The 288,358-nt window shown below is 46.7% G+C and overlaps 7 protein-coding genes and 1 long non-coding RNA gene across 17 annotated transcripts; 3 read left to right on the top strand and 5 right to left on the bottom strand.

Moving 5' to 3' along the window:
• Positions 1-10,228: 10,228 nt before the first annotated feature.
• LOC125439004 (transmembrane protein 14C-like) lies at positions 10,229-21,442 on the bottom strand. The gene is made up of 5 exons (XM_048507817.1): positions 21,331-21,442; positions 19,122-19,198; positions 16,423-16,524; positions 13,743-13,830; positions 10,229-11,558 (listed from the first exon to the last, which is right to left on the bottom strand). The coding sequence occupies exons 2-5, from the start codon at positions 19,195-19,197 to the stop codon at positions 11,501-11,503; spliced, it is 324 nt and encodes a 107-aa protein (XP_048363774.1). The 5' UTR covers position 19,198; positions 21,331-21,442; the 3' UTR covers positions 10,229-11,500.
• A 3,295-nt stretch (positions 21,443-24,737) lies between these two features.
• Positions 24,738-36,562, bottom strand: PAK1IP1 (PAK1 interacting protein 1). Of its 2 annotated transcripts, none has more exons than XM_048507798.1 (10): positions 36,405-36,562; positions 34,593-34,755; positions 32,696-32,816; positions 29,925-29,999; positions 29,541-29,593; positions 27,778-27,923; positions 27,590-27,687; positions 26,639-26,738; positions 25,746-25,875; positions 24,738-24,938 (listed from the first exon to the last, which is right to left on the bottom strand). In XM_048507798.1, exons 1-10 carry the CDS (start codon positions 36,465-36,467, stop codon positions 24,796-24,798), a joined length of 1,092 nt encoding a protein of 363 aa, XP_048363755.1. In that variant the 5' UTR covers positions 36,468-36,562; the 3' UTR covers positions 24,738-24,795. The 2 variants fall into 2 exon arrangements, with proteins under 2 accessions (XP_048363755.1, XP_048363756.1); XM_048507799.1 differs by having other exon boundaries at positions 24,738-24,935.
• LOC125438998 (tRNA selenocysteine 1-associated protein 1-like) lies at positions 36,227-51,141 on the top strand. 9 transcript variants are annotated; one of them, XM_048507802.1, is made up of 10 exons: positions 36,227-36,322; positions 40,190-40,353; positions 41,728-41,795; positions 42,721-42,797; positions 42,890-43,014; positions 44,850-45,041; positions 46,630-46,749; positions 48,187-48,577; positions 49,124-49,166; positions 50,758-51,141. In XM_048507802.1, the coding sequence occupies exons 4-10, from the start codon at positions 42,768-42,770 to the stop codon at positions 50,892-50,894; spliced, it is 1,038 nt and encodes a 345-aa protein (XP_048363759.1). In that variant the 5' UTR covers positions 36,227-36,322; positions 40,190-40,353; positions 41,728-41,795; positions 42,721-42,767; the 3' UTR covers positions 50,895-51,141. The 9 variants fall into 9 exon arrangements, with proteins under 9 accessions (XP_048363759.1, XP_048363760.1, XP_048363757.1 ...); XM_048507803.1 differs by lacking the exon at positions 36,227-36,322 and adding an exon at positions 36,718-36,871 and having other exon boundaries at positions 42,893-43,014; XM_048507800.1 differs by lacking the exon at positions 36,227-36,322 and adding an exon at positions 36,718-36,871.
• A 3,189-nt stretch (positions 51,142-54,330) lies between these two features.
• NUP153 (nucleoporin 153) lies at positions 54,331-115,584 on the top strand. The gene is given in 23 exon segments (XM_048507818.1): positions 54,331-54,807; positions 69,498-69,711; positions 71,634-71,882; positions 76,520-76,650; positions 76,652-76,681; positions 76,762-76,890; positions 78,796-78,912; positions 79,034-79,078; positions 79,163-79,216; positions 84,612-84,758; positions 85,786-85,835; positions 86,733-86,865; positions 88,052-88,183; positions 90,401-90,502; positions 91,197-91,287; positions 92,418-92,525; positions 95,191-95,808; positions 98,138-98,332; positions 100,191-101,072; positions 106,785-107,162; positions 109,180-109,470; positions 112,587-112,740; positions 114,088-115,584. Coding segments are annotated over 23 exon segments (4,452 nt in total). The 5' UTR covers positions 54,331-54,693; the 3' UTR covers positions 114,176-115,584.
• A 3,334-nt stretch (positions 115,585-118,918) lies between these two features.
• On the top strand, positions 118,919-142,785 carry LOC125439406 (basic proline-rich protein-like; the record flags this gene model as incomplete). Its single annotated transcript, XM_048508512.1, has 3 exons — positions 118,919-119,106; positions 129,188-130,169; positions 142,453-142,785. Coding segments are annotated over 3 exons (1,503 nt in total), but the record flags the coding sequence as incomplete, so codon positions are not given.
• A 128-nt stretch (positions 142,786-142,913) lies between these two features.
• On the bottom strand, positions 142,914-200,033 carry CAP2 (cyclase associated actin cytoskeleton regulatory protein 2). Its single transcript, XM_048507797.1, has 13 exons — positions 199,809-200,033; positions 188,398-188,530; positions 185,711-185,811; positions 175,309-175,386; positions 164,390-164,533; positions 164,096-164,181; positions 160,972-161,077; positions 153,569-153,770; positions 150,679-150,854; positions 148,604-148,727; positions 147,638-147,720; positions 146,085-146,225; positions 142,914-143,789 (listed from the first exon to the last, which is right to left on the bottom strand). Exons 2-13 carry the CDS (start codon positions 188,519-188,521, stop codon positions 143,706-143,708), a joined length of 1,449 nt encoding a protein of 482 aa, XP_048363754.1. The 5' UTR covers positions 188,522-188,530; positions 199,809-200,033; the 3' UTR covers positions 142,914-143,705.
• Positions 200,034-219,591: 19,558 nt separating this feature from the next.
• On the bottom strand, positions 219,592-241,404 carry RBM24 (RNA binding motif protein 24). Its single transcript, XM_048507814.1, has 4 exons — positions 240,992-241,404; positions 238,621-238,744; positions 235,160-235,214; positions 219,592-222,410 (listed from the first exon to the last, which is right to left on the bottom strand). The coding sequence occupies exons 1-4, from the start codon at positions 241,157-241,159 to the stop codon at positions 222,068-222,070; spliced, it is 690 nt and encodes a 229-aa protein (XP_048363771.1). The 5' UTR covers positions 241,160-241,404; the 3' UTR covers positions 219,592-222,067.
• Positions 241,405-259,378: 17,974 nt separating this feature from the next.
• LOC125439006 lies at positions 259,379-269,401 on the bottom strand. The gene is made up of 4 exons (XR_007245461.1): positions 269,385-269,401; positions 267,834-267,837; positions 260,335-260,518; positions 259,379-260,180 (listed from the first exon to the last, which is right to left on the bottom strand). It is a non-coding gene; the product is annotated as an uncharacterized LOC125439006 (long non-coding RNA).
• Positions 269,402-288,358: the final 18,957 nt, after the last annotated feature.

Raw genomic sequence — 288,358 nt, 5'->3', positions numbered from 1 at the left:
TGAATTTTATGCTGTACACCCCCCAGAGCCCTTTGGGGGTGGGGCGGTATAGAAATCCAAGAAATAAATAAATAAATTATCATGTTACAGTCAATGAATGCACAGCTCAGTATGTGAGATCAACTCCACATTTATCTAGATACTGGTCTCCAGTTTCATTTGTAAAGTGAATGCATGTTACCTTTTTCTTACGAACAGATGTACCCACACAAAAGCAGATGTATCCACACAAAAGCAGGATATAAATGCTTATGTGGCCATTTATGCCCTTGTGGTCTCCTTTGCAGTGAATGTACATTCCTCTCAGGTTGATTACACACACTTTCCCCCCTCTCTCAAACTCATTGCGCTTCAGATCAGAGAATCTCCATGGTTTCTGAAACCTCTGAATGTGTGTGACCTTTCCTTTCCCTTCACAGGGAAAGCGAAGGTAGGCGATTTTGCTTTCTTCAGGTTTTCTCACTCATCCTCATCTTCCCCCGCCCACAACAAAAGTTTCTCACATTCTTCCAGCCACCACTTCAGAAGGATCAAAAGGGCTGCTTCGTCTTTATTTTCATGCTGAGGGTCTATCGCTGGAGTAACAGACCCTGAAATTGACATAAAACTTGCATGGTCTAGCAATTTAACGGCCCACCAAAAAAATAAAAAAAAGGCAAGCAACTCCCTAGACAGAGGTTGCATGTAGAGAACAAAAAAACAGAGGGCAAGCAAAACGGCAGATCAGCTCAGCTAGGGACACTTCGCAGCAGGAGAATCCCGGGTGTAAACAAAAAAAGTGGGGAAAAACTAAGCAAACAACCCCAAGGTAAGCAATCCATGCATAAAGAGCCCATATTAACACAGCTAGACACGATCCTCTGAAACTGTGTTAATGTGGCACCTCAGTACATGAACATGGGCTACGTAGTTTAGCAATGAACACTAAATTAAAATGTTGCTGCTTGTACTCAAAAATTCTGGCAACTCCTACATGCTTGGTTTCTACACAGGGCGTTTTGTCAATCCATCCAAAGGTCAAAAAAGGGACGTGGGTTTTTTTATTAGTTTTGGTGGTCGGTTGACAAGCTTAATTGTAAAAAAAAAAAAGGGTGATGAAAACTGTGATTCACCAGCCTGAATACTTGAGTCAAGACTGAATCATGGATTTTTGGGTTAACACTCTAGAGAACACGGGCTACTTATAACCTTTCTGGAATGTAAAATACATAACTTCCTGTTTCCAAACACAGACGAACAACCTAAATGGAGAGGGCGAGGAAGAATGATCTAAAAGGCAGAATTCTCTCTCACCCACACATTAATCTCCCACTGCAGGATTTGATGTGCTCTATGGGGTTTCAGCAGACCAATATAACTTCCTATTTTTCCCCTTTAATTGATCCTCAGCTGTTTCAGTGCTGTGAGCCTCTTGAAACATACTAAATTCTCATCAGGACATTTTGGGTAATTTTTGTTAATCTATAAAGTTGCACTTTTTTTGCATACCTGTAAAAGATCCTCACTACATAGAAACTCTTAACTGGCCTGGTTTTGCTGCCATTCAGTTTAGATGTAGTAACAAGCTAGACGCCTACAAGGAATTATAAGGGAAACATAATTCCTGCATGATTTTATAAGCTCTCAAGAAGCTTGTAGAAGCCAACACCACCACCACCCCCTTTAACTAAGGTTTACCACCTATCTGTACTTCCTGGAGCACGTACAGTCCTCATCCCTGTTTCACCGGAGAGTTTTGGTTAATTTACAAAATCATCTTATTCTGCATAATTGGGGAACCCCATAAATATGTTGAAACTCCTTATACTGTCTGCAGATGGCCGAGTGTTGCTACTGTATTTGATTATAGTGATGCTACCAAGCTGTGGCTGCATTTACTTTTTCTCTCCCTTTATGCAAATGTAATGTTTTTGAGAGGAAGGGACAAATAAATTCGGCAGGCTCAGCAGCCCTGATAAGAAACATCAGATTCCAAGAATTTTCTGAAGTACCCCCAATAAACTATGCCCCTGCCCCTTTAAAGGAAAATCCCAATCTCTACTCTGGACTGTACATCAAAGCACAATATGACTTGGTTGCTTATACAGTCTATATAAGATTACACCAGTGGTGGCGAACCTATGGCACAGGTGCCAGAGGTGGCACTCAGAGCCCTCTCTGTGGGCACACATGCACAGAGTTCGTCATGGTGGGGGGTGGAAAATCGCCCACCCCACCCCCCACACATCTAGGCTGACCTGGGCCACTGGGCATGACGTGGAGGTAACCCTGTTAAGTGCTGTTAAACCCCACTGATTTTCATGGGAAGAACTGAAGTGCAATCCTTTACCTGGGAGTAAGCTCGGTTGCTGAAAATGGGGCTTGCTTCTAAACCCTCCTAGGTTCGTGATTCACCCATTCGAAGTGTTGCACGGTTGCTTCAAAGCAAAGCCACCGACTACCACCAAGCTTACTCCCGAGTAATGCACACCTTGGAGCCAACTGTTTTTTCTAAACCAAAACTTCACTATTCAGGTTAAATTGCCATGTTGGCACTTTGCAATAAATAAGTGGGTTTTGGGTTGCAGTTTGGGCACTCGGTCTCGAAAAGGTTCACCATCACTGGATTACACTGTGAATTTGGATTCTCTGCCTTCTTCTGAAACAGACCATAACATTAATCTGGTAACTTGTCTGCCTATCATTATATGCCATGTGTATTTGGTGGGTAGTAATAGGGAGGGGGGTGTTCTGTACATAAAAGATAAAGTTGCTTCTATAGTATTCTAGGTTTTTGCCACACACATGCTAGGACCTTTCTCATAATGTGGCCAACTCCTCTTTCAGAACTCTGCCCTGAAATTAGAAGACAATTCAGCATTAGGAAAGTGGCTGGTACATAAACTATACTTATCTTTTTCTCCTAAGCCACCCATGTAACCTGTCTCAAAAATGGGGGATATATGACTGGTGAAGGGCAGTGAGGTATGGAAACAGAAAACACTCAATATCTTCTGCATCGCTACAAGGAAACCTAGGACACGACTCCATTCGGCTTGTAGTTCAACAAGGTCAGAAACAGCTTAATCAAAGCCATGCCAAAATGAGACCGGGTGCGTGGTGACCTTCTCTAAGAAATCTTGCTTAAAACACTCTGAGCTTTCCTTGAAATTGCTCAAATGTTTGGTTTGAAGAGGAACCCGAAATACACTTAGAATGTTACTGCCTTTGGTCAGTTGGGCCTAGTTCCCAACAACTGCTAAACTCTGGTACTACGTTCAGTCTCCCCCAAATGACAAGCTCTTGATTTTGGCTTCTCAGCTGCAGCACAGGGGGATTTTGGCACATTGGCCTCTTTCTAAATTTATTTTAGCCTCCTGAATAAATAAAAAAAATTATGTCAGCAACAAGAGCACACTGCGGTTCTCTAAATACAAATCATCATGCCTCTTCAAAATACCCTGTTTCCCCAAATATAAGACATCCCCTGAAAATAAGACGTAGTAGAGGTTTTGCTGAAGTGCGAAATATAAGGCATCCCCCGAAAGTAAGGCGTAGCAAAGTTTTTGTTTGGAAGCATGTCCGACAAACAGAACACAGAAAAATAAGACATCCCCTGAAAATAAGACATAGCGCATCTTTGGGAGCAAAAATTAATATAAGACACTGTCTTATTTTCGGGGAAACACGGTATGTGGTATTTCTCACATGTCCTAGTTCAAGGACTCAAAAATGACTTTATCATTCCAATTTCTTTTGAACTCCCCTATTGCTGTGGTTTTTCCAATTCAGTACCAGTAATCAGAATTTGTGTTTGAGGCAATGCAGCTTTCTAGCACCCTCTATTGTCTCGTCCTTTTAATGCTACTGAAGATGAAGGCCTATTATGCGTGCTCCAGTCTCCCCACGGCAGCTTACTTTGCAGTGGGGTTCCTCCGGGGCTTGTAGTTGTGAACCCAGGAGTCCAGGCTCCACACTATTCCCCCCACCCCCATTTGCTAGTAAGATGCAAATGGGAGAGTTGTTCTAGTCCAGGGGTAGGGAACCTTTAACACTCAAAGAGCCATTTGGACCCGTTTTCCACGGGAAAAGAAAACGCTTGGAGCCGCAAATAATTTTTGACATTTAAAATAAAGATAACACTATATATATTGGGGTTTTTTTAACCTTTTACTCCGCTCATTCTGAGAAGCGCATGGATGCGCCCGCCCTGCTGCCTGCAGGACGGGCAAGGATGGGGCCAGCGGCTCGGCTCATGGAGCCACAGTGCAAGGGCAGAAGAGCCGCATGCGGCTCTTGAGCCGCTGGTTCCCTACCCCTGTTCTAGTCCCACCCTCCACTTAGCCCCGTTGTACTCCATTTGTTGGCGCGTTGGTCCCCCAGCAGGCATAGAATTATGGGCAGAGTCTGTGCTGGTTTACTTGGAAGTAAAACACACCGCACTGAACACAAAAAGATGTGCCCCTTTCCCCCTCAGACCCTGTGCTCCTAGAGAAGTCAACTCGAGCACTTGCAAGCGGGCGTGGGGTGGGATGAAGCACTCTGCAAACGTGTTTTGGATGGCTGCACATCTCAAACTTCCACGAAAGGCAGGAAAGTGGCCCCAGTGCCCCCTCAGTCAGAAGGTGTCCCCCCCGCCCCCCCGGCAGCTTACCTTCTCCAGAGTGGGACCCAGCAGTCTGTACAAAACCTAGTCATTCATTTGCCAACCAAGAGGTGCCGGGGTTTAGTCTACAAAGATAGTGCACTTATGCTTCTGTTCTGTAAAAGTCTGACCATAACTAGACTTTAACAGAGGATTGGTTGGGGTTCCACCTTTCGTTCTTGCTTTTCTTCCAGCGTCTTCTTCCTTAACACTTTTGAGCTTCCTAGACATTACCCAGTTTGCTGTTTTGGCCAAGGCTGAGCTTTAGAAACTGCAGCCTTGAGAAAGGGTGTGTGTGTGTGTGGATACAACTCTTCCTGACAAAAAGTCCTGTATTCTAGGGGGGAAAACCCTGAAAACTAATGGCAGGTGCTAGAATCCAGATATCTATGCCAGAATCCAGGAGCAGCAGTGGCGTAGTGGCTAAGAGCAGTGACTAAGAGCAGGTGCATTCTGATCTGGAGGAACCGGGTTTGATTCCCAGCTCTGCCGCTTGAGTTGTGGAGGCTTATCTGGGGAATTCAGATTAGCCTGTACACTCCCACACACGCCAGCTGGGTGACCTTGGGCTAGTCACAGCTTTTCGGAGCTCTCTCAGCCCCACCAACCTCACAGGGTGTTTGTTGTGAGGGGGGAAGGGCAAGGAGATTGTAAACCCCTTTGAGTCTCCTACAGGAGAGAAAGGGGGAATATAAATCCAAACTCCTCCTCTTCTTCTTCTCTAATCCCAGTAACATTTTCACGACTAGATTCCACGATTATTCAGGGATAATGTCATGGCCAGCCCTCCGTTTTTGTCCCCACCCCCCTCACCAGAGAGCGAGGAGACGTTTTACAGCACAGGTGTCAAACTCACGGCCCTCCAGATGTTATGGACTACAGTTCCATCATCCCCTGCCAGCACGATGCTGGCAGGGGATGATGGGAACTGTACTCCATAACATTTGGAAGACCGCAAGTTTGACACCTATGTTTTACAGGTTTGAAAGTGAAAGCAGCCCGCCGCACCCTCCTCTTGATCTCTCCACCAGTAGTGAAGGAACATTCCTCGGCTTTGAGAATGACAGCAACTGCAGCTCGGATGAGGAGGAAGAGCTGACTGCCAGCAAAGCAGCATCAGATCTCCTAGATCCACCAGTAGGAGAGTAGAGACCCGGAAGGACTACCCTGCGCTGACAGCCCAGTGCCAGGACCGTCTGCTGGGCTTTCCAGCGATCCAGTGCACTCTCAGAGCCCGCCCCCAGCACCTATAGCAAGCAGTCCCTCTAGCCCACCTTCCCACTTAGAGCAATGCCGTCAAAGACTACTCTTGGAGCTAGTTGAGCGCCGAAGGTTGGCTAGATCATCTGCACGCCGTCTGTAAATAGCCTACTGGATCAGCTCCACGAGGCAAGACTTGCTAGGGCAATCCTTGTCCCCACGGCAAATAAAAGGGAGAGCGCAGCAGTGAACTCTCTGCAGAAGGCAACACGTCCCCCGTGGCCTCTGCTCTGCCTGCGTGCTTCTTCAGAAAGCCTGCTTATCAGTGCGACCCCCTGGACCAGTGGTGGCGAACCTATGGCACGGGTGCCAGAGGTGGCACTCAGAGCCCTCTCTGTGGGCACGTGCAAACAGAGTGCCTCCCCCCACACACATCTAGGCTGGCCTGGGCCACTGGGCTCAATTATTAGCATTAAACCTAAGATCTAGTTTGGGGGAAGCAGTGTAGGTAACCCTGTTAAGCGCTGTTAAACCCCACTGATTTTCATGCAAAGAACTAAAGCACGATCCTTTACTTGGGAGTAAGCTCAGTTGCTGGCAATGGGGCTTGCTTCTGAGTAAACCCTCCTAGGGTCGTGATTCACCCATTGGAAGAGTTGCATGGTTGCTTCAAAGCAAAGCCGCCGACTACCACCAAGCTTACTCCTGAGTAACTCACGCCTCTTGAGCCAACTGTTTTTTCTAAACTAAAACCTCAGTATTCAGGGGTTAAATTGCCGTGTTGGCACTTTGCGATAAATAAGTGGGTTTTGGGTTGCAATTTGGGCACTTGGTCTCGAAAAGGTTCGCCATCAGTGCCCTGGACTCTACCTCTCAGACTTGCTCTCTGGACTTGCGTTTTGGACTTTTACTGCTCGGTTGGCCGGTGAGCTTTCTTGCTTAACTAGGACTGGACTCTGACCATTGCTTTGCCTTGTGTTTTGGGGACTACTTTGCCTGTTAAATAAAGACTGTGGACAATTGCTAACTTCAGCCTGCTTCCTTGGTTTTCCTGGCAGCCAGTCTGTGACAGATAAAGTCAAAAAAGCCCACAAGCAAGCTGAGGTGCCCCATTTGAAGCAACTGAGGCTGGGCTGGGCTTGCTCTTGGCTACTTACAGCTCTCTAGGACAGCAGCCCCAAAGAGACAGGGCTATAAAAACATAAAAGTCCAGAATGCCAGGATTAAACTATGCCAGTGATGGCGAACCTTTTCGAGACCGAGTGCCCAAATTGCAACCCAAAACCCACTTATTAATCGCAAAGTGCCAACACGGCAATTTAACCTGAATACTGAGGTTTTAGTTTAGAAAAAAATGGTTGGCTCCGAGGCATGTGTTACTCAGGAGTAAGCTTCGTGGTAGTCGGTGGCTCTGCTTTGAAGCAACCGTGCAACTCTTCCAACGGGTAAATCACGACCCTAGGAGAGTTTACTCAGAAGCAAGCCCTATTGCCAGCAACCAAGCTTACTCCCAGGTAAAGGATCACGCTTTAGCTTTTCACATGAAAATCAGTGGGATTTAACAGCGCTTAACAGGGTTCCCTACACTGCTTCCCCAAAACTCGGTCTTAGGTTTAATGCTAATAATCGAGCCCAATGGCCCAGGCCAGCCTAGATTGGGGGGCTCTGTTTGCACGTGCCCACAGAGAGGGCTCTGAGTGCCACCTCTGGCACCCGTGCCATAGGTTTGCCACCACTGAACTATGTCTTCCTCACCCTGCCTGCAAGATCAGGGTGCTAAAGTGTGGTTTCTTTTATCCGGGCCACAGTGTCACAGAGTTATTTCTTTTTTCAACAGCTTTACCCAGAATCCCACTTGAGTCTCGAGTGTTCCTAAGGCTGCATCAAAAAAGGACTTACGTGGTGAAACATCACATGTTGAATTTCTTCCTGTCTACAGCACAGGTTCATCTCACACAGAGGCATTCAGATGAAAAAAAAAATTGGTTGGGTTTCCACTCCAGATAGACGCACAGCATGATTAATTCTGTCAGATGGACACAAAAGCTTGGCCTTTTCCTCACTGCAATTTGAACACCCTCCAAGCGGCCTGTGATAGGCCCATTAAGCGGTGCTTCCCTAAGATAATGAAAAGTTCAGCCAAAGTACACGAAGCAAATGAAACAAGTTTTCAGATGCAGCACAAAAAGCAGCAATTACTCAATACATCAAACTACCACAGCAGAGGTTAGCATTTCTCTGAAGGTGGCGAATATCAAATCCCAGGGCACCGAATGGCAGAATTAGAACACAGTCTCAAGAGACTGGGCTCCTAGATATTTCTTTGCCTTTCAAATTTTGTCTTTATAAGTTGAGTTCAAGTTTAGGGCCTAGCGAAATCACAGAAGCGTCTCTCACTGAGAACTCAAGGTCATAAAGTTGGCAGGTATGTACAAGCAAGCAGTGTGGGTAGGTGGGGCTTACCAGCGGTAAACTGATGCCTCAGCCTGGTTGCTGTCGTTGCACTGACATAATTTTCAGAAGTGATTTCATCTTGTTGCCAACAAAGGGAGACATTCTGGCATTTGGGCAAAAACTCTATGGTAGATGCTGCTTTGTAAGCCCCTATGAGTCTCCTATAGGAAAGGGGGGATATAAATCCCTCCTCCTCCTCCTGCTGCTGCATGGCCCAATGTGTCAGGAAACACCTGTAACCATGCCTCTGAAGAATGTTTTGCCTGTATCTACAGCTGGCATCTTCAGAGGCTTGTCACAGTACAATGTGTTTCTCTCCATGTAACAATGTGTCAGGAAACACATGTTATCATGGCATGCCTCTGAAGATGCCAGCCATAGATGAACGTGAAATGTTAGGAGCAGAAACTACCAGACCACTGTCACACAGCGTGGAAAACCCACAACAGCCAGTTGATTCCATCCGTGAAAGCCTTCAACAATAGGGTGTTGTGGGTTTTCTGGGTTGTATGGCCGTGTTCCAGTAGCACTTTCTCCTGATGCTCCTAATGAGGAGAAAATGCTACTGGAATATTTATTTATTTATTTATTTATTTATACTTTGGGCTTCTAGACCGCCCCATCCCCGAGGGGCTCTGGGCGGTGTACAGCAGATAATAAATACAATTTTAAAACATCATAAATAGGCTAAAACTTATAAAAGCAGCGAAAACTAGCTAAACATTAGCATTTAAATGTAAAATAAATATAGGCATAGGTGTAGGTGGCGCCCGGTGCCTAATATTAAATTCTTCCACCCCCAGGGAGAACGGTAGGTCTAGATCAGGGGTAGGGAACCTGCGGCTCTCCAGATGTTCAGGAACTACAATTCCCATCAGCCCCTACCAGCATGGCCAATTGGCCATTCTGACAGAGGCTGATGGGAATTGTAGTTCCTGAACATCTGGAGAGCCGCAGGTTCCCTATCCCTGGTCTAGATAGATGTTATAGGCCCAGATGTAGAGGCCGGCGGAAGGGCCAGCGGAAGGGGGCCAGCGGAAGGGGGCACCATCAGCGGCTGGACTCTCCAAAGGCCCGGCGGAACATGGCCATCAACCTGGAAAACCCACAACACCTTGGTAATTCCAGCCATGAAAGCCTTCAACAGTACTTTGAGATGTAAGTTGCTACAAATGTTTAACCCTGGCTTTGCCAAAGCATGTACCACAACATGTGTCATTAGTTCTTAGGTCTTGCCATGGACTCTCTATAATTAAACAACAACAAGAGGTCTCGTGTACTGTAGTCTGGTTTTAATGGTGCAAGGAACAGAATATATGAACAGAATTCGGTATTTTCCTCATCCATTGTTTTTTTTAAAAAAAGACATGGATTCATGACCAAAGACTACCTTACAAGACCTTATATTGCACAATAGTAAAAAAAAAAGGGTGTTTCAGAAAGGAGTGTACTAAGCTAATCAAACAGGTTCAGATTTCCACACACTATTCAGAGCCGTGATTCTATCTGTATATATTAACAGTGGCGTATCTGCCTAGGGACAAGGGGTACCCCTTGTCCCCGGGCGCCACTCTTCTGGTCACGTGGGGGGCGAAAAATTGGCCCCCACGTGACCAGGAAGTCCTGCTGTCTCGTTTTCACGTGCCTCGACCCCATCTGAGGCACGCAAAAAACGACAAGGCAGCAGGACTTCCTGCTGCCTCCAAACCCCCTCAACCCCACCCTGGACTCCCCCCTCTCTTCCTCCCCCCCCCCGCTGGCTGGGCTCCCAGCCGGCAGCCTGCAGTCTCTTCTGACCTCCCCTCCGGGCAGGCCAGAAGAGACTGCAGTCCCAGCCTCGGAGACTTTCTTTTATAAGTACTGAGGCCAGGGGGTGGGGCTTGGGGAGCAGAAAGGGGGAGTCTGGGGGAGGAGGTGGGTGCCCTAGACCTTGCCCATGTCCATGGTGACATGGGCGGGGTCGAGGGCAGTGGGGGTGAAGCCTGGGGGCATCAGGGGCGGAGCTAGGGTGGTGGGGCAGAGCCTGGGGGGACGACCTGGAGACAATTTGTCTCCGGGTGCCATTTGGCCCTGGTACACTTTTGTATATTAAGTATATATTAAGCAAAAGACATTTTCCTAAGGAAGAGACTGTCATGGTCAATGGATAAGAGTGCAATGAGGAAGGCTCATATCACGTTCAAACTCCCCTGTAGCTACTGTGGCCGTTCTGTGGACTTATACTACAGCAAAGATGTCATCCGGAGCCCAGACAGGCAGATCTCCTCAGGTTTGCCTCATTTGCCTTCTACATACCTTTACACACTATCTTGCCACAGTAAGTTTGTATCAGCAAGTGCGTTAACAGTCCTCCCTTATAACAGTAGGGTAGCCAACAGCCTGCAGGAAAAATGTCCCTTTGACAGAGGCTGAATGGAAACAGGCCCGTAAAACTTCTCCAATATGGAGATGCAAAACCTCATTTAGTAAATAACATCCCATGGAGCCTCAATTAAAAGGTCAGGACATTTTTTTTCCCTCCAAGTCATTGGCAGCCCTACGTAAGGCCAGGAGTGGTCAGGAACCCCCAGAGAGGGATCTTATGGGCTGATGTCCTCATGATGATAGAACACACAAAATTAGGAGGTATCCATTTATACACACCTTCCACGTAGGCTCAAATTCATGCTCTTTTTCTAATTAAGCAAAATGCTTGCGTCTGTCTTTCCAAACCTGCTTAATGGGAGCATCTACTAGTGTGCTTTCATGTTGGAAAGATTTCTGTCTTCAAAGCATGGCTTTCTTGCCTCCCCATTCACACTATAGCTGAAAATGCTCCCCCAAATACTGTTTCTGGGGCCCTTTGTCTCTCAGGAGTAGCACTCTTGGATGGAATCAGTGGGAGGTCTAAAAAAATCATGTTCTGTCAATGAAAATCCTGTGCAAGGAAATCCTCCTGGGGATCCAAGACACTGTTTTTACTCTGGAGAAGAGGAAAAGGGGAAAAAACATCCAAAGGAATCAAACTATATTAATTTCAATATGATAAACAGCCTCTAGATATATAGAAGTGTTCTTGCACGTATGAAAAGACTGTCAATTTCCCTCTCTATATATTCTTTTTCTTTTAATTAGGCCATTAAATGTTTGGTGTGTGCCTTCATTATTTCTCTCTCCTTCAGTGCATCCAGTTTAGTACAAAGCATCTTTTTATCTGCATCTCAAGGGTCATGGAACGTTCACTTATCCCTCGTGTGGCTTTTCGTACATCTTCAGTCCGAGCCTCCCAACCATCAGCAAGCTTTAAAGAGAAACGGAGTCAGTTCATGAACTTAACAGGAAACTATACAGTCACCTACCGCATCATTACTACATTCAAATGTCACAAGGAAGTCCTCGGGCTCATATATTTCCTCTCTCTTCCTTCCTCTCTTGTGTACGATATAAAAATTGAATGAACACATTTGGCTTGACACATGTGACACATGGCAAATTAAAAACACAGTGACAGACTGTGGTTTGTTCTGTTGGTTACAAGCCAGGATTCAGCTTGTAACCAACCAAACAAGCCAGTTGGACATTTCTGTAGATTCAGATGTCATGCCAGGTGTAGATCCTAAGCTTTCATTCCACTTGTGCGATAGTCTTTTCCACTGAAAGATTAAAGTACAGTGGTATATTAATCTGCCACATGCTGGACATTCTTTGTCATAGATTGCTCCACTTGGGTCCTAGTGCCTACCTAGTTCTGCTCCCCCCACCCCCATTCGCCATTTCCATCCCCCCTCCCCTTTAAGAGGCTGGGTGTGGGGCATCACCCTGCTGAGCCACAGTGCGGGCCTGTCTGTGAGCGAATTCGGCCATCTGTGGCCGCCTAAGGGCAAGGGCGTGCATGTAGATGTTAAATAACATTGGGGAGAAGACTGCCCCCTGGAGGACTCTGCATGCTAGAGAGAGCTAACCCCTGAACTAGTCTAGAGCCTGCCCCCGAACCTGGAGAAATGAGAAATTAGATAAGGCTGTCCCACCCATATGGGCATAAATATACTACTATTGACATAAATGAAATGGTACATTGACAGCAGAAAGGAAAGAAAAGATTGCTCAAGAATAGAGATGAAAATGAGGTGCATCATTCACAATCAATGACTGTAACAACCCATGAAATAAAAAAATAAACTAACATGGCTGTTTGTGGTGGGTTTTCAGGGCTGTGTGGCCGTGGTCTGGTGGATCTTGCGCCTAACGTCTCGCCTGCATCTGCGGCTGGCATCTTCAGAGGTGTATCACAGAGAGAAGTCTGTTACACACTGTGTCAGCCACAGATGCCAGCCACAGATGCCAGCCGCATCCTCGTCCTGCTGCTCACTCCACCACCCAAGTCTCGCTGCTGTCACCGCCTCCCATCCCGTCAGTGAGGTGGCCTGAAGATTCCTCGCCCCACCGGTGGATTCCTGGGCCCCCCACCCGCCAACCCTCCCAGTTGCTGCTACCCCCTGCCTTGTCTGCAAGACAGCCTGAAGATGCTTCCCCCTGGCCGGATCCTGCTCCTCCCACCCGCCAACCCTCCCTGCTGCCACTGCCTCTCCCTTCATCAGCAAGATGGCCTGAAGCTTCCTCCCCACGCCCCGGGCAGGTTGCTGCTCCTCCAACCTGACGAGCCATGTTTAAATATGCAGAGAATAATGGTTTTGACAAAGGCAGTGATTAAAAATGAATGATAATTCTCATATTAATCCAGGACTATTTTCTAATGCAAAAGCATACCCTTTCCTCTTGCACCACCCCACGATTAATCACAATGTAATCTTTCAGTGGAAAAGAGTAGAGATACTTGCACTTGGGGAAGAGGAAGAGGACAATTTTTAGCAGCCCCCGTTCCTCACATCTCCCCCACCTCACCCTGTGTCCACACCCATGGTATTCCTGGGAGCCCACCATTTTACGAGAACGCAGTCTGAGGTTTCACAGAAGACTCCAGCAGATGTGAGGCATAGGGTCCAATCCACAATCTTCATTTCCAAGCCACAAATCTCACTGGGTGACTTCTAATCAGTGGCGTATCTGCCTAGGGACAAGGGGTACCCCTTGTCCCCGGGCGCCACTCTTCTAGTCACGTGGGGGTCGCAAAATCAGAACCCTAGACCTTGCCCATGTCCATGGTGACATGGGCGGGGACTAGGACAGTGGGGTGGAGCCTGGGGCATCAGGGGGCAGAGCTAGGGTGGTGGGGGGCAGAGGGGGGGGCGGCAGAGCCTGGGGGGCATCCTGGAGACAATTTGTCTCCGGGCGCCATTTACCCCTGGTACGCTTCTGCTTCTAATCACCCCCTCAGGTAGTTGTGAGGATGAAATGAGGAAGGAAGATACACATGAGCTCCCAGGCCGTCGTTGCCTCATGCTTCGGCTCTGTGAAAACGCCCCTTGCTTCATCAGACCCAATAACCACTGAGAATAAGAGAAGCGCAAAGCTTGCAAGATAATACCTGGCACCAGCAATCAGTCCTGCAGGCATGAATTTCCCCGAGTTGTAGAAGCGCATGCCCATAATGCCAGCTAAAGTTCCAGAAGCAACTAATTGAAAGGGGAAAAAAGGCAGCGTTACCCCGAGAAGTGTTTCTGTGAGAGACTGCCAATTTGCAGAGAAGGTTGCGATCAAAATTTAAACAGCTTAGCAACCTTTTTTCAACTGAACCATTTTTAATACGATCTTGTTAAAATACTGCGTATGAAAGATAAATCCCAAAACGTTCATTTCTCAAAGTACGCTTCTCAAAAGCACCATCTTATCAAAGCTTTCAAACCAATTCACTTGTATTTTGTATCTAACATCTGAGAAAACTGAGAGTCCCAAGCATGGAAGAGCTATTGGGACAGCATCCGGGATTTGAATTTAACCTCTAGGATACTTAAGAACATAAGAACATAAGAACAAGCCAGCTGGATCAGACCAAAGTCCATCTAGTCCCGCTCTCTGCTACTCACAGTGGCCCACCAGGTGCCTTTGGGAGCTCATTTATTCTTGACCTAGAGGAAGTGTCCCCCTCCCAGGACCTGAAATTGCGTTCTCTAGTTCCTTACCAGTCACTGTCCTCAGTGGCCAACATATGCTGGTCTGGCTGGCAAGATGCCACAGAGGCCCAAAACATAATCCTAACTTAGGCTCATTCCGCACATGCAGAATAATGCACTTTCAAACTGCTTTCAGTGCTCTTTGAAGCTGTGCGGAATGGCAAAATCCACTTGCAAACAGTTGTGAAAGTGGTTTGAAAACGCATTATTTTGTGTGTGCGGAAGGGGCCTTAGATCCATCTGGAAGGGTGCTAGGTAACACCAGCCTGGCTTTCTTGCTGGGACTGGTCACTATATGTGAAAGCACAAAGCCTCTTATACCGAATTCTGCCTACATAACTGTTTTTAACATCACATAACAAAAACGCAATGCATGGGAGTAGTAAGGTGAGTGTGGAGGGGAGGGGCTAGAGCCCTGGGAGATGTTTCTGAGGTCACGGGGGGGGGGGGGGGGCATTGCAGAACCACTTTCCCTCAATTGCACCCAGCCCCAAAACTCCCTGTCAAGTTTAGGCCAGGAGCGCAATTGAACGTTGGCCGGGGGCTCACCCCCAAACTGCATATGAAGTTGGGGGCAGGATACAGTTATGGGGGAGCATGCCCAGGATAAGCCCTGGGCATTGTTGCACACTGCTACACCCTTATGCGACTGTCACTCATTTGTTGTGTGGAATCCAGACTGCTCCCTTCCAGAAGAGCCTCCATGTGAGGACACAGAACTTTACCAGAATTTAATCTGAAATAACTATGTCCTCTACCAGCTTACCTATGACTTTTTAAAAGCTTTTGCTTTCCCTGTTATTTCACGTGCTGGCAGGAATACAGATCTGTAAAGGTCATGGCCAATTAATTAAACATATCTGCAACACTACATGTGATGAAACAGACAAATCCTCTCTATTATGTCAGCGCCGTTTTGTAAACTTTTAAAATATACTGTTGATTGCATGTCGTTCCTTTCACAAACAACGCTATCATATTTGTCCTGTGGACCCCTATGTATCAGCACCATGACAAAAATTGGTCTTTCATTTCATTGCTTGAAACCAGAAAAAAAAAAAGGGGGGGGGGGCAAATGATATAAAACAGAGGTACTCAGCTCCCAAAAGTTGAGTCATAAAGGATCTTGACCAGAGGTGGGATCCAGCAGGTTCTCACAGGTTCCCAAGAGTAGGTTACTAATTATTTGTGTGTGCCGAGAGGGGGTTACTAATTGGTGATTTTGCCACGTGATTTTTGCCTTAAGTTACGCCCCTCCTCTCAGCAGTAGCGCGCAGAACTTGAAGCAGTCTAGCAGGAGGTACACTGGCGTGCGTGGCAGCCTGCGCCTGCGTGCATTCGTTTCCTGCCCAAGGACCGACGCAGCGGCTGTGTCCTTGCCACAGCCCCGCCCAGGAATGCCCCGCCCCCGGAATGCCCGGCCGTGTCCCCATCGTGCCCCGCCCAGCCCAGCCCCATTGGCGCTATGCCACAGTTTGAATCCCACCACCATGGAAACCTGTTACTAAAATTTTTGGATCCCACCACTGAGGGCTGCCCTGTGATATTACCTAGCTTCACCCCATGATGCCGCCTCATTCCGAGATGGCCCAGGTTAACTATTTTGGAGGGGGTCTGGTGGGATGAGAGGTGGCTCCCTCTCAATAAACTCCATGCTGTATCCCCAGGATTTGCATTTGCAGGCAGCTAAGATGCAACACAGTTTCTCCATGTATGTTGGGATTGTGGTTTCAAAGCAGGCATGCTCAAACATAACCACCCACCCCCCCAAAAAAATTTGTATTTGCTTCATCCAAAGTCGAGTGTCAGCTTCCTGAAGTGGTCTTTTATAACATTATGCTCTTAAGCTTTTCCTTCACTTGAAAGTCATCCTGCTGATCCCTACTAGGCACACGGGTGACAAGTGCAGGAACCAAGGCCCACATATTGCCAATGAGTCATTATATAGAGATTTATTCATTTACCAAATGCGTATGCTGCCTCCTACCTTTCTGACTTAGTTAATACAACTGTAATCTATGGAGGCATTCAAACCATAATTGTAAGAGTCATTTTTCATCTGTTCATATATACACTTTGTCAAGGCACACTTACTCAGGGATATCCAAATTTTCTTTGGGTCTTGAGAGAGCTGGTAAGCACCCAGTCCAGCTAACCCACCAAAGAGAAGTCCAGCAGCCAAAGACTGGACACTGCCTTAGATAAAACAAAACATACTGCATTTATTAAACAGGAGATACACACTAGATGCACTGAATTAATAGATAATAAGTACTCTTTTCGTAGCCAAATAAGATTTCGATAGATCCGATGCCCTATGGCAGAGATGCCAAACCTTTTTGAGCCTGCGGGCACCTTTGGAATTCTAATACAATGTGTTAGGCACAGCCCCTGCATGACTGCAGCACAAGGTAGGACCAGCTGCTAAAAGGCTGCTGCAGCTTACCTTCAATCACCCTGCAGCAAAGACCCTTGTGCTATGGTGACAGCTGCCAAAGAGACATTTTTAAAAAATCGACACAGCCAATCAGAATCCTGGCTGGAAAAGAACACCACCTGGCCCCACCCACTTTCTGAAAACATTTGGCGGGTTCCAGAAAAGATGTCTTCAGACATCACATTGGGGACCCTTGTGCTATAGAATACTTAAGTGACCATGACCTTTTATTATTGCTTGCATATCCAATTCAAATGAGGATGAAATTATCTATCTGCTTTGGGTTTTAAAATGATATGGCTGGCCTCCACGCGGACTAGGGCTTTTATGGCCCTGGCCCCAGCCTGGTGGAACACTCTTCCTCCAGCTGTCCGGGCCCTGCGGGACCTTGGTGAATTCCGCAGGGCCTGCAAGACAGAGTTGTTCCACCGGGCCTTTGGAGTAACCAGCCGTTGATGGTGCCCCCCTCCCATCTTTGTTTGTTTACATCTTTTATTGATGGAGTCAGCAGTCTTCCCATTTAGGGAGGGTTTAAAAAATGGGTTTGCTGGGCGCCCGATTCGATTTTAAACTTGTATTAACCGCTATTTTAAATGGGGAGCTAGTAATTTATTTATATTGGATCTTAATTGTTTAGTTTTGATTGTACTTAGCCGATTTGTGATTTAACTTTGTTGTACGCCGCCCAGAGCCCTTCGGGGATAGGGCAGGTTATAAAACTAAACAATAAAAAAATAAAAAAATTGAGTCGTTAGGATCTTATGACCGCAAAGGACAACCCTGTGCTATTTTAGAAAAACAGCCTTAGAAAACTGCTTCTGGTTCCGTTATCTGTTGATACATAGACAGGCGACCGGCACCCTGAACTTACAAAGTGTTGTCACCAGTAGTTACAGTGAAACAGTCCCATTAAGCAGGATTACACAGCCACACAATTGCTACCGCTCCCTAATCCATTTGCAGGTCAAAGTTAATAGGCCTAAAAACATACAGAGCACTATTAAAGAAGGTCTTGAGTAGTCACTATCTAGGCCTCTGATCCCGTATTCCTGCCAAACCAAACAGAGTGATGTAAAGTTATGTGTCACTTTCATAATAAAGACACTACACAATGTCCCGGAAAATGTCAGTGCTGGAATTTTAAGTAGCAGTTTCTTCTTTTGACTCATAGCTATCTTATTTCATTTCACTGTAGGGTTTTCAAGGCAAGGGACATTCAGAGGTAAGTTGACATGGTTTGCCTCTGCAATGTGACCCAGGTAGTCCTTGGTGGTCTCTCATCCAAATACTAGCCAGGGCCGACCTTTGTTTATTTAGTGGCCTGAAATCCTGTTTCCTTCCCTTCCCTTTCCTAAAATAAAATAAACACAGTCAAATGCCAGGTAAGCAGAAAGGTTCAGATGAAAGACACAATAAGTGTCAAACTGTCCTCTTGAGCGTATCCCCACCACTACCAAACAGGATCTTTCCTGACACTTATTCTCAAGAGATATGCATCCAGCCTGCATTCTGACTTCCTGAAGTGCTTTGAGATTATCAGACGAGAGCCCCGACAACGTAAAAATGTTATTGCAAATCTATAGAAAGATTTTCCATCAAGGTTAATGGACGTTCTACCTGCAAGGTCGGAGAAGAATAGGAGCTTTAGTTTTTTCCCCTTGTGCTGTTTTGCTCTCCATCACTGTTAATGCCAGTTCACTGGAGACTTTTCTTGCTAAATTATTCATTTGTCAAAAAGGGAGGGGGAAATCTATAGAGAAGAAAAATGCAATTGTTTCTCTCCATGGACATAAACAAAAACATTAGTAGATGTATAGATCTTTGTCTGCGGGGAATTTTTAGTGGAGTGGAAATTATTTTAGTTGTGACAGGGTGTAGATAGGTAGTTCTCACAGTCTTTGCTACCAGCTTAAAGTTGCATCCCTGCAGTCTTAGGAACAGTATGGTTGTGGCTGTAATCTGCAGAATCACCAAAGCTACAAGGCAGGTTGTCTGATGATATGCCATGCTTGGCCCCATTTGCACAGAGGCCCTAATGTGTGATACAGCACCTACTAACTGTCTGAAAGACAGGGATTAGCAATGTTATTCACACTAGACCAAATGAGGCGTGTAGCAACAAATTATCAGCCTGCAAGAATTGATAGCAGCTTGTACCTTTATCACATTGAAGCAGATCTTCCAACAGAACAGAGTAAGTTTCTTGCAACCGTGAATCAGCATCTTACAAGAAGCGTTAAAAACGGTAGCTTATACCCACAGGTATCAAAAGACCTTTTCTTTTTTTTACAAGAAAGGCTTCCATTTCAGAGTTAAATTCATTTTAAAAAGACAAGATGATTCATCAATACTATACCTGCTTTTGCATAGCCAATTATTCCACCTGAGGCCACTAACATTGCATAGCTGTAGCCAATCCAGTCCACTGCCATGCTAGAACATAAAGATAACATACCGCATCACAATTTTTGAATATGCAAAAACTGCTGATCTAATATCATCTTGCTTGAAGACTATGGCTCTCCATGCCTCAGAATATTTTTCCCAGGAGTAAGCTCCATTGATTAACGTGGTACGTTTCTGTACAGACCTGCTTTGGAGAGCTCCATCTCCTGGGATAAACAGTTTAAGAGGATGGCCCTCTTGAGAATTCATATTCTCTGGTTGCTTGGGGGCAGTTTTGACCCACTGCCCAGGCCAGGTGGCTATTTACAAGCCTGCATATTCTTGTCCGTTTGGGGATTTTCTTTTCGCTTATTTTGACTGCACTCATCAAAACTGTCACATTTTATGTTTGTCACATTTGATCAGGGGTCTTCAAATTATGGCCCTCCAGATGTTCATGGACTACAATTCCCATCAGCCCCTGCCAGCATGGCCAAGTGGTAGGGCTCATGGGAATTGTAGTCTATGAACATCTGGAGGGCCATAGTTTGAAGACCCCTGCATTTGATAGTTTGAATCCAACATGTACTTCAAAAACAAACATCCTAGCTTAGCTTTAGACTGATTGACTAGTTTTGCATTCTTAGGTGCTATGTCATCACTTTCTATGATATCTGTGAGTAATTGGATAAGTATTTCCCTCCCACTAATACAACAGAAAGCAACAAAATCAGAACAGGGAAGAACTTTATAGACTGCAGATGTTTCAACTGTATGCTCATTTCCCAGGAAGGGAATTTGTCTTTTTCAGCATTCAGTGAATAATTTCAAAACAAATCTATGGATTGTGGCAGCCTTTGACTTCAAACCTGTTTTTCCCCACATGAGCTGTTCTAAACTTTGGAGAAGGGAAAGGGGAGAAACCAATGAATGGTGCAAAACACAGAACTCTGTGAGAACTGCCTTTAATTCCAAATCAAAGTGTAAAAACTGCCTGCTGTTTCGTCTTCTTTTTTAACAATCGGTATAATGACAAGAATGATAATCCCAAAGGGGCAGCCACAAAATAAACCAATAGTCCAGAGGCACCTTAAAGACAAATAAAACACAGTGTATATAGCAGTGTAAACTCTTAGGAGCCGAGTTTTTTTTTCCATCAACCACTTATGTGGCAATAAATGTTGTTAATCTTCAAAGTGTCACTGGACTCCTGCTTTATCATAACAGACCTTCTCACACCACAAATTCAGAAAACATCTTCATTAATCTTGCACGCAACAGAACTGTTCTCTGTAAAAAAATTTCCTCTTGGAGATTTAAAAGAAAGACCCCAGCTCCTGAACCACAGCCTAATTCTGATCAATTCTAATAAAACCTAATTAAATGTATTTTGCTAACCCTGTGAATGTCTATACTGGGGGAAACGGTTCCTTACTGTAACCAGTTCTCAGCAATAATCTCTTACTCACCTTTATAGCTGACCTTTATTATCTGAGCACATTTTTCTCCACTGTTATATATTACAGCATGTACCAAACATCCGTACAAAGTTTGTGCACTGGCAAGATGGCCTGTACACTGTATCTTCTGAATCTATGTTGCATATTTATTGTGCTGCACCAGAAAAATACTGTCATCCTGAATTACTGGGAAAGTTGATTGTAGGTTGAGCGTAAGGATTAGAATTTCTGGCATTTGGCGATGTATATCTCGACTAGTGTATTCAACTTATTTAATATTTTATTTTATATGTGTTATTTTTATTGTATGATTTAAGCCGCCCCAGAGTCGACTGCAGTCGGGAAGGGGCAGGGTATAAATGTAATGAAATAAAATAAAAACTGACTTCCAGCCATCTCTTTAATTAAAAGTCAACTCTACATTCATGCCTATAATTAAAACATGAGTTCTATAGTTATTTCTGAAATGCGTGTTAATGCTTACAATCTGCTGTTTTCTTTAGATTTCACACCCTGCCACTACTTCTCTCCATGAACAGGTTTTGGAAAGCTACTTTAAAAGTTATTTATTTCAGGGAAAGAAAGAAAGAAAGAAAGAAAGAAAGAAAGAAAGAAAGAAAGAAAGAAAGAAGTTTTGGAAACCAATCCTAAAACGCAGCACTTTTAAAACTGCCTTCTCAATGAAACAGGCAGGCATTTCCCTGCTATACAATGACTTACTCTGCAGTTCAGCAGAAGACGGAGGAACGTTGGCGGAGCGCGCACAAGAACGCGGCGAAGCCCAACGTTCCAACAAAACGTAGCGGAAGAACTACAAAGGGGCTTGGCACGTGACAAGGGCCACGTGAAGCCCGGAAGTGAATTGCTTGTAGCCGGGCCCGGTGTGGGGGGGAGCAGCACGTGGCCCAGAGTTTTTCGCCTTCTGGTTGGAATCCGGGTTGTCCCAAAGCTGTCATTGCTGATGCGATGTTAGGCTGAGAGCCGGTTTTTAGAAGAGGCATTTCCCAGCATGGCGAAATCCCACCCCCTCTCCAGTGTATGTTCTAAGTCACTCTTTCCCCAAGCGACAATATATTGAAACATCGCGTTCAAAAATTTGACTCGTTTTGCTTTCGTTTCTGAGGTTTTAGAGGATGGTTCTTTTCCAGGCTGCTTTATTTTGCTTGAAACCTGCTAGTCGGACTCCGGCTAGTCCAAAGCTCTGATAATATCTATGATGGAAAAACAGAGGCTTTTAAAACTTGCATTTCCTCCTGGGCACACCCCCAGAAAAGTGAAGCCCAAGAATTAGCTCAGGCCTGGTCCAGGCATGGTTGGCACAGTACTGAGATAATGAGCTGGATTGTGTCACTGCATACTCCCAGGGAGGGATTTTTTTTTTCTTCAAAATTTGCTATCCTTAATTATTCCTTCTAAGCAGAAAACTAGCACAGCGTGCCAACTGCTAGTCTTAGCAACTTCTAGTTAATGTGCTAATATTTTATCTGCAGAGCTTTTAAAGGAGGGATCAATGAAAAGATATCCCCTGCATGTCAAACCTAAAGGAATTCAGACCATTCTAACGCTGCAGTGTGCAGTCTCATGTACACTAGGCCTCAGGTTGAAGATACTTCCAGGAGCTCATAAAGTAAGCTCCTCGCCCTGTGATTATCTCTTACGTAAACATTCTTAGGTATGTACAGTAAGTCTTGTTCATGTTTGTGCACGCACTGCACAGTAGTACATGTTTCTACACTCCACAGATAGTACAAGTTTCTACACTCCACACACTCTAACCTTACCTGTTCCCATACTCCATCAACTTGGTCCAGGTATCACCCCCCCCTTTTTTTTTCTCCCAACCCACAGCTTTCTCTGTATCTGCACACTCGGTTTTCTCCCTTCCTGTATTGCTATAACAGAAGCACTCTCACATTTTGCTGAGCCTGGGCTGGCTTTCCCTGTTCTCACAAAGATATGGGAAAGATTGCTGGTAATAGGAATTGGGACTTCCTCAAGTATAGAAAGCTGTATTTGCCTACAGGCCTTATGTTGTGCAGTCACAGTTTAGAAATACCATGTGTGTCCAAGAGTCTGAAAAGAGCATTCTGAATAGAATCTTGGAAACAGAGCTGAATGAAACTGCCTCTTCAAGAAAAACTCTGAACCTCCTTTTTTATTTGCAAAAATCAGGAGTTTTAGTTTGTTGTCTTTTACAGATCCTTTCTTCATACAGATAATTTTAATGCACACTCTCCTTTGAACTGATAGATAAAATAATCTGTAAACCTGGAAGCAACAACTAATGACAGTAAAACTCCTTTTACAAGCACATACTTGAACCTCAGGACCTAATCTTCTAATTAAAAAAATTATATTACTTATATATTACAATATACTTTTTGTTTAAAAAATAAGCAGAATTGCAGTCCCCACTTTGCCGTGCAAGTTTTTTCTTCTCCCCTTTAGATTCACATACTTATAGACACAACCGTATTGTTATTCTTATGCCTTCAATTACTATACCTGCATATTTCCATAAATAAAATCTAAATCTTGTTTTGGAAAACATTTGTTTCATGGTTAGTGACAGCCTAATAGACACTTTGAGCTTGTGTGTCCCTTATTCACCCAAAGACTCCCTAAACTAGGGGTGTTCAACTTTGGTGCTTCAGATGTTCATGGACTACAATCTCCATCAGCCCTGCTGGCATGGCCAATTGGCCAGGGGCTGATGGAAATTGTAGTCCATGAACATCTGAAGCAACAGAGTTGGACACCCCTGCCGTAAACAATACATTGTGCTGCCTGTAACTGGTGAGTTTTCCAAGCTGAGGAAGCAGGAAGAGCTTTCCTACACTGTGTTGAAATTTCCCCCAACTAATTGTGGTTCTGAGTGGGGGAATCCAAATTAGAGAGTCTCCATGTGTCCCCGGTTATATGTGAAAGGAAGCACACGTAGTAACAAATGTAGGCTGGTTCACATCCCCATGGGGGAAAATGGAGAGAATAAAAGTAAGTAAACAATATAAATTTACCTAAGACTATAAGTAGCTGTGTTGGTCAGCAGCAAAATTCCATACCTTCCATAAGATCCAAGAAAAATATCATAAAACAGTGTGCGTGCTTTCAGCTTATTTCGATAGGGAATAGCAAAAATATTCTGCTTCTTTTAGACATAAAATGGAATTCAGGATATGTTGCAGGGCTAACTAAATTACTGACTAAAATTCTGAATCGCACAAAGGTTTCTGAATTGCACAAAGACAGGTAGAACAGAATGGCAGAAAAAAATGAATGCTCCCTTTATGACTATAAAAGACAGCAATTAATCAAATTGGTTTTGAAATTGTAATGAGCTAGTTTGGCCACTTCTTATGGGAATTCTGCCCCATACTCAAAAGTTAGGACTTGCTGACCTGAAAGCAATCTCTTATTAATTTCAGCAGGAGAAATAGATCTGCCTTTGCCTTCCTTTCTATATAGGATCTGCTCATGGTAGGTCAGCAATCACAGATGAGTTCTATGTATATTATCAGAATACATGTGGAGTTTTTATTGGTTCAACAAAGTGAAAGTTTTGTTTCTATGGTAAATTACTAGAAAAATAATAGACAACATAAATAGAAACTTTGTGGGACTGTGATATTCATTAAACATACTTAAGACACTGGAGAATTCTAGATTTCAATAATCCCTCATAAAAAATAACATATTTAAAAAACATGCTAAATTGCAACATCTACCATACTCAGGGATGAAATAATCTGTTAACTTGCAAACAAATACTTCTGTAGAGCTTTGTATTTAAAAATGGTTTATCTGAAAGTAAAATATTTTCCTTCTTTTAAAAAAACCCTATGAAAATAAAAGATCTCAAACTCTTAATAAAACCACTGATTTAAATTAATGGCCATTTCATTTGTTCAGAAAATATGAACAAATCAAATGGTCATAATATGACATATGGATGGACAAATGGCTTTATCAACCTAAACAGATCATGGTTAATGTTAATGAATTGTATATTCATAATACCAAAGCAATGAAACACACGCATTTCAATCTCCACAATAAATCTCTGCAATAAATCAAATGGTCATAATATGACATGTAAATGGACAGATGGCTTCAGAAACATAAACAGATCATGGTTAATGATAATTTATTGTATATTCACAATACCAAATGGCAATGAAAACACATTTATTTCAATCTCTGCAATATCTTTTGTTTCTTTTTCTGCACATTTGTTGATTTTCTTTTCTTGGGGGCTTCTTGGCCATCTTTCTCCGCTGCCTTTCCACTGTCGGTCCATCTTATTTTCTTAATTGGTGGTTCTTCCTCTACTGGAAAAAAACAACATTATTCTAAAGTTAGATGCATAATACACCCGGCTGGCAGCCTGGGCATCTGGCCGTGCCTCTGCTCTTGTGGAGGCTTCCGAGCCGCAGGGGGAGGCTTGCAACACGACAAAACCTCCCTGCCAACAGGAAGCCCCCACTGGACTTAATGGATTTATGCCACCTTTTTGGTGATGTAAGTCCCAAGGCCAGGCTGCCGGCATAATGGCTTCAATGGCTGGAACGGAACTGACTAATGTTGGCTCCGCCCCTGGCAACTGGAGCGCAGGGATGCTGGCGCTGCATCCCACCACCAAGGAGGGCTCTGGTGGCTGTATGCCAGCAGACTTGCCCCTCCGCCAGGGCAGGTGCCCCAGAGAGGGCAAATCCACTGGCAAGGCTGCACGCTGCTCTCACCAGTGAATTAACCCCCTCCCACTTTGGATGGGGCTGTAAATGTCCCATCTAATGTGTGAAACTTTATTTCACTTGTATTTACAAATAAAAATTATGTTTAAAAGCTTCCATTTTTATTTTTATTGCATTTATTTCAGCCCACCTGGTCACATTTGTCTTAATCAAAATTTTAAATACCATCATCAGTTTGTGTTTCTGATCTCTGTAGAGGTCAAAGCAGAAAATAACACATCTCAGAAAATATATTGTAGCTATTTTATTCCTGAAAGGAACCAGTTACCTTCCTCCTTCTATATCGCTAGAGATGGTTATGGTGGAATCTAAGAAAGATGGTTTAAACATCAAGTCAGAGTGTAACATACAGTGGAAAATTAGAAGAACTCCAAGAAAATCTACCTTGAGATGAAGATGCTTTGGCTTCATTAGAGGTCTGTTTAGCTTCCACATTGCTTTTGAGCCACACTGCAAGACAAGTGAGTCTGGCTTTGGTATTGACTTCACATAACAATGATGGAGAACTCTTAATCTGAAAAAAAAATGCAGATAAGTGACCATGTTTTTCTGCAGCACCACAAGAACCTCTGCACCACATTATCTGTTTGCTGTTCTCTCACTACATTTGTTATCTACCTATGCAATTCCACATTTGGGCATTGTTAACATATGTCTAATACTTATGCTTCGTTTTCAGATTTCTATAATCCTGATCTTACTACTTTGTTTATCAGATATCTTGTTCTTTTGATAGTGCTGACATCCACTGTTTAATACATCTTGAGTCCCAGTGAGGAAGTTGGACTATAAATAATGTAAATAAAATCAATTTTAAAAAATTAAGAATCAGAATAGAAGTGATGCTGGAAGATCCATGGTCAGTTTCCGAGCATGTTTTTAAGCTTTTAAGGAGCACCAATTTCGCTATTATCTTATAAGGCAGGGGTCTGCAACCTGCGGCTCTCCAGATGTTCATGGACTACAATTCCCATCAGCCCCTGCTAGCATGGCCAATTGTAGTCCATGAACATCTGGAGAACCACAGGTTGCAGACCCCTACCTTATAAGGCAAAATACCACAATACCAAAATAAGCACAAGTAATCCAATACTGAAATAATCCAATACTGAAAGATGTACCCATATTTAGTAGGAAAGTCCTATTGATGTAAGTGGGTTCACTCCCCAAAAAGCATGCATAAAATTGCCACTGAAACAGCTTAATAAGGTCAAGTGCTCTTCTGAGAATTAAATAGCATTTCATGGACAATGCAGTCAGGTGACAGATATACCAACCTTGTCAGGATCAAGACTCCACATCTTAATGTATCCATCACTCGAGGCAGTCACCAGAATGTGCAACTCTTCCCTTTGAAAACTGTAGATATCCTTTATTCTGTGGTATAATAAATGACATTTGGTGCCACCGCAAAATCAGAAGAATTTCAAAAAAATATCAGGAGGTAAAAGAACAGGTCGCTATTTCACTTATGATTTCAAAAATAGTGGGGTGCTGTGTGGTTTCCGGGCTGTATGGCCGTGCTCTAGCAGCATTCTCTCCTGACATTTTGCCTGCATCTGTGGCTGGCATCTTCACCCCACACAGCACCCCAGTGATTCCGGCTGTGAAAGCCTTCGACAATATATTTCAAAAATAGTTGCTAATTTCTCCTTAGATCTCAGAAACTGAGGCTCATTCCGCACATGCAGAATAATGCACTTTCAAACTGCTTTCAGTGCTCTTTGAAGCTGTGCGGAATAGCAAAATCCACTTGCAAACAGTTGTGAAAGTGGTTTGAAAACGCATTATTTTGTGTGTGCGGAAGGGGCCTAAGAAGGGTCAGTCCTGCTCAGTATTTGGATGCAAGACTAGCAAGGAATAAGTAGTGGCAAACTACCTCCAAATGTCTCTTGCCTTGAAAATCTCGAAAAGTTGCCATAATTTGGCTGTTTCTTGATGGTACTTTTCACGTCCACCATATTCTATTTCTGGATAATACACATTTTATATATTAAATATGAACAAAATATACAGTAAAACATGTTTCCCTACTTATTTAAAAGGAAAACCAATGCTTATCTGTCTCACACTGAAATCAGTTACATTTTCAAGTGCTTCACACTGACATTTTCATTATAAAAAAAGATCCCTCATTGAACGAGAGCCTAAAGAAAATTTTAGTTACTGAAAACGTTAGGCCAGAACATACCAAACACGCTGCCTGTTCTATGGTAAAGAGAAAGTACCTGTTTTCATGAGCTTTAAATTCACAAAGACAGTCCTGTGATTCACAGTTGAATAATCGTACAAATTCTTCATCTCCAGCAACAGCCAGTATGCAATCCTTTAAGGATGGGTCAGAGATGAAAAGGAATTTATTCTTAATGCTTTTGCTATTCATGCTTTTACTTTTTCAGCACTGTTTGCTACTTACCGTAATAAATCTTACTGAAGATATTCTTTTTTCTGCAACGATGGTGCCAGAGAGAGACGCTGTTGCAAGTTCATATATGTCCACTTTATTAGCTACGACCACCACATACAATTCTCCACTAGGTGACCATTTAACAAGATGTGCATCTAAATGATCAAGGGGAAAATGAGACTGGATTTGTAAAAGAAAGATGTTGAAGTAAGAACCAAATAATCACTTACTGAAAAACAAAATGCACAGAACTTCTTCAAGATAGCCTTCTGTGACAGTGACAGCACTGGTGCAGATAAAAGAATGATCAAAACCAAATGATCAAAATTTACCAGCCACCTCCCAAGTAAGCAAAGATTTCTGCAGCTGGTGAATACATTTCATCATTTAAAAGATTTTTTTCACTCCTGATGTGTAGATTTTGATTTTTTTCTGCTTTTAATTAAACTTTGTGCCTAGAGTAGATTTGTCACAAATACAACCACTGAAAAAGCCCTTAAGAGAAGAACCGGTCCTAGCTATACTAGTGGAAGAAATATGAGATTTCTCTACAAGTCACTGCCTGGTGCAGTATAACAACAGGTTGGGTACGGAAGAAGAGAAACAACAAAGGACTTAATGAGAGATTGATGGAGGCTTTGTGTAGGATTTGGAAGACAAATATGATTTAGAAATAGAATCATATTTCAGTCAGGAATATTGCCAATCCGAAAGCTAGTTCTTTCAAAATGACCTGGACGGATTAGAGAGCTGGGCCAAAAACAAAATGAATTTCAACAGTGATAAATGTAAGATACTACACTTAGGCAGAAAAAATGAAATGCACAGATATAGGATGGGCGACACTTGGCTTGACAGCACTACATGTGGAAGGGATCTGGGAGTCTCAGTAGACCACAAACTGAACATGAGTCAGCAGTGGATGCGGTGGCCAAGAAAGGCAATGCGATTTTGGGCTGTATGAATAGGAGTATAGTGTCAAGATCGAGGGATGTAATTGCACCTCTCTATTCTGCATTGGTTAGACCTCACCTGGAATATTACGTACAGTTCTGGGCACCACAATTCAAGAAGTATATTGACAAGCTAGAATGGGTCCAGAGGAGGGCAACCAAAATGGTAAAAGGTCTGGAATCTGTACCCTTTAAAGAGAGACTTAGGGAGCTGGGTATGCTTAGTTTGGTGAAGAGAAGGCAAAGAGGTGACATGATAGCCATGTTTAGATATCTGAAGGGATGTCATGTGGGTGAGGGAACAAGCTCGTTTTCTGCTGCTCCAGAGACAAGGACGAGGAGTAATGGGTTCAAGGTGAAGGAAAAGAGATTCTACTTAAACATCAGGAAAAACTTCCCAACAGTAAGGGCTGTTCGACAGTGGAATGCACTACCTTGGGAGTGTGGTGCAGTCTCCTTCTTTGGAGGTTTTTAAAGAGAGGCTGGATGGCCATCTGACAGGAGTGCTTTGATTGTGTGTTCCTGCATTGCAGAGGGTTGAACTTGATGGCTCTTGGTGTCTCTTCCAACTCTATGATTTTATTTATAACAGATGTTACTGAACATGTTGGCATTAGTGAAGAATGGCGTGCTTGAATTGAGCAAGCAGAAATTTGCACTGTTTGTATCTGCATTACAAATATAGCAACAATAATTGTGGTCTCTCATTAGGAATGCAACAGATTTCTACAGTATGTATTTTCTCTATTGTGATGCCCGCTGAAACACACAACATCAATATTTTCGATAAATATAGCAAAGCAAAGGCAACATACTTACTTTGTTTTAGATTTTTTATGAAAGCTGATCTTCCTTCTACAAGGTTCCATGTTCTAAAAAAATGAAGAGGCTAAATAGACATCTTTTGGAGTATCAATAAGAACCTGATTCCTTTAAGCTCATCAATTTAAATGGACATTAGTTAGGAATAAACTTTTTTGTTACACCTTCATAATTACCACATTTACACAATCAAATTAAGATCCCAGAGAACCAACATTCCTTCCAATTAGATATATTACTGTAATACTTTCTGAGAGCATGCAAGAGGATTTTTGACATGATATTCTTGCTTCTAGTAAAATTTATTTCTTGTTCATTACTTCAGGGATTTAGAAACCGAAAGTAATATTATTTCTAGTTGTTTACAGCTTCTAGACTTACCGTAAAGTCTTGTCTGTTCCTACTGACAAAGCCAACTTTCCAGAAGGATGAATAGAAAGAGATGTCACACGTCCCCTAATAAAACAGGAAACATTAGCCATATAATATATTACTCCCATTGACATGTAAACAACACATTAATTCACAGTATAGTTCCCCATCCTTAGAGACCTGCTGTTTTGCTTTCAATTCTGCATAATTTTGAAATGGCCTAAAGTAGATTATCCTCAGTTTTAATGACAAGTAAAACTAACTGCCTGAAAAAGTCCAGACTAGGTTTTCAGATTCTTTTTCCTGGCTAGGGATAAATTCAGGTCATATTAGTAGCATTAGGCTTTATTAGTTGTTGCTTGATACTGGTCCTATTTATATGCTTTTGCAATTCATTTACACCCACCTTTCTCCCCACTGGGGACTCAAAGCAGCTTACATTGTTCCCTTCTTCAATTCATCCACACAACAACCTGTGAGGTAGGTTAAGCTAAGAGACAACGACTATCCCAAGGTCATCCAGCGAGCGTCTATGGCAGGGGTAGGGAACCTGCGGCTCGAGAGCCGCATGCGGCTCTTCTGCCCTTGCACTGCGGCTCCACGAGCCAAGCCGCCGGCTTCATCCTTGCCTGCCCTGCAGGCAGCAGGGTGGGCGCACCAATTGCCCAGGGCTGGCTGGGCCACGCCACAGGCTTCCCCTCTCGCCCGCCCCGTTGGAGTGGGGTGGGCACTTTCCCGGCGGCCAGTGAGGCTGAGCCGCCGACTTCATCCTTGCCCACCCTGCAGGCAGCAGGGCGGGCGCACCAATTGCCCGCAGCCAGCTGGGCAGCACTGCGGGTTTCCCCTCTCGCCCGCCTTGTTCGAGCGGGGCGGGTGCTTTCCCGGCAGCCGGCAAGGCTGAGCCGCTGGCCCCATCCTTGCCCGCCCTGCAGGCAGCAGGGCGGGTGCATCCATGCGCTTCTCAGAATGAGTGGAGTAAAAGGTAAAAAAACCCAATATATACAGTGTTATCTTTATTTTAAATGTCAAAAATTATTTGCGGCTCCAAGTGTTTTCTTTTCCCGTGGAAAACGGGTCCAAATGGCTCTTTGAGTGTTAAAGGTTCCCTACCCCTGGTCTATGGCATGGATTGTATTTATTAACTGTTGTTACCTGCCCTGAGCCCTGCGGGGTTAGGGCAGGATACAAATTTGAAATATAAATAAATAATGAGTGGGGATTCAAACCTGGGCCTTCCAGATATTAGCCCCACACTCTTAACCACTCCACAACACTGGCTCTTTTATTGCCTCTTCAATTTCTATTGTAAAATATGTTACATGACATAATGATTTGATATAAACAAAGGGGGGAACAAAAAGGAAGGGTGCTTAAATATGTTCATGAAAAGCAAAAGGGCATGTCTTATCTGTAACTGATTCATTTCCATACGCCATAAAAATTGCATAGATTTCAAAAAAGAGTGCCCAGAGGTTACAATTGGTGCAGAATGCTGTCGGTACAATTCCAGCAGGAGTGGGTCATGGGGACATACATCACCCCATCTTTTCCCGTCTACACTGGCTCCGAATTTGCTTCCAGGCCCAGTTCAAAGTGCTGGTATTGACCTTTGAAGGCATACTCAAGTGCTGCCCACTCCTAAATGAACCTACCTGCCCACCATGGTCATCTTTGGAGACCCTGCTGCAGGCGTCCCAGCCTTCACATGCTAGACAGGTAGCAACCCAAGAAAGAGTCTTCTCAGTCATGGAACTAAAAAAAGGGAATTCCCTCCCCAGGGAGGTTCGCCTGTCTCCCCCAACTGTTCTCTTCCATCAGCAGCAGAAAACTGTTTTATTTTGTCTAGGGTTCCCTCAGTAATTCTCATTAATCCTTCCTCCCATTTGTTTGAGTCATTTCTATCTATTTCTATTCTTGCTTTTATTGGGTGAGGATCTTAAATTGGATGGAAAGCAGGATTAAAAGTGTTTAATAATGCATAAAATTATTTGTACATGATGAGCATGATGAGTGGTATTATTTATTTAGTACATTTTTATTCTGCCTTTCCTCTGAGCTCAGGGTCATGTACACCATTCTCCCTTCTTCCAATCACTGTGCAAACAGGGGCACAGCTGACTAAAATAGCGCCCAGGTTCAGCACGTTGCCAAGTCGCTGCCACCAACTGCATCCCTGTCCAAACTCCATGTGGAGTTTGTGTGGGGGTGCAGTTGCAAAGACCGTTAGGCAACATGCTCCACACATGACCTGGCCAAAGCACAACAGTGTGCTTTGGCCAGGTCATGTGGAGGGCACGTTGCCAAGTCGCTGCCACCAACTGCATCCCTGTCCAAACTCCATGTGGGGATCATTGTTGATGCAGTTACAATTCGACAACATGCTCCTACATGACCACCAAAGCCCACGTGGAATTCCAATTCCCCGTGCAGTGTTGGGATTCAAATTATTTAACAACTGGTTCCGGTGGTGGGATTTAAATACTTTAAAACTAGTTGTTCACAAGCACCATTTTAACAACCGGTTCTGCCAAAGTGGTGCGAACCTGCTGAATCCCACCACTGCCCCTGTGCTCACCTTAGTTACGCTACAGCCTGCAGGACCGGCTTGGTCAGATGACAAAAAGTGCCACAATCACTACTTCTACAGCACAATTTGAAACTGTAACACTGAGATCCTAGTTCAATAATTGTTTGATGATGTTTATTATAATTACGCATACTTATCCAGTGTATTTGAAAAAGCAGCATAGTTATAACAACTTTTAATCAACAACACTTACTTGTGTGCTTTAATCGATTTCAGACATTCCCAGTTTTTGGCATTCCAAATGCATATTAAGCCGTCCTCCGCGCCACTCAGTAAGTGTGTTCTGCCGTAGAATTCCAAGCAGCTGATAGTGCCTGAAGATCAAAATGATCTATTTAATACATTGCAGACATTTCAAACATAAATGAATCAGATATTTCCAAAATGCTCATTTAAAGTCAACAGCAGATTTATGTATCCCTGCCAATGTGCACACACTAAACTAACTTTTGGGGAATAATGGCTCTCGTTTGATTCTTAGAAATTCACAAATCCTAAATATGGCCTATGTTCATTTAACTGGAATCCAGAGAGTTATAAATGAATAAAATACATAAGATCCAAGCTCATTGGTAAGGAATAGTAATGCAGCTGAGCTGACAAAGAACATGTCAGCTTCTCTGTTGAAACGAGCAGAAAAGTCAAAGGTGCATCACATGCACACTAGTGCTTCCATATACATAACTAGCAGGGCCCGGCCACGCGTTGCTGTGGCTTATTGTGGTGAAATGGGAAAGGAACAGTAGCAGTAAATCAATTGCAGAGGCCAGCAGTATGTGCTCATGCAAACACAAAGCCTGATACTGTGCGATGTCATTGATGGGTGTGCCCACATTCCTTGGGGGGCGGGAATGGAAAGGCACCCCTCCCACACATCTAGGCTGGCTGGTCATGATTCCTAACCTGGGAGTAAGTTTGGTTGGTGGCAATGGGTGTCGCTTCTGAGGAAACCCTCTGAGGGGCGCGATGCAGCCATTCAAAGTATGTCATGGTTGCTGTACCGAGCTTACTCCTGAGTAATGCGTGCCTGGTTTTCTTAACTGTAACCGCAGTATTCAGGGAATCTAGGGTGCCTGGCCCCTCCCTCCCGTCCCTTGCATGTCGCCCCTCTCTCTCTTCTCTCCCTCACTTCTCTTCCCTTGAATGCCACCCCTCCCCCTCCTTCCCTTCCCTTTTCCTCTGCTAGGGTGGATGGGTCATATCAAGCTGATGGGCCCCCTGCCTCCCCTCCCTTGCATGCCACCCCTCACTGTCTCCCCTCTCTCACTTCTCTTCCCTTGCACGCCTCCCCCTCCGTCCCTTTCCTCTCCCTCCCTCTCTTCCCTTGCATGCCACCCCTCCCTTCCTCCCTTCCCTCTCCCTCATGTGTATGTGTTTCACTTCCACTCGAGTTACTGCCTATGTACTGTTTCCACTGAAAATATCTGGCCATTTGAGTGAACATTCTAAGCTGCACGAACATTCTAAGGGTGACAGTTACACACCGGCAGCTGCATGTCCTTCACCATGGAGCGCCAGGAAAAAGGCACTCTCGCCTGGCTGACGATAGTGGCTGGGAATTTTCAGGGGAATTGGCCCAGCAGTTACTGAGTTATACTGTCATCAACAAAAACACTGTTAGCTTTATATATATGTATATGTATATGTGTGTGTGTATATATATATATATGTATATGTGTATATGTGTATATGTGTGTATATATATATATATATATATACACACACACACACACACACACACACACACACACACATATATATATATATACACACACACATATACATATATATATATACATATATATATATATATATATATATATATATATATACACACACACACACACACACACACATATACATATAGATAGATAGATAGATAGATAGATAGATAGATAGATAGATAGATAGATAGATAGATAGATAGATAGATAGATAGATAGAGAGAGAGAGAGAGAGAGAGAGAGAGAGAGAGAGAGAGAGAGAGAGATGAGCCTTTCATAGCCTTGAAATCTTACTGGGAACCAGCATTCAGACACACAACTCATTTCTGTCACATGCAACTAATTCAGGAAGGAAAGCCTCCTCACCATTGTGCTGCAGCAATGCCCCATGCTCCACTCTCTTCTCCATGTCATAGATTTGAATTGTTTCATCCCTGCTGCCTGTGACAACGTATCTGTCATTCACAGCGACTGCTGACAATGAAGCACTGTGGGCGTGGTGGGTGAAATCAGGAACAACTGCCCAGTTCTGAAAATAAAACAGAAAACAAGACAAACCTTCCTGGTGGCTCCACTGCAATATTTTAACAGATTTACTTTTAACTTGGCAGTGGTGCTCTGGGCTCAGCTCTGATCAGGAAGCAATGATGTAGACTTCGCCTGCTGTCTCCCAAGTTGGCCAGCAGCAAGTATAGACCTGGCAGCACTGCAAACTATGGCTCAGTTCAGCCTCAGGCACAGCTGAGGAATCTATCCAACAAAACAGCAGATGGAAAAGCATTTAACATAGCCATTAAAAACATCCTCCTATATTTTGGGACAGTCAATTGATAGAAACAAGATGGAAGTATAGAAGGAGTCACTATACCTTAAAATAACACAGAACACAAACTATGAGCCTTAGGAAGGGCTGACTGGTTACTGAAGGTTTCAAGGGCTCTATCAAAATGTAATCTTGTGGCCTGAAGGCTAATTGATCATTTTTTTAAAAGACGTAAACAACAAACTAAATTTAGATTCGAGACTGAGTCTCTATTCTGAAACACAACACTTGGATTATACAATGGAAAGGAAACCAGGAGTTTCCCTAGAAAGCAAACAAAAGTGGAAAGCCAGTTTCCAAGAAAGGGCCTTCGAGGTTTCACAACAAGGGACTCCATTAATTTTCTGATGAAAAGCTTCAAGAGATTAACAGAGCTTTCATTTCTGATAATCCAGCTAGCCACCCCATATAAAAGCTGTGTGTGTGTGTATCAAGTTCCATCAAGTCGCTTCCAACATATGGTGACACTGCAAATTAATATGCTACAAAACACCCTATTGTTAACAGCCTTGCTCAGATCTTGCATGTAGACTGAGGGTTGTGGCTTCCTTTATAGTCAATCCATTTCAAGTTGGTTCTTCCTCTTTTCCTGCTGCCTTTAACCTTTTTTCTTGCCTTCTCACAATGTGACCAAAGTACGATAGCCTCAGTTTAGTCACTTTAGCTTATAGGATAGTTCAGGCTTGATTTGATTGAGAATGTCTTTATTTGTTTTTTGGAAGCCCACAACATCTGTAAAAGTCTCCTCAAACCTCTCTGTGGCTGGTTCTGCATGGGCAAAAACAGCGGTGTGAAAATGGTGTAAAAGGGTTTAAAATAGTGTAAAAGGGCTTATAACGTTTTCACACCGCTGTTTTTGGCACATGCGGAACCAGCCTGTGTCTCTCTCTATGTGCATGTACATACATGCCTTTCTGTGTGTATACCTGTGTACACATGCATGTCTCTCTGTATGTGTGTGACTGTATATGTGTGTGTACATATATGTGTGTAAATGTTTTTTTATGTAGGCGTGTATATAAAATCCACACGTGGGTGTATTTAAAGCATAATCCCACCCCGACCCCCTGGCAACCAGCAGCTTCGTACTCCGCTCTGCGCCTGCCGAGGCCTTGCGAATCCACACGCGGGCCCTGCAGGGCGGGGCTGCGCGCAGGAGGGTGCCGCAGAGGCTTCTGGGAAAAAGGCTTGAGACGAGGCCGGCGCGGCTCAGCCGTGGGTTGCACTCGCTCGCGGCCGCCCGCCAGTCCCGGGGAGGCGTGCAGCCCTCGTGGTAAGTTCGCCTCGCCTGGCGCGCGGTCCCCGCTTCCTTGACTCCCGCTCCTCCTCCTCCTCTCGCTCGAAAGATAGATTACCTCAGCCGGCCGCACGGCGAACCCGAATAGAATCTGCTCGTAGCAGCCCCCGATCAACTCCATGGCTCGGCCTTGAGGCGGCGCCTTGATCCTGTAGGGGTCCTTCGCGGCCCTGAGCCATGGCGGCAACACCCCCGTCCCCACTCACACACTCATTTCCCCCCCCCCCTCAGGCCAGGAGGGTGTCTACTTTACTGCCTGACTCCGGGGTGCTTGTCGCGAGCCGCTCCCGGCGCTCCTTGTCCGGGGAACCGCCTCGGCGGGTCGACTTCGGTTCCATTTCTCCCGTTTCCTACAGTCGTTCGACATGTGGAATTTGGAGGGAGGCAGGCCGGGTTGTTCGTGGACTGAACAGGCAGTCTCCAGGGCACCCCCGGGCGGAAGTCTCTTCGAGGAGAAGGCGGAAGGGGAGGGCGGAAAGGACCGCCGCGGTTCCTTATGGCGACGCTCGTGGAAGCAGGAGAGACGTTAGTAACGGCGGGTTAGACAGCGGAGGCGGGTGGTGGGAGAGAAAACGGGCCTTTGCCTCCCAGTTAGTGGACTTCGACGGGGGACGGGGGGGAGGATCCGACCTTTCACCTCCTCCCCCCAAGAGTCTCCCCGCCCCCTCCCCCGGGAGGCCTTGGCGCGTGTTGGAGGCTCTCTTGTGGCGCCTTGTGGCTTCAATTCTAGGGCGCCCACGGTTAGGCCCAAAAGGGTTGAAGGAAGAAAGTCCGACCGTAGTAAATCCTCAAGAACAAAAGCGGTGTAAGCCCATTACGGAGAGCAGCCGGAATAACAACAACTTCCACACCCCACGGCGTTGTTTGGGATTCACCTTAATAAATGGGTTGTTGGTTTTTGTAGTTTTTCGGTGGACCAAAGAGACTACTTGGTGGTTTTATTTTACTGTCGTCACAATTGCTCCCTAGTGGCTTTGTCACAGATAGAGCAGTTTTCTTTTTTAAAATTATTTTTTAAAGGTTATAACAACAACCACCTTTATTAGGCATATAAAATAGCGTCTAGTACGTTACCAGACACTTGTAATGTACAAAGCCAAGAGTGAGATCAAAACAGACTAAGGAACTGTATCTAGCATTAGACAGTTTATAATAATTATGACAAATTTAAAAAATCAGTAATGGTAGGTTAAACATGCTATTGCAGTCAAGGTATGTCCCAGCACTTGGTCTACAGTACATTAATGCTTTTGAACTGCATCCTTAAGCATAGCTGTTTGGAAATCTGAGTACAATTTACTTCTGAATAAATAGAGCAGTAGTTTACATCTGACTAAATAAAAAGTAGAATAGAGCAATGTTCCTTTTGAAAAACAATTTTTTTAGCTTGTAATAACAATAAAAATAGGAATTCCACAACGGCAGGTTAAACATGCTAGTATAGTCAAGGTATGTTCCAGCATTTGGTGTGTATTAATGCTTTTGAACTGTATTCTTAAGCATAGCTGTTTGGAAATCTCAGTACAGTTTGCTTCTAAATAGAGTAGTATTCTTTTTTAAATCTTTTTTTAGCTTGTAATAACAATGACAAAGATACAAATTCAACAACAGTAAGTTAAACATGCTACTACAAGTCAGGTTATTTTCAGTACTGGTCCGTTGTCCTTTTGAATTGTATTCTTTAAGCATAGCAGTTTGGAAGTCCCAGTACAGTTTATTTCTGAATAAATGAGTAAGCTGAAGCTATGATGTGGATCTGCTGTTTAGGGAGAGAAACTAAAGGTAACAGGATAAAAGTTAAGGCAACTAATTGGTCTGCAAACTGAAACTTGGACATTGAAGAATTCCTATAATTTTTAAAGGCATATTTGTGTCATTTTAGATGAAGATAACATTTTCTATAAAAATGGAAAACATGTAAAACAGAGGGGGCTTTAGATTGAGCAGGCTTGCTTTTCCCCACCTCCAAGGAAATAGTTTTTAAAAGTCATTTTAAAATATATCACTTCCCCCTTTCTCTACTTATCTTCTGATCATCAATTTTTAACAATTGGCTAACAATATGGCATTTATTAGTAATCATGTATTTATATGATACCAATGATGCTTTCAAGTCAAAACTGTAACTAAAGGAAGCTGTTTAATAACTATGCAGTTATATTACTGTTCTATTTTTATGCCTATTACTGAAAAAGCAGCATAAGGTAGCTTAGGAGTTTTGATGCAATATGGTCTAAGCTGAAGCAGCATGGAGTGCATCCTTGAAGTGGGCTATCTGAATGAATTATGAACCGTGCAAAGCACTCTGTTTGAAAAATAACTACCATTCATAAAGCTGATTCAGTTTAAAATTATTCCACTACCTGTGTAAGAAAAGGGCTCCAGTGCTCAAGTGTAAAGCAAATGCTTTGCATGTACAAGACTTTAGGCTCCGTCCTTAGTAACTATGCTGAAAATAGCATACAGTGGTGGTGGTATTACGCTAATATCCTTCTTGAAAGTTTAGACCAGCTTGCCCATATCTCATAATCTATACCAGGGGTAGGGAACCTGCGGCTCTCCAGATGTTCAGGAACTACAATTCCCATCAGCCTCTGTCAGCATGGCCAATTGGCCATGCTGGTAGGGGCTGATGGGAATTGTAGTTCCTGAACATCTGGAGAGCCACAGGTTCCCTACCCCTGATCTATACCCACAGCTCTACTAATGCTAGAGCATGGGGTGATCTCTGAGATCAAATTACAAAGATCAGTGTAGGTCAGCAGTGGGTAGAGATTTGAAGACCCCCCCGAAAAAGAGAGGGTGTTTTTTTCAGGCCTGTACATTTCTGGGCAGCTGGGTGATTTCATTCTGGTGTAATCTGGTTTTTAAAAGTCAGAACACCTCTTGTTAATTTCTAAAACAACATTTCTTATTCAGACTGTTTTAAGGCAAAGCCGATTTGTTGGTGCATTCTTCTGTAATACAGACATAAGGAATACCTAGCTCAGTGGTGGCGAACCTATGGTATGAGTGCCAGAGACCTCTCTGTGGGCACACGCAAGCAGAGTCCCCCCCCCCCATCTAACAATCGAGCCGCTGGGCTCGATTGTTAGCATTAAATCTAAGACCTGGTTTTGGGGAGGCAGTGTAGGTAACCCTGTTAAGCTCTATTAAGCCTTATGTTTTCGTGCGAAGAACTAAAGCGCAATCCTTTACCTAGGAGTAAGCTCGGTTGCTGGCAATGGGGCTTGCTTCTGAGTAAACCCTCCTAGGGTTGTAATTCACCTGTTGGAAGAGTTGCATAGTTGCTTCAAAGCAAAGCCACCAACTACCACCAAGCTTACTCCCAAGTAACGCACACCTCGGAGCCAACTGTTTTTCCTAAACTAAAACCTCAGTATTCAGGTTAAATTGCTGTGTTGGCACTTTGCGATAAATAAGTGGGTTTTGGGTAGCAATTTGGCAACTCGGTCTCGAAAAGGTTCGCCATCACTGACCTAGCTGGATTGGACCACAGTCTACTCATTTATGTTCTTTGCAGGAACCCCAGTAACCAGAAGGTGCTAGGTGATTCACTACAAATTGGCCAGTGATAGTCTGTAATCTTCTGCCTGTTCCTGCTATAAGGAATTCCAGAAAAAATGTGGTTACTTGCCTACAGTTATAGGACAGCTATTTAAATACAATATTTAAAAGGAGGAACTTAGTTTACTGGGTATCTTATGTTACAGTACACACACAGTTATTACCAGTAACCAAAGAACGCAGCTTTTCTTTTCCCCTCCCTGGACAATATAAGTTACACTGTTATAAATGATTTGTATGCCTCTGAACTGTATTTTGTTTGTTTGTTTCTTTCAGTGAAAACCTAGGTTGTTGAACCACCTTGGGGGGAAAAAAGTACCAAAAAATAAATACTTTTAATAACTGTAACCAGGAACATACTGGATCACATCTTGTTCTGGTACTCATCGTCTTCTGTGGCCTCAGTTCTGTTTGGCAGTTTTTGTAATGCACAGTTACTGGTAAGTTGCATAAACAGCAAAAAGTGAAATTATTGAATCTGAATGTGTAGCTGCTGAGCTAGGTTTTTTTAAAAAAATTGTGATAATGTGTCTGGCAGTATCTTGAAAATGGAACTGTGTACTAGCTGTACTCATGTATATCTTGCTAGAGCTAATAAAAATGCCATGCTATCTGTACTGAAGAAACAAAACAGCCACCGTTTTGCTTTTTGTGGCTGTCTTTCGCATGGTGGAAACAGCTTGCTTCATTGCATTGGTGTGATAATATAGCAGTTGTGGTACAGCAGGTGTTCCATCTGAAACTCCACAAGTTTTTTATTGTTTGTAGCCTTTGTATCCTGGTGAAGACCTGCACAATTATTGTATTATTCTAGATTTTTTGATAATTAAAGAAAATATAGTGGTTAGTTCTGTAGCTTTATTATTATCAGCCATTATTTCTCAACAGTTAGCTAAACTGAAGAAACCAAGTTACCAGAGTAGATGCCTTACCAGAAGAAAATAGCTTCGCAGAGTCATTTTTCTCTAACTTTTCACCAGTTTAGTAATAGCTTTAATTGTACTCTCTACTGTTTATGCAGATGAACTATGGGTTATTATATAAAGTGAGCCAGAATAATACTAGAATGCTGGCAAGATTGCTGCATAATAGGAATCTAAGCATGCGACAGAGTTTACCTGTAGATGACATGCCCATCTGTAGAGGAAGTGCGGGAGTCAGCTCCAGCCTGCCAGCTAGTGCCATGGGCATTGCCACTCTGGCAGTAGGAATACCTGTTCCTGCTTCATACCTACATGGGAGTGATTTTCTGGTGATGAATCATTAAAAATCAGACAAAATGCCAAATCACCAAAAGAAAATCTGGGAAAGTTGGCAGGGTGAGATGATCAGACCGAAGCAATTATGTGTGCAATACAGAAGACTCGGTAATAGAAGAAAATGCGGGACCATTCTGAGGTTTCCGACCAAGTAATAGCATAATGAGATCCAGCATGATTCAGTAGTTAACAGTGTGACGCCGGATGTGGGAGACCTAGGTTCAGACTGTGCCGTGGATGATCTTGGGAGAGTCATACGTTCTCAGCCTAGTATCCCTCCCAGGTTTGTTGCAAGGATAAAAAGGAGGAGCGGAGGAGGATTATATAAGTTGCTTTTGGTCACAGTTGGGAAGAAGGAAGAGTATAAATGAGGTAAATAATGAACTGCCAAAGGCTGAGTCTTGCAAAAATTGTAAATGGAACTTTTGCACAAGATCTCTTGAACTTGTTTAAAAGACATGCCTGTAGGTTAAACTTGCAGCATTAGAATTAAGGGCGTATGTATGTCCAGCTTTTATGAAAACTTTTCATTTTTTCCCCTCTCTTTTTTTAAAGAGCACCACAAAGGACAGTTGCTGGTATTTCCTTTTCTGTGAAGATACTTTTTAACCATGGCTAGCCAGGTAAGATCATTGGGTGAGAATGAGCCCACAGTCTTAATTCCTGGTGGGTGGAGACATAACCAAGCCCAGAACTTGTTGTCAAATACCAGGCTTAAAGCAACCTGTGGGTGTGGGGTGAGGGTTGCCCTATGCTTTCTTCATACACGTTTCTGACAAGCTCTCTCTCCCCTGCTGTGAAAATCTCAAACTGAAGCAGATTGATGTTGGGGTGGGGAGGTCATGAGGCATTGCTTCCTGCACTGTTTAAGAGTGAGTTCTTGTGGTGGGACTTTCCTGTAACACTCACTGTTTAGGATGCTCCACTGGTGCACTGGAAGTGAAATGCCACTCTCCATGTAAGTAATTAAAATGTGTTTCTGCATCCCTAAGGGGAGGGGATATTACTTGTGTTACCTTGGCTACTACCCCCTGCTTCCCTTTTCCTTGCCATACAACAGCCTCTGCTGGCTTCTTCCTTTTTTGAATGCAGGCAGCATTTTTGTTGCATGTTTCTGTCACGAAATCGGGATAAGAGCTCTCTGTGGCCCTGTCCTGACAGTTGTCCTGAGGTATTGGCTTGCACGTTGCGGTGTGGACAGCCTTCTTGGAGGAGAAGGGCTCCTTGCAAGAAGGAGGCCAGGGTCTCTTTTAGGCTAAAAAAAAATCTGTGCTCTGGCTCTGCCTCTCATTCACAGAGGGCCTCTTTGTGCTTCGGTGTTTCTGAGCGAGACTCAGAACACTTAAGCAGGGTCCTCTTGTAAAGCAACTCTTAAACCTACATGCTTGGTCAGCCTCTAACTGTTAACTTTTTGGGGAGGAAAAAAAATTAAAGAAACCGAGGGAGTCAAAACGTTGGCGTGAAAAGCAGCCGCTCCTTTAGCCAGCTTGACAAAGTCAGGGGAATATGGCTTTTCATACAATCCTTTGGCTCTGTTATTTTTGCCAGGCATTTTCCCCAGAGGCTGCTTTCCCTCATGGGAGGCGGAGGGAGAGATGGGACCCCAGGCTTCTGTCAAGGGAAAGGTGAATATGGGGAAATCACCAAGGTGGTGATCGGGAGAGGGAGGGAGGCATTTAATTGTGATGAAATACTGTATAACTGTTTTTCATTCTAGCAGGATACAGTGGGAAAGGCCAAAAAAGAAAGCCTGCCTCTGTGGTGGAGATCCCCCCACAAAAAACGGAAGAAAAAGAGTAAAGCAAGAGCAGGAAGACCAGATTTTACTAGTATTCCAAGCAGGTGAAGAAACCTTGAAAAACTGGCAAGAAAAAAAAGCTGGCTCTTGTCCCTATAAGAATCTCTAAATCAAATAGTGCCAACTTAACCAAAACCAACACATTTTGGGTTACTCTGAGAAATCCTTTTGAAAAAGTTCTGTGGATAGAACACGTAGCTCAATTTAAAATCTAATTCTCACAGAGCTGCCAAATATCTTTAGTAGCTTTCGAAAGCTCAGTTGATACAAACGTTATCTAAAATAATCAGGCGAGAGGCTTCCAATAGAGAACGGCTCCTGGACTGTTGGAAGAAGGCTGTTCTCCCTATGAAGAATGATGCACCTGATGGTAGACATCCAGAACACACACGAGCGTTCTGTCCTCTTGGGTTGATCACTGCTTCCCAGAAGGTTTTCTGATTATGGCTTCCTCTGTGTCAATATGTGCTTTGAATTCTTAACCTTTAAGACGTGTGAGGTTTTCCCGTGTACAGTATCAGATTTCCTTCACCTTGGAGGACATATACTGGAAATAGCAATAACTGTGCCAGTGTCTAGGAAGTGAGGAAACATGCTTTAGCAGTAGAAAACATTTACAGTGGCTTATACAGCTGGGATTGGGTTTCCACCAGTGTTCACACATTACATTTCCTGCACCTTTCAACTCCAAAAATATCAGTTTGCTTTTTAAAATCGCCGTAGAGTGAACCTTAATCTGGTCTGTGATTAGAGCAAGGCTAGTTACGAACAATTTAGTTAACTGTTTTGATTTGCGTCTATTCTTAAGTTATTCATCAGGTTAAAAATTTCAGTGAGTTTTTAAATATATGAATAGAACGTACATGCTAAAATTATCACGGTGCTGTATTTATTTATTTTTTACATTCACGGATAGTTCAGTTTGCTGATCACGAGCTGCTTTTAAAGGAAAAGTATGCCTGACCTCCTTTGCTTCAAGTGATTAATATCACAACCTTTTGGAGGGCTGCTTTATATGTCAGATATGCAATTGTCGGTTTGTTGATACTCCTGTTAAAGTCCATCTCTTCCCTGCTTCTAATTTAGAAAAAAAATTGGGAAAATAGAGATGGATTCAAGGACTGGATGCAGCAAAGTCCTAGAAAATGAACAGTTGGGTCTGGAACGTAGCAGCCCTCTGCGCTCATAGCTCACATAACAAAGTGCTGAGAGCTCGGGTGAGCAGATTGCATCACACCAAAGATGCCTGCAAACTAGAGTCCTCTAAATTATTAATATATCACCCTAGAAAAAGGAATAACAAATTGCTAGAACTATAAGCTAATTTGGAGAAAAAAAAACTTCTGATGTTATGGATTCTCCACCTCCCCAATAAGATTTGTTTATGGTGTCCATAGTTTTTAGTAGGCAGCAAAGCTGTGCTTTAGTGAGTGGTAGAGAAGAAAAAATGTTGGCTGTTACTACTTTGATTTGCGGATTGCTGCCAGGAATCACAGAGAAAGCCCAAATGGCAAAATGAGCTTGCTGACCTCTTAGACATAGATTAACTTGTTCAACAAACTCCCATTTATGGGTTGGGTAATTAGTTGGTAACAGTGGCTCATACTAAGGCAATAGCCCTCATACAGTGTTGTCAGAAGTAGCTTTTCAGAATTAGTGGTTTGAGGATGGTTGCTGAAACATGATCAAAGACAGTGTTTTCTTCTGTGCATGGTGCCAAGTGAATGCACCATGGACAAGGACAAACAAGTATTGGCTGGATCAAACCTAGGTAGGTATTTGAGTGGTTCCCTATGGAAGGTAACCTAGTGGATTCAGGGCCCTGAGGGTTATGTTACATCAAAACCGATGTGTGTATTTTTCCCCCTTTTCCTTCTAGGCCAGAATTTCCTAGACAAGAGTTTGTTAGGGCGGAATTTTCAAGGACAGAATTTTCCAGGACGGAATTTTCAATATTTGTGGGAGAGATAACTCCTGAAGTGGATGATTTCTTGCTGTATGACTACTTTTTCAAAAGATATCCATCCTGTGTAGATTGTAAAGTGGCCACAGATCTGCTAGGATACTCCAGGTAAGCACAGCAAATTTGAAATGTTGATAATTCGCACTAGCTTACAATTGAGGGTCTGTAGATATAACACAGTGATTCTCTTATAGCAAGCGAGAAAGCAATTAATCCTTCTCAGAGGTGACTGAAGATAATTAGACTAGCAGTGTTCACTTTTGTCTTGGCTACAAGTCTTCATTAGAAGATATAAATGGGACTACATAAACCCATAGGAGGTATGAATGTTTTATAGAAGAAAAGCAGAATGAACTCTACAAGAAATTTCTTTGTCCCAGACTGGTTGAAGAGTTCAATCTATTGTGGAGTAGGAGAGGAGAGAGCATAGATAAGATTGCCTTCAATCTCCTGCACCAATTAAAACCTAAAACTTGAGGTTTGTAAGGAAACATCTTATTTGATTTGAATTCATACTTTGAAACTGCTTACAACTATATAAAGGAGCCCACTTGAATTTTTGGATACTTTAGTAAAGGACTGATTTTTGTAAGTCACTGAATGACATGATCCTACGTGTGCCAGTAAGTAGATGCATACAGACCCGCTGTTTCAAGAAAGTGTTGTGAACCATAATGTTGGTTGTTTTAAGTACTATGTATTGTCGAAGGCTTTCATGGCCGGAATCGCAACCCGGAAAACCCACAACACCCTAGTTTTAAGTACTGTTTGTTAGGGGTGAGATATTGATTACATTAGGTTTGCATTGTATTTTTCCGGCATTATCGTGACTCCAAAGTTGATGGTGGAGAGTTGAAGCATGTTCATATTATATAACAGATTCTTGGGTTGTTTTGGGTAGTAGTCGTTAAAGATCCTGCAGTGGACAAATTAAATGTATTGGGGAAAGAGAGGCATGTTAAGCTATACTAAATTCAAGAAGAATAAAAGATGATAGGTAAAGCTTTAGTATATTAGAGCACAGTTTTACCAGTGTGGCATGACAAATGTTTAAGAGTGTTCTGTCACACCACCAGGTACATTTTCTAGTTCTGGTGTCATCAATAAGCATAATTCACTGTGGAAAGCACAGTAATTAAGCAGATCAGTATTTCTATATCTCATGCTGGTATAGGAATTAAATCTGAGTATGAACTCCCATACTTTTACTGTTCAGGTCAGGAATGTCAAATATGCGGCCTGGTGGCTGGCTCTGGCCCCTTGCAACGGCTTATCGGGCTCACGAGCCAGCTGATGTACCCCACAACCCACCACTCTTGATCTGGCCTGATGAGCCCAGGAGGCTTTGTTTGAGTTTTTTCCTCAGCTGGCTTGGATACGCCCTCTCAAGGCAGCCACCCCACCACTCTATAAGCTCAATAGTTCAGGCACACCCCCACCCCCAGTGCTGTTTTGGGGCTAGCCAAGGCGCACACACACACACATACCCAAGAGCGTGGCCTAACCAAGTCACATTTATGTCATATCCGGCCCTTGTAACAAATGAGTTTGACAGCCCTGGTTCAGCTATTTCTTTAAAAAGCAAGGAAAACAAATGGTAAGTTTGATCTGCTGGTGTGCCATACCTTGACTGCAAGTTAATATATACACATATATTGCTGGTCTTAACCAAACTGTGTTCATGTCGATGTTCTAGGGGTTATGGTTTTGTCAGGTTTTCTGATGAAGGTGATATGATGAGAGCCTTGCAAGATTGTCAGAACGCACCTGGCCTAGGTGGGAAACGAATCCGGTTGACTTTAGGAATTTCTAAAAGGTAATAAAATGCTCATAAATGATAAGACCTTCAGCTTACTTTTAGGCTTTTCCTGCTATCGCTTCTAAAACTTAAAATATAACTGGCAAAGGCTCATGGTACTTGAATATCCTCACTTTGTTGTGTGTTGATCTAGTGGGGAAGCCTGGCAGTTTTGATCTCTGTGTTATGTCCAGTTCTTGTCAGTGACTCCCCCCCCCCTTTAGTTTTTGGATATCGTGTCTGATAGCAGAGAAGCAAGTTTTATCATGAGCAAATGACTTGTCCTCCTTTTGGTGTTTTGTGGATATGGTTTGCATTTAGTTATTTCTTTCCTTTCACATTCTGTCATCCTAAGGTCCACAAAAAATAGAACAGATACTATAATCTCCCACATTTCTGTGGGTTCTTCTAAATTTGTAGTCTGATCAGCTGAGCAAAGACAGCTGGTTTAGTCAATTGAGTGTCTTTTGGAGAATGTGGCAAATAGATATCCTAAACAAAGTCTCTTGATTGTATATCTGTGTCTACAGCAACACTAAAATCTCCTGTGTGTAATAATTGGCATTCATCAATATACTTATCCATGTAGTTTGAGTATGGCAACATTCCTGTATTTCTGTAGTGTACAGTTTTATGAAGCAAGACATATTTGTAACTCTTCAAGTGCATGGGTATTGATGCCATCCCATTGTACATCCCATTGGAAACGATCTAACGTTTATCCTGTCCTTTCCAAAGAGTTCAGAGCAATTTATGTGGTTCTCTCCACCATTTTTCCCTATAGCATTTTCTTAAGGTTGGTTAGGTTTAAAGAGACTGACTGATCCAAAATACCCGGTAAGTTTCCTAGTTAAGGAAGGACTTGAACTCAGATCTCTGGTGTCCCAGCTGATACTAGAACTTAATCCAATCAGCCACAACTTAGCACAGTTATTTCCATGTCACATACAGGAAAAGGGAAAGTGGTAACAGGCTGCTTCTTCAAAGATGGTCATGAAGCAGTAGAAAAGGCTGTCCCTTGCCTCCTGCCATTAATAAAGATCCCTGGGATGGGTTGATCATGGATAGCCTGCATGGTTTGTAGAAGCTTCTTGAGTCTTTGATTTCTGACTTTCTCTAAAGCACAATCAGTGAAGCTGGAGACTGATGCTGTTGCTGCTGCTTCAGCAAGTCCTCTGCTTTTGCCAAGAACTTGAGAGTGGCGACTGAGGGTCAGCCATTACTGCTAAGATTGGCTACTAAGTCAAGTGAAAGCCTACAAATCCACCTCTGAGTGGCAGTTATTCATAAACATAATATGTGTCTCATATTAGGGAAAACCCAGTGATCACCAGGTCCTGTGTTTTGAAAATTCTAGACACTTTGTCTGTAGTAAACACCTTGCTTAGTGACCTATTAGTCTTATTTCCTACTTTCGAGAAGTTCTCACTTTCTCTTTTCCATCCTGTGTTGCAGATTGAAAGCAGAATTTCAGCGGTACCAGCCTTACAGCTATAATGACTATTACCAAGACTATCAGAACTACTACCGCCAGTATAATTACGACAGAAATGAACGCTTTGATCGCTACGAACGCTTTGACCGTTTTGATCGAGGCAACCGTTTTGCTGAACGTTTCCCAGACCGCTATCCTGAGCAGTTTAATGACCGTTTTCCTGAACGTTATGCAGACCGCTTTGGTCCCCGTTTTGGTGACCGCTATGGCGACTACCCAGAATATGGTGACTATCCTGAATATGGAGACTACGCCGATTATGGCGACTACAACTACAGTTACGCCTCTTATGACAGGATGCAACAGACTGGGAATATGGGACAGCAGTCTATGAATCCTGCTGCATTTCAGGTACTCATAAATTTAAAATCAAAGGTGGTTTTCAGGGTCTAGCTAAGGATGCTAATTGTAGGTCATAAACTTGACTACTGGTTGGCTTTTAATGCTTACATTAAAGCCTGTGAATTTAAATGAAATCAGGCAGAAATGCTCAAATTTCAGCGCCCTCATTCTAAATTATATCGGTGTATAACCTGATTCTCCACATGCTTGCCACAAATCAAGACGTGGGACTTATTCCCAAGTAAGCATGTACAAAATGACAGTCAAATAACTTAGTTACTGCTCTGAAGTTCAGTTATTTAACTGATTGCAGCAGATTTTGTTAAATGAAAACTATAACAGATAAACCTTTTCAAGGGTAATGTTTCTAAATTGCTGGCCTCTTGCCATTTTTTCATTCTTACAATGAGATGTTCCAAATGCAACCCAATTTGCCTATGTTAAATCACGTTATCTAACAGCTAACTTAAAAGAGGAGCTCGGGAGTCCAGACTTTCCTTTAAAAGTAAACAGGATATTTAAGAAGAGAATTGACATGCTTTGTGCTTCTTTCAGGAGACTTCTGCAATGGTTATGAATGATGATTTAGTAACAGAAGGTAATTTTTTTTACTATAAATTGTGCTACTGTGGAATTTAATGCTCACACTGTTGCATTCGGGGCACATCATGAACAAGTAATAGCCTACAAAAAACCTTTGAGCTGTTGTATTGTGGAAGGCTTTCATGGCCAGATTCAACTGGTTGTGGTGGGTTTTCTGGGCTGTGTGGCCATGGTCTGGTTGATCTTGTTCCTAATGTTTCGCCTGGCAGGCGAAATGTTAGGAACAAGATCTACCAGACCACAGCCCAGAAAACCCACCACAACCACTTTGAGCTGTTGCTTTAAGTTGGCAACCCGGAATTATATAGAATCGCAAATATGATTTAAGCACATGAAATACTACTTTAGCTTGGCTGCTGCATTTTCCTTTCTGTGTTCACTTCATAATTTGTCCATTAATCTACAAGTTCCCACATTAAGCGGTCAGTATTAAAAATGACCACACAGCCCAGAAAACCATATTCTTACTTCTCTGAGCAAATCTTGTCTCTCTTGAGCTGCAGTTTTGAGCATGCTAAGGACTATTTTTGACACAAAGGCCCTTTCCGCACCGCAACGGTGCGGGGGTGCGTCGGCATATACAATGCGACAAATCCCCTGAACCGTTTGCATGGACGGTCCCGGGAGGGCGGCAGGCGACGGCGCAGCCTTCACAAAGGCTGCGTCGTTGCTGAATGCTTACCTTGTCTCCTGGCTTCCGGCTTGTCGCAGAGGCCAGGGGACACGCCCCCGCAGGCTAGAGCGACAGTTCTGGAGTCGCAGGCCGGGGGGGCGTGTCCCCTGGCCTCTGCGACAAGCCGGAAGCCAGGAGACGAGGTAAGCGTTATGGGACAGTGCGGTGGGAAATGGCGCCTTCCAGCCGCTGCTGTTCACACGGCAGCGGTTGGAAGACACTGCTTCTGAAAAACCTCACTGGGGGAGCGAGGTTCGGAAGCAGCGTCTTCGCACCGCTTGGGGGTTGTGAGGCCGGCGCTGCTGCGATGCGGCGGCGGCGGCAGCCATGCGAACCCCTCCCCAGGGATGCTGTTTTTAGTGTCCCTGGGGCTCTGTTTACCGCCCGTGCAGAAAGGGCCTTAGATAAATTTCAGAGGGAGTTAGTATGTGGTGAGAGAACTATTGCTGCATTTTAAAAACTTTTTGTGCTTTGATTGTGTTCATGCATTGCAAAGGGTTGGACTTGATGGCCCTTGGGATCTCTTCCAACTTTATGATTCTTGGCAAGTGCGTTTGGTGTGTATCTAAAGCTCACATTTGTGGCCAATGTCAAGATGAGAAGCTTGTGTCTTCCTGGGGGTAGTTGAAAAAGCGTGTAAGACACATTAAGAGTTGAAAAATGACAGCTTTTTCCTTCAGCACAAAAAAAAAGTTATGTGGGGTTGACATGAGATGTAAATAGAGCTTATCCACTCTTCGTTTTGAAAGTAAAAGGAATATATTTTTTTAGTTTCTCCATTTAGACTGTTTTACATCATTTTCAAAAATATATAACATTTTCAGTTGAAAAGTATACTATTCAGGCCTTGGGCTTTCCTTCGTATTGCAACTTTCTTAATAGGTATTTGCTTGCCTGCTTTTTGTTTGAACAGATCCACAACTCCATGTAGATGTTCACAGAATGAACAGAGAATTTATGGTGAGAAGCGAAGAACTCTTTGACACACTTATGAGCTGTCATTGGCAACCTTTGGATACAGTCACATCTGAGATCCCTACTGCTTTCTAAAAGTAGTATGTTGACACCATAGCATGATCGTTATGAGGAAGGTGCTAAATTGACATTTTTGACATTACTTTAGATTCTAAGTTTTAAAGCACAGTGATGGATTTTTTTTTTGCTATGCTTTGATGGCCTTTGTAATTTTTGTTCATCACTCAATATCTTAATCATGTAAATATTCTAGAAATGTAAAGAGTTACCAAGTCTAGAAATGGACTTGTCTATGTAAATAATAAAACTTCGTTTCTGCAAACATGTCATCTGGAATCTTTTCACCTTTCTTGCAAAATATGCTGTGCTCCAGCTACTTAGAGCCATAGTTATCAGATACATGATACAATGCTCGGTTTTCCCAGGTTAATCCTACAGAATACAAAAATATAGAACAAGCAGGGGACACCCCACCCCCCCACCCCCCCAGGACTAAGGGGGCATCTCATTTTCTTCTCTGCTGCTATTCTTTTCCTTTTTGAAAACACCCAGAGTCTCTTCTCTCCTCCTGGTTCCTTTTCTCCTTTCCACCCATTAGCCAGCGGGTGTCTATCTGACCCCCGCCCTGCCTTCAACTTGTCTTCTTCTCATTCTGGCATCCTGTCCTCCAAAAGAACCTGGTTCAGGTGCAAGTATCAGTTGCTGGCTGGGCTAAGTTGCATGTTGGAGGAATTGTGAGGAAAATCACATTTCCCCCTATATTTCCCCCACACACACACACACACACACGCCATTCTTTCAGTCCTGGAAGCCCTTGCATCTTTGCCTTTTGCTGGTTCCCACTATCAACGTACGTTTTGTCTGCCCTACATCTTTAGCTGTGTTCATTTCATATATACCCTACCTTTCTGTCCATGGGGAACCAAAGCAGGTTACATTATTCTCCATTTTATCCTCATAACAATCAGGTGAGGTAGGTTAGGCTATGTGACTATCCCAGTGAACTTCCATGGCAAAGTGGGGTTTCAAACCAAGGTCTTCCCAGATCCTCATCTGAAACCCTAACCACTACACCACACTGGCTTTTGTGGGGTGGCTGCCATTAAAAGAGTAGCAAGCTTCCAGTCCTGGGGCAGCCATGCTAGCTGTATGGTGGTGAATTCTCACAACAGCCACAACTTGCTTGGCCCAGCATAGCTTGCAGCATCTGCCAGTTCTTTGGCCTCCCCTCCCCCATTAGTGCTGCTGTTAACGGTTCTGAAGTGACCTCTGCTACTGTTGCCAGGAATACCCTGGATCCTGGCTGTTTTCACCACTGCCAAGAAGAAGGTATTTTGTGAAATTTAAACCCCGCAATGTATTAAGTTAGACAGCCAGCATGGTGTCAGGGTCAAGATATTCAACTAAGATTTGGAAAACTGGTTCAAATCCCCACTCGCATCATGGAAGCTTGCTGGGTGACTTTGGGCAGGTCAAACACAACCCGGAAAACCCACAACATCCTAGTTTCATGTTAAAATTTATAGTTGTGTGTGTAACGTTTCGTCAAGTCATTCAATTTGTGGCAACCCCATAGGGTTTTGAAGGGCAGAGACTTCTAGAGGTGAGTTTGTCATTGTTTGGCCATGCATATCAAAACTAGTATTGCTTAGTGGTCTCCTGTGCAGGGCCTAACCAACCAACTTGACAATTCATTCAACGTGAAATTTCATATATGCAAATTTTGTTCTTTGTCCCTTCCCCCTTCTTTTTACAAAAGCTCTTTGTTCTTTGGTGACACACAGATGGCCCTCAACTCCTCCCTTTCCCTCAATTCCCTTTGGTAATTTCCGCAATAAAAACGTGAGATACGATTTCCTTGATTTCCTTTACACAGCATCTGGGCGCTGACTCACAAAAACTTTCCTGCTGGGATACTAATTGTTAACCTTCAAAATACCACAGGATTGCTGTTTGAATTTTGCGATGGATGTACATGTTCACCATGCCTTGGAGGACACTACAAATCTGACCCTATGTCAGATTATGCCAGTGATGGAAAACCTATGACATGTGTGTCAAAGGTGATACGCCATGACGATTTGGGTGACATGCCAGTTTTCACCAACACTCAACAACAATTATTCTGTTTGAGTCACTTTTGTAATTATTCAATGTTTCTGATTATTATACATAGCACCACATATGCTACGTAGCTATATATGGTGCTGTATTTTTTAAAAATGAATACGTAAAGAATTGTTTCTCTTTGGTTCGGGGCGGGCGGGGGGGGGACATGCAAGCAGAGTCAAGTTAGGCATTTTCCAAATTTTTGACTTTACAATTCCAAAAGATTCACCATCATTATAGAAGAAGAAGAAAAGTTTGATTTATAACCCTCCTTTCCTATAGGAGACTCAAAGGGGCTGACAAGCTCCTTTCCCTTCCCCCCTCACAACAAACACCCTGTGAGGTGGGTGGGGCTGAGAGAGCTCAGAAGAGCTGTGACTAGCCCAAGGTCACCCAGCTGCTGTGTGTGGGAGTGCTCAGGCTAAGAAGAAGAAGAAGAAGAGTTTGGATTTATATCCCCCCTTTCTCTCCTGCAGGAGACTCAAAGGGGTTTACAATCTCCTTGCCCTTCCCCCCTCACAACAAACACCCTGTGAGGTGTTGTGAATCTGAATTCCCCAGATAAGCCTCCACAACTCAGGTAGCAGAGTGGGGAATCAAACCCGGTTCCTCCAGATTAGAGTACACCTGTTCTTAACCACTACTCCACTGCTGCTACCCACTGGACCTGCAAGAATGGGGGGCACCAGGTCAAAGACCATTCCACCAGAATCTCCCGGAGGACTCAGTCTCCTGAAGGACTCAAGGCGGCTTACACAAGTATAAAAATACAATAATATAAAAAATGTTACAAAGAATGAACATTAAAAATATTACAAAAATATATACATTATATTTGAAGATTCCCAATACCTGGAGAGGCGAGAGCTAAGAAAAACTTGCCCTACAGCAGGCAGAATAACCCCTACCAGCAGCATGGTCTGGGAGCACTGGGAGGCTCAACAAGAAGTCAAAGACCAATCCAAGCAACTTACAATATCTCGTGGGCAAGGTCATTATTGTATATGCCCAATGGCTTAAAACAGAAACATATACCCAGAGAAGGGTGCAAGTTTTTTCTTTTTTTCCTTTTTAATATCCTATGTTTGTTCATTTTTTATTTTTAACTGTCTTTTCCTTTTCTATAATTCTTGGTTGATGAAATATTTTTTAAAAAAGAATGAGGCACCAGCAACCCCTCCCCCCCATATACCCGCGATTTCATTCTACATCAGAAAAAGCTCCTTTTCTATCGCGAGATTCTGTCGGCTTAAATGTCTTTGATGACATTTCAGAACTACATATCCCATGAGGCGTGCGAAGTGACGAGGTGTGAGCGCCATGGCCGATCGCGGCTTAGTGACGCAAGCCCGTGTGGGGCGGGTGCCGTGTGGTTGGTCGGGAAGAAGGGAGCTCGCGCGGGCTGGACGGCGACAGAGGTGGGGGAAGGGAGGGGGCAGAAGAAGAAACAGGGCCGTCGCGCGACCGACTGAGGCGGCCGCGGGTGCCTGCGCGCGCGCCCTCGAGGGATCGGGAGCGAAGCGGGCCTCCTGTGAGGAGGGCGCGAGGCAGGCCTGGAGGAGCATCGCCATAGAGACCGTGACAGCACAGAGCGGGACTGGGGGCGAGCTGAGCGAGAGAGAGAGAGAGAGAGAGAGCGAGCGAGCGCGCGGGCGGCCGGGGTGGAGGAAGGAAGGAAGGAAGCCGGGCCGGGTCAAACCGGGGCCTCAGTCTGCGCCGCGCGCTCGTGGCGGTGGGGACCGGCGGAGGCTGAGGCGGTCCCAGCATGGATCCGGGGGAAAGCGGAGGAGGCGGGAGCGGCGGCGGCGGCGGGAAGATCCGGACGCGGCGGTACCACCTGGCCGCGGCCTCCTCGAAGCCTTACCCCAGGAACAAGCAGGTGAGAGGCCGCCCGAGGGGAAGTCGCGCCGCCTCAGCCCTGGAACTCCCAGGTGGGAAGGCCACGCTGTGGGTGGATGGCCGAGGAGCAGGAGGCGGGAGGGAGGGAGGAAGCGTCTAGTTTCCCCTGTCGGGGTGGGCCAGGAATCGTTCCCGCGGAGCGTGAGAGAGATTCGTTCAGGGGAGTCCCAATTAGGTTTGGGGCTAAGGGGAAGGGGACCCCCGTCTCCCCATTCCTTTCAGGACACCAACGCGGTTATCTTCCCCCTCCCCCTTTTTAATTGCTGTTGGGGAAGGAGGGAACAAAAACGTGTCATCTCTATACCGGCCCTTTATTCTCCATCGAAAGTGCTGCTCTCAGTTTTTAACACAATATGCATTTAATGTGTTCACAGGGGGTGGTCTTCTCTGCACAAAGCCCAAAAAACCGCTGTTGCTGCTGCTTAGGGCTGCTGTTTGGGCTGTGTGTATATGTTTTTGGGAAATCAGATGGGACTGCAGAGGGACACAGAGACGATATATACACACGTGTATGCGTGTGTGTATATAACATCGTTTCTGTGTCTCACTGCAGTACTACCTGATTTCCCAAATGCTGAGACTTGGTTATATAACAGGGAGCGATTTATTTTATGAATATATGATTGTTTAATAAGTCTTGGCAAGATTGGGAAAGAGTCCTGGTCGTAATACTTTGGAAACCGATTGAAGATCGGAATGTTTTCAGTGCGTCCTTAAGTTAACATTTGCAGCCATGTGGGCACTCAAAAAGTTCAAGGCTGGATTGTATTGTATCTGTTTTTCACATTGTCATGTTAAACGACTGGTAAATAGTCTCTTTTTATGAATTCGGGTTCTTATTAAAACTGATGTACAGTTAGGAACCACAGTCAAATTGTGTGAAGGTGGTGATAGTGTTGAAATATTGGCCACAATTAACAAAATTGTGTGTGGGGGGGGGTGGGGTTATTTTTATGAACCTTATGACTTTAACAACGGCGCTATAAAAATTTTCCCGTATCAATTAACTTGTGTGTATATTTGTGTGCGTCCAGCCAGATTAGCCTAGTTTGGCCTGAGCGTTAATCGGGATGTTCCACAGTAGTACTTGGATGGGAAACCACCATATCTGGAAGGTGTTGCTATGGTCTGGTTGTGACTTAATGGCATGTTCATCCATATTAAGGAGGGAGTAGTTGGCTGGATATTGAGGTACGGTTAATTGCCTATGTTGTAGATAAAATAAAACTTTAAAGAACATAAACTAAAATTACACAGTAAAATCTGTTCTTTTAAAGAATATGTTGTCCAGTTTTGCAGTTTTGTATGCCTGTTAGGCCTGTTTACATCTGCTCACTCAGGCATCTACACTTTGAAGTATTTAATAGTTAGGATTCAGTTCTGACATATACGCTATACCTCCACATGCATACTTTTATTGTCATTATAATATTTGGATTATGGAGATGAGTAGTTTGCACATCAATTTTGTGATCACCATATATTTTATATAGTGTGCGTGTTCAATTTAGAAGCTGTTTCAAATTTCTTCAACGGCTTCCTTAGCAAAAAAAAGTCTGATTCATTCAAAAATTTATTATTGTACTATTTGTCTTATTTGTGTAATTGTCATCTCAACCAGTCATTAATCACCTTTTATCAGTGGAATATGTAAATTTTGAAAGTCTAAATCCTGAAAGTCTAAATCCTGAGCCCTTCGGGGGAGGGCGGTTTATAAACCCAAATAATAAATAAATAAATAAATACAAAATTAGATATTGTACAGGCAAATGATGTGAGTGAGAAATTTAACAGTGCTAATAATTAAGTTTATTAAATACATTAATTTCCTGTATCACCATCAGGTAAAGACCATAAAATACAGATGAATCGACAACTGAATTCATTCCCTTTAGTGGTTGTTTATGCTCCATAGTTTTTGTATCCAACACCTTTTTCTGTACGTAAACAGTTTGTAGGCTGATCTAAAATATTCTTTAACTTTTTTTGTGATATCGATAACAGTTTTTTATGTACACCAGCAAACGTTGATTGAATGAAAATAATCCCGATCTAAACTGTGTTTTTATGAAGCCATCTTTAAAGTGTCTCCTCCCCCAAGTTAAATTGTAGAAATGGTGTGTCAAGTGGATAAATTGTTCTTAATAATTGAATAGTTCTTGAATAGTGGAGTGGAATACTTCTGCATCTTGGAAATGGCCTGTTTATTACTGTATGTGGTTTTTGTAGAGCTCCTATCAAACTGAACGATTTAGAGCATGTGGTTCCCAAACTACATTTACAGTTCAGTAGCTTCTTATAGCAGATTGTATCTGGGGAATCTGTGGCTTGTATTGCCTGTTTCAATTTTTTAAAAAGAGCATAAAGGTGTAAATTTATTGTTTTTTACTTTTCTTTCTCAGAAACATTCTCCCCATGATGTCTTTTAAAATCAATTTCTTTAAAAAAATAGTTGCATAGATAGTTCCACAAAACAAAAGGGAAAATAACACATGCTATTTAACTATTTAACATTCTCTCCAGCATACCTGTTATCTATATTATATTCTATATTGTGGTATGAATATAGTCTTTTGTGTTTGAAAGGTGATGCAAATACTGGTGTACTGTGTGACATAGTCCTGTTCCACCAAGAAAGTTGGGAACTTTATGTCACTGATTTTTTGCCACATTGACATGATTCAGGCATAACACTTAGTCATGATTTGGCACCATGTTGGGTTGTTCTCTCATCCTGTCCATGCCCAGATTTTCAGCAATTCAGAATTTGTTATTTCATTTGAACCAGCAAAGTATGTTTTATGCTTACCCTACACACCGGGTTTGCAATCTTATACATCTGAGCATGGTTGAAAACTTTACATGTCTTAGAACTTTCTTTTGTGAAAATTCTATTGTAGATTTCTATAAAATAAAGGCACATTCACTTGTAACTTCAAATTTTCATTGTTTGTAGCCCTTTCCTGCAACTTTGTGAATACACAGAGCTTGCCCAAGCGCATTAAAAGGTAAAGTAGAGATGGGAGAATATTAAAAGACATGAATATCCACATTGCTCCTTAACTTCCTGGTTTTGAGGATACATAATTAAATTTGAGTCAGTTTTTCCAGCCTGTTTTGCCCAACCAACCAACTATGCTGCATAGCTCATCAGCTGTGTCACTTGGTATTTGGGTTGCTGGTAGAGTGAAAACCTTGAGCAGTAATGATGCTGAACTCTATAAAAAGAGTTCAGAAAGTTAACCCTCAGAAAGATGATAGTTCGGCCAGGTGAGGTGCAGTGGTTGAGAAAATTGTATGCTTCCATATTTGAATATAATCCTGAACAAATTTGAGAAGGATCATTTTTATGCACTGCCTTTATTAAAACTTTTATTTTGTGCATAATTGAACATGAAACTTAGATACAAGAGCATTTATGCCAAAATGTGTTTTTTTTTCAAACTTTCAAATGGATGGGGGGGGGGGCAGGGCTGGGTAAGCACTAGGACCCAGGCAGAGCATTCTGCACCAAAGGTGGTCTGGCGTGCTTTGTTCTGTGGCAGAGGAACAAACAACCCTCCTATCATCATTCTGTGGAACAGAGTATAGTAAGGAAAGGAGAGCAAAGAGTGAAGCAACGCTAGACTCTAAAGAAAAGGAGGGAGAACTGAGAGATTAGCTGAGGGGCAAAGGACAAATATATGAGATAGTGCAGAGACAGTAGAAAGAATACTGGGGATTGGATTCTACTTTTTTTTTTTTTGCTTCATTCTCATGTTCACTGCAGCCTCTGTACCATGTGGTTTTTGTCCATATGGGTCCAGCAGTTCCCCAGATAGCCTTTTCTGCAGTCTAAGTATTTTATTGACAATATTGCATACGTTACACTACATTAAAAAACATGGGGTGGTGGTGAAAGAAAAAGAGAAGAGCTACAAGAATTTTTAGAAAGCAAAAGGATATGTTTATCTAACCTTTCAATTCCAGTACATAATAAAATTTCACCAATATTCACAACACTTATTTGCGCATTGTGAACTACTTCTCTGCATCCTTTGGCACTAGTTAATTTCATTAGGATAAATTCCAAAATAATTAAGCCAATGTTTTATAGAAGGGGGTTCTGTTGTTTCCCCCCAATATTCTGCAATAACCATTTTAGCAGGTCTAAGCAGAGTCAAGGCTTGCTTGGAATGTGATGCCGCTACCAATCCTTTTAAATATCCTACTATAATAGGATTATAGTTATATAAAGATCCTAGAATCTGGTGGTATATTATTGTGTAATTACTTTTTCGTAAGGTGAAAGATAACCTCCAAGAAGGTATTTTACAACAATTATTTCAAACTCATCAAGATCAGTTTTGAGGTGACAACTTTTTTGGTAGTCCAAAGGGGAGCCTTAACCCTTTTATTTATTTAGTTAATATTTCTGTGCTACCTTTCCACTAAAATAAGGTCATCAGGTTGGTGAACATTAAAACATTTCAGCATTAAAATATTTGAGGCATTACAGCTGCAATCCTGAGAACATTTCCTGTGGTTAAGCCCCTTTTTATAACAATGAACTTATTTTAGAGAAGACTTCCTTAGACATTCTCAAAATTTAAGCTTTAAAAATAAACTATATATGAAATAGTTAAACTGATTCAATATCTGGTTGTGGTGGGTTTTCCGGGCTGGGTGGCCGTGGTCTGGTGGATCTTGTTCCTAACGTTTTGCCTGCATCTGGCTGGCATCTTCAGAGGTGTATCACAGAGGGAAGTCTGTTACACACTGTGTCCCGAGAGAAGAGAATGTTTGGGGTATGTATTGTCCATGTGCCAGTGTGGGGAACCAATCAGTAAGTGTTTTGAGAGAAGAGAATGTTTGGGGTATGTATTGTCCATGTGCCAGTGTGGGGAACCAATCAGTAAGTGTTTGAGTAGAACTTGTTATGCAAAGATGTAGTTGGTAGTATTGTATTGTGAGTGGGGCTTATCAGTCCAGGGAGTGATTCACCTTTTCATGCCCCGCAGCAGCAGCAGTATTGGTGAATGCAAATTCTGTGTTTGGGTGGAGTCCATTGTTCATGAACTTAGCATGTCCTTGGGATTTGCTTTTTAAGTACTTTTTAAGTGTTTTTAAGTACTGGTAGCCAAGCTTTGTTAATTCTCAGAGTCTCTTCTTTCCTGTTGAAGTTGTCTGGGTGTTTGTGAATTTCAATGGCCTCCCTGTGCAGTCTGACAAAGTAACCTTCTGAATTGTCCAGAATTTCAGTGTTTTCCAATAAAATGCTATGTCCAGTTTTGTTTAAGACATGTTCTGCAACTGCAGATTTTTCAGAATGGTTAAGCCGACAGTGTCTTTCGTGCTTCTTAATATCTGAATTCTGCATTTTGTGGTTCCAATGTAGACCTTTCCACAGCTGCTATGCTCTTTATCCTTTCTTCTGCATTGCAGAAACACCAAAACTATTCCAGCCTTTCTCAAAGCAAAAAGGACTTTTAAATCCCCACATAACCGCATATATGACCGCCTGGAATGCACATTATTACGTGAGAGAATCCACACCACCCGCAAAGAACTTGCAGCCATAGACAAGGAGTTGTTACTACTCCACATCCACATCAGTCAACAAATGAGAAGCCAGGACTAGGACATAATTGACAACCTCACCTACAGAAAAATGGAGAAAGACATTGCTAGCCACATACAAAGACAGAAGCAGAAATTCAACAAAATCCAAAACATCAGCATCAACAGAAACCCTCATTGGACACTTCAAGAATCATTATAAATTAGACTGAATGGCAACTTTCCAGTGACAAAACATCCATCCTGGCCAAGGGAGGCAATTTTGCTGTCACTCCCACCAGAGTTCCTGTGGAAGACATTATTGCTAATATAGAATCAGCCATTCGGCATCTTCCAGAAGAGGAAGCAGAGGAACTAAGAGGAGAAACAGCAAGGATATTACGAAAAGCAAAACTTCCCTCAAGCAACATTACACGAAGGGAAAGAAATGCCATTTAGAATCTCAGCTCAGATCCAGAAATCATCATACTTCCAGCAGACAAGGGAAATTTATTTATTTATTTATTTATTGTTTGGACTTTTATACCGCCCCATCCCCGAAGGGCTCTGGGCGGTGTACAACATAAAATATTGATATAAATAAACAACTAAAACCTTTAAAACAGCGATAGCAACAGTAATAACAGTAATAGAGGCGTCCGGCCAACCCCATATTTTAAAATTCTCCCTGGAGGAGGAGGACGAGTCCCAAGATGACAGGCCCAGATGTAAAGAGCCAACGAGGGGCACCACTTCAGCGGCTGGTCCCTCCGAAGGCCCGGCGGAACAACTCCGTCTTACAGGCCCTGCGGAACTCGCTGAGGTCCCGCAGGGCCCTAATAGCCGGAGGAAGGGTGTTCCACCAGGCCGGGGCCAGGGCCGTAAAGGCCCTGGCCCGCGTGGAGGCCAGCCGCATCATTGAGGGGCCAGGGACCACTAACAAATTAGCCTCAGGTGCGCTGAACGGAGAGGCCGCAGGGACATACCGGGTGATGCGGTCTCGGCGATCACCGAGGGAACCCCAGGCCGCCTGTAAGGCCTTAAAGGTCAACACCAGCACCTTGAAAATGATCCGGAACTCCCACCGAAGCCAGTGCAGCTGGCAGCAATACAGGTTGAATATGGTCATAGCAGTGGCGCTGCCTGTAAGTAGCCCACGCGCCCTGGCTGCATGCTGAACCCTCAGCTGATCAGTCTCCTGGATCAAACGCAAGGGAAGGCTCCGCGTAGAGCCTGAAGCTACAATAGTCTAATCTGGAGGTGACCGTATGCGCGGATCACAGTAGGCCAAGTCCGCTTTGGGAGAGGAAAGGCGAGCCAGCCCTCCGGGCCTGACGGAGGTGGAAAAAAGGCAGTCTGGTTGTATGGGCCACCTGGGTCTCCATTGAGAGAGACAAATCCCAGGTGGACCCCCAGGCTGCTTGCATCGAGAGGGGGTCGGCGCCAATGTGACCCTCCACAATACCGTGGCTTTCTGGAAAATCCTGTCCTCCCCCCCGCTGGCCAAGCCAGAGGATCTCCGTCTTCGATGGATTCAGTTTTAACCTGCTCTGCCGCTAAACCAACCAGCAACCGCACTTCCAAACAGCGCTGGAGAGCCGCAGGAGGCGGCGACTGCTGCCCTCCATCAGCATCAGATAATGAGCGTGTGTCATCCCGAAGCCGTACTGGTGACAAGTCAGCCCAAAACTCCGTACCAGTCGAGCAAGGGGTCGCATATAGATATTAAATAGCAGCGGGGATAGTAGAGCCCCCTGGGGTACACCGCAGTCAAGCGGGCACTTGGCATGGTGATCATGAAAACTCAACAATATAAAGGAAAAATCAGAGGATTCCTGGATCCCACAACATACAGTTCCCCCACTGGCAAAATGAACTGGCAAAATTTTTGACTTCACAGTTACAAAGCCACATTGGACACACAACGCATTATATTAAAGACCCAGCCCACTTCATTGAAAAAATTAGCAATCTCCATCTCAACCCTAGCGACAGACTTATCAGCTTCGATGTTGTCTCACTGTTCACCAAAGTTCCAGTGAAAGACACACTCGCACTCATCGGCCAGATTTTTCCAGACGACATCACAGCTTTCAACACTGCCTAACAACCAGCTACTTCCAATGGGACAATGAGCACTATGACCAGACAGATGGGGTGGCCATGGGAAGCCCCCTCAGCCCGGTGATAGCCAATTTTTACATGGAACATTTTGAGAAACAAGCCCTCAAAACAGCACCCAGGAAACCTGCAACTTGGTTCCGATTTGTGGATGACACTTTTACAATCTGGAGCCGTGGCGAGGAGGAACTGCTGAATTTTCTGAACCACCTTAACAGCAATACATAACTCCATAACATTAACAGTAATACATACAGGAAACTATACAGTAGTTTAGTAATACATGCAGGAAACTATAACATTCACAACAAAACAAAAGCTACAACCTTAATAAATACTAAGACTACTCTACAGTAAACTATAACTGCTGCACAAACAACCTAAGTAGTACTACCTAGTTCCATGGTGGCGAACCTTTGGCACTCCAGATGTTATGGACTACAATTTCCAGCAGCCCCTGGCCATGCTGGCAGGGGCTGATGGGAATTGCAGTCCATAACATCTGGAGTGCCAAAGGTTCGCCACCACGGAACTAGTTACTCCAAAGGGGGTGGCTACATCCATTTAACTTACACTCCTAACAATGAAGAGGAAAAAGCTAACTACATTCCCTAACCATATACATATATGGGGGGAACTAACAAAATACAAAAGGAGCAAACTGCTCACAATAGCCCACACTCCTAACTAACTACATTAAGCAACGGCAAAAAGAGCAATGGTGCAAAAAACCAGGAACAGATAAGGCCAATGTCTCCTTTTCCTCGACCAGTCTACTGGGGGTTTCTGCCACCAACCCCCATTGCTTAGTCCATTGACGCTGACCTGTTGGGAGTCGCGATGATAATCAGCCCAAAGGCTCGAAGCTAGTTCTTGCCTACAGGCAACACAGGCCAGTTCAGCAGGATCCATGTCTGTAGTCTTAGTAGTCTTAGTCTTAGTCTGCCACTGCCACCAATTCCCTGCCGTTCGACTCCTGGCTACTTGAGTAAGAGAGTCCTACCACCGGCTTGTACCTGTCCTCGCCCCTGCGGTGAACCTCTTTGCCCTCTTATGACCAGTTCATTACTTTTTTGGACCCAGTCACATGAACCACAGTATCAGTGGCACCCTTGTGGCAGGACTATTGTGTTGTTACAGTACTGGCTTTTAAGTTGTCACTGTAGGCTGTTGTATTTTCATAGCTGTATGGATTGGGAGCACTATTTTACAAGAGTTGTCATAGGCAAAATTTTTATTTCGTAGGAATTCCAGAAAACGAGGTGGGTGCCTGTTTGAATAATTCAGCATGTGAACATTACATGTACCGTGTTTCCCCGAATATAAGACAGTGTCTTATATTAATTTTTGCTCCCAAAGATGCGCTATGTCTTATTTTCAGGGGATGTCTTATATTTCTGTATTCTGTTCATCAGGCATGCTTCCAAACAAAAACTTTGCTACATCTTACTTTTGGGGGATGCCTTATATTTCGCACTTCAGCAAAACCTCTACTACGTCTTATTTTCCGGGGATGTCTTATATTCGGGGAAACAGGGTAGTTATCTGCTTAAATTAAAGCTGTTCCACGGTCATTTTTCTTCCTCTGGTCTTTACCTTCTAGTTGTTAGAATTGCAAAGCCAGAATTCCTTATTGTATTATTCTAGTGTTTTCCCCAGTTTTTGGAAATATTCATAGTATGAATGAATGAATGAGTCATTGGTCTGATCTTCTTGTTCCAAATCTTTGTTAGTAGTTTTTTAAAAAATAGTGTTTTGACCATCTTGTAAAATCAGTGGTAGAGAATTTCTTTTGTGAATTGACTTAAGATAGTGAATTCAAAACAGGTGACTTCAGCAGGTCAGTTTGCCATGATGTCTTTGAAAATCTCTAATAGGATTTTGAGTTTATAGATTGCTGTTACATGTCAAGTCAGATTTATAACCCAGCTGACTACAGCAAGAGGGATTTCCCAGCCTCAACTACCTGGCACCCTTTAATATGCAGTAAGAAGCATGAATAAAACAGCCGTCTACCTCTAGTGGCAAATTAGGATAAGTTCCTAATGACTCTGCAACTCTATTGTGTGTGTGTGATTACTTGGCACTGTGAATACAAACACTGATGCAAAGTGTGTGCCACCCATGAGGCGAAGGAAAGTTTAGCTTTGTGCTACAGAATTATTTGTGAGTTTTACATTCCTCATGCTTGGTTTAAGGGTGTAACCATGAATTAATTTTGTTAGCAGATTTACGTTCCTTTTGCCACAGTAATAATTGGCATTGTCAGAGCATTGACCATTCAAGCACCCCAATCTGAGGGGGAGAGGCGAAGGAACTTAAAGAACTGGCGTAGGCTCGCACTGATGTGGTGCCCACCTTGCTAGTTCAAGTGTCAGGTGTACTAGTGGAAGGGGTAAAGAGAGTGGCAGGTGGATACCACACAGCTCAGTGGTATGCCGGCCTAAGCCTGGTTGTTGATGCTGCTGGGGGCGGGCTAGGGGTAGAGCCAACCATAGTCAGCTTCCACCGGCTTAGCCCTTGGACTTATGCCACCCTTTCGGGGTCCCTTTTGTGCTGTGGTGGGGGGTGTTTTGAGGTGGCCAGGGTTTTTCGCACCATGCCTTCTGGAAGCCCTCAGGCGGCAGTGCAGTGGCGGCGCCATCCCCAGCCACCTGAGCCCTCTCAATTGGGCTGTGAATCATACCTCTTGCTGAGTGCACCTTAAGTCAGGTGAGTTACAGACCTGTCTACACTATTGTGACCTGATAGTGAATCCTAACCCTATATCCCACATCAAACATCTTATGCCTAGTTTAAATGCAGTGCTTTCTGTATTTATATTGATAGCCAGAACCAAGATTAGATTGCCATTTGGATAGAATATGGAAAGCAGCTATGTAGACCATTCCTATATAAACAACAATCAGACTGCAACAGAAGTAACTGTTTCCCATACAGTGGCAGTATCATAGCAACCCCTTTTCTTTACCTGTGTGCACATAGAATAGAATAGAATAGAATCTTTATTGGCCAAGTGTGATTGGACACACAAGGAATTTGTCTCCGGTGCATATGCTCTCAGTGTACATAAAAGAAAATACATATATACATTTTTTAAAAAATCAAGTATCATCAGATATTCTGATGTTGGTTCATACATTATAACACTATTGGTCATTGTTTTTTTAATCTACTGGCTGCCTTTCATTGTTTTCACCATATATTTGGAGTTACAGATTTTGACTTGATTTTTAACAAAAAAAAAAGGCATAAATATTCAAAACACCATATATGAGACCCTAATATTCAAGACATTCAGTTCTGGAGTATCAGAGTTAAAGGCCCATTTGTTTGTTCTAAGCCAAACTACAGATGTTATAAAAAGGGGTTGTAAAAGGGTTACATTATTGTGATTCATATTAACCAGTAACTCTAAAATGTCAAGGTGTGAGTACATTGCAAGTTGGGACTTGGGAGATAATCAGTTGACACTGACAGGTTAAACATGGCAAAATGTTTTAGCTTGCCAAATACAGTATTGTTTCTGCGTTTAGAGATCTGTCTATTATGTCAAGGGCATTAATCATACACGCACGCACATTGTTCCACTGAAGATCGTATCAGTCTTTCTGGTATGTGTTCTATAGGAAGGCATCTCCAGCAAGCTGCATGATTGTCCTACCTAAGTTGCCTTTTACTGTACATGTCTACTGGAAACATTAGCTGGAGCATCTATGAAATAGTATGTTACTATTACCATCTTTTATTTAAAAAGTTGTTTGAACTTACCTATATAGAAGTATAAAATCAAACTTTATAATTTTCAAGTTCCTCAGTGCAGTTTCTTGTTCTTTCAAACATAGTTTAAGGCTTCACACCTGCAATGTAAGTTTAAGAGTGGACAATAAGCAAGTTGTTGCTTGTAGTTCAGCAAACCAGTGACCTTTTTGCAACCTAGATAAGGCCAGGTGCTGGGCGAGGGGCTACAAAGGGAGTTTCTATTTCTACGCACTGCAGGTCTACTGGGGTAGAGAACAGTGGAGCCACATTCCAGTTAATTAATGGTTGGATTTAGTCTGCATATAAATCTTACCATTTTATCTCATTCTGGGGCCATGCTTTTTTAAAAAAAATCAGTTCCTTTTAACAAGTGGTTCCCACGTGAACGCACACCTTGTTCTTGATATTAGGTCTACTGCAAATTCAAAGCAACTTCTCACACTGTAAACACACATATTTTATTTCACAAATTAAAAATTTACCTAGTAAAAGCAAACCAATTTATTGAGCTGTTTTAGCAACCTGAAAGAGTATGGTTGTTGTGGGCTTTCCGGGCTGTGTGGCCAGGGTCTGACCATGTGGTCTGACCATGGCCACACAGCCCGGAAAGCCCACAACAGCCAGTTAAGCCCGGCCGTGAAAGCCTTTGACAATACAATGAAAGAGTATGTTTGTATCTCACCCGATTTTTCCTTCACAGTTTTAATGGGATGGATGTCCTTGGTGCAGGGATCTCAGCTTCTCAACATCAGGCTGCAAGGCACTAAGAAAAAGTCTTGGATCCCCATCTTCAGTAATTTTCAGCCTGTTTCTGTGCTTGAGAAGAAACTGGGCGACTGCACTGAAGCCCCTCTCTACTAAATGTGATGTTGGGAAGGCAGTATAGTAAATCTTGACTTTGTCTCATAAATTTCGTTGTGCGTGCACAATGACAATAAATGCTTATGCTTATAGTGCAGGGTAGTGGTCAAGAAGGTATTTTTCAGAGAACCATGTAAACAGGGCACAGAAATTGGGTAATTAAGATACCTTTGCAGGTTCTTTGCCTTGGTCCCCCCGCCCCCGCCCCCGCCCCCGCCCCAGGCTACACAGCTTCTGCTTTTCTGCTAAAACTCACCAGTCACCAGGAGGAAAGGACAAGACCTTTTCCTCGCCAGTTGGCCCAGGAATTCCTGCGCTGACCCCTTACTGCCCCAAAATTCTTGCCACTCCCCTGCAGCCCCAGAATTCCTCCCCACCAGCACCCTTGATGTTTGCAGTACCGCCCACTTTTGGGAATCCCTACTTTTGACATATTTTCATTGTGATCATTATGGCAGTCATATGTTAAACACTAGTTTTAAAAAGTAGTAAGAAGCATAAAGAGGCGTGCCAGATCAGATCCCAAATTTCTTTGAGAAAGTGGGGTGATTCCTGCTTATTTTCAGATGTCTGCAATCCATACCCTATTGCATTTTTAATTGGACATCCCATTGGTTGATCATGTTGACTTAACCTTTGTCATCTGCCTAGAGTCTCAGTGTGAAAGGCGGGCTGTAAATCATGTAAAGGAAATAAAGAAAAACAAACTTTCCCAATACAGCCATCTATCCTTCTCTCTCCACCTCCCCCCCCCCACCCCACCCCAGCTGTTCCTGGGGCTTGAGGGGCTTCTGTACTGGGAAAGGGAGAGCAGTAACGATGCTTGCTGTGATCTTGCTTTGTCCTCAGGTGGGTTAAATGCAGCCCATTATCTGTAGAAAGGCTGGATACTAAACTGACAATTTGTTGATTTTCTCCTCTGGGTATACTGAAATCTACCCCCTCCTTTTATTTTGTATTTTGCTGTATTGCCATACAGATAACATTCACTTGGATCCAGGATTCAGATTTTAATCCATGTTAAGGTGAAACATTTCCACACTGTAGACAGTATTCCATATTATAGTATTGCTTCTCTTCAGAACTTTTGTGTGTGTGATACTCCAGTTTTTAGCATATGTGCCTCAGTTATTACTGCTAGGTGGTGACTGGTTTATTGTAAATACCGGCAAAATATAATTGTGATCCCTGGACAGCTGTCTGGGAAATAGTGGTCATTTCACAGGTGAGAAGCTGGCCATCCTTAATTTAGCATAGGTGTCAAACTTGTGGCCCTCCAGATATTATGGACTACATGCTGGCAGGGGATGATGGGAACTGTAGTCCATAACATCTGGAGGACCGCGAGTTTGACATCTGTGATTTATGGATCAATCTGAAGCAGGTCTTCTCAAAACTAATATTGTTTAGTGTGGCTTAATCCCAGAAAAGTGTCTTCTGAATTGAAGCCTTAATCTGTTATACAAGCTCGTCTTCTCTTAAATTTGAACTAACATCCTTTTAGATGATCTTGTTTATTTTGTGTTACTGGTTTGGAATTGTTGGACAACTGCCAAGATTTGTGCATTACCTGTAATCCTCTGATTAATTATATTGAACTCATGGGAGTTATTTATGAGGTATAAGAGAAATATGGGGGGGAAATTAGCACAACTGTTTTAAATTTGTGCGAGGATTCTGAGCTGGCTGAACATAACAACTTCAGGCAGTGGAAGTCTGAATTACAGATTTATTTGTTTAGCTCGTCTTTTGCTTTAATAGAGCTAATCTTTAAAAGGGAAAGCAAGGCTGAAAGTGGACACACAGTTGTAATGAAGGGAGAGGAAACTGGGCTGAAGAAAGACTCTCTATTATTCAAGGAGGACCCTGGCCCATTGGTAGAGTGCTTGCTTTGTATGGAAAGGGTCCTGGATTCAGTCTCCCTGGCACCTTCAATTAAAGGATTAGATAGAAGGTAACGTGAAATACCATGGGCTGGAATTAGGGGAGCTTCTGCTACTCCAATTAAACACAAGTAAACCAGATGGACCAGTGCTATATTCACATGAGTGGTATCATCTTTAATACTCTTCTCCCCTTATTAAAAAAACCCACAGAAATAATTCTGCATTAGATGACTGCACCCATAAATTACCACAAAATTGAAGTGTCATTTTCAAATTGCAAAGAATTGTCACTCATTAATTTAACTGGAAGAGGCAGCAGATGATTAGCAAAAAATTTTTTACAAACAACAAATTTTTATATGATTTCAGGCTGCTTAATACTCCTGTAATACCTGCCGTGACCTCATTCTGGTACTTAGGAAGCAGGTTTAGAGTTGAGTGAATTGGACCTTTGTAGAACTTCCCAACAGAAATAATGTGGTGGTGTTGTTTTTTTAACCAGGGAATTATTAATATTGTGAAGGAATCTGTGAAGAATATTGTTCCAACTTGGCTTCAGCGATACTTCAGACAAAGTGAAGAGGGATCCCCAAATGAACAAAGGAGTGAGGAGGAGAATGTGAACTATCACCCTGCCTTTGCTGCTGACGACACGGATAATACCCTGGAAATTGATGGTCGAATCACTCCTGAACCAACAGGAATTAATTTAGAAGGTCAGATGAAGAGTCTCTCCAAGATTACAACTGTCTTATATATGTATGTGTTTGTGTATAAATTCTCTATAAGTCGCAGATACATGTGTACATGTTGATAAACTGGAAAAGAGAAATAGAGGTAATGGTAGAAGGTCTGGATTTTACCAAAATGATAAAAGGTCTGGATTCCTTATCCTATGAGGAACAGCTTAGGAACGGGGTAGGAGCAGCAGTGGCGTAGGAGGTTAAGAGCTCGTGTATCTAATTTGGAGGAACCAGGTTTGATTCCCAGCTCTGCCGCCTGACCTGTGGAGGCTTGTCTGGGGAATTCAGATTAGCCTGTACACTCCCACACACGCCAGCTGGGTGACTTTGGGCTAGACACAGCTTCTCGGAGCTCTCTCAGCCCCACCTACCTCACAGAGTGTTTGTTGTGAGGGGGAAGGGCAAGGAGCTTGTATGAGTCTCCTGCAGGAGAGAAAGGGGGGATATAAATCCAAACTCTTCTTCTAATTCTTCTATGTTTAGTCGGTTAACAGGTGACATGATAGCCATGTTTAAGTATCTGAAGGGGTGTCATGTTGAAGAGGGAGCAAGCTTGTTTTCTACAGTTCCAGAGACTAGGACAAGGAGTAATGGATTCAAAGTACAGGAAAAGAGATTTCACCTCAACATTGGGAAGAACTTCCTGATGGCAAGGGCTGTTTGGCAGTGGAATACACTGCTCCGGGGTGTGGTGGAGTCTCCTCCTTTGGAGGTTTTTAAATAGAGGCTGGATGGCCATCTGTCTAGGGTGCTTTGATTGTGTATTATTACATGGCAGGGGGTTGGACTTGTTGGCTCTTGTGGTCTCTTACAACTCTATGATTCTATGAGTACCATTTTGCATATTTTGTAGATGCTTTAGTGGTTCATTTTTGTCTCCTAGGCATTATTCTGAAATGTTGGATTAATGTTTCAGCCTATCCAGTTTTGCCTGCCAGTGGTTTCTGAGTGATCACCATGCATAGGTGTCTTGTCAGGTCTTGTAGATCTAGGTCTTCTGCTCTTAGTCACTGTGATGACTCTCTTCTAGATTTTTAACAACCATAATCTTCCAGGTACTGAACAATGAACCAACATGACACTTACCCTGGGAGGCTTGTGTTTTAAGTTCAGAGCAATATATATTGGCTTGGCTCCAAATATTTTGCTGCATGATCCTTAGGCATCTCTGCTTGCATAGAGAATGGTTGACACCAGTTCTTTCCATTCCCGTTTACAGCCCCTGTGCCCCTGAAAGATAGCCATCATGCTGTAGTGGTTAAGGCATCAGACTGAGACCTGGGAAATCCAAGTTCAAATCCCCACTCGCCCCACTGAAGCTTGCTGGGTGACTTTGGGCCAGTCACGTGCACTCCACCCTGACTCTGGCTAGCATTTGGATGGGAGTCCTGCACGAAATACCAGGGTCATGACGTGGAGGCAGGTGATGGCAAACCACCTCTGAATGTCTCCTACCTTGAAAACCCCACTAGGGGTCACCATAAGTCAGCTGTGACTTGATGGCAAAAAAAATGCTCCTGAAAAAACAAGAGGCAATCCGAAAACAGTTTGACTCAGTAGGATCTTTGCATCAAAGCCTGCATTTATCATTACTTTTCACTGCTAGACTTCATACTCCCGATTAAAAGAGCTGTTGCATCATTAAGTTCAGAAGTAGTAACAGTGATAAGTTTATAACTGCCTTCTACCAATTCCTTGTCATAATAACATTGTATTGTACTTGAAAGAAACATAGTATGTGTTTTCAGACAGATTAATTAACTTTTACATGTATGTTGTTCAAGTAAAACTTCCTGTTAAAACACGGCAATAGAGCTACTATAGGTAGGAAATAGCTTTGCCATTAAGGTGTTTGTTTCACAGAATGCTGACGTCATTGATTTGTTCTTCTTTAGGGCCCTCAACTAGTAGGACTGGTTTAAACTTCACAGATGTTTTAACAAGACCCTCTCTCCATCGGAGTCACCTTAACTGCACCATCTTAGATTCCCCGCCGCCACTTTGTCAACCCTCCACGTCATCTGCATTTCCAATTAGTAACTCTGGACTTCCACTTGGAAAAGAAATGAAAGATTCTACCTCTCAGCACGATGATGACAACATCTCAACTACTAGTGGTTTCTCATCAAGAGCATCTGATAAAGGTAATAAATTTGGTTACAATTTATGTCAGTTGCTGGCTTGGGTATGCTAATCATTTAGTACATGTGTAAATCATAATGCGTTTTAGGTGGTCTAGTTTGTTCTTTTAATTAAACTTCAGTGTTTTTTTTAAAAGCCCTAAATGGCATTGGGCCAAGGTACTTGAAGGAGGATCTTCTCTTGTACTGTCCAGTCTATCAGTTGAGAACTTTTCCCTTTCTCTCAAGGTACCCTCTGGTAGAGGTGAGGCCAACGGCGATTGGAAATGGGGTTTTGGGGTTTTCCTAATGATAGCACTTCATGTTTGAATGCCCAGTCCTCCTTGAGAGTGTCTTGGTGTCTGCCTTGCTTTTTTTTTAGGTATCAGGCCAAGACATTTCTTTTTATGAGACTGAAAGGGACTGCCTTTGCTGTTTTTATAGTTTGCTTTTAGCCCAAGGACTTCATTCTGAATACAATATAGACCATTGAGTTTTATGCCGTTGACTTAAAGTTTATTGTATTGTGATTACCTTGTGAGTTCCTTGGGCAGGCCTCTGGAAAAGCAGCATGCACATTTTGTCGTGATCTTTGATGACTTTGAGGCACAGTGGTTTAGTTACAGTTGCCACCAGTTAGTGCCCCAAGAACTACAAGTTAAATTTCACATTCCTCACAAAAGGAGCTAGCAGAGGGCATCTGCATGTAATAGAAAACTTGGCAAGTATATCAGTGGCTATTAAACCATGAAAGCTAAATGAACTCCCATGTTTATTGGCTGTATACCTCTGAATATTAGATACTGATGACAAACTGTCCAGGAGGTATAGTGTATTCCTGTCAGGTTTGCTGATGTAGCTGGACATTGTTTCAGATAGGGTGCTTCGCTAGATAGACTCTTGGTCTGATCCACCAGCACTAATCTTGCTTTGTATTTATGGACCCAAATGTAACCTCGGGCTACCCCAATAAAACCGGCAGAGTGAGAAGGAAGCGTTAAGAGCCCTCTATTGCCCTTCATTGTCCTTAACAGATTTTTTGAGGCTGAAATTCAATTTATGATGAGTGGGTTGAGAAGATTCGTATTTCTGCAAGGGTTGTCTTAAGTGAACTCTTCTGCCATTTACTGCAGGATGAAAGGGTTGTCATGTGTGATGAAATTCCAGATTATTTGTTTACTTTATATGAATATGTTTTATAGCATACTGTGCTTCTGAAGCCTTGCTAGAAGCGGAACATGTGTAGATAGATAGATACAGTGCCTGTCACAGGATACAGGAGATGGGAAGAGAGAAGGATAAGTAGGAGACAGTAATATCACAGGAGAGGATAGTGTGCCATTGGGCTTGGTTTTGGCTCAGTGCTTTTTAATACTTTTAGCAGTGATCTAAAGGAGGGCATGAAGGAGCAGCAGTGGCGTAGTGGTTAAGAGCAGGTGTACTCTAATCTGGAGGAACCGGGTTTGATTCCCCACTCTGCCGCTTGAGCTGTGGAAGCTTATCTGGGGAGTTCAGCCTGCACACGCCAGCTGGGTGACCTTGAGCTAGTCACAGTTCTTCTGAGCTCTCTCAGCCCCACCTACCTCACAGGGTGTCTGTTGGGGGGGGGGGGCAAGGAGATTGTCAGCCCCTTTGAGTCTCCTTACAGGGGAGAAAGGGGGGATATAAATCCAACTTTTCTTATTATTATTATTATTAATGTTGCAGATGACAGCAATTTAGGTAAGACAGTGAACTTTCCAGAAGATAGAGAAAGACTAAAGTGCATCTTTTGTACGATGGATAGATGTGGACACAGTGCAGCTTAAAGGTTTTGTGTCTGAGTAGTGAAAATGTTATGTGCACATATTGGATGGGGGATCCTCTTCTGGACAGTAGTGTATATGTGGCATTTTTGTGAATTACAGATTAGGTATAAGTAGCCAGTGTGATGCAGCATCAAAGAAGGCAAAATCAATATTAGGGTGCATCAACAGATTCATAGTGTCCAGAACATGAGATGTCATAATACCACTGTATTCTGCACTGGTCAGACCTCATTTGGAGTCTTGTGTCCAGTTCTGGAAGTCTTTTTATAAGAAGGACATAGAAACTTCAGAGCGGGTGTAGAGAAGAGCCAAAGGAATGGTGAGGGGTTTAGAAACTAAGCCTTATGGCTGTGGGCTGCAGGCAGGTGTCAGCTATGCAGGTGTGGGCTGACAGCCCTAGGTCCAAGCACTGGAATCCAAGCAAGCAGGGCGAGTGGGAGCTATAGCAAGCACTGGCATCCAAGCAGGAAGTGTGCTCATTGTACCCAGGCAGAGCCAAGCTCAAAGCAGGGCTTGTATGGAGAGGCTTGATTGCTGCAGCAGAGATCCTGCAAGGAGTTAGTCTTCCTCTGATGCGGGCTCTGCTATTGTGTCCTCCCTGGCAGAGAAACAAGCACTCTTCCTTTGACTCTGCGGCTGCTGCCGCTGTCTCCGCCCCCTTTGCACAGCTGGCTCATCACAGATGGAGGACTGTGCAGGTTCTCTCAGCTGTGTGATATCAGGTGAGGAAGGGCCGGTAGCTGTCTGCTGCCTGAGCTTCCTCAAGAGCAGCCTGCTCTGGCTGAACAGTGTGGTCAGCTTCTGTTTCCTCGTGAGGAGCCACTTCTGAGTGCCCAGCGTTAGCAGGTTCTGAATCTGAGTCCAATTGACTGCCCACAGGCTGTAGGAATTGGGAATGTTTAGCCTGGAGAAAAGAAGGTTGCTGGGAAACATTATTATTCTTTTTAAGTATTTGAAATCCTGTCGTTTAGAGGATGGCAGAGCTCTACTTCAGTTGTAAGTGGTACATAGAACTTCGTAGTAATGGGTTTAAATTACAAGTGGGGAGATATCAGTGGGATATAGGAAAAACTTGTTAACAGTAGGGGCGGTTCATTGGTGGAACTGATTGCTCAGGGACGTTCTTCATCCTTGGTGGTTTTTTAAGGGAAGAAGTAGATATTTATTTGTCAGGGATAATTTAGGTCAACCTGCCTTGTACAGGAAGTTAGACTGAATGATCTTTAAGCCCCTTCCAATTAATAGCATAACTGTGGTTAGGATGGAAGTAGGTGGAGTAGTGCAGAGAGTGAGAGCAGATTGGGGGCGGGAGACTGAACCCAATTTATCTGAGGTTTAGCATCCAGGAAGAGACGAGCTGGTAAGTAAAAGAGCCTTCATAGGGAGCAGTTTCTCCCTTGGCTTGTTGATAGATGGAGTGTTTGTGTACATCTTTAACAAAACATTGGTTGCAGGTTTCTGTGTGTGGGAACATTATTTGTTTACAGGAAATACACTCTGCCTTTCTATTTCTGTTTGCAACCCAGAGAGCTTATTAAATGATAGACAGTTTAAAATAAATACGTTGCAGTTTTTTATAGATCAGAACAAAAATGGCTGTGGTAAGTCTGATCTGCTCTTCTCTATTCTTGTGACGTTATTAGAAATGCTGGCAAAATAAGCTGGCAAAAGTCCTCACCTCTAGCCTATGGGAGCTCCTGCTGTTTCCATGGCCTCTGTTTCTTTAAGAGCTTAAGGGAGCCCAGCAGATGTAGCTGCTCTCCCAGAAGTAGCCAAGCAGCCTCAGAAGCTGATGTCAGTGGTCACTGCACAGGTTGGCGGCAGAGCTTCTACTCTCCCAGGATACAGTTCTTAAAGCGGTATTAGTAGGTCCCTTATCTGCATTGAAGAAGAAGAAGGGAGGAGGAAGAAGAAGGAAGAGGAAGAGAGTTTGGGTTTATATCCCCCCTTTCTCTCCTGTAAGGAGACTCAAAGGGGCTTACAATCTCCTTTCCCTTTTCCCCCCACCCACAACAAACACCCTGTGAGGTGGGTGAGGCTGAGAGAGCTCTGAAGAGCTGTGACTAGCTAGCCCAAGGTCACCCAGCTGGTGTGTGCTGGAGTGCACAGGCTAATCTGAATCCCCCAGATAAGCCTCCACAGCTCAAGTGGCAGAGCAGGGAATCAAACCCGGTTCTCCAGATTAGAGTGCACCTGCTCTTAGCCACTACACCGCGCTGGCTCTCATGGAAGGCAGAAGGAGACTAAACTGGCAAAACTCCTCATCCAAGTATTCTGTTGCCCTGCTGTACTGCTGTCTGCCCTAGATCATTGAGAACCTGTGTGATGTTCTAGCGTCTTGGACTAGGGCTGGGGAGAGACAGGATGAAAATCTCCGTTCAGCCGTGGAGCTTTCTGGGGTGACCTTTCATACCTTTCTATTCATGGTTATCCTGTGTCTACCAATAAGTGCTTGTGAATTTTCTTCACCCCCAGTGTTTGCTACGTCTGGCTTGGGAAAACCCACCTATGAGTACCTGTATCCTATCATAAACGTCTAATTGGACTAATTGTATTCTCTTGCCTCCCTGCCTGTGAAAATATTCTGTGTGTTTCTAAATCTTCTCAACTTTGCCCTCAAGATCAAAGAGTGGGAAGTTAATGTGAAGAGGCTCTGGGTTCACAGCTGATTCTAAAATTTATGGTGTCACAACAAATAAAATTAGTCCATTTGAGACATTTTGCCTTGTGAGGTTGACTTTGTGGGAAGACTTTATATTATGCGTACCTTCATATTAACTCATTTGAAGCTTTCTTTTAAAAATTTAAATCATGTTTTATAATACAAGTAAAACATGCTCATTCTTATTTTAGATATCGCTGTTTCAAAAAGTGCTTCTGTACCCAAGCCTTACTCCATCTGGACTGCAGAGGTCGTGAAAGACTCCATCTCGTCCAGCATGCCACAGCTTCACCAGGCTTCGAAAGAAAAGCGTCTGGAGTTCCAATCTCTCGACCTTTGGAACCCTTTCCCCTGTAAGTACGACCCAGTATTTGCTCCATCCACATTACTTTACTGTACACTTTGCTAATTAGATATCAATGCTTGTCTGCAGTCGCTTGGTAACACGTCAGTTCTTAAGACGAGCCAGCTTGGGAATTCTCCATTTTATCCTGGAAAAACCACGTACGGAGGTGCAGCTGCTGCAGCAAGGCAATCCAAAGCACGGATTACACCTTATCAGGTAAGAGAGATGCTAGAGAGGTAGGGATAGGAAGAGAATGGGAGCTGTGCATATTGATCATGCTCATAAAATGTCTATGTTTGTGCTATGCAAGGGTGCTGAGTTGTGTACCATATCAGTGCTGACTTGTGCTGTTGCCTCCATATTGCCTTGTCATTTTTTTAGGTAATGTTGCGTAGTAGATATATATATGATCAGGAAATTACAAAATCTTTCAGTGTAATATTGTTCAGAGAGGCTTTCCGGCGGAATCACTTCTGAGTGTTGTTAGGGTTTTCTGGGCTGTATGGAAAGAGCATGTTCCAGTACTTTATTTTCTCTCTGAACACCTGCATCTGTGGCAGATCCTGAAGATGCCAGCCACAGATGCAGGCAAAACATCAGGAGAAAATGCTACTGGAACACAGCTATACAGCCCGGAAAACCCACAACACCTCAAAACAAACTTCCTTTGTAATGGTACAAGAGTGTTTAGTTTGTTTTTAAGGGATGTTTTCTCCAGTGTAACAAAAGTGAAGTAGGTATGTTCCATCTAGTACACTTTTATCCAGATAAGGAGGAGGACAAATCTGGTTGAACCCCTGAGTATTCACACTAAGATACCCTCCATACCCAACTAGTGGGTCAACCTCAATCCACTGGATCACCCCTTTAAGTAATGGTGCCAAAGCAAATGTCGCGACTCGGGATGTATGGGGGGTGCAACTGGACCCAACATTTTGTCAGGGTATCTGCCCCCAGAGATGGGACTCTTTAATCTTTGTTTGGCATAAATCCTTGCCATATAACACCAGTGGAGAGGAGGCAGCAAGGTTACTCTTAGCTGGCAGGATAAGATTTTCATGCTGCTCCCTGGTGGGAACCACAAAGATGTGGTTAAACACACACACACACACACACACACACACACCCCCAATTTCTCTGTAACCAAACCTGTAGATGTTAGAGTCATAGTTACTCCCTTTCCCATACTGTGGAAAGTATACATTAGGTCTGTTTGCACCATTATTTCCCTTGGTTGTACAGAATAGAAAACTATTTATGTTCTTTCAGAAAATATGATGGCCCTGTGTTTTTTTAGCTTAGATCCATATTAATAAATGAAAAAAATACGAATTTATTTTTAAAAGTGTCCCTGACTGTACTTTGGCTAACTACTTTTGTTTCTCCTTTGCTTACTCATCCTGCTTCCTTTGTTGCAGTCTTCACTATAAAAACATAGATTGTTAAATTGAGGAGTGGGAGGGGAGGTCACAGGTAAAGGTTTTCCCTGAGGTAAAACTCTGGAAGAATGCAGCGTACACTGGGGTTGAATAATTAAAAAGTTTGAACACACTTTAAGAAGTCAGGAGAGAAACCACTCGTGGTTACCTGGGCCACAGAACATGAAGTATGTGTCCCTGGGAACAACACAGACTGTGAAATTTGCAAATACTGGGAGGTATCTCAGTTGTAAAACATCCCATTTTCTTATAAAACCTGATTATTACAACATTGGCACTGAGGGCGTAAAAGGGGACTGGAGGCAGCTTTGCATGATCATACCATAGACCAGTGGTGGCGAACCTTTGGCACTCCAAATGTTATGGACTACAATTCCCATCAGCCCCTGCCAGCATAGCCAATTGGCAGGGGCTGATGGGAATTGTAGTCCATAACATCTGGAGTGCCAAAGGTTCGCCAACACGGCCATAGACTGAACCAGTGAATTCACAAATGATGAAGCTCTATTATAGTTGACTTGTCCCTTCAGAGCCCTTCTGAAACTGGGATACCAATGTAAGACTCTACTATAACAACATGTGTACCCTGAAATCCACCATTATGACATAATCCACCATTATGACACCATTGTGACCAGGCTGAAATCCACCATTATGACAATTTGCAATGCTAATGTTTCAGACACCCATAAGAAGGCAAATGAAAGCGAAGCAAGTGAATGCCCAGTCCTGTGGAGTGACCAGTTCTACAGCACGCCGTATCCTGCAGTCTCTGGAGAAGATGTCGAGTCCACTATCAGTAAATTTCTCTTTTTGAAAAGCTGTTTTTCAGTGCTTCATATGAACGCTTTCTAAGTGTGCAGATAAAATTTAGTTTTTGTACAGCTGTAGTTTAACTTGCTGTAATGCTTGTTCAACAGGATGCTAAAAGAATTCCTTCTTCTGTTTCTTCATCATTGTCTTCTGTAAGTTAGTCTTCCAACTTATTTTACTGCAAGGAAATCTTATTTTTAAAATCATGCTTCTTAATTTTGTGTTTTGTTTTCCAGCCTGCTGAAAGAAGCACGTTGAATGTCACTGACTTTCATTCGCCAAGAATAAGGGTAAATTCAGCTAAAATATAATTAGTGGTGCAAACTTTATTTACTTATAAGTAACGTAACCACCATACACAGTTGTATTTTGCAGTTCTAATATAGAGAACTTTAGCACTTGCCTTATCTTGGTTTGCTTGCTTTGAAATTTGTAACCTAGAGCAGATATTCTTGGGAACACTAAAGCAAGCTTTTATAAAACTACAATTGTACACGCAGCAGTTTCTGAAGCTGCTTGTACTTCCTGCACCAAGCCTTTATCATCTGTATTTTAAAAATAAACGAGTCTGTTTCATTTAAAGTGCAAGGTGAAGAAACCAGGAGAGATGTGAATAGAGGTATATTGTTAAAGCATTTGGGCTGTGATGCACATTACAGTAGAGAACAAAGCCTTGAACACACTTTTACTAGCTCCCATCTCCTAATGAGTCACTAGTATGCCCCGTGGATGGAAATACAGGATATAATGTTGTCCATATCCTATATTGTATTATTAGATTTATATACCGCCCTCCCCCAAAGGGCTCATGGCAGCGAACCACAACTGCAGTAAGCATAGCATTATAACATATCATTATAATTAACAGTAAACAAAGCATTATAAACATAGCATTACAAACAAGAACATCAGTAATCGTAGGCTATAAGACAGCTATACTCATAACAACAAACATAATCAGCATAGATAATAATAGCAATAATAAGCATAGATGGTGACTTTCCTTCTGTAACAGAACTACACAAAAAATAATGGCCTAAGAACTATCACTCTCCACCAACATAAGTTGTCTTCAAACCTCCCCAAAAAGCTACAAAAAATAAGAGTACCCTTAATTCTGCACCCTTACCAATTAAAATTTGCTCTCATTGATTAACCATCACTGATCAAACCAAACTGAGTCTCTTTCTTTGGAGGCTTTTAAAGAGAGGCTGGATGTCCATCTGTCAGGAGTGCTTTGATTGTGTATTCCTGTATGGCAGGGGGTTGAACTCAGTGGTCCTTGTGAGCCCTTTCAATTCTATGATTCTATTCTATATATGATGGCACAATTAAATGCTCTGCCCTCACCTGAGTTGCAAGTTTCATTTTCTAATAGGATCTACATTTGTTTGTCTGGCACTATAGGTGCAATAAGTCATTTGTTTTTTCATTGTCCGTTGTTTGAGGTTGATTCTCAGAGACTAGTCGAGTCATTTAGTAATGGAAAGAAGGCGCTCACTCTTCCTGACTTTTTAAAAATAAGGAATAAAATGGAGCAGGGTGGGGTGGCTATCTTGAGAGGCTTATCAGGCCTGCAAGTCAGCTGAGATGTGCCCCACCCTGGTGCTCCCAATCTGGCCTGGCGAGCCCTGGACTCATCAGGGCAGATTGGGAGCAAGGGGGTTGCCTCAGATGGCTCAGGAGCCTGATAAGCGCCCTCAAGGGCTGGAACGGTTCCCCAGGCCACATGTTTAACATCCTTGTTATAGCACTTCTCTCTTTTTTTGGCAGCAGGCAAACAGCATTTTGGTGCACGTTCTTAGGCTGCTGAGTCACACTTGTGCTGAAAGAGTAAATTGTAACAGGCGATACGTACCAGATGTGTCAGAGAGAAAACACATGCTGCAGCCAGCTGTTCCTGAGTGGAAATACAGGGATTGTCTATTCATAGTGTAGAAAATGGTTGGCAGCAGTAAGCATTGGCCAAGAGAGGTTTGTTTGTGCTTTGCTTTCAAAGGAAGCGGGCAGTCAATAGCACACTGAGAAGTCAGTAAAATAAATAGTGTAGTGCAGCCTGCATTCTGAAGTCCAGGGAGGCCGGCCAAGGTGAAGAGGAATCGGGCTGTAAATAACATATGGTGGTGACTTCCTGAGACCAGTTTCTTCCTTTTTTGTAAAAGATTTGTTGCTAACGTCTTAAGGTCAGACTATAAACTTTGAGTAGTTTATAGTTATAACCTGTACACAAACATTCTTTGTATGTTTTCATGCAGGTTGTAATTATAAATTATGTACCAGGTATGTAGTATGATCCTAATATGTTAGCAACATTCTTTGTATGTTCGTATGCAGGTTATTTACTTATTTACTAGTGAGCCCGGCCACGTATGGCTATGGCAATTGTCCTTCTCATCACAGTCCGCAACCCACACAGATGTCCATGCAGGTCCAATGATCCCCAGCATAGCCTTTTGTGGTGGTCAAATGGACTCCCTCTTTCCCTTTTCAATGCACATCGTTATATGGTTGGCAATGTTTTTTTTTAGTATAAGGTAACTTCTTTCCATTCCACAGCAGAACTGTGCAGAATCGTGAATCCCGCTTCGTCCCGCATGAGGCTGGTGTGACTGACGCGACAGTCCTGGCTTGGGTAAGGCAGAACTGGGGCAAACAGGCAATCCCAGTCAGGCAGCAGAGGCAGGGTGGTGAGGCGCTCAGATCGAGGCCAGCTCCCTGGGTTCTTAAAGGGCCACATGCAAAAGAAGCGAAGCCGGTAGTGTTGGTTCGCCCCCACCCCGCGGATTTTCTTAGAAGAAAAAGGCAAACTCCAGCTCACTTTTAGTAAGAGAGCTGTGGCGAATACGGGTAAGGAAGTGGGTAAGAGGTGGTTGGATGTGAGAGAGTATGTGCGTTGTGTGGTGGTAGTGGGTGAGGCACAGAGAGTGAAAGTTACCTACGTGTGAGGGTGGGGGGAACCCCACCTGATCTCTCACACAGCAAAGTGTGTATGTGTTTCACTTCCACTCGTATTACCTACCAGTATTACCTATTTACTGTTTTCAGTGCTCATTTCTGGCTGGCCATCTGCGCAAACATTGTAAGGGCATCCCAAGCCCTCAGGCCACAGACATGCTGCACGAACATTCTAAGGGTGACAGTTAAACACAAACAGCTTCATGGCCTGGTGCGCCAGGAAAAAGACGTTTTACCTGGCTCAGTTATGGACTTTTGGCGATTTGAAGGTCCGATTACCTGCCCAGAACAGGGAGGGACATCCTGTGAAAATTTGGGGGCGATCCGTCCAGCAGCTTCTGAGGGACAAACACACATTTAGATTTTAATATATATAGATTAACTGCATCAAGTCCCGCAGAGCCTTGATCTCACTGGACAGAGCATTCCACCAGGTTGGGGCCAGGGCCAAAAAAGCCTTGTCCCTGGTTGAGGCTAGCCAGACATCTATCTATCAGGCCAAGTATCACCAGTAGGCTTTTATTTACAGAGTGTAATGCTCTGGAGGGGGGTTGTAGCAGGAGAGATGGTCCCGTAGGCACATTGGTTCCAGACCATTTAGGACTTTGGAGGTAAGTTCTGAAACCTTGAATCCGATCTGGTACTCCACCCAGAGCCAGTGCAGCTGGTTGAACCAATGCCTGCCACGGGTCCCTGTAAGGATCCCTATAAGGGTCCTATAAGCTGGAGCCTCTAAAGAAAGTCCAAGGGTAGCTCTGCATAGACCAAGTTGCAGTGATCTAGAGGTGATGCATGGATCACTGTGGCAAGGTCAGTTTGTGACAGATAAGGTGCCAATTGTCTCACTCGATGTAGATGATAAAATGCCAGGTGAGTTGTCTGTGTAACCTGAGCCTCCATTGTCAAGGAGGCATCAAGGAGCACCCCCAAACTCCTGACTATAGGTCCAACTTTGTCAAGAGTTGGTAATTAGTTTCCTCCACTTAAACCTCCCTGGCCCAGCCACAGGACCTCCATCTGGATTTTACTTCCACCAGCTCCCTTTTAACCATTTCACCATGGCCTCTAGACAGCTGGCCTGTGCAGTTGGGGCGGCATCTGGATGACAGTCCATCCACAGATATAACTGGGCGTCATCCGTCTATTGGTGACAACCCAAGCCAAAACTCTGGATCAACCCAACAGGAGGACCCCTGGAGATGTTAAATAGTATTGGAGAGAGAATCGCCCCTTGTGGGGTGCCAAACATCGAAGGATGTGACCCTTTGTCCCTGTCCCAGGAGAGATAAATATAATTCTTCAGTAAAATAAATTTAAAATATTTTTTCTAAGCAGCACAAATAGTCAACATGCTGTTGATACACTTTGACCTTGCAGGCATGCACGTCATCCATTTCAGGTTCTCTGTAGCGGAAAGTGCGTAGATTTGCCAAAATACAGACAGGTATAGTTTGCTAGACTGCAAAATTTTGTGGTAAAAAAATCATAGCTTAAGGAAACTGTATTGTATATCACATATGTAAGTAGTTGCAGATAATAGTTTCTGAAAACTGGGAATCCACAGGTTAGGTTTTTTTTTTTAAAAAAAAAAAAAGAATATGTTATTCTGAGTTGCCACTTGAAAATGTTATCATTAGGGTTTTCCATCGTATAAAAATAACAGATATTTTAAGTCTTGTCATGAAGCTGGTTAAGAAATAATCATCCAAAAGTTGCAAGTTATTAGTGAAGCTGATTGGGGCGGGTTAGCTCAAATGATAAACGAAAAAGATTAAATCTAACTGAGATTCATACATAAGCATAAGCATTTTATTGTCATTGTGCACGCACAACGAAATTTACAGCAGCATTCCTCGATGTACACAATTTCAGACTCATACCCCATCCTCACTTTCCCCTTCCTCCACCCATCCCTACACAGCCCCAAACACATCAACATGAAGCCGCAGAGTTTAGCATAGCCACAGCTCTAGAGTAGAAGCTGTCTCTAAGCCTCTTTGTCCTAGTTTTGATAGACCTGTATCGTCTGCCGGATGGTAACAGTTCAAAAAGAGAATGTGCTGGATGAGATGCGTCTCACATACCGCTTTTAATGCAAAAGTTTGAATCCTGCCATTTCATTCCCATGGCATACATACAGTCCTCCATCTCCAAGACCTTCCATGTTCTTTCATCAGTGGAAGATGGAAGAGTCCTTGTTCTGAGTTATGCTCCAGTCCAGTGTGGGAATTCATAGCTCCTCCCCCTAGGTGAATTTGGACTCATTTATTTATTTACTTCATTTACACCTTTCTTCATTTACACCTTTGTCCCCAGTGGGACCTAATGTGGCTTAAATTGCTCTCCTTTATTTTATTGACACAACAAGCCAGTGAGGTAGATAAAGCTGAGAGTGTCTGAGTCATTCAGTGAACTTCCTTAGCAGAGTGAGGATTTGAGCCAGGGTCGCCCGGATTACAGTCCAGCGGTCCAGCCACTACACCAAACTGGTATTCCAGATTATGTCTGTATTCGTGGTTGGTGTGTGTGAGGTATGAGAATAGTGTTTTCGTTTCAGATACTATTGTATTGAGCGGGGCTTTGTTGTTGCTATTTAAGACTGTATTGAGACCTGATTTATGCAACTAGGTGAATAACTCGCATGTTCCCATTAGAAGTAGTAGTGATTGTGTGACTATTCTGGTTCTCTTCTGGTTAGTTTTGATTCTCCAACTGCTCCTTCTTTTAAAGGCTGAATCCCATTTTCCTCCGGTCCAGAAGCTTGTGACACCCAAAGCTGTGACACTGTCGATGAGTCGGTCCCAGTATTTTAAACCTTCTCTAACATCTGCTGCCGAATCAGGCAGGATCCGACAGAGAATAGAGATGAACCACAAAGTACGTATACTTGAAAACATTGAACTGTATCTCATTCCTAACCTTAAAAGTTCATTTAAAATCTTAGATAAATTCCATTCAGAGGTGGCTTCCATATGTTTTGCTTCGCAGCAGTGGCGTAGGAGGTTAAGAGCTCGTGTATCTAATCTGGAGGAACCGGGTTTGATTCCCCACTCTGCTGCCTGAGCTGTGGAGGCTTATCTGGGGAATTCAGATTAGCCTGCATACTCCCACACACGCCAGCTGGGTGACCTTGGGCTAGTCGCAGCTTCTTGGAGCTCTCTCAGCCCCACCTACCTCAGGGTGTTTGTTATATGTGAGGGGAAGGGCTTAAAGAAGATTGTTGGCTTACTGAGTCTCCTGCAGGAGAGAAAGGGGGGATATAAATCCAAACTCCTCCTCCTCCTCCTCCTCCTCCTCCTCCTCCTCCTCTTCTTCTTCTTCTTCTTCTTCTTCTTCGTTTTTAATTCTTTGGTGTACTGGATACTTAGCTTCGTAGCGCAGGATGGCAAGCTGCAGTAGTGCAGTCTAAAGCTCTGCTCATGCCCTGAGTTCAATCCCAACGGGAGTTGGATTCGGGTAGTCAGCTCAAAGTCGGTAAAATGAGTGCTAAGCTTGCTGGGGGTAAAGTGTAGTTGATTGGGGAAGTCAGTGGCAAACCACAGTGACAAACCAAAGTCTGCCCAAACTATTTTCCACAAAAAGAAGACAGTGCAGTCAGACATTTAGCAGAAGGATGGGAAAGTAGGTTAATTGTTACAGGCGGAAAAGGATCACATGGCATTACCGATATGAATAAATACAGCTTACACCTGGAGAGGTTTATTTTGATTACTTCAGACAGCAGGGGGCAGGCAAGGAATTCTGCTGCGGAACCCATTAAAAAGCGGCTTGGAAGGACATTTAGGCAAACAAGAATCAGTGTCTTCCTGTTACTTACAAATATCTAGTCATTTTCTCCAGGAATAGCAAATCAGAGTGGCAGTGGGGAATCAAATAAATGAACTGACTTTTTTTTTCTTTGCAGGGAGTGAAAGAGAAAAATCTGTCAGAACAGCAAAGAGATCTGTCAGAAAGGTACGTGAAATCTTGTCCTAGACCGAAGCTATTGTGAATGTATTTGTGGCTTTTTAAAATCGGTACCCTGTGTGTTCGATTTCCTTTCAAAGCTGGTTAATGGAACAACTGCACAATCCTGAAACGTAGTATTAATTGGAAAGAGTGGACTTAAGACGAACAGCAACTTTGAATTGCAGATGCCGGCTCTGAAGTGTTATATGTGAACAGGAAAAAGCAGTTATCCGTTGGCATTACTCTGCAAAGAAATTCGGATTAGTTTAGCACTGTGGTAAAAGCTTGTGATAAATAATCAATTATTATACTGGATATTAAAAAATGGGACATAATTTGTGATGGAAAAGGAGCAGCCCCATTTTCCTTTCCATAGAGGAATGGAATAGAAGTCTGGATATTAACTCTTGCTCAGCTGGAGAAGCTGATGACTGTTTATGTAAGCTCACCCTTTACTCCTCCAGCCATGGTTGAAGAGGAATATAAACTCCTGTGTCCTTCAGGTATTTTAAAATATTAAGAGACATTTCCTTTAAAACGTTTTCTGTATCGAAGTGAAGAGACTTTGGTGCTTCTTATCTAAATATCTGTTTGACTCTTAGCCATTTTAGGCAGACTTTAGACTGTGTCTTTCAATTGTATATATTTCTATTTATTTGTTGCAATTGAGACATTGCTTTCTATTAATGCCTTTGTGAAATGGGGTATTGGTTTTGTTTGCAGGGCTTTGCGTCATTCCTTATAGCCATGTGAAGCTATATAATTTGCATTGAATGAGTCTGAGTCTGGTATTGGGCTACCAGGATTGTTTTCAGTTTTATTAGTGGGATATTTCTCAAGGCCATTGGGTTGAATGAGTGCTTTCGTGTAAGTATACTATAACATGAATTGGTTCTCTACTAGGAGTGTCTCAAGCCCAAAGTTCAGTGCTTCTGCATCCAATGGATTGCTTCCAGCGGCTGGAAGCGGCGGCGGCAAGATGAGGCGAGAAAGAGGTGTCCACTATGTATCAAAATCTGCACGAGAGGAGGAGGAGGTAAGAATATTTCTTACTCTGCAAGTAGAGTGCCAGCATCGTGCAATGGTTAAGTTGTCTAGGACCTGGGAAAACCAGTTCAAATCCCCACTCATGCTGTGAAAGGTCGCTGGAAGAAGAGGAGTTTGGATTTATACCTACTCCCCTTCTCTCCTGTAAGGAGACTCAAAGGGACTGAGAATCTCCTTTCCCTTCCCACCCCCACAACAACATCCTGTGAGGTGGGTGGGGCTGAGCGAGCTCCGAAGAGCTGTGACTAGCCCAAAGTCACCCAGCTCGCAGTGTGTTGGAGTGTACAGGCTAATCTGGTTCCCCAGATAAGCCTCCACAGCTCAAGAGGCAGAGTGGGGAATCAAGCCCGGTTGTCCAGATTAGAGTGCACCTGTCTTAACCACTATGCCACTGCTGCTCCCAGGTGAACTTGAGCAAGTCACACACACTCAGCCCTGACCCTGGCTGGTATTTGGATGGGAGACCTTCAAGGAATACCGGGGGCATGACATGGAGGCAGGCAATGGCGAAATATCTCTGAAGGTCTCTTGCCTTGAAAACCCTATGTTGTCGCCATAAGCAAGCTGTGACTTGAAGGTAAAAAGGAAGAAAGGGAGAGTAAGCACAGAAGTAGTGACTTGGAGTTATCTCTTGATAGGCTGAGGGCAGTTTTGATCTTCAACACTGTGCCCCCTGAGATGGTTGACAGAGGAGCTTGTGAAATGTTGAGCAAAATTGTATTTCACTTCCTTGTCAGATCCGTTCAAATAGTGTTGTCAGTCATTAGGATGAAGCAGTTCAGACTGAATGTTCTGTGCTAGATGGAGCAGAGGATTTAGGGAGAGGGCTTCCAAGTCGGACACTTACTCTGGGGAAGGCAGCCAAGCTGCTGTTTGGCCTGGCTATTTCATTGGTTATTTTAAGGAATGTATTGTCAAAGGCTTTCATGGTCAGAATCACTAGGATGTTGTGGGTTTTCCGGGTTGTATGGCCATGTTTCAGTCGTATTGTCTCTTGATGTTTCACCTGCATCTGTGGCTGGCATCTTCCTGAAAACCCACAACTTCCTATTTTAAGGAATGTTCCACAACTGGCTAAGTTGCTTTCATCTTTTTAGTACAGGTGGGCTGGGTAGAGGTAGAATACCCATTTTAATGAAACCTGAAAAAATAATCCTATAACTGTCCAATTTTAGGAGATGGAAATGCCAGCACTACCAGAAATATCTTTGCCCATCAGCACATCCTCATTGCCAAACTTCACCTTTGGCCCTCTTGCTAGTACTCCTGCTTTACCTGTCAGCCCTGCACAGTCAATACCTAAAAAGGTAAGTTATTTTTGGATGTTTTGCATGCTTGCTGTCTGATTTCCCTACAAACATAGATGAACAATATTTATAATTTTCAACCCATATTATGTAGAGATGCAAAACTTGATTCAACTACTGATAATCGTTGCTCCAATGCTTTCAATATTGTGTCTGCCCTCTCCAATGACTCTTCTAAATCAGCTCGACTCTCAAGAGTGAGAAGTTCCTCGTTAATGTCAGTTTTTTGCTCTGCAGATCCTAAAGTGTAACTCTCAAGAGTATCAACATTTAAACAAAATAAATCTCTTTTATAATCAAGATGTCTTGGGGTGCATCTGTAGATGCTTCCAAGTGTCATTTTGCACCCGGAGCAGAATAAGGTTTCAAACAAGCAGCCGTATTCACCTGCCTGGCTTGAAAGCCTTTGCTCTTTGTCCACTGAAACATTGAGCGTAACACTTTTAGTGAAGTCAAACTACTAACGCCAAACCAGAAGGAGGAGAAAAGAGAATAACTCCACCCGGGAAGCCACAGCAGCCCATAGACACCATTGACTGCTTTTCAAATTGAAAAGAAGAGGGTGAAAAGAAAGGAGAAGGAGCTGAGAGAGAGAGAGGATGATTTCCCTACCATCCTGTCAACTAGTTCTAGCATCTTCCTTCACGCTTTCACTGTCCAGTTGACTTCAGTTGTCAGCACAGATGCAAATTCAAACCCGAGTGTCTTACCCGCTGAGTTTCATAATCATATAGGAAGGCCTTTTTTTGGTGCAGTCAATTTTAAGTGTTAAATTTATCTGCAGTCAATTTTAAGTGTTGAATTTACCTGCATGCTCAGCAAGCTGTGGGTTTTTTTATTTTTATGGAAATAATTTTTATTTTGCCTACAAAAAAATTGCAGGAAAGGAAGGATTAAAAGAATAAAAAATAAGTTAACTTAGGCAATAATAATAATAATATAACATAAAAATAAAAGAACTCGGAAAAGAGGGAGGGAGAAGGCTGAGGAATTAGCAACTCAGAAATGGAGTAGCTATCGATGACAACTATTTTCATGTTGCTGTAAACATTGGCACGTGTGGTTTGACTGCTTCAGAAAAGAAGCCTGGAATTTAAAGCCGCATGTCATGTCTCAGACTGCTTTTTGCATTGATACTTTTTATTTCAAGACAAAATTCAGTTGTTCAGATAAAATAATGCAACCGGTTGTATTTGATCCAGCCATCTTTCATTCCAATATACAAAAGGTAGCATGCACTTTTAGACAGATTTTTCCAGTTTAGTACGTTCTGGCTGTTTGCTGAAACGTGTTATTTGCTTTTCAAGAAAGAAACTGTCCAGGTTCCTCTCTACATAAGGTAGCCTGCTGGTTCAGACCAGTGGTCCATCTAGTTCAGCATCCTGATCCACACAGCAGCCTACCAGTTGCCCTGGAGAGCCAAAAAAACAGGGCATAGAGGCCAAGACCTTCCCCCCCGCAATGTTGCTTCCTGGCACTGGTATTCAGAGATTTGCTGCCTCTGGGTATGATGTCACTGTGCCTCATACCCATTGATGAACCTCTTCTCCAGGAATCTGTCTGACCTTCTTTTAAAGCCATCTGTGCTCATGAGAGCCAGTGTGGTGCAGTGGTTAGAGCAGTGGACTCTAATCTGGAGGTTTGATTCCTCACTCCTCCCCATGAACTGGATTTGTTTCCCTGCTCCGACACTCTAAGCCTGCTGGGTGACCTTGGGCTACTCCCAGTTCTCTCAGAACTCTCTCAGCCCCGCCTATCTCCCAAGGTGTCGTTGGGACAGGAAGGGAAGGAGATTGTGAGCTGCCTTGAGACTCCTTACAGGAGGGAAAGGTGGAGTATGAATCCAAACTGCTGTTTTCTCTCAAGGCCATCACTGTATCCACTGGCAGTCAGTTCCACAGTTTAATTATTCATTGAGTAAAAAAATATTTCCTCTTATTTGCCCTGAACCTGTTTCTGAGCAACTTCATTGGGTGCCCCCAAGTTCTAGTATTAACTGAGTTGGAGGCTCTGCTTTTGCAAACCTCTGAAACAATTACTGGGATGGGGGAGATCGAGGGGGCGGCTGTTGAATTCCCAAGAAACGCAAGCTATCTTGGGCATGCATAAATCATCTGGGCCGCTTCTGAACTTAGTTGTGTATGTTTTGTGGATCAACCAGCAGCGACGGCTTCAATCGAGCTTTTTTAAAATCTCAATTCTTTTGAAAAAAATCAGGTGCAACCTGCCAGTAATGCGAGCAGTCCCGTGTTCAGATTTTCATCTCCGATTGTAAAATCCACTGAAGCAGAAGTGCTATCGCCCACCTTCCCGTAAGCCGTCTTCTTTACCTCGGCAAATATTTACCATGGAAACGCCAGCAACGCGCTATACATCCCTTCCAATAAAATATTTGCTACCATTTCACAAGTTGTGAGATCAGAATTATCCAGTAAAAAAAGGAGTCTGCATGAAGCATCCATTTCATCAGGTATCAGAGAAAACATATTAGAATATGTAAGTAAATATTGCATGCGTAGATGTGTAATAAAAGAAGGTAGTGATAATGTAAAGGATATAGATGTTGATATTCAAAATCATCGTGTTGAATCCTGTGGAAGAGCTCTTGGAAGGGAATTGGGGATCAGATCCTTCCCGCTTCTCCTCCCAGTACTTTGTGTGGCCCCAAATTCTCTTTTGCAAGATATTAAGCCTCATGAATAACAGGGGGGAAATCATGCAAAATAACTTCCCCGTTTCCACTGGCAGACTTCTGCTAGTAATATCCGGAGGTGGTTTGGTCTCCTTGCTGCAGCTGCTCCCGACCTCTCCCCTGCATGGTTCATTTTGTTCATTTCAAAGGCCAGTCCTTCGATCCTCAGCAGAAGATTTCAGGGGAAGGGGAGGGAGATCCACTCCACCAACTCCTTGAGATTGTCTCATTTACTCATAGGATCCAGCTGTTTGTGTTGATGAGATGGACAAGCTAGACTGTCTTTGTTTCACATGGAACTCTTCTCTCTTTTTTTGCCAGATTGGTGGCTTTAAATTTAGTGTCCCTGTAGCAAAATCATCTGAGGCTTCAGGACCCAAGGATGCTCCAGTTATGTCTCTGAATAATGCAGGTAATTAAGCTGTGTATTTAGAAAAAAATCCTCAGGCAGGGAACGAACACCTGGGACTTCGGAGCAACATGTTAACATAAGGTTGAATTGGATTGCAGTTTTTAACTTGTGCTTGGCTGGTACTGGTCCGAGTACCAAGCAAGCCGGAGTTAAAAATTATAATACAGTTTTCTGCAAATCACAAAACATGCAAGTAACGACACCTGCAAACTTCAATATGCGTAGGCTGAAAACTGGCATCTATTCCTCTTGGAAGTCGGTGAAAATAGAACAATCTTAAGTTTGCTAAATCAGGTTTAGGCCAGGTGTCTCCCGGTTCTGCCACTGATGTGTTGCTGATGGAAAACTTTGCCAATCTCACCTCTATCCCTGATTAGGTGGGACTTGAAGAAAAGTCTCGGCTTAAGGTTTGGGTACCCTGGGGACCAAAGAACAACTTCAAAACTCGCAGCAGAGGAGAAATTCCATACTCTTCCTCATCCCTTGGCATCAGTTTGCTGTCTCCCCCAATTTGACTGCCTCGTTGCGACTCTAACCCAGGAGTGTCAAACGTGTGACCCAGGGCCAGCCCATTGAAAGGACTTATCAGGTCTGCAAGCCAGCCAAGGCTACTTCAGCTGGCTTAGGGGCCTGATAGACCCTCGCAAAGCAGCCACCTGATTCTGCTGCAGGCTCACTAGTTCAGGTCCCCCCTTCCCTCCCCCCTCCCCGTGCTGTTCTGGGGTCAGCTGAGGCAGCCATTCCCACCTCAGGGCCTGGCCAGACCAAGTCTCATTTATGTCATATCCAACCCTCATAAAAAATGAGTTCAACACCCCTGCTCTAACCACCGCCAGTGTTCATGTGCCATTTTAGAATTGCTATGGCAATGAGATATACCCTTTGACTGCAAGTTATTTGGTTTTTCCTGTGTTTCAGCTTGTGCGGTTATCACAAGTAACTTTTAGGAGATTTCTTGCCCCCAAATTTGGGGGAAAGGAGTGCATGTTTCATCAATTCAGATTTTTCTCAAAATCTGGTAATTTCTCTGGGTGTGCAGAACCTTAAGTGGATGTGAAGGCGGGCGGTGTTCCCTCCGGTACTCTCAACACGGTCTGGTGAAACAAACATGTTCTTCTTAATATCCTTAGCTGTCAATAGCATCAGCAGTAAGAGACAAAATGAAGAGTATGATGGTCCCTTTAAGCCTGCAAAAGTCCTGAAACAAGGAAGTGTCTTGGATATTTTAAAGAGTCCTGGTAAGTCAAGTTGATGGAGGGTAAATGTTCATTATCAGGCAGTCTTGCATTTGTATAAACTATCAGGGAAACCTTGTTCAATTTAACAAGTGACCCCTTAGTTGATGTTAAGGCCCTCTGCGGGTGCACTGGGAGCTGTGACCAAAGTCAACAGTGCCTAATGCTTATTCTGTATTATAGAAAAATATATGTTTCTAGTTCCTCCCGTTTTCTTTCCCAGGTATGAAATCAGGTACATGAAAAATCCCTGCTGTTTTTTTACTTCCCCAGAAGAAAACCCCCCCCCCCCCCTGTTTTGTGGTCTTTTGAAATGTCAAATATTGGATTGGATCTAGTGCAGAAACTTCCACTTGCACTAGGACCGTGGTGGCGAACCTTTGGCACTCCAGATGTTGTGGACTACAATTCCCATCAGCCCCTGCCAGCATGGCCATGCTGGCAGGGGCTGATGGGAATTGTAGTCCACAACATCTGGAGTGCCAAAGGTTCACCACCACTGCACTAGGATGTTAGTGCTAGTAAAGTATAAGAAAACAGCCGTAGCCACTGCTTGTACTAAGTCACTTCTATTGTGCAACTCATTCCTGGGTTTCAGAAAGGGAACCTAGCAGCTTCTCAGAATGGGAGGGGGAGGGGATTGTTGCCCAAGGTCCTGTGTGGGCGTGTCGCTGTGTATGTGAGCAAGCTCAAAGGAGAGCAGGAGATACACAAGATCTTGCGTGATCCTTTCCACAAGCTGAACTACATTAGGTAGATTTCTTTTTACCCATCACTGAATCCATCCCAAAATTTGTGGACCCTAAGGCAAGTTTTCTTCGTATGCATTGTTTTTGTGCCTCATTTTTAAAAATTCTCCACGGTTTCCTTTGTGTGTAAAGTGCTAACAAGTGTCAGCTGACTTCAGGTGACCCCATAGGATTTCCACAGCAAGTGGCTAGGGAAGGGTTGTCAAACATGCGGCCCAGGGGCAGAATCCTGCCCCTTGGGGGGGCTTATCAGACCCATGACCCAGCTGAGGCAAACCCCCCGATTCTGGTCTGGCGAGCTCACTGGGCAAAGGGAGGGGGGTTGCCTCAGATTAGGAATGAGTGGCAAGTTTCCTCAGCTGGTTTGCATGCCTGATAATCCCTCTCAAGGCAGCCAGCTCACCCCACCCCACCCCACTGCAGACTCACCAGTCCAGGCACCCCCCCCCCCCCCGTGCCATATTGAGGCCGCCCTACCCCCCAAGAGGCCGGGCTGACCAATTCACATTTATGTCATATCCAGCCCTTGTATCAAATGTGCAAGACACCCTTGGACTAGGGCCATCTTTCTATTGGCTGCTAATTTAACTGATTTGCAAAGTCTTATCTTTTCCCCATTTATCTTTTATCATTTATCTTTTTCCCATTTATAAATAAGTTTCAAGTCTGCCTTTGGAGCAGTGTTATGAATATGTCTGAGTAGATTTCTGTTGGCAGTTCTGAATATGCCAGCAAAAACTCTTGAACAGGGTTTTTCTGGGTTGCAGTGCAGCTTCTGTGTTTCTGCCAAGGCTTACATTACTTCTTCCGTCCCTACATTTAGCCACAACAGTGCTTGCCAGGATTCCATGAACACCTAAATACTACAATTAGAATAAACTGTCTTTTTGTGTGTTATAATCAACTTGGCCTACTGTGAACAGTCTGAAAGCAGCTACAGAAATCGAAGTATGTGAGAGGGTATTGAGCCACTGAGTTCATTTGTCGGTAATTGCTATATGCTTCTGGTTCAGCAAACACTTATTGGTCTGGTTCTGGTGGGTTTTCTGGGCTGTGTGGCCATGGTCTGGTGGATCTTGTTCCTAATGTTTCACCTGAATCTGTGGCTGGCATCTTCAGAGGTGTATCACAGAGCTGTTACACACTGTGTCTCACCCCACCCCACTGCAAACCTACCAGGAAAATACAGCAGATGCTACGCTCAGCAAAGGACAAGAGAGACCCCCTCACTTCTGTAGGAGTCTATCGCATACCTTGCAGCTGTGGAAAGGTCTACATAGGAACCACAAAACGCAGCATTCAAACTCATATTAAGGAGCACAAAAGACACTGTCGGCTTAACCATTCTGAAAAATCTGCAGTTGTAGAACATATCTTAAACAAAACTGGACATAACATTTTATTGGAAAACACTGAAATTCTGGATAATTCAGAAGGTTACTTTGTCAGACTGCACAGGGAGGCCATTGAAATTCACAAACACCAAGACAGTTTCAACAGGAAAGAAGAGACTTTGAAAATTAGCAAAGCTTGGCTACCAATACTTAAAAACACCAAAAGCAAACCCCAAGGGCATGCTAAGTTCCACCCAGGCACTTACTGATTGGTTCCCCACCCTGGGACATGGACTATACCCCAAACGTTTCATTCCCTCTGGACACAGTGTGTAGCAGACTTCCCTCTGTGATACAGCTCTGAAGATGCCAGCCACAGATGCAGGCGAAATGTTAGGAACAGGATCCACCAGACCACGGCCACACAGCCCGGAAAACCCACCAGAACCAGTTGAATCGGGCCGTGAAAGCCTTTGACAATACACTTATTGGTCTGGCACTGACACCTGCAAGTTTGTTTGCTCATATTGTAAAAACAAAGTGCCTGTTAGGAATTCAGGCTGCTTTTTCTTTTCCTTCTCTTAGGCTTTGCCTCTTCAACCACTTATTCCTCATCGGCTACTCCACCTGTCACAACAATCACAGTAATTTATACAAGGCCGGCCATAAGTAGCTTCTCCACAGCTGCTTCAGGATTTGGAGAGATTTCAAAACCAACGTCATCGTATTGGCAGTGTGAGGCATGTCTAGTGAAAAACAAGGCGACGGACAGCAAGTGCATAGCCTGTCAAACGGCTAAAGTGTCGACATCAGATGGTACTAAACACTCTGGAACTTTGAATGTTGCCATCAAACCAGCTGTTTCTACAACAGGGACACAGGGCTTTGGAGACAAGTTTAAGGCAGCCGCTGGGACTTGGGACTGTGACACTTGTTTGGTTCAGAACAAACCAGAAGCTACAAAATGTGTGGCCTGCGAAACAACAAAACCTGGAACAGGAGTGAAACCTGCTCTTGTTATGCCCGTGGTCACAGAAAATACAACGACCGTGTCTTCCTCTTCTAGATACACTGATACAACAGTCACTTTGGGATTTGGGGACAAATTCAAGAAGCCAAAAGGTTCTTGGGAATGTTCTGTGTGCTTAGTGTCAAATAAGGCAGAGGACAGCAAATGCGTGGCCTGCCAGTCTGACAAACCAGGTGAGCTTGCGACATTTGAAAAACACACACACACAAACCTGGTTTAAACATGTTACTTTGCACTGGAAAAGTGTAGGTCACCTCTGAGTGTATCCTGACATTGTAAAATGCAAAAGCAAATTGTGAAGTCTGTTTTGCAATATTTATAATTCAGTTCCCTGTTCTCTGCCCTCCTTTCTGGCCAATAAATAGTGTCCAAAGTACCATTGTATGATGGTGAGCCAATTACTAAATGATCTCATTAGCTAGTTTTACATCTTTGGGAGTGTCAAAGTTAACCACCATGTCCAAGCAGAGTCACAGATTGAAGGCCAAGGGGAAAGATACAGTGTCATTCATTGTGTGTGATTTATTTTTTTAAATCTATGATCGGATGTTACATTATATTGTCCCTATGTATTCTAGAAACCACGCTCATGGTGCAGTGAAAAAGAGTTGATGTCCTGCTCACCCCAATTGCATTTGATGTCCTGCTCACCCCAATTGCAGAGTTGATGTCCTGCTCACCCCAATTGCATTTGTTCATGCAAATTAGATAGTCTTTCATGAACTTTTTGTTTCATTCTTTTGGACTCTAAAATGCCCACATTAAAAAGCGAAGAGGTTACTTTCCTAATATATATTTGGTAGTAAAACATCTTGCAATTCAAGCATTTTACCATCCTGTTTACTTTGACACAGTGTGAGAAGAGTGTAACTTTCTTAAGGACTACGCTGTTAAAGTATTAGATTTTGAATTAAGTGCCTTTAAAACAGAAATGGGAAAGAGGTGCCAACAAGCTCTTCACAGCAATGCTTGAAACAAATGTATTATGACAACTCTCCCAAGGTTTTTCAGCTGAAGTGGATGCTTTATTAGATGTAGTGACCACTGAGGCCCTAATTCTGATAGTGGAAATTGGTTCTGGAGTAGCATCTCTCTTAAGAAAATGAAAAAGGTTTCCTGTCATCCATAAAATCCTATTGAGAATATATCGGCAAATTGCCTCCTGTTTTTGCAGTTCCCTGGTTTTCCCTCCTCTTGGAAAGCCTAGCCAACACATAGGCTCAGGCATTTGCACCTGATACCTTCTATTTTTAAATCTTGGAAGCACCCACTGTGGGCCGCTAATTAGCTTGTAGCTTGTTTTTTTAAAGTGTAGGACAGGGGCGTCCAATTCTGGTGCTTCAGATGTTCATGGACTACAATTCCCTTCAATCCCTGCTGGCATGACCATGATTCTTGCACACTTTGTGTGTCCTTTAATTGGAAGTAAATTCTATGCCAGGGGTCTGCAACCTGTGGCTCTCCAGATGCTCATGGATTACAATTCCCATCAGCCCCTTCCAGCATGGCCAATTGGCAGGGGCTGATGGGAATTGTAGTCCATAAACATCTGGAGAGCCACAGGTTGCAGACCCCTGTTCTTTGCAGTTCAACATAACCTGCTTATTTATGTAGGACGGTGCTGTTTGTTTCCTTTGCGTGTTTCAAATAAGTGGGGTGCTGTGTGGTTTCCAGGCTGTATGGCCGTGTTCTCAGGAGAGAATGCTGCTAGAACACGGCCATACAGCCCAGAAACCACACAGCACCCCAGTGATTCTGGCTGTGAAAGCCTTCGATAATACATTTCAAATAAGTATCACTAGCTTCATTGTAGTCAACAGGGCAGAAAAGTTCAAATCTGCCATAAAATACGATCGGTACAGTTGATGAGAATTGGAGATCTCCTGAAATTACAGCTGATATCCAGACTACAGGGATCCTTTTCTCTGGATGAAATTACTTCTTTGGAGGGCGGACCCTGTGGCAGTGTTCCCTACTGAGATCCCTCCTCTTCCCAGCCTCCAGCCTCAAATCTCCAGAAATTCCCAACCTGCAGTTGGCAACCCTACATATTGATAAATTGGAAACAATCTGTAAAGGGTGTTGGAAATGTGAAAAAAAACCTCAAAACCTACCATGAACTGGCCCGAGGAGATTAGATTTATGTCTTTCTATGTTTTTATTAAGAAGAAGAAGAGTTGGATTTATATCCCCCCTTTCTCTTCTGTGGAGACTAAAAGGGGCTTACAAACCCCTTTCCTTTCCCCCACTCACACAAACACCCTGTGAGGTAGGTGGGGCTGAGAGAGCTCAGAAGAACTGTGACTAGCCCAAGGTCACCCAACTGGAGTGTGTGAAAGTGCACAGGCTAATCTGTGTGAAACTAAGCCATGTATGGAACCACTGAAAAAGCAGTTGTTGATTATGATTACCTTTTTGTATATGTTGGAAGATGTTAGACACGTGGTGTTTTCACCTGACGATTTCCCTATAACTTTTTTCACATGCTGTTTCTTTAACCAGGAGGCTCCGTTCCTGTGGTGAGTAGCAGCGCTTCCTGTTTGCCCAGTCTTTCTGGAGGTTTTCTGGGCTTAGACAAATTCAAGAAACCAGAAGGGAGTTGGGACTGCGAGACCTGCTTAGTACAGAACAAAGCAGGTGCCACGAAGTGCGTGGCTTGTGAGAGTGCAAAGCCGGGCAGCAAGGTGGAAGAGAAAAGTAAGTAAGAACCAATTTCACAGCTTCTCAAACAACACTCAGCTGTACTGTCGAAGGCTTTCACGGCCAGAATCACTGGGATGTCGTGGTTTTTCCAGGCTGTATGGTTGTGTTCCAGTATTATTTTCTCCTGACGTTTCGCCTGCATCCGTGGCTGGCGAAACTGGAACATGGCCATAATACTGGAACGTGGCCATACAGCCCGGAAAATCCACAACGTCCTAACTCAGCTGTAAGCTAAGCTCTGTCTGCAAAGAATAGAAAAGGCAGGCGCAAAGAGGCCCACCTTTTTCTCTCGTTTTGCTTTCCTTCTCCACCCACTAATAGTTCTTTCATGGCTAATCCATCTGCAGAAACTCACACAGAATCAGCCTTTTGAGCACATTTGCTGGCTCAGTTACTGAAATGCATTGCTTTGGCGCCTGATCGCTTTCAGTTGTGAGGTTGACTCTGACTTGGCACAGTAATATAACTGACCTTGACCTGGGTTTGGTCTCAGTAATTCCCTGAGCAGCAGACACCATAAAGCGAAGGAAGACTTTATTGAAGGAGTTAAAGAAGAGATATTAAAAACAAGGCATGTCATTAACTGGCAGCTAAATGTACAAAAATAATAAAACTGACTAGCTGCCTTTCTTATTGGAGTCCTAACACAGTGTAATTGGTTTTTAAATCAAAGTGTTTCAGCGCATAATAGAGATATCTTCTTGGTAGCAAGGAGGGCTAAAGGAATAAGTATACTTACAGAAGAATGCTGGCTATAACCTCCTGCCTTCCTCATCCAGTGGAGCTTTCTAGAATGAGTGAGTTCTCCCTTCCTTGACAGACTCACAGCTGAACTGTGTGAACTAATTAAAATGCCTGAGTAACTGGCCTTGATGGATAACTGCCAGTATGGAGGGGAGGAAGGCTAACATCTGCATAGAATTGGAGAACAGTGAGCTTAAGTGGAACTAACTGGAAAATTCTTTTAAGATGGCTTCTCTCTTGGCAGCGTGCACATTGAGTGGATGAGAGGTACTCATAGGGAGGTATTTAGTTCCTGTCGTATGCTGAAAATTATGGTTCTGAACACTAATGGGCAATTTAAAATCTACTTTGCAGGATAAGTTGGACTTTGGGTGCGCACTTCTTCCAAGGCGCTGGAATCTTTCACGTCCTTCCTTAAACACACTTTTCCCTCTGCCCTTTGACCCCTAACCTTACTTCCTGTCATCGTAACTATAGAGGTGATTCTTGTGCCATCATCAGTTTGACATCAATGTGCATATGTAGCCTTTGGTCACTGCTGGTGGGGGTGTCAGACCCCTTCCTGCTAGTAATTCTACTCCTGCTAGTAATTCTATTCCAGTCAAATTTATGCATTGTTCTTACCTGGTCTGAAAGGTTGCTTTTAAAAAGCATGTATTTTGAGCAAATCGCATTGTTTCTTTCCAGTGTGCTTCTATATGTGCATAGATATATTTTCAGAATTATTCTTCCAGGGAGCTTTTTCACATATCTCTAAACATATATGGTCCTTATATCATCCTTGTTCATTCAGAGGATGCTCCCCCTCTTTACGGGGGAAACATGGGCTAGAAATGCTGAAAAAAATAAATACATTTAGCTGACTGCCAAATTTGTGTGCCTTGTGTGTTCTTATCTTGGACTTATCAGCATTCTGTTAACTAGAATACATTATTCACAAGTGCAGCCACTTGTTCTGGTGATGGACAGAGAGAGAGAGACTCCACGAAAAAGATCCTTTCTCCACTCCAAACTGGCACATGCAGTGAGGACTTCCTGGGCAGGGTTTCTGAATATAAAGTCTTCAGTTATGACTTGGCACACAGTTTTGTTTTGTTTTAATTTCCAGGTCTTAGTGCTGCCACTCCTGCTGCTGCCTCCTCGGCCCCAAGTGCTCCTTTGTTTAAATTTGGGATTCAATCATCTTCTTCAGATTCGGCACAGACACCGGGAAGCACAGGGAAAGACTTCAAGTTTGGAGAGCCAGCAGGATTTAAATTTGGTATTGCGTCAGATCTGGGAGGCTCAGCGAACACTTTGACGGGAGGGTTTAAGGCCTCTAAAACTGAAGGCTCCAAGTCAGGAAGCTTTCCAGCGGAGACTAAATCAGAGGGCGACTCAACAGGGAGCAAGAGTAGCAGCAGCTTCAACTTTGGACTTCCCTCTGGTGCTACCAGTGCATCCAGCACGGGGTTTCAGTTTGGAATAGCTAACCTTGGGCAGCCAGAAAAGAAAGAAGGACTTAGCAAGCCCGCTGTCGGGAGTTTCAGTTTTGGCACGGCTTCTGCAGCTTCATCAGAGAATAAAACTGGAATAAGCGGCTTCAAATTTGGAAATGCAGAGGGAAAGGAAGGCGCAGCGACTCCCTTTTCCTTTAAGAGCCTGGAAGAGAAGAAAGATGAGATTCCCACAGCAAAAAGTGGGTTTGCTTTTGGTACTGTGGAATCTGCGACTGCCCCGCAGCTTGCTTTGGGAAGGACAGATGACAAACAGGACGCTGCCGCCCCTTCAAATCCACTGGTGTTTGGAAAGAAAGCGGAGAATGAAGAGGCAAAGGCACAACCCATCTTCCCATTTGGGAAGGTGGAGCAAACCAAAGATGACAGCACAGGAAAACCTGCTTTTAGTTTCAGCCTGGCCAAACCAGCCGAGAAAGAAACTGAGCAAATCCTACGTCAAAGGAAGTCACTGTGGTTTCCACATTTTGGTGCTTACAATCCAAACCCTGGAGGTGTTAAAAGAGGTGGCAAAAAAAAAAAAAAATCCCTGCATTTTCAAGATTTTTTTGTTTTTTTTATTTTATTTACAGAATTACTATTCCTCTATGCAAGCGACCAACCCTGGAGGCATGCCTAACCGATTTAAAAGCATAAGCATAAGCATTTTATTGTCCATTGTGCCGCGTCCAATGCAATTTACAAGCAGCATTCCTTTGATGCACACTAATTTCCAGACTCATACATCATACTCATATATACAATTTCATAAGCAATACATCATACTCATGTACAATTTCAGACTCATAACCCCCATCCTCACCTTCCCCTTCCTCCACCCACCCATCCTTACATTGCAGCCCCCAAACACATCAACAACCTGAGCCGCCAGAGCTTTAGCACTTAACCACAGCTCTAGAGTAGAAGCTGTCTCTAAGCTCTCTTTGTCCTAGGATTTTGATAAGTCCTGTATCGCTTCTACCTAAGATGGTAGCAGTTCAAAAAGAGAGTGTGCTGGATGAGACGGGTCCCTCAGAATATTTTGGGCTTTTTTTAGGCTTCGGGAATTATAGAGTTCTTCCAAGGAGGAGAGAGGGCAGCCGATAATCCTTTGTGCAGTAGTGATCACCCTTTGGAGCGCCTTCCTATCTGCCATTGTGCAACTGGAGAACCATACACAGATGCAGTAGGTTAAGACACTCTATAGCACAGCGGTAAAAGGACACCAGGAGTTTTCCATCCAGTTGCTTCCTTAAAAGTCTCAGATAGTACAGTCTTTGCTGGGCCTTCTTAACCACCCCGGCAGTCTGTATGCCCCAGGTTAAGTCCTCTTTAATCATAACGCCCAGAAATTTAAAACTAGCCACCCGTTCTACTTGATCTCCATTTATAGTCAAGGGCTGAATTTCTGAACTATTCCTTCTATAGTCCACTATAAGCTCCTTTGTCTTGTTAGTATTAAGAACCAGGTTATTTTCCCTGCACCATGAGAGCAGTGGGTGCACCTCACTCCGATAGGCAGACTCATCCCCTCCAGAGATGAGCCCCACCACCGTTGTGTCATCGGCAAATTTGATAATGGTGTTACTATGATAGACAGGAGTACAATCATATGTATAAAGGGAGAACAATAAAGGAGAACATTTAAAACATGTGTGGAAAAAATCACATTTTTAAATAGTTAAAATCAGCTCCCTGCAAACTGCGCATCATTAAAACATTGGTTAGAAAGGAGGGATCACTGGCGGGATGTCAACAAAAACCCCCCCACAGTCTTCACCCAATGGAGGGAGGTTCCAACAGAAAGGGACAAATGGATCTCCTTCAAGAGAGAGTTTGAGAGAGCCAGCGTGGTGTAGTGGTTAAGAGCAAGTGCACTCTAATCTGGAGAACTGGGTTTTATTCCCTGCTCTGCCACTTGAGTTGTGGAGGCTTATCTGGTGAACAAGATTAACCTGTGCACTCCAACACACGCCAGCTGGGTGACCTTGGGCTAGTCACAGTTCTTCAGAGCTCTCTCAGCCCCACCTACCTCACAGAGTGTTTGTTGTGAGAGGGGAAGGAAAGGAGTTTGTAAGCCCCTTTGAGTCTCCTTACAGGAGAGGAAGGGAGGATATAAATCCAACTCTTCTTCTTTGGTGCCATGCCTGAGAAGACCCTGTTCTAGATTGCCATGTACATAACCTCAGAGTGTGAGAGCATCGTGAGCAGGGCCTGTGAAGAGTGCAGGCATATTCTAGTTTCCTGTTGCCATGATACAGTAGCGGGCAACGGGGAACTCTGCAAGCAAAACTGTCTCAGTGGTGGAACTATAAGGGGGAGGGAGGGTGTGCCATACACCAGGCGTGTGCCAGTGGGGACGGAAAATTCGCCCACTTCCCCCGGGTTTCCCCACTTACCTTTGTTCCTCTCTCTTGCCCCTTAGTTTCTCTTTCCACCAGCTTGCTCCTGGGAAGTGTAGTTCCCACCAGGCTGCAGGAGAGAGGAACTAAGGTAAGTGGGGGGGCGGGGGGCATTTCCCCGCCCCCCATGCCTCTGCGCGGTCCTCATTTAAGATATTATTACTAGACCAGCACAGAACAGCTAAGAACTGTTTAAGTGAAGCTTTTTCACTATTATACTTTGAGCCAAAGAAGGAGCAAGGTTCCGCCAAAGGGCCGGCTCGCCTGAATAATACTTGAAGTGTTTCTAAAAAGAGCTATTCGCTCTAGTGCATGTTGTACGCATTGATAGCGGGGGAGTTTGCTGCTCATTTTTTTTCTCAGACCCCTTCCGCACACGCAAAATAATGCATTTTCAAACCACTTTCACAACTGTTTGCAAGTGGATTTTGCCATTCCGCACAGCTTCAAAGAGCACTGAAAGCAGTTTGAAAGTGCATTATTCTGCGTGTGCGGAATGAGCCTCAGTGAGCCTGGCGAGTCTCCACGCTGGCGAGTCTCCACGCTGAGGTTTTCCTGACTTAAAAATATTGTGTGGCCAGATATTTTGGTTTTGATTTCTGAACTTTTTCTGGTATAAGCATGTAACAATAACATAAGAGGCATTCTGTTGGAAACTATACACATTGTCTAAGTATTATAAGTTCTGTAGATACTATCTTTTGGTTAATGAAGGTGATCAGTGAAAAAAAATTTTTTTACAGTCTTTGAGACTTTGAAACTGTGGGTACAGCTCAGCCAGTTGTTTTGGGGGGTAGTTTTAAGAATCATGCTGTTACAAGGAGGCCTTCCAAATCCTGATACTTGCTTATAAATTGATCTGTTAGGTTAATAGCCCATTTGGTGAAAGGCTGTAAGACAGCGTGTTTCTGATGAGCTTGTTAACGTTTGGAATATACTGACAGTTAATACTTCTCAGCGACAGGGATTTCTTCACATATAAAATTCCCCAATCGAGCCATGAACCGGATCATATCCATGTTGCAAGTTTTTGAGCTTTCTGGGTTGGTGCCACACGGCACACAAAGGTTTTAGAAGAGTTTTTGAATAGGAAGATAACCTTAAGGAAAGCTGGCCGGAGACTGCACAGTTCAAAGGATCCTGATCGTTCTGCATACTTGTAGGGGCCCAGTTCAAGCTCAGATATACCATGGGGAATCAGGTGTACTTAAACAGGCTGTTTTATCATCTAGATTGGATCTTTGCGACTGTAATTTCAGATTAATCATAGGAGAGCCAGAAACCTCGAAATATTAAATATCCTCTAAATATTATCTAAAGTAAAAATTTTATAGATTTGCTTTAGTTACAGAATAGCTGCTTGTTGCTTTAATTCCCACTGACTTCAGGAAAAATGTACTACTAGAAATCACCACTGGAATTGGGAATGGTTTGACCATGATTATTTATTTCATGAAGTCAAAACTATCATGATAATTGCCAAGTGCATTTTACTTATTTATCTGCTAACCCAAACTTGTAATTGGGCTATTCTGGGGGTCTCCAATAAAAAAAGAAAATTATTCTCTCTGCCATTAAGATGCATCTGCATTTGCAAACAAAGATCTCAGAAATAACTACTACATAACTAATTTTTGTCCCTACTCAGAATGTTCTAGTTCTATTAAATTAATGCTGTTAATTCTTTTGACTATTTTTGATTAGTCAGTTGTAGAAGTCCCTTTTGTTGGTGAAATTGAAAATTGTATATTGTATTGTTCACATATTGCTGATACGAGTATTTATGGATGAATAATTTTATAGGAGCTAGGAAATGCCTAATTAAGCAATTAGTCAGGAAGTAATCACAGATCATTGAGGTGATGCAAGTACTGTTTGTTATTTATTACAAGGCAAGCAAGATAGCAAAGAACAAGAGAACGAAGATACAAAGTTTAGAAATATTTTGTAGTGGATAGAAGATGGGAAAAGAAAGTCGACACATAAACCGGAGATATAGGAAAATGTGACCAACACAATGCATCATAAGAGGAGCAGAAGTTTTTTAAGCAAGAATACGAGAAATTAATTGCAAATGACTCAGCCTAGAATAAGAGAACAAATACAACTGGATATGAAGGGAAACTAATGGAAAACCACTCCAGGAAAAAATATGAGGAAAGGGAAAGATAACTTCAAGCAAGGATCATGAAAAGGCACAACCAGGAAGGGCAATGAGTTCAGGTTGCAGTCAAATTTAAGCTCATGGGAGGATGTCTTGTGAGGCAAATTAATATTGACAAAGAGGACAGATCATAAGCAGAGAAATAGTTTTAGGTTACTGCTGTAAAAGTGTCAACTTAATGGAAGCATTTAAAAGAATATAAAGGAAGAGACCTCAAACCACATACTGAGGGTCACTTAAAGATGTAGGCAAGAAGAATAAAGAATGCAGAGAGGCACACTGAAAGGTGGACTCAAGTGAACGTAGAATCATGGAAACAAAAGAGAATATAGAAAGATGTGCAGCATTGAAAGCAAATCTAACATGACTAAGATACTTAGGATGTATATAATGTATTTTCTGAGTGTCCAAAGCACTTTGTATGTACCATTTGCGATTCTCTTGAGAATTATTTTGAGAAGGAGCACCAAGGAAGCTAGATTATGCTGGCAGAATTGTAGAAAAGAGACTATACTAGAACTACCTGCCAAAAAAGTCTGGAAAAATGAAGTTAGGGATAAGATCTTTCCCAGTCCCTAAAATAAGAAGAGGTGGTTTCAAAGAAAATTACATGAGGAGAAGGAAAGATGAAAGATGGATCTGGCTGGAGTACAAAAACTAAAGGAGAAATGGATTACAATAGGCCATGAGGACTAATGGTGTCGCAAGATTAATGTAAAGGAAAGGAAAGGTCAGAATATGACACAATGTGAAACCATGCTCTAATTAAACTGACCGTGGTTAGTGTGATTTTCTGAAAGTTGGGCCTCCGCTATGACTACTTGTGGTCCATCAAGCCAGAGTCTGAAGTTGATTTTTTAATCACAGTTAGTTATGGCTATGATTTCCCACGATAGACGAACACGGGCATCCTGGATTCTTCCCCTAGACTTCAGAATGAAGACAGCATTTGTTGAGCGAACCAAGATTTTTGGGATCATCTGTGAACCAGATCTTAATTTTGCCAATTAACCGCAGTTTTTCTTTTTTAGAAAAATATGAACTGAATTAGTAAATGAGAGGAAATACAGGTACAAAGGGCAAGAGACAGAAGTGGAAAGAAGGGAGAAGAGAAGAGTTCAGGAGAACAAAAGCAGGCCGAGGTGAAGAAAAGATAACAGACCTGCATGTTGAAGTGGAGGAGAAGAAGAGTATTGGTGAAAAAGCATTTAGGAAAAGAATGAGTAGTGATCAAGAATGATCAATAAACTTGCTTGTCACTTGCCACAGCTTTCAAAAATATCTTGGCTTTGTTGAATTTCTCTTATGGAAGGTGATAGACTGAAAAGTGTCACCAAGTTCTCATCCTTTTGATCATGTTGTAAATTGTGGGGGGTGTCTTTTGAGTAGTCTGCCTTCGTGGCACCCAGCACAGTCTGGTCTTCTTGCCATAGCCGGTGGTAAATGCACGGCCTCGTATTGCTTCCCAACCATATGGTGGAGAATATGTTACCGCTTTTGCCGTTTTTCTGCAGAATGCGTACTCAGTGGACACTCTTAATACACACATATTTGAAGCCTGACAGATTTTGCAGGTGTTAAGGCAGAACTGTTAACCTCCTTCTTTGCCTTTGTATCTTGGATTCTGGTTTCTAAAGTAATGCAATCACTTCTCCTTTCAGATCCAGGGTCTGCAAAGCCTGCATTCAGTTTCTTGAACCCTGGTTCTTCTAACTCCGCTGTGCCGAGTGCTTCTGCTGCCAACAGCAACAGCAGAGCGTTCAGCAGCACGACGTCTGCCTCCAACCCTCCTCCGCCCACCTTTTTGTTCGGACAGGCCAGCAGTACTGTGAGCAGCTCTGCTTTTGGTAATCCCACTGACTCCGGTACATCCCAGTCCTTCGGGTTCTCTCAGGAGAACAAGCCGCCAGTGACCACCTCCAGCACAAACACCCCTGTCCCGTTTCTCTTTGGGACAGCAGCTGCGACTAACAGTACTGCTAACTCTGGCTTCAGTTTTGCAGCCCCCACCACCTCCACCACCACGGCAACGTCCACAGGTACTCTCCAAACTTGGAATGCTTCAGCTTGTGGTATTCATGAAAGCAGTGGTGGGATCCAAAATTTTTAGTAACAGGTTCCCATGGTGGTGAGATTCAAACTGGTGTAGCGCCAATGGGGCTGGACAGGGCACGACGGGCGCATGGCCGGGCATTTCGGGGGCGGGGCATTCCTGGGCGGGGCTGTGGCAAGGACGCAGCCACTGCGCCGGTCCTTGGGCGGGAAACAAATGCACGCAGGCGCAGGCTGCCACGCACGCCGGTGCACCTCCTGCTAGACTGCTTCAAGTTCTGCTCGCTACTGCTGAGAGGAGGGGCGTAACTAAGGCAAAAATCACGTGGCAAAATCACCAATTAGTAACCCCCTCTCGGCACACACAAATAATTAGTAACCTACTCTCGGGAACCTGTGAGAACCTGCTGGATCCCACCTCTGCATGAAAGGCATTTGGGAGCAACAGTGGTGTAGTGGTTAAGAGCAAGTGCACTCTAATCTGGAGAACCAGGTTTGATTCACTGCTCTGACACTTGAGCTGTTGAGGCTTATCTGGGGAACTAGATTAGCCTGTGCACTGCCACACACGCTGGTTGGGTGACCTTGGGCAAGTTACAGTTCTTCGGAGCTCTCTCAGCCCCACCCACCTCACAGGGTGTTTGTTATGGGGGAGGGGATGGAAAGGAGATTGTAAGCCCCTTTGAGTCTCCCGGGTGTGTGTGTGTGTGTGTATAAATCCAAACTCTTCTTCTTTCCCAAAAACTTGCTGGGGAGAATGCATGGAAATGTCTGCTGAAATGCTGATGGAAAATGCTAGATTAGACTGAGGGGTGACAGATGTGTTTTGGTAACAAATTCAAAAGTGAAAATACATAATAGTACTCCTGTAGTGCTTTTCCTAAGCACTTTCTGAACAATCCACAGAATAACTCTATAAATTAGACTTTAAATTAAACAATAAATTAATAGGCTGTTGTGGGTTTTGGGGCTATGTGGCCAGGGTCTGGTAGTTTTAGCCATGGCCACACAGCCCTAAAAACCCACAACGGCCAGTTGATTCTGGCTGTGAAAGCCTTCAACAATACAATAAATTGATGGTTGCATTCTGCCCATTTTATAGGGCTAGTGGGAGAAAGAAGTGGAGACTTAGGAGGTGTTATAGCTCATACTTGTAACCACAATGCTGTATTAGCTTAATCAATTTAACAGTTACAATAATTTGGATTAGGAAATTCAAGTTGTAAAAACAACGTTCCTTCTTTGTATTTTGCTCACGTGTGTCTCCTGCTTCCCCTCCTGTAACTACCCCCATCCACACAATAGTCACCACTTTGTACTTATTCCTTATTTGTGTGCCTGCTTTCCTTCCTCCTCATTGGCTGTTGCTACTGTTATTTCTGATCACAGAAATGGGACCTTATCATGTCTATGTGGGTGCATGTTTAAGGCTCAGTAAAGGGCTGCCTTTGGTGGGTAGGGGACCTGACCAGGTGAACATTTTCTGCACATACAGGTTAAAACCTCTAGAAAGGAATTTGTATATTCACAGAAGCATCCCAAGCAGAGGCATTTCTCACAGCAAACCTGGCTGGTGCAAATTCACCCGCTGTTGGTATTTTTTCAATTAGCTGGGTTGCTATTATTCTCTGGTCACAAAAGGTGAGATTATTTCATGGTCATTTTTTAGGATTAAAAACATCTGAAAGGATGCATTTAACTGTTAACAAAAGGCAATTTGGACATGGTGAAATCTTCTCTGATTTGGTAGCTTCTTAATCACTAAATGCAGCTCCTGAGCTTATTCTGCTTGCTTGCAGAATGGCTATGGCTAAGTGGAAGAGCTTTGAATCAGAAGGTCCCAGGCTCAGTCTCCAGTTCAGAGAATCTCAGATAGTAAGTGTAAGGAGAGGTGTTTGCTACCTGAGAACTTGGAGAGTTCTGCCTATCAGAGCAGACAGTACTGAGCTATGGACCAGTTGACTGTCTTGACGCAATACAGATTAATACATTTACTTTTTCTAGGTTCCTCCTCTTCGTTTGTGTTTGGTTCAGGGTCTTCAGCACCTGCCCCTGGTTCAGCATTTTGTTCTAGTCAGGCACCAACATTTGGTCAAAACCAAGGCTCCAGCCAGCCCCCTGTTCCAAGCTTTGGATCCCTTTCGTCATCAACATCATCATCATCATTATTTCCTGCCGGCACTCAGTCTGGGCCACCAGCTTTTGGGTCTGTATCAAGTACTACCCAGCCGCCAGTCTTTGGACAACAATCTACCCAACAATCTGGTTTTGGCCCTGGTGCAACTGCTAGTTCTGGTGAGTACAAGCTCTGATAACTGACGTTCCTGGCAAAAAGTTATATTTAGTTGTTCTGCACTCTTCTGTCCTCTTTATGCTGTTAATACAAGTGCTTCCGGGGTGTGTGTGTGTGTGTGTGTGTGTAAGTGTGTGTGTGTAAGTAAGTGTGTGTGTGTAAGTGTGTAAGTAAGTAAATCAGGTTTTGATTTTAAATGTCAGAAAATATGAAAAGAATAGAAACAAGTTGTTTTAAATCTGTTTCCAAATGTATGGGTTGGCTTTGACCTTCCATGAAAGATCAAGGCAGATGCCAAACATCTGTTTGTTTAATTCAAGAAACCTCTTTGTTACACAAAAATTCAGATATACAGGTGATGCTAGAATTTTTTGTTCGTTTGTTAATCATGTTGTACCCTTCTTGAAGACACACCTTAACATGGTGAAGAGGTTTGCGTTTGTCACTCAAGGTGAAATTGTCACAGCTGAGACACCAGACTAAGATGCATCCACCCCCTTCAGGGATTAGTGGCCACATTAGCAGAAGAGAACAGACAGTTCCAATGGTCATGGAGTGGAAGAAGGGGTAGATACCAAGCTCAGGCACCAACATTTGATATCCTTGAAGGGTAGATACCAAGCTCATTAGTAGTGGAAGGTGACACTGATGGAGGATCTGTCACAGACAACAGCAGTGCCACTTCAGCTAACCTTGGTTAATAGATGAACAAGATGGCAATGGTAAACCACTTCTGATCCATCTCTTACCTCAGAAACCTAAGATGAGAGTCATGGAATTCGGTGAAGACAACATTCGTTCATTGTAAACATGTGTTCCAGGAACCCAAACATATGACTGTATACTTGGACATCACCAGATGGTCAATGTAGAAATCAAATACATTTCACAATAGGAAGCAGAAGATGGAGAAGCGCTGTTCTCTCTGCTGGTGTAGTGTAGTGGTTAGGAGTGATGGAGAACCAGGTTTGATTCCCCACTCCTCTACATGAGCAGCAAACTCTACTGGTGAGCTGTGTTTGTTTATTCCTCCACATGAAGCCTACTGGGTGACCTTGGGCTAGTCACAGCTCTCTCAGAACCACCTACATCATAAGGTGTCTGTTGTGGGGACGGAAGGCAATAGTAAGCCACTTGGAGACTCCTGAAAGCATAGAAGAGCGGAGTTTAAAAACCAACTCTTATTCTGCTGCTAAAGACCATGTATGCAGAGGCAGGCAATGAATGTCTCATGCCTTGAAAACCCTAACAAGGGTCAAATGTGACTTGACGGCCAAAAAACAAAAACTTTAAAAAAAACCCCATAATTTTGCATTACTAAGTGCAAGTGTATGTGAACCAGAAGAACTATGGATTGAAACTGGAGAAGTGCAAAGACTATTCTTGTAGCAAAAAGAAATGAGAAACCTTAAATGGATGACTGATGAAACTCTTTAGAAATTGCTAAAGATAGCTGAGAAGCAAACGTAAAAGGTGATGGAAATCAAATGAGAAGTCTAAATGCAGTGTTCCAGAAACTTGCATGTAGAGACAGAGAACTGTTATAATAACCAGTGTAAAGAAATTGAAGGGAACAACAAAAAAGGACGAACAAGAGATTTGTTCCACAATATCCAAGAAATCAAAGGGGAGTATAAAGCATGAGTAGGTATGCTGAAATATCAGCATGGAAATATAGTAAATGAACAGGACAAAATAAAGCAAAGGTTAAAACCATGCACTGAAGAATTATGCCAAAGAGATAAAAGGATGGTAGATTCCTTCCAAGAAAAAACTTTTAAAGAAGAACCTAAGTTTTAGAAAGTGAAGTGGAATCTGCACTAAGAGCAATCTAGAGAAACAAAAAATCACCAGGAAAAGATGAGTTATCAGTCAGACCACAAAAACAGTCCATTGTAACCGTAATGTGAATATACCAGCAAATATGGGAAACAAAACAACGGTGCATAGACTAAAAATGCTGAATCTTGCATTCCAGTTCTGAAAAAATGAGACGCCAAAGACTGTAGCAACTATTGGACAATCACATTAATTTCTAACATGAGTAAAGGGATGCTCAGAATCTTACAACAAAGAGTGTTACTACATATGTAACAAGAAATGCCAGACGTTCCAGCTGGATTCAGAAAAGAAAGAAGCACTACAGATCAAATTGCAAATTTACGTTGGTGACTGGAGCACACAAAAACATTTCAGAAGAAATCCAGCTTGTGTTTCATAGCTTTTGAGCTATGTGCAGATCATGAAAAGCTATGGTTTGTTTTTAAAATGTGCTATAACATCTGACATGTAACCTGTGCTGTGGACAAGAGGCTACTGTTAGAACAGAATATGGAGAAACAGAATGGTTTCCAATTAGCGAATGTGTCAGACAGAATGCCTTCACTCTGCCTGTTCAGTCTTCTTCCTGCTCTTCTTTCCCTGTTGTGGCAATGGTGAGGTATCTCTATAGCATGAGATGACAGAGAGAGGTACCTACCTCTCAAGGCTTGTGACTAGGCCGTTTCCTCCTCTCTATTGCTTCTTCTGACACTCATTTTGATTTGAACATTAGTCCCAATGCCATATTGGAAACTGCTTTTAAAAGATCTTCCCCATTTCAGTTGGAATTATTAAAGTCTAGAGAAAAAGTTGTCCTGTATCTTTAATGAAGGCTTAATAAGATGTTATTTAGCAGGTGAGGTTATTTTACTTTCCTACTACAAAAGTTTCACTTGCCCACGTCTCTGTATCAAGCTTTTGTTAAAGGGACAGGATATTCCCCCCCGCCCCCCAAAAAAAGTTTATTGGTAACCTTAGTTTCAGAAGAGGTTCATTCACATGGAGAGCACTTGTTGACAAAATCAGAGTTCAGATTTTCCTTGGGTTATCAGAAATAGGTGCCTAATTATTAAATTCAGGAAAATTTGAGGAATAAATTCAGGGAATTCCAATAATTTTGCTGCTGTTTTCATTGTACATTCAGTGACAGGGACTAAATGGACTTCTAACACATCTCTATCACCAACAATTCCGTGGTTCTAAAGAGATTTAAGGTTTCCAGTAGACCTTGAACAATAAGAGTGAGAGGAAATGCTTATGACTTAAGAAACTAATCCTCATTGTATCATTCTTCTAGGTCCTGTGTTTCAGTTTGGAAGCAGTTCTGCCAATTTCAACTTTGCAGGCAATAGCCCAGGAGTATTTACCTTTGGGGCACCCCCTGGCGGACCAGTACAGCCCGCAGGGTCTTCAGGATTTTCATTCACCCAGCCTTCAGCATTTAGCCTGGGGTAAGTAGGAAGTTCAGATTTCTGGGTAAATTTGTGTTCAGCTACTTTTGTGTGTGTGTGTGTAGAGCCAGGGTGGTGTAGTGGTTAAGAGCAGGTGTACTCTAATCTGGAGAATTGAGTTTGATTCCCCGCTCTGCCACTTGAGCTGTGGAGGCTTATCTGGGGAACCAGATTAGCTTGTGCACTCCAACACATGCCAGTTGGGTGACCTTGAGCTAGTCACAGTTCTTCGGAGCTCTCTCAGTCCCACCCACCTCACGGTGTTTGTTTGGGGGGGGGGGGGTGAGATTGTAAGCCCCTTTGAGTTTCTTTAGAGGAGAGAAGGGGGGGGGGATATAAATCCAAACTCTTCTCTTCTGTAGGTTTCTAACTGTGCCATGCATTCAGACACACGTTTCAAGGCCTGAGAAATAAATTTTCCAGATACTTAGCAGCCAGGGCAACATGTTAGCATATAAAAATTGTAATGCTGCAAAATGCCTTAGTTTTGTTCAAGCAAAATTGCAGATATAAGGTTGCGCCCTTTGCTGTCCAATTTTTGCCATCTAAAATGCAGGAGGAAAAAATAAAAGTTGAAAAATGAAAATGTACATCTTGTCATTTAGAAAGGTTTATTGTTTGAAACAGTCATCATTCAATAACCGTAGAAAAATCTATCGGCAGACTTTAGTGTCTCATGTTAATTGTTGACAACATTAGTCTCATTTAAACAATGAATAGGTCCTTGAAATATGTCACAAAAGAATTTCATTCTGGGGCGAAAATGTATTTCATAGGAATTTTCTCGGTGTTCCCCAGAATTTCTCGTTTTTTGTTGGAAAAAAACCGAAGGGGAAGAACCCTCAGTTTTCCATGTATTTTTTCAGGGTTTCTCCCCTATCACTTTGCATAAGCAGTAAGGGAGTATTTTGCAGTTATGTGTTTAGGGAATGCCATATCACTGAAAAATAATATTTAGGAAAAATCACCTACTTCGTTACATGATAAGCTAGTATAAAAATCCATCCTAAATAAAAATATGGTGGCTCTTAAGAATCAGTGGATGTTGAGTTGATGCAAATAATAGTATAAAAACACTTGAAGATCAACATGAACCTTTCAGCCCTGTTTTGTGTATGTTGCTGTCCTTGAAGCAGAAATTGAGACGAAGAAAGACTTCCACTGAAAAGTGTGATCCACAAAAAAAGATGTCTTTAATTAAAAAAAGGTTTAACGGGGTACTCCAGATGACCAGTGTTCCCTTGATCGCGTGTGCATTTTTCATGTTCGTTTGAAAATTAAAGGTTTCCCCACATACCATTATGAAAATCCTGACTTCTGATTTTTTTCTCTCTCCCCTTTTCAAAGCACAAGTAACGGGAAAAATGTTTTCTCGCCATCTGGATCTTCGCTATCTAATCGGAAGATAAAGACTGCTGTTAGACGTAGAAAATAAATATTAACAGTTGTTACAGATAGCAGTTTCTATTACCACAGCTGGTTGCCCTGCATTGATCAATTACTGACTTGTACCTCGTGCCGGGTTTAGCTGAAGCCACATCTGCCTAAACTCTGCTTGCTTTTTTTGTTTTGTTCCCCCCCCCCTCAATTTAGGTTTTTTCCCCCCCAAGATTAGAATGGGTGGCAGGGAGGACCTTGAGCAAAAACTACTTTAGGATACGACAGTTTTTCTTCACTGACTTGGCATGGTTTGGCTATAGTTGTAAATATAGCCTGCACAGCGAATGGCTTCGTATAATACCTCTGTTTGCACCACTCATCTGCGTTTACTGACACCTCGAGAATTGTAATTATATCAGTGAGGGGAGTCTGTATAGAGTAGAAAAATGTGGGTAATGAATGGTTTCTATGCAGGGTTTGTGTCGATGTACGTGTGAAGTGAGTGAGTGGCATGTGTCGTGCACTAAAATTTTCTGATAGAGGAAGAATGATCCAAAGGATGACCCCTGCTAAGGACTAGTTAGATCTGTAGTGCTTCATTTACCGATTAGATAGGTGTCAAACTCGCGGCCCTCCAGATGTTATGCACTACAGTTCCCATCATCCCCTGCCAGCCTGATGCTGGCAGGGGATGATGGGAGCTGTAGTCCATAACATCTGGAGGGCTGTGAGTTTGACGGCTCCTTTATCACCTGTCTTGCCTTTTTCATTATTTTATTATGAAACAAACATGTAAATACAATTCTGTTTCTCTGTGTCCTACTTTGGCATAACAAATCTGTGAACTTGAAATTTTAATTTTGTGTGTTACAGCAAATTTTTGTTTAGTCTTGTCTCAAGATTTTATTATGTAAATCTCATTATTCAAAGTTGCCTAAATCCATTAAAGACCTTTAAAATTGGGAATTCTTAAAATGAGTTTATTGGCTTTTCTGATCCATTTTTGTTTGGACCAAAAACCAGTATTGTACAAAGTGTTAAGTATATATTTTTATATTTACGGAAATGGACTCTGGTGACTTTGGATAATAAGGAGAAGTTTAATATTAAAGCCATGTTTATTACAGTATAATTAACATGTTAAACCATGGGATAAATGCCATCAATAAAAATTATGAATCGTTTGTGTGAATTTTAATGAAGGTATGTATGATCTTACCTGAAATGCATTTGTAAAGGGTTTTCTCAGTTTAAGAGAATATGAGTATTCTGTTTATATCTACATTTAATTAATATTGAGCAATACAAATTGAATGTAAATTCTGTGCTGTTAGGTGTCCCCTTAATGAGAGTGCCCAACTTTTCAAGTCAAAAAGACTTACTACAGTTGCCTGGAGCATTTGGCTGACTCTTAACTTTCAAAATAAAATTTCTGTTAAATCATAATAAATATCTATAATCGTGGCATGAGAGTATCGTGATTAAAATTACAATGGCGTGACGACTGAAAAACGAGATGCTAGTAGGTAAGTCACTTCAGGCAATTCCAGATTTGATGGGGAGTCTGTTATAATCACATTATGATCATTAATTTGGTAACGAATGGTTGGCATTCTTTTCCCTTCATCTTGGCTTTCTGCTGCCCTCTCCAAATGCTGAAGAAACTTGCCACTGTTTTATAATAAACCACCAGTGTATTAATAGATGGTGGTCAGGTTATGAAATAGTCAAATATGCGTGATGCACTTCATCTCGTCATACCCTACCTTGCCGCTGGCTGCTTTTGCCGCCTCCTCGACCTCCATCGGGGAGCTCTGCTGCCTTCAAAGATGAGGTTGAGGGAGGGCAGCCCCCCGCCATCCCGTCCCCCCACTCAACCGGAACTGGTTGTTAAATTATTTGAATCCCACCACTGGGTGTAGTGTATCTGTTGGATATTATGAGTAATTCAAGGCCAGAGTTTTAGTGATGTTTGGAATCTACAGATCATCAGGTGTGAATTGATATGGATTGTAGATCTTGATTTCAGGGAATGGCAGGAATAAGCATGATTTCACTAATTTTTCCACTCTGGCTTCCATCAGCTGGGAGGAGGGTCTCTTTTGCTTTTTTCCCTCCCTTCTCTGCTACCGTGTTTCCCCGAATATAAGACAGTGTCTTATATTAAATTTTGCTCCCAAAGATGCGCTATGTCTTATTTTCAGGGGATGTCTTATTTTTCTGTGTTCTGTTCGTCGGGCATACTTCCAAACAAAAACTTTGCTATGTCTTTCGGGGGATGCCTTATATCAGTGATAGCGAACCTTTTTGAGACCGAGTGCCCAAACTGCAACCCAAAACCCACTTGTTTATCACAAAGTGCCAATACAGCAATTTAACCTGAATACTGAGGTTTTAGTTTAGAAAAAACGGTTGGCTTCGCTCTGCACCTCTTTAGCATCTCTTCCTCCACTGCCTCTGCCCCCACTTCGGGCAGCAACCACCCAGAGCACAGGCACCTGGCCCGCCAGTAAAGTCCTCCCTGCTCGCTGTGGTGCGCACACGTCATGCCCAGTGGCTCAGCCTAGATGTGTGTGTGTGTGGGGGGGGATTTTCTCCCCCCACACACACATGATGAACTCTGTGCGTGTGTGCCCACAGAGAGGGCTCTGAGTGCCACCTCTGGCACACGTGCCATAGGTTCGCCACCACTGCCTTATATTTTGCACTTCAGCAAAACCTCTACTATGTCTTATTTTTGGGGGATGTCTTATATTCAGGGAAACAGGGTATTACTAAAACATTGAGAGGAGGCAAATTACAATCAGGAAAACAATGTTGGGAGAGCTAAGCCACTTTTCCCCAGACCGGATCTGCTTTTGGCAACGCAGTTTCACATCTGTAGTTCTAAACATTGACCTCCCTAGCATCATTTCTGTTTCAGCATTCAGTTGAGGTTGGCTAACCTTGATAGGGTTTAAGCATCCTTGGTGGAAATATGTAGAACCCATGCTTTTAGTGTTTAAATATGCTGGTGGAAATGTGTAGAACCCATACTCTTATAGTATTCTACAGCAATTACCTTCTGTTCAGCAAAGGCAACACTTGAGGTAACTGCTTCCAACTTGATCCGTTGAAGTGCTGCAGAGGGCTCCATTCTAACCAGTTTGCCCCAGCCCCAACAATAAGCAGTCTGGGAGAATGAGGTCTCTACACTAATGCACGGATCATGGGAAATAAACAAGACAAACTCTAGCTCCTAACATGGCCTAGCAAATATGATATAATAGGCATCACTGAAACCTGGTGGGATGAGCTTCATGATTGGAATGTAACAATTGAGGAATATAACCTATTTCACAGGAATTGACCAACCAGGAAAGGAAGAGTAGCAACATTATACCTCAGGGATTATTACACCCGTGAGCAGGTCTATGACTTACTGGAAGCCAGGTTAAGAGCATCGGGGCAGGGTAAAAATGAAGGGGGAAATAACTGTGATCTTGTTGTGTGAGGTCTGTTATAGACCTGCAAGTCAAACTGAAGAGTTGGATTATGCCTTCCTGGAACAGATGACCGAAGGAGAGTAGCAGTAGTAGTAATGGGAGATTCCAAGTATCCTGATAGTTGTGGGGAGTGAAACTCTGCCAAGACTACAAGGTCCAACAAATTCTTCACTTGCCTTGCAGATAGTTTCATGGTCCAGAAGGTTGAAGAGGAAACAAGGGGATCGGCTATTTGTAGATCTGCTCTAACCAACAATAATGACCTGGTTAATGGGGTGGAAGTGGTAGTATCCTTAGGAAAGAATGATCATGTTCTCCTGGAGTTTGTTATACAATGGAAAGGAGACACCAAGCGTAGTCAGACACACATTCTGGATTTTAAGAAAACTGATTTCAGTAAACTTAGTAAACTACTGGGTGTGATCCTGTGGTTAAGAATACTAAGAAAGGAATGCAGGATGAATGGGAATTTCTTAAAAAATGAGATCTTGACACAATTTCAAACAGGTCCAATGAGGAGGAAAAATTGAAGGTGTCTAAGGAAACCAGCATGGATGTCTAAGGACCTTTCAACTGAGCTAAGATTTAAAAGGGACATGTACAAGAAATTGAAAAAGGAATTCACCAAAGAAATTCAAACAAATAGCCAGGATGTGTTGGGAGAAAGTCAGAGAAGCTAAAGTGCAGAACAAGCTCAAACTCGGTATAGCAAAAAGAAGAAAAATGATGTGATAGGGTCACTTTGTGGAGAAGATGGTAAAATGCTAATGGACAGAGAAAAGGCAGAACTACTTAACACCTTTGCCTCAGTCTTCTCCCAAAAGGAAAACGGCTCAACCAGAGGGAAATAGAACTGAAGATGCAGTAGGGAAATTCAACACAGAACAAATAAAGGGGCGGTACAAGAATACCTGGCTACTTTCAATGAATTCAATTCTCCAGGGCCTGGTGGACTACATCCCAGGGTATTAAAAGAACTCGCAGAAAAGAACCACTTCCAATAATCCCTGAGAATTCCTGGAGAACAGATGTCCTAAAAGACTGGAGGAGGGCTAATGTCCCAATCTTCAAAAAAAAAGGACTCAAACAATTACTGCCTAGTCAGCCTGACATCAATACCAGGAGAGATGCCAGAGCAGATTAGACAGTCTGTAAGCACTTAGAAGAGAATGCCATGATCACTAAAAGTCAACATGGGTTTCTCAAAACAAGTCACGCCAGACTAATCTTATCTCTTTTTCTGATAGAATGACAAGTTTGGTAAATAAAGGGAATGCTGTGGATGTAGCATACCCCCCCCCCCCCCCCCACCCCCCCCCCCCCCCCCCCCCCCCCCCCCCCCCCCCCCCCCCCCCCCACCCCCCCCCCCCCCCCCCCCCCCCCCCCCCCCCCCCCCCCCCCCCCCCCCCCCCCCCCCCCCCCCCCCCCACCCCCCCCCACCCCCCCCCCCCCCCCCCCCCCCCCCCCCCCCCCCCCCCCCCCCCCCCCCCCCCCCCCCCCCCCCCCCCCCCCCCCCCCCCCCCCCCCCCCACCCCCGCCCACCAACACCCCCCCCCCCCCCACACACCCCCCCCCCCCCCCACCCCCCCCCCCCCCCACCCCCCCCCCCCCCCACCCCCCCCCCCCCCCACCCCCCCCCCCCCCCACCCCCCCCCCCCCCCACCCCCCCCCCCCCCCACCCCCCCCCCCCCCCACCCCCCCCCCCCCCCACCCCCCCCCCCCCCCACCCCCCCCCCCCCCCACCCCCCCCCCCCCCCACCCCCCCCCCCCCCCACCCCCCCCCCCCCCCACCCCCCCCCCCCCCCACCCCCCCCCCCCCCCACCCCCCCCCCCCCCCACCCCCCCCCCCCCCCACCCCCCCCCCCCCCCACCCCCCCCCCCCCCCACCCCCCCCCCCCCCCACCCCCCCCCCCCCCCACCCCCCCCCCCCCCCACCCCCCCCCCCCCCCACCCCCCCCCCCCCCCACCCCCCCCCCCCCCCACCCCCCCCCCCCCCCACCCCCCCCCCCCCCCACCCCCCCCCCCCCCCACCCCCCCCCCCCCCCACCCCCCCCCCCCCCCACCCCCCCCCCCCCCCACCCCCCCCCCCCCCCACCCCCCCCCCCCCCCACCCCCCCCCCCCCCCACCCCCCCCCCCCCCCACCCCCCCCCCCCCCCACCCCCCCCCCCCCCCACCCCCCCCCCCCCCCACCCCCCCCCCCCCCCACCCCCCCCCCCCCCCACCCCCCCCCCCCCCCACCCCCCCCCCCCCCCACCCCCCCCCCCCCCCACCCCCCCCCCCCCCCACCCCCCCCCCCCCCCACCCCCCCCCCCCCCCACCCCCCCCCCCCCCCACCCCCCCCCCCCCCCACCCCCCCCCCCCCCCACCCCCCCCCCCCCCCACCCCCCCCCCCCCCCACCCCCCCCCCCCCCCACCCCCCCCCCCCCCCACCCCCCCCCCCCCCCACCCCCCCCCCCCCCCACCCCCCCCCCCCCCCACCCCCCCCCCCCCCCACCCCCCCCCCCCCCCACCCCCCCCCCCCCCCACCCCCCCCCCCCCCCACCCCCCCCCCCCCCCACCCCCCCCCCCCCCCACCCCCCCCCCCCCCCACCCCCCCCCCCCCCCACCCCCCCCCCCCCCCACCCCCCCCCCCCCCCACCCCCCCCCCCCCCCACCCCCCCCCCCCCCCACCCCCCCCCCCCCCCACCCCCCCCCCCCCCCACCCCCCCCCCCCCCCACCCCCCCCCCCCCCCACCCCCCCCCCCCCCCACCCCCCCCCCCCCCCACCCCCCCCCCCCCCCACCCCCCCCCCCCCCCACCCCCCCCCCCCCCCACCCCCCCCCCCCCCCACCCCCCCCCCCCCCCACCCCCCCCCCCCCCCACCCCCCCCCCCCCCCACCCCCCCCCCCCCCCACCCCCCCCCCCCCCCACCCCCCCCCCCCCCCACCCCCCCCCCCCCCCACCCCCCCCCCCCCCCACCCCCCCCCCCCCCCACCCCCCCCCCCCCCCACCCCCCCCCCCCCCCACCCCCCCCCCCCCCCACCCCCCCCCCCCCCCACCCCCCCCCCCCCCCACCCCCCCCCCCCCCCACCCCCCCCCCCCCCCACCCCCCCCCCCCCCCACCCCCCCCCCCCCCCACCCCCCCCCCCCCCCACCCCCCCCCCCCCCCACCCCCCCCCCCCCCCACCCCCCCCCCCCCCCACCCCCCCCCCCCCCCACCCCCCCCCCCCCCCACCCCCCCCCCCCCCCACCCCCCCCCCCCCCCACCCCCCCCCCCCCCCACCCCCCCCCCCCCCCACCCCCCCCCCCCCCCACCCCCCCCCCCCCCCACCCCCCCCCCCCCCCACCCCCCCCCCCCCCCACCCCCCCCCCCCCCCACCCCCCCCCCCCCCCACCCCCCCCCCCCCCCACCCCCCCCCCCCCCCACCCCCCCCCCCCCCCACCCCCCCCCCCCCCCACCCCCCCCCCCCCCCACCCCCCCCCCCCCCCACCCCCCCCCCCCCCCACCCCCCCCCCCCCCCACCCCCCCCCCCCCCCACCCCCCCCCCCCCCCACCCCCCCCCCCCCCCACCCCCCCCCCCCCCCACCCCCCCCCCCCCCCACCCCCCCCCCCCCCCACCCCCCCCCCCCCCCACCCCCCCCCCCCCCCACCCCCCCCCCCCCCCACCCCCCCCCCCCCCCACCCCCCCCCCCCCCCACCCCCCCCCCCCCCCACCCCCCCCCCCCCCCACCCCCCCCCCCCCCCACCCCCCCCCCCCCCCACCCCCCCCCCCCCCCACCCCCCCCCCCCCCCACCCCCCCCCCCCCCCACCCCCCCCCCCCCCCACCCCCCCCCCCCCCCACCCCCCCCCCCCCCCACCCCCCCCCCCCCCCACCCCCCCCCCCCCCCACCCCCCCCCCCCCCCACCCCCCCCCCCCCCCACCCCCCCCCCCCCCCACCCCCCCCCCCCCCCACCCCCCCCCCCCCCCACCCCCCCCCCCCCCCACCCCCCCCCCCCCCCACCCCCCCCCCCCCCCACCCCCCCCCCCCCCCACCCCCCCCCCCCCCCACCCCCCCCCCCCCCCACCCCCCCCCCCCCCCACCCCCCCCCCCCCCCACCCCCCCCCCCCCCCACCCCCCCCCCCCCCCACCCCCCCCCCCCCCCACCCCCCCCCCCCCCCACCCCCCCCCCCCCCCACCCCCCCCCCCCCCCACCCCCCCCCCCCCCCACCCCCCCCCCCCCCCACCCCCCCCCCCCCCCACCCCCCCCCCCCCCCACCCCCCCCCCCCCCCACCCCCCCCCCCCCCCACCCCCCCCCCCCCCCACCCCCCCCCCCCCCCACCCCCCCCCCCCCCCACCCCCCCCCCCCCCCACCCCCCCCCCCCCCCACCCCCCCCCCCCCCCACCCCCCCCCCCCCCCACCCCCCCCCCCCCCCACCCCCCCCCCCCCCCACCCCCCCCCCCCCCCACCCCCCCCCCCCCCCACCCCCCCCCCCCCCCACCCCCCCCCCCCCCCACCCCCCCCCCCCCCCACCCCCCCCCCCCCCCACCCCCCCCCCCCCCCACCCCCCCCCCCCCCCACCCCCCCCCCCCCCCACCCCCCCCCCCCCCCACCCCCCCCCCCCCCCACCCCCCCCCCCCCCCACCCCCCCCCCCCCCCACCCCCCCCCCCCCCCACCCCCCCCCCCCCCCACCCCCCCCCCCCCCCACCCCCCCCCCCCCCCACCCCCCCCCCCCCCCACCCCCCCCCCCCCCCACCCCCCCCCCCCCCCACCCCCCCCCCCCCCCACCCCCCCCCCCCCCCACCCCCCCCCCCCCCCACCCCCCCCCCCCCCCACCCCCCCCCCCCCCCACCCCCCCCCCCCCCCACCCCCCCCCCCCCCCACCCCCCCCCCCCCCCACCCCCCCCCCCCCCCACCCCCCCCCCCCCCCACCCCCCCCCCCCCCCACCCCCCCCCCCCCCCACCCCCCCCCCCCCCCACCCCCCCCCCCCCCCACCCCCCCCCCCCCCCACCCCCCCCCCCCCCCACCCCCCCCCCCCCCCACCCCCCCCCCCCCCCACCCCCCCCCCCCCCCACCCCCCCCCCCCCCCACCCCCCCCCCCCCCCACCCCCCCCCCCCCCCACCCCCCCCCCCCCCCACCCCCCCCCCCCCCCACCCCCCCCCCCCCCCACCCCCCCCCCCCCCCACCCCCCCCCCCCCCCACCCCCCCCCCCCCCCACCCCCCCCCCCCCCCACCCCCCCCCCCCCCCACCCCCCCCCCCCCCCACCCCCCCCCCCCCCCACCCCCCCCCCCCCCCACCCCCCCCCCCCCCCACCCCCCCCCCCCCCCACCCCCCCCCCCCCCCACCCCCCCCCCCCCCCACCCCCCCCCCCCCCCACCCCCCCCCCCCCCCACCCCCCCCCCCCCCCACCCCCCCCCCCCCCCACCCCCCCCCCCCCCCACCCCCCCCCCCCCCCACCCCCCCCCCCCCCCACCCCCCCCCCCCCCCACCCCCCCCCCCCCCCACCCCCCCCCCCCCCCACCCCCCCCCCCCCCCACCCCCCCCCCCCCCCACCCCCCCCCCCCCCCACCCCCCCCCCCCCCCACCCCCCCCCCCCCCCACCCCCCCCCCCCCCCACCCCCCCCCCCCCCCACCCCCCCCCCCCCCCACCCCCCCCCCCCCCCACCCCCCCCCCCCCCCACCCCCCCCCCCCCCCACCCCCCCCCCCCCCCACCCCCCCCCCCCCCCACCCCCCCCCCCCCCCACCCCCCCCCCCCCCCACCCCCCCCCCCCCCCACCCCCCCCCCCCCCCACCCCCCCCCCCCCCCACCCCCCCCCCCCCCCACCCCCCCCCCCCCCCACCCCCCCCCCCCCCCACCCCCCCCCCCCCCCACCCCCCCCCCCCCCCACCCCCCCCCCCCCCCACCCCCCCCCCCCCCCACCCCCCCCCCCCCCCACCCCCCCCCCCCCCCACCCCCCCCCCCCCCCACCCCCCCCCCCCCCCACCCCCCCCCCCCCCCACCCCCCCCCCCCCCCACCCCCCCCCCCCCCCACCCCCCCCCCCCCCCACCCCCCCCCCCCCCCACCCCCCCCCCCCCCCACCCCCCCCCCCCCCCACCCCCCCCCCCCCCCACCCCCCCCCCCCCCCACCCCCCCCCCCCCCCACCCCCCCCCCCCCCCACCCCCCCCCCCCCCCACCCCCCCCCCCCCCCACCCCCCCCCCCCCCCACCCCCCCCCCCCCCCACCCCCCCCCCCCCCCACCCCCCCCCCCCCCCACCCCCCCCCCCCCCCACCCCCCCCCCCCCCCACCCCCCCCCCCCCCCACCCCCCCCCCCCCCCACCCCCCCCCCCCCCCACCCCCCCCCCCCCCCACCCCCCCCCCCCCCCACCCCCCCCCCCCCCCACCCCCCCCCCCCCCCACCCCCCCCCCCCCCCACCCCCCCCCCCCCCCACCCCCCCCCCCCCCCACCCCCCCCCCCCCCCACCCCCCCCCCCCCCCACCCCCCCCCCCCCCCACCCCCCCCCCCCCCCACCCCCCCCCCCCCCCACCCCCCCCCCCCCCCACCCCCCCCCCCCCCCACCCCCCCCCCCCCCCACCCCCCCCCCCCCCCACCCCCCCCCCCCCCCACCCCCCCCCCCCCCCACCCCCCCCCCCCCCCACCCCCCCCCCCCCCCACCCCCCCCCCCCCCCACCCCCCCCCCCCCCCACCCCCCCCCCCCCCCACCCCCCCCCCCCCCCACCCCCCCCCCCCCCCACCCCCCCCCCCCCCCACCCCCCCCCCCCCCCACCCCCCCCCCCCCCCACCCCCCCCCCCCCCCACCCCCCCCCCCCCCCACCCCCCCCCCCCCCCACCCCCCCCCCCCCCCACCCCCCCCCCCCCCCACCCCCCCCCCCCCCCACCCCCCCCCCCCCCCACCCCCCCCCCCCCCCACCCCCCCCCCCCCCCACCCCCCCCCCCCCCCACCCCCCCCCCCCCCCACCCCCCCCCCCCCCCACCCCCCCCCCCCCCCACCCCCCCCCCCCCCCACCCCCCCCCCCCCCCACCCCCCCCCCCCCCCACCCCCCCCCCCCCCCACCCCCCCCCCCCCCCACCCCCCCCCCCCCCCACCCCCCCCCCCCCCCACCCCCCCCCCCCCCCACCCCCCCCCCCCCCCACCCCCCCCCCCCCCCACCCCCCCCCCCCCCCACCCCCCCCCCCCCCCACCCCCCCCCCCCCCCACCCCCCCCCCCCCCCACCCCCCCCCCCCCCCACCCCCCCCCCCCCCCACCCCCCCCCCCCCCCACCCCCCCCCCCCCCCACCCCCCCCCCCCCCCACCCCCCCCCCCCCCCACCCCCCCCCCCCCCCACCCCCCCCCCCCCCCACCCCCCCCCCCCCCCACCCCCCCCCCCCCCCACCCCCCCCCCCCCCCACCCCCCCCCCCCCCCACCCCCCCCCCCCCCCACCCCCCCCCCCCCCCACCCCCCCCCCCCCCCACCCCCCCCCCCCCCCACCCCCCCCCCCCCCCACCCCCCCCCCCCCCCACCCCCCCCCCCCCCCACCCCCCCCCCCCCCCACCCCCCCCCCCCCCCACCCCCCCCCCCCCCCACCCCCCCCCCCCCCCACCCCCCCCCCCCCCCACCCCCCCCCCCCCCCACCCCCCCCCCCCCCCACCCCCCCCCCCCCCCACCCCCCCCCCCCCCCACCCCCCCCCCCCCCCACCCCCCCCCCCCCCCACCCCCCCCCCCCCCCACCCCCCCCCCCCCCCACCCCCCCCCCCCCCCACCCCCCCCCCCCCCCACCCCCCCCCCCCCCCACCCCCCCCCCCCCCCACCCCCCCCCCCCCCCACCCCCCCCCCCCCCCACCCCCCCCCCCCCCCACCCCCCCCCCCCCCCACCCCCCCCCCCCCCCACCCCCCCCCCCCCCCACCCCCCCCCCCCCCCACCCCCCCCCCCCCCCACCCCCCCCCCCCCCCACCCCCCCCCCCCCCCACCCCCCCCCCCCCCCACCCCCCCCCCCCCCCACCCCCCCCCCCCCCCACCCCCCCCCCCCCCCACCCCCCCCCCCCCCCACCCCCCCCCCCCCCCACCCCCCCCCCCCCCCACCCCCCCCCCCCCCCACCCCCCCCCCCCCCCACCCCCCCCCCCCCCCACCCCCCCCCCCCCCCACCCCCCCCCCCCCCCACCCCCCCCCCCCCCCACCCCCCCCCCCCCCCACCCCCCCCCCCCCCCACCCCCCCCCCCCCCCACCCCCCCCCCCCCCCACCCCCCCCCCCCCCCACCCCCCCCCCCCCCCACCCCCCCCCCCCCCCACCCCCCCCCCCCCCCACCCCCCCCCCCCCCCACCCCCCCCCCCCCCCACCCCCCCCCCCCCCCACCCCCCCCCCCCCCCACCCCCCCCCCCCCCCACCCCCCCCCCCCCCCACCCCCCCCCCCCCCCACCCCCCCCCCCCCCCACCCCCCCCCCCCCCCACCCCCCCCCCCCCCCACCCCCCCCCCCCCCCACCCCCCCCCCCCCCCACCCCCCCCCCCCCCCACCCCCCCCCCCCCCCACCCCCCCCCCCCCCCACCCCCCCCCCCCCCCACCCCCCCCCCCCCCCACCCCCCCCCCCCCCCACCCCCCCCCCCCCCCACCCCCCCCCCCCCCCACCCCCCCCCCCCCCCACCCCCCCCCCCCCCCACCCCCCCCCCCCCCCACCCCCCCCCCCCCCCACCCCCCCCCCCCCCCACCCCCCCCCCCCCCCACCCCCCCCCCCCCCCACCCCCCCCCCCCCCCACCCCCCCCCCCCCCCACCCCCCCCCCCCCCCACCCCCCCCCCCCCCCACCCCCCCCCCCCCCCACCCCCCCCCCCCCCCACCCCCCCCCCCCCCCACCCCCCCCCCCCCCCACCCCCCCCCCCCCCCACCCCCCCCCCCCCCCACCCCCCCCCCCCCCCACCCCCCCCCCCCCCCACCCCCCCCCCCCCCCACCCCCCCCCCCCCCCACCCCCCCCCCCCCCCACCCCCCCCCCCCCCCACCCCCCCCCCCCCCCACCCCCCCCCCCCCCCACCCCCCCCCCCCCCCACCCCCCCCCCCCCCCACCCCCCCCCCCCCCCACCCCCCCCCCCCCCCACCCCCCCCCCCCCCCACCCCCCCCCCCCCCCACCCCCCCCCCCCCCCACCCCCCCCCCCCCCCACCCCCCCCCCCCCCCACCCCCCCCCCCCCCCACCCCCCCCCCCCCCCACCCCCCCCCCCCCCCACCCCCCCCCCCCCCCACCCCCCCCCCCCCCCACCCCCCCCCCCCCCCACCCCCCCCCCCCCCCACCCCCCCCCCCCCCCACCCCCCCCCCCCCCCACCCCCCCCCCCCCCCACCCCCCCCCCCCCCCACCCCCCCCCCCCCCCACCCCCCCCCCCCCCCACCCCCCCCCCCCCCCACCCCCCCCCCCCCCCACCCCCCCCCCCCCCCACCCCCCCCCCCCCCCACCCCCCCCCCCCCCCACCCCCCCCCCCCCCCACCCCCCCCCCCCCCCACCCCCCCCCCCCCCCACCCCCCCCCCCCCCCACCCCCCCCCCCCCCCACCCCCCCCCCCCCCCACCCCCCCCCCCCCCCACCCCCCCCCCCCCCCACCCCCCCCCCCCCCCACCCCCCCCCCCCCCCACCCCCCCCCCCCCCCACCCCCCCCCCCCCCCACCCCCCCCCCCCCCCACCCCCCCCCCCCCCCACCCCCCCCCCCCCCCACCCCCCCCCCCCCCCACCCCCCCCCCCCCCCACCCCCCCCCCCCCCCACCCCCCCCCCCCCCCACCCCCCCCCCCCCCCACCCCCCCCCCCCCCCACCCCCCCCCCCCCCCACCCCCCCCCCCCCCCACCCCCCCCCCCCCCCACCCCCCCCCCCCCCCACCCCCCCCCCCCCCCACCCCCCCCCCCCCCCACCCCCCCCCCCCCCCACCCCCCCCCCCCCCCACCCCCCCCCCCCCCCACCCCCCCCCCCCCCCACCCCCCCCCCCCCCCACCCCCCCCCCCCCCCACCCCCCCCCCCCCCCACCCCCCCCCCCCCCCACCCCCCCCCCCCCCCACCCCCCCCCCCCCCCACCCCCCCCCCCCCCCACCCCCCCCCCCCCCCACCCCCCCCCCCCCCCACCCCCCCCCCCCCCCACCCCCCCCCCCCCCCACCCCCCCCCCCCCCCACCCCCCCCCCCCCCCACCCCCCCCCCCCCCCACCCCCCCCCCCCCCCACCCCCCCCCCCCCCCACCCCCCCCCCCCCCCACCCCCCCCCCCCCCCACCCCCCCCCCCCCCCACCCCCCCCCCCCCCCACCCCCCCCCCCCCCCACCCCCCCCCCCCCCCACCCCCCCCCCCCCCCACCCCCCCCCCCCCCCACCCCCCCCCCCCCCCACCCCCCCCCCCCCCCACCCCCCCCCCCCCCCACCCCCCCCCCCCCCCACCCCCCCCCCCCCCCACCCCCCCCCCCCCCCACCCCCCCCCCCCCCCACCCCCCCCCCCCCCCACCCCCCCCCCCCCCCACCCCCCCCCCCCCCCACCCCCCCCCCCCCCCACCCCCCCCCCCCCCCACCCCCCCCCCCCCCCACCCCCCCCCCCCCCCACCCCCCCCCCCCCCCACCCCCCCCCCCCCCCACCCCCCCCCCCCCCCACCCCCCCCCCCCCCCACCCCCCCCCCCCCCCACCCCCCCCCCCCCCCACCCCCCCCCCCCCCCACCCCCCCCCCCCCCCACCCCCCCCCCCCCCCACCCCCCCCCCCCCCCACCCCCCCCCCCCCCCACCCCCCCCCCCCCCCACCCCCCCCCCCCCCCACCCCCCCCCCCCCCCACCCCCCCCCCCCCCCACCCCCCCCCCCCCCCACCCCCCCCCCCCCCCACCCCCCCCCCCCCCCACCCCCCCCCCCCCCCACCCCCCCCCCCCCCCACCCCCCCCCCCCCCCACCCCCCCCCCCCCCCACCCCCCCCCCCCCCCACCCCCCCCCCCCCCCACCCCCCCCCCCCCCCACCCCCCCCCCCCCCCACCCCCCCCCCCCCCCACCCCCCCCCCCCCCCACCCCCCCCCCCCCCCACCCCCCCCCCCCCCCACCCCCCCCCCCCCCCACCCCCCCCCCCCCCCACCCCCCCCCCCCCCCACCCCCCCCCCCCCCCACCCCCCCCCCCCCCCACCCCCCCCCCCCCCCACCCCCCCCCCCCCCCACCCCCCCCCCCCCCCACCCCCCCCCCCCCCCACCCCCCCCCCCCCCCACCCCCCCCCCCCCCCACCCCCCCCCCCCCCCACCCCCCCCCCCCCCCACCCCCCCCCCCCCCCACCCCCCCCCCCCCCCACCCCCCCCCCCCCCCACCCCCCCCCCCCCCCACCCCCCCCCCCCCCCACCCCCCCCCCCCCCCACCCCCCCCCCCCCCCACCCCCCCCCCCCCCCACCCCCCCCCCCCCCCACCCCCCCCCCCCCCCACCCCCCCCCCCCCCCACCCCCCCCCCCCCCCACCCCCCCCCCCCCCCACCCCCCCCCCCCCCCACCCCCCCCCCCCCCCACCCCCCCCCCCCCCCACCCCCCCCCCCCCCCACCCCCCCCCCCCCCCACCCCCCCCCCCCCCCACCCCCCCCCCCCCCCACCCCCCCCCCCCCCCACCCCCCCCCCCCCCCACCCCCCCCCCCCCCCACCCCCCCCCCCCCCCACCCCCCCCCCCCCCCACCCCCCCCCCCCCCCACCCCCCCCCCCCCCCACCCCCCCCCCCCCCCACCCCCCCCCCCCCCCACCCCCCCCCCCCCCCACCCCCCCCCCCCCCCACCCCCCCCCCCCCCCACCCCCCCCCCCCCCCACCCCCCCCCCCCCCCACCCCCCCCCCCCCCCACCCCCCCCCCCCCCCACCCCCCCCCCCCCCCACCCCCCCCCCCCCCCACCCCCCCCCCCCCCCACCCCCCCCCCCCCCCACCCCCCCCCCCCCCCACCCCCCCCCCCCCCCACCCCCCCCCCCCCCCACCCCCCCCCCCCCCCACCCCCCCCCCCCCCCACCCCCCCCCCCCCCCACCCCCCCCCCCCCCCACCCCCCCCCCCCCCCACCCCCCCCCCCCCCCACCCCCCCCCCCCCCCACCCCCCCCCCCCCCCACCCCCCCCCCCCCCCACCCCCCCCCCCCCCCACCCCCCCCCCCCCCCACCCCCCCCCCCCCCCACCCCCCCCCCCCCCCACCCCCCCCCCCCCCCACCCCCCCCCCCCCCCACCCCCCCCCCCCCCCACCCCCCCCCCCCCCCACCCCCCCCCCCCCCCACCCCCCCCCCCCCCCACCCCCCCCCCCCCCCACCCCCCCCCCCCCCCACCCCCCCCCCCCCCCACCCCCCCCCCCCCCCACCCCCCCCCCCCCCCACCCCCCCCCCCCCCCACCCCCCCCCCCCCCCACCCCCCCCCCCCCCCACCCCCCCCCCCCCCCACCCCCCCCCCCCCCCACCCCCCCCCCCCCCCACCCCCCCCCCCCCCCACCCCCCCCCCCCCCCACCCCCCCCCCCCCCCACCCCCCCCCCCCCCCACCCCCCCCCCCCCCCACCCCCCCCCCCCCCCACCCCCCCCCCCCCCCACCCCCCCCCCCCCCCACCCCCCCCCCCCCCCACCCCCCCCCCCCCCCACCCCCCCCCCCCCCCACCCCCCCCCCCCCCCACCCCCCCCCCCCCCCACCCCCCCCCCCCCCCACCCCCCCCCCCCCCCACCCCCCCCCCCCCCCACCCCCCCCCCCCCCCACCCCCCCCCCCCCCCACCCCCCCCCCCCCCCACCCCCCCCCCCCCCCACCCCCCCCCCCCCCCACCCCCCCCCCCCCCCACCCCCCCCCCCCCCCACCCCCCCCCCCCCCCACCCCCCCCCCCCCCCACCCCCCCCCCCCCCCACCCCCCCCCCCCCCCACCCCCCCCCCCCCCCACCCCCCCCCCCCCCCACCCCCCCCCCCCCCCACCCCCCCCCCCCCCCACCCCCCCCCCCCCCCACCCCCCCCCCCCCCCACCCCCCCCCCCCCCCACCCCCCCCCCCCCCCACCCCCCCCCCCCCCCACCCCCCCCCCCCCCCACCCCCCCCCCCCCCCACCCCCCCCCCCCCCCACCCCCCCCCCCCCCCACCCCCCCCCCCCCCCACCCCCCCCCCCCCCCACCCCCCCCCCCCCCCACCCCCCCCCCCCCCCACCCCCCCCCCCCCCCACCCCCCCCCCCCCCCACCCCCCCCCCCCCCCACCCCCCCCCCCCCCCACCCCCCCCCCCCCCCACCCCCCCCCCCCCCCACCCCCCCCCCCCCCCACCCCCCCCCCCCCCCACCCCCCCCCCCCCCCACCCCCCCCCCCCCCCACCCCCCCCCCCCCCCACCCCCCCCCCCCCCCACCCCCCCCCCCCCCCACCCCCCCCCCCCCCCACCCCCCCCCCCCCCCACCCCCCCCCCCCCCCACCCCCCCCCCCCCCCACCCCCCCCCCCCCCCACCCCCCCCCCCCCCCACCCCCCCCCCCCCCCACCCCCCCCCCCCCCCACCCCCCCCCCCCCCCACCCCCCCCCCCCCCCACCCCCCCCCCCCCCCACCCCCCCCCCCCCCCACCCCCCCCCCCCCCCACCCCCCCCCCCCCCCACCCCCCCCCCCCCCCACCCCCCCCCCCCCCCACCCCCCCCCCCCCCCACCCCCCCCCCCCCCCACCCCCCCCCCCCCCCACCCCCCCCCCCCCCCACCCCCCCCCCCCCCCACCCCCCCCCCCCCCCACCCCCCCCCCCCCCCACCCCCCCCCCCCCCCACCCCCCCCCCCCCCCACCCCCCCCCCCCCCCACCCCCCCCCCCCCCCACCCCCCCCCCCCCCCACCCCCCCCCCCCCCCACCCCCCCCCCCCCCCACCCCCCCCCCCCCCCACCCCCCCCCCCCCCCACCCCCCCCCCCCCCCACCCCCCCCCCCCCCCACCCCCCCCCCCCCCCACCCCCCCCCCCCCCCACCCCCCCCCCCCCCCACCCCCCCCCCCCCCCACCCCCCCCCCCCCCCACCCCCCCCCCCCCCCACCCCCCCCCCCCCCCACCCCCCCCCCCCCCCACCCCCCCCCCCCCCCACCCCCCCCCCCCCCCACCCCCCCCCCCCCCCACCCCCCCCCCCCCCCACCCCCCCCCCCCCCCACCCCCCCCCCCCCCCACCCCCCCCCCCCCCCACCCCCCCCCCCCCCCACCCCCCCCCCCCCCCACCCCCCCCCCCCCCCACCCCCCCCCCCCCCCACCCCCCCCCCCCCCCACCCCCCCCCCCCCCCACCCCCCCCCCCCCCCACCCCCCCCCCCCCCCACCCCCCCCCCCCCCCACCCCCCCCCCCCCCCACCCCCCCCCCCCCCCACCCCCCCCCCCCCCCACCCCCCCCCCCCCCCACCCCCCCCCCCCCCCACCCCCCCCCCCCCCCACCCCCCCCCCCCCCCACCCCCCCCCCCCCCCACCCCCCCCCCCCCCCACCCCCCCCCCCCCCCACCCCCCCCCCCCCCCACCCCCCCCCCCCCCCACCCCCCCCCCCCCCCACCCCCCCCCCCCCCCACCCCCCCCCCCCCCCACCCCCCCCCCCCCCCACCCCCCCCCCCCCCCACCCCCCCCCCCCCCCACCCCCCCCCCCCCCCACCCCCCCCCCCCCCCACCCCCCCCCCCCCCCACCCCCCCCCCCCCCCACCCCCCCCCCCCCCCACCCCCCCCCCCCCCCACCCCCCCCCCCCCCCACCCCCCCCCCCCCCCACCCCCCCCCCCCCCCACCCCCCCCCCCCCCCACCCCCCCCCCCCCCCACCCCCCCCCCCCCCCACCCCCCCCCCCCCCCACCCCCCCCCCCCCCCACCCCCCCCCCCCCCCACCCCCCCCCCCCCCCACCCCCCCCCCCCCCCACCCCCCCCCCCCCCCACCCCCCCCCCCCCCCACCCCCCCCCCCCCCCACCCCCCCCCCCCCCCACCCCCCCCCCCCCCCACCCCCCCCCCCCCCCACCCCCCCCCCCCCCCACCCCCCCCCCCCCCCACCCCCCCCCCCCCCCACCCCCCCCCCCCCCCACCCCCCCCCCCCCCCACCCCCCCCCCCCCCCACCCCCCCCCCCCCCCACCCCCCCCCCCCCCCACCCCCCCCCCCCCCCACCCCCCCCCCCCCCCACCCCCCCCCCCCCCCACCCCCCCCCCCCCCCACCCCCCCCCCCCCCCACCCCCCCCCCCCCCCACCCCCCCCCCCCCCCACCCCCCCCCCCCCCCACCCCCCCCCCCCCCCACCCCCCCCCCCCCCCACCCCCCCCCCCCCCCACCCCCCCCCCCCCCCACCCCCCCCCCCCCCCACCCCCCCCCCCCCCCACCCCCCCCCCCCCCCACCCCCCCCCCCCCCCACCCCCCCCCCCCCCCACCCCCCCCCCCCCCCACCCCCCCCCCCCCCCACCCCCCCCCCCCCCCACCCCCCCCCCCCCCCACCCCCCCCCCCCCCCACCCCCCCCCCCCCCCACCCCCCCCCCCCCCCACCCCCCCCCCCCCCCACCCCCCCCCCCCCCCACCCCCCCCCCCCCCCACCCCCCCCCCCCCCCACCCCCCCCCCCCCCCACCCCCCCCCCCCCCCACCCCCCCCCCCCCCCACCCCCCCCCCCCCCCACCCCCCCCCCCCCCCACCCCCCCCCCCCCCCACCCCCCCCCCCCCCCACCCCCCCCCCCCCCCACCCCCCCCCCCCCCCACCCCCCCCCCCCCCCACCCCCCCCCCCCCCCACCCCCCCCCCCCCCCACCCCCCCCCCCCCCCACCCCCCCCCCCCCCCACCCCCCCCCCCCCCCACCCCCCCCCCCCCCCACCCCCCCCCCCCCCCACCCCCCCCCCCCCCCACCCCCCCCCCCCCCCACCCCCCCCCCCCCCCACCCCCCCCCCCCCCCACCCCCCCCCCCCCCCACCCCCCCCCCCCCCCACCCCCCCCCCCCCCCACCCCCCCCCCCCCCCACCCCCCCCCCCCCCCACCCCCCCCCCCCCCCACCCCCCCCCCCCCCCACCCCCCCCCCCCCCCACCCCCCCCCCCCCCCACCCCCCCCCCCCCCCACCCCCCCCCCCCCCCACCCCCCCCCCCCCCCACCCCCCCCCCCCCCCACCCCCCCCCCCCCCCACCCCCCCCCCCCCCCACCCCCCCCCCCCCCCACCCCCCCCCCCCCCCACCCCCCCCCCCCCCCACCCCCCCCCCCCCCCACCCCCCCCCCCCCCCACCCCCCCCCCCCCCCACCCCCCCCCCCCCCCACCCCCCCCCCCCCCCACCCCCCCCCCCCCCCACCCCCCCCCCCCCCCACCCCCCCCCCCCCCCACCCCCCCCCCCCCCCACCCCCCCCCCCCCCCACCCCCCCCCCCCCCCACCCCCCCCCCCCCCCACCCCCCCCCCCCCCCACCCCCCCCCCCCCCCACCCCCCCCATTATGGACTACAGTTCCCATCATCCCGTGCCAGCATCATGCTGGCACGGGATGAAGGGAACTGTAGTCCATAACATCTGGAGGGCCACGGGTTTGACACCTGTGCTCTACAGGGATACAGATATATCTTAAGATAAGGTTTGCTTTACATTTTTGAGTCATCTTGGTGCAGCACTCCTGGGTCCCAAATATTCGAGGGAGCATCTGACGAATATGCTTAACATTTCATCTCGATATCTTATTTGCAAGATGTTTAAAGCTTATCAGTCGGCTTCAGTAAAAACCTCTTATTGCACATCTGCATTATCATTAGCAGCTCGCAGGTTGCGTTTGTGGCACCTGCGGGCTGCCAACCTCGGAGTGGGGGGACTGTTTGCATTCACCAAAAGCCCTCCCACTACCTAAAGCACAGGTGTCAAAGTCGTGGCCCTCCAGATGTTATGGACTACAGTTCCCCCCCCCCCCCCCCCCACCCCCCCCCCCCCCCCCCCCCCCCCCCCCCCCCCCCCCCCCCCCCCCCCCCCCCCCCCCCCCCACCCCCCCCCCCCCCCACCCCAGGGATGATGGGAACTGTAGTCCATAACATCTGGAGGGCCACGAGTTTGACACCTATGCGTAGAGTATTGATTAGAGATTATGTGTATACACTAGGATTTAGTTATAAGAAAATTATCAAGAAAAAAGACACATACATAAAGGTGACTTATGAGCCAGTTCTATTAAGGTGCTTTTTTTGCACAGCTACCAGGTAGCACCTGGAGATGCCAGCCTCCAGATGGATCCTACGGATCTCCCGGAATTACAGATCATCTCCATACTATAGAGATCAGTTTTCCTGGTGATAGTGGATGTTTGGGGGTGGATTCTACACAACTGAGGTCCCTCCCCACCCCAAACCCTGCCTTCCCCAGGGTCCCCCCACCTTCACCCAAAATCTGTAGGAATTTCCCAACCCAAACCTGGTAACCCCACCTCTGCCTACCCACCCTATTTGAATATGCTAAAACCAAATAATCTGTTCCTTCGTTCAGAATTCATTCCGAAGATCTGAATTAAAATTAATTCTGGGTGGCACCTATAGATGTCCCACTCTGGGTGGCACCTATAGATGTCCCACTATGACAGTGATGGCGAACCTTTTTGAACCTTTTCGTGCCCAAATTGCAACCAAAAACCCACTTATTTATTGCAAAGTGCCAACACAGCAATTTAACCTGAATATTGAGGTTTCAGTTCAGAAAAAACAGTTGGCTCTGAGGCACGCGTTATTCAGGAGTAAGCTTAGTGAAGCAACTGTGCAACGCTTCAAATGGGTGAATCACGATCCTAGGAGGGTTTACTCAGAAGCAAGCCCCATTGCCAGCAACCAAGCTTACTCCCAGGTAAAGGATCATGCCCAGGTCAGCCTAGATGTGTGTGTGTGTGGGGGGGTGAATTTCCACCCCCTCCCACATGATGAACTCTGTGCGTGAGTGCCCACAGAGAGGGGTCTGAGTGCCACCTCTGGCACCCGTGCCATAGGTTCGCCACCACTGCACTGTGACAATTGATCGCCAGATAGCAAAGATCAGTCCTCCTTGATAATGGCTGTTTTGGGGGGTGGGCTTTATGGCATTATACCTTTGAAGCAATACAAAGCAGAAGAGGGAGGAGGTAATAGAGACTATTCTTGACCTGGAGGGCGAATCAGCTCTTATTTGGGTACAGGTGTCTTTTTTTTAAATTTTCAACCCTGCTCTTAAATCTGACCACCATTTCCCACCCTTCCCTTTTAATCTATTCCCAAGTACCAGAAAACTCCCAGTTTCCGAAAAACAGGTTAACTGATAAAAAGGAGATTCCGCCCTTCAAGTTACTACATGCACTCTCAAGAATCAATCAATCAAATCATTCTCTCATTCCCCTCTTAGCCCCCTTTTCTCTTTCCAATTCAGGTCCCAGTTTAAAGTCCTGCACACACACATTAAAATCACTGCAGGCTACATTTAGGATAATATCTCTGGCAACTGACATTCCATCGGCGTATTTTCTAAGCACATCCTTGCTATTGCACTGTGACAGCCATCAGAGCTTCACAACAGTTTTTGGATTGAACAGCAAGTAAGACTGGCTCTAGCACAAATACTGCAAAGCTGTGTTTGTAGCTGGCGTGCAGAGTGTCTGAAGCAGATCAGTATCCTCCATGGAAACCAACTTGTATCAAGTTGCCTACGTCTCCAGGGATCCCATAGTCTCCAAAGGACTTCCCATAAGACAAACAAGCACCTTGTTTGTATGTGATAACATAAGGCCTTTTGTAACGTCCTCTCCACCCCGCCCCCGCCCCCCCAATACTGCTCATGCATCTTTAGCCTTGAGCAGAAAATAAAGGAATTAATGCCTTACTTAGCATTATTCTTCTGGTATTTAATTATTTCCCCTATACATTTTTCCACAAATAGAGTAACAGAATCATTTATATATCCTATAATAGCCTCATCACCTGCGCCGTCATGCTGCTAGATGCCTCGTTGGAAATTTCCATATTTTTAAATAAAGGAGTAATTAAACTGGTCCACAACTCATTAAATGTAGTTTGCTCCACAATCATTGGTTCAATAGGTTCAAGTTTGTCATGTGATCACCTACATGTTTAAGTATGGCACTTGTTTAGATCTGACCTCCCAAACCTCCAAAAGAAGGGCACTCATTCTTGCCAAAGTAAAAGCTTGTCTGAGCTTTGTTATTTTCAAGCGATAGGAATATTTCAGCTGTTGCATCGGAAGGGTAAAAGATGCTAAACATACCCTGTGAGTCCTAACAAATGAACTATTGGAATCCAGTTTCTTTACACACATTTTGGCTAGCGAAGTTATTTCTATTGCCTCAGTAGTCTTTAACATATCACTTGTAATTCTTTGACCTTTCATTTTCTTTTTAAATAAATCATCCTATTGGCTAATGTGGACTTCTGCTTTTTTTGAGACCAAGTTGTCCCCCTTCAGATTTTAAGATCTTAACTTTTATTCATGCTTTAGTCTCCATCAATAATTCACCCAATTCAGCCTGAGACTGAATCTCAGCCTGAGACACATCTCAAAGTAGCCAGCAAGCAGAAGAAAAAATTATACTGGATGTAATCCATCCTCTCAAAGACAGCACCAATCCAAATTTCTGCATCATACAAAAACTGATTGAGACCTTGGCTTGATGTATTTTTAAAGGTGAGGGAACAAATTTGCTTCCTGCTGTATAAAATATTTTACAATTGTCCTCCCAGCTTTCAAGGTAGCTCTGGTGGGTTTTCTGGGCTGTGTGGCCGTGGTCTGGTGGATCTTGTTCCTAACGTTTCGCCTGCATCTGTGGCTGGCATCTTCAGAGGTGTATTACAAAGTCTGTTACATACTGTGTCCAAACAGTGTGTACCAGACTTCCCTCTGTGATACACCTCTGAAGATGCCAGCCACAGATGCAGGCGAAACATTAGGAACAAGATCCACCAGACCACGGCCACACAGCCCGGAAAACCCACCAGAACCAGTTGAATCCGGCCATGAAAGCCTATCATGATCAGCTGTAATCTTGTTCCCGGTTCCTATGTACTCTTTGTATGTAGGGCCCCCTTTGATACTGTGCTTCAACTTGACTGTAATGCTCTCTTCTTTTCCAGTAATTAGACATGAAAAATTGTGGATTTCCCTGTTTACTTCTTCAGCGACTTACATGTAACATTTTAATAGTGGACACTAGTTTTTCAGGGAGCAGAATTATCTGTAAGAAAACACTTTTAAAACACACACGTATTTCAGGTGTGCAGACACATTCTCATCCTCTTGGGGAAATTATCAGAAGTGCTTATACTGGTACTTTAGCCTTCTGCCCCCTGGTGGATATACTGGGTCACAACATTCACAACATTGGTAAGAAATGCAGTTACTGCTTTTCATTTTAAGAAAAGGGTGGTGGTTTGGCAATGCCAGGTGTGTCGTTTCTGTTTGAAGGAGCAAAGTCAGTAAATGTGTATACATGCTGATCCAGAAGCAACTAGTTTTATCTTCTTAGCCGATTATTTTAGTGGAAATTAGTGAAGAACTGCTTTTCACTTTGATAGCAATTGGTCAGACAGCAAACGTTCAACTGGTTTTTAGAAGGTGACGAAATCCAGTTTTTCAACAAAGCACTCAGTGGTTTCCTTGTACAATACCTGTCCTGCGGTGTCCTGCTATGATGTTCTTACAGAATTGTGTTCAGTATTTAGGAGCGGACCAAAGCAGCAGTTATATAATGCATGTTGACATTTCTACCATGGTAACAACAATAGGCTCCATTTCACAAAGATACAAAAGGGTGCTTTTCAAAGCATGTATTATGTATTGCTCAATAAGGTTTTCACTATATACATCTGCATTAAACTCACTGCTATAACATCATGCTGTAGATTTTGGATACAGAGGGAATAGAGGCAGCCTTCGCTGCATAAAGGAAATAATGCATTTTCAAACCACTTTCACAACTGTTTGCAAGTGGATTTTGCTATTCCGCACAGCTTCAAAGAGCACCGAGAGCAGTTTGAAAGTGCATTATTCTGCATGTGTGGAATGAGCCCTTATCTCCAAGAAAGTACCTCACTAGATGTAGTTAAGCCAGATGTCCAGGAAAATGTGAAACAGAAAGTACTTGCATACTGACTCATTCTAGGGAAAAGCTAAAAGACAAATTTATTGTTTACTTGCCAATTTAAGTAAGGAAGCTCTAACAGTTTAAAATATTAAAAGCAGTTTTGGAATGCAATTTTGAGCAGAGGAATAGCTGATCAGAGTGCCTTTCTCTGCCTGTTTTTTGCTCAGACCCAAAATCTCCAGCCTCCGCCTTCCCCCAAGGGATTTCAGTATATACATTCAGTGATGATGCTTCTGGAATTCTGAAAGGGGATACAAAGTGGTATCTTTGTGCAAAACCAGGCAACAAGAAAATCATTAAACATTCCATTTGCCAGTTCTCGGCTTGAAATGTCCACTCGGGGCTTCTTTTTATTTAATACCAACATTAGGGGCTTTGTTAAAATCATTTCCCTCTCGTTTGTGTATTGCACACGTCGTGTGAAGAACGGGGCAGCACAATGCATCTTTGAAATATAAGGGCTTATACAAGGTCTTGCACACAAATGTTAAAATAAATATTTTTTAAAAATAGTATGGTGAATCCAGTCATGCAGTTGAGAAAACTTAAGTTACCTTATGCGGCAAATTTTACTCCTCCTTCCTTCTACTCCCGTATAGGGAGGCCAACAGACCTTCAAGATCAATATAGTGGGGGTTTGCAATAGAATCGGGAATCAGCAAAAATTGCCATCGTCTTCTTAAAACTGAAGATTATTCACACTGAAGCTGTTTAATTATATGGTGAAACAGGAAATTTGGATGTGTCTATTGAGTGTCTCTCTATTCCGCATTAATATTTGACTTGTGCCCTGCCTTTTTCCAAGCAAGGTTGGACTGAAGGCATGAAGACATTAAAGGTGCCTTTCCAGCATACAAAAGTTGATCAGGAGTGTGGTACTGCTAGCAGTTCTTCCAGGACCTGAATTAAGATCATACTAACCTTGGGTATTTGGTCTGTATCACTGCCATATCAATGGGTATGAGGAAAAAAACTGTTTTAAAGAAAGCATGAAAAGGATGTGTATGTGAAAGAACACAGGCATGCACATCTGCATATATCTTGATGCAGCAAGTGTCCCGTTGTTTCTGTGTGACTAAGCTGTGAAAAAGGCAAACTCTATGCTGGGGATAATTAGGAAAGGAGTTGATAATAAAACTGCAAGGATTGTCATGCCCTTATATAAAGCAGTGGTGCGACCGCACTTGGGAGTGCTGTGTTCAGTTCTGGTCGCCACATCTCAAAAAAGATATCGAAGAGATAGAAAAAGTGCAGAGAAGGGCAACGAGGATGATTGAAGGATTGGAGCACCTTCCTTATGAGGAGAGGCTGCAGCGTTTGCGACTCTTTAGTTTGGAGAGGAAGGCGTCTGAGGGGGGATATGATTGGAAGTCTATAAAATTATGCATGGGGTAGAAAATGTTGACAGAGAGAAATTTTTCTCTCTTTCTCCACAATAACTAGAACCAGGGGGTATACGGTAGAAATGCTGGGGGGAAGAATTAGGACTAATAAAAGGAAACACTTCTTCATGCAACATGTGATTGGTGTTTGGAATATGCTGCCACAGGAGGTGGTGATGGCCACTAACCTGGATCGCTTTAAAAGGGGCTTGGACAGATTTATGGAGGAGAAGTCAATCTATGGCTACCAATCTTGATCCTCCTTGATCTCAGATTGCAAATGCCTTAGCAGACCAGGTGCTCAGGAGCAGCAGCAGCAGCAGAAGGCCATTGCTCTCACATCCTGCACGTGAGCTCCCAATGGCACCTGGTGGGCCACTGCGAGTAGCAGAGTGCTGGACTAGATGGACTCTGGTCTGATCCAGCAGGCTAGTTCTTATGTTCTTATGTGACTATGGGATAGCATATGCAAAAGCATAGCCCCTTCTGCATGCAGAATAAAGCACATTCAATTGTTTGAAGGTGGATTTTGCTATACCGCACAGTAAAATCCAGCTTCAAAGTGCACTGAAAGTGGATTGAAAGTGCATTATTCTGTATGTGTGGAAGGGGCCTATGTGTTGCTAAACAAATTGGCACTTCATTGCAGTTATGATGACAGGGACACCCTCAGACCTCGATAAGCAGCTGCCTGCACATCAAGGCTTCAGTCGGCCTCATGGCTGAAATGATGTGATAAATCACCGTACACAATACTGTATTTAAACAACTTACAATTTCAGTTTTATTCATGTTAGAAGTTTACTATTGAAAAAAATGGCATGTACTAAAGCCACAACATTACACAGGTGAACCATAGCAAAATCTCATTGGGTGGGCACTATTTGTTGTAATACAATATAAATATTACAACTGAATATAATCAAAAGTTGAAGGACTTCTGTACCTTATAAGGTGCAGTAGGCACAATTTATATCCTGATCAAGCTCTGCAAAGCATTTTACCATGATTTCACTGTCACAAAGTATTACAAGTCATCAAAATCATATGCCAAAGCACTATGTGCTGAAATCATACAGTGTGTACTACACTTCACATTAGTGGTAAAGGCAAAAGGTTTATACAATCTGAAGAGAAACCAGAGTATCGTTAGTGGTATAAACGGAACAATATTATAGCCTATAAACTCAAGCCTCACTCCCTCAGAATACTTTTAGTCTGAGTTCAGAATTCATTCAGAAGTAATCTATGGCTTTTCTTCTCATACAGTTTGGGAGATTTTCATGCACAACTTACAAATGGAGAAAAATCAGAATTATGCCCCCCTTCCCGCCGCTCAATACACACACACACATCGAATAAGCTCTACCATTGGCGTGGCCAGTATTATTCTGGAGCTGATTTAATGCTGGAGGTTGGAAGTGTATTTTATTGCAAAACCTGACCCCCTTACTAATCATGTGCTATACTGGTACGATCTAGCACAGGGGTCAGCAACCTTTACCACCCAAAGAGCCATTTGGACCTGTTTTCCACAGCCCCGAAGATCTACAGAGCCGCCTCCAGTTTGGCCTCTCCACTTCCCTTTCCTTCCAGTGCTGGGAAGCAGAGGCGCCGAGCAGGTAAACCCCCTCTGCCCGACGGAGCAGGCAGTCGCCTGCTCCGTGGGGCAGAGGGGGGATGGCGGCTGCTCTTGAGGGACACGCCCTGGGGTCGGAGGGTAGCGTGGGTGTGTTCCTCCAGCCCTCCAGAGCAGTGCTAGAAGGAGAGGTGAGTGGAGGGGACGTGAAAAGCGGCGCCCTCATGCATGGAGCCGCCTCTGGTTCCTCGGCTCACCTTTCCTTCCAGCACTTCTCTGGAGGGACACGTCCATGCTACCTTCCAACCTCCAGGCCACGTGGAGCCGCAGTATAAGGCTGAAAGAGCAGCATGCGGCTCCGGAGCCACAGGTTGCAGACCCCTGATCTAGCAGTAGGAGCTTCAAGATGAGGAGCAGATGCTTGAAGACATAGCTGTAATATTGCACAGGGGGAAAGAGAGATGTATCCAATTTGTGGTACATCCCCTACAACTTTTTGGAGACAATTTTTTGTTCCTTACATGAGAAACCTACTCATTACCATGTCTTAATTATATTTGGTACAGTGACTGAAGTCCGAACTGGTCAGATTTGGCCTGTGGATAATTAATTGATCACCACTGGAATAGATGACTTTTTATAGTTTTCTGGTCCCTTCCTAATTCATTGTTTATAAGAAAACAGGAGCATCTGACAGACCCAAGATTTTTTTTAAAAAAGCTGTAACATTCAGTAAGTGCCTTAAATAATCAATAAATTGTCCAGGTTAGGAAATTAAACTCTGTTTTAAAAAGACCTGGCTTAAGAGAAAGGCAAGATTATAAGAATCAGCAGAAAAGTGAAATGCCTATTAAAATGAAGTGTTTTTAACTCAGGCCGTTTCCGCACGGGCGGAATATGGCGGCCTGGGGACGGCAAAAACGCCGTCCCCAGGTGCGCCGATTCGCCACCAGAGGTGCAGCTGCATGGCAACAGCGCTGCCCTCGCACCGCTCCGACCAGTAGCGAAACCGGCGTTTCCAGAGTGCGTGAGGCGCGCTTTTCACCCAAGCGCCCGGCGGCGCCCAGCTGCCGTCTCGCAGTAATAGCGGCGGCTTCGAAGCGCCTCCCCCCCACTTTCCCTCCCTGCACTTACGCTTGTCTCCTGGGCCTCCGGTATTCGCGAGGCCTGGGGACATGCCCCCCTGCCCTGCGGCGCTGGAGCAGAGCGGGCATGTCGTCAGGCCCGCCGGCGTACATGCTGGAAGGCTATCTGGCGATTAAATGACCGGTCGATCGGGCGGCGGCGGCTCTGCCCGTTCATGCGAAAGGCGGTCCCGAAGCGTGGAAATGCGGGTCGTCCAATTAAGTCAGGTACACCGACCTGGCCGCTTCCACCTCCGTGCGGAAACGGCCTCAGTGTTTTCTAGAAACTTTTTTGAATTCATGAAACAAACCAAAGGGATCGGAAACAAAGATACCTGCAAACTCACCTGCTTAAAAAAAAGGGGGACAGATTAATCTGATGCGTAATTACAACTACTAGTTTTTTTTATTTTCACTTGTTTTTTTGGGGGGGGGTTCTTTAAAAGCATGAAGAACTACAGACTTTCTGTGGTCTAACTTCACTATATAGTACATTAATGATTTCCAACCTAAAATTAACATTTTACCATATTAAAGTTGTTGTTTTTGACCAGCTGAAGCATAAAAAGGAATGCAATGAAGCATGTGACGAAGTATATCATGCAGAGTTTTGGCTTTGTGTATGCAGCGAAACAGCCAATGGCCTGAATGGAGTCATTTTTTTAAATCTGTGTGTGTTCTCATGACATCGCTGTAGAACATATATGTGAATAAAGGCAAACTGTGGATGTTTTAAGGATTATCAGGTTGCCTACAAAAAAGTGTGCCGGACTGTACAGAGTAGCAGACACCTGTAACCATGGCAAAAGAAACATGAATGCCATTCTCAAACGTGACTGTGTATATTGGTGTGCATGTTTTTTTCCTACACAGAGAAGATCTCTATGGAGGAAAAGCAGTGTGTTTAACACAGCCTATAGCTTCGGGCCCACAAAAGTAACCTATTGAAGGCCTATAATTGTAGTATAAACTAGTGCTACTTCAGGTTCTTTATGCTGCTGTTTCTTCAGGCTGAAGTTCTTTGGAGATTGTTGTCTATGATTTCTGGTTGGCATCAACAAGTTAACCCATAATCTCTGTAGGATCAGTAACCAGCTTGGATCCATCCCACGACGTTTTGAACTGTTCAGGAACGGGAAATTCTTTCTGTTTAAAGGCAAGATTGAGAGCGTTAAGAGGTAGCTATATTGAGAAAACTGATGCAGTCCAGCTAATACAGCTTGTATAACACAGGCACACCTGAATTATAAATAACTAAGACAGTCTCTTCATGGAGAAACCAGTGGTGGGATCCAAAATTTTTAATAACAGGTTCCCATGGTGGTGGGATTCAAACTGTAGCATAACGCCAATGGGGCTGGGCGGGCACGGTGGGGGCGTGGCCGGGCATTCCGGGGGCAGGGCTGTGGCAAGGATGCAGCCGCTGCACCGGTCCTTGGGCGGGAAACGAATGCACACAGGCACAGGCTGCCACGCATGCCGGTGCACCTCCTGCTAGACTGCTTCAAGTTCTACACGCTACAGCTGTGAGGAGGGCGTAACTAAGGCAAAAATCACATGGCAAAATCACCAATTAGTAACCCCCTTTCGGCACACACAAATAATTAGTAACCTACTCTCGGGAACCTGTGAGAACCTGCTGGATCCCACCTCTGGGAGAAACCATATAATATTTGCATATTATCTTGGATAGAAAGTAGCTCAAATATTTCACTGTTATTAGACAAGCTTCCTCTTAATTTTGCAGAAGTTGGCTTCCGAGGGCAGAAATGGCTGTGTTTAGCATTTCCCCCTTATTTCTTGCCATTTTTCTCCCTTATTCTTTTTACTCTTTAGGAAACTCCTCTCATTTTCATTTCCTTACTCCTATATGCATGGGAAATGGCTATGCTCAGCACCTATCCTTGCATAAATAGATTGCTGAATTTGCTCACTAGTTGAAGCAAAGGGTTGTATGTCTCATTATTTACTTTATATGATTAATTTTAGATTGAGACGTGCATTCTCTTTAGCAAGATTCAATATTTTGCCATCTGCTCTACTCGAGGGTCGATTCCAAAAAATACCAAAGATCGAAAGATTATGCCCTTGCAACAGCATACAAGTAGAAACACTAGAGCATATCATGTTTCACTGTCCAAATAGGGAATGCTTAAGGTATAAGTATCAACCATTGTTTACATCTTTTAATGTAGATATGACAGATGATCCAAAGGGATGAAAGTATTTCCTGGATGGATCAAATCAGGATTTTTCTGAATTAGTTGCCAAGTTTCTGTTGGATATTATTGGCACATCTGCTAAGGGAGATTTTTATATTAAATGATGGTTATTTGAGTTGTAACTATGTTATTCTGGTTGTAAAACGTTTTTGGTTACAAATTGTTTTACTGTATGATTCCAATAAAGGCTTTGTGTGTGTGTGTGATTGCTGAATTAAGGTATACCCTTTTACAAAGTGGATTATTTCAAATAATGACAGCAGTTTCATCTTCTTGGGCAGGATCCTGTGAACCCTACAAAAGCAGATCTTCCCCTTACCCAGTCAACAATGATAAGGTAATGACAGTATTCAAGAGATTTTGTAGACAAAAATTCCGGGGGGGGGGGGGGGGCACTAAATATGTGTACATGTTCTTAAGCATGTCTAAAGTAGCACTTTAGATCTCAGCCTCTGAAAGAAACAGACAACTCCCTTATTATTCTGTGCTGTTAGAATCTGAGGAAAGAATATGAATGAATTCCCAGATCCATTTTTTAAATTTTACAAACAGAAAATGGTGTATCGGGACTTTGTTCTGTTTTCTTTAGGATCTTTCGCCGGCTTTTCATGCTACTGATATATTCTTTTTTTCCTCTTCATGATTTCTTTGATCTTGTTGATTTTGTTCTTATGCTTTAATTTTTCTTGTGTTGGAATTCTCAGGGTTCTGGTTTTGCTCTTTCTCTTTTTTTATTTCCTGTAGGCTCCTGTAATTGTTCCTTTACTGCCACCCATCACTTGCATACTGGCAAGTGCTGACTTTCCTTCTTTAGCTGGTATCTCTGCCCATCTATAAGGTGTCCTTTAATTTTTACTTTGACCTTCCTGTTTTGTTTCTGTTGCTTCACCTTCCTCTATTTTTTGGGATTTCTACTTGGTTCATTACTTGGGAATTATCTTTTGACTGTGATCTCTCTTTTCCTTTCCTCTTAAATATCTTAAATCAAGCAATCTTCGGGTAATGTTATGCCAGTATCTAGTGTCCCAATATTGCTGGCATAGCACAATCATGATTATATACACTACTTATGTTCTTGTACCCTTGCTCTCACCCTGCTTCTGCTACAGTGCTGAATCTGCCCTTAGTACTGCAAAGTGCATGGAAAAGAGAAATAATGCATGATTCCCATATGCATCTTGTCACCTGGCATCAGAGAACGTAAAAATATTGCACTTACATAATCACCGTCTTGAGGGATCAGGATGTTCATTTCAGAGGACTTAGCACTTACAATCTCACAGTCTAGTGATTCTTCACTGAGGTATATATGGCAGCCTTCAGTCTTATTAATTGAAATGGTTGGCACTTTCCCTAGTACCTACAGGACATCAGAACAAGTTTATAACAAATAAAAATGTGCACATTAAAGAAGGTATTAACACCACAAACAAATTTCTCTCCCCCTCCCATCGGTTGACTAATGTTGCAGTTTCTGTAGGTATTGCCAGTCTGCCAGGAACTTTTTGACAAATGGCGCTGTATTTTTGATAAAACGGTGTCACTTCTTTTTTATAAAGCACTGATGTCAAGCACACAGGCACGTGGCAAAGAAAAACAGGCCATGTTCGTTTTGCCAGGATCCAGTGCTCATACGACCTAGTTTAGAGCAACCCCCGTCATCTGTCCAGATATAGCTATTAGCAATCTCGCCTGTCAGTCTCTGAAACCGGAGTATTGCAAAGTGACTTCCCAGAAAACAAGAACAGCCAACTCTTTTCAACAATTCCACCAATGTAAGGAAGGGGCTTTAAAAACAGAGCGGCTGAGTCACTGTTTGTCAGGATCAATGCTCATTCCTTCTTCTCTTACCTTCCTTCTCTGTGAAAGAACAGAGGTTGGGCAAGGTTATAACGAGCAGCAAATTTATTTATTTTTACTTATTTTTGGGCTTTATTGGCTGCCCTCCCTCGAAGGACTCGGGGTGTATGCCCGTGTATATTTAATATGAGAAGGATGATGAGCACATAGTGTTGACCTGTGCATTGCTCCAAAGTTTAAACTAGGAGACTCTGCAGCGTGGGCAGCAATTTCTTTCTTGGGAACTGATGTGGGGGAGGGTGAAGGAGTGAATGCCAACACGTTATAGACGCGCTGCTTCCCTTCCAACCCAGCAAGGTTCTTTGACATCATGAAAGAAACACAGCTTTTTTGTGACATAAAAATGCAACTGAAGAATTTACTTAATAGTATTTAATCTTTAAGTAACACTTCCTCACCAATCGCCAAACATTATCTCAGTAATTATTACAACAGTCCTGTAAGGGAGACCAGCATTATTGCTCGCCTATTACAGATTGAGGGATGCAGCTGGGAGATGACAGGTGAGTAAGGTTTGGTCTGAGGAACTCCCGTTAATTTTATTTATTTATGTTTATTTGGGGGGCTTGCAGGCTGCCCTTCCCTGCAGAGTGGGCTCAGCGCAGCTTACGACAATAAAACCACAATACTAAAATTGCTAATGAACACTACTTCACATTACTCTTTACATAGAGTCTACACTTTGTTTGTGGCATGTGATTCTGGGGATAGTGACCCAATAAAGCTGACTTTGGCAAACATGCTCTTAGGTGTAGTGGACAATAATGATTCCTCAACTAGGGACTCAATGATTCTTGCTAGGTCTGAGCGCCTTTTTTATAATTTGGTTCTCAGTTTTCAGACTGCATGTGGAACACACTTTTCTTGTTTAGATTTTTATCTTTTGTATCAGTGTTCTGAATGAATGTTTACCTGTATCTGAATATCCTTGGAATTGATCACTTCAACAATACCCACAACGTTGTCGAACACAAGGCCAAACTTTTTGCAGTTGTCTGGGAGGAAAGTTGTTTATTAATCAATAACGTAACTTTTTCAATTACATTGTTTGCCACTTAAGAAAGCATGCATCAATGAATCTGGCTAAACAGGATAATTTTCATTTACTTATTTGGAGCATTTCAAAAAATCTACACTGCAGCATAGAATAAAATCAAGAACAAGGAAAGTAACGTATAATAAACCGAAAAGAGAAAAATGAACAAAATAAAAGACTATTTTAAAATCCAGATGAAATCCAATAAGCATCAATAATAGAAACATCAGAAGCATCAATCAATGCTTAAAAACTAAAAATGTTTATAACTTAACTTGGCACCTAAACGCAATTAAAGATAAAGGTCCTGTGCTTATTACTGACTCATGGGGTAATATCACATTATGACATTTACTAGGCAGATTATGTTTATGGGGTGGTTTGCCGTTGCCTTCTCCAGTTATCTATACTTTATCCCTCTTCAAGAACAACATAAGAAAGAGCCTGCTGGATCAGACCAGAGTCCATCTAGTCCAGCACTCTGCTACTCGCAGTGGCCCACCAAGTGCCTTTGGGAGCTCTCATGCAGGATGTGAAAGCAGTGGCCTTCTGCTGCTGCTGCTGCTGCTGCTGCACCCGAGCACCTGGTCTGCTAAGGCATTTGCAATCTCAGGTCAAGGAGGATCAAGATTGGGAGCCATAGATCGACTTCTTCTCCATAAATCGGTCCAAGCCCCCTTTAAAGCTATCCAGGTTAGTGGCCATCACCACCTCCTTCACAAAGGTTCATATTTTTATCCTTAAGATATTTTGATAGCAGTACAGATTGCACTTCAAAACATATAACTTGTCAGCATCTTTGCTGAATTTAGACTCAGGTCCTTAGGAGGAAATGTACTTACCAATTATAATGGAATTAACTTTTCCTTTTATCTGTAATGTAGATTTGTCACACTTGAAAATATAAGCAACTTGCTTGAGTTCGGTGTCAGTAATTAAAAGGTCATTCTTGTTTTCCTGATATTCCTGTTTTTTTTAAAAAAAATGACAAATAATGACAAACTAGCCAATACATTAATTACTCAGTACAATATAAAATCTTTTTTGGCATAACAGAGTAAAATACAGATGGACACAGGCCCTTTCCCCACTTAGCTCAAGCCCCGCGCTACTCTTTACTCCAAGTAGCCGCCACGGGGTCCCCAGAAACACTCTCAGCACTACAGGAAGCGGCTGACAGCGCAGCCAAACCCTTGACAGCTGCAGCTCTCGCGCCCCCCTCGAAAGCCTGGCGCGGTATCCCTGGCCGCTCCTCAAAGAAACTTCATGCGCTTTGATGGCTCCATCAAGAGATGCCGCAGCTGAGCCTTTAAAGCTTTAACTGCCAGCAAAGAGGAGTGAGGTCAAAGATGCAGTAAAGTGGGGAAAGGGCCACAGATACAAAGTACAAGATTTAGGGAGGATTATGGTTGCTATCTATATCTAGTTGTGGTGTCGAAAATTCCAGTTTGTTTACAGAAGCAGTTTGGTAGCATAGCATAAACATTGTCATAGAGATAATATTTTGGGTGTTCAGTTATGACATAGGGAGAATTATGATTAGAAGAATAGACCAATGTACACTAGGTTCTATGTCCCATAGGGGTTCCTCCACTGGACAGCATATTTACTAAGAGGAGTGTAACCTTCCCTGCATTCTGTCCACGATAATATGAGATGCTTAAAAAGTACAACAATAAACTCCCAAGAGCCATACTTTGAAAAAAGCAAGAGTACCAAAGATGGAAATAAGCAATAGACCACATTTGATTTATTTATCATATTTGTTTCACAAAATTATTTAAAAATTATATTAAATTCAGATTCTAATTCAATGACCTTTGTTGCAGATATTTATGTTGAATATGATTGTAACAAGGAGAGAGTATTGCCTGTGGTGTCAATTTCTGCTAGTGTCATGGCCTGCAACAAACAATGGGCTGTTTTCCCTAGGATTACAGGATCATTCCCATTCAGTAATTTAACTATGCAGACTTTGGGAGGGGCTTTGCTCATAATCGATGTTAATAGGGCTTCCCTCAGTAGTTTATATTTAGGACAGTGACATATGATATTAATTACTCGCTGGCCATGATGAATTAGCAATACTTCTCATCGAAAAGATCACCAAAAAACTGAGGAATATTTAACCTGCAGTTCTACCATCAAAATTTCATATTGCAAGTGGTTAGAGTCAAAGTTGTGCTTTAATAATGGACAATAGGCTAAAGGTCGCAGAATCTGTAATTTGTTTGGCTCTAATCTAGTTTCAAGAATGTTTCTTTTGAGCTTTTGAAGTTCAATTATTTGAAAATATTAACAAGAAAACCATGTTCAGATATTAATTCTCTATTTATGATGGTGCCCAGTTAAAGAAACCATCAATGGACAGGCACACGGACCAGATGAACTTTGCATGTACTGAAAAGCTAGCCTTAGGCCACAACATCTGAATTTTATACTGACAGCATGATTTCGTTTCAAAGTTCATTCATTTTTAAACTTCCCAATGATGCTTGTTGCAATTGTAAACATTCTTCCCAAAAAGTCACAGTATCATTTTCATTACAATACATTATGTCTATATCAACTATACCAGAATGCATGATAAACCAAAAGATCAGACCTGCATCTCGTTCCTATTCCTGATTAGGGCCCTGCTTGTTCTCGTATAAATTTACTCCCAATGAAATATAATGGTGTTTCATGCAGATCAGCTGTACCTGCTCTCAATGATATTTGCTCAAAGGAAAAACCAGTTGTCTGTCACTTGAACCTCAAAGGTTGCATTCACCTTGAGAATATACATTTGCAGTGAGTTGCTTTAGTGCACCGTTTTGTCTGGCATATTGCCATGCCTAACGAAAAGTCTATTTAGTCCAGAAAAGGGCTGGCAATGTGTTCTTCGTCATGTTATTTACAGGGGAGCCGAACTTACCACTCTCCACTTCTTTCCCTCAAGTTCTAGCACAGGACAGTGACTCTGTTGAGGAGGTGTATTGGGAGCAGCTGGATTTGAAGTATGGTTTCTTGTCGGAGAGCGAACTTGTGTTCCTTGGGCGCGAAGCCTGGGATTTTTATGAGTCTTCTGGTCGTCAGAGACATGGCGAAGTCCTAACAAAACCACGAGCAGCCACACAGACGCCCAAAATCAAGAGAACAGCCATGTTAATCTTTTAACAGTAAAACCAAAAAGACGTCTTATGTCATCTTGAAAATAAACAGATTTTTCCTAGCCATTTCATGCAGGATTGGGGCGAAGACAGTATATATTTTATCACCTTATGAGTGTGTGTTCTTCTTTCCCAGAAATGATGGAATGCCCTCCCTGACTGCTTTCAGAAACCAGGAAAGGCAAGGGTTGTGCGTGCTAAATATTCGTATCACATCTGCAAGAATCTCGTCAATGTTCTCCGATTGCATAAACTAAAAAGTACTAATCAAAAATCAGAATCATCACCTCTACTGTATCTAATGTCACATCTTAAGCTGGAGTGGGTGAAAGTGATTTCATCTGCAAAACGTTCATCAAATTAGTCATAGAAGGCAATCAGGATTCTCTCCCTAACTTCACTTCTTACAGGCCAGACTGAAGCAAATAATCTTCCTGAAGGCTAAAGTGAAGCACACCGCAAGCAGACCTGAAAAAATCAAAGTGCCTCTAAACAGACCCAATGGCGGTGTGAAGTGCCCTATATACTCATGTATAAGCCGACCTGAATATAAGTCAAGGCACCTAATTTTACCACAAAAAACTGGGAAACTTATTGACTCGAGTATAAGTCTAGGGTGGGAAATGCACTAGCTACTGATAAATTTCAAAAATACAATAGATACCAATAACATTCATGAAGGTATCTCACTGGTTGTAAGAAAAGTGGACTAAAAGCAATCTTCATGATCAGAGGATGAACCGGATGAACAGGCTGCTTCATGCCAAAGACTGTGAGTACTCACAAGGCCTCCCTCGAAAATGGCTCACTAGAATTTTAAAAATGTCATTAAGCAAGGTAGTTTTTAAAGGAAGCAGATACTGTTTGCTAGCACCACTCTAATTGCAAAGACTGTGGCTTTATCAAAGCTGGAGGATTTACAAGCCTAGCTTTACGTAAAAACACAAAAGGGAATGGTGAGTGAATTTAATACTCAAAAGAGTTGGATGCAGGCAAAAGGAAATGCTTCTGCCACAGCTGGTGTGATCTCCTTTTCTCCATTGCCACAGCTACAGCCCAGCTGACCCAATACTTGGAATTATCGTATATACTCTAGTATAAGCCAAGGGAGGCTTTTTCAGCATTAAAAATGTGCTTAAAAAGTCGACTTATACTCGAGTATATACGGTAAGATTTCTTCAGGTCACCACAGCCATGGGGTATAGGCCCGTGGTGGTGAACCTTTGGCACTCCAGATGTTATGGACTACAATTCCCATCAGCCCCTGCCAGCATGGTCAATTGGCCATGCTGCCAGGGGCTGATGGGAATTGTAGTACATAACATCTGGAGTGCCAAAGGTTCGCCACCACGGGTATAGGCTCTAAATAGGTAGTTAACTGTAATTGAGCAGGTTCTGCCCAGATGCTGGAGAATCACTGTTTTAGATTATCACTGTGAGTGTGTGGATTATGCTTCTGGTGCACTTAGTTGAAGTTAGGCAAAGTATCCAGAGAAGTAAGGATGTCTGATCTGAGAAAGAAAATAACAAAGCCTATGATCATAAGCCTAAACAAATGAAAAATAAATAACCCGATTTTAACAAAAACCTTCTAATATGATTAAGAATTTCATGTAAGCTTATCTGAACATTGAGTGAGAAACACGAATGAATTTTAGACATCTTCTGTTTTACACATTTTGTCATAGATTAGTATGGGAGTTAATGGCCATTAACACACTTGTGGTCTCCTTCACATTGAGCTTACATTCCCTTCAGGTTTGATTCTCGGTTGTGCATGTTTCCCTCTTTGAAACTCGTCGTGCTGTCAGATCCAAGAATCCCTGAGGTTTCGAAAAGCTGTTAAAGTGTGACTTTTTCTCTCCCTTTGCAGGGACAGCAAAGGAGATCAGGTTAAAATTTCTTCAGGTTTTATCACTCCTCCCTGCTTTCCCCTGCAGTTTCTCCCACTCTTCAAGCCACTATTTCAAAATTATCAGAAGGGCTTTCTTTTTTAAAAATTTTTTAATGCTGAAGATCTATTGCTCCAGTGATAGACCTTGTGAAATTGACATGAAATTGAAATGGTATAGCAAAGTAACCCTAGACCAGCCATTCTCAACCAGGGTACCGTGGTACCCTGCGGTGCCGTGAGCATGTCCCAGGGGTACTGCGGCAACACTACCGCCCCTCATTTTTGTGGTGTCTCCCACCAGCGCCAGCAAGGACATGGAGCTGGCCCATGGGGCAGGGCCTGCCACAAAGTCAGCAGCCACCACCACCCCCAGTGCTTCCCTTCACCCTGGGAGGGGAAGGTGGGGGTGTGGCAAGCAGGGGCAATGGGAGGGGAAGGTGGAGGGTGGCGGCAGGGGTACCGTGAGATATGAAGAGTGAGGTCAAGGGTACCCTGACCTCGAAAAGGTTGGGAAACACTGCCCTAGACCAAAGATGGCACAAAAAAAGGTGGCAGGCAACCTCTCCAAATGGAGACTGCATGGAAACAACAAGGAAGTGGTGGGCAGGCAAAATCGCAGATCTGCTGGGCTAGGGACACTTCGCAGGAAGTAAATTCTAGGTGTAAACAAAAGACCGTAAAACCCCCCACAGTGAAGCAAACAGCTATGAGATAAATACTGCATGCATAAATGGTCAATATATATATATATCTCTTCACACCTTTAGTGATTGCTTCTCCTTGGTTCAACTGGGCAAACAGGGCTGAGCGAGTTGTGGTGGTATCATCTTTTGCCTTTTCAGTGTCAAAGACAGGAGGCGGCCCCGGTGGTGGAGGAGGAGGGGGTGGAGGAGGGGGTGGAGGAGGAGGACCTTGGCTGCTTACTCGGGTAGATAGCAGAGAGGCTGCTGAGGCAAGTGGGCCCTGTGAGAGAGACGGGGAAGGGGGCATAGAAACAATGTCACAAATGCATGTGTGCTTCATACATTTAAAAGACAGCTTCCACCTTATGCTGTACAGGACACAATTTAAACTAGATCAAAGATTTCCCATTGATAAAAATGTAACAGTAAAACAGATCTGCACATGCGATGGAAGTGCCCGGAGAAAAATGGTCATGGGGGTGCTGTTTTATATACTTGAGTGTGTGTATAGTGCCATCTAGTCACAATTGACTTATGGCGACAGCAGCAAGGGGCTTTCAAGGCAAGTGAGAAGCAGCAGTGGTTTGCCATTGCCTTCCTCTGCAGAGTCTCCCTTCCACATGCTGATCCTGCCTAGCTTCCTACATGTGATGAGACTGGGCTGTAGCATGCTTCCTTCCCTCCCTTCTTGTATACTTACAATGATGCAATTACAAAATAAAAATGTATTCCATTAGTACATTGAATTATGAGTGACCTGGTGATGATGCAGGCATCTGAAAGGTCCTCAGAACTATAAATTTGGACAGTGGTGGGATCCAAACATTTTAGTAACAGGTTCCCATGGTGGTGGGATTCAAACTGTGGCATAGCGCCAATGGGGCTGGGTGGGGCACAACAGGGGCGTGGCTGGGCATTCTGGGGGTGAGGCATTCCTGGGCGGGGCTGCGGCAAGGATGCAGCCGCTGCGCCGGTCCTTGGGCGGGAAATGAATGCGCGCAGGTGCAGGCTGCCACGCACGCCGGTGCACCTCCTGCTAGACTGCTTCGAGTTCTGTGTGCTACTGCTGAGAGGAGGGGCGTCACTAAGGCAAAAATCACGTGGCAAAATCACCAATTAGTAACCTCTAGGCACACACAAATAATTAGTAACCTACTCTCAGGAACCTGTGAGAACCTGCTGGATCCCACCTCTGAATTTGGATACATCAATGTCATTTTGCTTTACAGGGTAATTTTTATGCAGTGATATTGTTGCCTTAGCCCAGTGCAACTTGCGGCACCTCCTAATGCCATGAACTGTCTGCTTATGGTGGTTAAGGAAGGACTCTGTCTTCATGGCCTCTGTCATTCAAGAAAGTAATGCTGTCAGCATCAAATAAGACTTTCATGGTCGAAGAGATAAAATATTTGTTAACATATCTTTACCTACAAGGCAAATGAAATCTCAAAATCAGAAACGCTACATGCCTTTCAAATAAAATAACCAGTTGTAATGGTAGTAGTGACTTAAAAATTGCCACTAGCAATTATACAAATGTAGACATTTCTGTTTACCAAGCTTTTAACTGTTTTCTGAGCAGACTTTTGCACCTCGTTAGGTTCATGATGTCAACCCCGGATGAATGGTTGGACCCACCTTTTATCCAAACTTATCATTTTAACACTGTTTCAGTTTTTAAAATGATTTATTAATGTTATCTTTGGTACACTGCTCTGAAATTTTGACAAGTGGCTAATAAATTTGATAAATAATTGCCATTTCGATGGTTCAGATAACAATTTACAACTGGATAGACTCAAGGGAATCGTTGAGCAGATTTGATTTTATTATTAGCTTTCCAGGCTGCCCTTTCACAAGCAAGCTCGGGGCAGCTTACAATGAACTCATAACAAAAAATAACATAAACCCCCATAAAATTAATAAAAAATATCTTAATCCTTAGCACCATTTAAAACAAGGGTAAATCAATCAACTTGATGAATCTCACTGAAATAGTACCATCAGTCATGTCTTATGGAGGAACAGAGAAGAACTCTGGTAGAGGAGTGGAGGGCTGTGTCTGGGGACACTCCAGTCCCCAGATGTCCCTGTTCGGCAGAGGCCAATTTGCTGGTGGTCCCGGGCCCCTCCATGATATAGCTGGCCCAATCTGGTGGAACACTCTCCCCACCCCCACCCCAGGCATCCGGGCCCTGCAGGACCTGGAACAGTTCCACAGGGCCTGCAAGACGGAGTTGTTCCACCGGGCCTTTGGGGAGGTCAGCTGTTGAAGGTGCTGTCCCCCGCGCCTCACATTCCACCTTGGGGGCTCGTCCACATTATATTTAACACTTGGCCAATGGGTTATTTGTTTATGTTAGGCATCAATGCTCGTTTGGGATTGGGAGGTTGGAGCTGGTTTGTTATTTGGTTTTTAACTGTATTCCGAAATGTTTTGTTTTGTGTGATTTATAATTTAATATGATTGTTTTATTGGTTGCACACCGCCCAGAGCCCTTTGGGGATGGGGCGGTATATTAAATCTGATATATAAAATAAATAAATAAATAAATCATTACTGTTTTTAAAGCAGCCACAAAAGACTTGATCATACACAGATCTATTTCTTCATGTGTTAGGTGGGAGGTGGAATATACATATTTAAACAAAACTGGACAATTCAGGAAAGGGCACAGCTAACCCTGCTTCCTTTTTGCTTTACCTCACGGCTTTCTGTGATCAGAAGCATATTTTCTTCTAGCCATAATCTGATACCAAACATCAGCTGAGCTGGAACAAAAATACTGAAAATGCAGTAGAATATGGGATTGTAGGGGTCAGGATTTAGTTTCTTGGAGAAGGAAATAAAATCTCATTCCAACACCAAGTCCTTGCCCTTACCCTACAAATGTGACTTTTAACTGCCTGTAAAAGTGGGGATACTTTCCCCATTCACCCCAAAATTTGGCAGGGGAGGATCCTGAGTTTCATCAGGATTCGGGGAAAAGAAGCTACACCCAGAAATTGGTTTTCCTTTTAACCAAAAGAAATCACTGCTGAGTTAATTTTCTAATGAGACTAATTTTTATTCTGATATTAAAGAAACCGACTCAAGTCTTTACAGGGGAAAGTACCAGATGCAAATCTTTTTTTAAAGCACCGTTCATGCTGAAAGTTCTCAAAAGTTCATCCATTCTTAAACCAACAGGTGCTCAAAACCTTTGCTACTGCAAACAAGTTTTTACACGAAGTGTGAGCAGATGTTGCAAACAATCGATCTTTATTAAAAGCAAGCTACAAGCTATTTAACAAGAACAAATGGTTACGTCTGTCTTTGAGGTTTATGTCAGCTGCCTCTCTTAGGAGCAGCTGTTTTCATTACCATACATTTAGTCAAGTGAGGTATGAAAATATTTGTGCCTCAAGTATCTTTTGGTGGTCATTCTCATTTGCAAATAAGATCCACTGTTACAACAGTGGAATTATTTGCAAGGAAAATAATTAAAAGGAAAATAATCGAATCAGTATTAATGGCCTAAGAATACTCAAAAAGGATGACTATATTTTCAAAGAAACACATTATATTTTGTTATTAAATACACTGTTTGGGGGCTTTATTGGAGAAAAATATATAGCAAATGTATTAGATTAACTTTATCTGTACCTAATGGGCAGTAAATCCTGCCTTGATCTCTAGTAAACTATAAAATGTCTGGCTTTGGAATGAAGCTGAGCCGGTCTTCTAAGTTTTGAAGAAGCACAAGTGACACTTTGCAGAATAAATGCTTTCCTTCTGGGCTCCTGTTCCCACCTGAAGCAGATCAGGTTAAGAAGGAAGTATGTTGGCAGTTGCGTAGCTTCGGATCCTACACCTGTGCTCACCTTGACCTATGGCAAATGCAGATGAATATATGAAGGTGGCTTATACTGAACAAACCACTGGACCACCTATCTCAGTACTGTTTGCTCTGACTGACAGTGTCTCTTTAGAGGTTCAGACTGCGAAAGGTGTTTCTCAACTACCTTTCTCAGTCACCTTTTCTTGTCCTATCAGCCCACACACACACAAACACACGCAATTCCCATCCTCAGTTGTCTATACCAGTCAGATTAAGCTTGGAAAAAATACAGACATTGAAAAGAATGATATCCAATGAGCTTTTGAATTACCCTCATGCATCAAGTTCAGCCATTCTCAACCAGGGTTCCCTGGTACCCTGGGGTGCCGTGAGCATGTCCCAGGGGTACCGCGGCAACACTACCGCCCCACTCATTTTTGTGGTGTCTCCCACCGGCGCCAGCAAGGACATGGAGCTGGCCCATGGGGCAGGGCCTGCCACAAAGTCAGCAGCCACCACCACCCCCAGTGCTTCCCTTCACCCTGGGAGGGGAAGGTGGGGTGTGTGGCAAGCAAGGGCAATGGGAGGGGAAGGTGAAGGGTGGCGGCAGGGGTACCGTGAGATATGAAGAGTGAGGTCAAGGGTACCCTGACCTCGAAAAGGTTGGGAAACACTGATCAAGATGGATAGGGTACAGCCAAAAGAAACTGGAGTACGGTAATAAGCCTAGTGGGTTTAGGTGGATTTTCAGCCATACACCTGATACAGAGTGTTTTTGACCAGAATTTTGCTGGAGGATATGGAGCCGAATATTTCAAATGCTGTGGCAAAATTTTATTCTTCTGTATATAAAAAAGGTAGTCTCGCGACAAATAAGTGTGCATGTTCCTCATTTTGAAAAGGGGTAATAATTATTTGCATGCGTATTCCTTGTATTGCTGCTGTCCTTGTAATTCTTTTGTTTTTATGATTGGCTGTTCGATGTTTGATATTGTCTCTACGTATCGTTTTCATACTGCTGGTCTATGACCACAATTACAGTTATAGTAAAAGCAAGGATATTCGATAAGAGTTTCCCAAGCACTGTTAACAGTTTACATCATTCAATTGTAAAAACGAGTGATTCATGCCTACAGCTGTGGCTGCTTTTCAACCAAATGTTTCAGTGTACAATGCCGGACTCCAACTTGGATTCAGCTTCCAACCTAGCCATGAAGCAATTCTGGGTGGCCACGTGAAAATGCTGTTTTGCCAATTCCCTTTCTGCAAAATAAGATATTAAGGACCTACCACATAGGGTTATTGGGAAGAATAACGTAAGTATACCCATGACTGTTATTCACTACTACTTTTATTTTTGCCAAAAACATATTTTTAAAGAGTGTAACAAGGAATATTACACTTGAGGGGGAAAAAAATCCATAGGCATGAGGTTTATTTGTTTAAACCGTCTGCCCAATGTTCCTAAGCTTCAAATAATAATGTTGTTGGCAATAAACTAAATTCCAGCATTATCTCCGATGACAGGAAGTTATAATTAGCAAATGCATGTATAATAAGGTGACCAGATGGTCACCTTTGTGATCCGGGACAAGGAGGCAGTGGCGGTGTGCGCGTGCGCGCGGTTGCAGCAGCGCACTGGCTTCTGGGGCTCGCCGTTTGCCGCCCCAGATTGCAGCCGCGAGCACGGGCTTCTGGGGCTCGCCGTTTGTGCAGCCGCAGGAGCGCACGGGCTTCTGGGGCTTGCCGTTTGCCGCCCTGTGACAGAGCGGCAAACCTGGCCGAAAGCCCCAGAAGCTCGCGGCGCATCCTGACGAGCCGGGAGTAAGATTGGCTGCCGCACTGTCCTTAGCGCCCTGCCAAGGCAGTGCAGCAGTCAACCTCGACAATCGGGACAATTTGTTGAACCCGCGGGACGCGGGACAAATTGTCCAAAGGCGGGCCGGTCTCGCCAAAAGCGGGACGGCTGGTCAGCCTAATGTATAATCAACATATAGATATTTGAGCTGTGAATGAGGTGACAGGGGAAGTGAACAATGCTACTAATGAACTGAAAATCCTTCCTCCACACCCCCCCAAAACAACCACTTAGTGGGAGTCTCAAAGGAGAAATTCACGTTCTCCCGTTAAAAGGACACAAGTACTCCAAACTCTTCGAGTCCTTGTTACATATTTGATATGATTACAGTGGCCCATATTGTTCTCTTGACACACATGCACACAGAAAGACGAGGACTGGGAAGCTCAAAAGATCATGTAACAGTCTTCAGGAACAGGTGGACGATGACACAGACATAGATCTTTTGTTAAGGTGTTTCTTCTGTAAATGAACACTAATGTCGCCGCTGTTAACTACAACGTTTAAACCACCTGTCGGCAAGCATTCCTGCTGCCCAAAGATATGTAAGTTACAAGGTTAAACAGCTGGAAAACAATCCATCCCATTTTCTGGCTGTTGGCTGGATTATTTATCAGTTTATTTGAAGCCTTTAAAAAAAAAAGCTACTGCCATTTATCACCTGTTCAGGATTTACCATGCTGTCTGTACATCAGTGCTTGTTGCTTTTAGCCCCAGTGTTTAGATTGAGGAGCCAACCCTGTGGTCTGGGTTTGTGAGGGGGTCCCTGCTGTGATTAATTCTACCACGCATGGCAGATTCTATAGCACAAAGTCTGAATACAGTGACATTTTCAGATTCTGCGTTCTTCATCACCACAATGTTATTCTATCGAAATAAATGTCATTGCTAAGCTGCAGATAGATTGAGATGACATTTCTGAACGATTCATTTCATAACAGATTATATCTCCCGTTAGTACTGAACCAACAGCGTTAAAATGCTGTATTTTGTGGAAAGAAGCCCTCATGACTTCTGGGATCATCCATATCAAGGGCAGTTTATAAGGCAGTGGTTCTCAACCTTCCTAATGCTGCGACCCTTTAATACAGTTCCTCATGTTGTGGTGACCCCTAACCCTAACATTTATCCATTTTACAGATGGAGAACACTGATGCAAAGAGTCTTAGGCGACCCCTGTGAAAGGGTCGTTCGACCCCCAAAGGGGTCCCAACCCCCAGGTTGAGAACCATTGTTATAAGGCTTTGTAACTTTGCACCAAATTAAAGTACAACTATGATCTTGATATAGATCAGTGATAGCGAACCTTTTCGAGACCGAGTGTCCAAATTGCAACCCAAAACCCACTTATTTATCGCAAAGTGCCAACATGGCAATTTAACCTGAATACTGAGGTTTTAGTTTAGAAAAAACAGTTGGCTCCAAGGCATGCATTACTCGGGAGTAAGCTTGGTGGTAGTCGGTGGCTTTGCTTTGAAGCAACCATGCAACTCTTCTAACTGGTGAATCACAACTTAGGAGGGTTTACTCAGAAGCAAGCCCCATTGCTAGCAACCAAGCTTACTCCCAGGTAAAGGATCGCGCTTTCTAGTTCTCGCCGCATGAAAAAATCAATCAATAGGGTTTAGCAACAGCTTCTTTTAACGAGGGTTATTTCCTACACCTGCTTCCCCAAAACTAGGTCTTAAGTTTAATGCTAATAATTGAGCCCAGGGGCCCAGGCCAGCCTAGATGTGGGGAGAGACTCTGTTTGCGTGTTATGATTTGTGTTCCGGTGGATGAAAAGGTAAATAATAACTCACAGTACTACTCCAGGTAAGCCCAGTGGTGTGATATTCTTTGATGTATGCTTGAAGCTCTGTCCAGATATTCAAGTACGACTTCACCCAATCAACATGACGCAAGTCACTGTAACATTGAAAATATTTTTACATAGATTGTATATTTGAGGGTGCAAACTGACCATTAAAAGCCACGACAACTTTAAGATGGACTTTGATGGTTTAAAACACATATACACAGATTTGCAAAGCAACTCACAATATAATTTGCCATAGGAAATGTAATGATGTATTAAGGATACACGTGGCTTCAGAATTTCAGCCTTCCCGAGCAAACTGTTAGCCTCAGACAGGCTTTCTTCTAGACGATTTCTCTTGCAGGAAATCTCATTTTCCCATCAAGTCAAATCGTAGCATTTTACCACTATTAACTTCTCTACCGCTCCCTTTTCTTTCTGCATTCGTTGTAACTGTCCATGCTGTTTCTGGAATGCACTTTACGAACATGATAAGCCCCTTATTGAATAATGATTGAGAGATTGTCATTGGGCATGAGGAGCAAAATTTTACTTAATATGGATCAGAACAGTTTAAAGTTGAGCAGTTTAAAGTCCAAATTTAAGCACGTACTCAGCGGTGGGATCCAAAAATTTTAGTAACAGGTTCCCATGGTGGTGGGATTCAAACAGTGGCGTAACGCCAGTGGGGTTGGGCGGGGCACGATGGAAGCATGGCTATGGAGCATTCCAGGGGCGGGGCATTAATAATTTCTCTGTTACTGTAAAAAACTCTTACTGTAAAAAAAAAGTTCCTAATTTCCAGCTGGTATCTTTCTGTCCATATAGCAAGTCCTATTGTCTACTTCCAACAGAAACATCTACTTCTCCTCTAATTGACTGCCTGTCAAATACTTAATACTTTCAAATACTTAATTTTGTTTCTAGAAATCAAAAGAAGGATACTTTCCTTAAACAAGGAACCTTACCATATTTCTAAAACATGTTTTTAAAACAGCCCAACAGGGAGAATTATCCCGTTTTCTACCTTCGCTCACCACCAGCCAAGAGCACTTAGGAAACAACAGGACTTTATGCGATTTTTTGGACCCACAATGGAATTTCTAACGGAAAAGCAGACCCAATTAGTAACCCCCTCTCGGCACACACAAATAATTAGTAACCCACTCTCGGGAACTGGTGAGAACCTGCTGGATCCCACCTCTGCACGTACTCCCCACTGAAAGTAATCTCTCCTATTGAAAGCAACCGGGCATAACTGCAGTGAGTTCACATTTCTAGAATGTATTAGTCTTCCTAAGAACCCCACACAGTAGGCTGTAACTTATGAGTCCTGGCTCAGTGGTCAAGATCCTTGCATGCAGAAGGCCATCTCGAGGCAAAAGAAGAGTTGGTTTTTATGCCCTGCTTTTCTCTACATTTAAGGAGTTTCAGAATTACTTACAATCACCTCCCCTTACGCTCCCTGCAGCAAACACCTTGTGAGGTAGGTGGGGCTGAGAGAATTCTGAAGGAACTGTGACTAGCCCAAGGTCACCTATCAAGCTTTATGTGTGAGGTGGTGGGGGGGGGGGGGGGGGAATCCGGTTCACCAGATAAGTGTCTGCTGATCATATGTTGTAGACAAGCCCTCAGGAACCAACAGACGGCATGGACACAGTTCTTAGTGGGTTCAGCCATTTAATGGATACACAGAGCCTGACACCAAGGCAAGGCTAGAAGCAGAAACAGTGACCTGCAGACTGAACCACAAGGTTGCTGCCACAAGCTAGCTCAGCCGCAACCTCTCTTTTATAGCCAGCCTCCCATTCACTAGTAGTGCAATAACCTCTTGCAACTGGGTTACTTTAGTTTGGTTCAGTGAGGTGGGATCCAAAAAATTTTAGTAACAGGTTCCTCTAAGCTGGTGGTGGGATTCAAACTGTGGCGTGGTGCCAATGGGGCTGGGCGGGGCACGACGGGGGCGTGGCCGGGCATTCCGGGGTTGGGGCATTCCTGGGTGGGGCTGTGGCAAGGACGCAGCCACTGCGCCGGTCCTTGGGTGGGAAACAAATGCACGCAGGCGCAGGCTGCCACGCACGCCGGTGCACCTCCTGCTAGACTGCTTCAAGTTCTGCGGACGCTACTGCTGAGAGGAGGGGTGTAACTAAGGCCAAAAAAATCCACGTGGCAAAAATCATCACCAATTAGTAACCCCCTCTCGGCACAATAACACAAATAATTAGGAAAACCTACTCTAGGAACCTGTGAGAACCTTGCTGGATCCCACCTCTGGTCCTGGCTCCTGCAAAGACTTTGCACTGTGTAATCCATCTGGCCCCCATAACTGCTAAGATGCTGCTGCGTCTCCCTTTGCTGTAAACTAGCACGCAGTCTCCTCCTAGCAGCTCTGGAGAGACCGAGAGGAAGGTGACAGGGTCCCCTCTGGCTTAGTATCAAGAGACTGAAGAGTCTCAGAGCTGGACCCTGGCTGGGGAATCTCAGAACTAGGACCTGGCTGTGAATCCCAGCCTGAATGCTCTGTCTGAACCTCTGGACCTGGTCCTGCAGGAACTACTGACTGCTCAGGCCCTGTGTTTACAGGCAGTATAAACCTGGGAATCAGGAACTAAAACTGTCCCCGCCTCTCCATCTGAGTCTTCCTCCCAGGGGTCCTCAGTCAGACTAGGCTGAGCCATAACATCATGTGGAGGAGTCTGGAATCAAAGGATCATGTGGTGGATGACAAAAAGACCTCCATCCGGGATTCAAAAGAACCGCTGCCAATCAGAGTAGGTAATACTGACCTTGCTAGACCAGCTATCTGAATCATGAATTCACGCATTTTTATTTATTTTTAATTTATGGGATACATTGACACCCAACTCTCGGTGCTCACCAGATCTTTAAAAATAAAAGTGACCAAATATAACACGCTGTCCCTTTGAAATTTAAATTCACCTAAAATCCCCCTGGATTCTAATAAATTAATATTTTGTTATTAGTAATTAGAACAACATTGGTTATATTATCCAGTGTGTTAAACATACAAAATTGATTTTGTAATGGATTTGCAATGATGTTCTTAGTTTAGATCTTGATGAAACATATCACTAGAAATAAGTAGCTAATTTTGTTGTGTGGCTTACCTGTGTTTGTAGTCTTTTAACACCCTGTTAGTATAAAAGGTAGCAGCATCATTCATCTCCTTGACATATGGCCCTGGTTTAGGAGCCTGAGACCACAGAGTAAATATTCCAGCAGCAAATTTTAAAAGAGAGAGAGAGGGGATACAATCATAAGGTAAATCTTCCACTGAATTTCAGATTGTAGAAATAAAAGAATTTAAATGGTGAGGAAAAAATTATTCTAACTTATTCTTGGTCGCGTACAAAACAGAGAAACAAGTTTTTTAAAGTCCAGTTCCAAAGCTTGAAACTCACCACTGTTATCCACCCGAGAGCTGGTACACTTTCACTAACAGCAGACAGATGATTAAACATTTTACTTCCGCGGTTCCTCTCTCGGAACGTTTGAATTTCCTGAATCTTATCCGATATTGGCTTTAGAAGAATGGACACTTCACTCTGCAGTGTTAAAAAAAAACCCCATTGTTAATGTTGGCAGAACAGAAACGGGCTTGACCAACAGAGAAAAAGACTAAACAAAGTGCACCCAGAAGTCTTTGTGCATGTAGAAATTCTGTAGTGTATTCTGAATAGCTGCATATGCTCTCCAGTTCCTATTCGTTAGTTACCTGTTTGTGATTTGCTTTCTGCCATCAGAAGGTTCACATCTAATACGGGCTGCCATTTACCTGGCAAGGTAGCATGTTTTATCACAATGTCAGTGACAAATTAGTACAGTTGACAGCCCCAGGTTGGGAAGTACCTGTAGATGTTGGGGTGGAGTCTGTGAAGGGCAGGGTTTGGGAAGGAGAGGAACTACAATGAGATACAATGCCATAGAGCCGTGGTGGCCATGCTGGCAGGGGCTGATGGGAATTGTAGTCCATGAACATCTGGAGTGCCATAGGTTTACCACCACTGCCGTAGAGTCTATCTTCTTCCCAAGCAGCCATTTTCTCCAGGGGAATTGTTGCCTGGAGATCAGTTGCAATAAGCAAGTCTGCAGCCATCACCTGGAGGTTGGCAACTGTACAAACTGGACATCCATCAGGCGATCCATCAACAGATCTCCTTCCTTTTTTTCAGCTTAACAGCAGCAAAAGAAAAGGCTGGGGCCATTGCCATGGCACAGGGGGATCTCCCTTGGGCTGTTTTCCTAAGCTCAATTCATACCTCTTAGGTCGTTTCCGCAACTACCTCGAACACCTATTACCCTGCTGCTGCGCGCTTACTCTCAGCTGCCAAGCCGACTCATTTCTTGGCTGGCAGCCCGGGCTGGAGAGCGTGGGGTCATCAAAACCGCGCCCGTTTTGATGGAGCCAGGGAATGACATCATCGCCACGAGGGGCAGCACGTGGTACAGCAGCAGCGTCGAGGGGCTGGTTAAGGCGTTGTCAGCCGCCCTGTAGTGGGGAGTGCTGGGGGACCCCGCGCTACTTGGCGGCAGTAGCGTGCAGAAGACGTGGGAAAACGACCCTAGAACTGTTTTTGCCCTGTGGGGTAAATAGCATGTCTGAGCCCCCCTCCCCAACCCACCACATGACTCAGGCCAAATCTGGATTCAGCCCCCCAACCTGATTTTTAACTCTACAAAAAGTGCAGGATCCATTCGCAGAGTTCCCAGCGTTGTGTCTAGTTTGGTCTTCAGTTTGGCTTTTAACGGAAGAATTTTGGAAATTCGGTGTCAAATATAAAGGCCATCTCTCATATTGCCCTAGTAATTTCTAAAGTTGCTGATTATCTGCCCAGTTTTATTCAATGGCATGTCTCACAGAATTAAACTGAGTGTAGGTGAAGAAACAACAAAGAGAAATTCGGCTTAAGGTGAGAATTGTGAGGTAGTAAGCTAACTTCCAAGCCAAAGCTACAGAAGAGTTATAGAGGAAACCTAAACGACATAAAATGGGAGAATATCTTATACTGATACATATCATCTTGTCAGGAGGATGGTTTGCATTCTAAATTAAATCTAGAATCAAGATAATTTAATCTAGAATCAAGACAATTTAATCTAGAATCAAGACAATTTAAAAATCTTACAGCAATTGGACCGAAAACAACACGTGACGTACGTATGCTGCTCAGTGGCTTCTATATATTTAGTATATTTTACAATCTAATTTATCATATAATATACATAAAATTCAATAATTAATATTCTATAATACTTTTTCGTTTTCATTACAGGTAACCCCTTTGGGAGAGTATCAGCGATGTCCGTTCATTTCGCTGAATTCATTCAGTTCGTGATCACAAGGATACAGTCTCTGTAGTTGTTCTCTGTTCCTTCCGCAGTTTTTATCTGTCAGTTATTCCAAGGATATGGATATATTTCCGAAATATTGTTCTCAAAGTATAAACTTATTCATCACTTCTGTGACCAAACTCTGTTTGTATTATAGAATATTAATTGAGTACTGAATTTTATGTATATTGTATGATAAATTAGATTGTAAAATATACTAAATATATAGAAGCCACTGAGCAGCATACGTGCGTCACGTGTTGTTTTCGGTCCAATTGCTTTAAGCCTCTTAAGGGTGCACGCTATTCATTCATTATTTAACAATTTAAAAATCCCAAACATACCCTGCCAATGACTGGAAAAACTTGGGACCAGTTTTAAAAGGTTTTTATGATACAGAAGATCCATGTTATCAGATCTACCATTTTTGAATGTTGAAGGAGCAGGCACTGAGAGAGTGGAATTGGATTGGCCGTGCAGTACAAGGGAGGAATAATTCATCTCTTCCCTGTATGCAGTTTTACTGATAGAAATCATGGTATCAGACAAGGTATTTTTCTTACAGAAATCATGGTATTAGCTTAGGAAAGAAAAAAGACAAGCACTCACATTTTACCTTCCATTCCCCCCTACAACATGAGGACATACGTATGTTTTACTGGAAAAGGTGCAGATGAGAAAGGTTAAACCCCCTCCAACCATGCTTGGTGCCTCCCTTTATATCATTAAAAAAATCAGTCAGGAAATCTGATCACAGATCTCTCATAAAATGTGTAATTATGTAATCCATTCAGTGGATTTATGCAGCACACGGGGAATCAGCTGAAATTAGGGAGAGAAAAAACAGGCTCTCTGCAGTTCCCCCCTCCCCCACCATCCCATGATGCCCTTCCTCTCCTTCCAAATGTCTGTACAATTGTCAGGATATCGATGCCGCATCAGGATTTGCACTATGGCAACAGTGAGTGGGAAGCTGGTTAAGCACTTTAACATCTCTTAAGTTACATGCTTATCGTATATGTGACAGGTCTAAGGCGGATCCTGTTCTGTAATTAGCAGTAATTCTGGTTCTGTTGATATTTCTGTAATCCAAAGTTTCACAGAATTTTTTAAAATATAAAATGCCAACTCCAGGACAAAAATATTAAATATTACAAAGAGGGGTATTATCTGGATATTGTGGGTTTTTCAGGCTGTGGGGCTGTGGCAGAGGCGTAGCTGGGCCAAACTGCGCCCGGTGCGCATTCTATATTTTCCGCCCCCCGCGGCGCCCCGCCATGGCACCCCGCCCCCGTGGCGTTCCCCCTTCCCACACTTACTTTAGTTCCTTTCCTTTTTCTAGAACTTTTTCAGGTTGCAAAAAGGCCTGTTCACAGTAAAAAAGGCCTGATGGGAACTATACTTCCCAGGATACCTTGTGAGACCCAAGGTCTCCTGGGAACTGTAGTTCCTCAGACCGTTTTTACTGCGAACAGGCCTTTTTGCAGCCTGAAAAAGTTCTCGAGAAAGGAAAGGAACTAAGATAAGTGTGCAAAGGGGGGTGGGGGGCACCATGGGGGAAAGGGGGAGGGGCCTGGGGGCGATTTTCCATGCCTCCAGGTGGGCGCCCGGTACACAGCACACACCCTCGCCACCTTGTAGCTTCGCCACTGGGCTGTGGTCTGGTAGTTTTAGCTTCTAACATTTCACCCGTGTCTATGGCTGACATCTTCAGAAGCATATCATGGTAAGATGTGTTTCTCCCTGTGACATGCCTGTGAAGACGCCAGCCATAAATGCAGGAAAAAAATTAGGAGCTAAAACATATCAGACTACTGCCACACAGCTCGAAAAATCCACAATAGCCAGTTAATTCTGGCTGTGAAAGTCCTTCGACAATACAGAGTATTATCCTATCCATATTTTCTACCATATTTTCAAAAAGTAGTATCTTCTACCATTTTAAAGCTGGAAAAAATAATAAATCACACAAATCAACATGACAGATTTTTAGAAAATGATTGAAGAAATTGATAGATACAATCCAACCTATCCTGGAATCAGCGGCAAAATAATTATACTTCACTTGGTATGACCTTGCATTCTAAATGGAGTTATTTAATTTCTTACATTGGAGCATCCACCATACTGTAAGCTTCCAATGCTCTCACTTGTGACTCTGAAATCTAAACAATTTATGGTAATTTTGTAATTTTAATGCTGGATGCAAAGCATCAGAAATCAATTTCTAGTAAGAGGCTGAATTTTAGAAAACCATCACAGCTTTCCAAAGAGCAGATTCTGCAGGCAGCAGCAACTAGCTGCTATACATAAGCCGTAATATCAGTTTATGGCTTTGTCATGTGATCGTTTCCACTTCACATACAAATATAGAACATGACCATAAAAAGTAACAGAACATTCGCCCTGGAAAGTAATTTATTGTAGTTGATGCAGGATTGGCATGCCAGCTGGAATGACTGTCTTTGCTCTTGCTATTTCTGCATATGCAGCGAATAAAGAGCTTCAGGAGGGAAGAAACATAAACACTGCTGGCAAAAAAGCTAGTCTGAACAAAATGAAACTGAGAGGGTGATTTTTGTGATTTGCTGGACACGGATCCTGCATTTGTACCACAGAAAACATGGAAATTCATGATCTGTAAATAAAAAGAAGAATACAAGTCTGTTGCTTTTGTTTCCTCTTTAGTTGACCCTTCTAATAGTCAAAAAGCCACAAAAGGTTTATCTACTTTAAGGAAACAAATGATATCAATCATCACTATATTACATACTGAACATTATATTAAGTATAAAAATGAATACAGGAAGAAATGGATGAATGAATGGCACCAATTGTTCTCTAAGTGATAAATAGCTAAAAATGACTTTCTGGATGACCAATGTTACAGGAGGAAACAAAGTGGGGAATACTACTCATCCAGTGTAATATGGGGGACATTGAACTTGTCTTACTCTGCTAATAGTATTCTTGCTGGTGTATTACGGAAGGTTTACGAATTGTTATAGATAGCGAATAGTAGTGGATATAGTAAACAGGATTTTTTGGGGGGGGGTAAATATTTGTGTAATTAATAACAATATGTAAAGTTTTAATATTAGATAATAATCTATATTTAGTAAGGATTGTTAAATTGTTATATATTTATGTTGTGTAACAGCTTGATTATTGATGTATATATTAGTAATCTTTGGTTGGAAATAAATTTTTTTTTTAAAAAAGCCACAATACTCTTATCACAATCACTGCTGAGCTCACTTGTGTAGTCAGAGGATAGATATTTCCCCCCAGAATATTTCCTCATTTAAAATAGGCAGGCACCCTGCATCCAACATGACAGGAACTCTCTAAATCCCCTTGTCTCCACATTGCTGGTTCTTAAACTCCGCAAAGCCGGCATGGCATCATCGGGCAACTTAGCTGGACCATTCACAGCTTTACGTTACTAAAGCAAATTGTCTAGGCAGCAGAATGACACAATTGATAGCTTTTCTCTAGGCATTTCCAGGCTGTCGTCCTCACTGGCTTTTCCCTGGTCTGTGAATTTCGGCAAATTAATGGCTGGCTTTCCTGTTTGGATTCCAAACTGGCTTTAAACACAAGCACATTCAGATGACATCACGTCGACAAAGTCAAGGGGGAGTTCTTCTCTCTCCTGATCTATCTGTTCAATGCATATCGGATTTCCTTCATGCCGCACAGGCCACTTGCAAGCCTGTAAACCGCCGTGAATTCAACCACACGTCACGTATCCCTTGCTCGTGACACAGAGAAATGAAAAGCTATCACAGTGCTTGGATCTGTGATGTTTGCCATGGAAAGTGGTCACTCGGGCAGCAGCCAAACATATTTTGCACAACTAATCTTTAGATCCTTTCAAGCCACACTTGGAGTTTAAAATAAGTAAGATTTCCATGATAAAAAAAAAGAAAAGCAACTCTATTTTTCAGACAGTGACGATCGAGGAAGCCAGTGTGGCGCAGTGGTTGGGAGCAGCCGGATTCTAATCTGGAGAACTAAGTTCAGTTCCCCACTCCTCTGCCTGAAGCCTGCTGGGTGACTTTGGGCCAGTCACAGTTCCCTTTGAACTCCCTTAGCCCACAGGGAGGCAGGCAATGGCAAACCGCCTCTGAATGCCCTTGAAAACACTACAGGGTCAGCGTAAGTCGGCTGCAACTTTATAGCACACATACACACACAAAAAACCCGTCATAAGAGTCTCATATACTCAAGTTATAAGTCACAGTCCCAGGGCTTATTTCCTGAAAAGTAACCTAACATTAGTGATGCTGCATCTTCAGGAGCAGCAGTGGCGTAGGAGGTTAAGAGCTCGTGTATCTAATCTGGAGGAATCGGGTTTGATTCCCAGCTCTGCTGCCTGAGCTGTGGAGGCTTATCTGGGGAATTCAGATTAGCCTGTGCACTCCCACACACGCCAGCTGGGTGACCTTGGGCTCGTCACAGCTTCTCGGAGCTCTCTCAGCCCCACCCACCTCACAGGGTGTTTGTTGTGAGGGGGGAAGGGCAAGGAGATTGTAAGCCCCTTTGAGTCTCCTGCAGGAGAGAAAGGGGGGATATAAATCCAAACTCCTCCTCCTCCTCCTCCTCTTCCTCTTCTTCATCATTACTACTTGGTTTGTCCCTCCATATAGTTGAGGTCACTCTGAAACGATTAGGACAAACCTAAGGTGACCAGATGGTCACCTTGTGAACCCGGGACGGGGTAATTGTGGCTACGTCTTGGCTAGCGCACACACGCGCTGGCAGTCAGCAGGGAGCACACTGCCTTCTGGGCGCTGGCATTTTACCCGCCTCTGTGGCAGTCGGTCGGCAGCCTCCCAAAAAAAATCGTAGGGACAATGGAAGGAGAACTTCAGCGGGATGCAGGGACACCAGAATTGTCTTGGCACGGGACTGTCCCACCAAAAGCGGGACGGCTGGTCAGCCTAGACAAACCCTGCCAAAATGTGCTGAACTTGCAGCCAATTGAATTCCCACTTAATTATTCCCCACCCCCAAACAGACAACAATATAACTCGCAAAACTCATCTGAAATTACGAAAGTTAAACAGGATTTAGAAATACTAAATTAATGCCAATACACAGTTGGATCCACAGTAGAAACAGCTTTTCTACTATGGAGAAGTGGAGAAGGGTTCTCCTTTGTCCACCAAAAGAGATATTTTGGGGGATTGTGAGGATTGTGACAGCCAACATATGGGACAGTCAGTTTAGTAAGGAGAACTGAACAAAAACAAAATCCTACTACCTTTCCTGAATGGACCCCAAGCAACCTGATAGGGCACACATCTGACGGATTAACGTCACATGTAGGGACCACTGCCAAAAAGAAATGTGGCTGAACTATCAGGCGAGGCTAATAAAAGGCAGTCTTGGCCACAGCCTCCACCTGCGGAACCTCAAAGTATTATTTATAAATGTTGTCTCACTGAAGCAACCATTTTCCAAACACTGGCATGTATAACACACCATTGCAATATGGAAAGATGAGAAAGAGGACTGAATAAACAGAACAGCAGTTGGTTGTTGTGGGTTTTCCGGGCTGTGTGGCTGTGTCTGGTAGATCTTTAAACTCTATGCTGGGGATAATTAGGAAAGGAATAACCGGTAATAATAAAACTGCAAAGATTGTCATGCCCTTATATAAAGCCGTGGTGCGACCGCACTTGGAGTACTGTGTTCAGTTCTGGTCGCCACATCTCAAAAAGGATATCGAAGAGATAGAAAAAGTGCAGAGAAGGGCAACGAGGATGATTGAGGGATTGGAGCACCTTCCCTATGAGGAGAGGCTGCAGCGTTTCGGACTCTTTAGTTTGGAGAGAGGGAGACGTCTGAGGGGGGATATGATTGAAGCTTCGATACAATTATGCATGGGGTAGAAAATGTTGACAGAGAGAAATTTTTTCTCTTTCTCACAATACTAGAACCAGGGAGGCATACATTGAAAATGCTACAGGGGAAGAATTAGGACTAATAAAAGGAAACATTTCTTCACGCAACGTGTGATTGGTGTTTGGAATATGCTGCCACAGGAGGTGGTGATGGCCACTAACCTGGATAGCTTTAAAAGGGGCTTGGACAGATTTACGGAGGAGAAGTCGATCTATGGCTACCAATCTTGATCCTCCTTGATCTGAGATTGCAAATGCCTTAGCAGACCAGGTGCTCAGGAGCAGCAGCAGCAGCAGCAGGCCATTGCTTTCACATCCTGCCTGTGAGCTCCCCAAGGCACCTGGTGGGCCACTGTGAGTAGCAGAGTGCTGGACTAGATGGACTCTGGTCTGATCCAGCAGGCTATTATGTTCTTATCTTGTTCCTAATGTTTCGCCTGCATCTGTGGCTGGCATCTTCAGAGGTGTATTACAGGGGGAAGTCTGTTACACACTGTGTCTGAAGATGCCTCTGAAGATGCCAGCCACAGATGCAGGCGAAACATTAGGAACAAGATCTACCAGATCACGGCCACACAGCCCACAACAACCAGTTGATTCCGGCCGCGAAAGCCTTCAACAGAACAGCAGTTCATTCTAACCATATTTTGGTATTAATGGATATTTTGGGAAGCCTCTTTCACCATCTTTCCTTTACGATTTAAAATGTAATTTTAAAGCATAATAATAAAACCCTGGTTTCACCACTGGAACTAAAACCATTTAGGCCTTCTACAGATCTGACAAGTGCACACAAGAATGTACTTGCTGAATCAGCCAACACAAAATCTAGTCCAGCATCTTAACGGATTTTTTGCTGGTAGAAGCAGGTTGGGTCCCAACTTCTTCTCCCCCCCCCCCCTTCTCTGACAACTGGCAATGCCTGAACAGCTGGTGCAGAGGGCTTGCAAGATCTTCAAGGATAAAAAGCAACAAGGGCCTTAGGCCTGCAGAGACTTCCATCAGCAGAATGTTGGTTGGTTGGATGCCTAAGGAGATCTACCCAGGAGTAAATCCTGATTTATTTATTACTCCCATTGTGCAGTCACATTCCACTCGCTTCCCATCAATCACTGGACTTAGTTGAAGGTGCTGACTTATCATTTACAAAGCCCTTCATGGACTCAGACCTTATAACGCACATAAAATTAAAAGTATATTTATTTGCAAAATTTATATTCCAATGGCAACTAGCAAATGAAACTATACATAACAAAATCACATTTTAAAACCAACCCCCTCAAAAACCGCATTCATTAAAACAAAAACAGAACTAAAGTACATACAAAGAAGACGTCATCCAAAGACAGTGGTTGAAGATGGCAACAGAAGGGGACAGGTGTATCTCCTTGGGGAGGAAGTTCTAGGCCCCTTCCGCACATACAGAATAATGCACTTTCAATCCACTTTCAATGCACTTTGCTGCTGGATTTTACTGTGCAAAATAGCAAAATCCGCTTGCAAACAATTGTGAAAGTGGATTGAAAGTGCATTATTCTGCATGGGCAGAAGGGGCCATAAAGTTTTTGGAGCTATGACTGGGAAGACCCTGCTTACTCCGAGGAAAGCATTCTTACGATTACAGTCTCTGGCCCTTTCCGCACAAACATGCGGATGTCTTTAAAAAACCCATCTCATTTTTTTGTCCAGCCAGGACAAAAAAATAATAAAGCATCTGAGGAGAAAGAAACTTATTTCTCCTGCCCAATAAAAAAAAGCGCCTGATTCTCATATTGTGTGTTTGTGTCTTTGAAGACAGTTCATCGAAAAATGGGAAATATATATTGCCAGGATCTGCAGGAAGAGCTGAGTTGAACCATGTACTTTTTGAGCTAAAAAGAAGCATGGGAACAACGCATGCAAAGGAAACGTCCTCAGCAACTTTAGCAAGTGGCGGATGCAGCAAAGGTTTCAAGCAGCAGGAAACGGCCAGCAGGAAAAAAAACAAGTGAGAGCTTTTTTGATTGGGCAGGAGAAGGTGACTTGAAGCCGACTTGGCACAAAAGAATCACTAATTTAGCAGATTCACAAAAACCTGGGATGAGCACAAATAAAATGTCCTGAAGATGTCTTGGGCTATGTGGGACATGGTCTGTTAGATGTAGAAACTCCTTTTTTTTTTTAGCAAACATGATTAATAGTGGTTGACAGACCTACCCTCCAAGGTAAAAAAAAGTAGTATCATATAGGGAATGGACAGCAGCACTGAAAACCCTAGAACAGTGATGGCGAACCTTTTCGAGACGGAGTGCCCAAATTGCAACCCAAAACCCATTTATTTATCACAAAGTGCCAACACGGCAATTTAACCTGAATACTGAGGTTTTAGTTTAGAAAAAGCAGTTGGCTCCGAGGTGTGCGTTACTCGGGAGTAAGCTTGGTGGTAGTCGGTGGCTTTGCTTTGAAGCAACCATGCATCTCTTCTAACTGGTGAATCACGACTCTAGGAGGGTTTACTCAGAAGCAAGCCCCTTTGCCAGCAACTGAGCTTACTCCCAGGTAAATGATCGCGCTTTAGTTCTTCGCATGAAAATCAGTGGGGTTTAACAGTGCTTAACGGGGTTACCTACACTGCTTCCCCAAAACTGGGTCTTAAGTTTAATGCTAATCATTGAGCCCAGTGGCCCAGGCCAGCCTAGATGTGTGTGTGGGGGGGGGGGGGGGACACTCTGTTTGCGCGTGCCCACAGAGAGGGCTCTGAGTGCCACCTCTGGCACCCGTGCCATAGGTTCGCCACCACTGCCCTAGAACAATCTTTAATTTTAAAGATTAAAATAAAGCAAACAGATTCTTAGTTTTTGAGGTTTCATTACCAACTTATTTTGTTCAAGGAACAAACTTCATGTCTGCACAATAACTGAAAGTATTATTTCGTGCCTGCACAGCACCCAGAAATACCCGATCTCAACTTAGTTCTGTCAAGACAAATTTGAGAGGATCAGCACTGCCCACTTGGTGTTTCTAACATTCCAGAAAAAAAACAGCAGAGCATCTACATATTGACTTTTGTCCAATCACAAATCTCTTGCGCATCTTACCTCCTGAGGTTCTTGATACTGTGAGGTTACCAAGAGAAATGCTCTTTGTGCTTGAAAAGCTGCACGAACCATTTCTGCCTGAATAAAAAAGAAAAGGGGGGAGGGAATGAGCTGAATGATGAATATTTAAACTATTTCCAGGCATTTTATAAGTGAAACTATTCATTATTATGTTTTGATTTGCAGATTCACATTTCCTACTAGCCTTCTTTTAAAAAATATAGATTTAACATCAAAACAGTCTAAACAGGCCCAACAACAGAGAATTGTGTAGCTTAACTCTTAACTTGACTCATTATTTAATTCCCTGCTACTGAGAGCTGGCATAGTAGTGGTCAAACTGTCGGACTAGGATCTGGGAAACCAAACTTCAAATCTCTGGCTCATTCCGCACATGCAGAATAATGCACTTTCAAACTGCTTTCAGTGCTCTTTGAAGCTGTGCGGAATAGCAAAACCCACTTGCAAACAGTTGTGAAAGTGGTTTGAAAACGCATTATTTTGTGTGTGCGGAAGGTTTGGTGGGTGACTGGGCCAGTCACACATTCTCAGCGTAGCTTACCTTACAGGGCTGTTGTGAGGATAAAGTGGAGGAGAGGAGAGTGGTGCATGCCACTTTAGGTCCCCATTTTGGGAAGAAAGGTAGGAGATGAATAATAAACAAAATTACTTTCATATGAGCTTTTGATGGTTACCGTTTATTGTGTTACCATCTGAAAAAAAGGGCTTTCTCTAATATATATAACGGATGTAATAGAAACAGTAGATTAAAAGTGAAGGAAAATATCAAAAGTCAATTTAAAAACTATTATATTCATCAATAAAAAGGGTTTTGGTTAGAGGTGCAAATTAGGGGTAGGTCAAGATAAATACAATAGAAGCGTTTCTCATACATTCTGCTGCAACGGAGAACAAGGGTGAGAAAAGTTTTGGATTTACACCCCACTTTCAGAGGTGGGATCCAGCAGGTTCTCACAGATTCCCAAGAGTAGGTTACTAATTATTTGTGTGTGCCGAGAGGGGGTTACTAATTGGTGATAGATAATGGTAGCTGATAATGGTAGCTGCCATTGCACAAGAAGGATGGAAACAGGTAAGGAAACAGGATAGACAGACAGCTATTAATTTCTACCAAAAGAAAGTAAAGGTACTGTTTGTGCTGTGTTATGTATTCTAGCCAGACCCAACTGAAGACTAGAAACAGCATTTCCTTGTTTTATGGTCTGCCCACAGATATCTAATCATCCCCGGTTGATCCTAGGAACGGAATCTAGGTCTAGACCCAATCCACTGTACATGATCCCGGGGTCGGGGTGTGTGTGGCTTTTCAATATGGTAGGATTTATTTTTCATACTACCTTCTCTATCTGTCACGGTTCAGTTTGAAATAGGGATAACAAGAGTAATATATTCAGAAGCTCATTTTTTTTAAACAGTAAGAAGTGGAAAGATTTTACATAACTGCCTCCTTGCTTCATTTTTTTGATTCTCTCTGTGATTTACTCGTGTCGAAGGTTAGTTGTGCATAGTCTTGAATGTGCTTGTACAAAACCAACATAAAACGTTTTGAATAAATAAATAATTATTGGTATTCAGTCTCTAGAATCCTTCTGCAGCAGAGCTTTGATGTATGCTTATCCAGGGCAGGGTACAGATTCTCTTGACATATAACCCAGTTTTATGGGCCCCTACTTTTCCTCCATTGGAAACAGTGGGCCCTTCTTTGAGGGCCCACAAAACTGGACACCCAAACCAACTTTTGCCAAACTCGGGAATTCTTGTAAGATGGCTCACCAGCACCCATGCTGAAAAATTGGTGCTTCTACCTTAAAAAAAAACTCCCCTCCCCCCAAGCCCCCTATTGTCAGAACCCCCAATAAAAAACAAACTCGTGCTGTAGAGCAGAAGCTTTATTTTAGATGAGTTTGCGAAGCAGTAAGTTCATTCTTTGTAGCCTCTTCTCCCATTTTTCTTCGATGACTCGAACTTCTTTCATCCAGTCCACGTATATTATCCATATTTTCAAAATTTCATTCTGTTTGTCTTGCCACGTCTTATTTTTGGTTAGTATATCGAAAATATCCAATGTCACTTGTTCCCAAATATATTCTAACCATTTCTGAATTGTCCATTTTTTTTCTTTTCTTTCCAGCCCAAGGCTATTGTTGCATGGGCTGCTTTAATCATTATTTTGTATATATAACTATATTGTTTTTCCACCCTTCTGTCTTCCATTACTCCCATAAACATTAAGTCATTATTTAAATCAATCTTTATCTTGTGTGAAAAAACTAAGAAGAAGCAATGGGGGGGGGGGAGAAAAGGGGGAAAATGTATTGTTTGAAAATGTACGAAGAAAGAAATTATTATCATAAATTGTAAAATTCAAATGATACAATAAAAAAAATTAAAAAAAAAAAAGAGTCTGCGAAGCAAAGCTGAGAATGGCAAATTCCAACACACACAACTCATATAACACTTCGGCCACCCCACCCCCATCCTTGGGAACGAGGGCTCCACAGAGAACACACGGAGATAGCAAGGGGGGGAGCGTAGGCAGTGACCTTGAAGACACCTGCGATGTGTAGACTTCCCAGAGCAGCTAGAAAATACAGTTAAGACAGCAGTAACCCTTTAAAACCCCTCCCAACAGTGAAACAATGAAATGCAGCAAAAGTAACCCCTCTCTTTTAGGCCTCCTGACACCTATAGCCTTTGGAAAGATTCCCCATAGGCTATAACAGAGCCAATTTTTTTTGGATTCCTGAAGAAAGAACCATACTGATATGAGAGTTTGGCAATTTTTAGGAATCCCCCAAATTTCTCAATTCAATTTACCCAAATCCAAATCCCTCCCAAAAAACAAAACAAAATTGCACACCCCTATCCCAGGGGGAGGGGGAGCCCTCCTTACCAATGCCAAAGCACCAGTGACAGCATGAACTTATTTTAGGATGCCCTCATCGCACTAATGTTCCAGTTTCCATTTTTGAAAAAACTGATTTGCATATTTTAATAATTTAGATGAGGAGTTTTTATGGACCTTTGCGCAGGGGATTTAGATGCAGAAAACCTTGGCTGGCAGAGCTCCTTCCTTGGCATGCCCGTTGGCACTGAGCCCTGTGCAACTGTTTATATTATAGCAAAGGAAAATGTATTTTAAATTTTATGTTACATCCAGAACACTATTTCAGCTTGGATATTAAATCAGTTCATATCAAGAAGTGTTCTTTGATCACTTATATAACTCTGCTGCTTTATGAAGATGATGCCATTTTGTTATCACGGACCGAAGTGGGGTTAAATCATCTATTAACCAGATGTGCTGAATACTGTATTAACAACAACCTTGAAATTAATTATTCCAAATCAAAAATCATGGTTTTTTCAAGATCGTGGTGTCCTTCTAACTGGATGCTGAATAAGGAAGCACTTGAGCAGGGTAAGATCTTTAAATGCCTGGGCTTAAATTTCCGATATAGAGTAGGATGGTCCTCACACAGGAACAGAATAGTTGCCACCAGTAAAAATACAACCAATGCTATCTTGCGTTTCTTTTACAGAAAGGGTCACCAATTTCTTCCTGTGGCCTTTAAAGCATTTAATGCAAAAGTCTTCCAGGTTTGGTGAAGTTTGGTTCAGAGGGTCCAAAGTTATGGACCCTCAAAAGGGTAGCCCCATCTACTAATAGCTCCCATTGAAAACAATGGGGAATGGGGGCACCTTCTTTGGGGGTCCATAACTTTGGACCCCCTGAACCAAACTTTACCAAACTTGGCTGATATCACCAGGAGTGTCTTCTGAGGGTGCCCTGAAATCTTGGTGTTGCTAGCATAAAAACTGCGCCCCCTGCTGGCTGGCAAAGTAAAAACACCAAAAAAATTTAATGACCCGCATATAAGTCGAGGGGAGCTTTTTCAGCATTAAAAATGTGCTGAAAAATTCAACTTATACATGAGTATATACGGTATGTTATATTTTAGTGGTTGTACGCCACCTTGAGCCCTATGGGGAATGGGCAGGGTAGAAGTATGAGAATAAACAAATAAATAAAAATAAAAGGTAAGTGATTTTGGAGGCCAATTCATACAACAATTCAAAAGATGTTAAAGATAAATATACGAATGAAACCAGAGGCCTATCTGCTGGGACTCTAAACTGAAGAGTCACCCCAGAATGCAGGGGTTTCACTGGACCGCCCTGCAAATCTGGCTGTCATATAAATTGTTTATAGCTGCACTTTTGTAAGGAATTTATTTTTGGGATGAGGGCTGGAGGACGCAGCATACTGCAGAGCGTGTTGAGGAGATTCATACTGGCACAAAGCGTAAGGGAGTACAAAACAGGCAGAACTCTGTTCTTTTCCTCCCCATCTGGTCTAGCTAAATGTCAAGTAAGACAGTCTAACTTCATGCAACTCACCCTCCCTATTACAGCTTTCCCAATACATTGCACCAGCAGTGACGGAGCATCTGATATAACTAGCAGGCAGAAAAGCTATGGTAAAGGCACATTCTAGTTTGTTTTATTAAAGCAAACCTGAAATGTTTTACTTGGTTTAACTTTTTTCCGATTCAAAAGTAGATTTATTTAAGCAGCACGTGCTCATTTTTTTTAGAATGATCTGCTCTTCGTTTTTTTTTCAAGCCACCTTTTGTATGGTATTATACTGTTCTGGAGGTTTTCAAATGACATTTTTGTCTCATTATTTTCCCTCTCATTGTGCACCATTCTATAATGTAAACTCCACTCTCTAATGCTTACTTCAAAATGCTAGAAAATGCTCCTCATAAAAGAGTCCTTTCTTATTGGGGTCCTTTCTTATTGGGGCCAATGACATCACATCCTGACTCAACTTTTACCAGTATGGCCCTACAGCTGCTACACACAGGCCTTTGGATGTAGCCAGATCAACTCAGGGCATGGGCCCAGAGGCATGTGGGGGGGGGAATGGCACCTGGGGCAAAACCTGCTCCATCCCCCCCCACCCCTGACTTATGTGGCTGGGGCGCCTCCGCTGACTGAAGGATCTGCCTGGTGGGGGGGTGCCAAGGGGGTGCCCGGCGGCAGCCCAGCCAGGCTGCTCCCTCGGCCAGTAGAGGTTCTGCCAGCTGAAGGGGCAGCGCTGAGGGGAAGGGTGTGGGGGGAAATTCTCCACCTCCACGTGACCAGCTGGCATGCGCCTGGGGACATGTGACCCCACATGTCCCCATGAGCACTCCACCTCTGCATGGTCCTTTGGCTGTTCTGTGAGCACACTGCTGTGCTAAACATGAAGACGTCAAAGAATGGCGCTTATAGTCTGTGGGGAAATAAAGTGAGATAAAGTATGACAATATTTTCTGGCATATATTTGGAAGCAAAATACTTTCCGGAATGCAGAAATTCATTATCCACAAAAATCTGAGTTCAAGAAATCAACCAGATAGGACTTCTGAAGAACTTTATTTCTACTAATCAAATCCTCTGAAAATCTACCGCAATCTTGTGCTCAGCAAGCCAAAGCAAAACCGACAATCCAGTCCGCCTTTTCTACACAAAATAAAATAATCACACTTTAATTTGTTTTGTTTATACCCAACATGTCTTATCCCATAGTTAAACTCATAAAAGATCAAAATCCCTAAAAACAAAACAAGGAAGTAAAGCAATTCAAGCAGTCGCCATGAAGTACCCAACCCAAATGACCATCTAGTCAGTTAAGTAAATGACAGCAATGAATGAATTAAAGCATTTATACCCGCTGAAATTTGTGGTAGGAGTTTTCCTCTGTTTAATAAAAATTATGAAGCCCAACATTTTTGGGAAGGCCTCCACAAACTGCTTCATATTTATCCCCATGGTTCATTTATACTTTGCAGTGATACTCCATGACCAATGACAATGAAGAAATCCACCCATATCCCTTTACATCATATAATGTTTTCCTGTAAGTGCTCTGGCAGATTACTATCCCAATCAGGTATGTGAAGACTTTCTAGGCAACAGGTGCTTTCTGAAACAAAATATAACCTCCTTTTCAACTCTCCATGAGAACAAGGCAGCAGCTGCAACCATAATGCCCAGGACACATGGTCTATAAGAGACGTGGAAGAAAAACAGTCATTGTCTGACTTGTTAAGGTAAAGCACAGATGTCAGAGCAGCACCAAGTCCCATAAGGCTACTGTCGTCTCTGTTTCATGATGCCGATTTAGAAACAAAGCTCTCAGACAACTTTAACAAGGAGCAAATGAGCTCTGCAAGACACCTGGAAGCTATCAATCTAAGAGATACATTATAAATCATTCAATTCTTATAATGAATATGTATTGCCTATATTTAAATGATTTCATATATGCATCAGCTGACTAAATCCACTTTACTGTGGAGCTGTAACAATCTCATGCTGTCATACATTTATATTGCTAGACTTCAGACGCCTAATAAAGGTTTTTGATTTGTTTAGATTGTAAACCTTCATTTCTATGTTCAAAACTCACTCCATTTCCCTTTCCAATGCTACATATGTGTAACTGTCCTCTACAATAAGACAAAACACTATTAAACGACAATTCACGTACTGATATATATGAATGCAAGCTACATTCAGATGAAGATGAAGAGTTTGGATTTATACCCCGCTTTTCTCAACCCTAAGGAGTCTCAAAGCATCTTACAAGCTTCTTCCCTTCCTCTCCCCACAACAGACACTTTGTGAGATAGGTTGGACTGAGGGAGTTCTGAGAGAACTGTGGCAAGCCCAAGGTCACCCAACAGGATTCACGCATTGGATTGGGGCAGGGGTCCGCAACCTGCGGCTCTCCAGATGTTCATGGACTGCAAATCCCATCAGCCCCTGCCAGCATGGCCAGATGGGATTTGTAGTCCATGGATATCTGGAGTGCCGCAGGTTGCAGACCCCTGGATTGGGGACTCAAATCTGGTTCTCCAGATTAGAGTCTGCTGCTCTTAATCACTACATCATGCTGACTTTGAAGAACATATAATATTCATAGTTCCAGAGCATATGTCTCAATTATGTCCTTGACAAATTAAGCTCATTATATTTGGAAATTTTCAACTTTTGCTTTACCCCGATTTAAGAGGACAAATTATTGACTGATAATTGATTTTTTCCCCTCAACATTATTAATTCCTGTCATCTCAAACAAATTATTCAAAAGCCAGACCCTTTATTATCAAATAAATGAAATGAAATGTATACAGCTAAACGAGCCAATATAAACTCCAATCATACCATCGTTCATTGCAGTGTAATAATGTGAGAGGTTCTAAGACGGGAAAAGCCCTGATCTGGATTGCTTAGGCTAGTCTGATCTCATCAGTTCTCAGCAGCTAAGCAGGATCAATGCTGGTTAGTATCTGGATAGGTCCAAATACCAAGAAAGCCCAGTACTGCCATGCAGAGGCAGGAAATGGCAAATTACCTCTGTTAATCTCTTTATCTTGAAAGCCCTACAGGGTTTCCATCGGTTGGAAGTGTCTTGACAGCACGTTCCACCACCACCGTCAAAAAAAAGTCATGTCCTCCTGCAGTACTGCATTAATTCCTATACAAATTGCTGCTTTTTTGAATATGTTTCGTTCAGTACTCATGCTTTGTTCATTTTCACCTGTGTTTCAGATTTCTGCAATCTTAGTCTTATTACATTGCTTATTGTATGTCTCATCCAATGAATTGCATTGACATGTACTGTATAATCTGCCTCGAGACTCAATAAATAGAATGACTACAAATAACATAAATAAAATTAAAATGAATATGTCTCAGGATTGTTTGTAAGATAAGGGGTGGGTAAGGGAGGGAGACAGGTGCCCCATCCAGGAGTTAGGCACCCAACCACTGCTCTCGGATGGGGCACCTGTCTCCCTCCCTTATCCACACCCTAGACCTCTGCCTCCTGGCAGTGGAGGGAGGCTCAAAAAGTGAAAGAGGCTCCCCGCCGCCAAGAAGCCTCTGTGAGCCTCAATAGTTCTACGCCACCCCAAAGGATGGCTTAAGTCTGAGGAACAGCCCACTGGCGTAACGCCGGCAAAGGCGAGGAGCAAGCTGACTAACGTCAGCTCCTCCCGTGGCCACATCCCTGGCCCACACTCGCTATGCCGGCGGCAGCAGCAGGGACTCTGGGGCGTTAGTGTGGCCTTCAGTGCAGTGCTCCAGTGCTGGGGAGGGGCAGTGGTGACCACACGCCAGCATCATCATCCCTCCACTGGGGTCAGTTTCCAGGGAGAGCAAATCCGCCAATGTGGTGGTACTCCACTCTCAAAAGTGGATTCGGCCCTCCCCCTTTGGATGGGGTTCATATACAGTGAGAGTCTGTGTAATCGAGTAATATATTTAATAATAATAATAAAGTAATAATAATAAAGTAATAAAGTAATATATTTATCAGACTTTTATCTGGAAGACCTTTGAGACAATCACAGGGCGTAGCTACATATTTTACGTACAAAGCCCTTCATGGGCTCAGTCTTACAGAGGTGGGATCCAGCAGGTTCTCACAGGTTATCGAGAGTAGGTTGCTAATTATTTGTGTGTGCCGAGAGGGGGTGACTAATGGGTGATTTTGCCACGTGATTTTTGCCTTAGTTACGCCCCTCCTCCGCTCCTCAGCAGTAGCGCGCAGAACTTGAAGCAGTCTAGCAGGAGGTGCACCGGCGTGCGTGGCAGCCTGCGCCTGCGTGCATTCGTTTCCCGCCCAAGGACCGGCGCAGCAGCTGCGTCCTTGCCAGAGCCCCACCCAGGGAATGCCCTGCCCCTGGAATGCTCCGAGCCACACCCCCCCGTCGTAGTCCCCACCGGGAAGTCTCCCATTGGCGCTTACGCTCATACCAGTTTGAATCCCACCACCATGGAAGCCTGTTACTAAAAATTTTGGATCCCACCACTGGGCTCAGACCCTTATATCTATTACATAGCCTCCCCCACTGTGCTCTGCCACAACAACTTTATTCATCAGAGCAGGACCTTCTGTGGGCAAAACCAAATGGGCAAATTCAACAACAAATTCAACAACAGCAACTGTACACGTGCCTTTTCTGTTATGGCCCCTACTTTATAGAGTGGCCTGCCTGAGGAAGTCAGAAAGGCTCTCTCTCGCTCAGTTTTCTGCAAATTATTCAAGAGGGCTTTTCCAAGCAGGCAATAGGGTCACACTGTACTGTACAAAAATGATTTATTTGGAGAAATTACTAGGGGTTGTGGTCTACACTAATGTATCTGGCTTGCTGTAAGTGCAGTTCTACTACCCTGTTTCCCCGAATATAAGACATCCCCGAAAAATCAGACATAGTAGAGGTTTTGCTGAAGTGCGAAATATAAAGCATCCCCCGAAAGTAAGACATAGCAAAGTTTTTGTTTGGAAGCATGCCCGACGAACAGAACACAGATAAATAAGACATCCCCTGAAAATAAGACATAGCGCATTTTTGGGAGCAAAAATTAATATAAGACACTGTCTTATATTCGGGGAAACACGGTATGTGCATCATGGTCACGTTAATACTTATCCTTTCCTTCAGCTCTGTCTTCAGATTTCTGGTTGGTTTTACAACCCTGTTCCTATTGAACCGTTTGTTGAATCTCCCATCTTGTTGACTATACTAACTCATTCTGTGTATTTAACTTTAAGTCCCAGTGAGAAGGGTAGATTACAAATAATGTAAACAAACAAACAACACCTGGGTTCAAATCACCCCTTCACTGTAAAGCTCACTGGGTAACCTTGGGCCAATCTCTGCCTCTCAGCTTAACATCTCACTGGGGTACTGAGAGGATATAATGGAGAGGGACAACCAAATGAGCCACCTGATCTTCAAGGAAAAGGGTGGGAAAAATCAAATACACTCAAATAATAAGACAAATGTGAATTATAAGGACTATATTGTGTTGTATATTGTATGTACCCTGGGTGCAAAACCATGAGCTCAATGACATCTTTTTTAAAGAAAAAAACATCCTGCCAGCATAACCGAAGTGTATCTTATAGCTACTAAAACAATGGAAGAAAAACTGAGACTGTGGACCACACTATTAATATTGCTATATTTGATTTCCTGGCAAAGCCGGACTAAGGAAGACCTACAACCAGCATAACATGTAGTTACGCTTTTAGCTGTTACACAGCAGACAGAAATACTGATTGATTGATTGATTGATTGATTGATTGATTGATTGATTGATTGATTGATTGATTGATTGATTGATTGATTGATTGATTGATTGATTGATTGATTGATTGATTGATTAGGTTTATATACCGCCCTCCCCCGGAGGGCTCAGGGCGGTGAACAACATATAAATTAGAGCACATATATCAGATTAAAATCCATTAAATATCAGTTAATACAGGCTCTAAAAAATAAACCCAACCCCATTAAAATGCAGCATTAATACTTACGTGTAGCTTCACATCCCCGTCAAGGATCTTACTGTTCCTTAGAAACTCAGCCACGCTGCCATTCAGGATTCTGTCAAAAGCCTCAACGAATGGTGCTACACCTGTGAGAGAAAACAGAACTGGCTGATAAGAGCTTATCTGTTTTGAACGCTTTACTTGACAATGCAAGAGGAGAACCTAGAAAGGTGAAAATATTCCATGCAGTTATTTGTGCCACAGAATCAATGTGGCAAAATCAGTTATACGTTCAGCATATGTATCATGATTAGCTGGCACAATAATTTCTGCCGTACATTTTGCATTTCTGTTAAAGGAAACGTGGTGGCACCATCTCGTTCTATCCAGGGGAAGATCCGGGGATGTGGGCATCAGCTGATCAGAGGAAACTCTTGGCAGACCTTGGAGACTTTTTTTGTCCCGCGCTTTATTGACAAATATAATCTGCATCCTGTTTGAGTTAAGACACCATTCTGGATGCAGTACAAGATGTTCCTAGAAAACCGTCTGGTCACAAGTGCATTGATAAATAGAGCTCTAGTAGTTTTAGTATCTCTTAGTGTTATGTGTACATAAATTTTAGTTCCCTGTGATTACATAATTAGATAAAAAGCGCAATAGAATATTATTTGGCAAGGCAGATGTTACTGTTGCAGAGGGAACATAGTAGTCACGAAATGATGCAAGACAACTTTAGGCTAACACAATGGTTTAACGTGTAATTCTGTTTGCTTATGGCTTGTGCTTAGAGGTGAAGTATTATTATTATTATTATTATTATTATTATTATTATTATTATTATTTATTGGATTTAATATACCGCCCTATCCCCGAAGGGCTCAGGGCGGTGAACAATATAAATATAATATATAAAAACTTACATACAATTTAAAAACAGTTCTAAAACAATGTCCCACGAAACCCATATACAACTCTCCCCAGAAAGGAATAATGGGTCCCGATGGTGTTAGGACCCCTAGAAGCAGAAGGGGGGGGGGCAGAGGCACCATCAGCGGCTGGCCTCTCCAAAGGCCCTGTGGAACAACTCGGTTTTGCAGGCCCTGCGGAACTCTCCAAGGTCCCACAGGGCCCGAACAGCTGGTGGTAGAGTGTTCCACCAGGCCGGTGCCAGAGCCGTAAAGGCCCTGGCCCGAGTGGAGGCCAGCCGCCTCATTGAGGGGCTAGGGATCTCCAGTAGATTGGCCTCTGCTGAATGCAGAGGTCGAGCTGGGACAAATGGGGTAGCATTTTCTGATATAGTGGTAAAAACTAATTATATTTGGTTGTAAAGGAATAAATGTCGATTCGATTTCGAATACCTTTAATGGCATATAAATAGTTTAACATTAACATTGCAAGATAATAACAGCCTTTTGTAAAGGAAAAGTCATTCTTAATTTTGAATTGTATCTGTAATGTCTAAATTCTGTGTTTTTGCTAAAATTAAAATAAAAAATAACATTAAAAAAACATGTGCATGGATAAATTTCACTTTCTGCAGCCTGAAGATGTGATTGCTCAGAGAGGTGCAATCAACTACCTTTCAGCTCAATCCTTGTCTGTCTTGGTTGATCATATCTAGCGGGGGGCAGGGAGAAGTGGCTGGTTGGTTCCAAGAGGTGAAAGTGGGCGTCCTGTTTCTGTGCTGGTATCATTTCAAGACACGACAGCAATTCTCCCTGGTGAAGCCTTGGGTTTTTTTTTTTATTTCAGAGAAGTACGACATGGACAAAGTTAACCATGGCAAAGTTGTGTTATTTATCAAGAAAGTTACAGAATGGGGTGGAAGAAGGGAAGAGTTGAACCAGGGAGAGTTGTAGGCCCTTTCCGCACTGCGGAAAGGGCGCCCCTGCACCGGCAGGAATCCTGCTGGTGGAGGGGTGGGGGCCATTCGCACGGGAGCGTGCAAGCGGCCCCTGCAGAGGCCGGTGCGGGAGAGGCGGCTCTGCAGGGAGCCGCCTCTTCCCCCCCTTCACTCACTGCCGTGCTCTAGTAAAGTTGAGCATGCCGAAATTTTGCTGGACTGCTAAGACCCGCCCACGCTGCCCTCCAACCTCCAGGGTTCGGAGGACAGCGAGGGAGGGTCTCAGCAGTCCGGCAGAGCGACGCAGGACAACGAGGTGAGGTGGGGACGACGGGGAAAACAGCGTGTTCCCGGCGGTGCTGTTCGCACCGCAATGGCGGGAACACGCTGTTTTTCAAAAACCTCCCTCCAGGAGGGAGGTTTTTTGGGGCGGCCTGACACCGCCCTGGGGGAGGTGAAGGGAAGCCAGGTCGGCGCTGCTGCATTTCAGCAGCGCCGCCTGTGCGAACGGCGCCTTAGGGACGGCATTTTTGCATATTTGGGCCGTGCGGAAACGGCCCTAGTGTCAGCTGTGATTCTACGTGAAAGGGACTGTGATATTATCATGCTTTCTACTAGCCATCCTGTTTCTGAGTCTTCTTCCTGCTCAGCACTGTAGCCTCCCTCAGCCTGTTTACACAGTTTCCTTCCAGCCCAGAGTACAAAGTCTATCCACAAGCATTTTCCACATAAGTCCAAAACATATTGTTGATCATTTATTGGCAGGATGGGAGTGGATAGATACCATTCAGATTCACTTGATGAAAAATGGCAGTTTACCACAGCTTTCCAAATAAAAAAATTTCCCAAGTCCCCAGCTTTCCCAATAAAAAAGAGTTAATTATACCTGCATCAACTCCATTGACAGTTCCACATTCCATTCCAGCGACTTTGTGTGAATTTGACAACAATGCCTCAAGCTTAACGACAGCATTTTCCAACCTCTCCATCAAAGCCTGTGCCTCGGCCATTCTGAAAAACTAAATAAACATACAAAGATTATTTGCTGTTTCATTTCGAGTACAAACTTCAGAGAAATGCTGAACTGTATTATCCAAATCAGCTTTTCTTTGACTTTAAGCAGTATATGATTTCTGTATGGCTGACATGTTACCATCAAAACTATGGCCCCTTCCACACAGGCGGTATATGGCGCCCTGGGGATGGCAAAAACGCTGTCCCCAGGGAGCCATTCGCACAGGGGGCGCAGCTGCTTCGAAGCCGCCGCCGTGCGAACGGCAGCGGCTCCAAGGCGCCCTCCCCCCTTGCACCCTGCACTTACCTTGTCTCCAGCCGTCTGGCGCGTCGCCGCGGCCTGGGGACACGCCCCCCTGCCCTGCGACGCTGGAGCAGTCGCGCAGGGCCGGGGGGGCATGTCTCCAGGCCTCGGCGACGTGCCGGACGACCAGAGACACGCCGGCTCGGCCGGGCGATGGCGCTCCGCCGTCTTCCCGGCTGTTTCTGGGACCGTTCGCATGGGGTCGGGTCGGCTTGGAATGTGCCGACCCAACCCCCATCGACGCCGTGCGGAAACGGCCTATATTTCTGTTAGGTACATGAGATGCCAAATTCAAAATTTTACAGTAGATTCACATTTGTTAGTATTTGATTCCTGTTAGATATAAAACGTAAGAACAATTAACACAACCTTGGCTACATTCCAAAACTTCCTTAATTTACTTCACAGGTTCCACACATTTCACATTGTTCACTTAAGGTTGTGAAAGCTTTATATGCATGTGTTATTTTCTAATAAACATCTTTGCTAAAGGCGTAAATCCCTAAGAACTATCAAACTGCTAAGACTAGAATGCACACAGTTCTTGCATTCACAATGCTTCACACAACTAACACTTAATGACCCGTGTGTAAACTCAAATTATTATCTCAAATATTACAGTTACTGAGCTGAACAGCAGGGTGAACAGGACTCTACCTGAACTAGGGACTGCCAAGTTCTTGCTATACCACCAATTGAAACCAAAATGAATTCCAAAATAAACAAAAGTCTAGTGGCACTGCAAAGACCAAATGCTTTTCTTGTTCCAGCATTTTGGCTGGCCAAAAGGCCGTAATAATAAATATCTATCTATCTATCTTGTTCCAGCATTACTCCATATGCTTTATTGTTAGTAGTCAAAGGTCGTTACAATATATAACCCCAACAATTAAAATATACCAATAGTAAACAATATACAACAATGAAATGCTACAAAAAACTATTAAAACATGCAATGCCTTACTGAGCTATATCGTCTGGATGTCCAGTTACTTTTCCCCCCTTTGAATATTCAAATTTTGTCAGTACTTATAACGCTTACAAAAAGCAAAGAAAAAGATAGAAAACAATAATATGTACACTTAACATAAGAACTTCCAATTTCACCTACATCAAGTCTGAACTTGCTCTTTACCACTTGCTCTTTAACCACATACTTAAAATTCCAACTTAATAACCACTACTGATAATTAGAATACTTTTCTCTGTTATGTCTTATAATAACAATTCACTAATCTTCAAAACCACTAATAATCATTTCAGTTTTTTTCTGTTTCACCTAAGTAATCCATCAACAGTTTCCTATTGTCCAAAAATATTATGGATATCCAGTTGCTAAACAAATGTATGAATTAGTTCTTTGTAGAACTGAATTTAAAATGGACTTTTTTTGCCATCAAAGCAAGCAAAAACACCTTATAAGTGATTATGGGGTTAGAATCTGCTAGTAGAAAAACCAATTTGTCAGAGTCCAAAGGTAAATTTTGACCCATAAACCATTTTGTAATAAATTAAATCCTTGGCTCATTATACAATGGGCAGGATACTTTATAGTGGACAGAGTCTTCTACCACATAGTTGGTCTTCAAACACATAGTTGACAAGATAAAGAAATAATAGTCAACGAGGAAGGTTAACAGCGGTTGAGTAAAAGCCACTCTGAGGCTTTGGCTAATTCCACATGGGCCAAAAAAAGTGGTGTGAAAATGATGTGAAACAGTATAAACCCTTTTACAACATTTTAAATCCTTTTACACCATTTTCACACTGCTGTTTTTGGCCCATGCGGAATCAGCCTTTGTTTTGCAATTGTTATTATTCCAGTATTGGCATTTGTGGACTAGAATCTACTTCTTCAGATGAAATTAGGCAGACATTTACATAAGAGGATTAAAAAAAAAAAACCCAGTGGGATCAACGACATGAAATACAGGAAGCAGAGTTAGGGCTAAAAATGTCCAGGTTACGCCTGGACTTCCCCCAGAACTATAACTGATCTCTAGACCACCATTCATCAGCTATGGCAAACTACCTAGCACATATCCCACTTCTTTCTTGGCTTCTGAAATCCATGTATAACAAAATTTCTGGACAGCTGATTCGTTGAAATGGCTCTTCTACATGTTGTACTGCTGTTTCGGGCACGGAGAGCTATCATCATTGTTTTGAGGTGATGGTAGCTCTTTCTTCTTCACCAATCTCGCTAGTCTGGCAGATGTCAGAATGACATCCTTCCCCACATATGTAATTTGCAGGTGATAAGCGCTCTCCCGTAGAACGTCAACCACTTGCATTTGAATGCAATGTCTTCTGATATTAAATAACCAACAAAACACATTTTACAAATGTAATTTGACATCCGCTACTAAACTTGGTAGTTCAAATCAATATATGACGTGTGGACCCTCTCAGCCAGGGACTAAGGGTGCATTCAGAGATCACAATAAGCTGGTATTAAGCCCACACCTGAACAAACCTGGCAGATTTGGTTCTTCCTTGTTTCTCATGAAGAATCCCAATTACAAACACTCTAATCAATGTACAGTTGAACATGCAAACTGCAGTTGTGAATGGCGCTGCAAATGCAATAGCAAATGCTATTGTAAATGAACTCCGTCCAGACACATGCAAGTACGCCTTACCTCCCTGTGAGGTGTGTAAAACATATACCCTATCACACAATCAATGCCCACTGTGCCATGGAGAGAAACACATCTCACCGTGGCACGCCTCTGAAGATGTCAGTCATAAAGGCAGGTGAAAAATTAGGAGCAAAAACTACCAGACCATGGCCACACAGCCCACAAAAGCCACAACAGCCAGTAAACTTCGGTCACCTGAAGTACGGATGAAAGCATGAGATTTAATCAGCGTTAGTTCTGGTGGGTTTTCCGGGCTGTGTGGCCGTGGTCTGGTGGATCTTGTACCTAACGTTTCACCTGCATCTGTGGCTGGCATCTTCAGAGGTGTATCACAGCGGGAAGTCTGTTACACACTGTGTCCAGAGAGAAGGAAATGTTTGGGGTATATTTATTTATTTTATTTTACTTATTTCTCATACTTGATATACCACCCCATCCCCTAGGGCAGGGGTAGGGAACCTGCGGCTCTCCAGATGTTCAGGAACTACAATTCCCATCAGCCTCTGTCAGCATGGCCAATTGGCCATGCTGGTAGGGGCTGATGGGAATTGTAGTTCCTGAACATCTGGAGAGCCGCAGGTTCCCTACCCCTGCCCTAGGGCAATGGTGGCGAACCTTTGGCACTCCAGATGTTATGGACTACAATTCCCATCAGCCCCTGCCAGCATGGCCAATTGGCCATACTGGCAGGGGCTGATGGGAATTGTAGTCCATAACATCTGGAGTGCCAAAGGTTCGCCACCACGGCCCTAGGGGCTCTGGACGGTGTACAAATCAACAAACCTACCATAAAATAATAAACAACAGTTAAAATCAGTCCAAAAACATTCCAGTAACTCCAAAAACATTACAACTCCAAAAACATAACATTAATCAGTATTAATGAGAGGAGCAGCAGTGGCGTCGGAGGTTAAGAGCTCGTGTATCTAATCTGGAGGAACCGGGTTTGATTCCCAGCTCTGCCGCCTGAGCTGTGGAGGCTTATCTGGGGAATTCAGATTAGCCTGTGCACTCCCACACATGCCAGCTGGGTGACCTTGGGCTAGTCACAGCTTCTCGGAGCTCTCTCAGCCCCACCTACCTCACAGGGTGTTTGTTGTGAGGGGGGAAGGGCAAGGAGATTGTAAGCCCCTTTGAGTCTCCTGCAGGGGATATAAATCCAAACTCTTCTTCTACTCTTCTTCTATTAGTTTTCCCCCTCACAAATGGAGATTCAAAGCTGGAGGAGAGAAGACTAATTAACCTCACACGCCATGGGCAACTTGGCCCAGTTTCCAATTAGGATTCTCCAAGCAAGAAGGGAATTAGCGCTAAATCAAGCCTGGACAAATCCCATGTCACCCTGGTGCCTAGGAAATTTAATTGTGCCATGGGCAGCCCCATCCAAAAGGCCGGGCACCTGGACAATTGCACCAGCCCACTGTTCCCAAAGAGGCTTTCCAGCAGGATGGGGAGCCTAAAAAAAAGCCTCCCCATCACCAGAAAGCCCCCATTGGGCTTGATGGATTTACGCCACCAAAAAGGCAGTGAAAGTCCCCAGCTGCTGGTGCAACAAGGGCAACAGCTGTGTGGAAGCCAATTAGTGGCAGCAAGGGTGCTGGCGTGACATGCAGCACTGCATCCCACCACTGTGCAGAGCCTCCATCAGTCACCCCTCTGCCGGGACAATAGTCCCAGGGAGAGCAAATCCACCAGAATGGGGATGCACCACTCCCAGAAGCAGATCCCCCCCCCCTCCCCTTTGGATGGGGCCGTTAAGCCTCTTTCAGCAATCATTTTATTATTGCAGGGTTCCTCAGCAATTCTCAGTGGAAGGTTAAGGAGTTGGATTCAGTCAGTTTTTCCATCGGTGAAATGGGAAGAAAGGATCTCCTTTTGACTAGCAAAAAAACTATAGTGTTTGTGATTATGGAACCTGAATGTACAAAACCCATGTGAAACAGGGATTATGGAGGCAAATTGGCTGAGATTAAGCAAAAAAAAAAAAAAGATGGTTGGATTCAGCCCAAACTTTATCTACGAATTTGCATCAAAATGTTTGGGTATACAACATAAAAATAAACGTGCACGAAGTTCTTGCCAGTTCTTGTTTATGTATAAACTTAACTTTACACCATTCAATGACGGAAGAGGGTTGCACTTCTTAAATGGCTGCTTTTTATGCTGTCTCCAGGACTCAATTAAATGGAGCCTTTTAATCAATAGTGGAATTATTTCTCACAATACTAGAACCAGGGGGCATTCATTGAAAATGCTGGGGGGAAGAATTAGGACTAATAAAAGGAAACACTTCTTCACACAACGTGTGATTGGTGTTTGGAATATGCTGCCACAGGAGGTAGTGATGGCCACGAACCTGGATGGCTTTAAAAAGGGCTTGGATAGATTTATGGAGGAGAAGTCGATCTATGGCTACCAGTCTTGATCTGCCTTGATCTCAGATTGCAAATGCCTTAGCAGACCAGGTGCTCAAGAGCAGCAGCAGCAGCAGGCCATTGCTTTCACCTCCTGCATGTGAGCTCCCAAAGGCACCTGGTGGGCCACTGCGAGTAGCAGAGTGCTGGACTAGATGGATTCTGGTCTGATCCAGCAGGCCAGTTCTTATGTTCTTATGTTCTTAATTATGAGAAACTGCAAAGAAGTTAGGCTAGTTTTAAAAGTTAGCTTTCTGTTGTGGAAAGAACAACAAGGGTGAGCCCTATATTTAATTTGTATACTACCACACTCTTGTCATAACTTTAATAAAATTATGAGAAACTGTGAAGAGATTAGGATTGGGTTTTGGGGTAGTAATACCTGAAGGCTGAAAAATTGTCTTCTAGAGCCAAAGAAGATCTGCCTGGAATGGTTTCTTACACTTTTGTGTTTTCCCCCCTTCCTTGACTTACTCACTCCTTCAAGATCCAAACAACTTTTAAAAAACAAGAGATTGGTCACCCTATGTAAAAATCCTACAGTAGCAACAAAAATCTAAGAACATCTATCTAGACAAGGAACAAGGCTGAGAATATGCTTGGGAACATTTTTAGCAATTTTTCTTTGTTAAACGATCCTGTTATTATTAGGATAATCACTGCTTTAAAATCTCATAGGATAACCCATATTCTCATGAACTATTTTTATTGGTTGTTCTGAAATGGTTTCAGCTAAATGTATTATTTCCAACATCAATTTAACTTCTCAGGACAAATATAGGATATTAACATATTTTTAAAGGGCAAACCTCCAGATTAATGTTTTTCTAATCATTGTCAAAAAGATATTTTCATTAACATACTACTTGATAAGTAGCTGCTTCTAAAAATCATTTGCCTTTGCAGGAATGATCTGACACTACAAAAATTACCACTCTTCTTGACTATGCCTCATCTCTGCTGTTTTTAACAATCGTGCACATATGCTCCTTTTTATCTTGTTTTATATTATCTTGACAGCCAATGAAGTGTAACATTTTCAGCATCTCCTCCACCAATGGATATGCAGAGTTCGGAAGATCTTCTTTTCCACACATGAGCACAAGAGGCCATTTCATGTAATTAAACATTCTGAAGTGCCTGCAATCCGTTTAATTACATGCCCGTACTCCAATTATCGGTACAAGCAAATTATTCTGCTGAACTCAGAGAACAAAAAGTAGATGAATATACTCAAAATATACCTTAAATAAATAGTAACCAGATCAAATAAGAATGATCTTTAGTACCTGCCACTGCATTAAGAATATACACACGTTTGCTAAACCTGTAACACTGTTTTGAAGACTCCCAGAAAAGTATTAGACCAATTATTGTTTTAAATTAATTATAATGAACTAGCAGCAAAAGCCCATTGCGGGGGGGGGGGGGGGGGCAATGAAGAATCCGCCTCAGTTCAATGATCTGAAGTGTTAATGCCCTGTGAGGGCGGCAGTGGGCGATCTCATTAAGGGAGGGTGAGGCGGGAAAGAAAGTACGGGAAGCTTGGCCAATCCCCACGCAGGACTCGGAGGGCTTTGTCCCCAATGAATCCTGCATGGGGGTTTGTTGTCGCAATGTTCCTTCTCTTAGGCCCCTTCCGCACACGCAAAATAATGCGTTTTCAAACCACTTTCACAACTGTTTGCAAGTGGATTTTGCTATTCTGCACCACTTCAAAGAGCACTGAAAGCAGTTTGAAAGTGCATTATTCTGCATGTGCGGAATGGGCCTCAGTGTTTTATTGTTTAGGATTAGCAGTAGTCGTACTCCCTCTTTTCCATTCCCTTCCCGCCCTTGTTTCTTTCTTCCATTCTGCTGGGTTCTTTTATTCCCCCTGTCTCTACCTTCTGGGGAACCTGGGAGTTTTCAGCTCACTACTGGTCTCCAGGTCCATCTTAGACCATCCTTACCGCTTGAAGAGCTCTACTCTTTATTTTATGATACGTAGGTAGGAGGCCATCTTATTACGTTAAATTAGAAATAGTGGTTCTAAACTTAATGTTTTAATTTGATAATTATATTGAAAATTTATTGTAAATTATTGTTGGAAGCTGTCCTGAGCCCAGCCTGGGCAGGGGAGGGTTTGGAATAAAACAATTAAAATAAAAATAAATTTTACATTACACAGGAGACACAAATTAATTGATGATCCTTCTCTGACACACATCAGTGCAACATCTGCTCCTGCGTTCTAGAACTTACCATACCCTCTAAATAAAACCACCGAGATATTTTCCATATAGAACCAGTATGCCAAGAAGGACTGACATTTATATCTTACAATGGCTATATCCACAGCTGTACTTTACTTCCAGAACCGTTTGTCCCTGTTCCTGCAGATTTTGCAGTGGGATAGTCATACATTTTGTTCCGCATGAAATAAATGCAACAACAAATTAGACAGGGAGGGATGGAAGTGGTTCAATCTTTGTGTGTAAAGAAGCAGCACATAAACTAATTCTCTCAATAGAATTGTGTAAATTGGCTATGATATACCTATGGCCATGAACTGTGAGTCAGTGTAGATCAAGGAGGAGAAACAGAGTTTCTTCCTATCTTTCTTAGCTCTCTCATGTTCTAGTTGCACACATTCGACTTCAACCCAAGAGAACTACTGAGGCAAACTATAGGACAAATCTCCCCTCCTCCGGAATGCTGTTTGGCTGCCATGTTTATCCTTACATCATCAAAATGAGTCAACCAATCATAGAGTGTACAGTCAATTACAGGAGCCTGATGATATAGAATTAAGATTATCCTAATCTGAATGAATGGAAGCCATTTTGTTTGTTATTCCTCACATGTAGTTAAGGTACTCATACATCATTTGGAATTAGTTCACCCCTCAAATCCATTAGTTGTTTTTGACTGAATTATGTTACAACACCTTAACTCTCTGATAAATGCAGCCACGAGTTTTGTAGTTGTATGTGTTTCAAATACTTGATTTGAACCACTGAATGACTGACTCGGATTCCCAGGAATATGAAATAGCATCTGGTCCCTTGAGGATTTTTTTCCAGGATAGTGAGAATCACAGTCTACACTGGATGTCCAAAGTAAGTCATGCATTAGCAAAGTAGTGAATAATGCACAGGCTCTTTTCATTTTTATTTAATTAAGAGAACATATTTTATTCATTCCCTTGTGCTGACGATGTATCTCTGAGGTCTGACCAGCATTCAGAAGGAGCTCAGTGACCCTCAAAACGATTATGTTGACCGTGCTGCATTTGATTATAGATTATAGAGCTTATGTTCATATTATTTTTTTATTTGTTGTGATAGAAAAAGGTCCTGCACAGTTTATGAAGCTGTTTTTAAACTGACTCCTGGTTTTTATTTTACAGCACGATCCTATATAGTTACTCCAGTCTAAGGACTGCCTTATTACTAGCATGCACAACGTTATTAAATCTTAAGTTTTATTTTTCTTTCAGAATGGAGCAGCAAAGCAACAGCAGCAAAAACAAGCTATACTAGTCAGCACAGTCAGTGTTTAGAGTCCATATTTAATATTCTCCAGGTCACGGGTCTGCAACCTGCGGCTCTCCAGATGTTCATGGACTACAATTCCCATCAGCCCCTGCCAGCATGGCCAATTGGCCATGCTGGTAGGGGCTGATGTGATTTGTAGTCCATGAACATCTGGAGAGCCGCAGGTTGCAGACCACTGCTCCAGGTGAATAAGGATGCCAGTCTGATGTCCTCCAAAATATGGATGCCAGGTTTGAATCCCCACTCTGCCGTGGAAGTCTGCTAGGTGATCTTGGGTTAGTCATGTACTCTCAGCCAAATCCTCACAGAATTTCTGTGTAGATAAAGGCCCATTATGCCTGAAGTGTATTCCTCAGGGCCACTGTTCCACAGTGGGGTCATAGTGGGGTCTCCTTATGTTCTCTGTTTACACATGAAGAGTCGCCCCACTGCCTGCTGTACAGCTTGTCTGCTCCCACTTCTGGGTCTCTCCCAGTCGTCATGAAGATTGCTGGCTTTATTTTTAAAGCCCTCTCAATTTTTTATATTGATATTTCTATGCTATATCAATATTTCTGGGCTATATCAATATTTCTGGGCTTTTTGCAAAAGCCAGCCGTAGATCCTTCGGAAATGCCTATGAGGAGTTGGGGGGCTGGGGCTGGGAGGAGACCAGAAGGAGCAGAAACCCCAAAGCAAGGGAAACCATCAATACAAACATCTCTGTCCCAAAGGAAACGTTCCTTTGCTGGAGGGCAGAGCAGCAGTGTATAATTGGCCAAAATCAAGAAAGGGAGAATGTGGAAAGTCACTTTGGGTTCCCATCAGGGAGAAATGTGGACATACATGAAGCAAATAAATAAAATTCATACAGCAATGCTACAAAACATCCAGCGGACGAGAACTGCTTTAGTTTTATCTTGCACTATTTTAAACAGCAGTGTATAAACATTTACACTGCTAAACAATTATTTTTCTCTAGTTGTCAGCCCTGGTTAGTACTTGGATGGTTAGTATTTACATAGAGTTGTTATGTGGAAGAAGGCAAGGTAGAGTCTTAACACTGAAAATCTTACTGGGTTGCCTAAGTCACCTGTGATTTGACAGCACTTTACACACACCCTCATACACACACAGTAAAGGGTTTTCAATAACCTATGCAAGTTGTGCAGTAAAATTATTTCCTTAAAACCGAGTCAAAATTTTCTAATAAACCCTACTCTACCTCCCTTCTCTGCAAATAAAATCCACAGTTCATATAACAGAATTTAAAACTTGGGAGAGGAGCAGCCAGGGGTTATTTCAGAAATTACGCAGCACGCATATCTCTTTAAAACAGCCGTTGTTTCAAATCGTAATGTAATACTTAAGCTGTATAATACTCAAGCTTTCTGAGCATAAGCCAAGTTAGAGAGAATTCAGCGGCAAGGTTTCTAGTCCTAAGCAGCTTTGGGTTTCGCACCGTTTTTCGTTTACGCCGCTAACAGTGCTCTAAAACTAACCTTATTCCCAAATAAAATGAGACAGAGGCATCCCCTCTGCAAAGAAACAGCAGCAGTGTCCCTTGGCACAAAACAGAACAGGTAAATGGGTGATGATCGCTTTTGAGGCAGTGAGAAAATAAAAGAAACCAAGTCTTGTGCTGATGCTGCGGTGGTGTGGTCCTCCACACTGCTGGGCACCACTGACACACCCCTGAACTGCAACAGCAGTTCTAGACCTAACAGAAAGGAGAGGTTTTCCTTTCTTTCTTTCCCTGCTGCTGTGGACAGTCAAGTCATCACCTTGGCAAGATTTACGCACACATTTGCTGCGCTAAATAGGGAAGCCGCTGCCTGCAACCCCCCCGGGTGAACGCGCGCGCGCACCACCACCCTCCCCCCCCAAACCACCAAGGGAAAGCGCCCTTCTCTTAAGGAGGGTGGCACAGATCGACATATCCAGAAGGTGGGATCCTTTGGAGCCGGGGATTCCAAAAAGGTTTCTTTTGCACACCTGGAAGAGAGCTGGACGGGGGGGGGGGGGGCCTGACCTGCCAGCCCCAGCTCCAGGGGTCATTGAGCGGGCGCAGGGAGGAGGGCGACCTAGATCGCCTTCCTCCCTCGCCACCCCCACGGCGCAGAAGAGCCCCCCCCCCGCGGCAGTCTTCCCTTGCGTGTGCCCCCCCCCCCCCCAACTCGCGCTTTGGCCTCCATCCCCAATATGCCGCCCGGGAAGGCCCGTGCTCCTCCTCGTCTCCAGCCGCCACCGCCTCTCCCTCCCTCCCTCCCGCCCGCCCAGCCCACTACTCCTCTCCCGTCTCTCTTGCACGGCCCCCCCGGCGCTCGCCTCCTCGCCCTGCCCATCGCTTTGGGGCTCGACCGCATCGCCCGGTCCCTCCCTGCCCCCGGCTGCGCTGCCATTACCCGTTTGGATGAGCCGGGGGGGACTCCCTGGTCCGCCGCGAAAATCCGGAGCCGCCGCCGGCTGGCTGGCTGGCTGGCTCCCCCCGCCCTTCCTCGCCGCCCCCCGCCCTGCTCAACGTGGGCTGGAGGGAGCAAAAGGCAGAGAGAGAGAGAGAGAGAGAAGGAGATGCACAGCAGCAGCAGCAGCAGCAGCAGGCGGCTTCCGGCAGCGCCAAATAAAGACGCGTCCAAAAGGAGAGGGCGAGAGAGATGCTGGAAGCGAAGCCGGAGGGGAGGGGAGGGGAGGGGTGGGGTTGGGGGGCGCAGCGGCAGCAGGAGGGGGAGCTCGGCCTTTGGCAGCCCCTGGAAAGGAATGGGGGGGTCCTCCTAAAGCGTCATGGAAGAAGAAGAAGAAGAAGAAGAAGAAGAAGAAGAAGAAGAAGAAGAAGAAGAAGAAGAAGAGGAGGAGGAGGAGTTGTTTGGATTTATATCCCCCCTTTCTCTCCTGCAGGAGACTCAAAGGGGTTGACAATCTCCTTGCCCTTCCCCCCTCACAACAAACACCCTGTGAGGTGGGTGGGGCTGAGAGAGCTCCGAGAAGCTGTGACTAGCCCAAGGTCACCCAGCTGGCGTGTGTGGGAGCGCATAGGCTACCGGTAATCTGAATTCCCCAGATAAGCCTCCACAGTTCAGGCGGCAGAGCAGGGAATCAAACCCGGTTCCTCCAGATTAGATACACGAGCTCTTAACCTCCCACGCCAATGCTGCAAGAGGTGATGCAAGAGAAGAAGAGTTTTTGGATTTGTATTCCGCTTTTCTCATTTGGAACGTTTCTTAGCAGCTTACACATTCCTTCGCCCTCCCTCTCCCCACAACATGCCGCTTGTGAAGTTCGCGGGACTCAGAGAGTTCTGAGAGAATTGGCACTAGCCCAAGGTCACCCACCAGGCTTCACATGCAGGAGTGAGGGAACAAATTTCGTTCACCAGATTAGAACCTGCCGCGCCTGAGGAGGAGTGGGGAATCAAACCCGATTCTAGAATCTGCCGCTGTTAACCGCTACACCACACTGAGTAAATGGGTGAAGAGGCAAAATTCTGTAACAGGAACTGTGGCTTAGTGAAGAGAAAAGGAGGCAAGACATTTTCTGCCATTATGAATTTAAATCTCCAGGCCCTGATAAACTACATCCCAGGGTTATCAGAAGAACTGGCAGAAGTAATCTGAGAACCACCTGCAATAATCTTTGAGAACTCCTGGAGAACAGAAGTCCCAGCAAACAGGAGGAAGGCTAATGTTATTCCCATCTTCAAAGAAGGGGAAAAAAGAGGACCCAAACAATTACCGTCCAGTCAACCTGACATCAATACTAGGAAAGATTCTGGAGCAGATTATTAGACAGACAGTGTGTAAGCACTTAGAAGGGAACAGAGTGATCACTAAAAGTCAACATGGGTTTTCAAAGCCAAATCATATCAGACTAATCTCATATTTTTTTTGATAGAGTGACCCACTTGGTAGAGGAAGAGAATGCTGTTGATGTAGTATACCTCGATTTTAGTAAAGCCTTTGATAAGGTGCCCCATGACATTCTTGCAAGTAAGCTAGTAAAATGTGGACTGCACCATGCTACTGTTAGATGGGTTTGCAATTGATTGCATGAACCCAAAGACTGCTCATCAATGGCTCATCTTCATACTGGAGAGAAGTGACTAGTGGGGTGCCAAACGGTTCTGTCCTGGTCCCAGTGCCCTTCAATATTCAAGGTGCCTCACATTCCACAGGATGGTGTTGGGGAGGGGGGGGCGAAATGTCAAATTTTTCCACGCCATTCATCATTTCATAAATATCAAGAATCTCAACACTGTCGATAAACATTATTGCACTAAACTAAACTAAAATGTTTTGAATGGCCTTTTCGAGTCCCTTTTCCAGCTCTCCAAAGTCGCTTTTCAAGTGAGATGGCAGAGTACACACTATTCCAAATGCAGCCATGGATATATAAAGGCATTATAATATTGGGGGTTGTTTTATTTTCACTTGCATTCCCAATCATTCCTATGTGAAATGTATCTTTTTCACTGAGCTGTCTTGTTCACTGAGTTATCAGCCCCTCAACCACAGTTTTCCTGGTTAGGCATCACCTACCAGCCCTGACCCCAGCTAGTGGGCCAAACTAGACCATTCATTCATTCATTTACAGAAAGTGCATGCCTCCTCTTCAAAGATCTGCTCAGAGCAGCTCACCAAGTAAAAACAAATACAATTAAATTAACAAAAAGGTTCAGTGGGAGATAATAAGCCTGTGATTAACTCTCTCCCTGTAAGCCATAGGACTAAAATTTGTCTAGAAAATGCCTGTAGGGATCATAAAGCACATCTCATGAGGATATTTGTCTTCTGCACTTGATGTAGATGTCAGACTTCTTTGGAAGCCTGCCAGTTCTTAGCCCTCCGTTTTCCAACAGTTTGCCATTAATGCTAATCTTCTCTGTATCATTCCAATTTTAGTATACGTGCTGCCGAAATGAGCAAATTTGCCATTAATCAAAATCAAACATTCCTTTCCTCGGTGGAAGTTATCTCTAAATAACTATCTCCTATAGGGAGAATTACTATCTAATAGAGCGAAAAGTTCAGCTGTTACATTTACCATCTGTGTGCAATTTAATTAGTATGCAGCGTTCAGGAAATCAGATCAAGGGGGGGGGGGAAACTACTTGATAAGAAAGTTCACAATTATTCCTGTTACATAACAGAAATAAGTAAGGAGGAGAAAAAGCACAGCGAGCTTTTACTGACTCATTTATCCTTGCTTATATGCATCAATCAAAAACTCCAAGGAAGTACATCCAGGTAGGAAATTATTGTGATCTCTAAAGATCCTCTTGACTAGCATCCCCGTCAGGAACTTTGAAAACATATAGTCATGGATAGAATGCTAAGACAGGAGATGAGAAACACTGCTTCAAAATCCTGCTCTGTAATAAAGCTTAATTTGCAGTGGTGGCGAACCTACGGCACAGGTGCCAGAGATGGCACTCAGAGCCCTCTCTGTGGGCATGCGCGCACAGAGTTTGTCACAGAGTTTGTGGGGGGGGGGAATCGCCCCTCCCCCCACACACACATCTAGGCTGGCCTGGGCCGCTGGACTTGATGTGCGTGCACCTCAGCGAGCAGGGAGGACTCAGCTGGCGGGCCTGGGGCCTGTGCTCCAGGTGGCTGCTGCCCGGGGGGGGGGGGGGCAGAGGGGGCAGAGATGCTAGAGTGGTGCATGTGGGACTTGCTGGAGGCTACAGCAAGCTGGCCCCTGCTCGAGGGGGTTGTTCAGGTTAAATTGTTGCGATAAATAAGTGGGTTTTGGGTTGCAATTTGGGCACTCTGTCTCGAAAAGGTTCGCCATCACTGTTATATTGGATGGTTTTGGCAAGTTATGTGAAGATACGCAGAGTTTAAAAAATCCACGAGCCTTCCCGAAACTTTAGATGATAGGTTCTTCACTGGAGTCTGAACCACCTGTATTTGGCAGTAGAGAACTGAAGGCAGGAAGCAACAAAGCTCACACGCACAGCCGAAAAAACAAATGCACCTGCTCCTGTATATAATTGCAAAATAGGAAACTTTCAGAAGCAGATTAACACATGATTCCATGCCATTATTGATATCCATTTATAAGTATTGTAGTGAGTATGGAGCCTGTGCGGTCTATCCTACCAGACAGTGAATATAACCTTCCCTCTTGGCTGAAAGGAGCAGGAAGGGTGTATGTGTAAGAAAAGAAGGGCAGTTGATGCTAGAGAGAGAGAGACAGTCTCTGCTTGGCTGAAGCACTTTTGGGTTCAGGTCCTGTCTCTCTGGGGAATCTGATGTGAAACAGCAGACCTGCTGCCCTATAGAAGTCCCTCTCTGCCTTCACTTGTTCTCTTCTCGTATTTCTAAATAATTAACTATCATAAAAACACAATGGGTTGGATCCTGTAAGGGATTCCCACTGATGGAAAGGAGCAGAGGTGGGATCCAGCAGGTTCTCACCAGTTCCCGAGAGTGGGTTACTAATTATTTGTGTGTGCCGAGAGGGGGTTACTAATTGGGTCTGCTTTTCCGTTAGAAATTCCATTAGGTCCAAAAATCATAAAGTCCTGTTGTTTCCTATGTGGCTGGTTATCGAAGGTAGAAAAAGGGATAATTCTCCCTGTTGGGCTGTTTTAAAAACATGTTTTAGAAATATGGTAAAGTTCCTTGTTTAAGGAAAGTATCCTTCTTTTGATTTCTAGAAACAAAATTAAGTATTTGAAAGTATTAAGTATTTGACAGGCAGTCAATTAGAGGAGAAGTAGTTGTTTCTGTTGGCAGTAGACGATAGGACTTGCTATAATGAGTTTAAATTATGGACAGAAAGATACCAGCTGGAAATTAGGAACTTTTTTTTAACAGTAAGAGTTTTTTACAGTATCAGAGAAATTATTAATGCCACGCCCCCGTCGTGCCACGCCCAGCCCCATTGGTTCTACGCCACTGTTTGAATCCCACCACCATGGGAACCTGTTACTAAAATTTTTGGATCCCACCACTGGAAAGGAGTGATTTCCACCTGTTGCCCCTTCTTGCTGCCAGCTTCCAACTCCCCCTTATGCTGTTTCTTGAGGGTCCCCCGGCTCCAAGTACCAGCATCTGGGGCTGTTTAGGGCTGCAGCAAGGGTGGGTAAGGATTTCATGCTCCTCTTTTGGGATGGCTTCTGTCAGCGGAAATGTTTGTTTGGATCCAAGCCCACTACTCTCCGGCGGTTTCTCTTCCAAAGGAAACTGACCCGGATGAGCAGGAGCCTTAGGATTTCTCAGAACTCAGAGAAAAGGAGAAAATGTAACACAGTCATTTCGATAGTGGGATTGGGTTTCTTTGGAGAGATACTCTGAGTTAAGGCGAAACATGTGGGAACTGTGCTATGAGAAATGGAGCAGCCAGACAAGCAGGCTGATGTTTAAGTTCTATCCGATAGAAATTACGTTGAAGAAGGCTCGCAGCAATTGCGGTCTACTTTCAAACGAAGTCTTGTCATAAGTAAATCTTGTCCAAAATTACAAACATGTCAAAAGTACCACAAGGTATCTGAAAAACAGATCCTAATAACACAGATAAAAATCCTGGGCAGTACAAAACATCCTCGGTCTAAGCTAACCGGAACCCGGATGTACACCGGTCTCGAACAAGCGTCAAGTCTAGTGGAACATAAATGCCATGTCTGTGCTTCCAAAATGCACAAAAGTTTGTTCGAATGGCAGTGATTTGAAACCATCAGGGGCTGCGGTCTGCTCTGAAAACTCTGGTGGCTGCAAAATGTCCAGGAAGCCTGCCAGAAAAGATGAGGGAGAAAGGCTGGAGCATCCCTTTCTCAGATGGTGAAAGTGAGGGCCTCGGAGGCAGATAAGCTACAGCCAGGAGTGGTGAAAGAAGTTCATTTCTTCACCCCATGTGCATCCATGGGAAAGAAAGTGCAGGAGGCAAAGCTGGACTTCTGCGGGTCAGGAGGAAATCAGCTACAGCCTGGAGAGATGGGTGAGGGAATTTGCTTTACTTTGTTGGCACTCCAGGAAGACCTGGCTTAGACCAATTTAGCATCCACTGACTCTTTTTGCTCATGGGCATCCCAGAGTCCCCAACTTGGCATTCACGGACTCCTTGGCATCCACTGACTCCTTTTGCTCATGGGCATCCCAGGAAGACCTTAGAGTAGGGGTCCCCAACTTGGCATCCACTAACTCCTTTCCTAGACAACTGCCAGGTGTTTTTAGAAAGTGGGCAGTCCTTTTGCTCTGCAAGACTTCTCATTGGCCATTGGGGTTTTGATTGCCTCTGTATATTTTTTAATACTTTGCTGCAGTGGGTGCTGCCACCACAGGACAAGGATCTTCACTGTGTCACTGAAGGCAAGTTGGGGCAGCTATTCTGTGGCTTGCTCTGCCTGCTACGGGCAGTAGCCATTTTGTTGCTGCACTCACCATGCTGTGCCAGTCCAAAGGTGCCCGTGTAACCCCCATGCTCAGAATGGGTTGACCCAAAAAGGGGTGGAGACCCAAAGCAGGAGAAGGCTGCAGAGCTCATGTAGTTGGAGGAGACAAGGCTACCAGACTCGGACCTTGGTTGTATAAAGCCCTTAACACCTTGTTAAGGTAACTGCAATATTGTTGGGAACTACTGGGAAGGTAGTTGTTTATTTTTGCTATGTTGTTTCAGGGTTCTTTTTGTGGTTGTAATGGGTGAGAGTTCTCCTGGAAACCTTCATCATGTTGAATCCTGTTCATCAAGCCCCTGGAGTCTTCAGGAGCCAACCCACTTGCAAAGAAGAATTGGACTTGGCAGTATCAGTAGACTGTAAATATAAGGACGTGAAAATGCAACCTGAACAGGATCTTGAAGTGTGATGTTAAATGTTGATGTTATATGTTAAGAAAGTAAACCATTTTGTTTTAAAAATTTGTTGTTGCAAACTCATTCCAAGTTCTGCCCCACAGAACCCACTCATAGAGGTTACACCCGCAGACTCAAAAAGGTGGGGAACCAGTGGTGGGATTCAAATTATGTAACAACCGGTTCTGGTGATGGGATTCAGATAATTTAACAAAACACCCTGGAACATAAAACTTGGCTTAGAGCCTTCAGATTTTGACTCCGCCTTCACTACCTGCCATCCGAACGCTCCCTTGTCTCATTGACACTACAGGGACATGGTGGCTAACCCCTGGTTCTGTCCCTTAATCGAGAGAAAGATTATTTCCATCGGCTCTGCCTATTGAATCACTTCTACCTAATGTCCTGTTCAGGAAAGCCGCATAATAGGCCTGCCAGAGATCGGCTTTTAGACCTAGAATTTGCAAATTTACATCTAGCAGCCAAACGAACCTGCTCTCCAACACAACTCTTTAATTCCATTTGAGCAGAGACGCATGGCCTACTACCTCCATATATACTTTAACTTCGAACCCACGCTAAAGGAGAGCCCTTACCATTGCGCTAATTTAACGTTATGCCCTCTGCCCTATTAAAGGGTAGGTTCAGCAATTTAGAAAAATCTGCCAAGGCTATGCAGTTGCAAACTTAATGTGGTTGAAACCCTGACTCACCAACTCTTGCACTACGCCAGATTTGATAACATCAGATCTAAATATACCAATCCTTACATTTTTTTCTTCCAATTCTGGGCTTGCCTGATCTCTGAGTAGGTTATCTCTATTGTTAAAACAACTAGCGTACCCTGGTCTTTGTTAAGAGGTAGCCAATTTCATTGTGGAGATAGTTGAGAGTTCTCAGTAGAACGTACTTCTTGTGCTCCCCGTGGGACTTTTTATCTATCATGTATTCATGCATTTGCTCCTGATTTATGTATTTCTTTCTGACCATGCCAATAAAGGCTTATGCATGTATGTATAATTTAACAACTGGTTGTTTACAAGCACCATTTTAACAACCGTTTTTGCTGAAGTGGTGTGAACCTGCTAAATCCCATTACTGTGGGGGACCCCTGCCTCAGAGGATGTGATTAAAATTCTACAACTGACGTACCCTGGATCCTTTCAGTGGGAGCCGTCTAAACTCGTGATTTTTGTGATCAAAAGAGGAATCAGTGTGCTTTGTTTTGGAATCCGAACCTGCTTAATACGTCTGGGAGGTGGGCAGAGGTTTATGGCCTGGCTTAAGTAGATCATGGGTCCTGCAGAATATACTCCTAGAGAATAACTTGTGGCAAGATTTAAATACCAGATCTGGGCCAGAGTCAGACTGGACTGGACCACCAAGAAAGAGGGGCTATTTCCACAGCTGGTCACAGAGAGAAATTTTTATCAGAAATTCCACCTGCTGTTACTGGAATGTGCCTGGAATTCCACAAGCAGCAGGAATGGCCCCCGTCATGAAATTCTGCCTAGGAAGAAAATGGCAGACAGTACGCTGGTGGGGGGAGGGAGGGCTGCAAAGGGTATGTAATGCATTGGATTGCTGTACTGGAGAAATGTGTCACATATCTCATCCTTTGCCTCGAAATGGGTCTAAATCTCCTGGAAACGAAGACATAACTACTTTCTTTTAAATATGGCTGAGCCTCCATTTTAGATCTATTGTCTGCAAACTTGGCTAATACACTGCTCCCCCGCAATTCCAAATTATTTATGTATAAAATAAATATCACTGGTTCCAATACCAATTCTTGTGGTACCCCACTGTTTACCTCTTTCCATTGTGAGAACTATCCATTTACCTCCACTGTCTGCTTCCAGTAATTTAACCAGTTTTTACTCCATAAGAGACCCATGACCAGAGGTGGGATCCAACCAGTTCTCACCACTTCTCTAGAAGTGGTTACTAATTTTTTCTGAGTGCCGAGAAGGGGTTACTAAAGCAACCTCCCTGCCCAATAGGGACTGGAGGTGGCGTGTGTGCGGCGGCGCCACTGTTTGAATCCCACCACCATCGGAACCTGTTATTAAAATTTTTGGATCCCACCACTACCCATGACTGCTATGCTTAATCTGGACTCTTTGGTGAGGTACCTTACCAAAAGCATTGTGGAAGTCCATGTATATGATGCCTATTGGATTGGCCTTTTCCTTATTGGATTGCTTGTTAATTAGTTCAAAGAACTCCCACAGTTTGGTGAAGAAGGCCTAGATTTTCCAACCTCCAGGTGGGGCCTGAGGTTCTCCCAGGATTACAACTGATCTCTGGTCTGCAGACATCAGTTTTCCTGGAGAAAATGGTAGCTTTGGAGGGTGGATTCTATGGCACCATATACCTGCTGAGTTTCCTCTCCTCCTGAAGCTACCCCTCCTCAGGCTCTGTCCTCAAATATTCCAGAATTTCCCTAGTCGCAGCTGGAAACCTTTGGTAGAGTTGGAAGTGAAGGACTTTACACTGTTACGCTGTTTCCTGCCTTAACCTACAGAGGGGTTTTTTACTAGAGAGCTAGTGGCTAGATAGGGACCTAGGGATTTGACACCTTTACTGGTTCTATCCCTTTGATGTTAAGACTGATACTCTCAGGGACTTCCTTCCTTCTGGCTTCTTCCTCGACTCCTTCTCCATTCTTCTTCCTACCATGCCTAGAGGATGGATGCTCCTTGCATCCATCTCCATCCAGCTAGATTAGGATAGCATAGTGACTCTATCTACCTACCTTTCTATCCAGAATGGAGTTCACTAATAAATACTCCTTTTATTAGATTAGAAACTACAACTGACTTTGACTTTCTTTTGTGTAAGCTTGCCACACATTGGGATCCATCACACGCACGTACACGAGGTAAGGCTTCTGCTATGTTCTAGCCACCCGTGCCGCTCTGCTAACTGCAAATAGGGATGATCTCCAACTACCAGGAGCACTTATCCCAACAGGTAGGACTTCCCTTTGGAGAAGTCATGCCCATTTCCCTTCAGCAGACCTGATTGGGGGTTACTATTTAAGCCCTGGTCTTGCCAGGATGCAATGAGAGGTGCCGTGCAGGTGTTTGAATAAGTGCAGGATGAAGTGTTCTGGGAAGCCTGAAAGCTTGCGTAACATTTTGTGTCATTTTCCTTGGCCCTCATACAAGGTATTATTACATGAATTCGAATCGAATACCTTTAATGGCATATAATATTACATGAATTGTGGTTTTTGCTTTAGGTTTTGAATGGCCAATATGGCTGGTTATAATGCTTTTCTCTGAAGACAAGCTAGTTGTGGCCCCGTGCACACAGTTAGAAGAGCGCCCTCTTGGTGCAGGAGGTTGTAAACAGGGAAGTTGTGTGCATGTATTCTTCAATTTCAGTATAAATATTGGCAGTTGAAAAAAACACAATTTATAAAACATATTTTGCAGGGAAGGGAGTGCCTTCTGCCATATGGATTGGCCAAGGTGCTGAGGTCATGGGGGGAGGGCTTCTTGTGGTCATTTCCCCCTCTGAGGTGAGTGGGCGATAACCCCCACTTTATGGAATGCCCTCCCATTAGAGGTCCAACAGGTGCCGACATTATATTCCTTTTGGCGGCTGCTGAAGACCGTCATTTTAGCCTGGACTTTTGACAGATCGATGCCATCTATCCAGAGGTGGGATCCAGCAGGTTCTCACCAGTTCCCGAGAGTGGGTTACTAATTATTTGCGTGTACCGAGAGGGGGTTACTAATTGGGTCTGCTTTTCCGTTAGAAATTCCATTAGGTCCAAAAATCATAAAGTCCTGTTGTTTCCTATGTGGCTGGTTAGCGAAGGTGGAAAACGGGATAACTCTCCCTGTTGGGCTGTTTTGAAAACATGTTTTAGAAATATGGTAAAGTTCCTTGTTTAAGGAAAGTATCCTTCTTTTGATTTCTAGAAACAAAATTAAGCATTTGAAAGTATTCAGTATTTGACAGGCAGTCAATTAGAGGAGAAGTAGTTGTTTCTGTTGGCAGTAAACGATAGGACTTGCTATAATGAGTTTAAATTAGGGGCAGAAAGATACCAGCTGGAAATTAGGAACTTTTTTTTACAGTAAGAGTTTTTTACAGTAACAGAGAAATTATTAATGCCCCACCCCCGGAATGCCCGGCCACGCCCCCGTCGTGCCCCATCCAGCCCCATTGGCGCTATGCCACTGTTTGAATCCCACCATCATGGGAATCTGTTACTAAAATTTTTGGATCCCACCACTGCATCTACCCCCAGATCACTGGCTTTTTTGCAATTTGCCTGTCACCTGAGGGAGGACTAGGGAGGGGGTAGGTTTTGGGGTATTGGTTAATTGCTTTTAGATATGTTTTTAGGAGATCTTATGTGTTATGATTATGTTTTCATTGTAATGTTGGATGCATTTTCAGATGATGTAACCCACCTGGGATGTATTTGAAGGACGGGATAAAAATTTACTGAATAAATAAATATTTTGAAAAACCTGGTCACATATTTAAGGAGTTGGCAAATTGTTTCAGGAAGATTTTTTTACCTAAATACCTGTTTTGGAGTTGTACGTCAAATAGTGCAAATGTAAAAGGGCTCTGGAGTAATCTGTTGGGCTCAACAGCTCAGACACTGTACTTTATGCTGGTCTGCCTAGGAATCCACAGCACATTATATCAATAGTCAAATGTCAGCAAGCTATTGTCAACCGGAAGTTAATCCATAGCTTGTTTTTCATGCAGATATGTGCACATTAATATATTTTGTTAGGCATACAACACACTGCAACTAGTGACAGACAAACAACTGAGCAGCATGTATCTTGTGTGTAATTATTTTGCTGCCCTATTGGGTAGACAGAAGTGGGGGAAAATACAGACTACCCCCTGCCAATCTTTTCTTGCAATGCTCTGTATTCCTGTAAACTGGTGGTTCCCAATCTTTTTTCACTCGCATACCCCTTGGCAATCAATTTCCCTACAACTGCACCTCTATATTAGCAAACCAATTATGTAATTTTTTTTTGCATACCCCCAAAAGCTCTGGTGTATACCCCTGGTGGTACAAGTACCCCAGATAGGGGACCACTGCTGAAAACTGTTACACGGGATTAATTAAGAGGATAAAGAGGACCGACAGCTGACGCTTGATGGACTCTTTTCCTTTGTAGTTGCAGTCTAATCCACTTATACACAAGCCTTTATTGGCATAAAATAAACATACAAAATCAGCATACAAAATTTGCCCATTATTGCTCACAATTATAGACACTGGTACTAAAATACTAAATACTAAAATATATACATGGTCCTTCTGTAACTATAGGACATTCCTTCAGCTAAGTTAACTCACTTAAACGTCATCGGATACTGACAGAAGCTAGAAAAATTACTGCTGGCTATATGTGGTCATAATACATAGACATTGGTTGGTATTCATCTAGACTTACGTCTATTATTGTTAGCAGAAATTTTGCTACATTCTCACACACTGTGGGATCCATGTTGTTCAAAGCATAGGTATCTTAAGAGCATCAGTTAGATTGTTATACAGAAATGGGATAAGTGCAGATTGTGACATTCTGATTTTTGCAAACCTTACACAATGAAAGAGGGTATGATCGAGTGTCTCCACCTGACCCATATTGCATGGACATAGCCTCCTCTGTTTATCAATTTGTTGATATCTGCCATAGAGCAGCATAGAAGGCATTAGATTGAATCTGGCCAGTGTTAAAGCTCTTCTTAATTTAGGGTTGGTGATCCACTGTAAATAATTGGCCATGTGTCCTTGTTCAATTGGAATAAGCAGGGTCAGGGGAACACGTTTTCCTCGCGAGCTGTTATCATATCCCGATACTCTTGTTCTAATAGCTTAGTTTTCAAGCAGCTATATGCTTCTGATAGGGAAAGAGGGACTAATGACTCTAATGAAAAGCCAAGAGTGTTGATTTTTCCCTCAACTAGTTTCAGCCACCTAGAATTTGCATAGTCGGAAAGCATGAGGTGTAGCAAACTGGAGTGATCCTGCAAATAGTGGATACGTAGCCAGTATCTGACAGTTCTCAGCCAGGCCATCGTGGCATATGATATTTGCCCGAGTTCTAAACATGGGGCTGCATATGAAGCACAATTTGGTAAGCCCATAATTTTGTGGAAGAAACGGGACTGGGCTGTGTTTATATTTTTGTTTATAGCTCCGATCCAAATAGGTGCTCCATAGAGGAGCTGAGAGCCGCATTTAGCATTGAACACCTTCAGTGCGGATGGTATATACTGGTGGCCCACAGTGAAAAAGAAACGCTGAATTGCTAGGGCACTGTTGTTAGCTGCAGCGAGTGCTAATTTCCTATGTACTGCCCAATTAAGGTTGCTAGTAAGAGTTATGCCCAAATATTTGAACTGGTTAACTTGTTCTATGGGTCTGTTATTGATGGTCCATGTATGACTAGGGGGTCTTCTAGCGAAGACCATTATTTTGGTTTTTTCATAGTTAATTACCAGTTCGTTCCTCTTACAATATTCAGCACAGCAATTTAAGAGACGAGTGAGACCAACTTTAGTGTGGGAAAGAAGAACGGTGTCGTCAGCATACAGTAACCCAGACACGTGTTTAGTGCTTAGTTTGGGAACATGCCCATTGGCCTTCTGGAGGGTTGGCACTAGATCACTAAGGAATATATTGAACAAAGTGGGGGCCAATGTACAGCCTTGTTTGACCCCTCTGGTTGTGATGATATTTTCTGTGAGCGGTCCTTTTGTTGCGGCTCTTATTCTGCAGCTAGTGCAAGTGTGTAGCTGTTTATAAGAAACAGTAGTCTGGGGTCCATGTGTAACGCCGTCAATTTTTCTCCACAGTAGGGCTCTAGATATGGAGTCAAATGCCCCTTTTAAATCCAGGAAGGCTGCAAACAGTTTACGGTTATTATGAGTTATACTTTTGTTAGCTAAGTGTGCTAAAACTGTTACATGATCCAGTGTTGATTTATTTTTAGTGAATCCAATTTGCTCCGGTCCTATTACTTCTGCTTGCTTGACCCAATCTTCCACTCTCCTAAGGAGTAGTTTTGCATATAGTTTGCCAATTACAGATAATAGGCTTATAGGACGATAGTTTGAAGGATTTGTAATATCACCCTTTTTGTAGATTGGGACAACTATAGACGCCAGCCACATCTTTGGGATGCGGCCCGTGTTATTTACATGGGTAAATAAGGAAGCCAGAGTTGTAGCCCACCACTCGGGTGAGGATTTAAGTATTTCTGGTATTATTGCATCAGGACCTGGGGCCTTACCGCTTTTCAAACCACTGATTAGTTTACTCACTTCTTGAGGATTAACCTCAGGCCAATCTGGTAGCTCCTCTGGTATTGAAGTGGAAAGTCTAATCCACTTGAGTTAAGACACTGGGCCTTTCCCCACTTACCTTAAGCCCCGTGCTACTCTCTTCAAGTAGCGCGGGGTCCTTGGGCACTCCCCATGACAGGGACGGCGACAGCGAAGCCGCCCCAACGCTGCTGCGGTCGCGCCCCCTCAGCGCGCGGCATCCCTGGCGCTGGAGAAGACGGCGCCTTTTGATGACCCCGCGCAGAGCGTGGGGTCGTGGGGATGCCCAGGTGCACGCCAGGGATGTCGTGCGCTGAGAGCAGCACGCGGCATAGGGGGGATCGCTTCGAGTGGGGAAAGGCCCACTGATGCTGACTGGTATCCTCTTGCTACTTCGTCTTCTTGGCTTGGCTCTATTTTGTATGCCTGTAACTTGCCGTCTCCCAATGATTGTGTGAAGAAACGGTCTGTAGTTAATGAAGACTAGAGGTGAAGATTTTGCTTAGGAATCTTACTCCACTCATCCTTCATTAGAATAATAATAGCTATGAGTTATGCGGAAGTTTAACATCTCACAATAAGCATAAAACGTAAACTTTTAGCACAGCTTAGGGCAATTAAATGGCTTGACACAACCTGCCTCAATAGCCAAATGCTGTTGAGATTTATACCACCTTTCACTGAGTGGAGCAATAGGATATAACCCAGTGATTCTGTGTGATGAAATATAACACATTATTTTATTCATGTGTTTTGCAAGTTGCCATAGATGAATATAATCCAGTTAACATGAAGGTCAGTGGTCAGACAAATGAAGAGTTCCCAGGCTGATTTATGACATTTCCTTTTAAGTGTCATCTGTTCTGAAAATGACACTTTGTGGGTGCTTGGCCCTTGGAATAAAGCCAGCCGTTCAGACAGCAAAGAGCAGTGGTTCTCAACCTTCCTAATGCCGCAACCCTTTAATACAGTTCCTCATGTTGGGGTGACCCCCGTATTTGTACGTATTTGATGGGGTTGGCATTGGTATTTTCTGATGCTTAGGCGACCACTGTGAAAGGGTCATTCGACCCCCAAAGGGGTCCCGACCCACAGGTTGACAACCGCTGGCAAAGAGATAACACTTACACCTGGCAGTGGATTTTCAAGTCAAGGACTATAAGGGCTGAGGTGTATTTTTTCACAACCAACATTTGGGTGGTTTTAATGGATAGACCTCAGGATTCACAGCCTGGAAGAAATGTAAATTGCGATGAATTACACAATCCATGGAAATCTAACTGCTGTAATAGTGGGAACTCTGTTGGGGTTTTCCACGGTGTTCCTCTAATTATACTTGTTGGGGTGAGCCAGCGAACCTTGTAGGGTCTCAGACAGTGCACAGGGATGCCTGCGCCATCTGTTGCCCTCTGGGCAAGCAGACTCACCAGTCACAAGACCCCCGTGACTCACAGGTCACCAGGTGTCCTGGACAAAGGGACAAAAGGTGCATACCCCCAGGTATGGATTAGGCCCACACAGGAGTGTTTCCTCCTGCAGGTACTTCATATACTGATGCCTCGAGGCAGATTTACCTCAACTAAATGTGAATTACATCTTCCCCATTCAGTATATCAAGGGGCTGTCTTAATATTTGTATCTACTTTTCATTTGAAATTTAGTTTTGTTCTTTATTATTGTTACCCTTTCCTATGCCCTGGCTTCTTGTGTTACAGTAATAGACAATTTTGATTCCACTGGTTGCTATGGATTTTCTGGACTGTGTGGCCGTGATCTGGTAGATCTTCTTCCTAACGTTTTGCTTGCACCTGTGGCTGGCTGGCATCTTCAGAGGTGTATCACAAAGGGAAGTCTGTTACACACTGTGTCCAGGGTACCACTGGCCTTCATGTTAACTGGATATTTATCTATGGCAATTTGCAAAACACTGTAACAGATTTCTCTCTGTGATACACCTCTGAAGATGCCAGCCATAGATGCAGGCGAAACGTTAGGAACAAGATCTACCAGAATCACGGCCACACAGCCCGGAAAACCCACAACAACCAGTTGAATCCGGCCATGAAAGCCTTCGACAATACAATTTTGATTCCAACAGCTGGGAAATGTATGTCTGGTACTCCAGTCAACAAGCAAAGACTCAGGAACGTTTCAAAAGCTTTATTGGAACTGTGTCATCCCGAGGTTCAGATAGCCGAAACTGAGGTTTGGCTCTCTGCCCCCTGGTATATACCTGTAAGTTACAATATAGCTCAACCCATAGTCCTCCCATCCTCGCATTCCCGTAATATCAGCATAATAAAGAATGGTGTGAACAGAAGCATTGTTTTGGGACAGGCGGTTCCCTCCGTCGGAGGAAGGCAGATAAGAGAGAATGGTTAAGCTCTATTGACTAGTTACATTGCAAGCGAGGGAGACCTCCTTGGCCTTGAGTGTTGATAATGGCCAATTGGGCCTTGATGCAGATGTGTGAGTTGCCAGGGCGAGAATGGTTGCCAGGCCTGACATGTAATTGGAGTTATACCTAATAATACTTTTCCCTGCATGCATCACTGTGTATATAGAACATGCTGTCTCCTGTTCTTTGCCTTTCTTTCAATGTCACAAATATTTCCGGAAGTTATTTCTTGTCTGAGTCATTCTTCATCCTTGTGAATGTATTACTTTTGTATTTGTTAGGTTTTTACTAACTTCTTTCTACTATGTGTTTCTCAACATTACTACTTCAACAACCCTCCACATTTTAGCGAGCATGAGCTTGAGTCACATTCTAATTTGTCGGCGTCAAATATATTAGGTGACCTAATGTGGAAAGGTAAGATGCTGAGTCACAGTGAGTATTCAGTTTCGTTGGAACTAGGACATCATTGGCTTCAACTTTTCCACCTAACTGCATTTCTTATTAATAGAGTTCATGTTGTCATGGATTATTGGTAGCACTTGATAGTTTGGAGAGCTACAAATGATCGTCACAGCAAAAATCAAGTCATAGAGGATTGTACTCATAATCCCTTCCCCCTAAATAAAGTAGGAGTTGAGTGAAGATTGTGAAACCTTAGCTGTGGAAAAACAATATGGATCTACTGCAATGAATCCTATAAAAGGGTCACTAAATCCATGCCGGGGTCTAAAAGGTAATTCCACACTGAACCCAACTGGACTTTTTAAAGGCATTTAACTGACTTACAGCCCAGCCCAAATGGGGGGGGGGGGTGGGCTGAGCGAGCAGCGGAAAGCTGCACCACTGTGTTTGCCCCCTTTGCTGGCACAAGGGGCACCAATGCCAATGGAGAGTAAAAATGGTGCCCAGTCACCCCACAGCTCCATAGAAAGCAAATTCGCAAGTCTGGGTCACCACAGAGCTATCCAAGTGGACCCCAGCATGGGGGTGGAGTTTACTGTAGTCAGTTTCCACCAGTGTTCAAATCTGTCCCCCCTCCCCTGCCTGCAGACATGTGGCATAAGCCTGTTTGGTTCATGGGGTGATTCGGGCAGCTGGAGGGTTCCAACTTTTCCTCCTTTGTGCGCTGCCTGAAAACCCTGTGGAGGCATTGTGACTTTGGTGTTGTTGCACCCCCCCCCCCCAATCTGGATTGCGCTCTTAGAACTGTGAAAGAACAATGATGTTTCCTCCAAAGACACACCTTATTAACCTATGGGCACCTCTACTGGATGATAATGTCTGAGTAACTGAAAACAAAAATGCCAACCATTTCCAAATGATTATAATAAATTAGCATCATATGTTGGCTTTAAATCTAAACATTGTTTCCCATTATAAGGTCCTCAGAAATCTTCCCTAAGAAGCTAATAGATTATATCAATAAATTATAACTTTGTGGATAAATTCCCATATTATTAAAATCTGCATCCAATATTCTTATCACACACACATACACCAATCAATTCCTGGGCTCTTTTAAAAAAAGTTTTATCCTAATCAAGAACTTGTACTTCGGGTAGTGCTCTTCAAATTGGAATGGGGTCAGAGGGGGATATCGAATCATAGGCCCCTTCCACACACGCAAAATAATGCGTTTTCAAACCACTTTCACAACTGTTTGCAAGTGGATTTTGCCATTCCGCACAGCTTCAAAGAGCACTGAAAGCAGTTTGAAAGTGCATTATTCTGCATGTGCGGAATGAGCCATAGACTTGGAAGAAACCAGAAAGGCCAAGTCCAAACCCTGCCATGCAGGAAGACACAATCAAAACAAGCGGATTTGGGTGATGGTCTTGAGTGAGTCTGTGACCCTCTATTGAGGCCCTTCTATCCATAAAGTTTGCAGACTAAAAGATTGCTGGAACTTCACCAGAGTCTTACCATTTCAGATAGGTTGTGCAGTGGGACAGCATTTACCCTATATATGAATAGTATAGTTTATCTCCAAGTAAAATTGTAGCAGGAAAGTGTTATTCACCATTATGTACTGATACTGATTACGAACATGGGCTTCTTCTGGAAATAATTAAAAATTCAATGGAATATGTTAAGGTATATTGCTTATTTTGGGAATAAGGAATTTGCCTCATTTCTGGTCTTGCTTTATTGAAAAACAAATCAGACGTGATGCCCCTAAAAATGATGGAAATGCAAAACATGCTGATGATTGCATGTGGTATCTTATTTAAGACCAAATATCACTTTTCAGTTTCCACCTTCACAACTGCTTCTTATAGATCTCAAAGTCTGGTTTCGTTTCCAAGCAATTTTCTAGGTTTTGTCATGGCAGAGAGAAAAATTACTGGTTACAATAAGGTTCCTGCAAAGACTATCCAAAACATTGAGGTTATAATAAAATAGTGATATTTCAGGGACTGAAACCTAGGCATTATATTGTATTCTACATGAACTATGTTTTAGCACCATCACAAGCAAAAATTAGTAGAAAACTATATTAAATGTCATCATAGCTCCCTACTAATTTTTGCTTGATTTGCCACCAGTACTCTACTGCAGCACTTACAGATATCGTTCCCTCTGCATTCTCCTGCCGAAATTGTCACCATGTCCAGCAGAACTGGTTAGCTTCTCTGCTTTGCAAAGCACATTCTCTGGAATTAAGATGCATCTTTATAATGGCAACATCATATGCTTTATTCTTTGTAACTGCTAAAACAGCAAAGATTTTGTATTCCTTTTTCTCTGCTCTCCCATCTTTCAATACTTTTTGTTCCCCCACCCCCACCCCCACCCCCGGGCACATTTGCTCAATAATCTCCAAAAAAACTGGCAGAGGCAGAAAAAGAATTAACTTGTCCATGATAGAAGAGGATCCAATACTTAGTGAACAACTTCTATGGTTTAACCACTGGTACAATACATTCTTCCGTGACGTTTGAAATGTTGTAATGCTCACAGTATCAGCTGTCAGCAATAGGAATAAAATCCTCTCACTGTTATTAATTGTAAGCTACCAGGGCAAATAGCCATTGGATTTGTCTGGATCCATCAAAGCTCGGGAGAGTCAGCCTGATATAGCGGTTAAGAATAGTGGGTTCTAATCTGGAGAACCAATTTGATTTCCACATGAGCGGTGGACTCTTATCTGGTGAACTAGATTTGTTTCCACACTCCTACATTCCTGCTGGGTGACCTTGGGCTAGTCACAGTTCTTCGGAACTCTTTCAGTCCCGCCAACCTCACAGGGTGTCTGTTGTGGGGAGAGGGATAGGAATTTGCAAGCCCCTTTGCGTCTCCTTAGGCTGCATATAAATCAAAACTCTTTACTCCTTTTTCTAGATTCACACATCCATGTGCCTATTACTACACCAAGCCATTATAGATTCCACAAGTTAATTATGTATTATGCTAAGCGAGAGGACCATCAGATGGACTGAGGTAAGGACTTGGATTGTCTTACAGTGGAAAGAGGCCCATTTCAAGACTATGGTCTACTAGAGAAAAAACTGGACCTCACAGCGATTGTTGGCTGCGCTGTATATATTGACCTCCAGCGAAGCATCACTTGCAAGAGAAACCCAGACCATCTGCAAAACAGTTTCAACACTTTGCCATCATCCCCCCCCCCTCTCGATCTCCAACAGCACGCAAAAAAAGAAAAGTCATTTATACTTGTTGCAGCCCTGATTATCTTGTCTTTATTTTAGTCTTGTTTTTATTTTTAAAGTCTTATAAGCCACGTTGGGTCCCACATGGGTAGAAAGGCAAGGTACAAAAGCACTAAATCAATCAAGTGCTCATTTAAACCTTAAAACGGAACATAGATAACATTGCCCAGTTTAATCAGTTGGTCTTCGCATCCTAATACGGTAACAGTCTGTTCCTGGCACAGTTGTAAATAAACTGGATTCAACCTTTTTTTTTGGAAAGATTTTTAATACAAGTATATAGAGTAGAAGATCTGAAACATTATAAGGCAATATACATAATAAATAACATGCATGTGAAAGTCATGTTATCTACCTTATGTAACACTGGCTAGTATCCAAATACTTAAAATAAATCCAGTAACATCGAATAAAAGTCCATAAAAATGTTATCCTGACTTTCCCTTGTATTAAATTGTTCAAGTATAAAAAGATTCCAATACAGTGTAAAATATTGAATTCCATTTTTGTTCAGGGAAAAAAAATCCCAAGTTATTGTAGTTTCACAGGACAATGTAAAAGCAGCAGAATTCCTAGCAAAGGAATAAAAGTCAATGTAGACAGAGATGAAAGTGAAAACTACTCATTTGTGATTTGGAAGAAAGAACACTGAGACCTCACCCCTAGACACGCTACATGGATTAAAATATGGAATCTGTTTCCATATAATGCATGTAAGAACCAGTCTTTCACTTACCTATTTGGGAGTAAGTCTGAGCAAGATCAGTGGGACTTAGGCCTAATTCCATGCTACTGTTACAGCCTAGGAGCTGTTATTGTGTTCTAGTCTCGTGGTGTTCAGAAAGATCTGTGAACAGGAACCATGTTAACTGGGTGAACTGCCTAGTTTATACCCTTCATCTAACTATGGCGGTTCCTATTTGCAGATGTAATTACTGAAGCCTGTTACCAGATTCACCTTCACTCCACACCAGGAATGTACCCATAAGGCCTTTCTCCTGAGCAAGAGTGTGGAGTATTATTAAATGTATTGCCCAAACCTTAACTGGTACCCACTTATATGGAAATCAATAATGCTTTCTTCCAAGAGAAGAAAGGGTTTAGGGTTTTCTTCCAAGGGTTTAGGACCAAGGTAAGAGAGGGAGAAGCAAGAAATGAGCATTTTAAAGATCAAAACCTTTTAAAAAAGGAGTGTTAGAAGTACCATCGCAAAAGGTGTACTTGCTTGGATTTAAATAAAACTTATGTCAGCATCTTTAGTCAATTAGGTTAATATTTCATATACTACTGCTAAATCTACTAAATAATTTATACCATGAGATGAATACATAATTTTACAGTTTCACATCTAAAGTTGTTCTCTTGAGAGTGCAGCATTGTACAACTTTCAAAATAAATACATATATATATATTTTAAATAGCATCACAATTAAGGCACAATAGCATTAATCCTCGAAGAACTGCAGTCTCAACAAGTTGTCTCGTGAAAAAAAAACTTAACGTTTTGCTAATAAATACTTTAAATAGGCATTAAATTGCATATCAATCGTCCCTCCCCAAATCCCTCAACACAGTTCTTAAAAGGTTTTAAATCAGCAAATTTCTTCCTGCCTTTATTCTCAAAGCCATGAATAGAAACAATAAATAAAAAGAAGAGGCTGTTTGTAGTAAAGAGCTGATCCTATTTCAGAATCGGAATAGCTGACACTAGCAGTCAAAGTTTCCTAAAAGTGAAACAGGACGGGGGGGAGAGGAGATTAGAATGTGACAAGCTCATGAAACGAGCACAAGTGATGTGTTCTCTTCCAGAACGGTCTGTGTTACTGACTGTCTGCACAGCTGTTGCGCCCATTAATTCCACACCACTTGCTCCATAGTTCCATTCATACAGAAGGCAGACTTTGGTGCCTGTCCACCCTTTCCCCAAAAGGCCACGTTCCTTCGTTTGTTTGATGCCCATTATGAGATCGCAAGAATAATAATAATAATAATATATTTTTCTAAAAAACTTATTTAAAGTTCTGTAGGCCGTAGTGAAAAAGCTACGACGAAAGCCCGGTGCTTTCGACATTTAAATAATCACCACCTTCAACTTGATACAGGCTACATGTACTGCCCACCTGGATATTTTTTCCCTGATATTTTCTTTTTCCTGTTTTTTTTTTCCTTTTTAAAATTAAAGATTCGATTTGTTAGCTTCTGCCATCCTTTCACAATAGGACGATGGCCCAAGCTCATACTTGAAACTGTTACGATACCCACTTTACAATACTACCCCTGGTATGGATGCATACCGTACAGAGACAGTGGAATATTGTGTGTGTGTATGTGTGTGTAACACTCTATTGCATTGTAACTTTCCTTAAAGCTGGAGTAGTTAAGGTTAACTGCTTCTTTCGAAACTATTTCTATTGGAAGGCTGGAAGGTAATTACGAGCAGAATTTAAAGGAGAGAAAATTTCCTTCACAAGTCAACCCGTTATTGCATGCGATCGGTCTGCAGCTGTTGAGGCTGATATTGGCCAAAGGCAGCAGCGGCTGCTGCAGCTGTCCCAGGCGCCGCTGCAGTGATTGGCTGCTGGACTGCGTAGCCATAACCCCCAGCAGCGACATAGCCTGCAGCAGCCGGGGATGCTGCGTAAGGATACTGGTCATAGGCTGCTGCCGCCGCCGCCGCTGCAGCGGCTGAATACTGGGCATAGGCAGCTCCGGTGTAGTCAAGGTAAGGCGTAGTGGAGGCAGCAGCTGCGGTCGGTTGGACATGCGGAATGACTACTCCTGGTTGCACAAAAGCCTGGGGATAGACATAGTGGGCAGGGATCCTGTTGAGAAACGGAAGACAAAGTTAGACATCACAAATAAAAGCGTTGCATCCCAGTTCAGAACTAAAAAACAAACTCAAAATTTAGTTGTTGTTATATGCATAGGGTTGCCACAATAACTAGTTTCAATAGGCAAATTGACCGTTCTAGGAACCGCTGTTACGAGAAAGACAACTATGTTGTGTCGGTGCTGACTTAACAGCAACGATCTTAAAACTCCATGAAACTGCACCAGTACTAATTTTGAGACAGTTACAGGGGCCTTGGCAGATGAAAGATTTAAAGGACCCATGAAAAGAAAAATCTCATTTATTCCAACTGCTTGAGGTGGGGAATACAGAATTTAACATGATGTACAAGCCACCATTTTCTCCCGATACTTCCTAATCCACCAAATGTTGACAAAATTCTGAGTCCCACAAGTCACAATACAGTTTTGTAACTATGCAAGGTGTTGTTTGGAAAATGTTCTACTTGAACTTTCCCGAGATTTTTTTCTGCTCATCTGACTGAATTACCCACTTCGCAAAAAATATACTGGTCTGGGGAAATAAAAAGAAGTTGTATATCGTGGCAACCCTACTTAAATCGCTATGCAGACTCAGCACACATTAATTCCTCTGCAACCTCAGTCAACCTTATTAAAAATAAAAAATAAAAACCACAGGCGACAAAGGAGTTTAAAATAGAAGTTCACAAGTGTGGTAAACACAGCAAGAATCACTCTTCTCAAACGAACTGTAGTGCAATTCACTCTGTCACAAAAGGCCATTGAAGGGAAAGCTACACAGATGCTATTAAAATTCATAACAGTGATCCCCTGGGTAGGTGTGCATCACACTTCTGAAGAAGTTACAAGGTCATGAAGGTCAAACCTGTTGCCACATATCAGCTCAATGGGGCGTCTGCCTTGTGCTAGGTTGTTTACTTCTATGTAAGACATACTTGGGAAGGGGTGGAGAGAACTGGGTGCTGGGTTATAGTCACGTAGATCTAGTGCTTAACAGAAGCAGAAATATATTTTGAGGGAGGGGAAAAAAACCACTGCTTGCAAATACATACTTGAATATCCTCCACACTGTGAAACGTTGCTTCTTTTTTTAGGTGCTCAGAAGCACAAAACCTGCAGCAATGCTGTCACATCACAATAATAACAACAACAACACAGCGTTCGTGTAGTGCTTTGAATGTTCAAAATGCTTCATGTACATTCTGTCAGTAATGCTTACAGAAGCACTGTAAAGCAGATCAGTATCATTATTATTATTCCCATATGGTAGGCAGAGGTGAAGCAGAGAAGCTGCGATCTTCAACTCATGGGTCAGGACTCTCAGGTGGGTTGTGGAACCTGCTATAATCCCCAGTAAAGATGGCATTTTTTAAAGGAAAAAAATGTTAGAAGGACTTGTTGCTAGCACGTGTTAAAGAGCAAGAACCGCATGCCTTCTGTCGTTCTTTGCATACATGTTGAGAGGAGCAATAGAGATGTGGCAAAGTCACCCGACAATGGCTACCAATCTTGTTCCTCTTTGATCTGAGATTGCAAATGCCTTAACAGTCCAGGTGCTCGGGAGCAAAAGCCGCAGAAGGCCATTGATCTCACCTCCTGCATGTGAGCTCCCAAAGGCACCTGGTAGGCCACTGCGAGTAGCAGAGAGCTGGACTAGATGGACTCTGGTCTGATCCAGCTGGCTTGTTCTTATGTTCTTAATGGACTCTTTTTTTAAAAAAAGAGATGAGTGTTTTAGAGACTTGGTCTCCTCCCCTTCCTCTCACATGACATGCTTGCACCTTATCAGGCCCCATAATGCCACCTGAGGTTGAAAGCGGATCCCAGATCTGGAACAGTTAAAGGCCACTGTCCTAAGACCGACAAGCAATTATATAGCTTAGGTGAGATGTGACCCAGGCATTTCCCAGCTTATACCTTTTAGTTGCCAGGTCACTCCAGCTCTCAGTCCCCTCTTCTTGTTAAAAATATGCATACATATTAATAATTCCTTATTCCATTATACCATAAAGAAACGGAAACAGTGTCATTCTATGCAGAGGGTGTTTTTTTTTAAAAAAAAATCAAGTTGCAGTCGACTTACGGCAAGACCAAACGGTTTTCAAGGCAAGCAATCTTCTGAGATGTTTGCCATTGCTTGCCTCTGTCTAACAATTCTGGTATTCCTTGATGGTCTCCCGTTTAAATATTGACCTGGGCTGACTGCTTAGCTTCATGGATCTGACGGGAGCGGGTTAGCCTGGGCTATCAAGATCGGGACTATGCAGAGTTACTCCGGCCTAAATCATCTGGTTTCATGAGCGGTAGAATTGTCAGTGCTTCGACTTGCAGATGAAGCTATACAAAAAGTCAAACTTTCACCCAACATAGCTCAGAGTTCTAAGGAGATCCTCCCCCCATACACACACATCTCCAGATGCAGAAGAAACATTTCAAACTTTCATGCAAACGTCTAAAGTCGATTTTCCCCCAGCTGCTGCACAGCTCTACCTGTCCACCCTAAGTAAAACATGGTTAAGATTTATTTTAAGTGTTTAAATTTTGAAAATTAGTTTCAGCTTTCAAGTTGCCAACTAAGAACATATTTACTTGAAGTGTGTTGAGCAGCTGCCTTTCATAATATTTTAAAAGAAATACTTGTTTAGCAATTCATCACCTAATGTTCCTAACTCAAAAACTTAAAAGTATTAAGAATCTAATTTCGATCTATGGCTACCAATCTTGATCCTCCTTGATCTCAGATTGCAAATGCCTTAGCAGACCAGGTGCTCAGGAGCAGCAGCAGCAGCAGAAGGCCATTGCTTTCACATCCTGCACGTGAGCTCCCAAAGGCACCTGGTGGGCCACTGCGAGCAGCAGCTGAGTGCTTGACTAGATCAGGGGGTAGGGGAACCTGCGGCTCTCCAGGATGTTCGGAACTACAATTCCCATCAACCTCTGGGTTTCTCAGCATGGCCAATTGTGGCCATGCTGAGTGAGGAGGCTGATGGGAATTGTAGTTCCCTAGGCTGAGAGAAACGGGTTCCCTAAATCCCTGAACTAGATGGACTCTGGTCTGATCCAGCAGGCTAGTTCTTATGTTCTTATGTGCTATTCTGGCTAAGAGAACTGTGATGTGTAAGAATTATGCTGGCGGGGGGAGAATGGGGGCAGAGTATAGCAAAATAATAAATTTTATATATCAAAAAGTTTTTTTTAATTAAAATTCTATCATATTTTAAAGTGATAAATTAAGAGCCCCGTCCAAAGGAGGGGGAAGGCTGAATCTGCTTCTGTGAGCAGTGTGGCGATGGATTTGCTCCCCCCCCCCCCCACTGAGGGGCGATTTTGCTGGTGTGCAGCCGCCACAGCCCCACCCCAGTGCTGGAACAAAGTGCTGGAATGCAGCGCCGAACATGGTGCCAGCGTCTCAGGGCCCCTGCCGCTGTGGTAATGGACCATGACAGAGCCAACGTTAGTCAGATCCGTCCCAGCCTTTGCTAGGATGCCAGCAAGCCACAGTCAGGACTTAAGCCAGCCTTTTGGCTAGTGTAAGTCCACTGCAGCCCATAGAGCTGTGGTGGCGAACCTTTGGCACTCCAGATGTTATGGACTACAATTCCCATCAGTCCCTGATGTTATGGACTCCAGATGTTATGGACTACAATTTCCATCAGCCCCCCAATTGGCCATGCTGGCAGGGGCTGATGGAAACAGTCCATTATGAATCCTGCTATGGAGAAACCAAGAGTTCACTCACCACTGCCAAAGAGACTCCCTGGTGATGGGGAGGCTGACTTTTCTAGTCTCCCTACGCCAGGAGCTTCTCTTTTGAATTGGCAGGCCAAGAGAGCTGCAGTGATACGGCTGAGCGTACAGCTTTGTGGATGGGGCTGCCCGCGGGTTTTTTTGTTGAGATTCTTCTGTGCTAAAGTTGGGCTTAGTAATAATGTATGCTTTCTAGTTGCAATGGTTGAGAGCCAGCATGGTATAGTGATGGATTAGGATCTGGAAAACCCAGGTTTGAATCTCCACTATGCCATGGAAACTTGCTGAGTTACTTTGGGCCAGTCACGCTTGGATTCGACCCTGGCAAGTATTTGGATGGAAGACCTGCAATGAATACCAGGGGCATTACCCAGAGATAGGCAACAGCAAACCACCTCTGAACATCTCTAGTCCTCAAAACTCTTCGCTGTCATTTGACAGGGAAAAAAAAGCTATAAACCAAATAACCATTTTTGACAGACCACATTTCTGTATAATTTCACTACAAAAGTTAATTTCCAAGGATTGCTTTTGCCAAATAGGGAGGTCTTTTAAAAATCATGTAAAGCTTATAGTAGCCTGCTTAGTAGAGCTGCAGGCTTTTATCTCTTTCTCTGTGCCAGAGAAGCACTGTCTGATTTTTAAGAACACTTGTATCTTTCTTGTTAAAATAAAAAAAATCTGGACAGATAAAGGAATGTGTTGCTGACTTAATCTGTCGCAACTTTTTTCTTTTTAAACCAAGAAATGAACAGGTGGGGGAAATTATGGAACATTATCCCTTTAGGAAACCTCCCCCCACCCCCAGTCTCCAACACGCATGCACTGCTTGCGGTCTATCCGTCCCCCATTATGCCATTTCGCACATGGTGATTGACAAGGCAGGCTGCAGTGGGTCTATTTTTGATCGTCTGTCATGCGACAACAGCTTCCAGCAGAGTAAAATGACTTTATAAGGCCAAAGTATATTTCCATCTGCTGGAAAGGCCAGCATGCAGAGATTGTCATGATACCGTAATGCAAGCTTTTTTTATACCCATCAAGGTCAAAAGAGTAAAGCCTCTTTCTACCCATTATGCTGCTGAGCTATCTTTTATTTGATTGCCAAAAGAGTGTTTTAAACTAAAGTATCGTTTAGTGTGTAACGGTGACAACAGCAGCGCTGTTCATAAATTGTTAGGGGTATGCACCAATTTTTTTCCCCGTTTTTTTTTTCCAGATTTGGGTTTAATAGACTTAAGGACCCACAAGAAGATTGGTCACCACTGAAAGATTTTTGGGGGGACAATCCTAAACTAACTGTTTATAAGTGTAATATTGTAAAACTCACATGCCTTTCTTTTTCATATTACTTGTAGAATAAATTTGTATATAGTATGTTAAAATCAACCTAATGCAATAGGCTAGTAGTTGATGTATGATTTAAGTTCCGTGACTTGTTATAACGATTGGCTGAAGTCTAAGTCGACTGGAATATGATGAGTGAATACATTAACTCCTAAGTTGGAGTAAGCATATGTGCTTTAGAGGCATATTTTAACGTTATTTGAAGTTTCGTTTGTACGTAATTATCATCTTGAAAATTTCAATAAATAAATATAAATATATATATATATATATATTTTTAAAAAGGTCAAAAGGGTAAAGCCTCTTTTCTGCATTATGCTGCTGAGCTATCTTTTGTTTGATTGCCAAAAGAGTGTTTTAAGCTAAAGTATCGTTTAGTGTATCATGGTGACAGCAGCGGCACTGTTCATAAATTGATAGGGGTATGCACCAACCCCCCCCCCCCCCGGTATTTTTCGATTTGGGTTTAATAGACTCAAAGTTTTTTTGGGAAAATAAAAAAGGAAAAATCCTCCTACTGATATGCTCCCCCTCCCGCACTTTTTTCAAATATCTAAACATTTTCAGGTCTATGGAACCCTATGGGAAATATTTGCAGGGCCTCGGGGGTGGTTTTTTGAGGCAGAGCCACCAAATTTGGAGCACAGCTTCAAATAACACTCCTCACAAGAATCCCCAAGGTTTGTGAAGATTACATTAGGCGGTTTCATGGGTGCCCCAGCTGTCCAGCCTTGGAAACAATGGAGACAAATTTGGGGGGCCCTTATTATCGGACTCTTACCCTAATCTTCACGAGCCTTGGAGATTCTTGCGAGGACAGGCACCAGCAGCTATGGTGAAAATTTGGTGCCTCTCCCTTTAAAAATAGCCCCCCAGTGTCCCACAAAGACTTCCCATTAACTAACATTGGAGCTGTTCCCTTTAAAAGTTACCATATGGCAAATCTTTCTAGAGTTCGTGGTGGTGATGTTTTGCAAGGCAGAAGCACCTATTTTTTTTTTTTAGTAGAGCTGCAGGTGTCTCTCTTCTATTTGGAGGCCCACAAAATTGAGCCTCCTGACCCAATCTTCACCAAGCTTGGGGATTCTCAGAAGGAAAGGCACCTGCAGTGGCAATGAAAATTTTGTACGTGCCTAATCTACCGAAAACTGCCCCACTCGAGCTCTGGAAATATTCCCCCACTTATAGAGGTTTCCGATAATTGGCGAACCTTTGGCACTCAGATGTTATGGACTACAATTCCCATCAGTTCTCTGCCAGCATGGTCAATTGGCCATGCTGGCAGGGGCTGATGGGAATTGTAGTCCATAACATCTGGAGTGCCAAAGGTTCGCCACCACTGCCATAGGATAATATGGAGTCATTCCTTTTAAAAGTAAAGAAAACAGCTCCTATATTAATGGGAAAACTTTGTTGAGCTCTAGGGAGGGGGATATTTTAAGGTAGCGGATGGGCCCCATAAAATTGGGCCCACTGACCAGTCTTCACCAAACTCAGAGGTTCCTGTAAGATTTGGTGGCTCCACCTTAACCTCCCCCCACCACCCACCCACACCAGTCCTGTAAAAATAATGGGCCTGAAAAAAAGTTTTTAAAAGGCTTTTTCTGCTTTGCCTTTTGGGCTCCACTAAATTGGTGCCTCTTTCCCCCCGCCAAAATAAAAGCAGAAAAAAGCCAAGACAGCTTTTTGGGGGGCGGGGTCTGGCATATCCGAATGCACTCCCTTAATAACTGTAAATCATTTTCTTTTTTATCTGGGTACATAAGAAACAAGCACAGAAAATCCACCAACACAGGATAAATATGTTTCATCAATTTCAATAGAACTCCCTTCTAATATATTGTCAAAGGCTTTCACGGCTGGAATCGCTAGGGTGTTGTGGGTTTACCGGGTTGTACGGCCGTGTTCCAGTTGCATTTTCTCCTGACGTTTCGCCTGCATCTATGGCTGGCATCTTCAGAGGATCTCTGAAGATGTCAACCACAGATGCAGGCGAAACGTCGGGAGAAAATGCTACTGGAACACGGACGTACAACCCAGAAAACCCACAACAGACTCCCTTCTAATATTGGGTTGCAGCCATTCAGTCCATTCCTTTGAATATTTACTCAGAAGTTACACATGTGCAGTATACCAGCTATATTAGCCAATGATTTATCTTAACCCATGCAAGCCAAGAATCACTACAGTCAATGCTGAACCGTACATACGGTTAATAGCTTCATGGTTCAGGCCTAAAGACAGGTTGACTCTGTGAACAAGAGAAAACTGAAGAGACACTTGGGTCTCTTTGCACAAGATTCAAATACCACCTTTTAGGGGAAACCATGGTTTATGGTGCAGATATAACAACAAACTATAGTTTACAGAGGCGTGGGGGGGGGAATGTGCCTGGGGCAAAACCTGCTCTGAGTGCCCCCCCCATGTCCCACTTACCTGGCTGGGCCGCCGGGCACCTCTTGGCCCCACCTCGCCAGGCTGGCGCCGGGGGGAGGAATGCCCCCCTCCGTGACCAGCTAGCATGTACCTGGGGACATGTGACCCCCACATGTCGCCGTGAGCACTCCACCTCTGATGGTCTGTCACAAAATTGATCTGCTCACGCGAAGAGTAGGAAGGACAGTGGGACGGGGAAACAATGAACCTGACAATACCTCAGATTTATTAATGTAACATCCAAGGTATTCTGTCATGTCTAAACTGTGACCACAACTGCATGACACACAGAACACTGAAAACGGAAAGATAACCAGATCTTCAACAACAATGATGCTTTTGGAGTAAATTCTTAATGAGGGTTTTTTCTTGTACTCCGGGTTGAGGCCCTGAATAAACTTCATTACTTATTTATTTTGCCGAATTCTTTGCGTATCCCCTCTCTACTGCATTTTGACTTTTCCTCTCCCAGTTTCATTTCCATGCGCTAAGCTTCCCAAGTGCTTAACGTTAACCATGAGTTTAATCATGAAATTAAACACCGTTCAACCTCTTTAACTGCTTAATACCACCAGAGGAGGCTGACTGGATACTCCTTTATTGCTGACCAGTGTCGGAAGCATTCCTGGTGCGAGCTGAATGAGGACTCAGACAAATGGAAGAAGAGAGATTTCTAGTAGAATTACAGATAGCCATAATTAAGGGTTCAAAACGGTCGCTGCTGATAGTGCGGAATGTGAGGCATGCAGTGAGTGAAAAGCAAATCTTAGACTTTCAGTCACTCCACTTCAATTGCAAAACCATTTCACCAGCAACTCTGAGAGGAAACTCTACGCCTATGTTCTGATAAGTAAATTGCATTTTATTCCTGGGCTTACTCATAGGCGCCTCAGACAATTAGACTGTAGCCTTATTTTCAAAAACTGCAAACTAGCTCTTTGTTAACACACTGGCCCAAGTTTTATCCATCTTCTAGAACTCTGCAGTTCCTTATCACACAACTACTCAGTGGTGGGATTCAGCAGGTTTGCACCACTTCAGCAGAACCGGTTGTTAAAATGGTGCTTGTAAACAACCAGTTGGTAAATTATTTGAATCCCACCACTGATACTATTTCAGAGAACTTCTTGGCACTCTTGACTCGGTATCATTCTGCAATTCTAACCAGCCATTTCATTTATGTCTTTGGGGCCGTGGGAAAAAAAAAATCTCTCAGCAATTGCAGACATGTATCAAAGCAGCAGCTACACTGAAAATACGCCATTCGAATCTCCTGTTATGAACAACCGAATCCCAGGAAGTAATAATGAAAATATTACCAAACGGGCTAGCTTACATGGTGTGTTGACACCAATTTGACAATAAGAGAGAAGGGATGGGGGTTTAGTAGCACATTTCAGCAAGCACACACTGACCTGGAATGGAGCAAAAAAGCAAACACAGTAGTTCTTTTCAGTGAACTGACTGAACCATACAACCACTCCCCACCTACCCTTCATTACGGAAGACAGATTGTGAACAATATCATAGGAATAAGAGGTTACATGAGACAGCGGCCTGCAGAGTAAAGAGCATTGCTAATGACAGGAGCCCTGTGGTGCAGAGTGGTCAGCTGCAGTGTTGCAGCTAAAGATCTGCCCACGACTAGAGTTCAGTTTCAATAGACATCAGGTTGAGGAAGGAAGCCAGCTTAAGGTTGACTTGGCTTTCCATCCACTCGAGATTGGTAAAATTACCCAGCTTGTTGGGGGTAAAGTATAGGTATAGGAAGGCAATGGCAAACCACCCCATAAATCAGATATGTCCGACTTTGGCGCTTCAGATGTTCATGGACGACAATTCCCATCAGCCCCTGCTGGCCATGCACCAGGAGTTGGACACCCTGTCGTAAATACATGCCTAGTAAACTTCGTGATGTGGTGTCACCCCATGGTTCAGTAATGACCTGGTGCTTGCCCAAGAGACTCCCCTTACCTTGAACTGCTAGTGATTGTGGCAAGTGTCATGGACTGCCTAAAATATGCAAACAGCAACGTGTCCTTCAATGTGTACCCCATTACATCACAGTCCACTATTTTAAAATGGGTCTCTGACACACAAAATTACAGGGACTCAGCCAACATTCTAGTTATGTTACTTTTTCCAAGAGATGGTTTAAGCAAGCGTTTTTGAATTATGCATCACCGGGCGAGGAAGAAGCAGCTTAAAATATCACAGCAGATCAGCTGGGAGCAAGATGCCGGTTCTTCTGCAGTAATATTGGAGAAGTGTAAGCAGCTCCTCCTACTTAAAAACAACAGTTTCACCACAGGAACAGAGATGAGCCAATTCATAAAGAAGAAGAACAAGAAGTAGAGTTTGGATTTATACCCCACCTTACTCTCCTGTTAGGAGACTCAAAGAGGCTTACAAACTCCTTTTCCTCCCTCTACAACAGACACTTTGTGAGGGTGGTGGGACTGAGAGAGTTCTGAGAGAACCATGACTAGCCCAAAGTCACCCAGCAGGCTTTGTGTGTGGGAGCGGGGAAACAAATCCATTTCACCAGATAAGAGTCCACTGTTCATATGAAACAGTGGGGAATCAAACCGGGTTCTCCAGATTAGAATCTAACTGCTCTTAACCGCTACATCACGTTGAGTGTGATACTTTGAGGTAACACCAAAACGGTAAAGTATTTGGAAGTGGCCACTTTAGGACCTAATTGATCTTCCTAGCATTCATTAGCTCTAGTTCCTCATATATTAGCACTGGTGGGCCATTACATTTATACTGGGATGTAGTTAAAGGGCGGGATAGAAATTGACTAAACAAATCAATCCTCAAATATATTTAAAAGAATGTTTCTGAAAAAGGGCTTTGGAGAGATGTTTTTTGTTTTTTAAAAAATGCAACTGCGGCTGCACATCACAAGGTAATAGAAAAGCAATTAACTTTTATGAACAATATTTTACAAAATGGATGATTGTCTTAAAATGAATATACATGTCAAAGAAAACCCTACTTCATTCATCCAGTAACAGTCCAGCCCAACACATGACTTTAAACTTGGTTTACTCCAAAATAAAGGAGATTGGGGGAGGGAGGAATGAGTAAAAGTTGTAATCTGAACCCAATTAAATTGAGTATTAGAATTCAAGAGAACTGAAAGCTTAATCCTAATCTGAATGACAGAACAGACTGAACATTCGAGGGAACGAATTTTAACCACATCACATCAGTTTCAAGAACCGAGTTCCATCTAAGTATCTTTCAGATTGCATAGTAGCCTGCAGTACAGCTGTAAAGTAGTCTAATGTTGAAGTTTTGTTCAGTCCAGCAATCCCTAGTGAACGTGGGAGGAATACCCCAGTCACAAGCTATTCTTTTTCCCCTTAGAAAACCAAGTGGCTCTACATATACAAAAGAAAAGCAAAACAGAGTTGACTGCCCATGTAAGTGGCTGTCAGGAAGCACTTTAGAAGTCCACTGTGATTTGGGCCACCATTATAAAATCAAGTCCCTTTGCAAGTTCCTTTCCCGCTGCAAGTCCCTTTGACGATGATCTCTTGTCTCTTTCATCTGAACAGACTGCAAAACCTAAAGAAACTTCTACAGGAGTGAGGGAAGGAAGGCTACTTAACCCTTTCCCTTCCAGCTGACCCCCCCCCAATCCACATTGGCTGCTTTCACCCTAAGCCTCTGGATATAAGAGCATACCCTTTCCAGTGGAAAAATGGCTAGAGGTAGAAGGTTCAAAGGTCGCTTGCCTTGCCATCCTTCCACTTAACATACACCCTCCCTGGTTTGTTTTCGAATTACAAGGATACACGACAAGTTATAGTGGAATAGCTATCAGTTTTCTCATGATAATCATATAGTGTCTCAAAGCTATTCTTAACAAATAAATGCGCATCCTACGACGATTCACCTTGCTTCCTTTTAAAAACATTTTCTAACACATTTCGACCAGCAAGTATTACAAAGGCAGTTACTGTCAGCAAAATTCAAGCAGACTTCACCTCCTACTTTTACACTCAACTTATTTAAAACCCAGACTAATTTAGGAGCAAGACCCATTTTTAAAGGAAACAATGCACATTAAATTTGATAGGTTTTTCTTAAAGCCTCTAATTGGAAAGTACAAGTGGACGCACATTGTTAATACAGAGCTCCACACCCTTCCCAAAGAACAAAAACCAAACTGTAACATGCAAGCAATGAGTTGATTTTTCTTTTTTTCAAAAAAGAAATCAAAAAGTCACACAAATTTAGCACTCACTACAAAGTATGGTTAAAAAAAAAGAAATCACAGGCTACAGCTCGGAAGCAAGAAAATAAAAAGGCCCTTTTGCTCCCCATGGCAACGTCAACACTGCCCAACAAAAACCAAAGACCACCAAAAACGAAAAAAAACAAAAACTTTTCACTACAGCTCTTTCAATTAAATAAAAGCACACAGTTTAGCTATCAACACCACTTCATTACTGTAATAAATGAAAAAAAAAAGCACACGGGTATCTATTGACTATATAGAAAAAAAACATACATGCATCGTTAATCACCATTTTAGCTCGTTTGTGTGTTTTGAGTCTACTGGTTACAGAGTTTAATTCCAAACAGAACTATTCCACCTCTTATCATCATATCCTTCTCATCAGTTATCTTAACTGTAAACGATCCCTGTCAGATTAGAAAGAGATAAATAACATTGGGTCAAGTTGGAGGAAAAATACTGAAATGGGGCACACAGTGGCTTGCTTACTAAAAAAAGAGAGAGCATGTGAGAGAGCGTACACCTGTCTTGTTTTTACCACATGATCTTAGCAGCATTGGCCTGCTTGTGGAAAGCATGCGTCTCACATCACTTGACTCATCTCTAGTGATTATTAAGAGAATTATCAGGTAAGTGATGGCATTTTTAAATCTGGAAATGTGAAAAAAAAAATGATTTCATTACCAGTCAGCAATCACCTCGGAAGCCATTGATACATACACATTATGGATTGGATCCAACCAGCTTTTCGACTGGTGAAAACGTGGAGGGGATGCTCCCCCTAACCACTGAAATTTTACAATGGAGATCGTGGACCGTACATGGGCAAAAAAACACAACCCCGTGGGGAATGGAGACTGAAAGAAAGAGGGAAACTGAACGTGAACAAGTTTGGCTGGATCCAGCCCTATTGTTTCCCCCCCCATTCCAAATACTAGTTTAAGGTATACTTACCCAAAGGGCCTCTGAATTAATGCTGGATGGAGTTGCTGAACACCAAAGGCAAAACCTGTGAACAAAACACATCACAGAAGAACTGTTTTGATACGAATTCTAATAAATACTGTTTTGAAGATACACAAATCAGGGAAGGACACATAATGTGAATAAGATCAGTTGTACAGATTTTTCTCTCTGTCAATAATATTAGACTACAGGAGAGGTATTATTTCTGATTAATATACAATCTATGCGCAACACACTCCGCAGCTTCCTCTTTACCTCTCCCTCATATGAATTTCCACTCTGTTCTATACAGGTTTGATCGTGGTGCTGAATTATGCTTTCCTCAGGATTAAACCTTGTTTCTGTTTTTAAATCCGAATTTGGAGTCTGATTTACAAAAAAAAAAATGCAGATAATGTTAACTTGATTTGTTAGTGCCAACATGGAGAGACACAAGAAGCTGCTGTATACAGAGTAAGACCATTGGTTTTTCAAGAGCAAGTCTACTCTGACTCTCCAAGGTTTCGGGTAGAGAGAAAATTAATGCCGAAGAAGAGTTGGGAGTAGTGAGCACGTTCATGGTGACCCAAACCACATTTAGGAGAACTGTGATACTTTGTTCGTGCCATTTCTTGGGCTTAATTAACTTTGCATAGCCATGGTCCAGCACCCATTTATGATTTGAGCTCTCAAATGTACAACAGACAAACCATGGTCATTGCATATGTATCATCAAAGGCTTTCATGGCCAGAATCCACTGGATGTTGTGGGCTTTCCAGGCCAGTTTTAGCACTTACTTGACTGCATTCATTTCCATGCTCTCAGCAAGTGTCCTTAAATCACTCCTATCTCCACTGGACAGCAGCCCTCCGGGAGTTCAGAGATCATGCCGAACTATGGTCTGCAGAACCCTACTTTAGTGGTTTCTGATTGTGGTTTGTTGGCCAAACATAAACCACAGCGGTCTAATTTAAAACTCTTTAACCATGGTTTAGCAAAATGTCTGAATCGAGCCATTGCCTACAAACAATTATTTTGCTTGCCACATACAAATCCATTTATGGAATTTATGAAAATTTCCTGATCTTGCTATGAATAAGAGAACTATTCTATTGAAAATTAGTTTCCTAGCACTGAACTAAATGGTGACCATAAATTTACTTTTATGCTGGCCATCTTTAGTCCTAAGTGTTTCCTGCTACTCATGACATCGTTCCATGACTTTCTATTGAAAGTTTGTGCTATACAGTCATTGGAGCTTAGTAATACTGTAATTGCTATACTGAATATACAGCCTTCACACAGTGGTGGGATCCAAAAATTTTAATAACAGGTTCCGATGGTGGTGGGATTCAAACAGTGGCGCTGCCACATACACGCACCTCCAGTCCCTATTGGGCAGGGAGGTTGCTTTAGTAACCCCTTCTCGGCACTCAGAAAAAATCAGTAACCTAGGCTCATTCCGCACATGCAGAATAATGCACTTTCAAACTGCTTTCAATGCTCTTTGAAGCTGTGCGGAATGGCAAAATCCACTTGCAAACAGTTGTGAAAGTGGTTTGAAAACGCATTATTTTGTGTGTGCGGAAGGGGCCCTAGAGAAGTGGTGAGAACTGGTTGGATCCCACCTCTGGTTCACTAAGATCCCATAATCCCTGATTTTTAATTTTCTAAAATCAGAAGTGCTAAACCTGGAGCTCCTTTTATGTGGGAGCTGATTGTGATAACTCAGTGGTAAAGGAAAAGCATTCAAACACGGAGTTTTAACACTTGAAAACAGGTTACAAGCTTAACTTCCAACTCAAATGAAGCCCACCTTTAGCAGCCAACAAAAAAGCCTATTTTTCTCGTCACCTTGACTAAATAAATTTCTGTCGATACAAAATGCGACTTTGGACTCTGAAAAAAATGGATGCCATTCCATGTTGCCAGCTGCTTATTCCAGACAAAAACCTTGCCTGCCACAGACAGCAAAGAGCTCTTAGGCTCACTGCTGACATCACCAACTTGTTATATCCTAGATCATGTGCACTTGTATTGAAGTGTTAAATGCCGTTAAGTTTGTAATATGATGGAAAAAATGATATTGTACATTTTATTACCATACCATCAGGAATTAAACAAATTTTTATCCTACTTCTGCCACTGCTTTTCTAAGATCCCTTTTACCGACCCAGAATCACCTTGGGATAAGGGGGAAGTATGCAAAACCTCTCATGCACAGCTGGGTAAGTCATTCAGCTGTTGCGCATGAGGTTCTGTGTATCAAGTGGAGCGTTCCTCCTTCCCATCACAGCTCCTCCCCCGCAAAAGAGGAAGTGCACAAACAAAGCCCCTGGAAAGAAATACCCCCCCCCCCCCCGCCCCCAGATGATGGTTGTCTTCTAACAGCAGCTGAATCACTCCCAAGGTCCCACACAGGAATATTCTACAGATACGTCATATTATCCCAACCGTAAGGTTCTACCTCAGGCTCCGTAGCGCCTCTCTAGCAATCAAACTCTCTAGCAATCAAGCAGTTATGCCAGTACATCCAGACACAAAGCCTAAAAAAAGTCGTTTTGCTGTACTGCGCGGATGTCACGTTTGAAACAAGCCATATTAAACATTCATGGTGTGAGTCTGGCTCCTACCTATAATTTGCACCCCGTAAGGGGATGGGTGACAATTTCTCCTTCTCACAGACCTCTGATTTCCCCACCCCCGTTCTTAATGGACCCGCATCCCTTGGGAGCAGCCCTTGAGAGGAGCTTTTGGGGTTTCAATGGTGGGGGAAAGCAGGCTTGTACAAACAAAAACACGCCCATCCGCAGAAACTGTGGGCGGGAGTCCAGCAATTCACTGGTACATAAGGCTTAGACTGAAATCATATGCATGTTGCACACTCGGGAACGTTGACGTGAAATTGTAAGTCTTCTTGCATTATCATCACTTAATTCAGAAACCGAAACAAAAGCATCGAGAATTAGGTTTCTTTTTTTTGCACGTGCCCTATCCACAGAAACGCTAAACACATTTTGTAACGGCACGTGTGGGATTGGCTTGATTTTTACCAATGATTTTGATCTATCTTGGAATGTGGCCTTTTGGCTACAGCAATAAAGTCTGAATGGCTGATTAGGTTTGGAAACTGGGTGATGGGACTTTTTTGTTTCAGCTGTGTCCTTTGCAGAAGCTTTGGCCGCAAGCTGACTTCTCCGACTAGCTGCTGTTTCAGGCTGGTCCCTCTTTGTAACCTCTCCCACCTTTCTGTTGCTTGTAATTTTAAACACAGAAAAGATCCCCGAGATAAACACTTCACGCATCTGACAAGTAAACCCCGAATACACTTTGTTGGAACACGTTTTGTTAAAATGGGCCACTGGACTTCGGCGTGGTAATTCTCCAACTGGGCATCCCAAAGCAGAGAATTCTCTGTTTGATGAGAAGAGAAGCCAAGCAGGCAGAGTAGGGGATTTCGTTTTCTTACCTGGCTGCATTATTCTTGGTTTTGCTCCTAGGTAAGCTAGGTTCACATTAGCCTTTCTGCCATCAATGATTGGGTTGGGATCCTTGCAAGCTCTTTCTGCAGCAGCTCGGTCAGCCATGGTCACCTTGACAATAAAACCATGCAAAGTATTAGCCCCAATGCATTCTATCCCATTGGAAGAGCTTCTACATCCCCTACATGCAAATCCAAATGTCTCCTCTGACAGACTCTCTCAGTTCCCCTTGCTAGAATGAAAATGTATTATTATTATTGTAGATTTCATAGCTGCCAGATCTTTAGCTGGTTGTTGGCCTTCATTACAATTCGAGCCTCACCCAGAAGCCTAGGAAGTTGTAATGTATCGGTGTAGTATTCGTGCGGATCCCAGCAGGGATACCTTCTGAATTTGACAGATATTAATTTTGTCAATTCGAAGATGTTTCAAGTGCTGCCCTAGTGTTTTTGGGATGGCGCCTAGCGTGCCGATTACCACTGGGACGACCTCAGCTGGTTTGTGCCATAGACGCTATTATTATCATTATCATTATTATTGTTGTTGTAGATTTCACAGCTGCCAGATCTTTAGCTGGTTGTTGGCCTTCAATATTATTATTATCATCATCATCATCATCATCATCATTGGAGTATTGTGGGGTTTCCGGGCTCCAGATGTTTCGCCTGCTTCATTTTCTCCAGATGTTTCGCCTGCTTCTGTGGCTGGCATCTTCAGAGGAACGAGAAGATGCCAGCCACAGAGGCAGGCAAAACGTCAGGAGAAAATGCTACTGGAACACGGCCATACAGCCCGGAAACCCCCCACACCCTAGTGATTCCGGTCGTGAAAGCCTTCAAGAATACGTTATTTATTAGTTTTGTATCCTGCTGTTCCTCTCACAGGCTCACTGCATTTTAGAATTTTAGCCCCTGCTTCTTTGTTAAATTAATCACAGAGGCTGCATAGGCAATTTTCCAGACTTCTGCAGCCACATAGCACTCAATTACACAGCGGCATGTGCCGCTGATAAAAATACTAACAGGTCATATCAGTCTGCCACCAGCTGGCTCCAGCCGATGCCAAAATTCCCCAGCAACTTTTCTTATGCGAGTTACTATGTAAATCTACCCGTGAAGGGCAAAACTACCACAACCCCTCTTCTCAAGAGAAGAAATCCCTCAAAATAAGAAGCCCTCTTCACAGGATACTTTACCAAAAATCCTACAATTTTACTTAGATTTGTATTTCTTCTACCAAGGACTATTCTTGCAGGCTTTGTTCCAGGCTATTGTTCACAACAAGATTTTACTTCCGTTCCAAGTTTACCTGCCTTTTCTATCGCCTGCCTTCCTCCATCCTAATGGTAATTACAACCCCCTCCCTTCCCCCCACATAAACGGGCATACCAGTCAAAGGGAAACATAGGCTACAACCCTGAACACACCTAACAGGGAGTAACGCCACTGAAGTAAATGAGACTTGGGGGCGGAAAGGACCATCAAGTCACAGCCAATTTTTGAAGACTCTGTAGCGCTTCAGGGCAAGAGCTGTTTAAAGGTAGTTTGTCACCGCCGGTTTCTGCATCTTGACGCAGGTGTTCTTCAGTGGTCCCCATCCAAATACCAACCAGGGTTGACCCTGCTTAGCTTCTGAGATCTGGCTAGGCTGGGCTATTCAAGTCAGGGCTATACTGGGTAGTATACAGTATTTAAATTCAGCATTGTTATTAGTGCATGGCACGCATCTGGTTTGGACATATAAATAACGGAGCTTTAAAGGGACAATGTACTGTCCAAGGCTTTCACAACAGGAATCAACTGACAGTTGTGGGTTTTCTGAGCCTGTGTGGCTGTGGTAGCTTTTGCTCACATTTCACCTGCATCCACGGCCAGCGTCTTCAGAGGTATGTCGTGGTGAGATGCATGCCACGGAGGGAAACACAACTTGCCTGTGACATCCCTCTGAAGATGCCAGCTGTGGATGTGGGTGAAACATCAGGAGCAAAAACTACCAGGCCGCGGCCACACAGCCCGGAAAACCACCACAGCCACTGTTAAGGGACATCTCTCGCCATTCGGTGATGGCAGTGGAAAGCGACCTCAAGCCCCATCTGACCTACAGCCACCTTGTAGGGTTTTCAAGGCAAAACCCTGCCCAGAGGTGGTTCGCTATTGTCCTCCTCTCCACAGCATTCCTTGATGGCCTCCCGTCCAAGCTTTCGAGCCACATCAGTAAGGTTTCTCCGTCGAGGATCCCACTGCAAACGGGTGCCAGTCCATGCTACTCCAAGGCTCAGCCTCGACTGGCCCCCCCAACTCTGCAACCGCGGTCACCCCACCGACCCCGCGTTGCCCCCCCCCCCTCCCCCCCACTTACAAATCCGTAGCCCCGGGATTTGCCCGTCTGCCTGTCGGTGATGACGACGGCTTCCTCGATCTCCCCGAACACCTCGAAGTACTTGCGCAGGCTGGAGTCGGTGGTGTGGTAGGGCAGCCCCCCGACGAAGATCTTGGTGTAGGTGGTGTCCTTCTGGGTCGTGTGCATCTTCCACGCGACGCCTCTCCCCCGGCCAAGGCAAAGCCGCGCAACCGAGCGAGCCCCTCGACGGCCGGCAGGACGCGCGGACCCCGCGGCGCTTCGCCCCACCAACTTTCCCTCCGCGCTCCCAAATCGCGCGCGGCGGCGGCGCCTCTCTCTCGCCCTTTCCCGAAGCCGCCCTCGGCAGACCGCACCAGGGACGCTCGGACGGCCCGGCCGCTGGAGACTGAGTGGCCACCTCCCCGCCCCCGGCAGCGGCTCCCCTCTAAAAGCCGCCGGCTCGACCTCCCCGAGCTCAGGCTGCTCCGCCCCGCCCTCCTCGCGGCCCAGGGGGCGGGGCCGCTCCGCCTATTGGTCGCCACTCCCCGGCAGTTTGGGAGCAGCTGTTCGGAGCCGGGGGAGGGAGCGGGGAGGGCCGTCCCGACGCCCTCTTGGGGCCCCCTCGCCACGTGCTGTGGCTGCGCGGGTCCGGCCGTTGGCGGAAGGCCGGGCAGGTCTCTTCCCCCACCCCCGTCTCAGGTGGGGCGGAAGCGCCCTGGTTGCCCTTGGGCACCAGAGAGAGAGAGCGGCTGCCTGGCGAGCACCCCATTGGCTGCGCTCATGGCCCAGACAACCCTGCAGGGCGCTCTGTCCTCGTGGCCGCCTGCTTGGCGCGTTTTGACCTGGGGAGGGTCGCCCCTGCACGTCTAGTTGTTCTGTGCTGGTGAAGAGGGCTGCCAGGTCACAGCCAATGTATGCCAACAGGCCGGGTTTTGAAGGTTAGAAGAAAAGTTTGGATTTATACCTTGCTCTCCTCTTCCTTTAAGGAGTCTCAGACTCCTTTCCCTTCTTCTCCCCGCAACAGACACCTTCTGAGGTTGCTGGGACTGAGAGAGTTCTGAGAGAACTGGGACTGTCCCAAGGTCGCCCAGCAGGCCTCATGTGGAGGAGCGGGGAAACAAACCTGGCTTGTTAAATTAGAGTCTGCAGCTCATATGGAGGAGTGGATAATCAAACCCAGCTCTCCAGGTTAGAGTCCATTGCTCTTAACCACTCACCGTGCTGGTTCTTCAAGAGACTCACAGAAGTGGTTTGCTGTTGCCCGCCTCTGTGTTGCCCGACAACCTTGCGTGTCGTCTCCCCTCCAAATACAAACCAGGATCAACCCTGTTTGGTTTCCAAGATCTGAAAAGATCAGACTATCCTGGGCCATCCAGGAGAGGGTAGCCGCCATTTAAAGACCCTTTGTTTTAATTATTTATTTAATTTTCATCCTTTTGTAGCCCACCTTTTGGGCTGACTCACACATTAAAAATAATGCAGAAAGAGCAGGTACATGCAAACAATGTCACTACTGGATTGCAAAATTAGAAAAGATAACATGAAAAACAGAACGTAAACAATAAAACAGTAAGGTAAACACGTCAAACATGGCAGTTTTGTTTTGCAGGGGTATAGAAAAAATAATACTTCCACCCAAAAAACCCCTGTGCCATTTCTGAAGTTCTATTTTTTAGTTTCTCTTTATTGCATTCTTTTTAAAGGAGGCAGGTCTGGTTGAAGTTTCTTTCAGATAAATAGAGTTTGCCTTCACAAAAAGTGTGACTGTGGCATGTCCCTTAAGGACTGATCTTCCCGAAATATGCACAGCCTATGAATGTAGGAATCAGTGGTGGACCTGGAGAGAATTTGTGGGTGGGGGGAGCATTCTTCTCCTTTACTGTGTTTCTTTGTGCATGAATCCTGTGAAAAGGATTATGGTTATTCCCATTTTATAGAGACACAACTGAAGCCACAGAAAAGTGTGGGATACACCAATGAACCCACAGCAGTTTAGTTTTTTAATACAGCCCACAAGACGTTCAGAAGCGGGGGGGGAGGGGTTAAAATTAATGACCTACATAAAATATCAACATACATCATTTATCGTAACATAACTAATATTATACATCAGGTGTCCCCAGCACTTTGTCCATGAGTGTAATAGTGCCCGTAGACATATTTTCCGGCCCACCAAGTGTTTTTAGGACAAGGACAATATGAAACTTTTATTAGCGTATAAGTTTAAACAAGGTTCGTCTTAGAAACTTAGGCTCATTCCGCACATGCAGAATAATGCACTTTCAAACTGCTTTCAATGCTCTTTGAAGCTGTGCGGAATGGCAAAATCCACTTGCAAACAGTTGTGAAAGTGGTTTGAAAACACATTATTTTGCGTGTGTGGAAGGGGCCAGAGGCACAGCAGATATAAAACAGTCAACATTAAATAACCATGGTGCTTATAATATAAAGTTAAAAACATTTAGGAAATACAAAGCAATTTAGCTGTCTGTTCAAGAACATCTGTAACTTCATTATTTACCTTGTTTCCCCGAAAATAAGACCTATCCTGAAAATAAGCCCTAGCATGATTTTTCGGGATTTTTGGAGGATGCTTGAAATATAAGCCCTACTCCAAAAATAAGCTCTAGTTACAGATTTCCCGGCGCAGCTGATCTGGTCATGTGGGGGTGGGTTGGGGGGTCGTGGAAAATCACGGGGGAAAAATAAGACATCCCCTGAAATTAAGCCTTAACTCACCTTTTGGAGCAAAAATTAATATAAGATCCTGTCTTATTTTTGGAGAAACGCGGTAAAAGAAACACAGTGTTTTTATGAAGTGGGTGGGGCCAGGTAGGGCTTTTGTCCAGCAAGACATCTGATTCGTTGTGCAGATTTTTAAAAAATGTTGCTTTGGCAGCAGCTGCCATCACAGCACTGTCTCCCTACACTGTATTACTGAAGTTAAGATGTAGCCATCATCTTGTGACTAGCTCTACCGCATGAAGCTGCCATTGTGTGGCAGCCATTTTGTCACAATGTCTACCACGCCACAGATGTGCCTACAAGATGATGGGATGAGCCTTCAGGCTGGACTTTTCCTAACTGACTTGGTTCACAAGTGGGGGTGGGAATTTGGTGCAACATATTATCAACTGCTTTGGTGCCTTTTCATCAGAACTCTTTTCCTGTCTTTCTCATATCTTCAATAAAATCCTTGAACCCATCAAGTGAGTTATTGTCTGAACGGGGAAACTGACAAACTGCCAGTAGTAGCACCTTAGATTAAGGTCAAAGGCTGTTGTTTTGTTGAGGCAAAGAGAGAAACTTTGAGAAGAGTAATGTCTAGAATAGATTACTACAATGTGCTGTATGTGGGGCTGTCCTTGAATGCTGTCTGGAAGCTACAATTGGTACAGAGTGCTGCGGCCAGAGTGTTGACTGAAGTGGGTCATATCACTATATCACTCAATTCTTGTTCCATCTACACTGACACTCAGTTTGCTTCTGCACTCGATTCAAGGTGCTGTTAATTGATCTTTAAAGCCCTGTACTGGCTGGGACCAGCAAATCTCACGAACCACCTACTCCAGTGATGGCGAACCTTTTAGAGATCGAGTGCCAGGGGCGGAGAAAGGGGAAACTGCACCTGGGGCACGTGTGCGCGCCCCTGCCATGCCCCTGTTTGCCCCCGCCCTGCCCTGGAATGCCCCAGAACGCCCCGAAACACCGCCACCACACCCCTGGAATGCCCTTGCCACGCTCCCACAGGGGTGCATGCCCAGTGCATCACGCACCCCTCGCCCCTTTGGCGCTATGCCACTGTCGAGTGCCCAAACTGGGGCGAAGGCATGCGTGCCCACAAAGAGGGCTCTGAGTGCCACCTCTGGCACGCGTGCCATAGGTTCGCCACCGCTGACCTACTCCCATACAAACCTACCCATTCACTCCAGGCATCTTTGGAGGCCCTACTTGGTTGTCCCCAGCAGCTGAGGCAAGATGGGTAGAAACCTAAGAGTGTTTTTTTTCTTGTTGTGCCAGAACTTTGGAGCTCCTTTCCCAGGGAGTGAAGATTTTTTTGTTTGTTTCACTTGGTGTACTCACAAAAACAGTTATCCCCCTACTGCAAGTTCTGGTGTTACTTATGTATTGCTATTTAATTACTTTATAATTTTAAATTTGTTTTTAATTGATCGGATGTTTTTATGTTTGCTGCCTGGGGGGGGCTTTGATGGGGTTGGCGTTAAAGTGTTTTAAATAAATAACGAGAGAAGATTGGGCTTAGAAACTGGAGGAGAGATAGTTAGCATTCTCTTTATTTGGAGCGTGAGCTCACAGGGTCTACAAAAGTATTCACACAGGTGTCAATATAGACTTGGTAGGGTTGTTCGCACACCGTGACCAATGTGCAAAAATCGCACAGCTCTGAAGGATGAACCAAGTATGGGGTCATCTCATTCCACTGGGGTAATTAGGTTTGTCTGTTGTAGCAGAAACGGAAGAAGATTCCTATGACACCTTAAAAACTAATATGGTAGTATAGCATAAACTATCTCACAGAGTGGTCTCATCGCCACAGAAACTTACCGTATATACTCGTGTATAAGTCGACCCGCATATAAGTCGAGGCACCTAATTTTACCACAAAAAACTGGGAAAACTTATTGACTTGCGTATAAGTCGAGGGTGGGAAATGCAGCATCAATTGAGGCATCAGTAGGTTAAATGTTTTTGAATATTTATTTCAAAGAAAAACAGTAAACTGGCTCTGTAAGTGGAAAAGAGGGTCAACAAGAACAATATGGTATCAACAATAACTGTAAAAGTACAAAAACCTTAGCTCAACCAGCAACCAAGCTAAAACACAAGAGTTAAAATCCTTCAAAACTAGATTCCTCATCATCATCTGTATGTCCAAATGTAACCCAACTTAGATTTTAAGAGGGATATTATCAGAAATGAAAAATCTACTATTAGCTTCCATTGTAAACAATGGGGGATGGGGCATCCCCTTCGGGGGTCAATAACTTTGGATCCCCTGACCCAAACTTCACCAAACCTGGTTAGAATCATAGGAAGAGATTTTCCTGATGAGACCAGCCAGGTTTAGGAGTTTATTCAGGGTGTCCAAAGTTATGGACCCTCAAAAAGGGTAGTAGCCCCGGGTTTACTAATAGCCCCCCCCCATTGAAAACAATGGGGAATGGGGGCACCTCCTTTGGGGGTCCATAACTTTGGACCCCCTGAACCAAACATTACCAAACTTGGCTGGTATCATCAGGAGAGTCTTCTGAGGGTACCCTAAAATTTTGGTGCCTCTAGCATAAAAACAGCGCTCCCTGCTGGCCGGCAAAGTAAAAACACAAATTTTTAATGATCCGCATATAAGTCGAGGGGAGCTTTTTCAGCATTAAAAATGTGCTGAAAAATTCGACTTATACATGAGTATATACGGTACGTTAAGTAAATCTGTTAGTCCTTTAAAATGCTGCATCACATTTATTTTTGTCTACTAAGATTAGTTTTTTGTTTCTGGGATAAAATACTGAAACACTTTTAGGACACTACAAAAGAATGTGTGTCTCATGAGAAAGCGATTGTACATTTATTTTGACATTCTGTTAGGTAGGATGGGTACTTATTTTGAGTCTTTCTTTCTTTCTTTCTTTTTTTTGCTCAGAATTATTGTTAAGAATACAAGAAGAGCTCTGCTGGTTGAGACCAGGAGGACATCTTGCCCAGCATCCTGTTTCACACAGCAGCCAACCAGTTGCCTTAGAGGAACAATAAACAGGACGGGGATGCCAGCCACATCTGAAGATGCCAGCCACAGATGCAGGCAAAACGTCAGGAGAGAATGCTGCTAGAACACGGCCATACAGCCCGGAAACCGCACAGCACCCCAGTGATTCCGGCCGTGAAAGCCTCCGACAATACAATAAACAGTATGTGGAGGCCAAAGCTTTCTCTGAGGTTGTCTTCTAGCGTTGGGTTTCAGAGTTCAGAATATGGAGCTTCCCTTGACTAACTATTGGTAAGCAGCATCGAGAGTTCTCTTCTCCATGACTCTGCTTCACCTTCTTTTGAAGCCCTCTATGCTTGTAGGCCTCACTACCTCCAATGGCAAAGAATTCCAGAATTCATTGCGTAAAGAAGTATTACCCTTTGTCCATCCGGTACCTATTACTCATCAATTTCATTGGGGTGCCCTTGAGTTCTGTGAAGAAAAGCTCCCCATATCACTACCTCCCAAATAATTTTATAAACTTGTCATGTTTCCCTTAGCTTTGTTTTTTAAAAACGAAGAAGTTTCAGACTTTCCATCCTTTTCTCTCAGGAAAGGTGTTCTAACCACTTTGTTATCTTGGTTGCCGTCTTCTGTGCTTTCTATAGTTCTGAGATATTATTTTTGAGATACGGCAATCGGAAATGTACAGTGCATTCCAAATGAGGCCACACTGTGGCTCTGAACAAAGGAATGACAATATTGGCTGTTTTATTCTCAGTCCATTTTCTAATAATCCCCAATACGAAGTTTGCCTTCTTCACTGCAGTGACACACTTGACATTTTCTTTGAGCTATCCACTGTAATAACTCCAAGATTTCTTTCAATCTCAGTCTCAGACAGTTCAGAGGCTATTAGCATATAGTTCAATTTGGGATGTTTCGCTTCAGTGTATATTACCTCACACTTATCAATGCTGATGTGTCAAGTGGAACCTTGGAACAAAAACAATTTGTTGTCACATTAAAAGTAGTGCCTGGTAGTTCTGCTGGAGAGACAGTGTAGTGGTTGGACCAGAATCTGGAAGACATGAGTTTGAATTCTCACTGTGCCATGGAAGGTTGCTGGGTAATGTTAGGTCAGTTACACGCTGTCAGCCTTACCTACCTCACAGGGATGTTGTGAAGATACAGTGGAGGAGAGGAGAATGATTTTGGCTGCTTTCCAGCCCTATTAGGAAGAAATATGGGGTGTAATTGAGGGAAATAAATAAGTACATCTCTTCCCTGAAGTTATTCTACAACCAGTAAATTATAATGATATTGATTTTTGCTAAAGAGTTCTAAGTAAAAGGTAAAGGTTGTCCCCTGTGCAAATACCGGGTCATTACTGACCCATGGAGTAGTGTAACATCATGACGTTTACTAGGCAGGTTATATTTACAGGGTGGTTTGCCAATGCCTTCCCCAGTCGTCTATACTATACTTTTACCAACCTCAGAAGGATGGAAGGCTGAGTCAACCTTGAGCTGGCTACCTGAAAGTGACTTCCGTTGGGATCAAACTCAGATTGTGAGCAGAGATTGGACTGCAGTACTGCAGCTTACCACTCTGCCCCACAGGTTTTTCGCTAAGTAAAGAAAAAGCCTTAATTCTGAATGGTTGAGATATTAACAGCAAGGGCATCTACAGGAATAATTGTAAGGTGAGATGAGAGTTGTATTAACTAAAACCATTGATCAACTGATGAAAACCAGTACAACTTTCTTTCAGTAAGGGGGGCGATTGCCCACTCTCTCCCCCCCAGAATACCTATCTTTATCAATGCAGTTAATGTTACACCATCAAAATTAATGCACTTAGAGCAGAGTTATACTGAGGAAATCCCCCTTCAAGTTTCCTGAGGTGCCTTCCTGAGGTAACTTCCTCAGGTGCCTCTGTGCTTATTGGAATCTTCCTGAGCAACCTGGTACCTCAAAGAGGTACCTGAGTAACCTGGTACCTCAAAGAGGTACCTCAAAGAGGGTTAAAAAGTATTAAGAGTAACATAAAAGGATCACTTCCTGCTGCAATTTAAACAAATAATCATTGTTCATCCAGTTTACAAATGGAGAGGACGGTCTCTTGGGAATACAGCAACGTGGATTCACTGAAGCAGACCCAAAGGCTATTGCTTGCAATGAATAGTTTTAACTGGTTCATTTTATTATAGCCTTTCTATTGGAGTAGTTGTAAGCAGACAGCTTGCCAGTTGCTACAGAACTGAGCGATATCAACATTAACTGTATTGTCAGGCTGTTTTATTTATTAATGCGCACCAGATGCCCATCATGTCAGAGAGCAGTGGATGTCCTGTAGTCATTCAGTAGGCTGCTGCCCACAACAAAGGCCCTCTGATTATATTCCACTCTATTTATTCTCACCAATGGCTTATTTCAGCGTACGATAATGGCTTGTAAGGATATGTGGAACAAGGCACTATGACCTAGCTAGGTTGGAGTTTCTTTCTGATACGTGAAACGGAGGTGAAGGCTCGTTGTAAACTCTTTCGTTTCACATTTAGGATTAAGAACAAGCAAATTTAATCGCATGTGTTGAGTTAAATGCAATTTTGGCGGATGGAATCTGAATTTCTGATTCAGCTTCGTAAGAGTTTGAAGTTGTGAGCCAGCGATAATTGAGAGTGCTTTATTGCCTGATAATTGTGCACACAGTATTTTATTAATGAAATAACCTTTGGAGTTATTTTATACTCATGAGTTCTCCCAAGCATAACTTCTTGCTAGAAAGTCCTAAGTAATATAGTAGGGTAACAGGATATCTAAAAAGCGTATGGTACGTATGGAGAAAGATGTCCTAACTACAATTTTTTGTTGGTTTAATTTATGTTGTGATTAGGTCTGTGGACTGAAGTGTTTTAAATTTGACCAGCTGTTGAATATTAAACATTAAAGTGAATCAATCAAATAATTGGTATTCTAGAAGGGAAAAAGTCTAACAAAAAAGTAAAACATCAGCATTATTAAATGTGTACAAGTCTAGATCAAACAGAGACCATATTATCCTTGGGTTCACATGGTAGAAGGTTTCAGGGGCAGCTCCCTCTGGATGAAGGCAAGTGAGCACTGGAGATGTGTGGCATTTTTAAAGTATATTCTTTGCTTATAAATATATAAGCAGGGGACATTGGGAGCACAGAGACACCCCTACAGGGCAGCTGATCTACTATGCACATCAGATCTCCAGGGAGTCAGAGATCCCGCACCCTGAGCCAGCTCACAGCTGTCTGTCTGCTTCTCTCTCGGTGTCTGGAAAGAAAACAGGCCTCCCCACCACCCAGCAGCCCTACGGGGCTTTTCAGTCTTAAACCACCATTTTTGCCCCCGGTGTATGGCAGCAAATGAGCAGGAGGGAGCTACTACAGTCGGCCCCTCCCCAGCCACAGCCCTGGACCTCCCACACAGTGCCAGCAGCAGCGGTGGCTGAATGCCAGTGGGATCTACCCTTCGCCCGGATAAGTGCCCCAGAGAGGGCAAATCCACCGGAACGGTCATCTCATGGATTCAGACCCCCCCCCCCTCTGGATGGGGCTATAAGAGTACTAACTGCCATATTAACTATACATTTACAACAAAACAGGTCATCAAGAAACTGAGGACCTATTTGCTAGATGCTGTGGTTGCAGATATCCTGCAGGCTAGTCTGATCTTGTCAGATCTCAGAAGCTGGGAAGGGTTGACCCTGATTAGCACCTGGATTGGAGACCACCAAGGAACCCCAAGGTTGCTATGCAGAGGAAAGCAATGGCAAACCATTTCTATTCATCCCTTGCCTTGAAAATCCTACTGGGTTGCCATAAGTCAGCTGCAAATAGATGGCCCTTTACACACACACACACACGGTTGCAAATTAATTAAGAATCAGGAAGGCAGATTTTAGATACAAAGAAGTATGAAAAAATATTGATGGGAGATAGAAGCAGAAAACAATGTTGTTTGTATTTTTGTTTTATATGTTTATATTATTTATCATCCACCTCTCTCACAGAGATTCAAGGCAGAGAAGCCCTCTAGAACATAGGTGTCAAACTCGTGGCCCTCCAGATGTTATGGACTACAGTTCCCATCATCATCCCATCCCATCATGATGGGTACTGTAGTCCATAACATCTGGAGGGCCACGAGTTTGACACCTGTGCTCTCAAACGTGGGATCCTTCCCCTTCACCTGGGGCAGGCCATTCCCTAAGGTAGGAGTCACAGTGGAGAAAGCCTATGTACGGGCAGTTGTTTATTTAACCCATTTGCACATTGGCACCTGTAGAAGCCCCTGCTGACTTGGACAAAGCAATTGTGGCATGGCAAGAGGGCAGGGTGGAGATGGTCCTGCAGATAAGAGGGTCCAAGGACATGAAGACCTTTGTATGTGATAGCTAGCCAATTCCTTAAATTGAACCTAGTAACAAATGGGCAGCCAATGGAGTGTCCGCAGAACAGGTGTAGTATGCATGCTCCAACTAGCTCCTAAGCTTAGTCACAGCTTTCTGCACCTGGTGGAGTTTCTGAATTGATTTTGAAGGGAGACCAACATGTAGTGCATTACAGTAGTCTAGTCCTGATGTTACTGTGGTGTGGAACCAGGTGGCCAGATCAGCCATATCAAGGGTTGGGGCCATCTTAAGGGCTAGGCTGAGCTAGTAGAAAGCAGTTTCTGCAGTTGCATTAACTTGCTTCTCCAGTAATAAAGTTGCATCCAGTATAGCCCCTTTTAACAGAGGCAGCAAAAGTCAGTTAAACCACATCAAAAGTGGGGAGAACAAGGTCCTTCCCAACCAGCAGGGCTTGAGAACATTTGTCCGTACAAGAAATCCTGCTGCAACAGACGTTCACTCCCATCGCGCACCAGACGCTTTGTGCAGGATCGGCCTCTATATACATACTCCAGGATAAATAATCTGCAGTTCTAGGAGTGATTGTCATTTATATGCTGACAATTCCCATCTCTACATATTATCCAGATCTGCTGGGGAGATTGTAGAAGTCCTAAAGAACTGTCTGGCTGCTATGGTTAACTGGCTAAAACCAGGAAAACCCCACTAATTACAGGCTTCTTCTGGAAGATTGACCGCCAAATTGTGCAATACATTAAATTCAGGAGATGTCTACAAGGGCATTACCATGTCCTAAGGGACATTATCACCACTCTAATTGTCAACACTTATTTCAGAAATAATGGTTGGGGGAAGAAAAAAAGGAAACCAGCCACACAACAGCTTTATAGGTTTTTTTCAAACTTATGTTCCTTCCCTGTTTTTAAACGTGGTTCTCCTGCATTTGTATTTTATTTTGTGGGTTTTTCTCATCTCATTTTAATTTGTCGAAGGCTTTCACGGCCAGATTCAACTGGTTGTTGTGGGTTTTCCGGGCTGTGTGGCCGTGGGCTGGTAGGTCTTGTTCCTAACGTTTCTCCTGCATCTGTGGCTGGCATCTTCAGAGGTGTATAACAGAGAGAAGTCTGTTAAGAACATAAGAACGATCCTGCTGGATCAGACCAGAGTCCATCTAGTCCAGCATTCTGCTTCTCGCAATGGCCCACCAGGTGCCTTTGGGAGCTCACATGCAGGAGGTGAAACAATGGCCTGCTGCTGCTGCTCCTGAGCACCTGGTCTGCTAAGGCATTTGCAATCTGAGATCAAGGAGGATCAAGATTGGTAGCCATAGATCGACTTCTCCATAAATCTGTCCAAGCCCTTTTTAAAGCTTTGCTATCCAGGTTGTAGTTGGCCATCACCACCTCCCTCTGTGGCAGCATATTCCAAACACCAACTCACACGTTGTGTGAAGAAGTGTGTTCCTAACTTTCTATTAGTCCTCTAATTACTTCCCCCCCAGCATTTTCTAATGAATGCCCCCTGGTTCCTTAGTGCATATGGCAGAGAAAGAGAGAAAAATTTCTCTCTGGGCCTTCAACACATTTTCTACCCCATGCATAATTTTATAGACTCTCAATCATATCCCCCCTCAGACGTCTCCTCTCCAAACTAAAGAGTCCCAAACGCTGCAGCCTCTCCTCCTAAGGAAGGTGCTCCAGTCCCTCAATCATCCTCGTTGCCCTTCTGTGCACTTTTTCTATCTCCTCAATATCCTTTTTGAGATGCGGCAACCAGAACTGAACACAGTACTCCAAGTGCGGTCGCACCATGGCTTTATATAAGGGCATGACAATCCTTGCAGTTTTATTATCAACTCCTTTCCTAATTATCCCCAGCATAGAGTTTGCCTTTTTCACACACTGTTACACACTGTGTCTAGTGAGAAGAGAATGTTTAATGGGGTATATATTGTCCATGGGGCTTCCCATGGCTACCCCATCTGTCTGCTCATAGTAATCATTGTCCCATTGGAAGTAGCTGGTTGTTAGGCAGTGTTGAAACAAAGCTGTGATGTTTGGAAAAATCCGGCCAATGAGTGTGAGTGTGTCTTTCACTGGAACTTTGGTGAACAAACACCAAGAAAGAAGAGACTCTCAGAATTAACAAAGCTTGGCTACCAGTACTTAAAAACACCAGAATTGAAGGCCAAGGGCATGCTAAGTTCATGGACAATGGACTCCACCCAGACACAGGATTTGCATTCACCAGTACTGCTGCTGCTGCAGGGAATGCAAATGCAACTACAAATGTAAATGGACCCCACCCGCAATACAGTGCACTCAACCACACCTTTGCATATCAAGTTCCACCCAAATACTTACTGATTGGTTCTCCACCCTGGGACATGGACAATATATACCCCACAACAACCAGTTCATTTTAATTGTTTGAATGATGTATTTTTGTTTGGTTTAAATGGTTTTTAGGATGTGTTTCTGCCTTGTATATTTTAATCAGCCTTAGTGCCCCTGATCAGAGCAAAATTAACTTTTGTACATAAAGAATAAGCAACAATAATAAAATCAGCATGCCAAGGGTGGATTTAGCTTCTATACTGGACCGAGGGAACATAAACAATGGCAGAAAGTCCACCAGGGCATGGGCTAGTAGACACTGTCCCATCGGCAGATACAACTTCACAGGGATTAACAGGTGTTGGGGTCCAATTCCTGGGGAACTGTCAGGTTCTTTGGCTGTCCCGAGGTAGGGAGAGGCCCACTGTTACCTGGGGCTTGGAGTTTAGCTGGGGGCCTCTGCTTCTCAGGGCTCATACTGGAATAGTGGCCTGAGTCCCCACAATACAAGCAGAGATGGGCGTTTTGCTGATGCGTTTTGCGGGTAGAGGTGTGGCCCTTCTTTGCTTGGTAACCGACTTCACGAAAAAACATGCCGACAATATATGTAGTGTGGGTAAAAAACTGGCCATAGCCAAAGAATTTATTCACCGAAAGCACAGGAAAGCAAATTGGCGCAGCATGGGCGGTGATCCAAGCATCTGGGCAGCCCAAATGCTGTCCCCCAGAGGATAAGAAGTTCCTCCAGCCCGCCTGCTGGAGGAATGTAACCAAGCGGAAGATTGGAGTGAGACATTCCAGACCGGCGAAATGCCCATGACTGGAGGACCTTCTCCATCCCTCGCTAGGGGTGCAAGCTCCTTAGCCCCCCGCGGGGCATTCCAACCATGGGCTTGCTCCCCCCCTGCCTCTTAAGGAGGTGTAATAAACAGGGGAGCTTTCCCAGCTCCACTTGCCGGCGGATCACCCCCCATGCGCAACCCGCCATAGAGCCGGCCAGAAGGGAAACCCTTCCCCGGTTCCCGCCAAAATGCCTCCTATGCTTTCAGCCAATCACACAATGCCGTTCTAAGGCTATGCAACCACAAGTCCATGCCCTGAGGCGATAAATGAACCCCATCCTGTCTATACAGAGCCTCTACCCCAGGTGAAATGTCCCGATGTGGAACCTCCCGCCCCCCCAAAATCCCGAACAGAACGTGAAACAGCCCGGCAGATCCTTGCTCTGGCTCCATTCACCCAAAGCGGGTCCAAGGCTCCCTTCCAGACACGTCTCCCCAACAAGTGAGACCAGAAGATTGTGGTTTCCGGTAGCAGGTGGTGAATGGAGTCCAAGTCCAACAACATTGTTTGTAGCAGCTGCACGCTCTTCACTGCAGGGATGTCGTTCTCACCCAGCTGTAACACCAGCGTGTGGGGCGGCTTGAAGATGTCCAGCTTGTTCCGCAGGATGGGAAGAAGGTCATGCCAGCGCATGCCTCTTTTTCCAAACCAACACAGTTTGGACTGCTGGTGCAGGCCAAGGTCCCGACCCCAACCCGACGAGGCTGTGTGTCTGCCGGCCCAAAAGACGATGCTGTGGCCGACCACCCAAGCAACTCTCTGGGACCCTATAAAAGCTGATGAAAAACAGATGTATATGGGGCTATGGGGCCCGGAACCTTATTGATGTGAAAATGGCCTGATGTATGTTTTGTAAGCCGACGAACACCATCTCCCCACGTCCATGACCTTGCTGACAGGGGCACCCAGCCCCGCCACAGTGGATGCCGCCGGGATCTGGAAAGAATGGAGCCCATAAGATGCAGGGGGGAGGTGCAGAGCATACAGGGAAAGCCGCAGCACTGCTGCCAGCTGGTAGCATTATAGGCAAGTCCCGTCCGCATGCACAAAGAGAGGGCCTTCCCCCTTTGGGCGGGCTGGCAAGTAGGCCGCCACGTCCTTTACTGGGCAGGGGCCAGAGGCTGCAGAGGCCTGCATGGAGATGCAGGTACCCTTGGCCTGCTGGTCCGTCTTGGACTGCCGCAGTTGGACATAGATAGTTTGCCCACAGAACCAGACGTCCCTGACTGAAAGGGGTCTGTCACTAGTGCCCTCCCGAGAAGCTGAAACAATCTCCCCACTGCGGAAAGCCCCAAAAAATGCCAGACTAAATGCTGCTTTGAAGAGGCAGGTCTCAAAAGGGGACATGCACACCTGGGACAGTGTTGCCGCTATCTGAGCAAGCAACTTCAGAGAGATTGGGAGGCGCCCATCCCCAATCTTAGGTGCTGCCCGGACCCACCCCTTTAAGGCCTGCCTGACCAGAAAGGATCCTGTGGGATCCGAAATCCCCGAGGCTTTGCAGTAAAAGGATACCGCCGCCAAATGCGTGCGCATGGTTTTGAGAGACCGTCCTTGCGAGTGTAGGTAGCCAAGGTACATCAGTAGGGAAGCCTCGGTGACAGCGGGGGCCTCTCTCTCCCTTTGGGACTGCAGGAAAGTAAAGAAGGCCTGGATGGCTCCCTGATACGCTTGCCGGGTTGCCGGTGCCAGTGAGTTCAGCACTCCTTCGACGACTATGTTCTTCCAAGGGCCCAAAGCTCCTGTGGAAAGGGTTCCGGATCCAAGGATGCCCCAGGAGCCAGCAGTCAGAATCTCCCCATCTGGAACCTGGAGAAGGCGTCTGCTATGCCATTCTCCACGACTGGAATGTGCTGGGCCAAAAAGGAAATGTTATTCACCAAGGAAACTAACACAAACTTCCTGACCAGACGCATAACCCGCTCAGAGCGAGATGATTGCCTGTTGATCACTTTGACCACAGCTTGATTGTCGCACCAAAAGATGACCCTGCATTTGGCAAATTGCTGGCGCCACAGGTGTAAAGCCACCACTATTGGAAAAAATTCCAAGAAAGTCAGGTCCTTGCCCAAGCCACCTTCCACCCAGTCCCGAGGCCACCGCTGGGCACACCACTGCCCTTTGAAGTAGACCCCAAACCCCAGCACACCTGAAGCATCCAAATGCACTTGTAAGGTGGCCTCAGGAGCCACCCTTTCCTGCTACAGTGTAACCCCATTAAACTGGGCAAGGAACTCTTGCCAGACTGCCAGGTCGTCCTTAATGCCCTTTGTCAGTCGGATGTGGTGGTGGGGGGCGCCAGGCGGGCACAAAAGGCGGGCACAAAAGGCGGGCACAAAAGGCTCTGCCAGGTGCAACGACCCGGCATGCAAAATTTAGGTGACCTAACAACTTCTGGATGTCCCTCAAAGTGCACTTGGCCTTCCCTTGCAATTGAAGTAACAATGCCCTAATGGCCTCTACCTTATCAGGGGGGAGGCTGGATGTGCCCTTAACTGTGTCCAATGTGATCCCAAAAAAGTTAAGAGTATGTGATGGCCCCTCGGTTTTTTCCGCTGCCAGTGGGATGCCCAGCTCCGCCGCCAAGGCCTGAAAGCTGTGAAGCCTTTGTTGGCACTGCAAAGTGCCTGCCTCCCCCACCAAAAGGAAATCATCCAAGTAATGTGTGATGTGTGTACCGGCCCTTAGCTGACCGGCCCTTAGCTGCCCATTCCAAAAAGGTGCTGAAGGCTTCAAAAGCTGCACAAGCCACAGAACAGCCCATTGGCATGGCTTTGTCGACAAACCAGCGTCCCTGAAACTTAATACCTAGAAGGCAAAAGTCATGCGGATGTATAGGGAGTAGCCGGAAGGCGGACTGAATATCGCATTTTGCCAAAAGAGCCCCCTGTCCGCATGCCCTAATCAGATTAATGACATGATCGAATGACGCGTAGCGAACGGAGCAAAGATCCTTCTCAATGTAATCATTTACTGAGGACCTCTCAGTAACTCTCCCTGGGCCTTTTTGGATACCACGTCCAAGGGGGAAACCCTGAGGTTGGGGAGTGGGGGTGAAGGAAAGGGGCCGGCCATGCGGCCAGCTGCCACTTCTTTCGCTAGTTTCGCCTCTACCACTAGGGGCATGTTCCAGTAGGGTGGGCGGACTAGTTGATGGGGTGGGGTGCCCTGCCCTGGCCCCTGCGGGGGAATCTTGGTTAAGCCAAGCAGGCGCCCTCCCCACCATTGCCCGCCAGGGCCTGTTAGTTAAAGGGGCCTCCTTGCGAGTTCCCTGAGAGGTGCCCGAGTCTGATCTGCTGGCACCCGGCCCACTGGAGGCCGTAACCCTCACTTTTTGTGCTCGCGTTGCTCGGCCCTGAACCCCGCTTGGGGTTTTCCTTTTACCTCCCTTAGTTGGAGCCATATTGGTATAAACCGAAGGGGAAATGAAAAACAATGAGCTGCAAAACCCCAGAGCGTTGTAACCCCCACCTCTGGTAACAGCAACTGAAACCTTCTAATAAGCTAACTCAGCCAGCTGGACAAAGGAACGGAAATGGAGATCCCCAAAACACTAGGCGATAAGATTAGTAAACAGCAAAGTGTAAAGCAAAAAAATAATACGTGGTCAACAACTGCTGCAGCGGGTCAGCAACCCCCCCCTCCCCCGTGCTGAGATGGGGAGGGATGTCGAACTATATTCCCTCCCTCCCCCAAAGCAGATGTCTTTAAAGTAGTTGGTTCTGAGAGAGTTCTGAGAGCCCTGGGACTGGCCCGAGGACACCCAACAGGCCCTGTGAGGGAGCGTGAAGAGTCAAGCCTGCGTTTTAGGGAATGCTCAATCACCCAGGCCAGGCTCACGTATGGACCTGGCCTCTGAATAAAATCTCCCCTACCAATGGGAAGGGTCCTCGGCAGGTTGCACAATTTGTGTGTGGGGGGCATATGCTCAGGGTACCCCCAGCCACAACACCACACTGCCTCCCTGCCTTGCTTAAGTTCTCCCCGGGAAAATAGCCTTACCGCCTGCTGCGGGTCAGAGGGCCCACGACCTGCAGCTGCGCTTGTGCCGCGACAAGCCCTGCGTGTGAGCGGGGAACCCAAAACTGCTCGCGGATTTCAAAATGGGGCGCCATGCATGGCCCCGTCACCCCAACGATAGCCCACCATCTGCTGCCGTGTGGCCCCCCGACTCTCTTCCCCCCCCCACCATACCAAAAGAATCCTCGTATCCTCTCCTGGATCCCTCGACAATCTGCGGCAGAGTGGGCCGAGGACCATGAGGCAGGGCCTTTTATAGGCCCTGCCTTTGGCCTGCTCTGATGATGCGCTCCCGCACATCACGAGAGCATGCCACCAATTGGCCCGGGCCTCTCCACGCGTGCGCAGAGCAGGCCCAGGCCGTCCGGCCCTCTGCGCATGCGCGGATCGGCCACACATGCGCAGAACGGGCCTCAAGCCTCCGTCGGGCCCCTCTTCCTCCAGCAACGGCGGCCGCATTTTAGGCGCGGCCCCTCTTTCTCTTCGCTTGACAGGTGGGGCCGGGCTGTGCCTATCTTCATGGGTTCACCTAGATCTTCAGCTGGGCACCCAGATGCCAAGCCAGGCTGAAGGACCAGGGTTGGAGCATGCCCTGGTGGCTGGCTTCACACACCCATTCGGGCGTGCCACCTATCCTGCAGATGCCCATCGATTCTCAGGCAAAGGTTGATCAGTGCTTGCAGTGTTTCAGGGCGTTCTGTCCGGACTATTCAGGACTTCATCTGAGAGACCTTCCGGATATTGGTCTCTCAGGGCCCCCTCATTCCAGTCCAAATCCTGAGCCAGCAACCAGAATTCTGTAGTGTATGATGCCACAGATGTCTTGTGCTGTTGCAACTGCCGAATCCTGCGGTTTGCCCGTCCCAGCTTCTGGGAGTCCGAGTAGGCTGTCTGGAGGCGGGCTAGGAAGGCTGCATAATCAGTCAGCAGAGGGGGACTCCCCTACCTGTTACAGAGTTGCCCATTTGGCTGCCTTCTGCTTCAGCAGGCTTAGAATGGAGCTCCCTTGTGTCTGGTCATTGGGGACATCCCGCTCTCTCACCTTCACATACATTTTACGCTGAGCATGGGAAACTCTTCTTTGTCCCCAAACTTGTCAGGAAGAGAAAGAGGACACGTCCCGGGAGGTGGGGCAGCGGATGCTACAGCCACGGCAGCCAGTTGCTGCTGCAGGTGCGAGGCAACTTGGGATAGTTCCTTTATCTGCATTTGCAATGCCTGGTTTTGCTGACTCAAATCAGCCAACGCTGACCCAGCTGCATTTCCCATCTCCTGCAGAAGAGAGTGCTGTGTTGCTCCCGCAATTGTCAGCTGGACGCGACGTGTTCCGGCCTGAGCTGCCAGGAAGAGACATCAGGTTACAGCAGGGTCGATGGCATGCGCGGTGAGTGAGGACCCCTTTGCACTGGGCGAAGTCGGTCTTAGCTGTAGGTGTGCCCTTCAGGTCCCAAAGCTTCTTTTGGACCCAAGGGTCATGGAGTTGTTCCCGCATTCGCTCCAGGAGCGAGGGTCAGATGGTTGAAGCAGCAAAGGCCTCGGGCGGCAGGATCAGGGTCTCGGTATCTTCCAGCATGGTGGTCGTTCAGTGCTCAGGCTTTCGGGATAAGGCGTCTGCTCGCTTGTTCTGGGTGCTGGGAATATATCGGATCACAAAATTAAACCGAAAGAAAAAGAGCAACCACCAGATCTGCCTCTCATTGAACTGGCGTACTGACTGTAGGTGTTCCAGGTTTCAGTGGTCAGTTCAGACTTGCACCAGGTGACGCACTTCCTCCAGGTGGCCTCGCCAGACTTCAAATGCCCCCTTGACGGCCAGCAACTCCCGCTCCCAAGTGGTATAATGACGCTCTGCAGGGATCAACTGGCGAGAGTAGTAAACACACGGGCGCAGTGGGTCTGGGTGTCGTGCAGGGTCCTGGGAAGAAATCAGAATAGCATCCAAATAGATCACCGCAAAATGATCCAGCAAATCCCGAAATATGTCATTCATGCTGTGAAGGCTCTGCCTCCCCCCTGCTGCAGAAGGTGCTTTCTCTGAGCTAGCAGGCATGCTTGCCAATCTCCCCCACCTCTTAAATGAAGTGCAGCTCCTCAGGGATGTCCTCGCCTCGCCACAGCTTATATAGGATTTGTGCGACATGGTCCTTGAAACCTTCTTCCTGTAGAAGTGGAAGAAAAGACTACAAGTCATCTCGATTCCTCTTTTTCCATTCTAGGAAAGAGTCAAGCTGTCTCCTTCCACCCATATTCGCACTGGCCCCCCCCCCCCCGCCCGCCCCCCGTGCCGGGGTTGCTTACCTCCTCCTCTGCCTCCATGATGCGGTAGGCCTGGCCCAGGAGTGAGTGAAGGAGGAAGAGCCCCCCCACCCTCACCTACTCCTGGTCCAGGCACCTGACCATCCCCCAGGAGGCCTTCAAATACTCGGCCTCCTGGGCCGGGCTGAGGTGGGGCCCCAAGACCTGAAACCAAAAAGATACCCTGTTTGAACACTTCCATTAATGATCCCCCCCTTCAGAAACTATCCTGGGGTCTGTCCTTCCGGAGACTCTGACTTTTGCCCGGGCCCCTTCCAGGGCCTCCACCCCTTTCCTGATGGAGATTGCAAGCTCCTTGGGGCAGAGACTCTTCTTCCCAGCTCTTCCTATTTGGTCACAGAGGGATGCAAATGGAGAGCCCTCAGCATCTAGCAGGGAGTCCCATGAGTCTCTTCCCACTGCCATACCCAGAATTTCTGGCGGTGGCTGTCCCGTTTCTTGGATGGGGAAGGGAATAAAGTCACCCGAGACCCTCCCTTCTCAAGAGAGCTGACCTTGGAAAAGGGGTCCCTTCTCCTTACCACGCCTACCTAAATAAGGTAGGCACCTGCTCCTCCAGGGTTGCCCCTTCCCCAGGTGCCAGAGGAGAGGGGCAGCCCTGCCGCTGAGTCCTGGCAGGAACACAGCAGACGGTCAAGCCCAGTTGTCCCCCCTAGCACAACTCCCCCTTTCCCACCTTGGGCTCCTTTCTCACCAGCCCACCCCTCAGAGAAGAAAGGTACAGGATGTGGTAGCCTCAGACACCCTGTCCCCCCACCCCTTCCCTGTCTCTTTCTTCCTGGCCCCCTCCTGTGGCAGGAGTCTGAGGCGAGGAACAAGAGCCACTCTTGGGGCCTGGCTCAGGGGAGAAAAGGCGGGGTGCTCAAAGGTCCCCCTTCCGTCTGGGCTCTGAAGAGGTGGCTGACTCAGCTGCAGGGGACCAAGTCAGAGGACTGGAAGATGTGGTGGTAGAAACCCAAAAACCTGGCTAGTGCCAGAGGTCCACCTAGAGCAATGGTGGCGAATCTATGGCATGGGTGCCAGAGGTGGCACTCAGAGCCCTCTCTGCAGGCACCCACACACAGAATTCATCATGTGGGGGGGAAACGTCCCCCCCACACATCTAGGCTGGCCTGGGCCGCTGGACTTGATGTGCATGCACCTCAGCGATCAGGGAAGACTTGGCTGGCGGGCCTGGTGCCTGTGCTCCAGGTGGCTGCTGCCTGGGGAGGGGGGCAGAGATGCTAGAGAGGCGCAGAGCGGTGCATGTGGGACTTGCTGGAGGCTACAGCAGGCTGGCCCCTGCTCGAGGGGGTTATTTAGGTTAAATTGCTGCGTTGACACTTTGCAATAAATAAGTGGCTTTTGGGTTGCAATTTGGGCACTTGGTCTCAAAAAGGTTCGCCATCACTGACCTAGAGGGTCTGGGATCTTGGACCCCTGGGAGGGGTTTTCCATTCCAAGGAGCTTTTCCTTTCTAGTCCCCATGAGACCATTGTGCAGGATGATCCGGTTTGAGACAGACCACCTGTTTGTCATGGCCGTTCAGAGCCATCACGAGGGTGGGACAATATTTCCTAGGGCTCCAGTGAAATGTGTGTAGCGCAAACTGCCAGGATCACAGGCTGTGGAGCGACAGCACAGGAAGTCTGTCACGAAACCGCTCACTGCACAACGGGAAACTGGCCCCATGCATCCCCTTGAACTTACCCTGCTGGCTGAGCAGCAGCATGTAGAGCCAGCTGACGGCCTCCTGGACCCTTCCTCAGATCTCTGGTTCTGGGTCGGCCAGGGAGACTGCCAGCTGGGCCACCAAGCTTACACTCCTCTAGGGTGGGTAGGCCATGGCCAGATGTTGGGTCCACTTTCCTCCCCTCCCTTACATGCTACCCCTCACTCCCTCCCTTGCATGCCACCCCTCCATCTCCCTCCACTCCCTCCGCTAGGGTGGGTGGGCCTTGTCCAGATGCCAGATGCTGGGCCCTCTCCCTCGCCTCCCTTGCATGCCACCCCCTCGTTCCCTCCCTCCCTCCTCTTCCCTTGCATACCACCCCTCCCCCTCCCTCCCTTCCCCTTCTTGTCCCTCACTTGCATGCCACCCCTCCCCCTTGCTCTGCTAGGGTGGGTGGGCCATGTCCAGATGCCGGGCCCCCTTCCCTTGCATGCCACCCCTCCCTCCCTTCCCTTGTAGGCTACCTCTCCCTCCCTCCCTCCCTCTCCTCTTCCCTTGCATGCCACTCCCGCCACTCCCTCCGCTAGGGTGGGTGGGCCATGTCCAGATGCTAGGCCCCTCCCCTCCCCTGCCTTGCATGCCACCCCTCCCTCCCTCCCCTTCTCTTGCATGGTCCCTGCCTTCCCCCCTCCCCTCCCTTCCATTCTACCCATCCCTCCCCTCCCTCTGCTGGGAGGGTAGGCCATGTCCAAAGGCAGGGCTCCTCCCCCTCCCTTGCATGCCACCCCACTCCCTCCCCTCCCTCCCTCCCCCTCCTCACCTTGCATGACACCCCTCCCCCTCCCTTCCTTTTTCCTGGGGTGTGTGGGCCATGTTCAGATACTCGGGCCCCTCCCCCTCCCTCCCCTCCCTTGCATGCCATCTCTCCCCGCCCTTCCCTCTGCTAGGGTGGGTGGGATATATCCAGATGTCAGCCCCCTCCCCCCTCTTGCATGCCATCTCCCCCTTCCTCCCCTCCCTCTCCCTCCACTAGGGTGAGTAGACCATGTCCAAGTGCCGTGCCCCCTCCCCCTCCCTTGCATGCCACCCCTCCCTCCCCCTCCCACCCCTTCCCTTGCATACCACCATTCCCCTCCCTCCCCTTCCTCTGCTAGGGCGGGTGGGCCATGTCCAGATGCTGGGCCTCTCCCCTTGCCTCCCCTCCCTTGCATGCCACCCCTTACACCCCCATCTCCTCCCTCCCCTTCCCTTGCATGACACCCCTCCTCCTCTCTCCCCTCCCCCTTCCTCTGCTAGGGTGGGTAGGCCATATCCAGATGCTGGGACCCCTCCCCTATCTTGCATGCCACCCCTCACTCCCCCACCCCTCACTCCCCTTCCCTTCCATGCCACCCTTCACTGCCCCTCCCCTCCCCCACTCCCCTTCCCTTGCATGCCACTCCCTCCCCTCCCTCCGCTAGGGTGGGTGGGCTATGTCCAGCTCCTTTCCCATTCTTGCATGCTACTCCACCCACCCACCCTCCCCTTGCATGCCACCCGACCCGACCCGACCCCGACCCCTCCCTCACTCCCTCCACTAGGGTGGGTGGGCCTTGTCTAGATGCCACCTCCCCTTCCCTTGCATGCCAGCCCTCCTGCTCCTTCCGCTAGGGTGGGTGGGCCATGTCCAGATTCTGGGGCCCCTCCCCTCCCTTGCATGCCACTCCCTCCCCTCCCTCCGCTAGGGTGCGTGGGCCATGTGCAGGTGCTGGGACCCTCACCTCCCTTGCATGCCACCCCTCCCTCCCCTCTCTTGCATACCCCCTCACCCCTTCCCTCCCTCCACTAGGGTGGGCGGGCCATGTCCAGATTCCGGGTCCCTCCCTCCCTTCCATTGCATGCCACCCTCCCTCCCCTCCCCTTCCTTTGCATGCCACCCCTCCCTCCTTCCCCTCCCTTTGCATGCCACTCCCTCCCCTCCCTCCGCTAGTGTGTGTGGGCCGTAGAGATTCTGGACCCCTCCCTCCCCTCCCTTGCTTGCCATCCCTCCCTCCCCTCATTTGCATGCCACCCCTCCCCCTCCCTCCGCTAGGGTGGGTGGGCCAGGTCAAAATACCAGATCCCCTTCCCTCCCTTGCATGCCACCCCTCCCCCTCCCTCCGCTAGGGTGGGTGGATGGGCCAGGTCCAGATGCTGTTCCCCCTTCCCTTGCATGCCACCCTTTACCCTCCCAGATGCCAGGCTGCCTCCCTTCTTTGCATGCCACCCCCTCCCTCCCCTTCCCTTGCATGCCACTCCCTCCCCTCTCTCTGCTAGGGTGGGTGGGCCATGTCCAGATGCTGGGCCCCTCCCTTTCCCTCCCTTGCATGCCACCCCTCCCTCCCCTCATTTGCATGCCACCCCTCCCCTCCCACTCCCTCCGCTAGGGTGGGTGGGCCAGGTCCAGATATTGGATCCCCTTCCCTCCCTTGCATGCCACCCCTCCCCCTCCCTCCACTAGGGTGGGTGGGCCAGGTCCAGATGCCGTGCCCCCTTCCCTTGCATGCCACCCTTTACCTTCCCAGATGCCAGGCCACCTCCCCTCTTTGCTCCCCAGAGCACCGGATTGGGGGGTCTGCCTGTCACAGCTCTGGCCCTGCCAGTTGTCTGATCCCCACAGGAGAGCCAGAAGGGGCACAAGACGACTGGTTCTGGACAGCTGAGAGCCCAGCGAGCGAGTCTGAGCTTTGCAGAGTGAGCAGAGAGCCTCAGGGGGGCCTGCATCTCCTCCTCGAATCCCTCAGCCTGGTCCCCAGATCCTTCCTTGGGGCCTGAAGCATCTCCTCACCTGCAGCCGCCTGCCACACGGCCTCCTCAAAATTCAGAGGGAGGCTCTCCCTCTGCCCATGATGGACTGTAGGCTTCGGAGCCAAGGAGAGAAGGGGGAGGAAGGGGTTTGGCAGCACTTCCAGCTCCTGGGACCCTTGCCGTGAGCCGGAGCCTCTGAAAGTTCCAGGTTGGGCAGCAGGGTTTGGTCGTGCTCTGAATGAGCATCTGGGGGATCCCTCGAGAGTTGTCTTTGGGATTTCCCTCTGCCCAGAGGGCCCCATTCCCCTCTCTCCTGGGCTGGGAAAGAGGCCGCCCGTTTTCGGGTTCGGCTGGTCTAACCTTTCCACAGCCCCTGTCTGCCTCGCAGCAGCTCCGGCGGACTCCGCTTGGGTCCCCTCCCTCTTGGGGCTCTTTCTGCGTTCCAATTAAATGCAGAGGCTTTGGGGCATCCAGAGAGAGAATGATTCCCTCGTTTAAGTGACACCCCACCTTTCTCCACGTTGGGACCTGAACTATGCTCTGTGCCTCCTTTTTATCCTCACAACAACTCTGTGAGATAGATTAGGCTGAGAAGGTGTGACTGGCCTGAGGTCACCCCATGAGCTCACAGGGCAGTGGAGGATTGGGCCCTGCGTCTCCAAGATCCTAAAGGGCTTCCTCCTCCCAATCAGCCTTACAACAGCTCTGCCAGGATGGCTGATGTTACCCCTGCTCCTATGGGTGAGAATGGCATGCGAAAGGGGACTTTGTGGTCTGAGAAGGGCTTTGAACCCTCAGCCTCTCGCATTATGCTTGGCTTCCAGCCTGAGCAGCTGAGCCTCTCTTGTTTCTCAGTCACCGAAAATGGTGCCAAAGCCATTCAGGTTTCCAACTGCCCAACATCAGGCATGCAGGGGAACTTTGGGAGAAAGTAGCCAGTGTGAGCCACCTTCCACGGCTGGCCTGAGGGCAACGTGGCCTCCTTGGTGATGAGCATCTCAGTCACTTCTTTGCCTAGAAGAGCTATGAGTTGCTTGCGGGGAGGGACACACGCAGGGCACCCAGGAGATGGAGAAGCCCATCCAGGACAGGTGCTCCGGGGAAACGCACCAACCATCCTGCTTGGAGCCTGGGCGGCCGTTTGCTGAGCTCCTTCCCTGGCTGGAGGAAGGGACGCACGCACGCACGCACGCACGCACGCACGCACACACACCCGCCCCCCCTCAGAGAAGACGAGGAGAAAACAGGAGGAAATTCCACTTACAGCATTATGCGCCGCCTGGTCCAGGCCATTGTGGGCTAGCTTCTCCTAACTATACTACACTACAACTATGAAAAAAACAAAACAAATCTATCTAATGTAACAAACCAACAAACTTTTAAAAAAGATTAATAACAAATAACTTAATAAAAAACAAAAAAATACTAAAACTCTGAAACTACTACAAATCTAACCTATGACCTGAACTACTGAAACCATAAAAACAAACAAATCTATCTAGTGCAGCGGTGGCGAACCTTTTTGAGACCGAGTGCCCAAATTGCAACCCAAAACCCACTTATTTATTGCCAAGTGCCAACATGGCAATTTGACCTGAATACTGAGGTTTTAGTTAAAAAAAAAAACATTGGCTCCGAGGCATGTGTTACTCGGGAGTAAGCTTGGTGGTAGTCAGTGGCTTTGCTTTGAAGCAACTGTGCAACTCTTCCAACAGGTGAATCACAACCCTAGGAAGGTTTACTCAGAAGCAAGCCCCATTGCCAGCAACCGAGCTTACTCCCAGGTAAAGGATCGCGCTTCAGTTCTTCGCATGAAAATCAGTGGGGTTTAACATCACTTAACAGGGTCACCTACACTGCTTCCCCAAAACTAGGTCTTAGGTTTAATGCTAATAATCGAGCCCAGCAGCCCAGGCCAGCCTAGATGTGTGTGTGGGGCGGGGAGGACAGCTCTGTTTGCATGTAGCAGTAGCACAGAGAGGTTTCCTTCAAAGTGCCACCTCTGGCACCCGTGCCATAGGTTCGCCACCACTGATCTAATGTAACAAACAAACTTTTAAACAACTTAATCACAAACAACTTAATAAAAAACAACAAACTACTAAAACTATTAAACAACTACAGATCTAACCTATGAACTGAACTACTGCAAACACACAACCCAACACTAACTAAACTTCTAAAACTACAAAAAAACCAACAAACTCGATTAACAAACTCAAAACTATCACTAAAGTCCCAATTCTCCACAACTCCAGTGAGCCTAGGGCCACGCAACTGACCAACTGCCAGAGAACCACAGGGCCTGATGTCAGAAAGGAGGGCGGGTCTCCATCCCTTGGCAACCATCATAACAAATCGCGGGGCCCTGTGTTCAGGGCCAGCATTCTTCTGCGGTTTGGCATTCCATCCCATCTTTTATGTACTCTTTGGCCCATATCAGCCTCCCCGCAATCGGACCCTCTGGTCATCTTTGGAGGCCAAGCTCTGGCTGTCCCTGCCCACTAAAGCCAAACAGGGGGGCAACTCAAGAACGAGGTTTTGTCAGTCGTGGCCCCAATACTTTAGAACTCCCTTCCCAGAGAGAGTCACACGTCTCCCCGTTATCATATCTTCAGCCACTAGGTGAAGGCTGTTTCCTTTCATCTAGCATCCTACTCCGGAGAACAGAGAGTGGCCCTCCCTTGGGTGTTTGTGGACGTGTTTAGAATGGAATTATTTAATAGTTCGAATGGTTGTTTTTAATTGTTCAGAGGTCTGAGTCTTTTTTTCTGTGTCTTGCCTAGCAGATCCTGATTGGGTGGAAAGGCAGCATCCAACTGATTTCAATAACACACCACTCTTTCCACCAAACCTGTCCCCTTCCCAACATTCCTCAAACCCGCCTTCTTCTGACCAACAACCTCCCCAGTCAGATGTGACACTTTCCCCCATATAGTGGACAGTTGTGTGAACAGTTGTGTGGACAAACCGAGTGTGGACAATCGGTTTGCAGCCAGAGGAGGTGACTCCTCCTCTGAAAGGACTCCATTTCCCGCAAAGACTGCGGAACTTAACCCGTCTACCCTGGGCTCCTAAAATACCTTTGGCGTTCTTCAGCAGGGCCCTCTTTTCAACCAGAAGGGGTCCTGCGAGCTTTAGACTTCAGGGGAGCCATTTCCTTGTGTTCTCTGCCGCTGGGAATACCAGTCTGTCAGGAAGACCAAACAGATTCCATCTTTCTGCATGCATAGCCAAGTCTGGAGATGGCATGGGAAAATTTAGAAGAGAAGAAGAGCTTGGATTTCCACCTTGCTTTTCTCAACTGTAAAGAATGTCAGAGCAGCTTACAAACTCCTCCCCTTCCACTCCCCACAACAGATACTTTCAGAGGTGGGATCCAGCAGGTTCTCACCAGTTCCCGAGAGTGGGTTACTAATTATTTGTGTGTGCCGAGAGGGGGTTACTAATTGGGTCTGCTTTTCCGTTAGAAATTCCATTAGGTCCAAAAATCATAAAGTCCTGTTGTTTCCTATGTGGCTGGTTAGCGAAGGTAGAAAACGGGATAATTCTCCCTGTTGGGCTGTTTTAAAAACATGTTTTAGAAATATGGTAAAGTTCCTTGTTTAAGGAAAGTATCCTTCTTTTGATTTCTAGAAACAAAATTAAGTATTTGAAAGTATTATTTGACAGGCAGTCAATTAGAGGAGAAGTAGTTGTTTCTGTTGGCAGTAGACAATAGGACTTGCTATAATGAGTTTAAATTATGGACAGAAAGATAGCAGCTGGAAATTAGGAACTTTTTTTAACAGTAAGAGTTTTTTACAGTAACAGAGAAATTATTAATGCCCCGCCCCCGGAATGCCCGGCAACGCCCCCGTCGTGCCCCGCCAAGCCCCATTGGCGCTACGCCAGTTTGAATGCCACCACCATGGGAACCTGTTACTAAACAGAGCCCCCCGGGATTGGGCGGTTTATAAATTCAAATAATAAATAATAAATAATAAAAATTTTGGATCCCACCACTGGATACTTTACCTTTATTCATGTACTTTATGGGCGATTTCCCACTGGCGATTAATCCTGGGATAGTCACCCAAAATATCCAGGTTTCCTCACGAACTCCCCACTGCCGAATTGCAGAATACAGACCAGTCCCGTTTCTGGCACACACACACACACCCTTATCACAGGATTTTCCTAGACCTGCTTGTATATGCATCTTTTTGAAAAAAATACTCCAATGGGAGCTAATAGATGGGGGCTACACATTTGAGGGTCCATAACTTTGGCCTCCATGAACCAAACTTCACCAAACCTGGGTGGTATCATCAAGAGGGTCTCCTAAAGATAGTCTGAAATTTTGGTGCTGCTAGCTTAACAATTGCACCCCTGACAGCAGGCCACCCCCCAACCCCCGGGGTGTTTCTTCACTAGAAACATGCTGCAGTGAGGATGTTGGAACCTGGATGAAAAGGTGCCGATTCTTTTGAAACGTAAGAATTCCCACTTTCTGTGGAAGGTCTGCCCTATATTGGCTTAGCCATGGAAGTTAGTAAAAAGGAAGCTGAAAAATGGTAAAGCTCACCAATAATGCGCATAGTTAAACGTAGATTGTCGGCGCTGCAGATGGCCATATGAACAGATAACAATGGCACCATGTCATGCATTGCTTTTGTGATGTAGGTTTAGCCTGCATCTGTTGTGACCTAAATAAGGATACATATGACTGCTTCCCAAGTAACACTTCACAAAATAATGTTCACAATGGTGCATATGCTTATGACTCACATGCGTATGACTGAAACATTTACTGCAGGGTTACAATTTAAGTTAACATTAACTCAGAGGACAAAAGGTATACTGAGAATCTGCAAGGAGAAAACTGTGTGTTACATGTAAATAGAGGTAGTGATCCACCAACAGTTTTAAAATAAACAAAGCTAAAAAGCTTGAGGAGACTGTGATTTTATTTTATTTTTTAAGCAGAAAGGGATTGTGGCAGAGGTGGGATCCAGCAGGTTCTCACAGGTTCCCGAGAGTAGGTTACTAATTATTTGTGTGTGCCAAGAGTGGGTTACTAATTGGTGATTTTGCCACGTGATTTTTGCCTTAGTTACGCCCCTCCTCCACTCCTCAGCAGTAGCGCGCAGAACTTGAAGCAGTCTAGCAGGAGGTCCACCGGCGTGTGTGGCAGCCTGCGCCTGCGTGCATTTGTTTCCCGCCCAAGGACTGGCGCAGCGGCTGCATCCTTGCCACAGCCCCGCCCAGCAATGCCCCGCCCTGGAACACCTGGCCACGTGCCCGGCCCAGCCCCATTGGCGCTACACCACTGTTTGAATCCCACCACCATGGGAACCTGTTACTAAAATTTTTGGATCCCACCACTGGATTGTGGGTGTTTCCCTTCCTTTCAGTTGTTTTGTTTTTTTATTTGCTCCAAATAACCTAATCTTCCACACTTTTTCCTGTGACGTTCCAGATGTGTGTTTACAAGGGCAACACACATCTGCGACCTGATAAGGAGCGGGGCAGTTGTGTGAGGATTTTGAGTTCCAAATGAATCAATAAGTGCCCCCTTCATATCCCTCCTTTGTGTACAGATGTGCACACATCACATAAATGTTACACAGGAATGTTTCACCAATAACAAAAAGCATCCGTTGCACTCCGGCTGTTTTATGTTCTTATGGACTTGGAATGGTAACTTGTATAAGTAAGGAATGTGATTGTACATGGATATTTGATGAAAGATGTGTTGAAATAAGAAGATATCGTTGAATGCTTATGAAGTTGTGCATAATACTTTATTAAAAAACAGCCGGCGTGCAACGGATGCTTTTTGTTATTGGTGAAATTGACGCTGCACTCAATTTTTTTGTATATGTGTAACACAGGAAGGTTTGCCACTGACTACCTATGCCAGTGGTGGCGAACCTATGGCACGGGTGCCAGAGGTGGCACTCAGAGCCCTCTCTGTGGGCACGCACAAACAGAGTGCCTCCCCCACATCTAGGCTGGCCTGGGGCACTGGGCTCGATTATTAGCATTAAACCTAAGACCTAGTTTTGGGGAAGCAGTGTTGGTAACCCTGTTAAGCACTGTTAAACACTACTAATTTTTATGGGAAGAACGAAAGCGTGATTCTTTACCTGGGAGTAAGCTCAGTTGCTGGCAATGGGGCTTGCTTCTGAGTAAACCCTCCTAGGGCTGGAAGAGTTTGCACGGTTGCTTCAAAGCAAAGCCACTGACTACCACCAAGCTTACTCTCGAGTAACGTACGCTTCGGAGCCAACCATTTTTTCTAAACTAAAACCTCAGTATTCATGTTAAATTGCTGTGTTGGCACTTTGCGATAAATAAGTGTGTTTTGGGTTGCAATTTGGGCACTCGGTCTCGAAAAGGTTCGCCATCGCTGACCTATGCTGGGTTTTTTTTAAAAAAAATGAAAAGCAACTGTTAGGAAGAATCATTTGCAGTCACAACAGGTGGTGGAAGTGTCCTTAGTTCTTGCTTACTATTTGACCACTGCTAATCACCTCAAGTTACGCCTCATAAGATGTTTACATTAACAAGCGTGCTTTTGGAACCTCTTTTTAAACTGTCAAGCCACTTCTGACTTGTGGCGACCCTTGGTGGGATTTTCAAGGCAAGGGAGGCTCAGAGATGGTTTGCTTTTGCCTTCCACCTCTTTGGGGGTCTCCCAGGGCTGACCCTGCTTATCTTCTGAGATCACAGGAGATCAGGCTAACCCCGGGCCGCCCAGGTCAGGGCCAAATGACAGACACCCATAGGGGAATGTTTGGAGTGCAAAAAGAAGTGGCTAGGAAGAGGGGCAAGCAGCTAATCCCTGCTCTGAAAGGGCTTTCCATTTCAAAACACAGCACCTGGATGCTATTGTACTCATTTGCGTGTTACACAGAACTTGGCTTTTTGTCACACAAATTGGCCCAACCCTGCCGTCGCTCCCATTGTTCAATTCTGCCTACCCATTCTGTTTTATACCTCATAAAGGGAATTGATTTCCACAGCTGTTTTTCAGGATTTACAAACCCGTGCCAGAAACACGCTCCATAGGTTCCCATTGTTTCAAAAGCTATCAGTAGATATGTAAGCATATCAGTAGATATGTAAGCATTTGGTAACCTTAGCAATAATTTAACAAAGAGGTGCTTAACTTCCGTTCATATCCATTTGATTGATTCCAATTGTTTTGCAAAGTTGGTTGTCTGTTTTACACGATGCCTAAGTATAGGTGCCCCCCAATAGGGTGTCTGCCACCACCTTGCTGACATCTGCCAAGTGTTTTTGGAAAACAGGTATTGCTGGGGCTTCTGCCCAGCAGGGTTTCTGATTGACCCGTGGAGATGGGATTGACTGGGCCAATTTTTATAAAGTTGCTACAGCAGCAGCTGCCCGCATGGCCAGCCTCCTCTGTATGATTGAATGTAACCTCTTGTGTGTGCAAGAAAATATTTTAAACAATATGTTCATTTAAAAAGTCATCCTGTTAAACAGAGGTTCTGCCTGAAATGCTGAGAGTTACTATTAAAGTTCTGTATGCTCTTTTACTCCATAACATTTTGTCGTTGTGCCCTGCGCCTGGTGTTAGAATTCCACAGGTGCTCACAGGGTCAGAGAAGTTTGGGGACCCCCCCCCCCCCTTTAGGTGAAGAAAAAAATGTGGCAACATTGATGAGAGCCTTATAGATCTGGATGTATAGGAGAGGAAGCCTTCATAGAAGTGAGAGGCAAAGTCAAAAAAATATTAATCTAGTACAAATTTAAGACAGAAGACAAAATTATTCCTGATGGGCATAAGTACATGCTGAGGTACCAGTTACTCTACCACTACCCTAAGCTATAAAAATAACTTGGAATTTGGCTTGCCAATTATTGCAATAGAAGAAGGAGAGTTTGGATTTATATCCCCCCTTTCTCTCCTGCAGGAGACTCAAAGGGGCTGACAATCTCCTTGCCCTTCCCCGCTCACAACAAACACCTTGTGAGGTAGGTGGGGCTGAGAGAGCTCCGAGAAGCTGTGACTAGCCCAAGGTCACCCAGCTGGCGTGTGTGGGAGTGTACAGGCTAATCTGAATTCCCCAGATCAGCCTCCACAGCTCAGGCGGCAGAGCTGGGAATCAAACCCGGTTCCTCCAGATTAGATACACGAGCTCTTAACCTCCTACGCCACTGCTGCTCCTAGCTATATTGGGTCTTTTTGGACTTTCCATACAGCCTAGCTTTATCATCAGGTAGTGTGATTTGTTAACCTAAATGCTAATGATGTCATCTCGAGATGCCCAGACTTCTCCAGGAGCAACGCTGAAAGCACCTTGATAACCTTGGGGTACCTCCACTGCGCCCCAAGCTGCATTGACCCAGGTGTCATTGCTGCACTTACCTCTCAGTGGCTCCTCAACACCCCTATCTTTGTTGTCATGGCAGGCTGTGTCCCGTCCTCTGGCAGGTGTATCAACAGGAGCCCCATGGCCTGTGGGCCTGTCTCTCCCAGCAGTAACGGCAAGGAGGTGGAAAGGGGGAGGCACTCCCTCCATGGCTGGCAGAGAGGGCCAGGAGACTGCCACAAACAAAAAGCTAGCTAGCAGGAAGACCTCACGAGAAGCCCCATTGGGCATCAAGGGAACATTTTCCCCAGAGGAAGGTGGAATCCAGGAATCATGGAAGTGAGGGCAGACTACAAGGTGAGGCGTGGCAAGTGATTAGATGAGGTGGATGGGGAGAGAAGGATTATGGAAGGAGTGGGTCCACTGGTGACCTTTAAAACAATCTTTGGAGCTAAGGTGCCCCGAGGTCGCAAGCAGATAATGAGAGAAAGCGACCTGGGTTCCTGCCCCACAAGAGAACGAAAGCAATATTGTTCCCATGGGATGGGAGGACCAGGGGAAGCTTAGTTGTCTAAGAGCATGTGAAGCTATATAGGTCCACAGCCAAGGCCAAGAAGGAGATGGGCTAGGAGATTCTATGGTACAGGGAATCTTCCAGCCAGGGGCTGGAGCTGCGTGGCTTTGCTACTCCCATTCATTTTGAGGCTGCTGAATCTTGTAAAGGTCCATCTTGAAGCACAGTGAAGGGCTTGCAATGGGATATGCCTCATAGTTGTTCTGACCTCATTGCAGAGTATTTGTCCATATAATTGTACATGTTTCTTCTCTGTACTGTGGGGCCAGATTGTATATGATGGGCCAACCGCGTAGGTGTGTTTACATGTGTCACCCATTCACGTAGTCAGTTTATTTAGTCAAAGAGCAGCATGAAATTTTGAAAAATCAAAGACTATCTCAGCTGAAATAGATAACTAATTCCAGTGATGTAATTAAAACGACATCTATACCTTTCGAAATCATGTTGTCTTAGCCAGAATCCTTTGTCTTATCTTGCAAGCCGCCATGCCAAATTTAGCCACCTTACGTGTCATTTCAGCCTTTTTTATCAGAAAGCAAGAGAGCCAAATAGAACTGCCTAGTATGTCCTGGGTGTTTCATGAGTAATGGTGACGTAAGGCACCACAGATCTTCATATAAAAGGCAAAGTCCGTCAACACACACTCAACCGTTTCAACGCTGCAGTCCCCGCACGGGCACAATCATTTGGCAGAAGGGATTTTCTTCTATCTTCCACGTATTACAGCCGAGGGAAGAGCATCACATTGCAGTAATGTGAATACTCTTCTGTGTCCAGAAATGTCCAAGTGTGTGATGCAAGGCATTGGAATTACCTAACATCTTGTCCTTACATCAAAAATTAATTTTGGTGCCATGTTTAGATCCTTTTGGCACTCCATGTCAAATATACACTGTTTAAGAGCAGCCGTGGCTTGATCATAACCCATAGATCAGGGGTCTTCAAACTATGGCCCTCCAGATGTTTATAGACTACAGTTCCCATGAGCCCTACCATTTGGCCATGCTGGCAGGGGCTGATGGGAATTGTAGTCCATGAACATCTGGAGGGCCATAGTTTGAAGACCCCTGCCATAGATAACAGTGATTGTTGGACAAGACCACACATTCATAATTTATAGCTTATGGACCTCAACCACCGTGTAGAAAACTGCCCTGTAGTATCAAGGGAACAAGACCTTTTCGAGGGGGGAAGGACATTGGGCAGCCTCATCCAAAGGGCTGGGCGCCTGAACATGGTGCCGCAGCCATACTGCTGCCCCTCTCCCAAGGAAGCTTTCCAGCGGCACAGAGAGGTGACAATCACAAAAAAGCCTCCCCACCAACTGAAAGCCCCCAATGGCCTTAATGGACAAGTGGAAAGTCCAGCTGCCGGCATAACACAGGCAACTGCTAGGTCCGTGGTGGCGAACCTTTGGCACTCCAGGTGTTATGGACTACAATTCCCATCAGCCCCTGCCGCCATGCTGGAAGGGGCTGATGGGAATTGTAGTCCATAACATCTGGAGTGCCAAAGGTTCGCCACCATAGGTGGAAGCTGACCAGTGTCAACTCCTCCCCTGGCCACGCCTCTGGACTGCCCCTGCTATGTTTGCAGAGGGGACTCTGGTGTGGTGCTCAGCACCGTGTTCCATCATCATAGAGGGCCACCACAGCTGGCCACTAGCAGATCCGTCCCCTCACCGGGGCAAGTGCCCCTCCTCTGGAGCAAGTGCTCCCAGTGGCAGATTTCCCCCCTCACCATGGATGGGGCTGTCAACCAGTAAGTAAACATTGATAGCCACACTAGTCTCCACCGTGATGTGCCTGATTCCAGATGTAAGGGTGCATTGGAAACACAGGATCCCAGTTCTGACGGGGTGGGGCAGGTACGGTAGATGGGGGTCATATGAGAGACAGTGGGTGAGAAGTAGGCTCAGTCCCTAATGTCTATTATAAACCATTCACTGTCCCACAATATCTTTTTTTGTGTGGCCTCAGCCATGTAATTGTCTGCCCATTACTTAAAACTACATTGCTAGAGAAGAATGGTGTGGCCTATTATAGTCTAATTTCTAATTGGCCCCTCTTTGACAAAATGATAGAAGAGATTGCAGAGAAACTCCATCCCTTTGTGGATCATCATCTGCCCTAGTCTCCTTTCATTCTAGGTTATGGGACAGCCAGCACTGGTGGCTCAAGTGGACTAACCTTTAGCTCCAAGTAATCAAAGACAGCTTCTCTCAGCTGATTTTACTAGTTTTATCAACCATCTTTGATAAAGTGGACCTCGTCATCTTGTGGAAGTGTTTGGAGGCAGCAGTAGGGGTCAAAAGATGAGCTCTGGAGACAACATGGAGGTGATGTTGGTTACAGTCAGCTACAGGGTTCAGTTCCAGAGGCTAGCTATCACTTACAAAGCTCTTAAAGGAATTGGATGCATATCTCTGTAGGTCCACCACTCCTCTGTGTTCCACTGTGACAGCTCCACCCATCTGAGCAAAACCTTCCAAAAGTGTCGCACTGCAAACAAGTAAAATGGACAACTGCTTGATCAGGTGCATCCTCTGCGGTAGTTCCTGGATCGAGGAATGGTCTACCTGAGGCTATTGAGAAGTCCCACACACTGCTGTTTTGCAAAATCTGCAAAAGAAACTTGTTCAGTAGGACTTTGTTGTAGAAGGCTCAAAGCAGCTGTGTAATAGTTCGGTTCAGGAGGTGATTTTTTTGTTTTATAAAGTCTTCCTTACACTAATTATCCTGCCCCTTAAACAGATTTCATTAGCTGTGTAGGTTTCCCCCCGTTTTACAATCCCAACACTCCATTTTATTGTCTATATTATGTTTTGTAATCCACTTACTGATCAACTGAAAAGGTTTTTTTTTTTTTTAAATCATATTGAAAATCCACCTTTGGTTCCAGTGAGAAAAGTCGACATTAGAATAAAATAATACTAAATAAAATAAATACTAAATTTTGTGAGCCGGATACAGTAACTAGTTTGCTATATGGTGCAGTTTGCTCCTTCTATAAAGCATGATGACAGCAACTTATTTAATCGTTAATAAAGGCATCTGTAGCTGTGTTCATTTATGCAAAATGAACACCAGTGCTGGCTTAAACAGATGTTGCCCATGAGGGGCACACACAGTCTAACTGCAGTGGTGTTCGGCAAGGTGCTTGAAGGCACATGCACTGGTGATCATAGAATTTTCCACCAATGTGTAATTGTTACAATTTAAACACATCCCTTACTACGTGGCACTTCATTCTTGTGCCTGTCTCTCTTTTGCAGTGACCTTTCTTGAGCCTTGAAACATGTTGAGGGTAAAGTACTTCAGATAAGTTGCCTGGTTGGTTCATGAGTAGCCCTACGGTATAGCCAAAGCTGTTTTTATTCTGAGACAGGTTCCTCCAGGCCCAAGGAAAACAGATCCTCTTGGTCTGACACAACCCAAGACTGAGATACCCAAGTGTAACATGATAAAGCACAGATGTTCAGCTTGGCATTTTACATGACAAATATAAAAACTGTGCCCTGCTATAGAGTCTTGAAAGTCACCCTAGAACAGTGATGGTGAACCTTTTTGAGACCGAGTGCCCAAATTGCAACCCAAACCCCACTTATTTATCGCAAAGTGCCAACACGGCAATTTAAACTGACTACTGAAGTTTTAGTTTAGAAAAAACCGGTTGGCTCCCTCTTCCTCCGCCCTACCCGCCTCATGCAAGTCCCACGCGCACCGCTCTGTGCCTCTCTAGCATCTCTGCCTCCTCTGTGCCCCCCCCCCCCCCCGCATCAGCTACCCGGAGCACAGGCACCAGGCCCGCCAGCCGAGTCCTCCCTGCTCACCGTGGTGCGCGCACGTTGTGCTCAGTGGCCCAGGCCAGCCTAGATGTGTGTGTGTGGGGGTGGGGGTGATTTTCCGCCCCCCACATGATGAACTCTGTGTGCACGTGCCCACAGAGAGGGCTCCGAGTGCCACCTCTGGCACCTGTGCCATAGGTTCGCCATCACTGCCCTAGAATATACACTCACAGGGTAGTAAACAAACACTGTCGTTTGTATGCTCCTGGTTGTATTTAGACAAGTTCAACAGTGGTGGATGAGAACTGTTTAGACCTGGACATACATGGAACCTTTAATGGGTGTTTTATCACTGAACAATGAGGAATATCTCTATATTTTTAAATGTTCATCTGGACACTGGGTGTATTTTCTTGGAAGTCAATCCTGCTGTATTGAGAGCAGTGCTTGCTCGTAGACAAGTATGCCTAGGATTACTACTTCGAATTCTTTTCTTGCTCTTTTATATTCTCTTAGTCTACAGTTTCATGTGTGAAACCGAATAGGGAAATAAGATACAAGCATGAATAAGTCAACAGGAATAAACTGAACAAAGGAAACGGTATCCCAGGCAGTGTTTACTTATTGATGGCTTCTTTGTGAAAACTAGATTTTAGGAATAAGTTGGAACCTCGCTCCGTTCTCAAGTGTGTAATTAGGATTTCATGATAACACATTTATGTATTTCTTTACAGTGGCAATTTCTTTCATGCTCTGTCTTTCAAAGGTGCTGGAGGCAGTTGGGCTGATTTTTAAAAATAAAGAGACAAAAATCATTTGCTATAATAGAATGTATTTCAATGATTTGTGAAAGACAGCAGAAAGCCCGGGTGAACAAGAAGATCATCAGCTTGCCAGCCAAATATATGTAGGAAGGACATTGTACAATTACGGGCCTACCATAGGAAAAAGTCACGTTTCACATGGTAGCCAGAGGTGGGATCCAGCAGGTTCTCACAGGTTCCCGAGAGTAGGTTACTAATTATTTGTGTGTGCCGAGAGGGGGTTACTAATTGGTGATTTTGCCACGTGATTTTTGCCTTAGTTACGCCCCTCCTCTCAGCAGTAGCGCGCAGAACTTGAAGCAGTCTAGCAGGAGGTGCACCGGTGTGCGTGGCAGCCTGCGCCTGCGTGCATTCGTTTCCCGCCCAAGGACGGCGCAGCGGCTGCGTCCTTGCCACAGCCCCGCCCAGGAATGCCCCACCCCTGGAATGCCCAGCCATGCCCCTGTCGTGCCCCGCCCAGCCCCACTGGCGCTACGCCACAGTTTGAATCCCACCACCATTGGAACCTGTTACTAAAATGTTTGGATCCCACCATTGATGGCAGCCCACTTTGTTTCAGATCATGGTGTCACCTGAAGTGCCGTCAGTTTGCAGCCAGTTTATAACAACCCAGTTGGGTGTTCAAGACACTCAGAAGTGGTTTGCCATTGCCTGCCTCTGCATAGGGCCGTGGTGGCGAACCTTTGGCACTCCAGATGTTATGGACTACAATTCCCATCAGCCCCTTGCCAGCATGGCCAATTGGCCATGCTGGCAGGGGCTGATGGGAAGTATGAATCCATAACATCTGAATTACCAAGGTTTGCCACCACTAACATAAATTAAGGTGACCAGCCGTCCGATTTTCGTGGGACACCTGCGCTGCTGATGTGTCGCGTCCACGCCAGGCTTTGGCATTGTCCCCGATTAGGCAATGTGCTCCTGCGTCACGCACATGCAGCGCGGGATCACACTCCCCTTTGCTCGCGGCCTTCCGTCAGAACAGGCGCCCAGAAAACACTCGCGACGCGGCGCGGGAGGAAGCGCCTCCAGCTGCGCCCAGTGCCTTCAAGCGCTCTGTTTCCTGAACTGAAGATACGCTGCAAAAGGCAGTGTGCTCATCTTGAGTGCGTCTTGGCGATGCGCACAGCAGCGCCCTTCTCAATAATAGAAATCTGGTCACCTCAGCATAGGGACCTTAGTCTTCCTTGGTGGTCTCCCCTCCAAGTACTAACCAGGGCCGACCCTGCTTAGCTTTTGAGATCTGGCAATATCCGGCTAGCCACCTGCTGTAGGTTTGATAAGGGAGTCAGCATTACTTCAAATATTCCGCTCCCAGACTGTGTTAGTTGCAACAGTCACAACCAGAATTTTGAAGTGACTTTTGGAAGCGAACTGCAGCAACCAACTGAAACCCTTTAGCTGAAGTGAAATGTGTGCTCTGTGGTTTGTACCAAATGACGATCTTGCTGCTGTATTTTGAGTTAGGTGAAGCTTTCGAATAGTTCCCAAATACACCAAGCCAAACCAATCTGGAATGTAAATGTTTCCTTGAAAAAAGTTGCACAAGCAACCAGGTACAGGAAAAACGTGAGGAAAGGGATCCCTCGAGGAGGGGGTGGTATAAAAGTCTAAATAATAAATCTAAATAATAAATCCTCGGGGATGGGGCGGTATAAAAGTCTAATAAATAAATAAATAAATAAATAAATAAATAAATAAATAAGCGACAGATCAGGAACTGATTGTGGCACGGGATTCAACAGTGCGTAAATCGCGTGGAAACCGTGACTACCCCAAATAATTGTTCTAGAACGGGTCTGCAACCTGTGGCAAGGGCTGATGGGATTTGTAGTCCATGAACATCTGGAGAGCCACAGGTTGCAGACCCCTGTACTAGAACAAACCTGCAGTGCGTAAACGACCATAGAGAACAGAGCTGTTATCTCATCTTGCTATGATAAAGGATGGATGAAAGCGGTCTAATCACCTTTTTTAAAGAAAGGGTCACAGCTGGCCAATCAGTTGAAGCTGGCCAGATGTGCAGAGTGCCCAAGAAAATTAGTGCCTCCAACTGCAAAGTGGGACTTAGTAGCACCTCCAGCCTATGAACCCGTTCTTTCCATAGGGAGTGCAGCCCATCCAGAAGAAGCTGAGTCCTTAGTCCCTGATTAGGCACAGGATGAACAATCAGTTCTTCTGTCTTGTTGGGACTGAGTTTTAATTTTTGTTACGGAGTTTCATTCTCTTTCTCTCATTTTTTTTCTTCATTAACTTTAAATTCAGTGCTTTTTGATTTTTTTGTTTATGTAAACGTTATAGATCTGATTATAACATTTTTATACGGTTTATTGGTTGATTTGTTGATTTTATATGGTTGATTTGTTTACTGTAAACCAGGAGTTCACTGTTGAAGAAGATACGACGTTTACAGAAAATAAGGCTCTCTTGACTTGAAAAACCTATCAGATTCAAGGACGTAGGTAAGGGGGGGTTTCTCGGGTTCAACCCCCCCATTGCATGTCTGAAGCTCCAACCCCCCATTTGTGGGGGTTTTGGTATTTTTAGTGGGTTTTTCTGTTTTTGGCCTGTAGGGGATGCAGTTTTTAGGCTAGCAGCACCAAACTTTCAGGGATTGTTTGGGTGACTCTCCTGATGATTCTACCCAAGTTTGGTGAGGTTTCCTAGCTACACCTCTGCCCAGAGGGGAGGGCAGAAGGGGCTGCTGGCTGGGAGCCCAGTTGGTGGGGGGGCGGGGGAGGGTGGGGCAGGGGAGTCTGCTGTCCCCAGCCTCGGAGAGCTGTTATTATAAACACTGAGGCTGGGGGTGGGGCTTCTGGAGGTGTGGCCATGCCCCATGGGCGGGTGGGGGCGTGGCCCTCCCGAACCCCTCCATAAAAAAATCTATACCTACGTCCCTGTATGGGGTCACCATAGGTCATCTGTAACTTGACAGCAAAAAGAAAAAGTGTCAGGAAATATAATAAGCAAGCTTCATTATGAGCATGAAACAGGTGAGAATTGTGGTTCCAGCTGCTGATTATGTATGCATCCTGTTTCCTTTTAACCGCGGCATGGTGAGAAGTCTGCCACAGGAAAACATTGAGCTGGAGTCATGGGAGTTGTATACCTGCCGTCCATTTTCCCTTGAAGGCGCATGCTTTGAGCCAGCACTAGGAGTGCTCCTAGTGATATTTGGAAGCCTTCGTCTACATTAACAGAGCCAGAAAAGGGCATGTTATAGAGCGGAGTGATGTGATGATGGAGAGAGAGACAGAAAGAGAGAGAGCAAAGGCGCACACGCTTTGGTACACACAGTAGCTAGCTAGACTCAGAGCTGGAACTGGGCAGCCCTGCCTCCAGCATTCTGCAGTTGTCTGGCAGTGAGTATGTTGTTATGACAGCTGTTGGAAAATGTTATGTCAGAGTGCCCCCTTTCCCTCTCTTCTGGATTAGATTTTTTTTCTCATGTACTTTGAACAGCTAATATGAGCTTGACCTGCATCACAAGCAGTTAAAAGTAACTGTATGGCTTGCTACATGGTACTCTCAGATATCAGATCCCAGTCAGATGCATTTCACATGGAATGAAATGCTACTCCTAGCCCAGCCCAGCCCAGCTTTCATTTTCTTTCATCCTAACTGTCCTCGCATGTTGAATTCCTGTTCCCACAACACTTTTAGCTGGGGTGAATTTGACCTTTCTAGATCATTTGGTTCTTTAGTGCTACTGGTAATCGCTGTAACTTTAGACTTGACTATTGTAGCTTTCTCTACGCTGGCCTTCCCTTATCCCTGATTCGGAATTAGAAATTGGGTCCAACATGCAGCGGCTAAGCTGCTGGCAGGTATACCGTTGTGAGAGCACATTCCCCCAATTCTCCGCTTGCTACATTGGCTTCCAGTTGGGTTCCGAGTCAGGTTTAAGGTGTTGGTTTTAACCTTAAAGGCCATTAGTGAGCTTGGACCTTCCGGGGGTAGGGCGGTATACAAAACCCAATAATAAATATCTTAGGAACCGCATCTCCCTGTACTACCCAAATCAGACCCTCCATTCTTCAGAGGCTAACCTCCTGGCGGTCCCTGGTCCCTTGGAGATACGTCTAGCCTCAACTAGGACCAGAGCATTTACTGCTGTGGCCCTCACTTGGTGGAAATGCATTACCCTCTGCCATCAGGGCCCTGTGGGACTTGAAAGAGTTCCGCAGGGTCTGTAAAACTGAGTTATTCCGCCATCTGTATTATTGTCAGACTCTTCTAGGAGAGTGGCAACATATGAGGATTTTTCTGTCGGTCACGTTTTTTTAGTCTGCTTTAGTTGTGTTCGCTAGTTGCTCTATAGTTAGAAATTTCATTGAGTTAGTTATTAGTATTTTAGATGAAACTGTATATTTTGTATGTATGTTGTGAGCTGCTCTGAGCCGATTCGGAAGAGTGGCATATAAATTGAATGAATGAATGAATCCCTTTGTAAGCATTACATTTGACAGCACATCAAGAGATGTAATTACAAGCATCAGGAGATGTAATTACAAGCATTACATCAGGAGAAAATTGCCACATGTAATATGCCCAAAACGTGAACCTCGAGCTTGTTTGGAGGTTTTGGCAGGGGAGCACAGTTATCGTGTACCCTTGTCCGAATAAATGGTACACACCTGGCTGGGATGGTTGTCCTCTTCTTCCGAGCATGTAGCCTCAGGAGGGACACACATGGAGCAACGAGGGAGGGGAGAACCCCTGCCTAGCCAGCCAGATCAGCCAAATTAACCATGGCAATAAATGGGCTGACGTCCCCATGGTCGCAGCCAGATCACCTTCACATCCCAATACATATGATCACTGTTTGGTCTGAACGGGGAAATGCTTGTATTTTCTACCATGATACCCACATGGTAGAACACCAGAAAGGTGGAATGTATGCATATTGTTCATTTTAAACTAAATTACAGTTGTGCATATAGAAGGACCGCATATGTCATGTTTCATTATATATGCAGCAAACCATAAAGACCAAAAAGGGCTAATGTTGGAATTTTTTGTGTGGATGTAAAGTATTGTTTATTTGAGGAACAAGATTTGAGTCCAGGAACACTTTAAAGAGAACAAGATTTCCAGCTTTTAAGAACCAAAGCTCCCTTCAACAAAAGCTAGTTAATCTTTAAGGTGCTACTGAACTAATATAAAGTGTGTTCATTTATCCAAGTAGATAGTGTATGCAAAACCTTTGCTTGGTATGCAAAATCAGTAGGATTTATAGTTTGCTTCTCTTCCCATTGGTAGTATAAGGAAAGCTACTGAAGAAGTATCCAGGGTCTTTTAAAATTCCAAGAAATTGCAGGGTTTGCATTCCCTCTGGGAATACATTGTATTATGCTCCTGGGTTTGTGTACAACAGATAAATGGTGTAAAATAGTTTACTGGGAGTTGCTGCTACATAAACTCAAGTCAAAGATGTGGTTTGAGACAACTTTTAACAAAGATATGGGACTACCCTCAGTCACTGAAGATTATACAGTGATGCGGCATCTTTCTTTCTAGACCAGTGTTCTGGCTGAGCCTTAACACTACAAGGTTATTTGATTATTACTTGTTGGCAGGAATGCAGGTCATTTCTGACATTCTTCCTGTGTCTATTTTAAGACAGGTTGGGAGTCGTATTTTAGAATTAATACGGAATAGTAATGCTTGGATTGTAGAAGCTATGTCTTGTCTGGCAAATGAAATGTGCAATATGCAAAGTATGCCTTGACTACTTTCACTCATAGGTAGTGATGGGTTGGAGTTGAGGCAGTGCTCTGAAAACACGAACAGAACCTTGTAGCCCTGGTGATGCAGATATTCTAATAATTTAAAGCAGCAGAAAATTATTTTTCGAAGCTGTCTGCTAACATAGCGCCATAGTAAAACATCTTCCCATTTTTGATAACTACAGTGCTTTCTATATATAGGCTGACCAGACGTCCCGCCTTATAACAATTTGTCCCGCGTCCCGTGGGTTTTTTCAAGTGTCCTGATTTTTGGAAGGCTGCCTGCCCTTCTGGTATAAGGCAGTCTGGCATCTCCTGCAGCCGCTGACATGGGAGAAGCGCCACGGGCCTTCTAAGTTTGCTCCGTTTCCCGCCCTGTGTCACAGGGTGGGAAACAGGGCTTGAAACAGTCTTTATCCCCTAATGACTGTCTGCTGAAGCGTTGCCCACCCCTACCAGCCGTCGGTTCACAAAGGTGACCATCTGGTCACCTTGTCTATATAGCAAGTTTATAACTTAGATAAGCAAGTTTAGTAAGTTTGTAATTTATGTTACAATACTATGCACTAAACTTATGTTACAATACCATACACTAAACTTAGTGTATAGGAAGGTTATATCTTATGTAGATTATAATGTTTATACCTTATGTCAATGATAACGTATATTTTGTGTGTGTTTCTAGCAAGTATAACAGCTAAGTTGCATATTAAAATGCCGTGCCTGTGACATTTAATAATCTGCATGTTAAACTAAGTCTTTACCCATACAGACAAAAGAATCGATCTGAAAGAGAACAAACTGGTCCTTACACGGTGTAATGTTATCTGTGTATACACAGCCAAAAAAACATGGCCAAGCCCACATTATAATTAATTCTTTGTAGCATCCCTTTATTGGGCATGTTTGTCTGGAAAATATTTACTGTGCTTACTGAAAAACAGCTTCCATCGATACAGTGCCAACCATAGCAAAGTTTCTGAGTGTAGCCAGGTTGATCTTTGAGATGGTACTGGATTTGAACATAGCTGACCCAAGTAAAGTTACACCCTTTTAAGCCTACTGAAGTCAACCAAGTACTCTGTTACCTATAATCTGAAAAGCAATAATTATGTGTATTGTCGAAGGCTTTCACGGCCGGAATCACTTGGGTGCTGTGTGGTTTCCGGGCTGTATGGCCGTGTTCTAGCAGCATTCTCTCCTGACGTTTCGCCTGCATCTGTGGCTGGCATCTTCAGAGGGATCCTCCTGAAGATGCCAGCCATAAAAGGCCACCAGCGAAGAGAAGAATGCTAACTAGAACACGCTAACCAGCAACTTTCGGAAACCTGTACTAAGCACCCAAATAATTATGTGCTTTGTACAGTGGACTAGGATCTAGTAGACCCGTGTTCAAATCCCCCTTCTGCTTGCTAGGTGATCTTGCTAAGAGGCCTTGCTAAGCAACCTACCTCACAGGGTTGCTGTAAGGATAAAATGGAGGCAAAAGCAAAATAATCTATTTCGAGTCTCCACTGGTGACGAATGGAGTAGATTTTTTAAAAAGCGTCATTCATTTTTTCTCTACACACAGTTTTTGTACACAAGTAGAATAATTTTTAGGCCCTTTATGCTTGCAAGGGCTTACCTTGTGGTGTTTTGTTTTGCAGTGGGTTTGCCCTACTTTTTTTTTGTTTAAATGGGATTCTCCTGGTGCAGAGTGTGCTCAGCTGAGCCAATTCTCCATTTCTTTCCCCTCCCCCACTTCCTTCTTTTATTCAGGCAACCTCCAGCTGGGTTGCCCGTTGGCCTTTTTGAGGTGCAGTCTTTGGCCTAGCATTCATTTACTAAACCGTGTCAGTTGTAGGTCAATTTCAAGGGTCTCTTGCTCAAATGATAGACTCTCAGTATGAAAACAAAATACCTTCCCCCCCCCCCCACACACACACCCCTTTTGAGCCTTCTGAAGTGGTGCCTGGAAGATTGGGAGGAACTGCTTCTGAATGGGCGGGGGAAGCCGGGAGGAGCGAGAAAACCTAAAGAAAGCAGAATGCATGTTGATTCCCTTCACTCTCCCTGTGAAGGTTGAGGAAAAGCCACTCTTTCAGAGGTTTCAGAAACCACGGAGATTCTCTGATCTGAGGCACAATGTATTTTGGAGAGGGGGGAACCATGGGTATATCCAAGAATCCACCCAAAGGGAATGAACGCTCAATGCTAAGGAGACCACAGGGGCATAAATGGCCTTGCTCTTACTCCCAGTACTATGTAGTCCCTTTTTTTCAATACTACTGCAAGGTTTAATCTAGAAAAAATGTTTATTCCAGAAAAAAAGAAAATAAATGGATGATCTGACAACCCATGTACTTCACAGCTAGCTGAATGGGGACAAAGAATGCTAAGTCCTTGCAGGTTTCTTTACACTGATCTTCATTCCAGGCAAGAATTTATGTACTGTGCCCTGCCCATTCTCCAGGTATTTACTTATAACATCATTATAGACAGGAAAGATGGCATATAGGATAAGGTGACCAGATTTTTACGATTGAAAATTAGAGTGACGTATACTCACATGAGCACACTGCCTTTTGCGGTAGCTCCCCGGTCAGAACAGAGGCGCCCAGAGGCCTCTGACAGCCATAGTGCGCTTTGAGAACGCTTCCTGTTTCCCTGACTTTGAAGGAAGCGCACTCCCCTTTCGTCACCCATACCACTCAAAGGCAGTGTCACATTGCCTAATCGGGACAATGTCAAAGCCAGTAGGACCTTGTGGGACTTTGATAGCATAAAGCGTGGAGTGTCCCACATGAAAATCGAACCCGGCTGGTCACCTTAATATAGGAGCTAGTCTGCTGTTATTCTACCTATTTTATTTCTGCACATTTTGACTAAGGCTGTAATCTAGCCTTCTATTTCAGAGCACTTTTACCAACATTTTAGAAGCAGTGAGAATGACAGGAAAGGGTGGGCTTATGTAGAAAACAAGGTTCGTCCTACTGGACCAGCCATGCCTCTTTGCACTGGTCCAAGGGCGGAGTTGGCTGGGGTAAAATAATTTTTGGCTGTGGTGAGTGTGTCCTGTAGTGACTGCCAGTGACCAGCAACTCCAGCGATGAAGATAGTAGGGAGCCAGTGAGCGACCTCTGTGAACCTTGAGATTTGCAGTCCTTGACAGACCTTTGGGTCCTGAAAGTTCTCGGCATCGTTTTGTGAACTTTTATGAAATGGAGGCAAGGGGTTGACGAACATGTCCGTCAGTTTATGCGGGTGACCTGTTATATTTTCATTGTTCAGGTAAGAGAGTGGAGTGATTACGTCCGCAGACTTGCTATCCAAGCCCCTTTCCGAAACCATTCATGATTTGCTTTTGTCTGGCACTCACAAAAACCTGAAGCGCAGCCTGTGGAAATGGGGGATGGTTCAAAATAGTGCAACATGGGAGTGAAAAACACTACTGAGCACCCAACTGCCCCCCTCCCCCTACAGAAATGTAATTCCTGATCTCTTTGGTGAGCCTGTTGGTTGTAAAGTTTTTCAGTGGTGATCACTAATGCTCCATCTACTGTTCTTGCAAATCAACTGCATAATGATTTCGCTTCTTCGGAGGGCTTCTTTGCATGCAGACCTCTCTCTCCTTTATTATGTTCCCCGCTGTGTAGAATGCACACCCAAGATGAGAGATGCTATGCTTGGTTTTATCAGTATGATTGCGTGTTAACACCCCAGTGAGCAATATACTATTTGTCTCAGTTATAAGCACAAGCATAAGCATTTTATTGTCATTGTGCACGCACAACGAAATTTACAGCAGCATTCCTCGATGCACACAATTTCACATTCATACCCCATCCTCACTTTCCCCTTCCTCCACCCATCCCTACACAGCCCCAAACACATCAACACGAAGCTGCAGAGTTTAGCATAGCCACAGCTCTAGAGTAGAAGCTGTCTCTAAGCCTCTTTGTCCTAGTTTTGATAGACCTGTATCGTCCTGCCCGGATGAGTAGCGGTTCAAAAAGAGAGTGTGCTGGATGAGACGGGTCTCTCAGAATATTTTGGGCTTTCTTTAGGCTTCGGGACTTATAGAGTTCTTCCAAGGAGGGGAGAGGGCAGCCGATAATCCTCTGTACAGTAGTG

The sequence above is a fragment of the Sphaerodactylus townsendi genome, linkage group LG09 (assembly GCF_021028975.2).
Source record: "Sphaerodactylus townsendi isolate TG3544 linkage group LG09, MPM_Stown_v2.3, whole genome shotgun sequence".
NCBI lineage: Eukaryota > Metazoa > Chordata > Lepidosauria > Squamata > Sphaerodactylidae > Sphaerodactylus > Sphaerodactylus townsendi.
Note: the sequence above shows the minus strand (reverse complement) of the source record. Positions and strands in the feature narration are given on the sequence as shown.

Coding starts and splice junctions, on each gene's coding strand:
- LOC125439004 (XM_048507817.1), bottom strand. CDS start 19,197: ATGGCAGTGGACTGGATTGGCTACAGCTATGCAATGTTAGTGGCCTCA. Junction 16,525..19,121: donor AATTGGCTATGCAAAAGCAG/GTATAGTATTGA, acceptor GTTTTATCTAAG/GCAGTGTCCAGTCTTTGGCT. Junction 13,831..16,422: donor GAAAATTTGGATATCCCTGA/GTAAGTGTGCCT, acceptor CCTTTCAATTAG/TTGCTTCTGGAACTTTAGCT.
- PAK1IP1 (XM_048507798.1), bottom strand. CDS start 36,467: ATGGAGTTGATCGGGGGCTGCTACGAGCAGATTCTATTCGGGTTCGCC. Junction 32,817..34,592: donor GGCATTGCTGCAGCACAATG/GTGAGGAGGCTT, acceptor TTTGATCTTCAG/GCACTATCAGCTGCTTGGAA. Junction 30,000..32,695: donor AAATCGATTAAAGCACACAA/GTAAGTGTTGTT, acceptor CTGTTTTATTAG/GGGACGTGTGACATCTCTTT.
- LOC125438998 (XM_048507802.1), top strand. CDS start 42,768: ATGGGACCCCAGGCTTCTGTCAAGGGAAAG. Junction 45,042..46,629: donor GATCTGCTAGGATACTCCAG/GTAAGCACAGCA, acceptor TCGATGTTCTAG/GGGTTATGGTTTTGTCAGGT. Junction 48,578..49,123: donor TGAATCCTGCTGCATTTCAG/GTACTCATAAAT, acceptor TGCTTCTTTCAG/GAGACTTCTGCAATGGTTAT.
- CAP2 (XM_048507797.1), bottom strand. CDS start 188,521: ATGGCCGAGGCACAGGCTTTGATGGAGAGGTTGGAAAATGCTGTCGTT. Junction 164,534..175,308: donor AGTATCAAGAACCTCAGGAG/GTAAGATGCGCA, acceptor TTAACACTGCAG/AGTGAAGTGTCCATTCTTCT. Junction 147,721..148,603: donor AGTTAATTCCATTATAATTG/GTAAGTACATTT, acceptor CTTTCCTCCCAG/ACAACTGCAAAAAGTTTGGC.
- RBM24 (XM_048507814.1), bottom strand. CDS start 241,159: ATGCACACGACCCAGAAGGACACCACCTACACCAAGATCTTCGTCGGG. Junction 238,745..240,991: donor AATCCCGGGGCTACGGATTT/GTAAGTGGGGGG, acceptor TTTATTGTCAAG/GTGACCATGGCTGACCGAGC. Junction 222,411..235,159: donor TTAATTCAGAGGCCCTTTGG/GTAAGTATACCT, acceptor GTTTCTCAACAG/GATCCCTGCCCACTATGTCT.